This window comes from Monodelphis domestica, chromosome 3 (genome assembly GCF_027887165.1).
Source record: "Monodelphis domestica isolate mMonDom1 chromosome 3, mMonDom1.pri, whole genome shotgun sequence".
Lineage (NCBI taxonomy): Eukaryota > Metazoa > Chordata > Mammalia > Didelphimorphia > Didelphidae > Monodelphis > Monodelphis domestica.
In genome coordinates, this window is record NC_077229.1 from 446,432,952 (window position 1) to 446,721,309 (window position 288,358).

Genomic DNA, 288,358 nt, shown 5'->3' on the forward strand with positions numbered 1-288,358 from the left:
TTGGATCTGTCACCCTATCTTTTTAAAAATCCTTACCTTTCATCTTAGCATCAATACTAAGTATTAGTTCCAAGGGAGAAGAGAGGTAAGGACAAGGCAATTTGGGTCAAGTGACTTGTCCATGTTTACACAACTACCAAGTACCTGAGGTCACATTTGAACCCAGGACTTAGCTCTCAATTCATTGAGCTACCTTGCTGCCCTTGACAGTTACTTTCAGCAATATATTCTCATTTTTAATTTTATCCCATTTTTATTTTTGCAGGAAAAAAGAAACTGGCTTTGCCTATGGATTTAAGTATGTTTGGGTTACTTGGATTCTGACATTGTATCTTAAGAAAACCCAAAATCGAAAAATGATCAGTGTTCAGAGAAAAGAAAAATCAATGTAGACTTAGATAAGAAGGTCCTAAAAGGATTGCTATGTGCACAGATGCTGTCCTCCTGGCTCAGGTCATCTTCCAAGGCCTGGGGCTGGATTATACTGGCTGCCAGTCCTGACTTTTTCTCCCCCTTCCATATGTGGAGATTGGCATGACCAGGAATTCTATTCCTCTTTTTCAGCAATTCCTAGAAAAAACAAAAGGTCATTAGTAGTTTGTGAAGGCAGTGCCAGGTGTGAATACAGTGCCAGATGTGGAAAGCCTTGCTGAATTAATGAGCCCAGAAATGGGAATGATACCAGATGGAGTTTCTGATGGAACTGGTGTGGGTCATGCTAGAGTCTACTCAGCACCTTCAGTTCAACCTTACTTTATTCTAAGGTGCCTGGACATCCCAGTTTGGCTGGGATAGTTCCAATTTTAAAGAATCATACCAACATGGACAGACACACACAGAAAAGTATCAGTCAGCTTTTGGTCTAAGGTTCAAGGGCCCAGCATGATGCTATGGGCAATGATGTTTTAGTAACTATCTGATAACTATCTTTCTGTTGGACATATTTTTTTGCATCATAAACATTTTCTCCATTATGTTCTTAGATCTAGAGTTTAGATAACCAACAAACAGTAAATCACACCCTGATTTGTGGCGTTTGCCAATTTCCAAGATGTGAATGCTCATATTGAAAATTTAATGATCAGCATCCCAAGTTGGTTCAAGCTAGCTCTAGCACACTGCAGTGTGGAAGAAGGCAAAGTGAACATACTGAAGAAGACATTGACAGAAATAGTTTTTAAAATCACATTATCTACTGAATCTAAAAAAAGCTGATGTTTTCCAGGACTACAATGCCTTTCTCTTTGACTCTCATTCTTATTTACAGGATATAGTAAAAATAACTACTCAAAACAAAAGAACAAGGATATAATATATAATAAATATTTGTACTAGTAGATTTAATGGCAATTTACAAAGTGATTTTTCATGTGTTATTTTTAGATCATCACAATATCTCTATAATATAGGCAAAGATTCCTGTTTTAGAGGCAAAGAAATTGGTAGTTGGAGAAATGAAATGATTTATCTCTCAGCAAGTCGATGATCCAGGACAATTCTGAGGAACTTATGATAAAGAATGCCATCCACCTCCAGAGAAAGAGCTGGTGGAGTCAGAATGCAGATCAAAGCATATTATTTTCCCTTCAGTTTATTTGGATTTTGATCTTGAAGTTTTGATTTTTATATGATTATTCCCTCACAAAACAAACAATATGGAAATAGATTTTGCATGATACTTGTAAGACCCAGATCCCGGGAAGGGGGAGCAAAGGGAAGGGTACAATTTGGATCATATAATTTTTTGTAAAACATGTAGAAATTTGTTATTACATGTAATTGGTAAAATAAAATCTCTTTAAAATAAATGAAAAGTTTAAAAATACATTTTGATAAATGTATTTATATATAATTGCTTGCCTTTATATTTTTCTTCTATTCATTTTAAAACAATATTCTGAAAAGGAGTACATCAGCTTCACCAGACTGACAAAAGGGTTTATGACACAAAAAAGGTTGAGGATTTCTGGGACAGTCCAACCCTTTCATTTTATAGGGGAGGAAACTGATCATAGAAAGGCAAAGGGACTAGAACAAGCCTTCCCAGTAAGTTATTACAAGTGTAAGATGCTTTGGTGCTCATGAAAGGTATGAATGTCTGCATGGATTTTCTAAATATTACTCTAGGAAGCATAGATCTATCTGGCATCTTGCCTTTGCTTCTCAAAAGAAGACTATGTTTTCCTGCCTTGAAGAGAATAGAAGGCTACAAGGTTGGAGATTCCAGTCTATGAGAGCTGGACTAAAATGATATCCATTTGTCCCCTTTGATATTGCTAGTCCAGCAGCACAAATCTTAGTTTCAAAACAAAATGCCACTTCCATAGTCACTAGCCCATAGCTTACAGTCACCATCTTAACTTAGTTAAGATTTAAATTCTCTGGAGACAGTATCTTAATTAATAATTATTTATTTAATAGTAAAAGCAGGTTGGAGAGAGAAAAGGCATATAATCACATGACTGGTCACCTAGCAAATCTGAACTTGCACACACCACATGTAGTAGTCCTTCCTGCTTCTTCCTAGCAAAGAGAAGGCAAACTTCTCCAATTATACCTCCAGTGAAGTCAATTTTCCTGGGTTTCCCTGGTGTCCTGGAAGACTCTTGTCTATTGTCTGGGCACTTGGTGGCAAGAGATCTAGGACTAGTTTAGTAGTCATTTCCTTTGGGCTGCTATAGCCAATTTTGGGATGATGGCACTAATAGATTCTATTAGGAATATTTCTGCTAGGGTTGAGAAATTGGCTCAGGATACAGTTCAAGCCATCTCCCTAACTTCTAAAGCCATCTCCTTCCTCCAAAAGAAGACTAGTTCCTTGACAAAGACAGTCATACAAACTCGGCTAGCTCTTCATATGCTTATGGCAACTACTGGGGGTGTCTGTGATCTTATTATTCCATCCTGTGGTTCTTACATAAATAAGTCAGGTGAAATGTTTACAAATGTCCATGAGTTTCCAAGAATTTCAAATGATACTCAGCAAATTGCATTAGAGACCTATGTGACATCTAATGGTACACGATAGAACCTCTCATGGCTATAGAGCACAGGTGTGTTAGCAACTGTGGTCAAACAGACCTTTTTAATTCTAGGAATTATTATCCTTTGCAGACTTTGCCTTGGTTGTTTTATTAAAGTCTATGACAAGCTTTTACCAGGGGAAAAACATATGTATATGCATACTGAGAATCTTGGCAATGTTACAGACAAAAGAGATTTAACTTTTAAGTAATCAATCTGTATTTTTAAAAATACATGTTAAACTGTTACATTGTTTAATGGGGTTTGAGAAATTATCTTCTTTTTGATATTTTTCTTCTCTTTTTCTTTGTTAGTTTTAAGTATAATTTTTTAAACTTGAGTTTTTGAAATTATACTTAACACTTGGTAATGAAGAATCAGTTTACAATGTCTAACAGCCCTGACAACATTGCATACCTCAAAGCTTAGACTATTGAAATCTGCCATTGGTGATTCAATCTTATGGAACTTGTGGTAGAGTCATGCATGCAAAGGACAAAAAGCTGGAGACTGATCATCTGTCAGTCAAATGAAGATTCCATTTGGAATGTGACTGGGAAACGGAGGCAAGAGCCAACTGTTTGACTGAAGCTAAAGGTCTTTTGGCTTTCTGGCTGACCTGAAGGAGGAAGCTGGTTGTTTATCTTTAGGACTTGGGATAATCAAGTTGGAGGTGGTCTGGCTGATTTGAAGGCAGAAGAAGAAGGACAATAGTCCTTATATCTCTCTCTGACTGACTCTGTTTCATAATAGTGACTGAATTGCCATTTCTCTCAATATCCTCCAACCTAGACTCACTGTAGAGAATAGGGAAAACCCTATCCCTCTTACCTTATCCTCCACCTGTTCTGTCTTCCCCAAATAAACCCCTTGTTGACAAAAATATTAAGAACTATTTCATTGAACCCTCACAGATCACACTGAGTGACTTGAGGAAGACTGAAGAAGAGGGGAGGTTGAGGCTGAAAGACTTCTGAAGAGGGAGGTACAAAGGGAGGAGGTTAGGCTAAAGGAAGATAACTTCCTGATCCATTAGTTATCTAGTATACCATCAAATATATACCCTCAAATATCATCTATTACAGATTATAACTGATGTTTGAGTCTGATTCCACGGAAACTACAAAGGGACTACTAACAAGATCAGTGCTGATAAGCCAGTGATCACAGATGTCACCAACCCTTGTAGGGGTGATATATGTCAATGCCAAAATGGGGGAGAGCTGAAAGACCTACTTTTCAGCAGAGTTCTGAGGTAAGCCTCTCCTGGCTTAGTGTGTAAGACATGAGAATATCCTTCTTTGGCTCTGACTCCAGCTTGATAGACCTATGACTCTTATATAGAGTAGAAATCAGACCAGGAGACCACATTGCCCATTTTTATCAGATTTCTGTCCCTCTTTTTATATGGCAACTTTCTTTAGTCATGGCAGATGTTAGATAAGTGCAATATTGTTATGCCTGATCTACATGCTTGTAGGATATAAATTACCTTCACTGGTCCTTGAATATGGATCAGAGTCTTGTTATAATTTTTATTTATATGTTTTTTCTCTTATTTTTGGGAAAGATGATGCATATATTTTGGGGGTGACATTTAATGAATTCTTAAATGAGTCACCTATACATACATCCTTTACCAAATCTATTTTTAAAAAAACTCACCATATAGAACATTATTTTGTGTTTCCCTTAAGTTATGTATATACTTGTTTGTAGGACTAGATCTGGGGCAGTGTCTCATCTTCCTGAGGGGAGATTGTGAAGTTATCTTAAGAGCTGCCTAAAAACCAGAATTGAACATGTGGAAGCTAATGACCTTAGGAAATAATAAGAGCAATGATGAACTGTGAAAGAGTTGGCTACCCTGATCAATGCAATGATATAAGACAATCCCAGAGTACTCATGATGAAAAAATGCTATCTACTTCCAGATAGAGAACTGATGAACTCCAAGTACAAACTGAAGTATAATTTTCTTACTTTATTTTATTTTTTGTAATATGGCTAATATGGAAATTTTGCATGATTTTACATGTATAATTGATATATTGCTTGTCTTCTCAGTAGATGAGGGAGGGTAGGAAGGAGATAGAGAATTTGGAACTCATTTTAAAAAAGGAAAGAATGTTAAATATAAATAAATAATAAATTTAATGAAAAAAGAATGTTAAGATGGGGGAAAAGGGCAAATTGTTCATTCAGTAAGATTACTGCATGAATGATTTTTTCACTTTTTTATTTGGGTATATGTTTGGGGGTTTGGGTTTTATAAGACTAGTCACTTATAGAAATGAACAATATAGAAATATGTTTTGTGTGATAATATATGTATAACCCAGATTGAACTGTTTTTCACCTCTGAGAGAGGGGAGGGAAAGAGGCAAAGAAACAATTTGGATCACAAAACTTCAAAAAACTTATTTTATTTATTTGTTATTACATGTAATTGGTTAAAAATTTTTAAATTAAATTTTAAAAAGACATGCTGCATAAACAGGACACCTCTCTATAACAAATGGAGAGCCCACACCCTATGTTAGTCTATATGTAATACTAAAAATTAATACATTATTTTGCAATAATGATTCATTAATAGTCTTGTGGAATGTAGAAAAGGCCTATAGTAGATTGGACAAAACCTGGATACTGTATTGATGCAAAGACATGGATAAGGAATAAGAAGTCACAGCTAAGGACCCTTGTTTGCTCTGTCAGAAGTGTCCCTGTTAACCTGTTAACCTGATCACAGATGCACTAAAGTGTTGAAGAATAAGGCAATTTCAGAGCAGTGGCTGACTTTAAAAATAAACACAATTCTAAATGATCTCCCTAATGCAAATATTAATAATATGGAAATAGGTCTTGATCAAGGACACATGTAAAACTCAGTGGGATTGCATAGGGGAGGGGGGAACATGAATCTTGTAACCAAGGAAAAATATTCTAAATTAATTAATTAATTAAAATTTTTGAATAAAAAATAAATATTCAGCCCCCTCCCACCAAATTAACAACTACAGTTCTCAAAAAGCCAAAGAGTCAATTGGCGAATCTTTTCGTAAATAATATATATGACCAACTCAACTTTGTCAGTTCTAGGGAGTTGGCAAGTTTGATTATTCAGTTTGGTTCAGTTCTGTTAAAGTCAATACAACTAGACAAAGTCAGGCACTACCAAACTGACTGATGGCAACAACAACAAATCCTCTAGTATCCTGCAGTCTAGCTGGTAGGGACTGGGCGAGATAGGACTGAGGGTTATGAAACAGTTAGCAAACAATATAAGACAATGTTGCATCTCTGGTACTGACTGAATGCTTAGATGGAATATTCAGTAAGGATCCCATTAGAAGCACAGACCGTTAGGATAGGAAGGGATCTTAGAACTCACCTAGGCTAAGTGTTCCCAATCTTTGACTTTGAGCAAACTTTCCTGTATGCAATACACATACGCACACTTTAATTTAAGGAAGATAATGATGTTTTGGAGCCTGCTAAGAGACTGCAATCCTAGAGGGAATAGGTAGGTGGTGCTAAAAGTCCAGACTCAACCCAGATGAGGAAAATTCATCAGAACTGAGAACCAGAGGGTTAACACGCATATTTTTCATATTTCTGGCATCGAACTCAAGACTAAACCAGCTGATTTATATGCCTTTACATTTAAATAGCTTTTGGGGGGCCTCCTCCTCCGTTCCCTCTTTTTTCCCTCCTCCTATATGCAAATTAAATACATAAAAATACACGAAACTTTAGAACTTACCCAGAGGGCCAACATCCTTATTTCATTTTGGAGACAAGGAAGCTCAATGAGAGGGGAGGAAAATAATATGTTAAAGGTAGAGGCATTGTCGTAATTGAGCCTACTCCCCAGATTTCAGACCTATGGACTAGCTCACTTCTCAAAGACCATGGATTTTAGAGCTGGAAGGGACTTTAGGGATCATAGAATCTAACCTCCATCCTCCTCCTTGTTTTATGGATGACAAAACTGGGGCCCAGAGGGTAAATGTTATTTAATCTCTAGAGGCCAAGGTTATTTCACTGGTAAGTGTTTGAGGCTGGTCTTTTTGACTTTCACTTTAGCATCCTATGAATTCTCTCATCCTATTAACCAGACCCTCTCTTTACTCTTGGCTAATCCAATGCCACTTCTTGTTCAGTCCATTTGACAGCCTACTTCCTCCATGATGGCTTACTTTACTATTGGGATAAATAATATGGATCTCTTCCTACTTTGCTCCTAGTAAAGGAGGATGGGGAAAGTACTGTTTAAAATTCAAACCAAGAAAAATGTATTTTCCATCATCCATTTAATTCATTAGCCTGTTCTGTTTTAATAGACATTTATTCCTATACCAAATACTTTGGCATCTCATTGTATTCTGTATTATGTTATTCTATTAGTTGCTTTTACATATAACATTTTTTTTCTTGCAACAGGATCACATATTACTTGTGGATAAAGCATGAATAATATGTTCTCTTTGGGGGTCTTCCAACAAAAGCTGGATGACTATTTATTGGCTATGTTGCAAGGGAGATTCTTTCTGGGTATGTCTTAAACTGGATGGCTTCTGAAGTCTCCTCCAACTCTCAAATTCTGTGATTCTTTAATGGACTTCTTATGTATCCTTGAAAATACTTAGCATATGGAATGTAAGAAAGAGAGATCCAGGGGGTGCGATGAGAAGCCAGGCTGAAGGAGAGATCTGCTGAAGAGCAACAGAGGAGGAGCAGAGAGAGGAGCCTGGAAGCTCTAAAGGAGTTAGAACTCTGAAGCTCCAACTGTCAATGGTCTTCCAGCCTGAGAGGTGGAGGAGGAAGGTGGTTTTCCTGGAAGCTGAGAAAGAGCCCATCCGTTTGGGACCAGTTATTCCTTCTGGGATACCAAATACCTCCACTAAGAGTCTTCAAGAACAGCTGCCTGATTTCTCAAGGGGGTTTTGGATTTGGACTCACTCTGGCCAGAGCCATCCAGATCTTTCACTGAGATTTCTCTCTCCCTGACCTGTTCCTGGACTCCTGAATTAAGAGAAATTTAGCTGAGGAATAGAGATCAACAAGCAGCTGGCTGGAAGAGGGTTCAAGAACTTGGGGGGGCCAGTCTGCCAGAGGGGACAAGTGTTAGGGTTTCCTGCTCCCCACTTTCCTTGCCTGACACCCCTACCTCTCCTTCCCTGTGTGAACCCAAATAAATTGTTTACTACTTTAGAATTAGGTCTGGCTGGTTTCTGATACTAGGAAAGGGGACAGAAGATTTGGGGAGAATCACATCTCTCCCCAAAAAGGAACAGTTATCTCAGGATCCCAGTGATCCAAACTGCCTAACCCAAGGAACAACATCTCTCCTTGATAATGGGGTGACCCCAGATTTTGGAAGGGAAGTTTCAGTTGGTGTCCCTAAGGAGACCAGAGGCAGAAGAATCCATCTTGCCTCTCAACAATAGTTGGGACCAAAGCAGAGGCAGTGGGTCATCTTAGGAAAGCTAATCTCTCCAGGTCTTGTCCTCCATCTCCCAGAACTATTCTCTAAGGAGACATATTCCCTCTGTCAGGGGGACAAGACCTGGCTACCTCTCTCCCAGAAAAGAGAGGGTGAAGAGAAGAATCTCTTCACCCTCTCTTCCCATTTCCCTCTCTCTCCTTCCATTCCCCCTGTTCCCCTCTCAATCCTTCAATTGCACATATAATAAATATTCGAGTAATACTGTTTGAACCTTATGGAATTCCAGCTCATCCATATATTCTATTGGGTTTAAATATATAAATTATCACATGTGTTCATTGTTTAATTTAGGCCAGGGTTGGCCATTTGAAACCAAAGGGAAACTGTTGGGCTTTGTTTGATTCTATGATTTGATTCTTTGATAGTGATGCTTGGAATGGCTCATTTTGAAACTAGGGAAATCTAGGGTTGTTTACATGACAACTGAGAAATGGGAATATGTTTCATACTTCAAATTATGTGCTGAAAGACAGCTGGCTAACAAGAGAGATCTCAGAAGTTCAGACATGTTGAAGGGTATGTTAATATTCTAAGAGGCTATATAGAGTAGGGCAATGATGTCAAACAGATAGAGAAATAAGGAAATATCAATCCTATATAAGTAGGCTCCATATTGACCTACTTTTAAATATATTGTCTATGTTTTATTTTTATTTATTTTTAAAAAATATCTCCTAATTACATTTTCATCTGGTTTGGCCACACTAAGGAGAGTAACACCTTTGGTGTCTTTGATAGAGAGCTTCCCTCAGAGGGAGTAGTTAGGTGATGCCAGGCCTGGAATTAGAAGACATCTTCCTGAATTCAAATCTGGCTTCAAACACTAGCTGTGTGACCCTGGGCAATTTAACTTTGTTTGCTTCAGTTTTCTCATCTGTGAAATGAACTAGCGAAGGAAATAGCAAACTACTCTAGAATCTTTGCTAAGAAAAACCCAAATGGGTCATGAAGAGTCAGGCATGACCAAAATGACTGAAAAACATGATCTCAGAGTTAGGAAGATATGACTTCAAGTCATATTTCTTTTTTTTTTTTAAACCCCTACCTTCTGTCTTATAGTGACTCCAAGGCAGAAGAATGGTAAGGGCTAGGCAATGGGGGTCAAGTGACTTGCCCAGGGGCACCCAGCTAGGAAGTGTCTGAGATCAGATTTGAACCTAGGACCTCCCATCTCTTGGCTTAGCTCTCAATCCACTGAGCTACCCAGCTGCCTCCTTCAAGTCATATTTCTGTGATGTACTGTTTGCATGGATCTGGGTACGTTACTCAACCGCTTGGTGCTCTACCTGAAGTGCAGAACAGCTGCTGATCATTTGGTAGGAGTTTCCCTACACCACTAACATCACAGATCTAGTCAAAGAAAAACCCAAACACTTGAGTTTTAAAAGATTAAAAATAAATGGATTTAACAACTCCTCAACTGGGTGAAATGTGTTAATGTTGAAGGCTACTTGACCAAAGTCCACAAGACAATATAGGTGAGGGCTGAGCATTCTCTCTGGGATTGGGGAGGAGGGAGGAGGCGACTCACAAAGATCATCAATCCAGTGTGTCACTTTGAGCTTCAGGTTGGCAGAGTCACTGGTATATGCAAGGTGAGTTGTCTAATATACAGTTATATACATATTAAGCGTGTAGATCTGTATAATATTTTTCTCCAAATCTGGCTGTAAGTATAGCTGCCTTCAAAGCCAGATCCTACTAACGATGGGCATGGAAGTTCAAACCTGCCCCATTTTTCCAACTTGGGCCACTTCATCCTTTGTTCCTTCATCCACAAAGACAAATCATATTGGGGTGAGACTTGGTGTGGAAATGCTATCACTTTTAGCTCCACTACAAGTCAGAATGCTGATCCAGCAGCTTTAGTCCCCCATCTCTGAGTATGAGCTGCAGCTACAACCATGATCATGTGCAGATTTTAGAAACATATTCAGTGCTGAGCTGCTCTTCATGACCATTTCTAAACCATGCTACCTTTACGCTGGCCATGATCTTCATCTTCCTTCCTCTGGTACTCAGCCTCTGAGCCTTGAACCCTGACCTCTGACAGGTGATCCTCTGCCACAGATACTTGCTAGCTGTGTCCCTAGGCGAGTCATTTAACCCTATTTGCCTCAGTTTCTTCATCTGCAAAATGAGCTGGAGAAAGAAATGCAAGCCACTTCTGGATCTTTGCCTCCCCAAAAAAACAAAATGGGGTTATGAAGAACTGGGTATGACTGAACAACAATTAGAATCTAAGCTCTTTGAGGCCATAGACTTTTGTTTGCCAATATTTGTATCCCCAGGCTTAGCACAATTCCAGACACATATTATTTTAATAATTAATTATTTAGGTTAGTAAGTCACTCTATCCTTGTAAATTCACTGTACTGAAAAATATTCTATTGAAGAATCCCTGCAGCAATGATCAATCAAACTCAGGGGTGTTCTGGTAAATGTTTAACAGTTGCCTGGGAGTTGGGTTTACCTGTTACACTTTTTAATTTTAATCTGCTTTATTAATATTTCGTCAATCATTTTCTTAAGCCTAGATAATCGACAGAACAATACATTAATCCCTGATTTGTATCATCTGTTGATTTCAGAGGTATAAATTCTCCCGCTAGAAATTTAACAAACAAGTCTTGGAATATGGTACAACTGGCTCTAGCACGCCCACCAGTGACAAAATTAGACCATCGTCAGTGGCAAGAGCATCTTTATGTCTCTTATCTCTCATAGTGTGTACATGAACAAAAGCCATAAACACATTTTCAGAACGGCTCATTTCATCTATACTAGCTACATCTATCCTTCTCCCTGTTGAGGACTGACTCGGCTATATCTCCTCTCATTCATATTTTCATTAGAAGAAGAACAGAAGCCAGGATAGGCTAGAAATGCAGCATTCTACCTTACTTCTCCTTTGCTTTCCTCCCCATCAAATGTAAGCTCCTTGAAGGTAGGGACTTTTTATTTTTGCCTCACTATTCCTATAACAGTAGCTGGTAGAGAATAGCCATTTCACTTGTTAAATTTCCAGCCCTGATAAAAGTCAGTGAAAGAAAATGTGGAAATTACTGTTTCAAATGAAATTCCAGGGTAATTTATTGTCTTCCACTATTGATTCAACTATCATCTTAAGATGTTTTCATGGGCAATCTAGAAGTGAGCAAGTAAAATGGCCTAGGAAAGAATGTTTTTCTTTTTTCTTGAAAGAATTTTACTCACCTTTAAACAACTGGCGAGATCTGACAAGCAACTCCCTGAAAACCAGTTTTGCAGGCACATATGCATTCCCCATCTAGCAGCATTGTGGTGCCTTCATTTTGACAGGGCTGGCACTTGTGGGAGTTGAACTGATCAACATAATCATTGATGGCTTGTTCCAAATTTTGTTTCTTTTCATGTGCATTTTCCATTCTCACTGGAACCAGATTGCCAATTGGGAGTAGCTGCAGATCAAATAAACCAACACACAAAACCTTAAATTGTTACATAAATGCTAATTATTATTATTAATGACAATAATGTGATTATTACTATCATGCATGAACCTATGCCACGAGATCTTCGAATTTAGAGTGGGAAGGGACCTTAGAGATGATCAAGTTCCACTCTCTTATTTGCAATCAGAAACTGAGGCCAAGAGAAGTTAGGTGATTTTCTTGAGTTTAGTGTGGTTACAACCAGAATTTGAAGTCTAAACCTTTGACTAAAGAGTAAAGTGCTCCTTCCCCTGCTCTCCTTCAAACCCTCACCTGCAAACAAAATAGACTGCTTCCTTAGGAGCTTGTATTTCCCTCTAGGGAACATTCTTTAAACATATATTAGGGATTTAATGAATATTTAAGTGAATGCTATATGTGTGGATAAGATCAAATATATCTTTTCTCAGCTGGTTAGCTTTTTGTTTGGCTATTCTGAATTTATTCAGTTGTATAGAATTGGAAATAGAAGACTCAAAATTGCTTCTATCACATTTGTTTAGCAGCTGAATTTAGGTTAGTGAAAAATCAATATTTCCAAACCATTAAAGCCATCTAAACACATTATTTTGCCTTTAATCATAGCTTGTATTCTAAATCTCTGCACAATTACTTGGTTCGTCCTGTTTATTGGGGCAACTTCTCATTTAAATGCAATTAAGTGAGGTCTACCTGACATTCTATCAAACTAAAATAAACATTGATCATTTACTCTTACACAATCTCAAAGTGGGAATTGACTTCAGAGGCCAACTACCTGATCAAGATTCCCCTCAATAAAATTTCGGAGTAAGAGTCCAAGGTCAGATTTGAACCTAGGAACTCCAGTTTTCAGGACATGCTCTCAATCCACTGAGCTACTCAGTGACCCTACTTTTAGCCTGATTCTTGATGGCTAAACCATGATGCTTGCAAGGGATCCAGCAAGCAATTGAGGTCTAATTGTATTCCATCCCTCTGGCCGCTGATACAAAGATATTCTTTGTGAATAAGACTCTCTTCTCCTGGGCATCTAGGTAGTACAGTGAATAGAGTACTGGGCAGGAAGTCAGGAAGACTCATCTACACGAATTCAAATCTGAGCTCAGACACCTACTAGCTATGTGCCCTTGGACAAGTCATTTAATCCTGTTGGCCTCAGTTTACTCATTTGTAAAGTGAGTTGGAGAAGGAAATGGTAAACCACTGCCAAGAAAACCTCAAATGGGGTACAGAAGTGTTGAACATTACTGAAATAACTGAACAACATGATAAACCTTATCAAATATTTGGAGAAATATTAATCGTTCATGGGTGGGCAGAGCTAACATAATTAAAATGATAAGACTACCTAATCTACTTATTCAATGCCATTCCAATTAAATTACCAAAAAATTACTTTATTGAACTAGAAAAAATAATAACAAAATTCTTTTGGAAAAACAAAAGATCAAGCGTGTCAAAGGAAATAATTTTTTAAAAAGACCCCCTTCTCTAGCAGTACCAGATTTTAAACTATATTATAAAGCAGTAATTATTGAAACTCTGGTAATAGCTAAGAAACAGAATAGACATACAAAAAATCATTGTAAAGGGTTATAGCGAACTTGTGTTTGAAAAAGATAAAGTTCCAAGGATTTTGAATGAGAATTCACTATTTGGTCAAAATTATTGGGAAAACTGGAAAGTAGTTTGTCAGAAACTACATATAAAACTACAATCTTATACCATTTACCAAGATAAGGTCAAAATGGATATCTGACCTAAAAGAGAGACAGTATAACCAAATTAGAAGAATGGGGAAACATTACCTATCAGATTTATGATAGGAAAAGAATTATGAATAAATAAGAGATAGAAAGTATTGTGAAATATGAAATGGAAAATTTTGAATATATTACATTGAAACAGTTTTATGCAAATATTAGAAAATATACAAATTAGAAAAAAAGCAGTAAGTTGAGAAAAAATTTATAGACAGTTTCTTGGATAGAGGTATTGGATCTAAAATATAGGGAACTTTGACAAATATATAAGAATGTGAGCCATTCCCCAATTGATAAATTGCCAAAAGATAGGAACAGACAGTTTGTGGAAGAAGAAATCAAAGCTCTATATAACTATATGAAAAAATGCTCTATTTAGAGCATTATTGATTAAGAGAAATACAACTTGAAACAACTCTGAGAAATCATTTCATATCTATCAGATTGGCTAAAATGATAAAGGGGCAAAATGACAACTATTGGAGGGGATGTGGAAAAAATAGGGACACATACATTACTGGTAGAACTGTGAACTGATCCAAGTATTTTGGAGAGCAATCTGGAATTATACTCAGACATAAAACTGTGTTTACCTTTTGACTTAGAAATGTCACTATTAGATTTGTTTTCTAAGGTGATCCAGAGAAAAGGAAGAGAAACCATATGTTCTAAAATACTGTCCACCAATTGGGGAATGTCTGAATAAGTTGTGGTATATGATTGTAATGGAATGCTATTGTGTATTAAGAAATTACAAATAAAAAGAACACACACACATACACATACACAAAACTCAACCTTGGAAAGATTTGTATAAAGTGATGCAAAGTGAAGTGAGCAGAACCAGGAGAATGTTGTACGCAGTATCAACAATAATATATGATCATCAGCTGTGAATGACTTAACAACATATTATCAAGAAGGCAAGTATCCAAGATGACTCCAGGATGATAAAAAAAGATATTCACTGCCTTAGAAAGAGCAGAGTCTGAGTATAGATTGAGACATAGAATTCCTCATTGGATTTCCTCATTGGATTTTTCTAGAATGTAAGCAATATGTCTTCTTTCACAACAATAGTGTGTCAAAATGGAATCTAGAAACCCCCAACTTGTAGCCTAGTAAGATCTGATGAACCCCAAGTTTTAGGACTAGCTTGTAAACTGGAGACCCCAACGTTTGTCCTTGTTCCCTGTTCTTGTGAGAATCCACCCTGAGGGGAATCTCAAGCTAGTAGTTTCAGACTGAATAATGGACCTAAGGTAAAAGCAACTCCATTTCATGTGGGGGCTAAGCGAAAGCCCAGTGACTCTTCTTGTTTCCAGAAGACAACCCCAGTATATCACACCCTACTTTTGAGGATTGAACTAGGTGCCTTCAGTCTACCAGACTGACTCCCTGCCTACTGTGCTAAAGAATCACTTGGCTCGGACTTGTCTCCACCTGAAGAGGATTGACTGTCTTTTACCTTTAGGGTCCATTCTTCAGTCTGAAACGGCTAGCCTGAGATTCCCTTCAGGTTGGAGTCTCACAGGAACAGGGAACAAGTAAAAGCTTTGGGGTCTCCAATCGACAAGCTAGTCCTAAAACTTGGGGTTCGTCAGATCTTACTAGGCTACAAGTAGGCAGTTTCTAGATTCCATGTTGACAAGCATGTGTAGTATGATTATACACACACACACATTTATAGAATCTCTATCCTATCACTTATCTTGGGGAGGGGTAAGGGGAAAAGGCAGAGGAAAATAGAATGAGACAGATTTTTGGACATAGTTAATATGATAATTTGCTTCTCTTGGATAAGCATATTTATTATAATTTAATCCATATTTATAATGAATCATATGTATTATTGTGTTACATATGAGATTGTTATATATTTAAAAAATGGTAACCAAAAAAAAATAAAAACGCTCACCTACACACAGTGGTAAGCACTGGGTGGGGGTGGGGGTGGACAAAAATAGTCCCTGCCCTTAAGCAGCTTACATTCCTCAAGTCTTCAATTAGATTCTATCAGAGAAAATCTTTGAATGACTTTGCTCTAAGTTTTCTGATTCATGGTGTTAACTTGGAAATAACACAGAATTACTAAAGTAGTCAGGAAAAAACCCAAGTCTTTAGTCAGGAAAGAGAAAGGTCCAATAATCAGCCACTGTCACAGCCAAGCACCAAAAACTGAACAGAGCCAACACCCTGGGGCTCTAGGGTCATAGGCCTGGGAGAATGCACTCTGCTAGATGATTCTCCAAAGAACAGGAGAACTTATATACAATTTGGACAACTAAGGACAGGGAGGTATGATTGATTGACATTACCAAGGCTACAAGGAAATGAGAAGTCCAAAACAGGATAATCAGGAGAGACTGATACTGTACAATGGATACAAAAGGGAAAGATCCAACCAAGGGCTGGGCTACCTGGGAGAGGGCTTTGATACAATGGGAGACACTACTAGAACAAAAGGGTATTTAACATTTGATTTAGGTCTATTGTCCCACCTGGACTGGGATTCTTAAATTCTTTAAAGTCCATTGTTCTGTCTGAAAGGGCTGAATCTGGTACTTCCCTCAGGGTGAATTCTCTGGAGACTAGGGTAGACTGGGGGTCTTCAGATTTCAAGTTGACAATGGAAAATATTTTTTCTCTTTTGTTTGTCTCTTATTTCCTGAGTTTATTAAATGAAGAAAAACTATTTCTTTTAAATAATCACTTCTTATCTAAAAATCATATATAATAGAGTTCTACCTGAAAATATTTTATTTTATTTTTTTTTCTTAGCAAGGAAAAGACCAGAAACAGGTTTTTTTTTTAAATTTTGTTTTGCTTGTTTGCTTTTTTTCCCTTTTGTGGTAGAAGGGAGTCTGGTTGGAGTAGGTGGTTTCTGACTGGGATTCTGGGAGAGGTAGAATTCTGGAAGTCTTTCTGTAATCAAGTCATTAACAGGGTTGGGGGTGGGGAGGAATCCAACCCTGCCCTTAAATTCCTGCTGAAGATAATCATTGTTTTGTGGAGACTGTGACCTCAGAGAAAATGCAGAGAGATCCACCAACTTAGCCTTCGATGAATTAAACCTTAGAATGGAGACTTTCAACTTTTATATTTATTTGGCAGAGAGAAAGGGATCTTTCCCAAGTTGCCACATTGCCCTAAAAAGTGTAAACAAGGGCTGAAGTTCTACTGATTCCTCCAAATAGTAATTCATTCTGCTTTACTCTTCTTAGGAAAATGAGAGGCAGTGAAACCATGACACAGGAATACAGGGGCCGTGGAGACAATACAATTTAGTTAAATGTGTAAACAGTGTTTGAAGAGATAAAGATGAGGGTGTACAACACAGAACAGATTCTGAGAAACCCAAACCCACAAAGCACAAGGACTCTATTTGGTAGGACAGGCAATTTTCATGGTCCTGAAGTATAGAAAGGACCACAGAGGAGCAGTGTGCTCTTCTGCTTAGTTTGGTCCTTCTGTTGGACAAGAAGACCATTTTTCTCTTCTTCTTCATTAGTTAGCTTGTATTTTTCAACTTGTAGAAAGGTGGAGATTGTATAATCCAATTTGCTAAAACACAGCCGAAGTTTATTAATTAAATACTGAACAAAGCACCAATTATCTGCCAGGCAGGGCTATGTGTAGGGGGAACAAAGACAAAAGTGAAATAGTCCCTGCCCTCGGGGACCTTACACTCCATAAGAAGAAAACCTTTCCGCTTTTAAATATGTAAAAGAAAAAGTAAACAAAAGGTAGTCGTGGCGGAGGTGTTTGCAGCTAAGAGGATCCAGTAAGATCTAGTATTGGTTGTCAATTTTGAGTTGATCTTGGAAAGAAACTAGGTATTTAAGAGGCCGAGGCCAGGGGAGTGATTCCCAAATATGAAAATGGCCAGACTAAAGGCAGATGGAGACAGGAGATGAAATGCGTAAGAGGAATAGTAATATAGCCCGTCCGCCTGGGCTGTGGAGTGTTGGAAGCGGAATAACGCGTCAGAATGTTGTGTGTGTAAGAGGGGAAGTTTCACCACCCCTTACACAAGTTAATCTAATAAAACGTTCCAGTTCCTTTAATTCTATCAAGTGATAACTCCTCTCTGATTAAGTTCCAAGAATCAATTAAAGCCAAAGTGCTGAATAGATGTGAAGAATCCCACCTCTATTGAAAAAACCCAATCAGTCAGAGGTCCAAACTAAGTGTAAAGAGGGAGGAGTCTCTGCTTTCCCACACTTCCCTTTGACCGGAGGAAGACCAAAAGAGTTTCAAGGGTCAGGAGATTTGAACCTCTCATCAGCGACTGATGCTAAGAATTAGTCTTTGGAATAACAAGTTATACATCACTGGCCAGGTTCAAACTATACACTGATAAAAGGGTGCTTTGGGACTCTCATAAGAAGCCAGGACCTCCGAGCTCGCTGAAGTGTGGACGTTGAAGGATTCTCTGAAGATTCCCGGAAATAAGAAAAGGACTAAAAAATGTGAGTTCCTTCTTTGCCGTACGTGGTCTCTAAACTTGAGCCCAGTGTTGCCCTTGACTCTAGTACTGAGGAAAGATTTGTATTAAAACCTTTGGGGCCACGTTTTATACTACCTAGTCTTAGTAAATACTCCGAAGAGGTAATTAATTACCTTTGGCTGGCTGATTGATACCAATTGCGGAATCTACGGAGAGCCTATCAGTCAAAGGTTATGAATGAGGGTGTTAGAAATTGATCTCAGGGTAACCTCTAGAATCGGGAGGGAAGAAATTGTAGCTGCTAGTCGGGGCCCTATTCTGTTTGTCTGAATGTGCCTTGGGACACGCAATGTGTGCTGAGCTTGTAGACCACGCGAACTCGGATATATTTATTTATATATAAATATATTTAAAATTAAATGTCTATATGCAGCATTTAAAAGCTGCATGTAGACAAAAATGACAAAATGCCCATTTTGCTGAAAACACAGGAATTATTCCTTCTTCCTGCCACCAGTGTTATAAGAGGAAAATATTTAGTTGAAAATAAATGGAGGGGGGGGGGCAGCTGGTGATACAGTGGATTGAGAGCCAGGCCTAGAGATGGGGGTGTGGGTGGGGGGTCCTAAATTGAAATCTGGCCTCAGACACTTCCTAGCTGTGTGATCATGGGCAAATAATTTAACCCCCTTTGCCTCACTTTTACCACTCTTCTGCCTTGGAACCAAAGAAATGGGCTTATTATTTCTTTGAGGTCTGGTCTTATTTCTAATAGTCCTAGAAACTTTGGGCTTTTGGTAATTTGTGAAACTGAAGTAATAAATCCAATTTTTAGAAATACTATAACGTATATTAGTTGGAATATTTCATAGTTTTTCCTGTGCCCAGTTCTTCCTGTATACTTCCTACCATCCATTTATTTTCTTTTTCTAAATAAATAAATAGAAATTAAAGAAAGGTCTTGTCAGCTGAAGTTGGCTTGAGCCCTGTTCAGATTAGGAACTGGTTTGGTAACCAAAGATCAAGAAAGGAAAAATGAGGGATGGTTCATAACAAGAAGGAATGTTTAAGCAGATTGTCCTAGAAAAAAAAATCCATCCTCATTCAAGTGAATGGAGTTCTCAAGCTTGTTCTAGTCCTTCATCCTTGGGTCCCTTTCAATCAAATGCTGTGGGAATAAATGTTTATAATAAATATGAATGTTTATACTACTGTTAACAACTTTTTTTTTTAAACCCTTAACTTCTGTCTTGGAATCAATACTATGTTTTGGTTCCAAGGCAGGAAGAGTGGTAAGGGTTAAGTGACTTGCCTAGGGTCACACAGCCAGGAACTGTCTGAGGTCAGATTTGAACCTAGGACCTCCTGTCTCTAGGCCTGGCTCTCAATCCACTGAGCACCCAGCTGCCCCCAGATAACTTTGATCAACCTTTAAATGCTGACTTTTCTTTTCCCAATTTCCCATTATTCCAGTGGGACTGAATTTTTGAGCATGTTCAGTTAAATTCAATATGAGATCTGTGTGTTAAAGAAATGTCATCTAGCTAAATATAACTAAAGGAAATCTATTTTATACATAGACATGTCAATCGTAATTTTAATTTTTTTATTTGTCAATTTTTAAAACATATTTGGGGAATAAAAATAAAACTAAAAAAATTATTTTCTAAAGAAAATAAATGGGTGGTAGGAAGTATACAGGAAGAACTAGACACGGGAAAATGTTGAAATATTCCAACTCAAAGAAATAATAGACCCATTGGTCAATAAGGAATTGAATTAAAATGGAAAATTAGGGATTTTGAGGTCTATAACTGGGAGGGATCTTAAGAGATTATCTAATCAAACCCTCCATTTTACAGAGGGGGAAGCAGATTTAAAGATATTGAATGACTTGCCCTTAGCTACAAAGACAATAAAGAATTGAGTTAAATTTCAAACCCAGGTCCTCTAAAGCCAAATTTAGCACTCATATTACTATTTAATTCTTATTGATATTTCGTATTCTCATTTATATCCAGTGGAGATGTGACATAGGTGTGGGTCTGTGAGAAGAGCACTGGTTTGAGTTTAATTCCTGAATTATTTATTATGTGATGGGGTGGGGTAGAGTCTGGGCTAGTTGCTTAACCTCCCTGAGCCTCATTTTCTTCATCCTTAAAACTGGAGGGAGGTTGGACTTGATGCCTTCTGAGAACCTTTCCAGTTCTAATTGCTATGATCCTGTGATTACTGCAATTTCTAAAGTCAGTAATTCTGGGTAGCAAATTTATTAATTGACTGGTTGAGACAAATTTATATGGTTAAACGATTCTCCCAATAATCAAAAAGGTACATGGATACAAATTTGGGATCATATTATTTAGCTCTTTCCATGGACATCCCAAGACTTCTCCAACTGTCAAATAGCTAATGTGGGAGTTGGAGCTTTCAAAACTCAAACTCTTCCCACTCTTTTTGGTAATGGTGAATAGTCAAGAAATCAAAAGTAAATACTTCATTATATCCCTTATCTATTACTCAGGTTATATTGGGAGAAAATATTTCTTAAAGGAAATGCAAAAGTCAAAGGATTGATTGGAGCCCAACCCAGACTATAATAATAAATCAGTATATATTAAAAATAAATTCTCTCAATCCCATGAACCTATAAAAATACTACCTCCATAAGGTGAATGGATCAAAATTTCCCATTCCTGAGATCCTCTCTAGTGTGTGCTAGGCTACTGGAAGCTCTCTTTTGGCATACTGGAATAAAATTAAGAAACCACATTATCTTATTGAATGACATTCTTGAAATAGCCATTTGGACTGGAAATCCAGGTAAAAGAAATTGAAGGGAGAGAAATGAAAGTAGCCTTTATTTTATTAAGAGCTAAGTAGTACCTTTAGAGTGGACTGGGAAGAGTTTGTGTCTATATCCAACTTGAGAGGTGAGAGATATAAAATGAGAGATATAAAACCTTTAGAAAGAGTTCAGGAGAGAAGCCATAAACCTGAACAGATAGTTGAAAAGTTAAGCCAATAAGAGTTAAGCAAAAGGAACTAGAAGCCTGGAAAAGAGGAGTTGAGGGGCAATATTATAACTGTCCTCAAATTTATGAAGGATTCTTAGCCAAGGAATGACAGTGTTCCCCCACTACTGAAGGACCAAATAGGAGGTAACAGTAGAGTCAAAATATTGAAGGTTTCAATTAGGTACAATGAAATGTTTCCAGCCCACAAGAATTGTTCAATGTTGGTATGATTTTCCTAGAGTGATTCTAGGCTCTACTTCTATAGTGGTCATTAAAACTAATAAATATTCAGCATGGTACAATTGAGAAGAAGATAAGATTTTCTGCTGTAGTTCTAATGTGTATTAGCTGCACAACCATGGGAAAGTCATTTAACTGCTGAGTTTCACAATTCATAAAACAGTATTCACTACCTCCCTCACAGACTTAGGAAGATAGTACTTTGTAAACCTCTGAAGGTTAGATAGGTGTGAATTATCACAATTTATCTAGAAAGATATTGAGATTATCCAGAAAAACAGAATGAAATATCTGTACAAAAATATTTATAGCTGTGCTTTTTAGAGTGGCAAAAAATTGGAAAATGAGGGAGGTGTCCACTAATTGGGGAATGGCTGAACAACTTGTATCTGGTAACAGAATACTATTGTGCTCAAAGGAATAATGAACTGGAGGCATTCCATGTGAACTGGAAAGACCTCCAGGAATTGATGCAGAGTAAAAGGAGCTGAACCAGGAGAACATTGTACACAGAGATGGATACATTATGGCACAATTGAATGTAATAGACTTTTCTACTAGCTCAATGATCCAGGATAATGCTGAGGAACTTATGAGAAAGAATGCTGTACACATCCAGAGAAAGGACTGTGGGAGTAGAAATGCAAAAGAAAAACATATGATAGATCATGTGGTCAATGGGGATATGACTGGAGATTTTGACTTTTAAATGATGATTCTATTGCAAATATCAATAATTTGGAAATAGACTTTGAACAATGATACATGTATAACCCAGTGGAATTGCTTGTCAGTTCTGGAAGTGGGGAAGGGATAGGGGTGGGAAGGATCATGAATCACATAATCATGGAAAAATATTCTTTTTTTTGCCATTTACTTTTTAAAAAATATTTTATTTCTAAAAATTAATTTGGTCAATTTAGAACATAATTCCTTGGTTACAAGAATCATATTCCATCCCTCTTTTTCCTCCCCCCACCCTTCCCAGAGCCGAAGTGCAATTCCACTGGGTATTACATGTGTCCTTGATCAAAACCTATTTCCAAATTTAAAAGAAAGTCATTCATTTTGGTATTTCATACTTAGTAAAGAACAAGATAACTGCTTAACTTCAGAGTCTATTCCACTGGGTATTACAGGTGTCCTTGATCAGAACCTGTTTCCATGTTGTTTGCACTAGGATGTTCATTTAGAGTCTACATCCCCAATCATATCCCCTTGAGCCATGTAATCAAGCAGTTGTTTTTCTTCTGTGTTTCTACCCACACAGTTTCCCCTCTGAATGTGGATAGTGATTTTTCTCATAGATCCCTACAAGTTGTTCAGGATCACTGCATTGCCACTAATGCAGAAACCCATTACGTTCTCTTGTACCACAGTGTATCAGTCTCTGTGTACAATGTTTTCCTGGTTCTGCTCCTCTCACTCTGCATCACTTCCTGGAGGTTGTTCCAGTCTCCATGGAATTCCTCCAGTTTATTATTCCTTTGAGCACAATAGTATTCCATCACCAACATATACCACAATTTGTTCAGCCATTCCCCAATTGAAGGGCATCCCCTCATTTTCCAATTTTTGGCCACCACAAAGAGAGCAGCTAAGAATATTCTTGTACATGTCTTTTTCCTTATTATCTCTTTGGGGTACAGACCCAGCAGTGCTATGGCTGGATCAAAGGACAAACAGTCTTTTAGCACCCTTTGGGCATAGTCATGGAAAAATATTCTAAATTAATTAATTTTAAAAAGCAGAATGAAGGGGGCATCTGGGTAGCTCAGTGGATTGAGAGCCAGGCCTAGAGACGGGAGGTCCTGGGTTCAAATCTAGCTTCAGACACTTCCCAGCTATGTGACCCTGGGCAAGTCACTTGACCCCCATTCCCTACCCTTACCACTGTTCTGCCTTGGAACCAATACACAGTATTGATTCCAAGATGGAAGGTGAGGGTTTAAATTAAAAAACAAAACAACAAAGCAAAACAAAAAAACCAGAATGAAATGAGTGACTTCTCAGGGTTCATTTCAGCTTTTAGATTCTGCAATTCTGTAACGAACTCCTGAAAATACTCCACTCTATGAAATATGTCTACATAAGAATACCTCATCAGTAATAATAAATTCTTTACCTTTTGATTGATAAGTACAGGTGCATTATCTAAGGAAGCACTCCAGTTGAGGAAATCTGTCACATCTACCACCTTGGGTCCTCGGAGCAGCTTTTCCTTGAGGTTGGTGGCATATTCTCTGGTTCCTCCTTCTATGAGTGAAATCACATCATCTATAATGTGTTTGCGTTCATTGTCATCTGCAACAAGAGAGAGGACAAAAGTGGCATATTTATTCATAAATCAAACCAATCATTAAATAGGATTTACGGAATGCTTGCTGGGATCTTGGTCTACATTCCACACTAGGACCAGGAGATATTTTTTTTAAACTTCCTTTTACTTTCCTAAATCTTAACACTTTGAGGTGTTCTTTGAAGATTTCAAAGATGCCAACTTTATGTCAAGTGACATGAATAAACTAAACATAATGACAAAACAAACCCCATATTATACACAAACACAAAATACCAAATTAAGATATCTTATACAGATGTGTATGTGTATATATATATATACATACACTTCTTTATACATTTATACTTGTGTATATACATATATGTATATACACGTTTTCTTTCTTTTCCCCCCAAATCCATATTATGATTGTAGAGACCTTTGGATATAGCAATCACTACCACCAATGAGGATGTAAACTCTTCTGTAATTCAGTCAGTTGCTAGTCTTTCGTTTTTTTTTTTAAACCCTTACCTTTTACCTTAGAATCAATACTATTTTTAGTTCTAAGGCAGAAGGGCTAGGCAATGGGGGTCAAATGACTTGCCCAGGGTCACATAGCTGGGAAGTGTCTGAGGCTAGATTTGAACCCAGGACCTCCCTTCTCTAGGCCTGGCTCTCAATGCACTGAGCTACCCAGCTGCCCCCAGTCCTTCATTTTTTAAAGAGGATCACTGATAGCATGGGTTGATGTCTTGGATTTTAGTGAAGCAGAGTTGCAAAAAGTCGTCAGCCCCACTCTCTCTTCCAGAGCCATCAAAGTCCAGTGGCAAGTGCCCAGAAGTAAGACACTGCCCAGGATCCTCAGCCAACTCAAAGTTGGTGAAGCCAGCAGCTTCCTTCTCCATTGCAGCTGCCCAGCTCACTCTGCAGTTCATGAGCTGTTTTCTGCCCCATTCTTCCTCACTAAAATGACCTCCACTGCCTCGGATTCCTCAACTGCCATGGTTGCAGCTTCAGAGCAGTCGAAGAGTAAGATCAGTGACCTGCGGGTGTCTGATCTCAGATTGGAGTTGAAACGACGGAACCTGCTTTGTAGAGGAGTGAAAACTGCCCTCATTGCCCGGCTCAAGCAGGCAATTGAAGAGGAAGGAGGTGATCCTGATTATGTTGACCTGTCTTCTTCCTGTGATACTTTGAAAAAGAAAGCAGGGGCTGAAAGCAAAAGTGAGATAGAAGAAACAGATGATCTAAGTGAAGATGCCTCAGAGAAAGATAATTTACTTTTCAAGGAAAGTCAGTCAGAAAATTCAGAGACCAGTGATCTGAATGGGCATGACAAACTGAAGGACTCTGAAGAAGTCGGTGAAAATGATGAATATAATAATTCCAAGGATTTTTCTACTGCTGGTCATAAAAAAGGTCATGAGTTAAAACAGGTAGAAGCAATACAAGGCAAAGTAAAAGACCTTAAAAATCAGGAAAATGAAGGTCAAGACAGGGAAGATGATACCATTCTTACAATCCCAGATATTGAAGAAGAAAAGGAAAAAGATACAATAGGTTCTGGTGATGGTACACAAGAAGTACCCAATCATCTTCCTTCAGAAGAGAAACTAGATGAGGCTGATCAATGGGTTCATGAAGAGAGAGAAGGTAATGTGCCTGTGAAAGAATCTGAGGATGACATTTTGCTCACAATCCAGGCTGAAGATATCATCTTTATGGATTTTGATGGTGACGACCTAGAAACAGATAAAAATGTGAAAATTACAGAGTCTGAAGCAAGTAAGCTAGAAGATGGGCAGGATGCCTTTGCAAAGAGCCTGGAGAAGGAAAGCAAAGATTATGAACTGAACAAGAGTCATAAAGATGGTAAGAAGGAAGAACAAGTCAAGGGTGATACTGCTAAAAAGGAAACCAGAAAAAATCCTAAGAAAGCAGAATCTGAAGACAAAGAAAAGGATACTTTCAAAAAAGGACCCTTGTCTACTGAGGCCTCTTGTCAAACAAAAAACTCTTCAAAGAAATCTAAGGAAAGCAAAACATTGTCTTCAAGTATCGCACATCTTCCTCTTACAGAAATTCCTGGACAACAGATTTCTGTTGAGAAAATAAAAGGTGATCCTTCTAAGAAAGAATTAAAGAAAGAAAGTGATGAAAAATCAAGTTCAGGCAGAAATACTAGAGATAGAAGATTCACAACAAATGATAAAACTAACAAGACTCAAGTCTCTACTAAAAAAGAAGATAAAAAATCTGACAAAAAAGAAAGTAAGGATTGTAGGAGAGCAGAAGATAAAGATGAGAAGGATGTTAATAGACCAAAAAGTCCAACTTCAGTGTTAATTAAAAAAAGGGAAGAAATTAAACAAATAAGTGTGAAGAGCCCAAGTCATGTGGTAATTTTTGATCAAACTAAAGGAGATCATTCTAGATTCGCAAGAAGGGAGAAATGTGACAAATTGGCAAGGAACAAGGAGAGGGCTAGGCAAGATGGAAAGGACAAAGATTACAAAAGTCAAAAAGATATATCATCTTTGGAAAAACTGAAGGATCAGAGAATGCCAGAACAGCTAGTAAGCCTAGAAAGAACACAAGCAATGGAACTTAGAAGGCAAAGAGAGATTGTAGAGATGCATCGAGAGTGGGAACGCATTAGAATGTTTCGAGAAGAGGAGGAACTCCAGCTCTTTCAGAGAGAAAGAGAGCGACTTAAAATTGAAAGGCAAAAACTAGAGAGAGAGAGAATGGAGCGCAAACGCTTGGAAGAAGAACGCATTCAAATCAGATATGAACGTTTGAAGGAAGCCGAACGTTTTGCTCGGGAACGAGAAGAATTGAGAAGGCAACAACAGCAACTTCGTTATGAGCAAGAAAAAAGGAATTCTTTGAAACGGCCACGTGATGTAGATCATTGGCGAGATGATTCTTACTGGAATAAGAGTAAAAAACTGTCTCATGATACAGATGCACGATTTAGGCATGGATCTGACTATAATCGCCAACAGAACAGATTTTATTACTTTGATCACAGAGAGAGGACCCAATTCCCTGAGGATACAGCATCTCTTGATGCTTCAACTTTTGAAAGGCAGGAGCACTTTGTCAGTCAAGGGGAAAGGAAAAAAAAATATCCAATTGAACAAAGAGAAGAAGATCCAGGGTTTGAAAAGTATCCCCCAAATTTCAGTGATTCCAGAAGAAATGAGCCACCACCATCAAGAAATGAACTTAGAGACACCGAGAGACAAGAAATGTGGGGAGATAGAATTGAGAGACCAGTTCATGACAGGTCTGGTGCATCTCGTAGATATCCTAGAGAGGGTGGTGCAAATCCTCTAAGACAAACCTCTTGGAATCATGAAGGTGGCATGAACACGGAAAAATGGAACACAAAGATTGAAAGACCAGAGAGATCAGGAAGAGAAGTTTCTGGACACGTTATAGGAGGGAACGGAAACAGTTCTTCTGGTTATGGAAGCAGAGATGGAGATAGAGGAAAGAGGAAGTGGTGGACAGCAGGATTCTGAAGATCAATATATGATTGAATACCATGGAGGCGGAACAAAAGGACCAAGAAAAGAATGGCATGGTCCAAGTTCTCAAGACAGTGACACAAGGAGAATGAGTACAGGAGGAGCAGGCATGATACCTCAGCATAAAAGCAACTCATCATCAATTAATAGAATTGAGCAGTTTACAGGCAATGCTATATAAAGAGAAAGGGGCTTTGAATTTAAGCCATTTAAAGGTGGACTTCCAAGAAGATTCTGAATTCAGCTGCTTGACACCATTTCAAGGTGATTTATTGAAATCTCTTGTAAACTTTTAACAGATAAATCAGAGGACAATATGACTTACCCAGGAGTTTTGTCAAACTCCTTTCTCCCCCTTTTCTTTCTTTTTTTAAAACATGATTGCTTTCCTCAATTGAGAAGGTATTTTCATAGTTGGAACATTTTTTTCCCCTGTAGCATTAGAGTCCCATTTAAGAAGTAAAGAAGTAAAGAAAATTTGAATGGAAACCATTTTAACATATGAAGAGTAGTTTGCAACTGGATAATAGTTATTTTTAGTTACCAGCATCAATTCTGTCACCTCAGACTTTAAAGTTGCACACGGTGTCACAAGAAACATTTATTACCTTCATCTTGGAGTTCATAAATATATTGAAGCTAAAAAAATATTGCCACCTAATTTGTAGAAATAAAACTGTTCCTTGTATGTCCAAGTATTCTATAACCTTTGTTTGCAGAAGATACTGTTACATTAAGTGCATCTGTGTATCCTAGTAAAAATATTCCTTTTTGAATGAGGGAATGTTCCTCAATTGGGGAATATCTGAATAAATTATGGTATGTGATGGAGATGGAAAACTATTGTGCTATAAGGAATGATGAATTGATGGATTTTTATAAGAACTGGGAAGAGCTATAAGAACTGATGTGCAGTGAAATAAGCAGAATCAAGAAAATATACACAGTAACTGAAACACTGTGGAATGATCAAATGTGATTGACTGCTACTAAAGGCAATGATCCAGGACAATTCTAAGGGACTAATGAGAAAGAATGCTATCTGCATCTAAAGAAAGAACTGTGGGAGTAGAAATGCAGAAGAAAACATGTAAATTATCACTTTTTTATATGAGTATGTGATTTAGGGTTTTGGTTTTAAAGGATTGCTCTTTTGTAAAAATGAATAATATGGAAATGGGTTTGAGTGATTTTATATATATAATTGCTTGTCAACTCCAGGAAGGAGGAAGGAGGAAGGGGGAGAGGAGAGAGAAAATCATGTAACCATGGAAATTTTTTAAAAATTAAACAAATTACTCTGGCATACCACCTCAAAAAATAATTTAAAAATAAAAATATTTCTTTCTGAAATAAACCTTCATATCCTATTAAAAAAAAAAAGTCCAGTGGCAAGACAAAAGTCAGGATGACTTTTGATTGCCCAGGATGCAGTGGAGGACCTTGCCATTTTCAATGTCTGATTAAGCTTTTAAGTGTTCCTCCATAGTACCTGCTTCCCCTCTCTGTGGCTTTGGACAGACTGTTCTTATCTCCTGCATTCTACTGGGGGAAGTCTTCACATGCTTAGGGATATCTATCAATTTTGTCACCAAAATGCCACATTGAAGCATTGGAATTGGATCTTGTGGAAGAATTATACAGGAAGGGAAGGTATGGATAGCTTTTGGTCTGCTCTTTTGGAGTATCTGTATTTTTGAACTTACAAATCCACAAAGGTATCAAAAAACTAAAGTGTATCGGTTTTTCACTGAATTTTCCTATTCATGATATTTGCCAAAAGATCTGACACTAAGTAGACCTTAAGGAGGTCACGTAACTATTCTGAGATCATAACTTCCTCATTGGTAAAATGTCAGGGATGGGCTAGATGGTTCACCCCACCTCATAACATTTATGATTCTGTGGTCATGAGAGAAAAGCTAGCAACATGAAGACTACTCAAGAATTAACTATATTTACAAGTAGCTTTCTCCCTTCATTAAAGTAAGCATAATGTGAATATAGCAAATATTTTAGTGTCCTCAAGCACTACTGACATATAAATAAATACCTTGGGGAAATTTTTCTTCAACTAGAATTAATCATAAAACCAAAATGCTAACCAAATTTTCATTAACCATGCAAAATAGCTGTCAGTTTTAATGCTGCATGATAAAAGAACACTTCCATTTTTACTCCTGTCATTTTGAGCAATTTTTTTTTTAATACCCATACCTTTCCACTTTAGAATCAATAGCGGAAGAGTGGTAAGAAGAGATGCATCAAGTTTTCATAATTCAAATGGCTGATGATTGAGTGGAACTCGGCCTCAAGATAGTGCCTCTGCCCAGGGATCTTTTCTGCGAATTGTTCCTTTTCCCATGGCTTAGGAGAAGCATACCCAGGGCCAGTTCAACCTATTAGAGGATGCCCTCCCCTCCAACATACCACAATGAGATTGTTCCTCAAACACGCTGTTTATGAGGATTTAGGTAAATCAGGATGGGGCTCAAGGTTGGACTTTTTAAAGGTCTTGTCTCCTACCTCTAGCATTCAGTGGAATGCCTTGGATGGTCAACATGAGGTGTGTTGTAGTGAAGAAAATCTGAGAAGGAAGGGAATGTCCCTGTTGACTTGAGTAAATGTTTCTGGTCTTCTAGTAAAGGTCAGGTAGATGGGGAGGTGGGAGATATCACCCATTGTGGGTAAAACCTCCATTTCATTTGGATCTATATTTCTTATCAGTAAATATGCTCCAGTAAATCACTATTCTAACCTGGCAAATGGTGGGCATTAGTATAGATACTGGAGCATGCCCTGTAAGCACAGGCTGGAGTTTTTGAGATATATCTCAAAAAAAAAAATGGAGGCAACTGGGTGGCTCAGTGGATTGAGAACCCAGCTTAGAGACAGGAATTCCAGAGTTCAGGTCTGGCCTCAGACACTTCCTAGCTGTGTGACCCTGGGCAAGTCTCTTAACCCCCATTGCCTTGCCCTTATTGCTCTTCTGCCTTGGAACCAATACATAGTATTGATTCTAAGATGCAAGGTAAGGGTTTAAAAAAAAAGAAAAAGAAAGGGGTGGTAGGAAATATACAGGAAGAACTCTTATGTCTTGGAACCAATGCACAGTACTGATTCTAAGGTGGAAGATAATGGTTTAAAAAAAAAAAGAAAAGTGGATACTATGGAAAATCAATATTGAATTGTGAAATGGTTTCCCTTTTTGGCTCCCAGGAACAGTTTGACTTTAAAGCTACTAACCAGGCAAGGCTATGAAACTCAGTTGAATCCTCCCTTCTTTTCTCTAGATCTTTTGTCTTTGTCCAGGATAACAAAGTTACCTTGTTTTCTTTTCCACAACCTTGATGACCAATAACCTCTATCTACTTCCTATCTAGTGCCACAGAGATCTAAGGGCAGGTATTTAGAGTTATTTCCCACACCATAGGGCTTGCCTGGTACCATCTGCATGTAGATTGTTTCCCAATTTGGAAATCTTGGTCTTCTACCTTTTTTTTCCTTTCAAATCCTTCCCTTCCCTACCTACCATACCTTACCTTGATATATACCATATATACACCTTTTTTTAAACCCTTACCTTCCACCTTACATATCTTACCTACCATACAGTACTATGTATTGGTTCCAAGGCAGAAGAGTGGTAAGGACTAGGCAATGGGGGTTAAGTGACTTGCCCAGGGTCACACAGCTGGTAAGTGTCTGAGGCCATATTTGAACCCAGGACCTTCCATCTCTAGGCCTGGCTTTCAATCCACTGAGCTGCCCAGCTGCCTCCTCTTCTAACTTTTTACTGAAAAGGAGCTGATCTCCCTTGCCTCAACAAGACTGGAGAAGATTGGGCTATGTATTAGTCCCAGATGGGTCAGTAACTGGTAGCAGTGGGGTATGGATGGTTCATAACCACCTGAGACATAAAACTATCTACCTCAATGACTCAGTCAGTGTTAGTGTCCTGAGGTACATTGTTCTCTGGATAGCATTCATAGGATAACCTTTATATGCCCACATTGGACAGGATCATGGGAAAGATGACAGGAATCATGGATGTAAACCTGAAGTTCTTGATAGCAAAGATGGTTGGAGTAGGAAGAAGCAGGAGAGTCCAGCTCTCTCCAAAACTAATCTAACAAAGATTTAAGATTGCTCTTGAGTAGAGAGTTTAAAGTCTAAAGGGAAACCACCGGGTGCCATTTTTCCAAGTCAACCTCAGGAATTCAGCCCTTAGGCAAAGTCTGGAGGGAAACTGGAACAGGGATGAGTCATCAGTTATTGCTCTGAAATAGTAGCAGGGTCCTGAATTCATACCCTGGGCTCAGACCAGGGGTAAATCTGCAGCTCTGGCACTCTAACCCAAAGGCAGATTTTGGACTTAACCTCTGGGAAGATGCAGCCAGGAGTGGGTCTGCAACTAAATTATTCTGACCTCCTTTTGAGCTCAGCATCTATCTGGGACTCAGCCCAGGGATGAATGACTAGGGTAGGGGTTTTAGGTTGAGGGCTGATCTATGGCTCAGTGGAACTGAACTTACAGACCCTTATGCCTCCCTGACAAACATGTACAGACTGTTTCTAATACAAAGTTCCATGTGATCAATAAGACTTGAAGAATGAGTAAAATAAACAAAAAACTCCAATGAAAAAGGAACTTTTATGGCACCAAGAAAGTCATCATTTAAGAATCATTCAACTTCCTGAAAACAATGACCAAAATAAGAGCCTGGACTTCTTGTAGTATTTTAAGAAATCAAGTAAGAAAAATTCCCTAGATCTATTAGAATAAGAGAACAAAATAGAAATTGAGAGAATTCTACTGGTCATCTCCTAAAAGAAAATCCATAACAAAAATTTCCGGAAACATCATTGCAGAAATCTACAAGTAGCTTGTGTCAATGTGGAATCTGGAAACCCCCAGCTTGTAGCCTAGAAAGATCTGATGAACCCCAAGTTTTAGGACTAGCTTGTAAGTTGGAGACCCCCAAAGCTTGTCCTTGTTCCCTGTTCCTGTAAAATCCACCCTGAAGGGAATCTCTGGCTAGCAGTTTCAGACTGAAGAATGGATCCTAAAGTAAATGCCAATCCCAGTTAGGTGGGGCTAAATAAATGCTAAGTACCCTTTTTGTCTTAGGTAGTCAGTCTTCCCTATTGTATCAGTAACCCTTTTCCTAGGAGACCCACACCTGGGTTGGTATCACCCTTTTAGTCTTCCCATCCCTTACACCCTAGCCTCTAGCTATGATTCCTTTCCCCAGTTTGATTGTATCCTATCTGAACACTCCCATTTCCTTGTAGCTATGGTAATGTCAATCAATCATATTTCCCTGTCCCTTGGTTTCCCAAAAGGTACATAAGTTCCCCAAATTCTTTTGTTCCTTGGAGTTGTCTAGTGAGGTTGGTTCTCTCAGGGGTCAGTGACCAGAGCAACCAGAGTTCTAATCCTCAGAGCTCTGCGTGGAGGCCAAACTTTGCACTGCACCCTTTTCCTCATTTAAAGAGTGGTTTTTCTGACTATTTAATAGTTCTGTGTTTTTTCTCAGTTGACACCAGAAAGAATTCTCATACAGAGGTGGCTCTGTTAGGATTGTGGAAGATTTAAAAGCTACTACTATTAAGGAGTAGAGTTCAAAAGATAATAAGCTTATAACCAAGAATAATTTATAGCAAAACTGAGTAAACCTATAGTAGAAAAAATGAATCTTTAATGAAATAGAAGTTTTGCATAAATTTCTGATAAAAAGATCAGTAGAAACTTTAAAATGCAACCAGGAATAAAGAAAAACAGAAAAAAAGGTAAATTTGAGGGAATAACCAGAATGGATTATATCAGGATGAAATGATTATTCTAATGAGAAATGGGAAGAATGCTATCAACATTCCTTTAGAAATTAATGTAATCAGAGGTCTGAGAAGTAGTTAAATAAAGCAGAGAGCCTGGAAGTAGTTTTTTTTTTTTGTGCTTAGATGATCTTCAAAGAAGAAAGGAAGAGGGGTGGGGGATGTACCAAAAGATTGATGGGGAACTTAGATCAAATAATCAGGACACACTAGTAGAAGATGATATAAATTTAAAAAGGAAACAGGTTTCATTTGAATTTTTCTTAAATCTGAACTGGTTAAAATAGAATAGAAGACAGGTATGCACACAAATAAAATTTGCTATAGGAATGCATTCAACTCAACAGTGAAATAGAAAAAACTGGGGAAGGATGGATTCAGGGAGACATTAGGCACTGGGAAGATGGTGAGCACTGGGATACAAACACAGGCAAGCAATACAGTCCCTCTCCTTAAGAGGCTTATATTCTAATGGAGGCAGGCCACACCGAGGGGGAGCTGAAAGCATTGGAAAAACATGCAAGTAACAGCATTTATGTCTGGTGGTAGGAAGTGGTATGGAGGTCTGGTTCTGGGCAAGATAAGGGGATATCAGAATCTGTGAGGTTCTTAGTGTAGGGGGTGGAAAGAAGAGGGAAAGAAGGGGTGCAATGAAGTGTCCAAAAGAACTGATTTAACTCTGAGTGAATCAGTGAATTCAGTGCATGAAAATTTTAGCTTAAATGAGGGTACTTGAAAGATTTGCCTGAACTCTCCAGTATTTAAAGAGATACTTCTCTGAGGAAGGAGTGACCCAGAAGACAACTATCAATATCAAGTGGTGTAAGGGGCATGCCTCTGTCTCTTCTCTCTCCCTCTCCCTCCCTCTCTCTCTCTGTCTCCCTCCTTTCTCTCTCTCTGTCTCCCTCCCCCTCTCTCCCTCTCTGTCTGTCTTTCCCTCCCTCCTCTCTCTCCCTCTCTCCATCTCTTGTCTCTGTCTTTCACTCCCTCCCTCCCTTTCTTTGTGTCTCTATCTCCCTTACTCTCCCTCTCCCTCTCTCTGTCTCCATCTCTACCTCCACCCCCTGTCTCCCTCCCCCCTCTTCCTCTCTCTGTCTCCCTCCTCCTTTCTCCCTCTCTCTCCCTCTCTCCCCATCCCCTCTTCTCTCCCTCTCTCTGTCTCTATCTCTGTCTTTCCCTCCCTCCCTCCCTTTCTTTGTCTCTCTGTCTCCCTTACTCTCCCTCTCTCTGTCTTTGGGTCTCTGTGCCTCTCTCTTTCCCTTCCCCCCTCCCTCCCTCCCTCTCTTCCCTCCCTTCCCTCCCTCCCTCCCTTCCCTCCCTCCCTCCCTCCCTTTCTTTGTCTCTCTCTGTCTCCCTTACTCTCCCTCTCTCTGTCTTTGTGTCTCTGTGCCTCTCTCTTTCCCTTCCCCCCTCCCTCCCTCCCTCCCTTCCCTCCCTCCCTCCCTCCCTCCCTTTCTTTGTCTCTCTCTGTCTCCCTTACTCTCCCTCTCTCTGTCTTTGTGTCTCTGTGCCTCTCTCTTTCCCTTCCCCCCTCCCTCTCTCCCTCTCCCCCTTTCTTCCTCCCCGGTCTAGGACTTCTAGTGTGAGGGCCAGTCTTCGGTGCACTATGGTGCCATCTAGCGGCCCAAGGAGGTCTAGCACCTATGGCTTACTGAGCCCTTTTCAGAGCTGCTCATCCACCTTTGGTGTGTCTATCTACCTTTTGCCCAACTCTCGCTCGTGACTCCAAGAAGCTACATGTAGCATATACATTGGCCACACCCCAAAGGAGGGTCACCCAGAGGCCTCAAACCTATTGCTGAGTTGGGGAATGGCTATTGCGGAATACTTAGAGCTTGGCCAGACTTTGAAGATGCCAAGATCATCCACTGAATCCTGGGCCATGGCCAGTCATCTTGACTTTTGTCTTGCACTGGATTTGAATGGCTCTGGAAGAAAGAGTAAGACTGGTGGCTTTCTGCAACTATCTCACTAAGTCCAATTCATTCACATCACCCCATGATGCCATTGGTCCTTTTTGAAACAAAGAACTAGAGGCAGCTAGGTGGTTCAGTGCATAGAGCACCAGGTCTGGGGTCCGGAGGTCCTGGGTTCAAATTTGGCCTCAGATAGCTATATGACTCTGGGCAGGTCATTTAACTCCAACTGCCTAGCCGTTACCACTCTTCTGCCTTAGAACTGATACTTATTGATTCTAAGACAGGAAGTAAAGGTTTTAAAAAGAGAAAGATGAACAACAACTATGAAAGCCAACTTAAGGAACTCCATAGGAGGCACAGAGTCATAGTTTTGGAACAGAGACCCTGGGAAGTCCTACATGCAACTGGCAAAAGTATAGGTTCTCTGTACTATCTGAAACAGTTAAAACAAGGCAGCTCGTTTTGTCTTTTCCAGACTAATCATTTCCTTTCTAACTCAGCCTCAAAAACTCCCTAATGTATAGCCGGTTCATAAGGTCATATTCTTAGACAGAAGGACCTTCAAAGTCACCAAGTCCAATTCTCATTTTGAAGATGAGGTACCTGACACACAGAACGGTAAGCATCAGGTGTGGTTTCATGGCCAGAATTTGAACCTAGCTCCTCTGATTCCGAAGTCCATATGCTTTCTGCGGCTCCATTTTCCTATGGATGTCTAGTTCAATTGTTGAAGAAATGCCATTTTCTGGCTCTTTGAAACTCCAAAAAGAGGGTCCATTGCATGGCAAGAAGCACCATTACAATCTGAACTTGCAGCTTTTAAGGGAGATATAGAGAAGGAGGAGAAATAGATATCTTGATTTTTAGTGGAATGAATAAAGAATTTTAGGGACATGCCCTCTGTGGGAATGGGACCAATAGGTGGTGGTAGTTAGGGGCAACTAATAGGATCAAAGATAGCTTATCTGGGGGCAGAGGGTTTAGTTCATGTCATTCTAGGATCATTCAAGTATTTATACTAGTGACAAGAAAATCTGGACAGCCAGGGAGATGTCTTGGAGTGGACACTGGGACAATGGTCAAATCAGCTGCTCCCCTGCTAGAATCCTACCTGCTAAAATATCTTACCCACCAGGCTAGAAATTCCTCCTTTATTCACTCCCTTGAATTAAAGCATCCAAAAGTACTGTTAAAATGAAACGTATCTGCAAGGTGTGACACAAGAAATCATTAGCAGTCATTAATATCTCAACTCCAATTTGTTGTCAGATGAGCTGAGTAGAGAGTAGGGTGATGAAGGAATTGGGTTTGGGACCGATGAGGTTGGATATGGGGGTAGATCTCAGAAAGGTTAGAAGAAAAAGCCCTGGGAATAGAGGGCTTGGGGATAAGTACATTTTGATTGATGGGAAGGGATCCCCAAACAACAAGCAGTCAAACCACTAGTATTCATATGCCAGGCACCTTGGATAAATTCTGAGGATAAACAGCAAGAATAGTTCCTGCCCTCAGTGAGCTTATGTGAAAGCTCTAGGAGCATGGGGGTAGGGAGAAAGTACAGAGTACATCGTAAAACTAGCCAGAGCGGTAGGAGAGAACTTACAAAAATGAATGGAGTAAGTTAAAACAAACCTAGGATGTCACTATATCACCGTCAACACTTGTCTCTATCAACAACATAGTAGAATGAAATTGAACACTGGGCATGGAGTCAGGAAGATCTGAGTTCAAGTTTTGCCTTAGGTCTTTATTCGCTGGGTAACCTTGGGCAAATCATGACCTCTACTTGAGGTTCCTTGTCTGAAAAATGGAGATGATAATACACCAACCTTCTAGAGTTGTGAGGATCAAATAAGATAATGTCTGTAAAGCATTTGGCATGGTACCTGGCATAGAGAAGGAGGAAGTGCTTAATAGAGGCTTACTTCCTCTCTTCTGCTGTTACTGATTTCCAGCCAGAACCTGTATGAAGTATTTCCCTTTTAAGAGGTTCTGTTTTGTTGCAAATCAAAAGATAGACATCCTGACCCAGTTCCAAATATATGAAAATACTACGAGGGAGGAAAAAGTAGTAGGAAATTCTTTTTTTTTTTTTTTTTTTTTTTTTTTTTTTTTTTAAATATATTTTATTTGGTCATTTCCAAGCATTATTCGTTAAAGACATAGATCATTTTCTTTTCCTCCCCCCCCCAACCCCCCATAGCCGACGCGTAAGTCCACTGGGCATTAGATGTTTTCTTGATTTGAACCCATTGCTTTGTTGATAGTATTTGCATTAGAGTGTTCATTTAGAGTCTATCCTCTGTCATGTCCCCTCAATCTTTGTATTCAGGCAGTTGCTTTTTCTCGGTGTTTCCACTCCCATAGTTTATCCTTTGCTTATGAATGGTGTTTTTTTCTCCTGGGTCCCTGCAAGTTGTTCAGGGACATTACACCGCCACTAATGGAGAAGTCCATTACGTTCGATGATACCACAGTGTGTTTGTCTCTGTGTACAATGTTCTCCTGGTTCTGCTCCTCTCGCTCTGCATCACTTCCTGGAGGTTGTTCCAGTCTCCATGGAACTTCTCCACTTTATTATTCCTTTTAGCGCAATAGTACTCCATCACCAACATATACCACAGTTTGTTCAGCCATTCCCCAATTGATGGGCATCCCCTCATTTTCCAGTTTTGGGCCACCACAAAGAGCGCAGCTATGAATATTTTTGTACAAGTCTTTGTGTCCATTATCTCTTTGGGGTACAGACCCAGCAGTGCTATGGCTGGGTCAAAGGGTAGATATTCTTTTGTCGCCCTTTGGGCATAGTTCCAAATTGCCCTCCAGAATGGTTGGATCAGTTCACAGCTCCACCAGCAATGAATTAATGTCCCTACTTTGCCACATCCCCTCCAGCATTCATTACTTTCCTTTGCTGTAATGTTAGCCAATCTGCTAGGTGTGAGGTGATACCTCAGAGTTGTTTTGATTTGCATCTCTCTGATTATAAGAGATGTAGAACACTTCTTCATGTGCTTGTTAATAGTTTTGATTTCTTTATCTGAGAACTGCCTATCCATGTCCCTTGCCCATTTATCAATTGGAGAATGGCTTGATTTTGTGTACAATTGATTTAGCTCTTTATAAATATGAGTAATTAAACCTTTGTCAGAGGTTTCTATGAAGATTTTTTCCCAATTTGTTGTTTCCCTTCTGATTTTAGTTATATTGGTTTTGTTTGTACAAAAGCTTTTTAGTTTGATGTAGTCAAAATTATTTATTTTACATTTTGTGATTCTTTCTATATCTTGCTTGGTTTTAAAGCCTTTCCCCTCCCAAAGGTCTGACATGTATACTATTCTGTGTTTACCCAATTTACTTATGGTTTCCTTCTTTATGTTTAAGTCACTCACCCATTTTGAATTTATCTTGGTGTAGGGTGTGAGGTGTTGATCTATTCCTAGTCTCTCCCACACTGTCTTCCAATTTTCCCAGCAGTTTTTATGAAATAGTGGATTTTTGTCCCAAAAGCTGGGATCTTTGGGTTTATCGTATACTGTCTTGCTGAGGTCGCTTTCCCCCAGTCTATTCCACTGATCTTCCTTTCTATTTCTTAGCCAGTACCAAATTGTTTTGATGACTGCTGCTTTGTAATATAGTTTTAGGTCAGGGACTGCAAGGCCCCCATCATATGTGTTTTTTTTCATTATTTCCCTGGATATCCTTGATCTTTTGTTCTTCCAAATGAACTTTGTTATGGTTTTTTCTAAATCAGTGAAGAAGTATTTTGGTAGTTCAATGGGTATGGCACTAAATAGATAAATAAGTTTGGGTAGGATGGTCATTTTTATTATGTTGGCTCGTCCTATCCATGAGCAGTTAATGTTTTTCCATTTGTTCAAGTCTAGTTTTAGTTGTGTGGCGAGTGTTTTGTAGTTGTGTTCATATAGTTCCTGTGTTTGTCTTGGGAGGTAGATTCCTAGGTATTTTATTTTGTCTAAGGTGATTTTGAATGGGATTTCTCTTTCTAGTTCTTGCTGCTGAGCTGTGTTGGAGATATATAGAAAAGCTGATGATTTATGTGGGTTTATTTTGTATCCTGCAACTTTGCTAAAGTTGTTGATTATTTCAATTAGCTTTTTGGTTGAATCTCTAGGATTCTTTAAGTAGACCATCATGTCATCCGCAAAGAGTGATAACTTGGTCTCCTCCTTGCCTATTTTGATGCCTTCAATTCCTTTATCTTCTCTAATTGCTACTGCTAGTGTTTCTAGTACAATGTCAAATAGTAGAGGTGATAATGGGCATCCTTGTTTCACTCCTGATCTTATTGGGAATGCATCTAGTTTATCCCCATTGCAGATGATATTAGCTGTTGGTTTTAGATATATACTGTTTATTATTTTTAGGAATGACCCTTCTATTCCTATGCTTTCTAGTGTTTTTAATCGGAATGGGTGTTGTATTTTATCAAAGGCTTTTTCTGCATCTATTGAAATAATCATGTGATTCTTGCTAGTTTGCTTGTTGATGTGGTCAATTATGTGGATGGTTTTCCTAATGTTGAACCAGCCCTGCATCCCTGGTATGAATCCTGTAGTAGGAAATTCTTAAAAGATTCTCAGAGAAAGGAGGCAGAAAAAGATGCCACATGGAGACCTGAAGAGAGACATACTTACCAAAACGCTTCCAGTTTACTGACGAACAGTCAGAACCTTTTATGTTGGCTTCGAAATTCACTGCACTTTGGTAAGACAAATCCAAATCAAGTCCAAGGCATTTCCGCACATCTTGTATTTCAAGACCTAAAAAAGGGAATTCATTTGAAGATTTCTGAAGGATTTATACATTAAATTAAATGCAAATAAATATTCACTTTGTTACTTGAGGGGGTGAAATGGGGTTTATTTGTTTCTGAGGAGTCATTGCTGATGGTAAAGGCACAGTGGCTGTCTTTCTGCACCTTCTCTTATTAGTATTACTCAGTTGCTATCTAATAGAATTTTGTTGCTTGACAACTTAATGGTGAATATCACACCTTGTTTTGCCATTCCTAGGTAGAAAAGGTATTGGATTGGGATTGAAGAGACAATGATAGAAGCAAGATGTCCTGGACCATGGGCATGGGAACATAGGTACACAATATACTTTTGTCTATTTAGAGGGGGAACACTGGAGAGAGTCAGCATAGTATGTTTATAGCACTAGACCTAGGGACCAGAAGATTGTATTCAGATTCTGAATCAGACATTTACTAACTGGGTGATCTTCTGACTGAAAAGTGACAACTTCTTTGGGCTTCAGTTTCTTTATCTGCAAAATGAATCGTGTTGACTTTGATGACTTCTAAGATCCCTTCTAGCTCTAAATCCTCTGATCCTTTTTCATAAAATTTTGTGACAGGCTGGCACTAGGTGAAGAGCGGCATGCTGAAGAGTGTGTGGATCTGATCCACCTCCATGGGGGTGGGGCCCCAGGAGATTGGAATCTTGAGGAGCAGAAGGTTCCTTCTGAAGAGCAGTTGGTCTCTCAGTCTGGAGAAGCTGAAGAGGGAGGTTTGAATAAGACTTTCTCCTGAGGGTTACCCCCTTTTTCCTGCTTGTGACTGGAAATCCTTCCCCCAACACTCCCCAATTGAAGAGACTCAGTGAAGAGAAATCTGAGAAAAGGCATTTTGAATCTCTGTCAGACTTTACCTCAGCTCCTGTTGCCTGGGGTCTGAACTGTGGCCAAGGGACCAAACCCAGGGTCAGTCAATCTGAGTTTCTCAGGGGGCTTAGGCTGCCAAGGCATGAGTTCTCCCCAAACTCGAGGAGGGAGGAAAAGGGTTTTAGCTATAGAAAGTGACTCCTTTTCCCCACTATCCTCTCCCATTCTTTCTCTGCCAGTAGTTATTCCTTTGTATTACCCTGATTGAGTTAATTGACATTAAAGTAGTTATCTTTTCCCTAAGCTTTGAATCAAGTGTGAATGAACAGATCAAAGGGAGAAACATCTTCCTAAGAAGAAACCCTTTGGTCTCTAGTAGCAGAGGGGGGATGAGGGACAAGAGAAATTTGGGAAAACAGCCATAGATAAGGAGGGAAGGCAGAAGGGGGAAAATCTTCAAACCCTCTCTCCTCTCTCTGAACCAACCCTAAACATCATTTGTCTTCTAGATCCTGTTCCCTTTACCATCCCCAAACCTTTTCTCCATTACAATTTCTTAGGAAAAATCACATGAATCATAACTTCATAAGAAATGTTATGACCCGATTATATCTAGGCCATTTAGATCTCATTTTACACATGAGAAATCTGAGCCCTAGAGAGAGGAAATGGCATCTCCATTGGCATATCCAGCCTATGTTTATTTTTAAATTGCATGTTCTTTGGGCATCTCCTACTCAATGTATATATGTATATATATAAAGACAGAATTCATTATCTTTCTTCCCAAGTCCACCCTTCTAAACTTTCTTATTTCTGCTGAGGATACCACTATCTTTCCAGTCATCCAGGTTCAGCCTTTTGGTGTCATCTTGGACTCCTCATTCTCCCTCTCCCTAGATAGCTCTCAGTTGCCACATCTTTCTGGTTCTGCCTCCATAACACTCCTTGCATCTGTCTTCTCTCTGCTCACACAGCTATCACTTTCAGATTCTTATCATTACTCATCTGGATTATTACAATAGTCTCCTAATTGCTTTCTTCCTCAAATTATCTCTTCCTACTACAATCTGTCCTTTCTTTACAAGACTGTTAAAAGTGTTTTTTCAAAAGTGCATTTCTGACTATGCCACCCAACGCCCAGCCCAAACCAAACTAAATAAACTCCAGTGCCATCCTATTCCTTTTTGCATCAAATATAAATTTATCTCTGTCTTTTAAAGCTTGCCACAGTCTGTCTTTCCTGCGCAATTATAGGTTATTCTCCTTTCTGGATTCTGCATTTATTTGCTCATCAATGTGCCCATTGCATCCTCCCTATAGAACATAAGCCACGAGAGGGCAGAAACTTGTTTGGTTTTGAGTTTGTATCTTTGGCATTCCACCTTATATAGAGAAAGCACTTCAAAACATTTGTTGATTTGAACCAAATTGAACAAAATTCATTGTCCTATATGTTATTCATTCAATTAGTAAGCTTTTATATATTAAATCAGGCCTTAGTTGGCTCAGTGGACAAAGTGCAGAGCCTGAAATCAGTCCTCCTGAGTTCAAATCTAGCCTCAGACACTTACTAGCTGTGTCACCCTAGGCAAGTCATTTAACCCTGTTTGCCTCAATTTCCCCATCTGCAAAATCAGCTGAAGAAGGAAGTGGCAAACCACTCCATTATCCATTCCAAGAAAAACCTGAATGGCACCCCAAAGGGTCCAACTGGACTGAAATGACTGAATAACAAAATGGATACTAAGGAAAAGAAGGCAAAGAAAGGCAAAAGACAGACAGTCCTTTCTCTCTCACAAACTCACAAACCAAGGTGGGAGACAACAAGAAAACAAATATATGCAACAAGCTATTTATAGGTTAAATGGAAAATAATTAATAGAAGAAAGGAATTAGAATTAGTTATGATTGTAAGAGGAGGCAGCTGGGTGGCTCAGTAGATTGAGAGACTGGGATGTTCAAATCCGGCCATAGACACTTCCCAGCTGTGTGACCCTGGGCTAAGTCACTTCCCCCCCCCCCCCCCCCCCCCCCCCCCCCCCCCGCCTAACCCTTACCACTCTTCTGCCCCAGAACCAATACATAGTATTGGTTTTAAGACAGAAGGCAAGGTTGTTGTTTTTTTTAAAGAATGATTGTGAGAAAAGGGGCACCTGGGTGGCTCAGTACATAGAGAGCCAGGTGTGGAGATGAGAGGGCTAAGGTTCACATCTGACCTCAGATGCTTTCTGGTTGTGTTACCCTGGGCAAGTCACTTAACTCCAATTGCCCAGCCCTTACCATGGAACTGATACTTACTAGTGATTCTAAGACAGAAGGTATCGATTTGAACAACAACAACAACAAAGTGATTGAGAAAAGCTTCCTGTAGAAGATGGGATTTTAGCTGGGTGGGCTTTGAAAGAAACCAGGAGGATGTAATCAAGCCAGCCTGTGGCTTAATAAAATAGAACTTAAGTAAACTATGGATTTTATAAAATTCCTTTCATCTTCCTAATTGTATTCCTCTGGAAACAGTATAGTTATTGGCTAGATGTTTAAAAAGTCTCAGTTGCATATGCTTTGAAAGATTTTCTCACTGATCTATTGGGAGATCCATGACCAAACTGAAGAGTCTTCAGGAGATAGTTTATCCTTCATTTGATGGATGGACAAAATTGCAGAGCAGACAGATGTATTTCTCTTCTTTCAGAAAAATCAAAGTAGTCAAATTTCTCTCCTAGATACTTTGCTATGTACATTTGGTAGGGTTGGAGATGGGGGGTGGGAGGAAGAGTCAGTGAAAGTAGCTATGGCCACCTGGCCTAAACATTCAGGATATCACCAACATCAGGCCTACCTTTCCTCTGCATTTCTTCTTTGTCCAACACATATATCAATTCATATTTTCCTCCTATATTCCCAGAGCTACTGTAGTGAGTGCCATAGGTTTCCAAGAAGCCAAAATATTCTCCCTTTTCGTAGCTGGTGGGCAGAGCTTTTAAGTCATCCAGGAAAGTACTTTTCAACATAAATTCTCTATTTCGCATATGGAATCTTCCAAGTTGAATTTCTCCTTTCACTTGAAGAAACATTTTTGTCTGCATAATAAAGTGGAGAAAGGCGATATGTAAAGTTAATTCCCATAATTTTCAAGATTAAGTAATTAAAATATATATTTTTTAAAACTCTTACCTTCCATCTTGGAAGAGCAGTAAGGGCTAGGCAATAGGATTAAGTGACAGGGTCACCCAGCTAGAAAGTGTCTTGAGGTCTGATTTCAACCCAATTTAACCCATCTCTAGGGTTAACTCTCAATCTACTGAGCCACCTAGCTGCTTCTAGTAATTAAAGTCTAAGCACATTTCCCTGAACATTCCTTTCATAGAATTTGAGAGTTAGAAGGAACCTTATTGACAATTTGATACAGTTGAGAAAACCAAGGCTCAGAGAGACTAAACATTAACTACTTTTCAATAAGTTCTTAAGTAATTCAGAGGCTGTTAAGCCAATATTTAAGCTGACAAAGTCTTTTCCTCACTCCCTCTCTCCCTCCTTTCCTTCCTTTCTTCCTTCCTTCCTTCCTTCCCCTTCCTCCCTCCCTACCTGTTTTCCTCCCTTCCTCCCTTTCTCCCTCCCTCCTTTCCTTCCTTTCCTTCCTTCCTTCCTTCCTTCCTTTCCTTCCTTCCTTCCTTCCTTCCTTCCTTCCTTCCTTCCTTCCTTCCTTCCTTCCTTCCTTCCTTCCTTCCTTCCTTCCTTCCTCCCTTCCTCCCTTCCTCCCTTCCTTCCTCCCTTCCTCCCTTCCTCCCTTCCTTCCTCCCTTCCTTCCTTCTTCCCTTCCTTCCTCCCTCCCTCCCTCCCTCCCTTCCTTTCTCTCTTAGAACTGATTTTAAGTAGCAGTTTCAAGGCAGAAGAACAATAAGAGATAGGCAGTTGGGGTAAGTGAACAAGTGTTCAGGGTCACACAGATAATCTGAGGTCACATTTGAACCCTGCACCTATCTCTAGACTTGACTCTATACACTGTCACTCAGATGCCCCAACAAAGTCCTTTCCTTAGAGCAGCCCCATGAAGTGGTAAGTGGTGAGAGAATTCTTAAAGCTTTCTTTCAGATGAGCCAAATGAGACTTGGAGAAGCTCTGAAGCTGTCAAAGACCACACAAGGAGAAGGTCTCTCAATAAATACTGAACTAAGATCTGTATCATTGGTGAGTATCAAGTCAGTATTACAGAGAGGACCTTCCAAGGAGACATCACAATGAATAGGGCCCAAGAATCCTTTGGCCCAGAATTGATGTTCTGAATCTGATCAAAGATTAGTGACTTGGGTAGAATCAACAGAGGATCCTGGGGCTTCCATTCTAAGCTTGGTTCTCTTTCCATTGTCATGCTACCTACTTGAGGGACTTATTCAAGCCTGTTAGACAGCTAGTTAACTAACAGTAAAGACAGGACTAGAACTAAGGATTCGGGCATCATTTCAGTGTTTATTTCATTAGACCAAATCAAATTTAACTTTGATGAGGAGGGAGAGGAAGGAGCATGAGAGCTATTGGGTACTTTCCTGGGTTTTTATACATTGTTCTTCATGGATTCCAAATTAGTTTTGTTGCTATTATTTACTCAGGATGTTCCATCTTTTGTCAAGACCATCTCCTATGCTCTGAGGGTCCTCTCCTCTCATTTCTACAATTCAGAGCTTTGACTTTATTCAAAACTCACTTTAAGCACCATCTCCAACCTGAAGCCTTTCCTGATACACTCAGTTATTTGTGCCACTCCTGAAATTACCTTGTATCTATGTGACATATATTTTGTATATACTTAAATATGTACACACTTTCTTTTCTGATTGACTCTGAGGTCAGGTCTTTGAAGACAGGGACCATTTCCCTTCATCTTGGCATCTCTAATACTTGCCACAGGACCTGGCACATAGTAGAATCTTAATAAATGTTTGTTGTTTGATGGATTATTTACTAAAAGCAATGAAAAACCTGCCCAAGTTCAGGCTGTTAGCTATGAACACCGAGTTTTAATTTTAGGGAGAAAGGAAGAAGGAGAAAGGAAGGCAAGATAGAAGGAGGTAATAAGGGAGAGGAGGGGAAGACAGGAAGGAGAGGAGAGGAAAGAGGAAGAAGAAGAGAGGAAGAAGGAAGATGAGGGAGGAGAGAAGAAAGGAAAAGGGATAAGGAGGGAGGGGGAGGAAGAAGTAGCACTATTTATTATATGGGTGGGAAAGCACAACTGACAAACATCTCCACAGTGAAGGATTTCCAGGGACCTTGACTTAATTGCTTTACTGTTGGCATTAAGACAACTATATGGCAGTGGTGGTGAATCTTTTAGAGACCAACTTCCCACACTGCAACCCTCCTGCATATGAATGCCACCTTCCCCTTCTGCCTTGATGTGAGAAATGTCCACAGGTGTGTGAAGAAGGGGAAAGGAGCAGCCCACTCTGGCACATGTGCCATAGTTTTGCTAACATAGCTATATAGTGATTGGGGAAGTCTTAGACTAAGAGAGGCTCTTGGATAAAGAACATAAGATATTTATTTCAAAGTGGTTAGATCCACATTTATGTTAAAAACTCATCACATACATGATAAAATAAGTATATGTACACATACACATAAGATTCTTTTAAGGTACATTTTGGACTAGATGGCTGAGGTCTTTACCTACTCTAAAACTTCTGTGAAATGGGAAATATGATATATGATAATTTAAGATATTTTTCATATGGTATATATGATATGATTTATTTATGGTACTCAAATAATGAGACTGATTTGTTTATGGAATGAACTTCATTTTTGTATGGTCATACTTTATATAAAATGAATATTCTTTCTCTTTTCCAATGGATTATAGTGAAACATCAGTAATTGTACATCTTAAAGTGTTTATATATATATAAATAGTAATTGTGTATTCCAATGTGTGGAAAGGAAAATTATGTCAAGCCCTGGACTTTCTGCCACTGAGTTGGAACCAACAGCAGTTGGAATGTTAGAAGATATTGACAAGACTGACAGTGGGTGGGGGAAGGGGCAACTGGGAGTGGCAGTTGGTCTTGTGACTAGTTTTTCCTTGCTGGCCCTGGAAGTTGAAGGAGCTCTCTCCCGGTCTCTGGATAGAAGTGCCTCTATTTTCCTGATTTTCCCAACTATGTGCTCTCCCTGGATTCCTATTATTGTGTCCTCAACAAAAGGGCTTAAGGGAAGCAGTTTGAACTGTAAGGCCGGTCTTTAGGGGCATCAGCTTGAAGAGACAGGCCCAACCAGCTCTTAAGGTCAGAACTTTTCTTCCTCTCACTGTCTACTGCTAAGACTTTTGAAATTAAGAAAGCTAGCACAGATATAGCATAGACAGGAATAAGAGAAATCCTCTACCAGCCTGTGAGGCCTGGCCTCAGCTCAAAAACAGAGATTCAAACCTCATCTAGGGACATCCCTATTCCCTCTTTCCTGATACCTCCCCACTCCAAACTTGTTATTACATGTTATCTTTATTTGAATATCACAGTCAGATAAGAGGACTAACATTTCAGGGGACATAGATAGAGCTGAACCTCAGGACAGTCATTCAACTATAAACTGTCCTTATTGAACCCCTGCTGGGTGACCTTGTTCTGGGGGGGGGGAGGCTTATCCCTCAGGAGAGTCTTTATTTGCTCTAGGGTATCCGCAACATCATTCTATAGAGACATCCCCTCAGACTATCATAAGTGGCTCATTTCTCGGGAACCCCATTTTTTCAGAATAACCTCTCGGCAGGGGGCATCTCTCCTTTAACCTCACCGACAGCCATATTCCCTCTCTCCTTTCAACTCCTCCATTCCCTATTACAAAACCTTCAGTATCCCCTGTAATCAATCCAACCCATTTTTCTATAAATATTACAGATATCAGTATTAGAATAGTTTGTGAGCAAAGTCTCTTGTCAATATACCTTAACCCTGAAAGTAGATTATTCAAGGCTATCAAACCTATATGAATGGTAAAATCAGGGTTTTATAGCCCTTTTAGTGATCCACAGACATCAATTCTGAGGAAAGGAGGGTGTTTCCTCATTCACACAAAGGGAATAGAATCTCTCTTAGGAGCATTCTAGCTGCAATATTTTCTTTGTTTTCATCAACTTAATGTTTCTTGAGTGTCCTGGATTTTATCAGTTTCAGATGCCGAAAATCACTGGAATAGTTCTAGTTGACTCAATGGATAGAATTTTGGACTTAAAGAGTCAAGAAGTTCTAAGTTCAAATGTAGCCTCAGACACTTATTAGTTATGTGATCCTCAATAGGGGCAGCTAGTGGGTAGAGTGCTAGGTCTGGGGTCAGGAAAACCCAAATTTAAATTCAGTCTCAGACAGTTATTAGCTTTGTTACCCTGAGAAAGTCACTAATATTATAGTTTTTCCATATTGCATATTTCCTTCATCCTACCTTGTCTGAAGCATAGTACTTGATAAGGTGAAGACTTTCGTTTTTTGAATATCTAAATCTGAATGTAAGACCAGCATCTTGTTGGTTTCTCTTTGGGTCAGGTTTTCTTTTAGGTGTTCCACCCTCAGGTGCTTCTCCAGGTGTTCCATCCTTAGGTGCTTCTTTAAGTATTCTATCTTCAGGTGCTTCTCCAGGTGTTCCATCCTTAGGTGCTTCTTTAAGTATTCTATCTTCAGGTGCTTCTTCTTTAGCTATTGTGCTTTCTGGAGCTCTGGCTTCAGCTTCCCCAAATTCTGGAACATTAGAATCAAATGATGCCGCAGCGTTGAGCGAAGACAAAGGGCCTTCAGTAGATGTGAGTTTTAGAGATATGTCAAAGCCAAAATTTTTTTGCCTTTCTCTGAATGTGTCTGTTATTTGAAGTACATGTTCTTCATAGTTCTCTGTCCTCAATCTTTTTTCTGCTTTAGTCTAAAAGAAAGAACAATGATCAGTTATTTAAAAAATCAAAAGAAAAACTAATATTCTTTGTTAATTTAACATCTATTAGGTAGTGTGGGAGAGGCATGAAGAGAGAAAGGTTTTGAAGGACAAGCCAAGATGCAAGAGACTAAGCTGGGGACCATCTTGTCAATCAAGATGAAGATTCTAAAATGGAATGTTCCCAGGAGGAGTGGCAGTTGAGCTGACGAAGGAGGAGGGGACTGGGAGTCTCACTCTCTCTCTCTGGCAGTTGAGGCTGGCTGAAGACCCTGATTGTGATGGCTTGTTTTTTTGGGCTTTCTGATCAAGGGGAGACCCCTGCGCTCTCTGACATTTTGACTGAGCAAGAGTTGGGGTTTTTCTGGCCACAGAGAGAGGAGAAGAAGGAGAAACTTGGCTTTTGAGTTGGTTGTCTCTCTCTGAGAGTTTAAGCTGGCCAGGAGAAACTGAGAGACCTTGATGGTGTTGTAAAAGAAAGAAGATATTAGCTGTTGTCCTCCATTTATCTAATTGTTCCTCTTCATACCTTTGTTACTGGACTATTTCCATAACCCTATCAAATTCCCCTTATAGATTAGGGAAACCCTCATCCGACTTTCCTCAGTTTCCCATCCTGTTATCCCAATAAACCCCTACTTGAAAAAGGAAAAGAAAAGAAGATCTTTATAGTTCGTTTAGGGGGGGAGGGAAGAAGCCAAAGGCTTCAAGAATTGGGAGGTGAAGGAGCAGAGGGTTGGAAAAGGGAGGGAGTGAAAGGGAGGAGGAGGTTAGAAAGATATACTGATCCATCAGCCATCAGTAGGGATCAGTAGGCAAACACCAGAGCATTCCCCAGAGCCGTTCCCCTGTGTAGCAGTTTCCTTGTGTGGTAGCCTCAGGTTCCCCTGTAGCAGCTGCTCTAGTCATTGCAACAAGTAATAGTGTTTCACAGATTTACTCTTCTATTTCAAGTAAAAATAGTTTACCTCTATTTCAATCAGTAGTAGTTTCACTCAGTGTCCTACAGATTTATACCTTCTATTTCAGTAGAAAGTTTGATAAACATTAAAATGGGATTTCTTTCTATAGATCTTTTAAAAAGAAGACAGGTTATTGTTATCTTTCTGACATAGATTCATTTCTTTTTCTCTGAACCAGGTGGATTTATTTAAATTTTTTCATCTTGTTCATTTTGAAAGTAAATAATCTTATAAAACCCAAACTCCAAAACATATATCCAAATAAGCAAGTGATAAATCATATGCTTTCATCTGTATCCCTACTCCCAACAGTTCTTTCTCTGGAGGTGGATGGCCTTCTTGTCATAAGTCCCTCAGAACTGTCCTGGATCATTATATTGTTGAGAATAGCTGAGTGTATCACCTTTGATCATCTATAGCATTGCTGTTATTGTGTGCAATTTTTTCCTGGTTCTACTTATTTTACTCTGCATTAGTTCATGTAGGTAAGACATAGCTTTGTAAGACAGTTAAGGCTGAATGCTGATGGAAAATGGACTACATGACTCTTCTAAGTCCATTGAAGATCTTAGATTTAAAATTTTCTTATCAGGTATTATATAATTAAAACAATTTTTTTTTTTATCCTGTGAATCAGCATGGAACAAGTACAGAAGGTACACTAAGCTATCCAGGTTGTTTTTTCCCCCCTTCTCTCCATGCTTCATCTTTTTTTCCCCCCTCTTTTATCCATTTCCATTCCAAGGTGACATAAGATAAGAAAAATGGTTAAGGATCTTGTCATTAGCTTATGCTAATAGAAATCTTTATGGTACAAGAGGGCACCAGGAGGATTATAACACTTGGATCTGTATGGGATCCATAACTAATTTGACATTCCATTTCCCACTTCCATGCTTTCATTCAAATGGTTTCTCAGGTCTCTCCTGAACTCTTTTCCTTCGACCTCCACTGTTATTAGAATTTTCTAAAATTACATTTATACTTTGTGTAAATTTTGTTTTTACTTGTGGCCTATAAGCTTCTTGAAGGCAAGGATAGTTTATATGTTATCTTTGTATCTCCAACACCAAGCATAGTGCTTTCATTTAGTAGGTGTTCAGTGAATGGGGGAATTGATCAAATTGAATTAATACATGGTCACAGCATATGATTGAGGGTGGATGGATTAGATTAAATTGGTTCTGAATAGTGGAAAGGCAAGTGAAGGTCCATGCCTTAATCATAGCATGTAACACAGTCTTAAAAGTAGGATGGTGCATCCACTGCTAGTAGAAACTGTGTGTGTTTTTTTTTTTAACTTTAGTGAGTCATTTGACAAATACATAGTAATTAGTATAAATTATATTAGACTATTTATCACCATGGTGAAGGTGGAGAAGGGAAGGAAAGAAAATCTGAATTCCAAAATGTCAGAAAAAGCAATTCTCAAAAATGGTTTTCACATGTAGCTGAAAAAAATAAATAAAAAGAAAAAAAAGGTACATAATGATTGATATTTGTATAATACTCTTCTAATGCATCCTGAGAGGGAAAAGGTATAACAGAATGTCCCTTCTTCCAAGGAGATTTAATGCTAGCTGGAGAGGCAAGAACAATTTGAAAAAGTTAAAAAAATAATAACATAGCACATATCTAGAACATGGTCTATAGTGATAAATTTTTAAGAAGTCTCTAAATGGCCAACATAAACATTACAAAATCTATGAACTAAAAAAACCATAAGACCCTTCAGCCTACTTAATTTTGCTAAGCATGTAGTTCTAATAATTTAATCAATGTTCAATTATTTAATTTCAAAGTCCAAAACAAATTGGAATGAAGAGGGCAGCTATAAACAGATGCCGAGGAAAAGGCAAGAGGTGATAGCCAAGAATCATAAAAATAACAAAAATAGATGCAAGAACTAAAACCTGCAGCAATTTCCAGCTATCTAGTAGAGGAAGAAAGAGCTCTTAAGCTACTTTAAGGACAATACCATATTACCACAATGTAATAATTGATGTCTATTATGATGCTAAGGAAAAGATGAAATTGTGTTCAGTTTCTTTTATAAGAAAGCAGGAAATGCATAATTTTAGAATAATTTCCATGCAAATGTTTAAAAATTGAAAAAGGACCCTTTTGTTCTTGAAAATCTGGAAATTCCTCCTACCTGTACTGACTTACCTCTTGAAGGTTCCAGAGAATCTATATTTTTCTATTCTTACATCAGCTTTAGAGAAGTCACAGTTAGTCAAAATTGAAAGAGAACTTAGAGGTCATCTAGTAATGATTACATGCTAAGGTAAGTGTTATGAATCAGAGAATCATAGATACACATCTAGGATGGACCTCAAAGGCCCCCATTTTACAGATGGGAACACTGAGGCCAAGTGTAGTTATGTGACTTGCCTTTGGTCATACAAGTAGTAAGGGTCAGAGGCAGAATATGAACAACCTGGATACTTAGGTTTTTCTTTCCACTATAGCATATTTTCTGACACCATAGAAGTTAAAGCAAAGAAGAAGACATCTCAGGTTGGGATGATTGGTACTGACTGAATCATTGTCAGAAATAGCATTGATATTATATTCTTTAAATGATTTTTATAGAAAAGAAGTTGCATTTATTCATTTGGAGATATGGAGGGAGGTAGAAATTATATGAAAGTCTAAACTGAAGGAAATTAAGCTGCCTGCTTAATATTGCTGCTTTTGCTGCTGTATTTAATAATGTGTCATCATTGGCTTTACTCAACATAGGTAATCAAGTGGAGTCTTAAGAAATAGATTCTTGGAATTTTAAACCCTTGTTGATTTGATTCAATTCAATAAACATATTAAGTGGCATTTTTTTTTTTGGCAGAAGAGGGTGTGAGGTTCAAGGCATTAAATTTAGCCCCAAAGTTATAAAGACAGAGCAAAAGAAGGTGTGTTTGCCTTTAAGGAATTTAATCTAGGTTGTGGGCATAAACCCCAGAAGGAATCCCGGAAAACATTAAGCATTCTTCATTCTTATCTGAATCATTGTTCTAGAGAAGTATAAGCAATGTGTGTCTTATTTCATAACATGAGGAACATAGAGATAGGTAATATATGGCAATATACGTGTGTAACCTTTATCATTGTCCTTGCCTTCTTGGGGAGGGAGGGAGAGATTATAGAATACAAAATTTCAGAAACTGGATATTAAAATTATATCAACATATAATTTTGAAAAACTGAAAAGGTATAGTTTAAAGAAGAGAATTTATGCAGACCTCTAAAAAAGATACGAAGGTCTCAATGACAGTTTAGTTTAGTTTGACAGAATGTGGGGATCGTATATTAGGCATTCCTGTGAAATAAATGAAAAATTGAAGTACATTCACAAGATGAGTTAGAGAAAAAGAGTCAATTGACATAAAAGGGCAAGGTGATGTGGATATAAGCTTTCACAATTGTAACTAGGCAACAAGAACCAGAGTAATTATCATTTAAATCATTACCATCATATCAACGGCTTTTCCTAATTTCTGCTAATTTCTAATTAGTCATTTTTTTCATCATTCAGGATAGTTGTCAGTGAATTTCTTGTATTTGTTGAAGATGGTTAGCTCCTCAGAAAATGATTGTTTTGGATAATGGATGATTTGAAGACTTCTTGAGATTTAAGTGCATGGTACCTATTCTTTGAATGCCCAATAGTTCTTATATTCAACTAATTATTTCTCTTGTCTGCACAACTTCATCTGCTATTTCTCATGAAACTTATCTAACCAATGTCTTTTCTGATGTCTTTCCAACTAGATTCTGAGATGTTACAAAATGACGCAGTAGGATCTTTGGGAAGACTTACGTCATAGTTCAGAGTTGCCACATTCCAAGGCTTGCGGTAATAGGTTCCGGTATTTCCATCTCGAACTCGCTCACAGAGACCATGGAAATACTCATTGTCAAAGGGAGTGTCCAAAGGATCCATCCCCAAAATGTTCATCCTGTGAACAGAAGAGACACAACAAACTTCCTAGAGTAGCCTTTACTTCAATTTCAGTCATATCTGAATCTTTGTGACCCCATTTTAGGTTTTCTTGGCAAAGATACTAGGGTGGTTCGCCATTTTACTTCTCTGATTCATTTTACTGATGAGGAACAAAGGCAAATAGGGTTGTGATTGTCCAGGATCACACAGCTACTAAGTGCCTGAGGCCAGTTTTAACTTGAGAAGATGTCTTTCTGGTTCCAAACCCAGTGCTCTATCCACTGTGCCATCTAGCTATCCTACTCTAACGATAAAGAACCTTTTAGAAGTCCATCATCACTATCACCACCCAATGACTTGTTCTGGAAGCAAACAATTCAGAGGTTTCTTTTCCTCATTCTACTTTCTTTAGTAATAAAGTTGGCTCAAAGAAGCCTTTAAACTCTTTGAGGATAAAAGAATGCCTTTGGTGAGCAACAGCAAAAACATATTAAGGGAAAGCATTGAGAGAATCAGGTTCTGATTCAAACTCCTCTGTTCTAACTCTAATCTACCTCTTCTCAAAAGCAGTTTAAGTTATAATGCTGGAATGCCAGCTCTGTAAATTATTTGCAAACAGTGCATCCCAGGGGCACAATCTAATACGTGTGTGTGTTAGGTTTCATCTATGAATCAACTCTGGTGTTTCTTCCCTCCCTCTCTGCACTTTCTTTCAACATGTGCCTTCTCCAGCTGTCTCACTGTATGTCAAGGACCTCGTTTTTGTTTCCAGGACTGTGTTAGACATAGTGTACTTTGCAGCATTCCAACAGGAACACAGAAATTCCAGCTTGCTGGCAAAAAATTTCCACTGCTTCCCCTTTCTTTGGCCCCAATTTTGAACAAAACACTTTTTTGGGGAGAGTTTTCTTGTAAAGAATAGGAACTTGTTAATGCAGAAAAGTTTATGCTGATTCATAAGATTAAAGACTTTATGCTAGGTATAAACTGGCTATATATTTGGCGTTGGGAACAAAACTATTTCTTTGTAAGAAGGGTAGAGTATTAAGTGAAAAGAATACAGTGATTACCATAGTCTTTGGATCATTCATAGTAGTAACTGGGGCTGGTTGGTTCACTGGGTTAGGATGGACATCTAGGAAGATTCAGTCCCTTCCCCTATGCCTGTCTGCTCCAATGAGTTTAACTCTCATCTCTAGGCAAATGACTCATGGACACATACATATGTGTGTGTGTGTGTGTATAGACTACATACGTACACACACTTAGCTATTCAGCTGTAGCCTTTCCCCTGAGCTTCAGTCCCACATGACCAATAGCTTATTGGATATTTCCAGTTAGATGTCCTGAAGACACCATGAGCTTGGCATGTGCAAAACTGAACTCATCTTTCCTCCTGAACCTTCTTTTCTTTCAAATCTCACTATTTCTGTAAGAGATAACACCATTCTAGACTTGCAGTTTAGAATTTCAGCATTATCCCTGACTCCCCACTTTTCTTCACTCTACACATTTGATTAGCTTCCAAATCTAACTACTTTGGGTCTCTATGACTTCTCTTGAATCCTTTATCTTGTCTCCATTCCTATAGCTGTCACCCTAGTTCGGGCTCTCTTGCAATAGCCTCCACATTGGTCTCACTGCTTCATACTTATCACTTGAGTTCATCCTGCCCAGAGCTACCAAAGAACTTTTTCTTAATCACAGATCTGACCCCAAACCAATCAACTCCAATGGCTTCCTATTGTCTCTAGGGGAACTCCCCCCCCCCCCAGTTTAATTTAATGTTCCTCATAACTTGTTCCTACTCTATCTTTATAACCTTAATGGATATTACTCTTCCTCCTGCACTCTGTGATCTATCCAAACTGACCTTCTTCTGTTCTTCACACTCAGTACTCTCCATCTGCCTTTTTTTTTTTTGCCTTTCAACAGATGGAATGTGTTTTCTCCTCACTTCCACTTCACAGACTTCCTCTTTTTCATTAAGATGCAGCTGAAGCACTATCTTCTACAGGAAGCTGTTCCTGATTCTTCCCCAGTATTAATAATTCTCCTCTGTCCCCAACTACCTTGTACCTACCACTCTTCATATATTTATTTTTTCTTTTAAAAAACAATTGTTGTTATACCAAAATTCTCAGGTATCTGTCTCCTTCCTTCCCTTCTTTCTCTGCACTAGAGAAGGCATCACTTAACCAAAATAAAAATTGTATTTATAAACTGTTTTTTTGGGTTTCTATTGATCAATTCTTTCTCTGGAAATGAACCTACACAAGTCATTCTTCAAAAAACATTTATTATGCTGTATTTAATATTCTCTTGATTTTGTTTCATTCTGCATAATTTCATGTGGGTCTTTCCATGTTTTTTTTTTTTAATTACTCACCATTTCTTAAGGTGCAATAGTATTCCATCACAAATATGTGTGACAACTTACTCAGCCATTCCCGCATTGATGAGGGGCATCCCCTCTATTTCCAGTTCTTTGCCACCACAAAGAAAGATACTATAAATATTTTATAACATAGAGGTTCTTTTCCTTTTTCCCTGATCATCTTGGGAAACAGAGCCAATGGTGGTATTTCTGGGTTTAAAGATATGCACAGTTTTATAACTCTTTGAGCATAATTCTTGATTGTTTTATTTTCTCTTATTTATTTTGTGCAAACTTAAATATGTCCTTATGGTCTCCCCATTAGAATATAAGTTCCACATGAGGAGAGATTGTTTCATTCATTACATGCATATTTCAGCCTTTATATTTATAAATGGTTAGCAAAAGGCCTGGCACACAGAAAACACTTAATAAACTCTTGCTGACTGGTCTATTAGATTGGCATAAAACAAATCTGGAGTTGTCCAGCTGCAGGCTGCCCCCTGATTCAGCTGTATTACAAGTCATGTCCCTAATCATAAGGACAACTTGGCAAAGGAAGGTGGTTAAATTAGGACAAGCCCACCACCAATGCTTGAAAAACCTAAAAAAGCATGTCCTACTGACAGCCAGTTAGTAATATTATATTCATCTGGACAGCACGTTTCAGGAAAGCTCTGAATCGGCAGAAAGAAGTTGAGATTTCCTTTTCTCTCTAACCAACCAGTGGTATCTATTACATTTTAAGGGAGGCTCAGTTATGGAGATAGAATCTGCACAACATACCAAAGACTGACTGAGAAATAGAAATACATTGCCCTAAAGAAGCCCTGTTAGTAAAAATGATAGCTTTTATAGAGCACTTTAAAGATTGCAAAGTATTTTATGGATATTATCCCATTTGATTCTTACAATAACCATGAGAGGTAGGTGCTCTTATTATCCCCATTTTATATGATGAGGAAACTGAGGCTGAAAGAAGTTAATTGATGGTCACAAAGCTTGTATCTGAGTCCAGATCTGAACATAAGGCTTCCTGGTCTACTCTAGCCACAGAACCACACAGCTGTCTTAGAGTACAAGTGAATAAGAGGTTTTAGTGTTAAACGAGGGAAAGAAAAGTGCATACAGCAGGAATTTTGATCTAGGAGGGACCTCAGAGGTCATTAAGTCTAACCCACTTTTTTTTTTTTTAATAGATGAGGAAACTGACTTTTTACCCAGAGATTAAATGACTTGCCCTGTTTCATACCAGTCAAAAGAACTGGGATTCACACTAAAGTCTTCTGACTCCACTTTCAGTGTTTTTTACCACTGTCTCATGGTGCATTGTTATACTTGGTAGGTCTTAGTATCAGTTATCTCATCTGTAAAATAGGGACAAGCATATTTCACAGTTGTAATGAGAAGTGATTTATAAAGGATGAAGTAATATATCTCAAATATAATATATGTAATGTGCTTTGCTAAACCTATATATATCTATATATATCAGTTATTATTATTGAAACTAGAACTCCCTGAAGAATTCTAGGGAACTCCTTGAATGAGCATACTTCCTTGAACAAAACAGATTAGCATTTCCTCTGCAATTTAAGAGAGTCTTGGAAAGTGACCCAGAACACTGATGAAGTGATTTACCCAGCGTCATACAGCCAGAATGTCAAAAGCAGGACTGGAACCTAGATCCTCCTGGTTCTAAAGTTGGCTCTCTTATCAATAATGCCACACTCTCTCATATAATTGCCATTATCTAAATGGGGATTATTCTCTGTGGGCTGCAGAAGTCAGAGAAAGCAGCAGGATGAAATGGTACTTGGGCTCCAAAGGATGGACAGAGATTAAAGAGGTAGAAGGGAAAAAGGAAGGCATTCCAGGCAAAGGGATTGGAATGATGTGAGCAGATATATATTAAAGGAAAGGGATGTTGTGTGTTTGAGGGCACCATGATGAGCTGGCCAATGTGATTGGAGTCCTACAATATCTTGCTGTGAATATGATCAAAACTCATCAAAGGGAGCAGCTAAGGTGGCTCAGTGGATAGAGAGCCAGGCCTGGAGATGGGAGGTTTTAGGTTCAAATCGAGCCCCAGACATTATCCAATGCCACCTCTGATGAGGTTTTTTTAACCCTTATCTTCCATCTTAGAATCAATGTATTGGTTCCAAGGGAGAAGAATATTGAGAGTTAGGCATGCCTAACTTCTTCCTTGGAACCAATACATAGTATTGATTCTAGGATGGAAGATAAGGGTTAAAAAAAAACCTCATCAGAGGTGGCATTGGATCCTTCTGCTACAGAGCCAACCGGTCTAGTCTACAGTGAGATCATTTCATCTGCTAGGTAACATGAGAATTCCTCACGTGTGAAATACCATCTTTGGGGAGAGAACCCTTTGTGTGCTCTGGATAGCATTTGGTGTGAGGCTGTCATCTTATTTGCATCCCAAATCAGCAGTTTACCAGGTGAGCTAGAGAGGAATCTTCCTGGGACCGAGCCACGGGGGAGAATTTAAGTTTGGAGGACAAGGAAAGCATTCTTTGCATATCATACATAATTTCATCTGGTTTGGATTTGTGTGTTTTCAATGAATACAAGATGGTGTGGGGGGATTACTCTAAATACTTTTGAAAATCTTAGAGGGCTGCAAGGCAAGGATCTGTCAGAATTGCAACCCAACCCAATCCTTCTGGAATCCTTATTCAGGTGAGAGAGCAGCTAACTGGGGGGTGGGGTGGGGAATGCAGAATAATTCTAATGTATGTTGGTGACTTTCATCTATGAAAGAATTTGGTTGTGTTTGACAGTCGAAAAGATAAAATTTGGAGAGAGTGTCCAGCCAGCAAAGTGTAGAGAAATGCAGCTTAATATCATGGTTGCAGAAACTCTCACCTAAAGAGTAGACCTTTAGAAGGCACCACATAAAAATAGCAGTCAGCAAATAAAGAAGAGCTTTAATGGTATGGAATAACTTAGTATAAATGCAACATTAACATGACTTTTAAGTAACAGTTTTGGCTACCAGGTTTTCCTACTTTACATAACTAATTTAAGAATCAAGATCCCTACTTTGGGAATCTCATTTTAAAGTAAAATATTATATATCAGTTCTGCTTTGAAGTGGACGAGGCAACTTAAAAAACTTGTTGGAGTGAAGGGTGAAGTGATAATATGATATTATGAAATGGCATACAGAGATATCAGTTGTAGTTCTGGCTCTGCAAATAAATAGATATGGGCTTTAGGCAAGTCACAAAAACCTCTCTGTATTTCAGTTTTCTCCCTCTAAAAAGGAAATGAATGCATGAATGGCTAGATGGTTAGATGGACAGATGGATAGATAATAAGCATTTGTTAAGTACTTAATATGTGTCCAATATTTAGCTAAGTGTTGGATATACAAACACAAAAGTGGGACAATTCCTGACTTCATAGAGCTTACTTAGAGAGACAATTTTTTTTAAGGAGTGTTGGCCAAGGAAGAGAGCCATGGTCAGTGCAAGTAAAAAAGATGGTATGAAGAACAATAGAGCAATTGAGGGAATGGTAGTAGAATTATGAAATGTAAATGACACAGTGTGTAGGAAAGGGATTTAAAAAGAATAAAATCACTATGTAAATGCAAAATACGGTCATTTGAAACAATGCTAAACAGTCAATTCTACTATTTATTCATTCCCCAAAACACTGAGCCTTGCAAAATTTAGCAAAAGACAGGACTTAGGAAAAAATAGGGTTAAAGATAAAACTCTCAAATATTTCCTCAATGAGTTATTAAATAAGAGAAATATAATAAAAATGGTAGCAAGATTTTATACGTGTTAAATGGTTAGGGAAAATACATAAATACTGCAATAAATAGTGGTCACTTGGGCCTTTTTGAGTACTGCTTGGTCTGTGACCCAGTTTCAATGGAATGGGGCTGCAAAGTCTAGCAGAAGTTGGATGGGTGGCAAATCTGGGTTTCAGGACCAAGGGCTAAAATCGAAGTGGGCAGGGATGGTGAGGATCAGACATCCTCCAGTGACAGCACCTTTTGCCCCAGAATAAATACAACATATTTTTCCTTGACAGAGACTTGAAATTTCCTCTTGGAAGTGAATGTGGGAAGGATATCAGCTTGTACATTATTTTGGTACAGTTTTCTGCATTCTTGCTGTTTATTGGGGTGGGGAAAACACACAGAAGCAAACTTGAAATTTCATTTTACATGTTTTCTGAAACACATGTAGCAGGACTGAATATATCTTTTGTATTTTTTTTTTGTCTATTTAAGAAAATAATGAAAGTAATGAAAGAAAGGTGGGATGAACTGGGAATCATGGAATCTGAGTTTGAATCCCAGGTGTTATTTGCAGCATTTATCTGTGTGATTTCAGGCAAGTCACTTAACTCTGTGGCCGAGTTGCTACATCTGTGAATTGAGGTTGGATCCCACCATATCTGATAACTCTTCCCTTTTGAGATCTGTAATCTATAATCTCAAGGGAGGCAGCTATAGTGGTAGGGGAAAGAGCCTGGAATTTAGCTTCAGATGGCCTGGGTTGGAGTCCTGATTCTTGGACAATACATCATAGCACTCTAGGAGGCTTTCATCAACACCCATTCTTGCCATGTCAAGTTTGAGATCTTCGCCTGAGAGATTTCCATAATGAACATATCTTCCTCTTCTTCCAGATCCTCATCAGCACTGCCTCTATCATCATTCATCATCCATCCACCATCCAGTCTCACCACCAGATGTCTACTCACTGACTGTGTGTCTTTAGGCAAAGCTCTTAACCTCTCGGTACCCCAGGCAGTTCTCTAAGACTATAAATCACAGAACAACCGTTGACCTACACTAATAGAAGAACATTTTCTAGACCAACCAAGAAAATGACAGTTCCATACAATACAACAGTAGCAGCAAAAATGGCAGCAACAACTCACATGTATTAAACCCTGTTTTTGGAGACAACTAAGTAGTGCAGTGACTCATGGTTGGACTCAGAGTTAGCAAGTCTTGAATTTGCATCCTCCTGCCTTCGACATTTGCTAGTTATATAACCCTAGGCAAATCACTTACTATCTCTTAGGTTCAGTTTCCCCATCTGTACAATGAATATAACAGAGGGCAACTAGGTAGCACAGTGGATAGAGTGCCAAGCCTACAATTGGGAGGTTCTAGGTTCAAATCAGATACTATTTAGCTGTGTGACCCTGGGAAAGTTACTTAACTCTGATTGCTTAGCCCTGTCTTAGTATTAATACTAAGACAGAAGGTAAGGGTATTTTTCTTTAAAAGAGAATAGTAGTGGTACTTACCTCATGAATTAACGTGTGTAAGGTGCTTTGCAAACTTTAAAGTCCTACATAAATCTTAGCTATTATTATTAAAACAGTTATTAAATATTAAAATGTTATTAAATAAAATTAAGTTTATTTTAAAAACATTAAAATAATTATCATTAAAATTATTTCCTCATGATAACCTTGCAAAATATTATTATTCTCATTTTATAGATGAGGAAACTGAATTTCAGAGAGGGTAAGTGAATTGCTTAGGGCCACACAACTAGTAAAAATGGTAAAGCTGAAATTTGAACTTTGATTTTTAGTGACTCCAGTCAGTGAAAAAAGAACTCATTCTTCTGGGGGCCTTGCCTAAGTGGTCAGTAGACTGGGATTTGAGCCAAGCTGTTTCAGACACAAGGGATTTAACCTCTGCATGGGCCACCAGTGACTGAGGATTCCTGGCACTTTGTTTTGACCCTGTAGAATTCCTTTGTATCTCCAGGGTGATCTGGCACTGGTGAGAACAGTTTGTTTTGTCTTTAGGGTGATTTGCCTTTCCCCTAGAGAAAATATAATGTTCATTTGACCAGGGAATATTCATTTAAGTGGATACTGACCCATATCCAGCTGTCCGGCCAAGCTCAGACAGTTCTACATCAGTATGGCAGGGAGAACGTGGGTCTTTTTCACAATTATCTTCATCCGAAAAATCTCCACAGTCATTGTCGACATTACACAGAAGCCGCTTTTTAATGCATCGACCTAAATCAGAAACAGTAATGACTTGATGTGGTATGTGATGATTTATCTTACCCAAAGTAGAATAAAATACTCCTTGATTCTTCATCATCTCAGGATGCCATCTGTATCTCACTGAGGGGGACCATTAAGACTCTTATCTGCTATGGTGTTATGGCATCATGATCATGCCCAGGCACACACTGTCCTCCCTCTCACTCTTTCTTTCCCTCATCTTTTCCCTCTTCCTCTCCCTCCCTTTCTCTCTCCCTGCATCACACACACACACACACACACACACACACACACACACACACACACACACACACACTGCCCTCAGAACACATACCATGTCTCTTTTTGATAAAGATGAGGGACAGCACTGAGACACTTGAACTCTTTGGACGAGACAAATCAAAGGAGTTCTGGAATTTCTTGTTAAACTAGGAGTTTCATTTCACTTGTGTACAAATGGAATTTATAATGAACAATTTGTGCCCAAGAATGTCAGCTAATTTACCCCCTACTGGTGAATTAAACTGATAGATGCAATACCTGTTTCGCATTTAAAATCATTTTCACAGTCATATTCTTCATCATCACAGGCTCTAGAAGGTTCACAGCTACGCCGGTCTCCCAAAGAATGTAGGCACCGCTTCCCACCAAACTGGCCAAAGGCTTCAATGGTCCGTGAGCGATACTGTTAAAAAAAAAAGTTGGTTTATCTTTGAAAAACTAGGGTGGTCAATACCAAAAAGGCATTCATACAACTGGCTGTTAATGCAAAACAAAATGTTCAAAGACCAATATGAAATAGGAAGAAAGCAGCCAAAAATGAGCTTTGAAAAAATAATTTCATGTTGTATGTACTGAAGAATTTGGGGGAGGGTGGTAATATTTAGGGATGTCATAAGGCTTCTTCTGGTTATCATATTGCTTCCTACCTTTTCAAATGGAGTTCCACAGTGAAGAAATAGTCCAATAAATTCAAATTACCCTCTCCTTTGGGGGTTTGTGACATAGTTGAACTAGTTGGTATCCCTAAATTAGACTGAAAAAGAAAAGAAACCTCCACCGGAGTGAATCTGTGTAGCAGAGTCAATCGTCATTTCAGGAAGATAAATGTCTCTTGGCAAGTGGCAAGAGTGATATCAGCTCCATAGGAGGTGTCTCAGTCAAAATAAACAAGATGTTCCCCGGTCATCTTGGAAATACTTGATTACTTTTTAATTAACTACTAAAATTTCAAAAGGTAATCATTTTTAAAAATAAATTTTTATTTATATCTTTTGTTTATTTAAAAAATCCTCAGAATTTCTTCTAATATTCTTCCCTTTATTTCTTTTCCCCTTTACCATTGTATGATACTTTCATTTATCCCTTTCAATTTTCTTAAAATTGAAATTACAGGTAATCTCAAAAGGACAGAAGAGAATAAATTTACCCCCTTTTGGCATTCTTTCCAGTGTTTTCTTTCCCTTTGACTTTTAGCAGTTAAATAATTAATAAAAGTATTTTTAAAAAAATCTTTCTCTTTTGATATTTTTGACTTTTTTAAATATTTGGATTATTATTATTAAGGATCAGTTCCAAGGCAGAAGAGCCATAAGGGCTAGGCAACTGTGATGAAGTGACTTGCTCAGGGTTACAAATCTAAGAAGTGTCTGAGACCATATTTGAAGCCAAGACCTCCTGTCTCTAGGTCTGCCTTGCTAGCCACTGAACCCCTCTAGCTGTCCCAATAAAAATATTTATCAAGTGCCTACTACATTTCAGGGACTGTGCTAGGGCTCAGGACTAGAAGTACAAAGAATAAAGTCATCTCTATTTATAATGAGTGTGCTTTCTAATAGGAAAGAAAACCAATAAATATATGAGTACACACAGCATAAATATAAAGCGAATAAACACAAACATATACAAAAATATACCTAGTAGTTCAATATAAGATGGTTTGAGAACACGGGTAACAACAGTTCAGGTAATCGGGAAAGGCTGATTGCAGAAGGTGATACCTGAGCTGCAACTTGACCAAAGGAATTCTGGAAGGCAAGAGTAATAAGGGAGGGCATTTCAGGCATGTGGAGTTGGCCAGGGCAATGGCACAGAGAATGGAGATGGGCTGTTGTGGGTGTAAAACACCGAGGTGAGTTGGGCTGGTCTGCAGAGAATCCTACCTGGAAAAATGCCCAGTGAGGCTGGCAAGATAGATTGGGGCCAGGTTGTGTAGGGTTTTAAAGTCAAAGCAGAAGAGTTTCTAGGGCCATTGGGAAGCCACAGGAGCTGTTAGAGAAGGGTGGTTCTGATCTGATCTGCACTTTTAAAGACATTTACTCGACAGCAAGAGACACTAGAGGTAGAGATGCTGAAGCCAGCTGCTACCACTGAGCATTAACTGTTACGTTTGCAATGTGAGAAGGAACATCTCAAAAATCAGCAAATGCTACCAGCTAGGGCTTCATTGTTTTGTAGTGGCCCTGGATGGAAAGGATTCCTTTCCACTTTTTCTTCCCACCCCTAACCTCAACAGTAATCATGGCTTGAGCAAGAACAAGCAATATATGCTTGTCTCATCAGGTCTAATGCTGGAATTGTTATATTTTCTTTAGTTCTCAAGCAAACCTATGGATCTTTTTTGGGGGTTGCAGTTTCCAAGATAAAGGGAATAAACATCCAATTACTGATATATACATATATATACACACACAAATACTATTATCACTTACCTTTGCCAGAAAGGACCTTGCCATTCATATTTTAGGCTAGACAAAAATTACACTTGAGTTGTGATTTTAGAAATTTCTTGAGAGTTTTTTGGAAGTGGGATCAGAAGCAGAAATAGAAACCTCAAGAACTTTTGTGGGGTCCATCCTGAACCCCAAGGCCCAACATTGTCTAGATGAGTCCAGGGTCCTTGGGGGATCAGAAATTATACTAATATATAAAAATAATTCCATTTATATATTTAATACCATTAGTTATTTTACTTATCTGAAGTTTAATCCTGTTTTAGTTAGATTATGCCTATAGGATTACTTGTTTTTCCTCTTTCCTTCCCCTTGAAAAAATTTGCATTGTGTAAAACAGCTTTTTAAAAATAGTAAATACAGATGTTTTTATTGTTCTTTTTTAGCTTCAGTTAGTATATATTTTTTCACTAATTTTATTTTCTATCACAGTTAGAAGACATATGCTTTATCTTTCATTGTATATAAATATTAATTTTAACTAAACTTAATAACAAGTTAAAGAATCTTGTTACCATTGTTAATCACTTGATGTGCAGTGATTTTGGATCCCTTCTGTTGTGGATTTTTGCTGTTAAATTCATTTAGCTCTTTTTAGTCTTTAGAGTGAATTTCTTGGGGAAGCAAATGGTACAGTGAAAAGACCTCTAGCTTTAAAATCAAAGGGCCTGGTTGTTCAAACTCCATTTCTGCTATTTACTACCTGAGTGACTTTGGGTAAGTCCCTTAACTTCCTGTGGCCTCATTTTCCTCATCTACAAAATGAGGATTGGCTTGGATTGCTTTCAAGGCTCCTTCTATCCTTCAATAATGTGGCTACATTTTCAAGGAATGTATTTTCTCTGTCTGATTTTTTTAAAAGATATTTTCATCAATCTTTGACATCTTTCCATTTTTGTTATTAAAAGTGTGATATTCTAATTCATGCTTATATAAGTGTAAGGGTAATTTCTTCTTTACTCCTTGATGCCTGGAGATATTTTTGTGATTCTTCTTTTAAGTCTCATGATTATGTGCTTTTTAGAGATTGTTAGGACTTTTTCTTCCTGGCTTCTTACATATTCTTTCTCCATATAGAATATTGGCTAGAGTAGTCTCTTGTGGAACATTTAAAAAAATTAATCCCTTAAAAACAATGTCTAGCTTTTTTCCTTCAAATTGATTTTGTTCTGTTTATCATTTTAGTTGCCTTTTTGGGTGCTTTCCTATTGCTTTCTGGGTTTGTTCTCCAATTTTTAAATTTATTTTTACTTTTCTATTGATCTTTTGTTTGATTTTTGTTGATTCTATTACTTGTGGCTTCCATAGATGTTTTAGACTTTTGATGTCATTCTTCAGTTTTTCAAGCTGTTGGCCCATCTAGTCTTGTGTTTGATTAACTATTAAAAAAAATTCCTTCAATGTATTTATTGTCCATTTTATTTTTATCTTGTCACTTCTTGCCTCACAGCAATTGATGTTTCAATCAGGATTTCTAAAGGAATTTTAACCTCAGGTATTTTCCTTGAAGAAATTTTTTTAATTGAATTTCAGGTTTTCTTTGAATTACTACTCATTTTTTTCTCTTCTGCGGTAGGAGTAATAAGTGCCCTACATGAGCTGTGGATTTACTATAGAGTACAGCAGTCCTAATAGGGCAGTGATGGTGAATCTTTTAGAGATGGAGTGCTGCCCCACCCTCCCCTTTATCCCACACAAGGGAGAGGGGAAGCACTCCCATTGGGCTGCTGGGCGGAAGGGTAGGTGAAGTGAGGAATGCCCTCAGCAAGTGTAGAGAGGGGGAGGGGAGTAGCCTGAGCATTCCACTCCCATTGGGCTGCTGGGCAGAGGGGCAGGGTATATGAAAAAATGTCATCAGGTGTGGTGGAAAAGGGGAGGGGAGCAGCTTCTGCCCAAGTTCCTCTGCCTTTCTAGTAACAAATGGGGAGGGGTGAGGAGAGCATCTGCCCACACAGATGGCTCTGCATGCCATCTTTGGCACCCATGCCATAGGTTCACCATCACTACACTAGGGCGTGGGAGAAGGTTTACTTCTTCCCTGTGCTCTGGTTGTTGGGTGGAGGAGGGACAAGGAATCCTCTCTACTTTGAGGGGAAGCAGAGAAAGGAAAGAATTATCCAGAGTTTAGGGCAGAGAATAGTGCAGAAAAATTAGACTAGGGTCCTAGGAGAAGCCTGGCCTTAGTCCTCTGGTGTCTCTCTGGGATGAAGGTCTAAGCTTTAGATTTGCCCTTAGCCCTCTATATGCCCTTCCCTAAGGGTATCAATAGAACTGGACCAAAAGGAAACTATTTTCTGCCCCATCTAAGAAAGGGACAGAAGTGAGCCTATCTCATAGGGGTCCCAGTAGCTTTAATCTTGGGTCATTTTGAGACAGTGGGAGTTTAAGTAAGATTTTCTGCCATCCTGGATTGAACTAGGGCAAAGAAGACTGGAAGTTTCCTCAGGCTTGGCCATCAAGAAGCCTGATCGTTGTGGACTTACTTGGTGAATGGGCAAAGGACTACTCATCACTCCACATAGCCCTGGCTACACTGGGAAGGAAGCTGGAAGCAGCTGGGACTTTTTGGGCTTCCTGGATCCCAAGTAAATGCAAGGTAGGGACTGGCTTTGGGCTCATGCTGGGTTGGTTAAGGAAGCCATATTCTTGGGCTCTTTTGGTTGGCCTAGCCAACCAAAAGAGGTATCTTTGTGCCTAAAAACCTGGAGGTCAGGTCAGAGTGAATTAGGGTGGGAAAGGGACTCAACACCTGATCAGCTAGAAAGAGGGAATAGAGCAGGGTGTGTTGGTTGAGCTCCAGATCTAGGCAGGTCCCCCTTTGAAGCCTCCAAGGCTACCATGAGACTACTAAGGCAGCAGTTGCAGTGTTTCCTGTCTATTCTCTCACTTTGTAGGGTGATATTTTCTTGCTGAGATTTGGTGACAGTTTATGCTTGGTGAGGTGAAGGAGTCCCCCCTAGTTCCTCTAGTTTTCTTACTCTTTTGTTTTCTTGATCTTAACTCCGAGCAATTTCTTATTTAAAGGAAGGGAGAATACTTACATTCATGAAGACCTGAATATTCTGGTATTAGAATAAGTGCATTTATTTAAAAAGTGGATCACATTGTATTTCCCCCTGCTTCACAAAGAATTATACCCTAAGGGACTGTCTACTTTGCTCTAGTCCCAGAAATAAACATCAGGTCCTTTTTGCTGAGAAGCCAACCCTCGAAACCCCTTTCATGGATGCTGAAGTAAAACAAAGGTCTTTGTCTTACCATTTCTTTTTGACAAGGTTCACAAGAAGACCACTCACTCCAAGAGCTCAACCTGCAGTCTATAGGAGCAGGGGTCTCAATTTCTCTTCGTGGCCTGTTTAAAGCAGTTTCCGAAAGGCTGGGAAAAGAGAACATGTATATGCAATATCAAAAAATGCAAGTGCAGCATTTTTCTTTTTCTTTTTTCCTAAACCCTTATGTCTAGGAATCAAGACTCTGCATTGGTTCCAAGGCAGAAGAGAGGTAAAGGCTAGGCAATGGGGTTTAAGTGACTTGTATAGGGTTGCATGCCTAGGAAGTGTCTGAGGTCAGATTTGAATCCAGGACCTCCCATCTCTGGGCTGGCTCTCAATCCACAGAACCACCTAACTTCCCCTTTAGTGAGGTGGTTTTAACTTTATAATAGGTTTTCAGGCCTAGATCCAATTTCTCTCTTTTTTTCCTTTTCTGTACGACATGTTGAAGTTGAAAGAATATTAGTATCGTAGGAATGTTCATTGTTTGTTGATTTGAATTGAATTGACTAGAAGTCAGTCTAGTAAGGTTCTCTTCCCTGATAAATGTGGGATTCACTGCAGAAGTAATATGAAATAATAGGCAAATCCCTTAAACTTTTTGGGACTCAGTTTTTTTTAAATTTATTCAATCATACATACCTACTACATGCATGCATACATACACACTAAAAGTATAATTCTTCTTTAGTACTCATAGGGTCCTCTTAAGACAGTGATAATTACTCATTTCTTCTTTCTTTGATTTCTATGATATTGTACTTTCTTTCTTCTTCTTCATTGACTCTCAGAGCCAGAAAATCTTAGAACTCTGATCATCTCATTCTTGGACAATTGTAATAGGTTGATCTCCCTCTGTCTCAAGTCTCTTCCACTTCCCATCCTATTTTTCCTCCCATCAACTGCCAAAAGGATTTTCCTAAAGTGCTTTTCTGAACATGTCACATTCCCCTATTCAATAAACACCAGCAGCTAGCTACCTATTACCTCCAAGATCATATATCTATTTTCAATGTGCCTTTTAAAACTTGGTACTTAATTAATTGGTACTTAAAGTAAGCCAAAGAGGTATTCCTTACATATAACACTCTGTCTTCTGAATCTAGATCTTTTCACTGTCTGTACCCCATGCCTAGAATGTTCTCTCTTCTCGCCTCTGCCTGTTAGCTTCACTGGTTTCCTTTAAGACTCAGCTAAAATCCGATTTTCTTCAAAATATCTTTTTATATTTTTCCACTGCTAATACCTTCTCTATAAGAATACCTTCCATGTATCCTGTACCTATGGTATTTATATGTAGTTATTTATTCATTGTCTATCTTATTGGGATGCGAACGTCTTTAGCATCACAGAGGTTTATGCCTTTCTTTGTATTCCTAGCACTCAGTACCATGTCTGGGACAAAGAAAGCATTATAATAAATGCTTTTTGACTAGCTGAATTAAGTCCAATGTAACTGTACAATATCCCTAAACTACCTTGTTATAAAGGAAAATATTACTTCCCAAAATACCCATTCCATTTTGGGGTACCTCTGATTATTAGGAAGTTGTCTCTTAGACAGTTTATACCCTTTACACCAATTTTTGTCCTCTGAGTCTGTAGAATGTCTGAGTTTTCCTTTATGTATTTGAAAACAGCCATGATATGCCTATTCCCCTTATTGGGGCAAATGTTCCCAATTCTTTCAATATATCTTATTATATCATGAATGTTGGCTCCCTCACTATCTAGTTTATTCTCCTTTGCTTACTGCTTTTCTTGGTCCAAGGACTCTGGAAGCATGTAGGGGAAAGTGACCAGGAATGAAATGTCTTCTGGGGTGTGAAGATAGGATTAACTCTCCCCTTGTCTATTTTTAGCTAAACAAATCAAGAACTTAAAGTATCCCTACTTAACACTGAGTAAGAGAGTTCCCAAGTCACTTACTAGAGTAAGCTCAGTGACCTCCAAAGGTCACTGACCTCCCCTTTGGGCAATGCTAGGCAAATTGAAAGACCATGATTGTTCCCATAATGTGGGGGAACAACAGGAAGTGATGTAGAGAAAAGTGCTTTTAAAAAGGCCAGCTTGAGGAGTCAGTCATTCTCTGTGTTGGTGAACTGGACTGGAGGAGGAGACTCTTTCCTTGGATCCTGTGGTGGTAAGTGGAGTGATTCCTTCCTTGGTTCTTTGGTGAGGAGACCCTCTCTGCTTGTTGGCATTTCAATAGGACACTCCCTTCAGCGTGACTTCTGGTGAGATTCTTGATGGTTTTAGCCTCCTTCTCTGCTATGGATTTCGGCTTCCTAATTAGGACTTTGGATTCTGGTGAGATTCACTTTCGGATTTGCATTTGTGGTCTGGAAACTTTAGGATTAAACTTAGGGTATTTGTAGCTAGGCAGTACTTTCTGTCTCTATCTTTATTTTTCCACTTTCACTCTTTCCATCTCTTTGTAAATAAAGCTGCTAAAAATCATTTTGACTTAAGCTGTAATATTTTTAAACCAATGACCAGAGTATTATTTTAAAATTCTCATATTTAGCATAAAACCTAAATTTAAATTCTTACAGAAGGAAGTCATAAGAAGATTAGTTCTAAAAAGAAGGGAAATATTACCACAAGAAAAAAACAACATAAAAAAAGGGTTCCAAAGGACAGAATGGAAGGAAGAGATCGAACTTGGATTTAGGAAGTAAGGACTTAGTTGGAAGGGGATAAGAGTTGGAAGTGGTCAAAATGATTCCTTTTTAATCCTAGAAGCAATAGGAAGACAGTGAAATTTCCTGAGCAGGAGAGTAGCATGGTCAAACTGTCCATTAGGAATATCATTTGGCAGCTATGTGGATTATGAAATTGAGAGGAGTAAGCCTTAGATGCAGGAAGACCAATTCAGATATTATTGTAATAGTCCAAGGCCAAGGTAATAAGGACCTGAACTAGGATGGGTCAATATTGATATAAGTAGAGAAAAGGGGATGGACAGGGGAGATATTAGGCAGGTGATATTGACAATATTTGGCAACTGATTGACTAACATGCATGAAAGAATGTGAAAAATGGAGAATAACCCTAGGTAATTAGAAGAATGGTAGCTCCTGTATTCAACAAAAATACGGCATTTGATCCAAACTGCTCGATTTCTGTTCCCCAAACTCGGTGTTCCATCCCTTATTTTGTCTAGATTTGTCATGCTTTTCATCCCTTTCTAGACCTAAGGATTTACCTAAGCCTAACCCATCTTTGGCTGATAATCTTATTTTCCTTAAAGATTCATTTTAGGGTCATCTACTTCATAGGAAGCCTTTGCCTACTGTCTCTTGTGATTACTGCTGTTGCCCCCTTTGAATTAGCTAGTAATTTACTTATCCATGCTGTGTTCTCTGATAGAACATAACTTCTTGACTGCAGGGATGGGATTTTCATTTTTTACTTTGTATCTTTAGCACATAGCACAGTAGTATATACTTTCAAACATTTTTTAATTAGATTGAATGAGAGGTTATAAATACAAAGAATGTGAGTTAAAAAAAAAACAACTGAATGTGCTCCACAAATGTTAAAAAGATTAGTACTCATGTATCTTCCGAACTTCTTCCTCTCCTTCCAGGTCCCCTCTCTAGTGAACTCATATCTCATCTGGCAAAAATTCTCTTTGCTTTCTTCAAGTTTTTCCATATGTAAACCATTCACCACCTGCCCATCTCCCTGCTGTGCTGTACGGGTGAATGAAGAAGTGTTTGTAAAATACTTTTGCTATCCCGAAAGGAAATGTGCTAATCAAGTACAAATTATTCTTGAAATATTTAATTCTCAGCTGGAAAATCATTGCTGAGATCAAAGTGATGTGCATCAACACAGGAGGTAAATGCATCACAGAGGGAGAAAATGTTATTGATGGGTGCTCTGCCATTGTAAGCTTCCTTGAAGAAGAAGAGGAGGTGTGGGGGAGAGTTGTTGCTCTCCCAGCCAATAGAAACAAAAGATAAATTCTTCTCTCTTATTCGAACTTGATCAAGAGGTGAACCTAGGGAGAAAATCCGTTGCATTGTGATGGCGCCAGAAGGGACCTCAGAGGTCATCTAGTCCAACTCCCTCCTTTGGAAAATGAGGAAAAGGCTGAGAGAGGTTAAGTGATTTGCCCAAGATTACATAGGTTGCCACAGGTTACAGGCTGTGTTTGGGTCAAGATATGACGCTTAGTTTTCTGACTGGCTGCACACTGCTCTTCTCATACTGTACCACAATGATAGTCAGTAAAAGAATTTAGTTCTGTGTGGACAAAATATGGGTTCAATTCAATCAAATTCAGATTCAACAAGTAGTGGTGAACTGTGGGGAAACTAGGTGGCACCGTAGATAGAATGCTAGTTCTGGAGTCAAGAAGACTCATTTTCCTGAGATCCTTATTAATTGTGTGACTCAGGGCAAGTCACTTAATCTGTGTTCCTCAGGTTCCTCATCTATAAAACAAGCTGGAGAAAGAAATGGCAAACTACTTCAATATCTTTGTCAAGAAAATTCCAGATGGGGTAAAATAATTTAAATTTACTGGCAAAAAAAAAGGAAAATTTCAGATGAAGTCACAAAGAGTCAGATATGACCGAACAACAACATGGACAACAAAATAGGCAGCTCTGCTGATTAATAGATAAAGTGCCTGGCCTGGAGTCAGGAAGACCTGAGTTCAAATTTAGCCTTGGACACATAAAGTAACCTCTGTTTGCCTCAGTGTCCTGAATTGTAAAATGAGGATAGTAATAGCACCTACTTCCCAGAGTTGTTGTGAGCATCAAATGAAATCATATTTGTAAACATTTAGCCAGTGCTTGACACATCGTAGACACTTAATCAAGTCTTATTTCCTTGCTTCCTGTTATGTGCTAGGTACTATGTTAGGTGCTATTCAAAATTCTTTATAAGACATGTACCTGCCCCAAAGGAACTTCCATTCCATTAGGAAGAATGAAACACCAATACATATGATTAAGACTGTATGATAGAAGAGTGAAATGTTATGGGCTTATAGGAGACAGGAGTGATTGCTTCCACCTGAGGGTGAGGGAGTAAGAGTGAATCCAAGAAAGTTTCCTTGAAGGGGTTGGGTTTGAATGAATTCTTGCATTAGATGAATTGGATTATTTTGACAAGTGGATATTAATTCCTCAGTATGAGGAAAAAGCCACCACGGAGGACGGGGGTGGGGCAGCTGGGTGGCTCAATGAATTGAGAGCCAGGGCCAGAGATGGGAGGTCCTGGGTTCAAATCTGGCCTCAGATACTTCCCTGGGCAAATCACTTAACCCCCATTGCCTAGCCCTTACTACTCTTCTGTCTTAGAACCAGTGCACAGTATTGGTTCTAAGACAGAAGGTAAGGGTTTAACAAAAATTTTTTAAAAAGCCACCACAGGGCATACAGTGTAAATTCAATAAATGTTTGTTGAATTGTAATTATTCTGGTGGCAACAATCAAACATTGGTGTTTTGGATGTCTGATTCAGAGCAATGACCATAGCTTTTCTATTTGTATTTGGGATAGTTCAAAGATATATTTTTTAATGGGATAAAGTCAAGTCCACAAGTATTTATCAAGTGTTTGCTTTGTGCCAGGCACTGTGCTAAGCCTGGGGAAACAAAGAAAATCTAAAGGAGTCCCTGCCCTTGAGTTCAGGGGACACAGAATGAAAACAAACAATAAATAGACCCCTTACAAGATAAACTGGAGAAAACCTCAGAGGGAAAGATTAGCATCAAGGGAGACCAGGAAAGGATTCTTGGAGAAGTTGGGGCATTAGTTAAGATTTGAAGGAATTCTATAGGAAATGGAATCAAGTTTATAAAAATGAGAGAGCCATTGCTTACTTGGAGCCATTCCCTAGTTGCTAAAATGCTCAAAGGATATGAACAGGCAGTTTTTAGAAGAGGAAATCAAAACTACCAATACTCACATGAAAAAATGCTCTAAATCACCACAGAGTAGAAAAATACAAATTAAAACAACTCTGGGGTACCGTGTCATACCTATCAGATTGGCTAAGAGGACGAAAAGGAAAATAACAAATGTTGAAGAGTATATAGAAAAACTGGGGCACTAATGTACTGTTGGTGGAGTTGTGAACTAGTCTAACCATTCTGGAGAACAATTTGTAATTATGCCCAAAGGGCTAGAAAACTGCCTACCCTTTGACCTAGAAACTACTGGGTCTGTATCCCAAAGAAATCAAAGAAAGGGGAAAAGGACCTATTCATACAAAAATACTTATAACCTCTTTTTGTGGTAGCAAAGAATTGGATATCGAAGGGATTCCCCTATCAATTGGGGAATGACTAACCAAGCTATATGTGATTGTGATGGAATACTTCTATGTCACAAGAAATAATGAGAAGTATTGTTTCAGAAAAACATGGGAAAACATATGAACTCATGCAGTGGGAAGTGAGTAGAAGCAGGAGAACATTGTATGTAGCAACAGCAATTTATTCTGACCAAGACAATAATCCAAAGGATCCATGATGAAGGCTATCTACTTTCTGAGAGAGAGCTGATGAACTCTGAATGCAAATTGAAGCAGACTTAGAAAAAAAATCTTTCTTTTTTTAATGTTTTCCTTTTTTTTCAATACAAAAACATGTTCTGCATGACTTCACATGTATAACTGATATCAAATTGCTTGCCTTCTCAAGGAAGGGGGGACATGGGGAGGCAGGAGCAAATTTGCAACTTGAAATTTTAAAAAAATATTATTGATTTTTTTGCATATAACTGGTAAATATTTGATGAAGTCCTTATTTCAAAAACTTAGAAAAGAATTTCAAGGAGAAGATAGCAATTGACAGTATCAAAGGCCACAGAGATGTCAAGCGGGATGAGGGCTGAGAAAAGTCCATTAGATTAGAAAATTAAGAAATCATTGATGATTTTGGAGAGAGCAGTTTCAGATGAATGATGAAGTCTGAAGCCCAATTTCAGAGAGTTAAGAAGAGAATGAGAAAGGATCATGTAATATTTGAGAAATGAAAGGAAACTTAGTTAGTCTTCTCCCTCCCCCCCTCCCGCCCCACTTCATTTTATGCACAATGATGCTAAGACCCATTGGGCTCAAGGGCTTTGCCAAGGTCACATTCCTACTAGGTGTCATAGTCCAGATTAGAACTCAGCTTTCCTAATTCTTGGTCCAGTGATTTTCCATTACACATACAGATTTAGAAACTACCATCTTCCTTTCTCCTCTTTAATATGATCTTAGGAGAGGAAGAATGGGGTTACACTATTCTATTATAAAGCCAACTAGATGGTACAGTAGATAGAGTTCTGGGCCTGGGAAAGACTCATCCCTGTGTTCAAGTTTGACCTCAGACATTTCCTAGCCCAGTGACCCTGGGCAGGCCACTTAACTTTGTCTCAGTTTCCTCATCTGTAAAATGAGCTGGAGAAGGAAATGGCAAACCACTCTAGTATCTTTTCCCAAGAACAACCCAAATGAGGTTACAAAGAATCAGACAAAATTGAAAAATAATTGCACAACACCACTACAAAGGAAACTAATTATATTGAAATACAGTAAAAAAAAAAACTTTTAAGTTCATAGTTCCTAAATTAAGAATTCCTGTAGAGAGTTACTGAGGAGACAGAGAGTTTAAGTTACATCACAGATTGTGTGAGAGAGGCAGGGCTTTCTTGGCTTCAAAGAAAACTTTCTCTTCACTTTTCCATGCTGATTCTGACATTATTATTAGGGATATATACTAGGATATATATGCATATATATTATGTATATTAATTCATAATTTATTTTTAAACAGAATACAAGATCAGTAATAATGGACCTTCTTCCCTTTCTAGGTCTCCAAATAGGAGCCTATGGGCAATGAGAGGAAGCCAAGAAAAGGTTGGCGGCACAGCTGTTTGGGTCAGGAGAGCCAGGCTAAAGGGGCCTTCCCTCCCCCCCTGAGCAGCTGAGTATGGCAAGACCAACAGGGAAGGACTTCAAAGGCAGGGCAGTCTTCCCAGGGCATGCATGGGATCTCATGTCTGTTCAGCAGGGCACTGCACAGCCTGGAATCTGGACTGTTCAAATTGATTTTTCTTTTTCAAAAAGGGTCAAGGTAAATACATGAGGTTCAAATGATGGGGACTCCCCTCCCCTAGCCTCTCCTGGTAAGCAAGGCTCCTCAGCAAATGAAAATATTTTCCAAATGAAAAAATGCTTCTTTGACGTGGAGCAGGAAGGGCAGTAATTGAATGAAAGAAAGATGCGTTGTAACAGTTAAGAAAAGGACATGGAAAAAAGGGATACTTTTTTTCCCCACATAGCAGGGAGAAAAGAAGACCACCTCTCATTGGGCATCCCTATATACATTGGAACTTCCCAATAACATCATTCTTTATGGAATGGAACTTGGTAGGAGGGAGACCCATTTTGAATTCTAGGTAAGATGGTTGATTAAAATCTTCAAAGCTTGGAGATGGGATTGATTCAAATCTGACCTCAGACGCTTTCTAGCTGTGTGACCTGACCCTGGCCAAGTCACTTGAACCCCCCCCCCCCCATTGCCTTAGGAATGCCTTGGAACCAATATGTAGTACTGATTCCAAGATGGAAGGGAAGGGTTAAAAAATGGGGTGGTCTAAGATACTTGGTTAGGAGATGTTATCAGAACCATATTTATAAAGGGGTCCAAACATTTCTACTGGATTAGTCATAGTCTCTTATGAGTGCTAAAGCAGAAGTTCAGCAAAGCCTACCCTATTAAATATGTCTTGTTAAAATGGCCTCTTTTTTAACTCTTACCTTCCTTCTTAGAGTCAATACTGTGTATTGGTTCCAAGGCAGAAGAGCGGTAAGGGCTAGGCAATGGGGGTTAAGTGACTTGTCCAGGGTCACACAGCTAGGAATTGTCTGAGGGCAAATTTGAATCCAGGACCTCCTGTCTCTTGGTCTGGCTCTCAATCCATTGAGCTACCTACCTACCCCCTAAAATGGCCTCTTGTCAATTGGATTGACCAAATATTGGTGTTATCTAGAGAATAAAGCTCTATAAATCAAATCAATAAGAACATAAAGTTTGTGATTTAATTGTTCTGAAACAATTCTGAAACAATTGTTCTGAAACTTTGAAAGAGTAACTAACAAAACCAACAAATGTTCCTAGGCTCAACAAACACTGTTAATATGTACCCATTACCAAGGCATAGACTAAGGCAGCAGACACAGCCACAGACACAAATTGATCTGTGGTCAAATGGCAGCCACTTTTACCTTGATGAAAGAGGACTCACTTCCAGGGCCACCTCTTCCTAGAAGCCTTCCTTGATCTCCCTAGACTAAATGATCTTTTCTCTCTCCGATCTCAAATTGCACTTGGTTGGGACTTCTTTGATCCACTTACATAATTTTGTGTGATATTTCCTTATTTGTGTTGTTCATTTCTCCATTAGATTATAAGATCCTCAAGGAGGTAGGGAGGTAGCTCAGTGGATACACTCTGGGCCTGAGGTCAGAAAGACCTGAATTTGAATCTGGCCTCAGACATATACTAGCTGTGTGACCCTGGGCAAACCAATTAATCTCTGTTTGCTTCAGCTTCTTCAGTCTGTAAAATGGGGATAATAATAGCAACTCTCCGCCAGGATTGTTGTGAAGATTAAATGAGATATGTGTAAAGCGTTTAGCATGGTGCCAGGCACATAGTAAATGGCACACTGGAAATATTCGCTGTTATTATTGTTTCTCCTGGGGACCGAGGAATGGCATTCTGCAGAGAACAAATGCTCAGTGAGTGCTTGAATGTTGTTGAGAGCTGTGACAGGTAAAGTGTACAATAGATTCATGTAAGAGCTATTAAGTAGCAGAGCAGAAATACCGCCACTAGCTCTGCACTCCAAAGAGAACAAAGACAAGGCGAAAGGACCTACTTGTACAAAAATCTTTACAGCAGCTCTTTTTGTGGGGGCCAAGAATTGAAACTAAAGGGATGCCCATCAATTGGGGAATGGCTGAACAAACTGTGGTATATGCTGGTGATGGAATACTTTTGTGCTCAAAGGAATAAAAACTGGAGGAATTCAGAAAGAGCTGGAAAGTGAAGTGAGCAGAATCAGAACATTGTACACAGAGACAACGATAATGTATGATGGTCAGCTGTGAATAACTTCAAACTGCTGCCAGCAATACAAGGATCCAGGACAACTCCAAGGGACTCAGGAGGGAAAAGGTTACCCACTGCTGTAGAAGGAACTGACAGTCTGAATGCAGATCGAAGCACACCACTTCTTTACAATGTCTTCCGAGTGTTTCTTTATGAGTCTTCTTTCACAATATGATGATGGGAATATGCATTGTATGCTAACACATGTGTGATCTATATCACATCACTTCCCATCTTGGGGAAGCACCAGGGTGGGATGGAGGGAGAAAACATGGATCACAACATTTCAGAAAAGTTGTCCAAAATTGTACTGAGGAAATATGGAAACAAATTAAAGAACTTTAAAAATGAATTGTTTGGTTTTTTTTAATGGTGGAAGTGGTTTCTCTTAATGATCAATAATCAGACAAGAGTTTCCAATGGCAGCCATCCTTTTCTCTTCATTAAATGTTTTCTAGGCAGGCAGATGTATTACATATGAACTGAAGTAGTCTCGCTTCTGTTAAACTATGATATCACGATGAGATGAAGAGGCACAAGTGCCTCATCCATCTTATTTCATGTCATGCTTAAACATTTTCAGCTTTCTCTGAAGTCCTCTTTTATTTGTTTCAGCAATGCCATAGAAGGTTATGGCACTCTGTGAATGCCAAATAGGAATTTATGATCCATTAAATACCAAGAAAATCAAGACAGCTTGCTATCCCCAAATGCCCTTTGAACTCTCAGTTAAATTGTGAAATGGATGCTGTTCACTGTCTCTTTATGGGTATTAAAATGAATGACATTGCCTGTGAATGAGGAAGGAAGGAAGGAAGGAAGGAAGGACCTTCTAGGTTAGGAGTCCTGGTTTGGTTCAGTTCAATTCAGTTAAAAAAATACTTCTTAAGCATTTATTATATATAACAATGTGTCAAAGAGGTGCCGAAGAGACAAAAATGAAAATCAACATGGTCCTTGCCCTAAATTTATGGCATAGTTAACCAAATACAGATTTCTATTGATTAAGGAGAATCAGAGGCATTAGAATTCATACCTTTGACTTCACTATGACTGTAAACAGGGTATTGGGGTTGCCTATATTCAAGTGGTAGGTGGGACAGCTAGGTAACACAGCTAGAGTGCCAGGTCTGGAATCAGGAGAAAACCTGAGCACAAATCTGGCCTTAGACACGAACTGTGTGACTCTAGCTAGGCAAGTCACTTAATCCTGTTGGTCTTAGTTTCTTCATCTGTAAAATGAGCTGGAGAAGGAAATGGCAAACCACTCCAGGATCTTTTGCAAGAAAGCCCTAAATTGGACCACAAAGAGTCAGGCATAACTAAACAACAATAATAGCAATATCTTCACTTAAGATTCTTGTGGGTGTGTTAAGTTGCCCACCACCCTGGAATGAAGATGAAGAACTGGCACTTAGCCTGGTTCAGCCCTGGGTATCTGATCATCTGTTAATTATTGACCCAGACCCTAGTTCAACCAATCCACTCCTCAATCCTCGGGTTATCACAGGTAACCCTGAGAGTTGAGGTTCCAGTCAATTGGTTTTCTGCCAAGAAACTATCTCCTCATGCTCTCCTAATCCCTGAGATTTACTGTTGTACTATATACTTAGACAAAATATCCCTTTACTTCCTACTTTTTGGAATGATTTCATCCCTATCAGGGTCTGTCCTACCTTTCCACAGTACCTATTGTCTCCTGCTCTTCTGGTCTATGATCCCAAAATTCTAATGATTTCCCCCTCTACCCCCACCCCCAGTCATTCTTCTTTTAGACCTCTTTGTAGTTTTTGACATGATCACCCACCTTCACATTCTTGATTACTTTCTATTCCCTTCTCCACATAATTACTCAGTTTTATAACATGTTTAGGGAGTAATTGAATACCAACTTACTCAAGTTTCCATAACTAGCTTGCTCTCTACCCTGCTGCCACCTGCACCTTTGTTCTGTGTGGGTTATTATTTATCACTCATTATATTGTTCAGAAAACATATTATTATACTGTGTAGATTCAACTTCATGCAATTAGATATTGTTTGCACCCAGAATATTGCTCTAGCCTTAATAACTCTCCAAGAGAAGGCTACAAAGAAGTTGGGGTCTCCTAGGTCCTGGATCTACCCAAATATTTTTGTTTTGTGTCTACTTAAGCTTGAATTTGGGGTTCCCTTGTGTTTTGGCACCCTGACTAGAGTGCCAAAATTAGTAAAACCTGAGTTCAGACACTTACTAGCTGTATGATCCTGGGCAAGTCATCTAACCCAGTTTGCTTCAATTTCTTCATCTATTACATGAGTTGGAGAAGGAAATGGCAAACCATTCCAGCATATTTGCTAAGAATATCCCTAAAAGGGGTCACAAAATGTTGGACAAAACTGAAAATCACTAAGCAATAACAAGAAGTTTTTATCTTTACTAATATCCATCTCAATTTGCTTTCAAGTTGTCCTCAGCAAAATTGATTAACTGAATACACAGAGCTTGAGTGTGAGTTCTTTTGTCAGAATTCTATACAATATAAACCTTTCAGCACCTGGAGAATTGGGAGTCACACCTCATTTCCCACTTGTTCTCTTTTACTGTACCCAATACATTTCTTTTTAAAATAATTTCAAGCAGAGCAAAATACGTAGAACCAGGAGAACGCTGTACACAGTAACAAAAATATATGATGATCAGCAGTGAAAATTTGGCTACTCTCAGCAATGCAACGATCTGGGACAATCCGGAAAGATTTATGATGGGGAATGCTCTCCACCTCCAGAGAAAAAACTGTTGGTGTACAATGGATGAGAATCAAAGCATATTATGTTTCATATCAGGATATTTGTGGTTTCGGTTTGTAAGAGCATGCTCTTACAAAAATGGCAATATGGAAGTGTGTTTCACATAAAAATTAAAAAAATTTCTGATTTCCAGATTTGTTCTAAAGAACAACATCATAATCAAATGAATGATTCTGGAAAGAATATGACAATCCCTGTGAGCATCCAGATCAAAGCTCCCTTCTTTGGCTACCACTTCCCTTTAAATGTTGTCTCCCTCCCATTAGGGTATAAGCTCTTGAGAGCAATGACTCATTTCCTTTTATATTTACTTCCATTACCTTTAGTAGATGCTTAATAATTTCTGCTTTTTCCATTGACTTGTATTGGCAGTAGAATCTTCAGAAGGCAGATGCCACTAGTCATTTACTTTTTATTTAGAATTTTATGATTCCAGATTATTTAAAACTGGAAGAGACACAAATGGTCTTTGAGTTCAGCCCTCTTGTTTTACAGATGGAAAACTAAGGCCCAGAGAGGTGAAATGACTTGTTCAAGGTGACAACAAATAGTAAGTGGCCAAGCAGGAATTTGAACTCATGATTTTTGACTCCAGGATTAGCTTCTTTTCATTATACCATGCTACTTCTTAGACATTGCCCTCTTCCCCTATTGGTTTTAGCCATTCCTTTTCAATCTTCTTTACTGGTTTCTCCTTCATCTCTATCAATTAAGTGTAGATGTTTCCCGAAGCTCTTTCCTAGGTCTTATTTTGTACCACAGTCCTTCCCTTAGTCACCTTGTCACCTCCCTGGATTCAATAATCACTTCCATGTAGGCAACTTCTAAATTATATACCCAGATCTAATCTGTATCCTAATTGCACCTCTCACTGTCTGTTGGACATCTCAACCTGGTTGTCTTGTTAGCAAATTCAAACTCAAAATATTCAAAACAGTATTCATCTTTGTCTTTAAACCCTTCTTTTTTCCCCCCAACCTACCCTATATCTGCGGCAGGCACTATCCCCTTTAATCATTCCAGTTCTCCACCTCAGTCATCCTCAACTCTTTTTTTATCCCTTTCCCTCATCCTAGATAGTCCTTTGCTAAGTATTAACAATTCTACTTCTATAATATCTCTCATCTATCTCCCCTTTATCTCCATTCAAATGACTATCCCCTTAGTTCAGACTTTTTCACTTCTATTAAGACCTCTTTCACTTCATTCTATTATAATTCATATGTTCTATAATAATCGACAATAACAATATGGTATCTTTTGCCTATAAAGGACTCTTTCCTTACCCTTGTCTCTCAGAGTCTTTACCATCCTTCAAGGCTCAGCTCAGATGCCAGCTCTTCTGAGAAGCCTTCCCAAATCCCCCACTTGATAATACTGCCTTCCTTTTTGGATAACCTTGGATCATACTTTTCTCTGTTTATGTTGCTTTTTTTATTTATATTTATTTCCTTACCTTCCATCTCAGAATCAATACTGCATATGAGTTCCAAGGCAGAAGACTGATAAGGGCTAGGCAGTGGGGGTTAAATGACTTGCCCAGGGTCAAATAGCTAGGAAGTATCTGAGGCCAGATTCAAGCCCAGGAACTGGCTCTCAATCCACTGATCCACCTAACTGTCCCTTCTTATAAATTATTTTCCTAGTAAAGCAAGCATTTGTAGGCTAGAGACTGTATTATTTTTATCTTTCATGGTTCTGGAGATCACCTTGCCCTTATTGGGTCAGAGCTGGAAAGGACCTTGGATCCCATCTAATCTAATCCTTATTTTACTGAGTCCCAGAGAGGCTAAGCATTGACCAGAGTCATGCATCAGGGCTGAGATTTGAATCAGGGAAGATGCTTAATAAATGTTGGATTAAATGAAATAAGAGCTACATAGCAAAGGAGGGGAAAGTGATAGACTCACCTTATCTTAGTTCCATTCACCAAAAGAATTATTTCTAAAAGCCATATTAGAAGGGCAAATCTCCGGTCAACAGACATGCTGCTGTCTCTTAGGCAGTTGCCAAAGAAGTGACTGTGATTGGTTTTGTAATCTATTTATCTTCAATGGGAAGGCAGAGGACTCCAAGAATTTCCTGTCATGGGTCAGAGTCATTGCTGATTTCCGTTAAGAGGACTCCAAAGTCCAGGCAAAGAAAAGTAAATGGCCTGTTACTATATAATCTGTAGATTTGGAAAATGAGATTTCTCTGTCAGATTCTAATTCAGCCTCAGAGGCTTACTGGCTGCGTGACACTGGGCGAGACACTTAACTCTGTTTGCCTCTACAATAACAATGAATGGTAAGGATTTAGTTTTTTGGTTTATATGATCACTGAAATTCCATCCAAAGCAGTTACACTGATTTCGACACACCTTAAAGTTCCAAACCATCACTGGATTGAGAGCTGTAAGCAGAACAGGTGAATGGGGCTTTGCCTTAGGGCACGCCACCTTACAAGTGGGCATACTTTCTCCTGTGGACAGGTTACTTGTGCCCCATGGCAACTCCCCATCCATCCCCACTACCGTATCATAAGGTTCTCTGCCATGAACTCTCTTAGAATGGTTACACCCCTTATTGGATCCAGTGTTACTACTGACATTCTCCCTCTCCAATTCTATTGTTTTATTTCTTATCCCTTTTCAGACTTTAATCAAACCCCACATTTTAGACATGGTGAATGTCATAGGATCATAGATTTAGTGCCCCAAGGGACTTTAGAGCTCAGGTTCAATGTCCCCCTCCATTTTATAGTTGAGGAAACTGAGGTCTAGAGAAGATAAAATGACTTGTCCAAGATCACAGAGCTCATTAAATGGCATCTAGAATATGAACCCAGGTCTTTTGATTCTAAAGCTGACAACTCTTTCCACGGTTTCATGTTGGTATTAATGCACCCTTGCTCATAGGCCAAGCATTGAAAAGAATGGCCACACAATTTTTTTTTCAATTTTCTTTTTCATTCTAAAAATTAGTTATGTACAATGTTTTCACACAAGCAACACTGAGGTACAGTAATAGTTTTATTTTTTTAAAAACAAACAAACTCTAACCTTCAGCCTTAATGACTTGCCTAGAGTTGCAGAGCTAGGAAGTGTCTGAGGTCACATTTGAACCCAGGACCTCCTATATCTAGGGCTGACTCTATTCCCTGAGGCACCTAGCTACCCCAAGGCACAATAATTGGTAACAACAAGAACATCAATTGCGAATGGCTGAACAAATTGTGGTATGTGATTGTAATGGAATACTATTGCACCGTAAGAAATGACAAATGAGATGATCACAAAAATACCTGGAAAGACTCATATGAATTGATGCAAAGTAAAATGAGCAGAACCAGGAGAACAAGGCAAGGATCCAGGACAACTTCAATAGAATTACAATGAAAAAGAATATCCACTTCCATAGCCTTCTTAGACGGAGTCCAAATTTAGATGGAAATATACCGTTCTTCCCTTATTTCTTCCATGAATTTTTTTCAATGTGTCTTGTTTCACAACATGACAAACATGGAAATATGTGTTGTATGGTAACATCCCTACAACTTGTTCATATAACCTGCCTCCTTGGAGAGGGGGGAGAGGTGGGAGGGAGATAGAGAAAACATGGATTGCAAAATGCCAGAAAGCAAATATTAAAAATTGTATTTTGTCACTGATTTGAGACAACTGTTCTCATAAACCTTTGCTTTAGAAGTACATTTAATTCTCAATGATTCATGGAAGGATAAGGAATGTTAGCTGAAAAGTTTGAAATCTGTGGCTGCATTTTCATAGGCACTTAGGGAAAAGAAAAGACAGAACCAATGTTGCAGAACCAAGGGAATTCTTTTCAGCTACAGAAATATTGTTCCAATAACAATTGTGTATGTCCACCTCCAGAGAAAGGACTGATAAAAAGAAATATGTGTATATACATCTATCTTTTTGTCAAATGGTGCCTTCTCTAATGGCGGAGAAGAAGGGAGAGAATTAACTGTGTACTTTAATATAACAAGTCAAATTTTTAAAAGAATGTATGGGATGGACATGGAATCATCTCATGAGGAGGGATACAGTGCAAGCAATTCCTGTATACAACACAAGTGGAGTAAGGGCAGCTCGTGGATGGAGGCTAAAGTAACCAGATTCCTTGAGCTGCCACCATTTGTGGCTCCTAAGGACAGGCGGAAGTTCATTTCAGTACTCAGACTGCTGTGAAAACAACATATCTGAGTGGTGTCTCACTAGTGCCGAGCTGCAGTTTATAGAGGCAGAGCAGACTTTTCCATGGCTGATGAAATGGGTGGGAAATAACTACAATTAGATAATTGAATAATTCTATGGCCACAAGCCACTTCCTGTGCAGCCCGGCATGTAACAAGATGTTAGCACTGGCCCAGGGAATATAAAGCCAGGAGACCTAGAGTACAAGTTTATGTGACTCTTTAATGAGTCTCATTCTTGAGGATCATTCTGAGGTGCAAATATAAAGGCTAAGTCCTTGTAATGGGAGAGAGAATTTTATACTAATTAGGCTTAAAGATAAGTAGGTGTGACTAGAGCATATAAGCAGCTTTGCCCTTTGGAGACTGACTCATGCAATATATTTTGAATAGTTTATGGGGTTTTTTTCTTGGCTGAGCTAATTTGAGGAACTATTTTGAAATACATTTAGGTATAGGTGAAAAGTCTTTTAGCAAGGTAATGGTCAGATAAGCATAAGATGATATTAATGACGACGACGATGATGACAATGAAAATGATGGTCTGACCATCTAATTCTTTCTTTTCTTTTTTTGAAACCCTTACCAGCCACCTTCGAATCAATGTTAAATACTGGTTCTAAGGCAGAAGAGTAGTAAGTTCATTCATAAGAAGAGTAGTAAGGCAATTGGGGTTGTGACTTGCTGAGGGTCACAGAGTAAGAAAGTTTCTGAGGACAGATTTGAACCTAGGACCTCAAGTTTTTAGGTCTGGCTTTTCAATAAGTCATCTAGCTGCCCCTACTTTACTTTTTCAAAAATTTCCAGGCAAAATTTTCACACACACACACACACACACAAAGTGATATTAAACAAATCACTTAACCTCCCTGAACTTTGGGTTTCTTCATTTGTAAAAGAAAGGGGTTGGACTTCTTGACCTCTGAGGTCCCTTCTAGTTCTAGAGCTATGATTGCAGGATTCTATGATCTGTTCTGAATCAAGTTCTGGTTAAACTCACCAGGAAGTGGTCCACAAACTACTAGATATTTTGCTCTATTATAATAAAAGTATGGGAATCTTGCAGACCAAGAATAGTAAAAGATCTCCTAGGATAATGGCTAGAATCAGAGAATTTTAAAACAGAAAAATCACCTTAGAGATGATAGAATCATGTATTTAGCGCTAGAGGGGACCCTAATGGACATCTAGTCCAACCTTTTCATTTTATAGGTGAGGAACTGAGGCCCAAAGATGCTAAGTGACTTGTCCAAAGTCCCAGATGTCGTAAGTAGCCAGTGGTGATGAATTGGGGTCCTTTGATTCCTAATCCAGTACTCTTTTCTCTTCTTGTGTTTTCTGCCCTCTCATTTCAAAAATGAAAATCTTGGATTTAAAGGACATTTTGCCTATCAGCTTAGAACTAAATTGTGGCAGAATTAAAAACTGAATCCATCCATATCTTATGATTTCCAGTTCATTGCTTCCTTCTCAATAGACTATGGCTCTCAGTTGAAAGTGTAAGGATTAAATAGGGGTTTTTGACAAAATAATAGAGCAGCTTTTAATAATTTAAGTTTTAATGATAGAGAAAAGAAAACTAGCAGCTTTTAACAATTAACAATTTAGTTTAATTAAATTAGAAATAGTAAAAGAATATAGAAAGATAGTAAAGAGGAAAGAGAGATTACTAATCTTATACCCTATAAATATACCTAAAATTCTATAAAAATTAAAATTAGATCTCAATAATAAAATATTGTGTTTTAAGGGATTTATTAATGATCATTAGAAATCATGGAATAAAGAAGATACAAAATAAATGATTAGCCCATTTAAAAATCCCCACACTTAGCTTACCACCACCACCATGCTGTCTGCAAGCCGAAGAAGACTGCCCACTCACTAATATCTCTGTCTATAGGAAGTACATAATGACAGGAAGTCAGTGGGCTCCCAGGAAATGTGGTTCTTTTTTAGGGTAACAGATTTCCAATTATACAATTCTTAATAACTACCTCCAACTGTCTTCCAAGGACAGCTTCTTCTTGTCTGGCAAACACCAGGCCCATCTAACCTACACTATGTAGAAATGATTCACTAACTCCCTAACTCCCTAAAATAATAGACAGCTACCACTCACTCCTTCAATCACTTTTCAATAGCAGCCCAAATTGTCAGTAGCCAACTAATAGCAGATCCTGGCCTATGAGACAGACCTCCTGCTCTTTAGAGATTCCAGAGGCAAAAAGCCCTCTCAGTAAGCTCAGGCCTGCCTTTATATTCCAGCATCCAACCCCCAACAACCAACTCACACCCAGCAACCAACTTCCTCACAACTACCAGCCCTAACTGTCAGCAACTGACTCTCCTAACTGTCAACAACTAACAGCTTGCAACTGATGCTGGCTCAGCAGGGAGCTCTCCGGTTCCTACTTCCTGTCCCTGTGGACTGATTTATTCCTACACATTTCTATGATAAGAGGACCTTCAGGTCCCCCATTAAATTAAAGAAATTAAAAAATTCCTTTTTTATAGAAGAAAGTAATTATTATCAAGTCTGTCTGTTATAAAGTATGAATGGACCCAACAAACAGCAAGCATTTACAAAGCCCTTGCTTTATTCCAGTCCCTGTGTCAAGTACTGAGGATACAAAGAAGGACAAAAACATGTTATTTCCCTCAGGAAGCTCATATTCTAATGGGGGGGAGATGATATGCAAAATGCTAGGTACAGTCAATCTGAAAAAATGCAGAACTACCAAAGTAGTTATAATAAGGGTCTTTCTTCCAGGTAGACAGATCTGGGAAGAAGCACAAAATAGCAATTCTATGACTTCCAATGAACTGCAGAAAATAAGGTGCTTATATACATTTTGAGAGAGGGAGAAAGGCATCTGCCTGGCCAAGAGTTTGGGAATGAAGCACTAACCACAGTCTAAAGTGATAGGGAAAGGCCTAGATGTAATATCCAGAGGCAAGGGTGATTGAATGAGTAATTAAGGTGGAGATTATCTTTAGCTGAGTTCTGACTCAGGTGACTAAAAGGTACTTAATGGTTTATTGTTCAGTCTGGGATAAGGGTCAGATTTGGGGATTTCTTGAAGACTGGTTGTCAGACATAAAGGTCAGCCTAAGGATTCCTGTACATATTCAAGTTGTCAGCATATACAAGATATATGTATCTCTGTCTCTCTCTCTCTGTAATAAATGGAAGGTAATCTCAAAGGAATTAGCAATAGGGGATGGGTGGGGTAGGCGTAGGGACTATCAAAGACCTCTTGCTTAAAGCAGGATTCAAGCTGAGTCTTGAAGAAAGCTGGGGAAGACAGGCATGTCATGAAATGGAGGTGATAAAAAAGAGCATTCCAGGCATAAGGCACATTGATCGCTATTTGGGAGATGGAATATTGCATGCAAAGAACAGCAAGAAGGCACATGTTACTGGATTGTAGAGTTTATATGTGGAGAAGAGTAAAATAAAGCTGAAAAGGTAAACAAGGACCCTGGTCCCTGGGCATGAAGGGCCTCAGTTCCTCACCTATAAAATGAAAAGGTTGGACTACATGTCCATTAGGGTCCCCTCTAGCTCTACAAGCCATAGTATTTTATATTTGATCCCGAAGGTGATAGGGAGGCATTGGAATTTATTCAACTGGTATCATCAGGTCTGTGTTTAGGAAGATTACTTTGGCAGTTGTTTGGAGGGTAGACTTTAGAGGGTGTTTGGGGAGAGACTTAAGGTGGGGAAACCAATCATCAGGCTGTCGAAATGCTTCAGGCATGAAGTGCTGAGGACTTGTATCAGTCTGGTGGCTGTGAGTGGAGAAAGGGGATGCATTTGAGAGATATTGTGAAGGGAGAAACAACAAGACTTGGAAACAGATTGAATATGTAGGAAAAATACAAGTTGAAGACGACAGCAAGGTTGTGAGAATGGGTGACTAGAAAGATGATGATGCCCTTTGACAGTAATAAGGAAGTTTAGACAAGGGGACAGTTGGGGGAGGAGGGGAGGGAAACATAATGTTTTGGACATGTTGAGTCTATGGGACATCCATCCATTTGAGATGTCCAATTGGTAGATGTTGATGGGAGACTGGATCTCAGGAAAGAGGTTAGGGCTGGACAAGTTGACCTGAGAATCATTTGCATAGAGATGACAATTGAACCTATAGGAGCTGAGGACTTCACCAAATTAGAGTATAGAGGGAGAAGAAAAGAGATACTCAAGAGAGGTTCCTTGGGTTATATCCACAGTTAGTGGGCATTAGCTGGATGGAGAATCAACAAAGGAGATTGAGAAGGAGTAGTGAGACAGGAGGAGAACCAGGAAAAAGAAATGCCACAAAAAAACATACTTGAAAGTATCTAGGAGAGGAGGACAATCGATAGTGTCAACGGTTATCGAGAAATTAAGAAGTACAGGAATGAGAAAAGGCAACATTAGATTTGTCAATTAAGAAATCATTCATAACCTTGGAGAGGGTAGTTTTAACAATTCAATTACATAATTCAATGTAATCTGAAACATGCCACAAAAGTATTCAGAAGAGTAAGAAGAGAAGTGGAGCCACCAAATGCAAATGCATCTCAAAAAAGCCTAGCCATGGAAGAGATGAGACATCTAAGACAACAGCCACCTAAAAAGATCTGATCAAGTGAGGATTTTTTTTTTTTAATCCTGAAGGGGACATAGCCGTGTTTGCAAACAACAGGGAATGAGATAAGGAGGGATGAAATATTAGTGAGAATGGGGATGATAGAGAAGGCATTCTGTTGACAAAGACAAGATGATATGAGATTATTTATGTATGTAAAGAAGTTTTCCCTGGTGAGGAAAAGGGCCACTTCTTCTGGGGCTGGGAGATGGGAAGGGTGCCATGAAGCTGGAGGATTGATGAAATGGTTTGGAATAGCCAGTATGGTGAGTGGGATAGTGAATCAGTGTAAGGGGTAAAATTTATGGTTGAACCGAATATTTGAGCATTGGTCGCTACGGATTTAATAACCAAATCCCAATGAATTACTCAAGTCAGAATGGTTTTTATGGTAGTTTATTTACAAATAGAGGGAAAAAATTAAGTAAATGAGAGAGAGAAAGAGAGAACTGCTCTGGCCTGGTCTGAACCAGGCTGGAATTCAGAGGCCCCAGCAAGGGAGTGTTGGGGGTCAGGCAGAGGCTTAAATTTAACACGACTTCTAACCAAGAGGCTTCCTCCAAGATGAGGGGCCTCTCCAGAGGCTGGTGCCTCCAGAAAAAAGCCAATGAAAGGGAGTCAGCCTTTCCACTCACCATGTGGCAGTCCAAAGGGAAGCAGCCTGAGATCTCACACCCGAGTTCCATGGTCCAGTTCCAAGGCGAAGACCACTTCACAGGAAGTGACTGCGAAATTTAAAGTCAGTTCTTTGCATCACTTCCTGTGTCTTATGTGTACCAATGGTGGCTTAAACTTGGCTTTGGCCTGCCCAGGAGGCACTCAGTTGTTTCTGATTTGTCACTTGCTAGCACACGTGAGTCATAGACCTTCCTCCCCCACAGTTAATCCTTAAGTGAGGGGTGTCTACGTTCCTGGTAGCTGAAATTCTAAAGAATAAATTGGGTGGAGTTAATCTCAATTTCACATCAGTTAGGGAGATGTCAAAGGATTGCCTTGCTTCAGTCAGGACCTAGTATTTTTTAACAATTATCAAATGATTTTGATGGCTGCTGCAGTTGTAAGAACAAAAAATTTGTCATGACATTAACCAATGAACAAAAAGATTAAAATTAACCAAGCTAAATGCCAATTCAAAGAAGAAAATTACCAGTAAATCTTGAGTGATATAGCTAAGTATCAGAGCCATATCTAGCATATGTTCATCTTAGGGTGTTGGCATGTTAGGGTAGAGAGGTGCCCACCCCAACCCCCACCCCCATCCCATCCCTAGTAGAAGCTATTCACATAGACTGTGTCCTTTGATCAATTCCTATATTAGGGAAGCTAGATGGCTCAGTGTATAGAGAGCTAGACCTGGAGATTAGAGGTCCTGGGTTCAAATCTAGCTTCAGATACTTCCTAGATATGTGACCCTGGGCAACATTAACTTCTACCCCACCCCCTTCGCCTAGCCTTTATTGCTCTTCTGCTTTTGAACCAATATTTCATATCAATCCTAAGACAATAGGTAAGGACTTAAAAAACATTCTGGTATCCTCTCTTATAGTCCTATATGGAACATCCCATCAGACTACTCTTCCTTCAGATTTCTATTTCTTGGTTCCTCCTTCAAGGGCTCCCAGTTCCTCAACATGCTTCCTAATGAAATGGTGGTTATTAAAGAATCTCAGAGTTGAAAGGAACCCTAGAGGCCATTTACTTCAACTCATAATTGAAAAAAGCATGTCTGCTACACTATTTCTAACAAATAAGTATTTGGCTTTGGCTTTTGAAGGTCTTCAGAGAAGGGAGAATCGACTGTACCTCTTGGGATCATCCATCCTACTTCAGGAAAACCTTAACCACCAGGAAGTTTTGTCTTGAAGCGTTAATGTGTGTCTCTGCACCTTTCACCCATTGCTCCCATTTCTGCCCTCTGGGGTCAAATGGTACAAGTTTCAAATCTCTTTTAGGCAAAAGTAACTCTCACCCTGAGCCTGCCTTTGATTTGTGTGAGTGATTCTTTTTAAAAGGGAGTCTTGCTTACTCCATTCTGCATATACTGCTCTGTCTGGTTTCACTCCACAGAACCAGGAACCCCTCCCAGGATAAGCTATTCCCTTTTAAACTTACCACCATGCTGTTAAAACAAGCCTTGACTGAGACCAACTGCCTCAGCCTCCTTTCCCTTCTGATTGGAGGATTTGAGGGAGAGGTATCCCTCCTTCTGATGGCTTCTCCTAGAGAGGCATTCTTATTTTTTTTTAAACTCTTACCTTCCATCTTGGAGTCAATACTGTGTATTGGCTCCAAGGCAGAAGAGTGGTAAGGGCTAGGCAATGGGGGCCAAGTGACTTGCCCAGGGTCACACAGCTAGGAAGTGGCTGAGGCCAGATTTGAACCTAGGACCTTCTGTCTTAGAGAGGCATTCTTCATCTGCTGCTCTCCTGATTTCAACTCCATGAAACAAGATGCCCCCCCTTTCTCCCTGCTTTCCTGCTGCCTTTTGGGTGTTGCCTGTCCTTTTAGATTGTAAGCTCTTTGAGAGAAATCTTTGAAATCTTATCCTGCCTGGCACATAGTAGGTGCTTAATGAATGTTGATCGGATTGAATTTCAGTTTCCTCACCTGTAAAAGAAGACTATGTGCTATTGTAGACGTAGAATACTGGGTTTGGAGCTGGAAGAATTGGGGCAAGTTCCGGCTCTGCCACTAACCAGTTGTTTGACCACCCCTGTCCTTCCAGTCAACTAGTTTTTACTCCTCGTACGTAGAGAGAAAAAGCACTGATAATATGCTTCCTATTTACCAGGAACTGTTCTATGCTATACATATTTACTAGTAAACAAGATAGTTCCTGCCTTCAAGGAGCTTCCATTTTTTTTTAATACCTACGTACTTTCTGACTTAAACTTGATATTAAGTATTGATTCTAAGGTGGAAGAGTGATAAGGGCCAGGCAATGGGGGTTAAGTTACTTGCCCAGGGTCACATTACTGAGAAGTGTCAGAGACCAGATTTGAACCTTGGTCCTCTGGACTCCAAGCCTGGTGCTTTATCTGCTGTGCTACCTAATTGCCCCAAGGAGCTTCCATTCCAATGAGAGAAGAAAACACCCAAAAAAGGCCTGGAAGGGGATACAGGGCAGGGAGGTTAGTGATGGAGCTGCTGTGGAGTAGGGTTCAAGTAGCGTAGAAAGCTGGCCCCAGCAGGATAAGACAGGAGTTGGCCCATCAGAGCCAAGGGCTCTCTAGTTAGGGCCCCACAGCTGCCTACTTGGCCTCTGGCAGTAACCAGGGTGCCTTAAACAAAGAACCCTTAAACTCAGGATCCCCCTCCCTGCCCCACTAGATGATTAAAGCCTACAGGACACGTTTTCAGCCTTCTACCTAGCATGCTGCATGTGACCAATAATTAAAACCTGGAACTCTTCAGAAAAACAAGGGCCCCGGAGAAGCTTTAATAACTGATTAAGTAAGATGACAAATTGCTGGAGCTCGTCCATCAGCAGCAGGCTAATGACTGCCATGTTAAAAGGAGCTGCTGGGGCACCTAATCCTGAGGTTCCCAGTCCAACTCAGCACACTTCCAACAGTCGAACAAAGTGGTTTTTTTTAAAGTAAAAGGATAATGTTGCATAAACACTTCCCAGCAAGAAACACAGCTATTTCATTATTTAGCAATCTTTTCAAATAATCATAGCTTAACTATTAACCAGAAGCCTTAGGGTTGGATGGGGGAGGGTGTGGTGGTGAAGGGAATGGGAGAAAGATCTTCTTTCACAAAGTAGGTTTGCATAGTGCTTCCTGCTTTTCATGGCATATTTCTAGAAATCTAACCTATTTGACCACTGAATTATTTCATGGCCAATCCGGGTTGGACGTTAGCCAGGCATGGTACACCTCTTCTCTAGAAAGAAAAAAAAAAGAATTGGAAATCCAGTTAGTTATTCATTTTTCTAAAGGTGGAAAAATTTGCAAGTAGAGGTATCATATGCTTAGTGGAATCACCTGGGTCTGTGAAAACAGGACATAAGGGGAAATAAGTAATCATAATCGTTGCTAGCATTTATGAAGCTATTTAAGGGTTGGGAAGCAAGGGCACTTTATTCTCACAACAATCCTGAAAGTTGTGCTATTCTCTCCATTTTACTAATAAGGAACCTGAAGCAGTCAGAGGCTTAGAACGTGTCCAGAGTAGAAATGCAGAAGGAAAACATCTGATTTTTCACTTGTTTATGTGAGGTTTGGGGTGTTTAAAAGATTATTACAAAAATGAATAATATGGAAATGGGTATTGAGTGATAATGTATAACCCAGTGGAATTGCTTGTCAGCTCTTAGAGGGGGGAAGGATGAAGTGGGAGAAAAAGAACATGAATCATGTAACCATGGGGAAATACTTAAGTAAAAAAATAAAAATAAAGTATCAAGCTTGGGGGGAAAAAAAAAGAAGGACTTGCCCAGAATCACACAGCTACTATGTATTTGAGGCTGGATTTTGAAGTCGGGTCTTACTGACTCTTAAGGATACTGTTCTAATCACCGAACTACTCAGCTACTTCATAGTAGATAGATTTAGAGCTAGTGGGAAATTTAGAGGTTATCTCTAATCCAATTTCTTTATTTGAAAATAAGGAAATCGTTTCAAAGATGTATAGCTATTTACCCAAAGTTCTGTAGAAGGCAAGTGGCAGAGCTGGGATACTATTATAAGGGATGGTTGGCACTGAAGGGTGATGTTATTAAATGATGACTGTCCAAACCATGCTATGGTATTTTAGAACTTTGCAGGGGAAACTTGAGGTTTTTTTTTTTAAACTTGTATTTTTCCTATTAGTGATTTGGAGCAGTATTTCTTTTTTTTCTTTTTTGTTTTTTTTAATTAGAGCAGTATTTCTTATAGCTGTCCATAATTCACAATTATTTTCTTAAGAATTATTTAAAAGGGGGGGGGCAGCTGGGTGGCTCAGTGGATTGGGCGCCAGGCCTAGAGATGGGAGGTCCTAGGTTCAAATTTGGCCTCAGACACTTCCCAGTTGTGTGACCCCGGGTAAGTCACTTGACCCCCATTGCCTAGCCCTTTCCACTCTTCTGCCTTGGAGCCAATACACAGTATTGACTCCAAGACAGAAGGTAAGGGTTTAAAAAAAAAAGGAAAAAAATTATTTAAAAGGGGCTGGTGGGTGAAGGTGGCTCAGTGGATTGAGAACCAAGCCCAAGGTTCTGGGTTCAAATTTGACCCCAGATACTTCCTAGCTGTATGACCCATGGCAAGTCACATTGCCTAGTCCTTACTACTCTTCTGTCTTGGAACTGATACATGATATTGATTCCAAGATGGAAAAAAAGAATTATTTTTTTACCCTTTGTTCACTTATCCAATGGGGGGAATGGCTTTTAGCTTCATATATTTCTATTAGTCTCATATATCATATATCAAATACTTATTAGAGATTTGATACAATCCCCACCCCCCCTATTTACTTCTCTTCTTATCTTGGTTGCACTGATTTGTGTAAAAGCCTTTCCATTTCAGAGAATTAAAATGATCTCATTTTATCTTTGGTGATTACCGCTAGCCCTCATTTGATTAACAATTTCTGTCTAATTATTGCTGTGAAGAATACTTCATGTAGTTTTTTACTTTTATTCTTCAGATTGTTTCCTTTTTGATGCTTATTCTGTAATATACTATAAGATGTTTGCTTAAATCTAATTTCTTTCTTTTTTTTTTTTTAATAAACCCTTACCTTCCATCTTGGAGTCAATACTGTGTATTGGCTCCAAGGCAGAAGAGTGGTAAGGGCTAGGCAATGGGGGTTAAGTGACTTACCCAGGGTCACACAGTTGGGAAGTGTCTGAGGCCAGATTTGAACCTAGGACCTCCCACCCGTGGGCTTGGTTCTCAATCCACTGAGCCACCCAGCTGCCCCCTTAAATCTAATTTCTGTCAACCTGTTGGGTTTTTTTTGTTTTTGTTTTTTCCAGTAACTTTTGTCAAATTGGGAATTCTTCCTCAAGTAATTGATATACTCAGGTTTCTTGAGCTCTGGATTATTGAATTTAATTATTTCTGATTCTTCCTTAGGTTTCTAGTCATTCCACTGATCTTGTTTTTATTTGATAACTAGTACCAAATACTTTTTGTGATTAAAGACATAATTTGAGGCATGAAAATGCCTTTACCCTCTTTATTCTTTCACCCTGTTCTTTCTCTTGAAAATTTAGGTCTTTTGTTCTTCCAAATTAATTTAATTACTTGGTCTAGCTCTAACAAGAGTTTCCTTGGTAGTCTGATAGATTTATCCCTAAATCTGTAAATTAATTAGGATATTGTCCTTTTTTGTTATCTTGTCATATACCAATAATGAGCATTCCAGTTGAGTTCTTTATCTCATTAAGGGTCTTTTCACCATTGTCTCTTGAATGTGTCATGGTAGGTTTACCCCAAGATACTATATGCATTGTTATTTTGAATGGGGTTTCCCTTTTGATTTGCTGCTGGATTTTGGTCGTTATATAGAAATGCTCTGGCTATTTGTGCATTTATTTTGTATCATGCCTCTTTACTGAAGCTAAGGTCTCAATTAGGGTGCTTCCCCCCCCTAATTCCCAAGGCTTTTCTAAGAAACTCAGCAACAAATAATGACAATTTTGTCCCCTTTTGCCTGTATTTATGTCTTAAATTTCCCTCTCTTATTGCTTTGTCTTATGGCTGTTAGTATTACAAAAGGAAAAGGGAACCCTTGCTTTCATTTTGATTTTTTATAAAAGACTCTTGTGTTTCCCTATCGCATATTTTGCTTCTAGGTTTAGATTGAACACATAATGTGTTCTGTAGGCTACGTTTTCTTACTGTCCTCAAGTGAAGCACAAGATGGCTACTTTTATAATCTGCACAGATGAGAATAGCATCAGTAAGTAAATACGTCCCAGTGTGAAGTGTCCAGTCAAGGACAAGGTCATTCTGCCCTTATTTTCCCCTCTTAGCCAATCTGCTAGGGTAAGCATTTCCCTCTTCTCTTGGGTTAGTTAGCAGCAGGCGGTTTCCAAGTCATTAAAAGTCTTGCTCTTCACAGCCAATAAAAGCTGGGGGAAGGTTCAGCTTTCTTGGAGGGAGAGCTGAAAAGGTTAAGCAAGAAGACAGAGAGGCTTCTTTTGGAAGGGGCTGTTTTTTTCTCCCCCACCTAAAGCAAGTATATATTGCAGAGAATTTGCCCAACAGAGAATGACTTCTCAAACTTCTCAAAAAAAGTATGGCTGTTTCTATAGCTCTGGGAAGCAAATCAGGCTCCAAGTGTGAACTATTTCCCTGCATTCTTAGCTACTGACATCAGGGTGGAAGGGTGGGGGTAGAGAAGGGAAAGCTGCAGGAAGTAGTGAGGGAAGGGCTGGCAGTAACCAGAAGTGGGCCATGCCTACCTTCAATAACTTTCCATTTTGATTTGTTTGTTTTGAAATAGTTTCTCCTTCCTCCCCAGCTCGCCTCATTGCATAGTTCCCTTGTAATAAAATTAGTTTAACCCTGACACTTGCCAACAGAGCCAACGCTTGCCTAGACATTTTTTCCTGCTTAGCTCTGGAAATGAACCAGGGACTGTAGCATGGGAGAGATGAAGAGGAATAAGGTAGCTAAGGCAGTGGGTAGAGTGCTGGCACCTACAGTTAGGAAGACCTGAGTTCAAATGAAGTCTGGGCAAGTTGCTTTAACTCAGTTCCCTCTTCTGTAAAATGGAGATAGTGATTGTGTTTGTTCTTCATTTTCCATCCTGGAGTGATGTCTTGATTTGTGCATAAACTGGATTCAAGTGAGGCAGAGTTTCACACAGTTATCAGCTTCTCTCTTCCAGAGCCGTTGCAGCCCAGCGGCAGGATAAAAGTCAGTTCATCTGTCTATGGCCTGGGATGTAATAGATCACCGTGGCATCTTTGATGTCTGACCAAGCCCTAAGCTCTACACAACTCCTGTTTCAGCTGCCTTCATAGCCATTGTGATAAATTGTTCTCATCTGCCCATTCCTCAGGAGGAAGTCTCCCCATGCATGGGGCAGACACCCTTCTTATTTACTCACTAATGGGTCCTCAACCTGGCTTGGCTCCTCTGCTGAGATGATTTGCTGTGGTGTGGCCATTGTGCATGCTACAGCATCTAGGAGTCACAGGCATGTTGGGTGACAGGTGGACCCCAAAGGTAGATGAGCAGTCCTGAAAAGGGCTCCACAAGCCCTCCAACCACACTAGTGCTCCTTGAACACCATAGCACCTGCCTCAAAGGTCTGTTGGGTCTATCTGAGATATTTACAAAATCAGCAATTATTATTGATGAAATTGGCTGAGAGCTCCAAGAAGTTGTGTGTCAGAGGCAAGAACTGACTCCAGGCTTTCCTGACTCTGAAGCTAATGCTCTGTATATGACCCACGCTGTGTCACATTGCAGTCAATTCTAATTGCAAAAATTGGGGCATAATTTGGATTAATTTTATTATCTATTTCTACTTCACATTGAAGGACAGGTCACAGAGAAAAACAGGGTGATATGGGCTAACAGTGAAAAAAAAAAGTACCACTGATTTTTACCTACCTCTCTCTACCTTCTTTCAGTCCCACCTTAAAGTACGAAAGATCCCATAAGTTATCTGAACTGGATTTTGGGAAGATAGAACAAATGGACAAGATGCACATGATTCTGCATTTCCAGTTTATTGAGATGGAGTAAATTCATAGCTTTATTTGCATTACAGAAAAGTGCACAGGAGAAAAATAGATCTGTACAGGACATGTGTGGCTGAAATTCAGTTTCAAGAAATTACTTTCAAAAATCCCAGTTACCTACAAATAATTGTCTCCAGTTTTAGCACAAGTTTAGGTATTTGGACGTTAAAATACTATTTCAAGTTCATATTTTTAAATGGTTGAGCAGAAAGCCAGACAGAAAAGTTAAGTCTATACACTGATAGCTATTACCATTAAACATATCACTCTAACTTTACTTTAGACAATTATTTAGGATTTCGGGTTAAATCAATAGAGGTTCATGAATCTACCAACTGGTTGGCAGTGCAGGTAGGTATCCTTTTCCTCCACCCCAAATTAACATTGAATGTGAATGTTTTAACACCCACAAGAACCTGAGAGTTAAGGGTCAAAGACAAGCAATAACAATAACACACACGCAATACAAAACTCATTTTGGCAAAAATTCTTTTTCATAATTGTGCTAAAAATAGAGATACAAAATGTACTGGGAAAGAGTTCAAGTTCGTTTTTGGTTTTTCAAAAAGAGGAAAAAAAAGGTTGATATGGCCATTGCTATAAACAATATTTTCAGACACTTCAGGTTCTAGACATGTCTTATCAATTTTTTCTCTTTACCAATCTCTGACCTGTTGTTTGAAGAAAGTTACCCAGGTACTTCAAAGGGCCCAATGTAACCACCAAAACCTCCAGAGTCATTTGGGTCAATTACTTCATTTAATAAATGGACTGACCTTCAGCATATGATGAGTAGACTTGTAGCAGGCTCACTGGATTCTAGAACGTTAATTTAAGATGGGGTCTCATAATCAGTTAAGAAAAAGAAATGTGTGCCTACTAGGTGAGTAACTGTGATTAAGTGACTACACCCTCTCTCTTAACCAAAAGGCTTAGAAAGAGTGTCAGATCTGTGATTTCATAAAGAGACGATTTCCCCACAAACCAACAGAATTTTGCCAGCTCTACAAATGGGGGAAAGTGACAGCATTAGGTCAAAATAAATGAAACCTTAGGAATCATATCATAGGATGGATGTTGGAGGGTGGGGAGAAGAAAACTAGCCTCCCCACAACATGCTTACCCATGATTTGCTATAGTTTTGGGGCCAGAGGAAATAAATTAAGCCAATCCTGCAAAGAGGACTGGGAGATTTTCCAAAAAGTAAACTTTAAAAGGGATTTTCATCTTTTGAAAAGTGAGGTCTAGAGATGTAGGATGTAACAATTACAATCCTAGGAAGGGTTGAAGGACTTGTTTTAGTTTACTTTCATCACAATTCTCTGCAACTGGAGAGAGGAGAGGGAAAGCATGGCTTCTTATTTTTCAATAAGTGCTCAGTCCTTTTTCAACCATAAATTTGTTAGCCTTTGGGAAAAAAAAAAGGGAAAAACCCCACTGAAATTCTAAACCTTAAGTGAAGGTAACTCCAAAACTTGTTAGCAGAGCAGAAGTTCTGGAAGGAAGTGTATGAGATGGTATTATTTGATATTTATCCTTTGGGGAGATGCCAAGGGTTTGGGGAAAATTCAGGAAACTACTGGTGGGCACAGTCCCCTCTTCCCCCATCTCCTCTCCCCCACTGGAGAAATTCTTTTGGCTTCATTTGTTTTTTTAAGACTTGGAAGATCAGGTTCTTGCATCTTATGTTTCAAGCCACAGCTTTGAGGCTTAGCTTTATGTCTGGGCAAAAAGTGAGAAGATATCTCTATAAGCAAAAAAAAAAAAAACAAGCCATCAAGGAATAAGGCAAAAGGTAACGTATGTTGAAGCTGGAGCAAGACAAGTTGTCCCACTAGTAGCTTTGTCCTTGGCAAATGTGGCCAATCTTTTTATTTATCTTGATAGGTAATGCACCAAAATCCTAAATGAAAAATGGGAAAAGAAAGTTACAAGTCGATCTAAAACACAGAAAATAGTTAAAATTTGTTTCACTATCAGTAGAACTAAAAATGCAGCTTTTGGGGAACTCAAGACTGAGCAATTTCAGATATCACCAATTAAGAAGTCAACAAATGGGCAGTGGGAATATCATTCTTTGAGAGTAAACTGTGTTACTCACAGGGAGATTACATTCATTCTTCAATCCATTAAGTAGTCCCCTAATTGGCCTGGAATACCAGATAAATCCCATTACACCTTTCAAGTAAAAGGTATCACAACTCAACAAAAAGCCCAGGTTGGTAGAATAGCCTTTGATTCTTTTTTTTTTTAACTCTTACCTTCTGTCTTAGAACCAATACTGTATTGGTTCTAAGGCAGAAGAGTGGTGGGGGTTAAGTGACTTGCCCAGGGTCACACAGCTAGGAAATGTCTAAGGTCAGATTTGAACCCAGGACCTCCCATCTCTGAGCCTGGCTCTCAATTCCACTGAGCCACCCAGCTGCCCCCATATTTCCTATATTCTTATAGAGCTGCGTACTCTCCATTCTCTCCACTTCCCACCAAATCCTTATTCAATATACACTTGGCCTTTTAATAATAAAAGGCAAAATATACCTGAACAGCATCTGATATTTATAAAGTTACTTGATGTGAGCTAGTTGTGCACAAAACCAAAAATGAACCTGTGTGAACAGGAATAGGCTGAAGGAAAATCAAGCATGGCTTTCCCTTAGCCCTTAGACTAAATCTCCTGTTTATGTGTTTGGAGGCTTAACTCAGAATTCTTGTGCCCAGTGCAAATTCCAATTCAGGCTCCATCCATTCTCCCAAATAGAACTTAACCAAGGGAAGAGTAATCCTGCTTTATTCCTATGTAGTTCTACCTAATAGATAGTGAGAAGTAGCCAAACAAACCAGCCAACATAGGAATATTAAATTTAGAACTCCGAAGGTACCACAGAGGTAATTTACTTCAACTCTCCCATTCTACAGTTGAGGAGATGAGGTCCTCAGAGTTTAAGTGACATATCCAAGGTCTCACAGGGAATAAATGGCAGAGGTGCGATTCAAATCTAGGTCGGATGGCTGTTTTTTAGTCATTTTTCAGTTGTGATCCCTTTGGAGATTTTTTTTGGCAAAGATAATTAGGGTGGTTTGTCATTCCCTTCTCCAGCTCATTTACAGGTGAGGAAACTGAGGCAAACGGGTTTAAATGTCTTGCCTAGTGTCACAACCAGTAAGAGTTTGAAGACTGATTTGAACTCAAAAAGAGGAGTCTTCCTGAGTCCAGGCTTGAACATATCTTCAATCTGCCCCTCCACTGTGGCTCAACTCTGTGCCAGATATTGGGAGTACAAAGACGAATACTTGGCCTTTCCTACTTTCAAGGATCTTAAACATTGCTAAGAAAACACATCCATGCAAAAGCAGATCTACCTATTTTTCTCAACATTGTGTTATTGTTGGTGGGGCAGGTGGTGGCTCAGGGGGTTGAGAGTCAGGTCTAGAGACAGAAGGAGGTCTTGGGTTCAAATCTGTATTCAGATACTTCCTAGCTGTGTGATCCTGGGCAAGTCACTTAACGTCCATTGCCTAGCCCTTGCCATTCTTCTGCCTTGGAATCAATACTAAAGGCAAAGGTTTAAAAATCCCCCCAAAACCTTGAGTTTCTGTTTTAAGAATAGAAACACAAGTCTAAATCAGCTCCCAGCTGGGAGCACTTAACTTCTGATGCTATATTTTATTTTCCTTCAGACAATTAACTTGATAGAGCCTTCTACTTACAGAAGTTATGCAAATCGATTTCCAAAAGGATCCCCATATAGATGAGGAGATGTTGGCTGATGAGACACAGTCTATGGAGATAAAACATTCAATTGGAAATTTGTAAATAATCTCAACCATAAAGAAAAAAGTTCAGACTTTCTCAAGAATTCTTTTTAAGAAGTATAGTGGGCGTATAGAGCTGTGTGTGAAAATAGTTGTGAGACTGTAGCTTGAAGGTCAGGGGGTATGTGGGAGTGAGACTGACAACTTTGCACAACTCAACTTCACTTAAATCCAATTTCATGTGCAAGTCAAGACATTACGTGTGATGTTGTTTGTCCTCTTCGAAAAATAAAGGACGAACAACAAGAAGTGTTGATGCTGAATAATTAGATCCAAGTTAAAATACAAGTTTCTAACAAAGGAAGTTTGCTTTTGAAGCACAGTACTTGGTATAACTTCTGTGATTTGTTGTTGTCAGGGTGAGCATATTAAAAGATTGTCTTTTTAGATAGAATAACAGCTTTGAATTTCTCCTAGCAAAGCATTTAAAATCAGATTCTTAAGTCAAATAAGTTCCTCCAAGGTTGGGCTTCCTTTAAGGTGTCCATTCCTTCCCCCCCCCTCCACCCCCCCATAACAGTTGGAGACATGTGGATACCATGAGAAGACACTATTATCTTTTTCTAGGAAAATCAATGTGTCAAAGATGAGTATAACTCGAAGTCAAATCTTCTCTCTTTGTGTGTGTGTGTGTGTGTGTGTGTGTGTGTGACAGAACTGTTATTTAGTGAAGAAAGAATTAAAAGGGAAATTAGCAATTAAAATGGAATAATCTGATCCCATCAATTTTACAAAGCATGAACATGAGTAACTTGGAATAATAATTTGTCAAATTATGCATATTATGTCCAATAATAATACTTACGGGTGCTTGTGATGGAGAACGGAAAGGATCTATTGCAAAAAGGTTCTCAAATGAACTTTCCACTGGCTTGGAAGCTACTGGGGTGCTTTGCCTGGGAGATGGCTTTGGTGCTTCTTAAAAAAAAAAAAATCCAAAACATACTACTTAGTGGACTAGCTTCATGTCTAAATAGCCCCCTGGCAACATTTGCCACAATGTGCTAAAGGAGAACAAATATTTATTTATTAAACGTCCACTTTGTTCCAGACATTGTGCTAATCATTTTATAACTATTAATCTCATTTGATTAGATAAAAGACTTAGTATACTTTTTTCTTAGTATGCCTTGCCTTTAAGAAAATCCACACTGGCAGTTCTCTCTACCCATGAATTAATAGGTCTCCTTCCCTGCTTAGGACAATGCCTGGGATATAGTAGGCACTCGGTAAATGCTTATTCCTTCCCCTTCCCCTTTCACGCCCTCTCCCCCAATCTATGAAATAAAAATGAAGGGAGTCCTCATCATTATGAAAGAGGTTTTTAAAGATCTCTTTCAAAGATTTGAATTGAAATTGGATTTGGAAATTTGAAATTGGAATTGAAAGAGGACTATTGGTGTTGCCAGGACATTATAGGAGTCAGCCCTGAGAAAAATGGCAGTGTTTCTAGGACTTCCAAAGGTTAGTGTGACCAGTGTTAAGCCACCTGACACTAGAGGGCAACATCAGTCATGCCAGTTTTTTCAAAGATAACAATTGCATTCCTTAATGTACTCCAAGCCACAAATAGCTACAACTTTCTTTTGTAGCTATTGGATGGTCAATGATTAAATGAGAAAGGAGCTAGCCCTGAGTTGTTCTGGAGCCGATTACCTCAGACAAGGTTGTCAGGGGGAAACACCTTACCATTTATCTTGGCCAACAACTGATTGGCATCTAAGTCATCGTGCTCTGCACTCTCTTGTGGAATGCCAACTTTGCTAGTGAAGTAACTGGAGAAGGCTCCTGAGGCCCCAGAGGATGCTTGCTCCCCCTTCCTCGCTGGCACTGCGGGTCGATGTCTCAGCTGTAAGTCCTTAAACATTTCTTTCACCTCCTTGATTTCTTTATCCCCGAGTGGGTCTAAGGCAGTAAAGGCATCACAAGAGATATCTTTCTGTGGGGTAGTTCTGGGAGGGGGCTGAGGTGGTGAGCCTGAGATAAGCACAGAAGACTGCTGACCTGATGTGGCAGCAGCAGGGAATATGTTGCTCTGAAAAGGGTTTCCCATAGAGGCTTGTGATGGCCACGTATTAGTGGGCACATTGGTGGTAGAGCCCCAGAGAGGAGGAGGTGAGGATGACTGGGGGGATCCAAAAGATGTCGGCTGATCCCAGCCTGAGCTGGGTGGGTTTGTACTAAAGGCAAGAGGCTGACTGAATCCTGAAGGCTGAGTATTCATCATGGGTCCAGGGAGCACTGAGGTGGACTGGTTGAAAACTAATGATGGCGGGTTCCATGGTCCTGTCTGAGGTGTAGTTGCTGGTAAGCCACCTAAGAAATAAAGAAGGAAAATTCTAAATTTCATCAATCAAAAAATATCAAAGGTAGGAGAATGAGATCATCAACTGGTGTCCTATGTAGTTTCTTTAAGGCATCTGAACAAAAGAGGAAATATTACACCCATATACAAAGTCATGCTGGTCAGCACACTAAATGGTGAATTTTAAGATAACGATCACATGATTTCACATGTTAATATCCTGTTGTGTTTGGGACTTCATTCACATAGATAGTGATAGTTTATTTCCATAAAAACAAATTATTCCTACATCCCATAGGGACTACTTCATAGTTTCTGCCAGTTATAATGCATTGAGTTTAGGGTTATGGTTTTATGTTGATAAAGAGGAGATCTAGAAAATTGATTTGTGACTGGGATGAAAGCCTTGTTGAGGGTAGTGGGAGGTTCCCAGAGATTGTAGTTATCCTGCAAGGACTACTTTAAATCATTTTCTACATTGTGTCACTCAGCCTACATTTGGTCAGAAGTCAGAGGATAATGGTGAGATAAAATATGATATGATAAACATTTGCTAAATATCTATTATATGCCAAGCACTGTGCAGATAGTAAGAAAAAAGTCTGCTCTCAAGGAGTTTACAACTTAATGGGGGGACAACAACAGACAAAAGGAAGCTGAAAAGCTAATGAAAATGATGGGAAATGAAGAGATGACTGGGCTTCTGAGTCCTCTTCAAAGGGATGCTCTGGGGAGGAGCCTTTTCTCCACTTTACTCTAGCCCCCCAATCAAAGAAGCAGAAGCAACTGGGAGTACTGAGGAGGTCTGAGTGCCAAAGCTGATCTATGAGAATGGATAAGTTTATCTATGGGGTGTGGACAGGATGAGTTTTTTCCTCTACCCTTCAGTCCTCTAATCAGTCTAATCAGAAGGCAGAAGCAACTATTAAAGGTACTTATGAAGTAACCTCCTCAAACTGCAATGCAATCTCTTTTCATTAGAATCAGAGATTTTCTCCAATTGTGTCAAACTTATCCTCCATGCCCCCATTAGCTTAATTTAGTGTTTCAGGCATTTCTTCTTTTACCTCCTCCCTGGGGCACTAAAAACCTAGGGCACTTGCTTAGCCACTACTAAGCAAAAATTCATCTCCATGAGTTAAAAAGAAAACAAGTAGCAGATGTCCTAATTTTTCTTTTTTAAACCCTTACCTTCTGTCTTGGAATCAATACTGTGTATTGGTTCCAAGGCAGAAGAGCGGTAAGGGCTAGGCAATGGGGGTCAAGTGACTTGATTAAAAACAAACAAAGAATAACAACAACAAACTCTTTAGGACCTCACCATACTTTGTGAACTTTGAAAGTACTTGAAAATTTATTATTAGCAGCAGTATAATATTAGGCTCTAAGCCATTTGAAACTTCTTCTTGCACACACATATGCACGTATGCAGGCGTACATTAACAATAGTCCTAATTAGCTCTGATGTTTTATATAATTACCATGATCTAGAACAGGGGTTTGAAAACTATAGTCCAGAGCCAAATCCACCCTTCTACCTGTTTTTGATTAGCCCATGAGCTAAGAATAGGCTTTACATTATAAAATAAAACAGAACTTTATTCTGTACAAACTATTGGCTACTTTTTCCCTCATTGCACCTGCTTCCTAAGAGCCACAAAATGAGAATGTTTGAGCTGGCAGGATCACTAAAGATTTAATCTAAACTCCTTTTTCAGAGGAGGAAACTGGGGTGCAGATAGCCAAGTTCACATAGCTAATGAGATTGGAACCTACATTTGTCTCCATATTATTTTTCTCTATTTCTATCACTATATTGCCTTCTAAGGCACCAACTTAATACCCATCTTCAATTTTTCCAACTATATTTCCTGACTACTGTACTTAGTAAAATAGGGGTCATGGGAAAATCTGAGGATGGGCAAGGAGGAAAATGAAGATTCTTTCACTTCACAGGGATCTAACCTAGATGACTGAAGTCTGCTACTCCAGAATGCTGACTAATTCTAGTTGAGATTGATGGGCTCTATTGGTCTCCTACTTAGCCAGTGGTTCTCCTATTCCTTAACTTAAGGGAAGAGTTGATCCTTTGACATGAAAAGCAGCAGGGGATGTTGCAAAGAGTGTTCTATTTGGAATCAAGAAGACCTAGGTTCCAGCCCCACCTCAGTAATGGGGAAGTCATCTTCCTCATCCGTAAAATAAAGGAGTTGGAATTGATCTCAGAGTTCTCCCAGTTTCAAATCTAGGATTGTCTGAAACGTTAATTTTACATACCTTCTTCTCCCCAAATCAAAAAACTAGATTGACTCAAAGATGGTGGAATGACCCACTTTGCTGAGCTGACTTATCTCACTCTCTGTTTACCACTTTGATTTTCTTTTAACCAGTTATAGAATAACAAAAGGACAGATGAGCATCTCACAAACTTTCCAGTCTTATACTATCTACTCTTATTCTGTAGGAGTAAAATTTGTGGCTTTGGTGAGAGGGTTAAGGAGCAAGGAGGAAGCAAGAATGGAAATAAATCGCATCAGCCTTCCTTTTCCTCACCACAGAGGTTTGGCCATTATATATACTCATATCCGTATATATAAATTAACAAATAAAATATGAAGATAAATAAACATGAATAAAACCACAAATTATTTGATTGATGCTGTAGCCCTCACTTTCACTGTTCTTGATGCTCATGCCCTTATCCCCACTTTCACCTTTCCATCAGTTTTAAGATTTTCTTCTTCAAGGACAAGTGCTTGTGTAGCTTCAATCTCTACCAATTCAGTGGCTCTCCTCCCTGTTTGCACTCTGCCTCCCCCAAATCATCATACAATTCTTTCCAATGCAACAGCAATTGGATTCCTGCAGGTCCTCTCCAGCCCTTGCTGACAAGGAGTGGATGTGGATGTGTGTGCCTGGCTATGGGAGGCGGAGGAGGTGTCTATGAGGTCAGTGTCCTGGTCTCCTGAGAGCTGGAGATTCTGCCCCCACCAGCTCACCACAGGATGCGATGGCCCAGCTGGGGGCGGAAGCCAGACCTACCACCTTCTGGGGCTTGGCGGAGGCTCATGGCTAGTGGACAGGGCCTATACTGTAGAGCTGGTTTTACAGCAGTGGCCAAACTCTGCAGAATCATCAGTATTCTGCTGCTGTGCTCCCCACGGCCGAACAGGGGCACGTCGCCAAAAAGCTTCACTTTATTTGAATAAATGAACGCTTATAGGGTCCAGCTGTATTTTTGGGCTAACTAGTAAAATATTGGCCAAAAGAATTCCTCAAGACATTGATATTAGAGGACGAGCTCCCTGATATTATTTAATTACAATCCCTGCACGCAGGCAGCTCCCCTCCTTGCTGTAAAGGGGCTGGCAGTGTCTTTTAGAGCCATTCAGGGGAGGGAAGGAGAACAGTAAAGCTGTAGAAAGATCACAGAATGTTTAGGAAGAGTTACTTGCACAGCAGAACAAGTTCGGGAATATGCACAAAGAAGAATCTTTGGCCATTCAGCGGCTGGTCAACAACCTCCGGCCCCACCACAGACATGACTCAACAGATTTCGCATGACAGAGAGTCACTGTCAGAACCACAGAAATCCGATTTTTTTGGTTTAAGTTCTAGGAGGGAGGCGAGAGCTACCTGGAACCTTCCTACTCCCAAGCGGTGGGAGTGTGAGGAGTTGCCAAGCAGGAAAAACCAATCCCTTCCGCTCCCCCAATGGTGGACATGTGTTGAAAGGATTAAAGTTGGTAACAAGTCTGAAAATAATGGGAAGCTGTTCAGAGTCTCCTTGCCAGGTCAGCCAGGCCAAGGTCAAATGGTGAAGGAGGAGTGATGCTCTTCTGTGCCCACCCTTCCTTCTGAAGGATCTTGCTTTTCCCCTTTCAGATCATGACTATTCTTCAACCCTTTCCCGCCCTCAAGGACCAGATGCTCTCTGGAACTTCTGTAGAAAACACAAATTTTAAAAGGGGGCTAGAGACTAGAGGTCCTGGGTTCAAATGTGGCCTCAGACACGTCCCAGCTGTGTGACCCTGGGCAAGTCACTTAGTCCCCATTTCCTAGCCTTTACCACTCTTCTGCCTTGGAGCCAATACACAGTATTGATTCCAAGATGAAAGGTGAGGGTTTAAAACAAATAAATTTTAAAAAGCCACCTATTAGCTCCTTTAGGAAAATATCTCATAATTTAGTTATATCTTATTGAATTGGCCCAAGGCTTAAGGTTTCAGGATCCATGGCTCATCGTATACATACAGAAATAGAGGCAAGAAAATCTGAATTCAAATCCCACCTGATTATAAGATTGCTAAGGCAAGTGATTCTAATTCAGTGCCCTGGAAAATTCTCTTAGGTTATAAATTCCAAAGCAGATGCCAATATGCATTGGTAAAGGGTGTTTCCACAATGGGAGGCTCCATATGGTGATGAAATCACAGCTCTAATCTAATAATGGTGATGATGGATAACAATCCTAACGGAATCATCCTAATAATAGCATTTCACTTTTCTGCAACAGATCAGTGAGAATATATTCTGGATTTTTGTTGTTTAGTCATTTTCACTCATGTTAGACTCTTTGTGACCTTCATTTGTGGTTTTCTTGGCAAAGGTATGAAAGTGGTTTATTATTTCCTTTTCCAGATCCTTTTCCAGATGAAGAACTGAGGCAAACAGGGTTTGAGACTGGATTTGATCTCAAGATCTCTTGTTGACTCCAGACCTAGCACTCTGTACATTGCACCACCTCACTATCCTATCCATATTCCAGATAAGAGAGTATTTATCTTAATCCACATGTAGACACTTACAAGTCACCTTTTCCCTCACCCTGCCTTTCCTTGATACTTTAAAAATTCACATTGAGAATATTAGAACCACTTCTAGCTTTTTAGAGATCTCGTTAACTAGAAGACTTGAATTAAAAGGGGGCAGAAAATTGCTGAACTTACCTAGACCAGCCAGGGAACCCCCTGGGGAAGGAACATTAGTGTTGAAGAGGCCCATGGGATTGTTCTGCAAGACTGTAGGTTGGCCTGTTGGTGAAGTCTGATTTGGGGATTCTGTGGTAGGAGCAGCAAAAATATCTGACCCAAATATGTCATTCATTGAACACTGGTGGCAGTAGGAGGAGGAGAAAGAAGAGGAAAAAGGACAGGGAAGGGGGAAAAAATGGAAAAAATTAGTTTGATAGAACTGTTCTCATCCTTCATGTTTCAGAAAAGAGAGAATGAATTTTTTAAAACCCAAAAGTCTTTTTTAGCAGTATGAGGACAGTTGGAACCTTCGTCAGTTTTCTCCAGAGTAACTTTTAGAGAGATCAGGTGAGAAAACCAAGTCTTGCAACATCAGAGTGGGAAGGTACCTTGAGAAGCTTATCCAGTTCTCTCATTGTATAGATGAGCAAATAGACAGTTTAATGACAGAATCAGAACTATAACTAAGGTCTAACTCACAGTCAGTTGGGTTTTGCTTTTTATTTTTTTACTTTGCTGATACCTGCTTGAGACAGCCTCATCTCCCTCCCACCCAAACCCCAGGTTTGTCGATAATCTGCCTAAAAGTATGTGTAGATGGAATCAATTGGCCAAGAAGAGTTCTCTTCCAATACACTTATGTTAGACTTGAAGATCAATATACTTTTGAGACATACACATCTGTAAAGAATGAATTTACACCCTAAGAAAGTAATGGATTGATTTCTAACAGCAATCTTACAACGAACATCTATTTTTTTAAACAAAGCCCCAATTTCACAAGTAAGGGACTGTGGCAATACTTGTCCAAGGATAACTTTCCCTTGCCCCATAATATGTAAAGATCGACTTACCAGAGATACAGAAGCCCCGCAGCATTAAAATGGAAAACTTGTTTAGTTAAATATATTAAGTGACAAAGCATGCAGGTGGAAAGCAGGTGACCAACACTGCCTCAAGGGGAAGGGGGAAATTTAAGAATGACAGATGATTAGAAGGAAATATTCCTGGAGAACTGATGTGACAGGTCCCACCTTCTATCTTACAGCCACATTTGGGGAGTTACAAAGAGCAGTGGGGGTAAAAAAAAAAAGCTTGCATTAAACCACCCTTTGGTACCGAACATGCATTCTGCCAATGGATATGTGAAGAAGGTAATTCACCTTAGCAGTCCTTCTGCCTCTTCCAGGTTTGGTACTTTGTGGAGGTGGGCTAATTGTTATGGAGTCATGTGGTGAGGACTGGACAGAGTTTTCTGTGTCCTGCTTTATTCCGTTGGGTAGTGACAGTCCTTTGGGAGGGCTCCCCACAAAAAAATTGGGGGGAGATTTGATAAGAAGGCCATTTTGTTCTCTTTCAAGAACCCCATTCTGAGTTCTTATTGCGGGCATGGATTGCAAACTTGCAAAGGGCCACTGGCCTGCCTGAGCCTCCTGTTTCCCAGTTCGATTAGAAATCTGGTCAAACTGTTGCCCAAAGTAATCAAAATCGCCATTCAGAGACCCATTACTCAGTGGAAGCGGTAAGAAGCTATTCAGACTCTCTTTCTTCTGATCTGGAGGTCTGAGAGAATCAAATGAAGAAGGTGTCGATTGGTCTGCTTGTGTGAAAGGATCATCGCGGAAAGGGTCAGGATTAGGGGTGGGAAAGAAGTTGAGATTGGCAGAAAAAGCATTTTCAGGCAAGAAAGGTGTCTGCGGCTTTGGTCGAGGAAGTGAGCAAGAAGTGATGCCATTGGTTAAGAAGGGATTTTCTCTTAGAGAATTCTGATTGGTGCCGATTTCAGAGTTTAGATCCACTAACAGGATATCTTTGCTCTCCTATCAAATTTAGAAAGAAAAGAGACAGTGTTAGTCAATGTTGTGGTTGCCAATGTGCATCGTATCATGGGGATCATTGATGACATACCTCAAAGGAGTAGCTTTTCTCCTCTCAGGTCAGCAGCCCACCCTTAATACACATACTCTTTCTTCACCCAATTCTCACTTTTGCTAATGCACATTAGATGCTGTTTTATTGTAATTCTCTTGGCTCAAGGCTACTGCTTTTATTCAACTACTAAACATAACTTTAAGTACAAAACCACTTACACATCATATCTCATTTGATCCTCACAATAACCTGGGAGCTTGGTGCTATTCTTTCTATTTTGTAAATAGAGAAATTTAGGTTGAGAGGTTAAGTGACTCTCCCAGGCTCATCAGCTACTAAATGTCTCCAGTAGGATTCAAACTCATGGCCCTCTGACTCTCTGGTGAACTGCATTAAGACTTTAGAAACAGATCCAACGTTTAAAGTGACTAGAAATCTCTTTCAAGGGATCCTGAAATTTATATCCAAAATCCTTTCCAATTCGAAATCAGGCTCAGAGTAGTCAAATACCTTCCCTGTTCAGTCTTACGTGTGAATTAGCTATGTGAGTGTAGACTAGGATTTGAGTCTCTCTCATGCCTAGCATAATATTCTCTTCCTGATATCATAAGGCATCCTTGAATAGTTTTTGTCCTAAAACAATCCTAACATAAAACTAGAGGGAACCAGAACTACTATCCCATGGGAACAGTTTGAGAGTTTGTTGCAAGAATTCAATATTTCTTGGTAATCTATGAAGGAACTGAGGTCTATAGATTGTCTGACCCACATAGGACAACTCAGGCAGTACATAAGAAATTCTTAATATTGCCTAGGTTTTTTTGGTTTACTTTTTTGCTCTCCCTATCAGCAAGCAACCCTATAGCGCCCTTATCTTTTACTTAGTCTTTTCCTACTTTTCTCTGCATTCAGAAGCTGTTATTAAAGAAAGAGCTCTGGACAGAGAGAGGGTGAGAAGCCTGACAGAAAGGTGGCTAGGTCACAATCAGGAATACACAATCAGTTTGGGGCAGCTAGGTGGCTCTGTGATTAGAGAACCAAGCCTGGAGACAAAAGTCCTGGTTTCAAATCAGGTCTCAAATAGTTCCTAGCTATGTGACTTAATACCTACCAGCTAGCCTTTAGTGCTCTTCTGCCTTAAAATTAATACAGAGTATTGGTGCTAAGATGGAAGGTAAAGGTTTAAAAAAAAAAGAATACTCAGTCCCAACATGTCTAAGGAGATGTCAAAGGGTAGGACTCTTCTATATGAGATGCCCAGAAGCACCGTAGAAGCTTCGTTGCTGTTTCAAGTGGCAGCCCCTCTAATGTAAAACGGCTCATGTTTAGCTTAGCTAGACATTCAGTGTTGGTGGGATTGCCCTTTTCAAATACTTTAGAAGCATATGATGGGCCATAGATATTTAAGGGGGTGTATAGGGAAGAAAAACTACAGTTAAACACACACATACATACATATGGACACAGAGGGGGAAAAACATCCTTACTCCCCATCTCTTAGCAATCTTGCATGGTTCTCTCTTAATACTCGTAGTCTTGCTTGTTGAACTCTTACATTTTGGTATTGTGGGAAGACTGCTGTTTCTGAAGTATGAAGAACTAGATTCAAATCCCATCTTTGATGCTTATTACCTGCATACCCCTTTTCATAGATACTTTTACACGAGAGCCCCAAGTACTGAATAAGACCATAGTTTTCATCTGAATTTAGGTAGACTAGTATCTTCTACCACATTTGAAATCAGCTCTTTGAGGCCAAATTGCTCAATGACATTGTTCTTGGAATAATACTGCACATGACTTGATAGGCTGAGGTGAGAAGAAAGAAAATGCCCAATCCACTTTCCATGAAAAAAAAGTTCTGATTGAAATCAAGTATTGACGTGCCAAGTCAACTGTACTGGAAGTTATCTCAGATTATATATGGCAGAACAAGGAAAAAGTCATTGTAGCATATCTGAAAAAAGACCTGCTCAGGTCTTAATAATAGGTTTTATGATCTGTCTTCCCCTGAAAAGAATTGGGAATAAATATGCCTAGTATTAATGAATATGAGCAAGGAAAGCTAGAACTATTGATAAAGTTTCTAAGATTTTGACCTGGAAAGGAGGTCAAAGGCCATCTAGTCAAACCACCACCTCATTTTATAGAAAACAGAACCAGATCAGTAAAATGATTTTGCTAAGGTCACAAAAGTGGGATTCGAATTTAGATCTTTATAGTCCAAAGGCAGCAGCAGTCTTTCCACAATATCCAAATTTAGATTGACTGATTTTCACGATCATATAGTTCTACCAGATTTTTAACTTGAACCATTGGGAGCCTGGTATTTGTAGATACAGTAGAGAAGAGATTTTAGAGTTTGAAGAGACCTTTGAGATCTTATTTTGATGAGGAACTGAAAGCAAACCCCAAACAGCTCATGTGGGCAGTGTCAGAATTCAAACCTACTTCTTTCTCTGATACCTTACTAATTTAATAAAAAGATAGAAATAGATTAAATGTAAAGATAGTCACACAGCAATGAATAAAATGTATTTAGAAGAGTCTGTTTATGCCTCGGGATCCCAGGATTTAGAGCTGGAACAGACATTGGACATACTTGGCTGCTTCATTTTACAGAGGAGGAAACTGATTTGGAGGTGAAAAGACTTGCTGGAAATGAATAGTTAAGAGTAGCTGAAAGGTCGAAGGGATGTGCTGAACACTGAAGTAAATTTCTACATTACATACTACTTTCACGTGGGCAAATATCTACAGAAAAATTTTAATATAATCTCAATATTGTGCCTATAGGCAAACAAGTTCTCATGCTTATTCTATTTTTACACTGTTCTCTCCAAAAGCCAAAGACCTACCAATCTTCAAATCCAATTATCTTAATCCTCATAATCTTCAAACCCTTTGCTTTATTCTGTATTTTAATTACCCCTCTCTGGAAACTCTTCTCCTCTGTTTTCTAGGACACTTTACTCTGGATAATCTTCCAATATTTCATAACACCTTTCATCTTTCTCATTTTCTCTCTTTGCCAACAATTACACACACACACACACACACACACACACACACACACACACACACACACACACACACACATTTTCAACTTCATTGTTAGTTTTCTGGTCAACCCAAGCTAGGAACACCATCTTCAATTCTCTTTCATGATCAACAAACTGAGGCAACTAGGTAGGTACTAGGTGTGGAGTCAAGAAGCCTGAGACACTAGCTGTGAGACCCTGGGCAAGTTGCATAACCTCTATTTGCCTTAGTTTCCTCCACTGTAAAATGAGGATAATAATATCAATTATGTCACAGAGTTATTGTGAAGATCAAATGAGATAATGTATGGAAAGCTCTTAGCACAGTGCCTGGTTCAAAGTAGGTACTACATAAATGCTTATTTTCTTCCCTTCTCCTCCCTCACCAATAGTCTCTTGATTCTTCTTCCCTAGCTACCAATCCTCCCTCTCCCCAAATATGTCACCAAATTCTGTCATTTATTCTGGTAATTGAAGCTGTGTTTAAACATGGAGAAAATATGCCTTTTCTTTATTTTTATTTATATCATTTTATTTTTTTATCATTTATTATTTATCAAAAGAAGCAAACTCTGGATTAGTGTGAATAATACACTCTTTCCAAAGTGGTCCTATATATTCCAATTTGCATTATTTGAAGTTATAATTATGTAAAAAAACTGGTTTTAGCCCCATGAAAATATGTGGGGACACCTAGAGGTTTCCGGGGTACTTCATTCAAGACCTTTTTCCATGTTGGGATTAAGCCATTATTATTTTTTTGTTTCATGTTTTGAATCTTCCCAGCTTCTTGCTCTCTCCTGGTCCACATAACCAGCATGATAAAACTCAGTTCTTTACAAAAATGGAAGTAAAGCATATCTGGAGTGTTACCCTGCTCTTCTAGTCTAATATCCTGCTATCATTGGCCAGGTGTTTTCAGTGGTTTTGTTTTTGAAGGCAGACACCCAACTTCCTTATTAAGCAGTCGGTTTAAATTTAGTTCAGTCTATAACCTTTCCATTCAGTTCTTGCCTCCTGGATTCTTTCTTTTGACTCTTGCCCAAGTTGTCAGCCAATTAGCCCTTCCCCAATTTTCATTTGGGGTCCCCTTATGGGAGCCTATAGTCCAGCTATGCCAATATAATGGGTATTTCAAACAACTGAACACCTATGATGTCCAAAGCTTTATACTAAACACATAGTAATATTTCAGGATATACTCATAATTCAGGAGATATGGAACTAAAATAAACACTAAAAAAACTGTGAGTGAGCGAGCTTTTTAGTATAATGCTTGGTACCCCACAGGTGATCAGCTGTTGAAAATACCCAGTAGGTGAGAGATCAGAGAAATAGAAATGGAAGGTAGTTATCTAGAAGCAAAAGTTATGGCATCTATGAATATCTTCTAGGCACGGAGCAAATGTTTTAATTAGCATAGGAGAACTCCTGGATAAGAAAATGTCTTCTACAAAAGTAATTCTTTATAATTTGTAATCTTCAACCCTTGTGTAGGGTCACATAACCTTTATGTGTCAGAGGTAGGATTCAAACCCAGGTCTTCCTGGCTCTGAAGCCAGTTCTCTCTCCAACATGCCACATTGCTTCTCTTTTCTTCCACTGTTAAGTCTTACAGTGCTATTCAATGGGATGCCAGTTCAAAAGAGAGGCATTAAGTTCTATTCAACATGGCAGCAATACTCATGGGCTGTATGAATTTGGGCAAGTTAATCTGAGATCCAGTTTCCTGATCTATTGGTCGTAGGTACTTTGACTGCCTCTGTCACAGGAAATAAGTATATCTGTATCATCAACTGCACAAAACAGTCTGTACCATTGTTCTCTTTCATTAGTGTAGAAAAAGACCTCCCCCGACTCCCCACTTTTTTTGTTTCATAGGAACTGCTCCGTAAATCCTGAAGTGAGATATAAGTTAGAAATTTATTTTTTCAGAGAAGGAAGCGCTGTTCTGATGAGACTCATAAGGGAAGGCTTTGTTAAAGAGCCAGGCTTGGCCTTGAGGAACTGATAGAGACTGGGCAAGAGTTCTAGACAAGAAGGTTTGCTCCAGATGCCTTTTGTCACTTGCCACTGTATTTCTGACCTCATTTTCACAGGCAGCTCAAGACCCATTTTCTCTAAGCAGTCCTCCCTCCACACACATCCCCTTGATTTTACACACACACACACTCATATTTCTGCCTGCCCCACTCATATTTCTCTCTTTACTTACATGGATAGCATTTGTCTGTGGCATTAGGAGTAGCCTGGGTAAGAGGCAGGAGCCACATGTTAATATCTGACTTATGGACACTCACTGGATGCTTGACTGATAGTGATGGAAAGGGTAGGGCAAGGATAGGCTGTAAGAATTCCAGGGCAACTGTGGGTGGCAGAGGGAAGTCTCAAATATTCAGGAGATATGGAACTGTTAACATATACAAGTTCTACTTGGGAATTGCTAACCCAGGCTTATTGGTGTGAGAAGGAGTTTGAGGCAGGGAGAAAGTACCAGAAGAAAGATCAAATTGTGAGTTGCTCTGAACTTTCCATCTATTCTGTATACATCTTGGTTTGTATATTCCTAAGTTGTTTACATGTTGTTTCCCCGCTCTCATGTGAGTTGCTTGAGGGTAGGGACAATAGTTTGGTTTTTCTTTGCTTTCCTAGTGCTCATCAGAGAATCGTATATAGTAGGTGTTTAATAAATGCTTGCCAACTGGCTGAGAATGGTTTAATTTCTGAAGCTGAATCACAAATACAAAGCAACAATGGACCTGGAATAATAAAAAAGCAAATTAAGTTCAACTTAATTTCCTGTCCCAGGCTCTCCTCAGTGCTTTTGTTTTCAAAACTTTTAAAGCATGAATCTGCCACTGAATTAAAATTGATTAGGTAGGAAAAGGTAACAGAAACAAAGGGGAGGCCAGAGTGAAGTTTTCATCTTGAACTCTGGGGCCTCAATATTCAAATCAAAGTGGGTTCGATCCACAAGTTCTAATCAGCTGCTGCTTCTGGTTTTCGGAAATACTTAAAAGGGAAGACATTTCTGACTAGTTTTTCCTTTAGATGATAAACACAGGACATTAGGATGATCCTTTTTTAAAAAGGACAACTTGTCTGATTTAGGAATGTTATTACAGTGTCTTTATGTTTCATACAGAAAATCCAAATGACAAGTTTGGATGTATTCCTGGTAGAAGAGACGAATTTTGGGCTTTCTGGCATTTTGAAATAAAATTATAGGTGTAAATGCTATTATGATGCAGAATTTTTCCCCCTGCCTGCTCCCCCACATACTTACTGTTGGGCTATTTAGGTCGGGAGGTGTGGACATGTCCCCAAACAAATCCATCTGGTCAACACCCTTAAAAAAGCAATTTTAATTAGATTCAGACATATACCATTACTATGTTACTACATTGATTTTAAAATAGCATTCATATTAAAAGAATAAATATCCATCCAGAAGTGTTAATGATTATGGGATTTAGTAATTCTATGGCTAAATCAGTGTCATCCTCAGAGCATGGTGGGTACAATTAGGGTAGAATCATAAGACTTCATTAATAGACTTACCAATTTCATTTTGCTAGCTCGGTTATCAAGTGTCAGCAGGTCTCCATTCCCATTCTGAAAAGGTCACAGGATCATAGAATGTTAGAGCTGGAAGGAATTCTGAGAAACTTAGTTCAACCTCTTCTTTTAAAAGAAAGCCCCTTGGGGGCAACTGGGTAGCTCAGTGGATTGAGAGCCAGGCCTAGAGATGGGAGGTCCTAGGTTCAAATCTGAACTCAGACACTTCCCAGCTGTATGACTCTGGGCAAGTCACTTGATCCCCATTGCCTAGCCCTTACTGCTGCTCTTCTGCCTTGGAACCAATATACAGTATTAATTCCAAGATGGAAGGTAAGGGTTAAAAAAAAAAAGGAAAAAAGAAAGCCCAAAGAAGTCATTATCTTGTTTAAGATCCCATAGGTTGTAAGTAGCAGAGTCTCGTTTTGAACCTGGGTCTTCTGACTCCAAATCTATTGTTTAAGTATTTATTTCCAATTTTAATGGCTTGCCAAACAAAGGTTCAGATTTTGTATTGGAGAATATTCTGCTTCATTTAGAAGAGAGGGTTATTGCAAATTTTTATTAGGTCAGATTCTTTAGGTAAGCACAGAAACAAATTTACCTCAATGGCCTTGTTGGCTTCTTCAGTCTACGAATAAGAAAAATGGAAAATTATGTTAGCTGTATTTACTAGGATACTTAGATTTTCCAGAAATCTGCCCCCCCACCACTTTGGTCTCACCTAGTAGTAGCTCCATAAAGCAGACAGACAAAAAACAAAACTCACTTGTTCCCATCCTAAAACTACAGGAAAATGAAGTAGCTTTTAAATTTCCATGCAGCTTGTCATAATTACCCACATGGCACAAACAAGCTAGCAAAGTTTCCTTGACTCCTCTGACTCCTCAGAAGGACAGGCAAAACCCCTTATGGCTCTCTAAAACCATTATGGACCTTGGATACTCATAGCTCATAGGAGCCTTGAATATATAAGCTGATCCTGAATACCACTTAGGATTCAGAAGAGTTGATCTAGGTAAAAGCAGAGAAGAAATTTGGGAAAGAGACCTGCCTTTGAGTTCTCTAGCCTAGAAGGGGGAAAAAGTGTTCTTTCACCTCTCCATGCAACTAAAGTTTAGAACAGATACTTTTGGACTTCATTTAGTTAGGGCTTGGAGTCAACCTCACAGTTAGGGAGGAGAAGCAGTCTGTGCTAACCCCATGGTCCCTGAATGCCTTCTACCCCAAGCAAGTCATTAAAATGGTAGTGTATGGTCTGTGGCTATCCTGATAAGGGATACAAGTCAAATATTTTAGTGAAAAACAATTCATTCAGATACAATAAACCCAAATGCCCTAATATTGGAGTAATTAAAAAAAATCAAACTAACTGTTCCTGCCAAGCTGTTACATTCTATCTAATACTTGCCTTTTTCTTATCTTCTTCTTCCTTTTTCTTGACATTATAGATGGCTTGAAAAAGGTCCTTAAGATCAACTACTAATGGTTCTGCCTGAAAACAAACAAAACATATTTACTGATTCTCTCATTAATGGAAAAGATTGAAATTGAACAAATAGGTCAGAATCAATCTCTTAACTCTCTCTTCTGAAATTCTGCTATCCTATTGTGGTATTTTCAAAAGCTATGGCTAGTGGCATACAAATCTTGGCAGAGCCTGAGAAGCTGGAAGAGCTTTGAGTATTGGCCTAGTGACAAATGGCATGTCTGCTATGTAAGAATCAGCCTTGTTGGGTATAAAGACTTCAGCACTAGAAGACTGGCCAGCAGGTTATTAAATGCTTTGGCCACAGCACCTCATAAAGACAATGAGAAGAACCAAGGAAGAGAAGAGTTGCAATTGACATCAGTGGAGGGATGAATCATACCTATCAAACAATGGATCTTTTTAAAAGTAGGGTGGAGATAGAGATTGAGCCTTTGATTCCACTGGCATAGAGGAATTCCAGGCTAGGAGACTCCCTTTACTGATTCACGTCCTTTGCTGCAACTTAGAGAGATGCTTAGAACTTGGAACAGATAAATGACTTCTTCAGTCTCACATAGCAAGTATATTTCAGGGGCAGAATTTGGCCCAGATTTTCTTGGATTCGTAGTCAGTGTGCTATCCATCAGCCAAATATTCTATGACAGTTCTATACAGCTCACACTTACACATTGCTTTAAGGTTTTCAAAGCATTTTATATACATTTTTATTTGCTCCTCACAACAGAACTCAATGAAGAAAGTGCTACAAGTGTTACCCTTTCCCTCTCTTTACAGATGAGGAAACTGAGCCTGAGGGAGGTTAATTTGCCTAGAGTCATAAAGATAAGTATAAAAGAGAGAGAGAGAGAGACATAGACAGCTAATGTGAGAATTTGTTTCTCTTGGATAAGCATATTTATTCTAAATTATAACAACCCCCCAAAATTGCTTTCCTAAGGATTGTATTAATAGAGTAATAGAAGAAAGTTTCCAGAGAGAAAAAAAGATAAAATCTGAACCCAGATCTTTGACTTCATTACTCATATTTAAGGATTAATAAGATAATATTTTTCTGTCTTTACCCAATGCATTCTAATTGCTTCTAGGTCTTCCCTGCACATTGTCATCCTTGGGTACATATACATATATTACACATGTATGCATATATTATGGATAGACATATCTATGTAGATATATATCTATATCTACAGAGCTATACAGATATCTATGTAGTTATCATTCTCTGTAAGGCTATTATTCTAGAATGGACAAGGTTGATTGCTCCATGTTAAATAGTGTATCTAATAATCACCAATAGTAGGTTTTAAAATGTCAGTACTTAAAATTAGCATACAAAAGCTAAAGACATTCTGGATCCCCTTTTAGTCTTACTGTACTCAATTGCTTCCAACAAGAAAGTTGGTTAACAAGAACATTTATGCTGTTGTAGTCTGCCAAGGAGACTCTTTTCAGTCACAAGTGAATTCTTGAACTGCCAAGAAAGCTCATTCAAACTGAGCCATACTCCACTGTTCTTTTGTTCTCATCTTTCTAGATCCTTAATTTTTAAAAAATAAATGCTGACTTATTTAAGTATCCCCTCACAAGATTGGAATGAGGCATATGCTGTCAAGTATTGCTAATGTGTATGCTTGTTTCCCTTAGCTCTGCTTCTGGTATGGACGGGAGAGGATAGAGAGAATGGAAGAGAAATCACTGGAAGCTAATAGTAATTTTAAAAAAAAGCAAAAACTAGTTCTAAAAGAAAGTGGTCTAAATGAAGAATAAATCCAGATGTTTAGGTTCTCCTGAATTGAAACCTGAGAAAAATGATAACTACCAGGGGGTAAGCATCGCATAAAAAGGTAGGAAACAGGATGCTCTTGAACAACAACAAATCAACATCTCTCTGACCAAAATTCATTTGTATGAAATATTTTTATTTGGTTGCTAATGTTTGGTTAAAGATACATTTAGGCATCCCCCTTCCATCTGCCATGTTCTATATATATATATATATATATATATATATATATATATTTATATATTTGCCTTGGGAGAGGGCAGAGGAGAGAAGAAATGGAGTCAAATTCATTTGACCTCACCTGTCCATGGCTAAGTGTGGAAGTCCATGGAGTCATTGTTAAGAGTGTGTGTGAGTGAGCAGTACAAAATCCCTCTTATTTTAATTTCATTCCCCTCCCCTTCCCCACATCCTTCCTCTAGCTACCCTTGGGCCCTAGAGTTCTTACCTGCTGTGCAGTTTTTATGGCAAAAAACTGATGCTGTCCTTCTCCTCCACACACATAACCAAAAGCCCTATTGTCTGTCACGTCTCGGGCAATGAAAGAGATCTTGTTTACAGGATGTTCGTGCTCGATCACCTGCGACAAAGTTAGAACTTGTTTCTGGAAAACCACAAAGTCCATTTCCCAGCCAGCACTACTAGCACCTCTTGCTTTTTTACTGACATTAGACAAGCCTCTTCAAGGAGCTAGAATTTGAGGGAAGAAAAATGTTTGGCCTCTCCTTGACTGCAAAAGCCACATTTTCCCTTGTAGGGCAAGTAGTAAAAAACCTCAATGGGAACAATGCATCTTCTGTTAAAACTATTTTCACTCTGCAAAGTTGTTTTTTTTTTTTTGAAGCTGTAGGATCAGCACTAAATGAAAGGAAGATTAGAAGAATAGTTTTTGAAGGGAATATTTAAGAAATGAGTAGAACTACCTAGTTCCCTGGTTCAAATAAAACCTAAAAGAGGGCATAAGGAAGATAGATAGGCCTAAAAGACAGTAAACATTTTCTTGAGAGGGAATATTATTTCCCTTTCTCTGCAACTTAATTTAGTGTTCATTTGAAGAGACATTCTTATTTAGACATTGTTCTTAAGTTATATTTAACAAGGGAGAACCATTCTACTTTGGCCAGTTGAGTTTCACAAGAAACATTTCATGAAGTTGGAAAATGTACACACAAAAGGCATTAATTGATTCCTTATCTTCTTCACTCTCACCTCCTTTTAATTAAAAACAAAAAGCCCAGCATCTCTAAGGGCAAGATCACATTTCGCCAGCAGAGCTTCAGGTGGAGTAAAGGAAACTTCTCACTCAAGTTTCCCAAGTCCTTAAAACCAGAGTAATTACGTCAAGGACAGTCATAAACTAAGCTCCATGTTCCTGGATTCTTACCCCAGTTTTCTCATCAATTATTTTAATTCCAGAGAGAGAAATATTCAGCCAAATCTTCTGTTTGTGCTGTCCCTGAGACCGAGCAGCTCCTGCCATTCCCTGGAAGTTAAAGGTTGAGAAAGAAGAGGAAAAAACATTTTTTTAATCCTTTAAATTCTTTCTTGCTTTCTTTGTTTTTTCAGTTACATGTAAAAACTATTTTTGACAATTGTTTTCTGACATTTTAGGGTTCAGATTTTCTCCCTCCCTCCCTTTTCCCCCTCAGAGGTGGTATTAAATAGTCTTCTATAAGTTACATTATTGTTCCATGCAATACATATTTCCATGTTGCTCATTTCATGGTAGAAGACACAGATCAGTCATTCTCTCTGTGGGTCTCTCTTGTATTGGTGAGTCTCCCCAATGAATCACTTAATATAACTAGCTTATTCCTCTAAAGATCTTGTAACTAAAGCTGTATACATTATTGCACTTTCTGAGAGGAAGCTACAATAGTTAGAGATAAGAGGGAAATAAAAGAGAGAGAGCAAAACCAGTGTTTGCTTGGTGCATTGACAAAAAGCCAACTAGGGGGAAGTCCCCTTTGGCATAAGAGTTTATGTTCAAAATAAATGTGTTCAACCCCCTTCAATTCAATCAATTACACCCCAAAGTTCATTCTGGATTTTCTGATGCAGTGCCACTTTCTCCAAACAATTCACTTTCTTGATTTGAGGAGTTAGTGAGCTTCTTTTCCTGAAATTTCTCTCTCCAAAAAAATAAAAAAATTAATATTGGGTTTTAGAAAAATTACACAATTGCAATGGTCAAGTCTTTACCTTCAATTTCATCATAGAGTCTTGACACATTTTATCCCCTCTTGCATCTGGCACATCATCAATGCCAATGAGTTTGGCCTTGTATTTTACGCCATCACCTTTGAACCTGGCCAAGAGATACTCATCTGTCTTTTCTGTTCCTAGAAAAGGGGGGGGGGGGAAGGGAAGGAAAGCTTATAAATCAAAATACAACCTTAAGGTAAAAGCTGTATGAAGTATTTGACATCAAACCAAGGAATGAGTATGCTTCAGAACCTCTACAAGATTTTGGAATGTTTATGGCTATTCTTGTGACTTGATTAATCCAAGCAAACCAGCTGTTTAATTTTCTTCCATCTCTGACTGTCTTTTGGCAATGTCCTGTCCAATAACATTTTATTCAGAAAATGGAAGAGAAGGCTATGGTGTGGAGAAAAGAGAAAAAGTAATAAAATAGATCAGGTGAGAGCAGTTCTACTTCTAGTTTTGATGGCAAGAGCCTAAAACTAAGTGGCTAATATGGTTTTGATTCTTCTAGATTACCTTTCCTCTTACCATAAATTATCAAGAGGCAGCAGTCATATACACTGACAAGTGATATGGGGGAAAGGGGAGAGCTGAAATTAGCACCCTTGAGTTGCCATTATTCAGGTGCTTTATATAAGTTCCATATCCCCAAGAAGATATGAAGGAGACATTAACTTGCATCTTAGAACTGAAGATTTCATTCAGATCTAAATTCTTTATATCCTAAGACAACTGTGTTACACCCTCTTCCTCTTTCTTGTGCTTTGACAAAAGTAGTCTAAAGGATCTTGAGGATCTCATAACCTAATTAACCTCAATTGATATTTTGGTATTCCCCGCCCCCCCCCAATTTTTTTTTAATACCCTTACCTTCGGTCTTGGAATCAATACTGAGTATCAGCTCCAAGGCAGAAGAATGGTAAGGGATAGGCAATTGGAGTTAAATGACTTGTCCAGGGTCACACAGCTAGGAAGTGTCTAAGGCCAGATTTGAATGTAGGACCTCCCATCTCCAGGCCTGGCTCTCTTAGCTTAGAGTCACTTAGCTGCCCCTGAAAGTGTTTTTGTGAAACTTAAAATGCTCTTCTAGATCTGTGGCATATAAATGTCATGCAATATTTTTTGCCATTAAAATGGTAAATGAGAAATTCAGAGAAATCTGGGAGGAATTGTACATACGAATACAGAGCAAAACATGCAGAACTATTATTGCAAATGCTTTAATAATGCTAATAAAACCATCACAAAAAGGCAACTGCCTAGAACTTGGAGCCTTTGTATAGAAGGGGAGGATTCCCCATTCAATCTTTGGGTGCCATGATTAATTTTTAGATTTAATCTAACTTATTGCTTTTGTTACATTTAAAATTCTGAGCTCTCTTCCTCACACTAGAGAAGGCCACCATTTCACACACATGTAAAACTATATTCTGTTTATGAGTTCTTTCTCTGGAGGTGCTAAGAATATTTTTTCATAGATCCTTTGTTGTTGATTTGACTATCCATAATGCTTAGAAGAGCTGAGTTCATTCACAGTTATTCTTCAAATGCCACTGCTGTCACCGTAGACAACATGCTCTTGGTTTTGCTCATTTCACTCTTTGTTATTTCATGTTATACTGATTAATTTGGAAAAATCATTTTGTTTTCAGTACTTAATTTTTTCCCTTCTACCTCCCTTCCCCACTCTTTTTTTTAAACCCTTACCTTCCATTTTGGAATCAATCCTGGGTATTGGCTCCAAGGCAGAAGAGCGGTTAAGGGCTAGGCAATGGGGGTAGATAAACATTTGATTTCACCTTTATCACCTTCCTTCCTCTTTTTCCCTTCCATCAATTAAAAAAAAAAATTCTAAACCCTTCCATGAGGCAAGATAACAATTCTCCATCAGGTGGGGTAAAAGAAACTCTAGGTCAGTGATGGGCAACCTTTTGAATATGGTGTGTCAAAATTTGCCAAAAAATCAAACATAACTTAGGTGGTGTGTCACTTCGAGAAAAAAAAAAACCCATAATGTTGCAATATTTATAGTCTAAATAACAAAAATGTATAATTTTAACATATAACTGTATTTAATAAACTAAAAATTAATTATTTAACTTACCTTCTTAGTGACTCCTTTGTTCATCTGTCAGTTTCTTTTGTTGGTCTTGATATTATTTAACTTGTGTGGGGTGCTGTGAACTAAGATAAATGAGGGGGAGGGGGAATTCTTTAACCTGCCCCTTAGTTACTTTTTTGTTGCCGAATTTCATTGACTAAATCTTCAATTGAAGGTTGATATTTTGTACACTTAAAGACCAAGCAAGTGCTACTAACTTCATCTGTCAGTCTGTTTTTTTTTGTTGTTGTTGGTGGTGGTGGTTTTGATATTATTTAATGCTGAGAATAAGATCTCACAAAAGTACGTAGAGGGAAAAATTGTGAGTAAAGTCATTGCTATATTTTTCAGGGTGCTAAAAGTGTCTGGTAATCAGTTCCAGGCACTCCTCTGTTGCATGTGGGACGGAGCCTTGCCCAGTCTTCTGCAGGCCCTGCCCAACTCCTCCCCAGCCAGTGGCCCAGGGGCATGGAGAGCAGTGGCTGCCACCTGCCAGCCTGTCTGCTGCTCGCTGCTCAAGGCGCATTGTGCCCGCATTCAACCTCATGCCATTGAAAATGGCTACGCTTGTTAGTGTGTACCATAGGTTCACCATCATGGCTCTAAATAGCTCTAAAATACTAAATAGCAGTCAATTAATTAATTAATCCAAGTCAGATTACTATGGATTCCAAACCTGGCAAATATTAAGTATAATGGCCTCTTTTCAGTTTCAAAGTGGTATTATAGACACTGGGGTAGAATAAGGAGAAAAGATATAGAAGGAAATGATGGATGTCACAAACACACAGACATTGATTTTTAAAATTCCATTCTACTAGTTTTAAAAAACTGAGATGGGACTATATGGTGGCTCCCAAGGGACAAAGCAATCATATCCTTCTTGTGATAATCAAGAATAAGAGTTTTCCTCTCTCATCTCTAGCCATTGTTTCTTTGGCCACCTTTTGTCACTATGATTTCCTCCCCTATTTTTCATTTAAGTTGGGCAATCTTCCTCTCAGTTTTCCTATTTTCTTAAGCTCTAGTATTTTTAATTTAATTGTATACTTATTGAGGATTCTGCCAAACTCTCTTTACCTTCTCTCATTGGCTTATTTTTTCCTTAGTGTCAGAATTTCCCTAACCCTAATGTAACAAACTCACAGAAATCTACATTTTTTCTTTTTGAAAACATTAGGTCAGGAAGATCCTTTGTACCTTTCTTTTTTTCTTTCTTTGATGGTGGCTTGGGGGTTGCTGCCTGTTGATCAGGCTGACCATTGGCCATGTTGGTCTCTACTTCAGTAGACATTTTGAAGAAGCTGGACGCGAACCCTGGCTCCAGGAGATTCTTTGAGATCCCAGAAGGATTCACAATTGGGGAGTCTCAGATGGACATAATCCAAGGTGATCTGTAATTAGAGATCAGAGGAATATGCCTATATAAAGTTATGTGTATTAAGACATAAGAACAACAGAATTTAGCATACATTAAGTCAGAAAGGTGCTCTGTTGGCAATTACCCCCATCTTTCTTTTGACAGAGTTCTGATGTTTGAAAGATATTATTTCCTTGGTAGCTTTTTAACCATTTAAATGTCAGTTATTTAAATGCAAAGTGATTCAGTTGATGTTTCTATAGGGCAGTTATTAGGCGGATATTTTTTGTTTGAAGTTGAGCAATTGGACTGAAACACCCACTATGAAAAAGGACCATCCATTCCACTCATTGTTTCTCACGATTTTTTAGATTGAATACTGGTCAGAGGTTGACTTTACAAGACCCTATAAATGCCAAAAAGGATTAACATTTCAATTCAATCTAAATAGTAAGTTCCTGCCTACCCAAAACACTGTGTCAGGTTACAATAATACAAAAATAAAGCAGTCCCCACTCTGAACTTTATAATCTATTGTGCTAGGAAGGAAGGGGGGTGGGGATGAACAGGATTTGTCTGCAAATGATAGAGGTCAGAATCAAGTTAGAAGCATATGAAAAATCCAAAGTAATCTAAAAGCACTTTATGGAGAGAACAAGAAGTTCACAAAAGAAAGATTCACTCAAGCTGGACTCTGAAGGAAGAAGGATTTAGCAGGTAAAAGGATTATACGAATTAATTCTATATATGGACCTGTATGAATTCAGGTATGAATTAGTTAGCCCTTGTTTCTTTCTAACATAATACAGAAGGTAAGAGTTTAAGGGGGAAGGGGGGGGGAGAACTCTCAACAACAGTAACACTAAGTTACTTCAGGAGGAAGTCCATGATCTTTTGGGTTAGTTCTAATTGTCTTTCAGTTTTTCCAACAGCCAGCAAATGGAGGTAAAATGATTCTCAATAGAATTAAGTAAATTAATAATTATGTCCTGTTATTTTTTCATGAGAAAACATAGTTTTTAAAGGGTCAGTTTTAGACTGATCTAGTAAATTTGATTTGATTGGATAAAAAGGGAAATGGCTAAAAAGTCAAGGTCAACATGCAAATCTCGGGTACAAAGTTTTCCTATTCCAAAATATCTGAATCAATCCAAAAAGACAAAACCAAAAGACAAATCTTAACTAGTCAAGAGATACTATTAAGATCCAAGAAGACTACACCTGCATTTAGAAAACTCCCCAAGAGGGAAAGAACATGAATCATGTAATCATGAAAAAATATTCTAAATTAATTAGTTAAATAAAAATTTAATTAAACATTAAAAAAAAAAAACCTCCCCCAAACAAACCTGCTGTTTGTTAGTTGCCTTTCTCAGAGCCCCCTTCTCCTAAACAACATTTATTTGCTTCCTCGCTTCTCTTTAAGCTATTTCTAGTACTGCTTGAATTTATTCTTAAAAAAAGAGAAAAGAAAAATCAGAGGACTTATCCAGATTTTTAAGAGTATCTGAAACCTAAGGAGCTAAGGGTCATTGGACTTTCCAAAGGAGGTCAGTATTCTTGATTTTGGTTCCTACCAAGCTTATAAATGGCTGGTCATTTAAGGATGTACAAAGGTTAGAGGTACCTGAAAAAAAAAAGTTTGTCATTCATGGCTTTTGCCTTTATGTCAGTTCTAATCAAAGAGATAACGGTTGTGCCACCAAATGGCCAACTATATATTCATTCAAAATGCATTTATTAAAGGGAGGGGAGGAAATTAATGAATGCAAATAAACAAATACAAAGGAACATGTGCCCATGAGATTAAAAAAGAGAAGACAGCAAAATTATCTTGTAAGGATATTTGAGGGTCTTTTTTCCCCCCTTTTAACCTTATTTTTTGTCTTATGAACAACTCAAGACAGAAAGGAAAGGGTTAAATGGCTTCCCCAGGGTCATTAAGCTGGGAAGTATCTAAGGTCACATTTGAACTCAGGTCCTCTTGACTCCAGGCCTAGCATTCTATCCACTTTGTTGCCTGACTGCCCCATTAGCTGAGTACTAAAGGGAGCTAGAAGTTCTAAAAGTTCAAAGACTAAACTGGTAAGACTAAAGAAAACAAAATATCATGGGTTTGGTTTTACCAGGAATATCCTTTCATCCATAAAAGATTTAGTTATATGTATTAAATTTTAGTTCTTTGAGGTCAGGAACTAGTTTTTTCTAACATTATTTTCTGCATGTGATAGGCACTTTAACGTTGTAAAATTGAGATTTGAAAGGTTAGTTAGTAGATAAAAGTTTTCTAGCTAAGACAGAATAGGATACTGGTATAATGGGTGAGTATATACTGTGAGGCCACTGGCACTCTGAATGCTTTGGTTGACAAAGAAGTGTACTTCGAAAAAATATTAATACTTGTATTGAAGAAGACCATGGAGCAGTAGTGGGGAGAGCTACTTCATTTTTGAGCCAGGAGCTACATTTTAACAAAAATGAGTTTGAGGTTCTCCAACCACCATGTATCCCCCGCTCTCAAAAGATATTCCTCAAAATGGAAACTGAGGCATTAAGGCTATGCCCAGGGGAGCAATGAAAAGGTAAACTTCTTCCCCGTGGCAATTTCCTGCAAAAGGGAGGGACAAAAAAAATTCCAGGTCCCTATGAGGTTGGTCTCAGGAAAAGGAACAAGTTAGGATAAGATGCGCTGGCGTGATGCTATTCAGGACCAGGTGTGATTCTCAAGTGGGAGCTGCACACCTCTCATGCCTATTTGTGGTTCCTCCAGGCTCTTTTTTGCTCATAGGGATGAGAGGCTCTTCAAGGAAATAGGATATTATTTCTTGGGACTTATTCCTTATAGTTAGAGGATTTGTGTAGCCATGGGGCAGGCTGGAGACAAGAATTCTGCCTGGTAAGTACTGTCTCAGCATTGTGGTGCTAGGCTCTACTAGTCTGTACCTTGTTCATAATGGGGAGAGGAATAGTATGACTATAAGGGTAGCGGGGGAAAGTACACAGTTCCAACTAAGATTCTGCCTGCCCCCACCCACCAGTAAGTTTGCCCTAGATTTACCTTAGTTACATTAGTTATGACTCTGCTATACATGCTGTCATTAAAAACTAGTTTGTAAAATATTCATAGCTGCGCTCTTTGTGGTGGCCCAAAACTGGAAAACGAGGGGATGCCCATCAATTGGGGAATGGCTGAACAAACTGTGGTATATGTTGGTGATGGAATACTATTGTGCTAAAAGGAATAATAAAGTGGAGAAGTTCCATGGAGACTGGAACAACCTCCAGGAAGTGATGCAGAGCGAGAGGAGCAGAACCAGGAGAACATTGTACACAGAGACTAATACACTGTGGTATAATCGAACGTAATGGACTTCTCCATTAGGGGCGGTGTAATGTCCCTGAACAACTTTCAGGGATCCAGGAGAAAAAAAAACACCATTCATAAGCAAAGGATAAACTATGGGAGTGGAAACACCGAGAAAAAGCAACTGCCTGAATACAGAGGTTGAGGGGACATGACAGAGGACAGACTCTAAATGAACACTCTAGTGCAAATACTATCAACAAAGCAATGGGTTCAAATCAAGAAAACATCTAATGCCCAGTGGACTTACGCGTCGGCTATGGGGGGTGGAGGGGAGGAAAAGAAAATGATCTTTAACGAATAATGCTGGGAAATGATCAAATAAAATATATTTAAAAAAAAAACTAGTTTGTAGTCATGGCATGAGGGGTCAAACAGAAAAAACATTTATGTATGAATTGACTTGTATGGCGATCATAGATTTTCCAAGTTTGGCATATGGAGTAGAGCTACAAAGAATTCCTTTGGACCTGAAGGAAACTAGAGGTGGCAGTAAGGAGAGAACGTTCCAGACATGGGGGTCAACTAGTACAAAGGGAAGAGGTGTAGTTGCCAGAAAGGGCAAGAGTGACCTAATTTTCCAAGTATCCAAGACAACTGACATATGGTGGACAGACAAGGAAAACCAGATAAATGCCAGTTTGCTGAAAGCTTCTGCAATATATTACCGTTTCCTTAAATTTCTCAAGTGTTACAGCTTCATTCTCCATCAATGAGCTTTGGGTGTGTATTGTGGAGGGAATGAAACATGAATACTAATAAGAAATCAAGCCAAGAGTAGTGATTTTTTTAAAAAGTAGAAAAGGGATGGTTTGAGTTAGAATAGCATTTGCTATACCCTGAGGAAGTGAGAGAAGGGAATAAGACCTTACAGAAACACTCTAGCAGTTTCTCCCACCTCCAAGGCTTTAAGTTGGAAGTTTGAAGAGAAAATATATTGATATATATAGCTCGGTACATTGTAACTGGAATTTAGGTACAGCACTCATTTGTCAGGTGCTTCCTGGGGTCCAATTTTGTCCCATAGTCAAGGCATTCCTAATCTCTTTGCAAAAAAAAAAAAAATTGAGTTTCAAGAGGTCCTGGATGACAAATCTGTATGCAGAAGCCAAACTCAAGTGCTGCTGTTAACTTTTAATTTTTTTTTAAGTTCAGAGCCCATTAAAATGAAGAGTATAAACTTCTGAGATAAAGCAGGCCACTTCCCAAACTAAAGGTCTGAGAGTTTTGAAATTGCTATTTTTGTTCGCAATCATAAAACTGTCACTTCACTGCCCATTTGTTTAGACAATCAGTTTCTCCAAGATGAAATAGTGGCATATGTTAGTTGGGTAATGGGTAATGGGTGGGGGGAGTTAAAAGGTAGTCTGATTAGGTTCTAGAGCTTGTCCAACTAGTGCATTATCCTAGAATAGTAAGTAACTTGGAACTTCCCCTTTCCATATGTCTAAAGCACATGATTGATGGGTAGGAGGATCAGAAGTCCTTTGCTTTTTCTCTTTTTTCAACAGAGCACAGGAAAAGACTACATTAGCATTTATGCTGGTTGGAATTTGCGTCCTATCACAGGTTCATGCCTGGTCATGCTGTGAAGGGCCACCATGATTTTTGGTGAAGAGACCTAGCACTAGTTGGTAACCTAGCACTGGCCTATCCATGTGATGGGATATTCTCTCTCCCCCTTGTTCTTCCCAAGACCATGAAATCCCACAGATTTTGCCTGGTGATTTCTTCCCAGAATGCCTCTTCTAGAATTTGAGAAACTCATTCTACCAGTAATTTTCTATGAACAAATTGTCCAAAAGTAGTGATACCTTCTTTAGTTTTGTGTTTGAATCCTGGAGAAACAGACCCTAAATTTCATGGAAATTTTCTTATGGGCACTTCTGGGTATTCAGGTATGGTACTAAAGAGATCATTTCAATATTAGTAAATAGTAAAGCAAACCTATTCCTCCCCACCCCCTTCTCCTCTCCCTCAAAACCACTGAGTAAAAAGTGACACATCTCATCTAATGTCATTGTCCAGTGAAGAAAAATGTCTTAGGTTTTCCCATTTAGTAACTCAGTTCATGTACTGAAATTTAGATCTATTGAGGGTGGAAGAGAGTATAAGAAGTTAGGGTTGGCCCTCTCTGCCTGGAAAAGTTATAATATTAGTCCAGTTCACAGAATTCTACTTCAGGAAGATACTTCAGCATTAGGGACATGGTCTCATGCTAGAGAGCCAACTCCTCAAGGAATTCATCATACCACTTGAAATCAACCTATACAATTTTATCCCATTTGAACATTGTCCATAAGTAGAGAAGTAGCTGGATTTGTTCACCGAATTTCTTAATGATGCTGTCAAAATGAACTAGATTCAAGATATCTATCTTGAGAATTCGGATGGAAATGGACATTTTGGTTTTTAGTCTGATTCATTTGAATAAGAAAGGGAGGAAGGAAATCTAAAGTATAGTGGAATCTAATTTTAAAAATTGCTAAGGACATTAAAATCCAAGCAGCAAGAGTTATTTATTTTTTATAAAGTGCCTACTATGTAAATGATATTCTCAGTTTCATCAGTATTCATAAAAAGGAATTAGCTAATTTTTTTATGTGACTTTATATCATGATTAAAAAAACAACCCAAAACCAAAACCTGGCAGTTAAGGCAGAACAAAACACTCAATAAAGAAACTAAGCTTGAGAGAGAGAGAAGAGAGAGAGAGAGAGAGAGAGAGAGAGAGAGAGAGAGAGAGAGAGAGAGAGAGCGAGAGAGCGCACAGAATTACTTATGTGATGTTACTCTATGATTATCCATTTCCAGATGGGCATTTTCCAAAAGCTGGAGAAGGAAATAGCAAACCACTCCAATATTTTTGCCAAAGTACCCCCAATGGGGTCAGAAAAAGACAGGCATGACTAAAAATGACTAAATAGCAACAATCACTGATATAGACCGGGCTACTTTAGGCACAGGTATTTTTCTTGGACAGCAGTGATTAAGGTCATAGGCCTAGGTCTGAAAGGGAATTTAGAAGTAATCTGATCTAACCCAACCTCATCATTTCACAGTTGAGGAAACTGAGGTCCATAGAGGGTAATTTGTCCAAGTTCACATAGTGGCAGAGGAAGGATTCCAAATCCAGAACTTTCTATCCACTATTCCCTTATCATCATTTTGAGAATCAGTGGCAAAGTGGTCTGAGGTGGTATTCTGTATGGATTGGGTAGAATTTGCCTTGGGTACTTGAAAAGGCACCAGGTACAAGATTTAAACCAGCAGGTTTCTCCCCATTCTCTAAGCTATATTTTCCACATTGCCCCAGGGCCCAAGTATTAACCAGTTGAGCAAACAAAAGGCACTCAGAGAATTGATTTCAAGATTTTAACTGAATCTTTCTAGGACAGTTAAGGTCAGTTATTTAATCAACTAGCAACTCTAATCTTAATTATAGACTAGGTAGAGTCCAAACCAAAGTATTACTTGAGGGATGGGTGTTAACCATTATTCCCACCATCTTTATCATAGAACAAGTACAGTTTTCCCTTCCATACTTGGATAGTTAGGGGTATGATGTACCACCATGCTACTTCATGCCACCCCACCCCACCCCATCTAGAAAATCCTTGTAAAATTTTTTGGCCTTCTCTTTGTACCGGAAAAGTTCTGAATTTTTTTGCTTTTCTTTTATTGGGTGTTTAATGTACCTTATTGTAAAGTTTGGATTAATATGCATTTCCAAATCTCCAAACTTTTTCTGTGTTGTCTACTTGCTTTCACATGTTGTTTGTAGCTTCCTCAAAACTTCCAAAGGATTCCCATTTAATTTCTTATGCTAACCAATGATCTATAGAAATCATTCAAAATGGGAAATGTCACAGTGTGAAAGGGATAAATAGTATAATCAAGTACTGAACTAGGGGGGGAGAAGGAGAAGTCTATTCTCTAAGTAAGAGCTATCTGTGTTCTAGTTCTCTGCTCTTTCTAGAGTCACTTTTCCTCTCTGTTTACATTTATGCCATTTTTTTATAATGTTCTTGACTCTTGTTTTCCTTGGCCTGGCTCTGTTTTGTTTGGTCCTTCCTTGAAACTTTTCCTCTATTTTGTTATGAGTAAAAAAATCAAGGGATAAAGGGCACCTCTGGTTTTAGAACTGTATGAGATTCTCTGATTAATTAGGGTTCTTAAATGCAACAGATGGGAAGTAGAGGGAGAAGGGCAGACAAGTCACAGGAAAAAGTTTTCACAATGCTAAAAAGAAGTATAATTTAAAACTGTAATAAGAATACAATTAATGGTAGCAATGCTCTAGAGACATCTGTAGATCTTTTGATTTCCCCCTTAATAATAACAATAGTATTTATATACCACTTATGCATCAGCTAGGTGACACAGTAGATAAAGTACCTGACCTGGAGTTGGGAGAATCTGAGTCCAAATTTGAACCCAGATACTTCCTAGCTGTGTGACCTTGGGCAAGTCACTTAACATGATTTATTTCCATTTTCTCCTCTATAAAGTGAGCTGGAGAAGGAAATGGCAAACCACTGCAATATCTTTAGTAAAAACAAACAAACAAACAAAACTTCAAATAGAATCATGAAGAGTCAAGACACCACCAATCTACTAAACAACATGTCAATTACTATGCTAAGTGCTTTACAATTATTATATCACTTGACTTTCACAGCAAGCATGAATTAAGTGCTATTATGATCTCCAATTTACAGATGAAGAAACTAAGGCAATAGAGTTTAAGTGACTTGAGCAGCTTCACACTGGATTTGAACATAGGTTTTCCTGACTCTAGGCTCAGTCTTCTATCCAATGCATCACTTTGAGTTACCTTTCAAGCTATGTCATCACTCCATTGATTGCTAAGGTTTCCTGGTGGCTCAGTGAATAGATGGGAGGTTGTGGGTTCAAATGTGACTCAGACTAGCTGTGCAGCCCTGGGCAAATCAATTAATCCCCATTGCCTAGCTCTTACCCCTCTTCTGCCTTAGAACTGATGCTTAGCATTGATTCTAAGACAATAGGTGGATTTTTTTTAGGAGAATTTTACTTTTTTGAAATCTTAGGACAGCATTCTAATGAATGTTGTTAAATGAGGTAATGATACGTCATAGTCCTTATTTACCTAAATTTGCTGATCTGTTTCTCTTAGCTACAGTAACCCCATTGACTTTAAAATGCCAGTATTTGGCTGGCTTTTCAAGGAAGGACCAAACAAAACAGAGCCAGGCCAAGGAAAACAAGAGTCAAGAACATTATAAAAAATGGCATAAACATCTTTGCTAGAATATCCAGTAATTTGTCCTTTTTATAGTATGTGCTTCCTTGTCCCCTGGTACTTTGTGCCTGTTTTAGCTGAAGTGATGGATTAATGTAAAATATTAACTTCCAAGCCAAACCATGGTGGCCAAGAACCAACCTTTATCACCATCTTCAGAGTCTCCAGTTGGGAATAAGAAGTTGCCGGAGATCCTGAGAAATCAGTTATTTTGTTCCCGACACCAGAGCCAAAACTTTCCTCCTGCAACTGCTTGAATTCCTATCCTATTAGAAAGGGCTGTTCTAATATTTTTCCTGCAAATGCCACGTCTAGGGAGCAGAGAGATTAATGCAGCCAATCATTTATTTTGGGAACTTGTGCATATTTACAAACATACAGGGGAATAGGCTATGTTCAATTTTCTCGCAGTTAAACTACTTTGCCGGGATGTGGGGCCCTAGTAATCAGATGTCACTTATATATAACCCTCCAGGGAACATTTCATTCATTTTACTGAATATTTGTAGGAGGAAGAGCTAGTCACCTTTCTTCTCAAGGTCCAAGTCAAATGAGATCTTCAAATTATAAACAAAAAAGTGGGCCTAATTTGTGAAGAAAATTACTTTTAATGATCAATTGCCAAGTATTGGCATAGAGGAGAAAGAGAATCCTTTCCTTAATTACAGATGATTGCGGTGAGTTTGTTCACAGTTAGGGGCTCCATAACCCATGGGAAAAGCAACAGGGCAGAGCTGTTTGGGCAAAACTTATTCCATTTCAATCAAACCCAACTGGAGGTTGAATGACTCTGTTGGTCTACAAACCATCAAACAAACTACAAACAAAACAAAAGAGCATCCAAGTGGTAATAAGAAATTGTCAGTTTGGTTTGACCCAAATGAGGAAGATGGATTTCCCTATAAGTCTATTTTTTTTTAAAGATTGAGAAGGAAAATGACACCTTCCCAATCTTCAAAATGACTTAATTGTCCAAAGAATCTCAGAAGTGGGTGGGAACTTATAAATTGAATTTCTTATAAATAAAATAAAAAATATATATTTATATAAAAAAATAAAAAAACATTATAAATAAACTGAGTTTCAATGATTTTACCTCAGGTCACAGCTAGAACTAAAGGAGTCAGGAGATAATGGAACCAACTTAGTTCTCCAGAGACCACCCATCAGAAACTTTTGATTGGTCAGCTTCCTGGAGAATCAAGTAAGGACCATGAAATCTTAAATGGAGAAACTGGTTTCCTATGTAAAACGATCCATCAGCCAGTAAAAAGTACTGGGAAAAAAGAGAATTATTTCCCCCCACTTCACCTCCCTCTTATAATTCTAACTAGCCCAAATATAAACTTTGGAAAGTCACTTAGTGGCAAATGGTAAACTTGGTGCAAGTTGAATGGTACTAATCAGCCTGTGAAAAAGATGTTGCTGCCCAGAACACGACATTTGGCTGCCTCAGAGATACTCCTTGGAGATCAAAGAATTTAACTTTGTTTCAGTACATTCCCTCCTAATCAGTGCTTGGACTTTGGGAGTCTTTCTTCTTCTCCGGCACATGTTGGAAGTTTGAGTTCTCAGTTTGGCAATTTAAGTCCTCCTGGCTCACTGGGAGTAGGTGACCCCACCCTTGATTTTTAAGTAAAAGCTTCCAGGAAGGCTGTCTCCTCTTAAAAGGGCCCTAGGGAAGAATATGTACTGCCAGAGACCTAGGCCTTGCTGCTCATTTTTCCATGCACAAAAAGCCTCTCAAGAATAACTGCAGGGGGTAGGAGGTTAAAGAATAGGCATCAGAAACACTTGAGGGGTGCGTGGATCTTGGGCCCTTCAAGGCCTCACTTTGTGGGATAGAGCCAGAGGGCATCTGAACTTCCCAAGGAAAGGCTTCCTGAGCTGAACATGTACAAGCCGGGACCCTTGAGAATTTCCCTTTATTCACTGTGGTCAGGGGCTTGCAGACACCAGTTAGGATGAAGACTTCCTTGTTTTAAGCATTGATACAGGAAGCAAGGGGTAATGGGAAAAGATATGGCTTTTCTTTAAAATCTATCTATAATCTATTTATTAGGATGGAAAACAAGACAAAACTAAGAACAGTGCACCTCTGAGGAAATGCATAGATGAGGGAGCATAAATCTAATGATGGAAGGAACCTCTAATCTTACTGCTATATTTTACAGATGAGAAAAAAGAGACCCAGTGGGGTTAAATGAATTGGCCAAGAACATATTGGTAGGTGAAAATCAGAGGTGGAATTTGAACCCAGGTTCTAGGATTCTAGATAGAGCACTGGATTTGGAATCAGGAAGACCCATCCTTCTGAGTTCAAACCCCATCTCAGATACCTCTTGACTATGTGACTCTGGGCAAGTCACTTAACCCTGTTGCCTTAGTTTCTTTATCTATAAAATGAGCTGGAGAAGGAAATGCCAAATAATTCCAGTATATTTGCCAAGAAACTCCAAATGGAGTCGCAAAGAGTCAGACATGACTGAAAAGACTGAACAACAACATGGACACTTTATATAGGTTCTTCTTTTAAATGTTTCTTACTCCCATTCCCCTTTCATGTATTCTTGTGCTATGGTTTAAGCTTTTAATTCATTCATTCATTCGTTCATTCATTCATTCATTCATTTATTCATTCATTTACTTGCTTATTTGTTTATTTATTTATTAAGCCCATACCTGTGTATTGGCTACAAGGCAGAAGAGTGGTAAGGGTTAGGCAATGGAGGGTCAAGTGACTTGCCCAGGGTCACACAGCTGGGAAGTATCTGAGGCCAGATTTGAACCCAGGACCTCCTGTCTCTAGGTCTGGCTCTCAAACCACTGAACCACCCAGCTGCCCCCTAAGCTTTTTAAAGGAATAGAGATTTTATTATAAAGCTAAGAAGTCATTTGGTGGGAAGGGAAGTTTCTATGCTTATCCATGACATTGGTGAAATTTGTACCCTAGTCAATCAGTCAAGAAGCATTTCTTAACTACTTTAAATGCTGAGGATAAAAGAAAGTAAAAAACAAAGCAGCCCCTGTCCTCAAAGCATGGACACTCTAATGGAGAAAACAAGTACCTAGAAAATGGATAGAGTATATATGAAGGTAATCTGAAAGGTTCTCTGCTTTTTCTTTTTCTTTTGAACCCATACCATATTAGAATCAATATTAAGTATTGATTCCAAGGCAGAAGGTTCCCTCCACTAAAAGGGCCAGGCAATGGGGGCTAAATGACTTGACCAGGGTCACAAAGCTAGGAAGGATCTGAGGCCATATTTGAATCCAAGACTGCTTGTGTCCAGACCTGGCTTTCTATCTCTATCCAACCTAGGTGTTGCTGGTACTATGCATTTTCAACCCCCCCCCCCTTTTATTTTGTTTAAATTTAGAATATTTTTCCATGGTTACCTGATTTACGTTCTTTGCCTCCCCGCTCCCAGAGCTGACAAGCAATTCCACTGGGTTTTACATGTATCGTTGTTCAAAACCTATTTCCATGTTTTTCATATTTGCAATAGAGCAATCCTTTAACACCAAAACCCTAATCACATCCCCATTGAACCACATGACTGATCATATGTTTTTCTTCTGCATTTCTGTTCCTACAGTTCTTTCTCTGACTATGGATATTGTTCTTTCTCCTAAGTCCCTTATAATTGTCCTGGGTCACTGCATTCCAGCTAGTAGAGAAGTCTATTACATGCAATTGTACCACAGTGTATCAGTCTCTGTGTACAATGTTTTTCTGGTTCTGCTCCTTTCACTCTGCATCACTTCCTGGAGGTTGTTCCAGTCTCCATGGAATTCCTCCACTTTATTATTCCTTTGAGCACAATAGAATTCCATCACCAACATATACCACAATTTGTTCAGCCATTCCCTAATTGATGGATACCTCCTCATTTTCTTTCTTTTTTTTTTGTCACCACAAAGAATGCGGCTATAAATATCTTTCCCTTAGTATCTCTTTGAAGGTACTATGCATTTTCAACAACTACTCTTCCCTATCGTGACCTGGCTAGTACTAAAGCTCTGGCATTCACTAAATCCTATAACTCAAAGCCAGTGGTATTAAAGTAAATACTTAACAAATGCCTTTCTGAGAAAAAAAAAAGGTAAACACTCAAGTTTTATCTGAATTATTAACATCTCCCTCTATATAATCAACAAATAATAAATTCAGTCTGGATTCATGATATTTTCCTTTCTTGGCCTGAAAACTTAATTATTGGCTCTTGGAGCTGATTCCAACACATCTCTTCTTCCAACTGACATGCTGGAATGGCTAAACCCAAACACCAATGAGTACCAACTCATTGGTGCCATCCACATTTGCCAAGTCAAGAGGACATCCCAACATAGCCTCAAACTGTAGCTCCTCCAGGAAAAGTTAATAATGGGATTGAATAGCCTGTAAAGATAAGAGATACCTATCTATCTAGCATACTGATCAAGTCTGGTTGGGAAAGAGCTTTAAAAACCACCCAACAACACCCAGAATTGTCTTGTCTACATTACTATCAGAGATCATAAGATAAATGAACTGGAGTAGCTGTGTATTAGAATTTCTAAAGTACCCAAAGTTAAGAAATTTCTCCCTCCCCAGCATGAAAGGATCCTGAAGAGTTAGGTAATGACCCTCCATTAAATGTGCAGCACGTACTCTTTTAGCATGTGGGTCTAAGGATACAATGGGACATTCAAATCAGACCATGTGGCTTGACCTGTGGTGACAATTGTGCACATAAATCTCAAAAATAATGACTGAATGTTGCTCACATTCTCTATCCTAGTGCCATTGCAATGGTGTAATCTTGAAAGGAATTATGTGCATCTGGAGAGAACAAGGAAGTATCTTGTTTAGAAACATCTGTATCTGAAATGATTATTGGTTATAAAATGGGAACTAAATACACTATTAAAATTCTATAATGTGGAGTCAGCTTGTAGGTGAAAAACCTGAACCAAAAAAAAAAGGTTTTTTTTGAGGCAGGTGAAATTAGTTTCCTTGAACTACAAATAGCATCCTCAATACTGCTTTTGTCCTAATTAGCTTAAAGTGGACCAAGACTCAGTGTAGTTAACATTTCAACAAGAGCAATGCAAGGACCCAGGACAATTCTGAGGGGCTTATGACAAAGAACGCTATCCACTTCCAGAGGAAGAAATGTGGGAGTAGAAACACAGGAGAAAATGACTGCTTGATCACATGGTTTGATGGGGATATGACTGGGGATGGAGACTCTAAACGATCACCCCAGTGCAAATATCAATAGTATGGAAATAGGTCTTGATCAATAACATGTAAAACCCAGTGGAATTGCTCATTGGCTATGGGAGGGGGTTGGGAGGAGGGCAGGGAAAGAACATGAATCATGTAACCATGAAAAAATATTCTAAGTTAATTAATTAAACTTTTTAAAAAAAACCATCTCAGCAGGGGTCCAAGGCATGTATCTTCCTTCTCCAAGATCAGTCTGTCTTCCTGTTTCTGAACAGAAGTCTTGGGGATAAAATGCTGAATTTGCTGGTAGGCTGACAGTCAGAAAGACCTACTTTTGAATCCCCTTTCCAGCATTTTCTAAGTATGTGCCCACTGATTATCCTTAAAGCTCAGGTTCCTCAAGTATGAAATCAAGATACCTGTAGTAATCTACCTCATTGAGTTGTGAGACTCAAACAAGAGGCCATGTGTGAAATTCCATAGAGATACCAATTACTCTCTTAAAGCAGGCACAAATTGGGGTATGTGCCATAGTTGGCCTTTTGACAATGGGTCATATGCATTTATTAAGCCCTTATGGTGTACCAGACACTGAACAAAAGGGCTGTAGAGTCAAGCAGAAAGGTGGGACAGTCTCTACTTTTAAGGAGTTCACATTCCAACAGGGGAGGAGGCACAACACAAGAGATTTCACCTGTAAGCCAGATGGAATGCCAAGGGGTCAAGGAGAGAAGGTAAGGCAAATTAGCCTCATTTTAAGTTAGATCAGTGGTAATCTTGGGGAAATAGCAAGATCAGACACCAGACTGTAAGTGATAGAGAAATAAGCATAGCTTCTTTGCTTTATATGATCCAGGAAGCTTTATGCTAGAGGCAACAGGGAGACCATGAAGATTTTTGAGTAGGGAAGTTGGACCTGCCATTTAGGATTTGGCAGCTGTGTAGATGATGTACTGTAAGAAGGGTTGCCTTTATGTTAAATTAGCCACAGACTAATGTTTTTAATAGTTATTTCTTCCTTGGTTATCAACCTAACCCTAGCAATCCTTGTGCCCCCTATTTCTCCTTCAAGTTTGTTATGGGCTGGAAGACCAGAAAGAATTATCTGAATTGTAAGTATAAATAAGTTCAAGTGGCTTTGTTGTGATTTCTGTATGTAAAAATACACAATTTTTGATAAATGCTTAGAAGAAGCAAAACAGTCTTGAGTTCTAAAGAGGTCTTACACTTGTCAGAAAAGTGATGCCTGGGTAAATGAAGTAGTAGCTAATGGGGAGAAGTTAACTGGTTCTGGATCTTCCATTTGCTTATATAACATCTCAGGAAGTCCCTCCTCAGCCCTATTTGCAGGACTTGAGGTACAGGATCAGCAGAAATTCTGGACCACAACTAGCCTGTCAGCTTTGAAGCTATGGTCATGTCAGCAGAGTCACTGAACTGGAGATCATGTGACAAGAAATGCAGTTATGTTTGATTCACAGCAATAGAAAGACGAGTTAGGCATAATGCAGTAAAGGAGTGCCAAGCTCCATTATTTAGGGCTTTTATTGTTACAGGTTCTCTTAGGCATTTCATAGACTATTAAAATGAGATCCCTCTTTCCCTGGGTAAAGAAAGAGTCAAGCTGACTGAGACTCTAAAACAAGAAGTATTGCATGCTTGAATCACAGCAACTGAGCTCCAGTTTTCCCCCCTAGGTTATAGATCTCTTAACTCTGAGGTTTATGCTTACGTATATCTACAAAGTTTAATATCTGCTGGGGAGGAAGGGTAAGGAATCAAAGCTAATGAGAGATATCACCAAATAAAAATTCAGAAGTCAGGATCTCTGAGGTTCTGTATGTGAGAAAAAATGTGTGTGCTCAGGTATAGCTATTAGAACAGCCTCTGCCAGCTCCAGTGTCTATGTGAGAGGGTGCTTATACGCCCATGTAAACATGTATACACATACAGCAAGTAGTATCTCATGGATTGAATCCCTGACTATAGGCAGGTAACACTCCCCATCCTCAATCAAAAACCAATGGTGTGGTAGGCTCCCTGCTGAGGGAAAGGATTTAGTAGTCTTTCCTGCTTCTAGGTAGGAATACACATACATGTACACCCACCCCCGCATATATGTATACCCACATGTACTGAGCTATATCTGTACATCTCCGAGTGAGGTTGATCAGAGGCTTTTTAGAGCTGAAGCAGACTTGGAGATTATCTCCACACAGTTTAGCTTTGTAACTTTGGGCAAGATCCTTTGCCTCTCTGGGCTTCGATTTTTTCATCCTTATGCAGAGACCTCAGGAAGGCACAGAGGATTAAATAAACAATTTCCACTAATGCAAATCGAGTAAGTCCTGGGTTACAATTAAAATGAAGGGCAGGGGATGGATGCCAACTGAAAGATCTCTTGGGTCCTTTCTACACAATACTCAATGAGGAGGCAATGTGTCCTCTGTAGGAAGTGCTAGATTTTGAGTAAGAGGATCTGATTTCAGTCTTGGCTGAGGCTCCTTGGCCTACTAATTATAGCCTGGGGCAAGTCATTCTATCTTGTGCTTCAGGTTCTTCTTCTACTGGAGGAGAGAGTTGAATTAGATGGCCTCCAGCTTCCCTTCTAGCTCTCACTTCTAAGATCTTTGTCTAATGCCTCCATTTTACTGATTAGGAGAGAACCTAGAGAGGGAAGGTGATTTGCCTAAGGTCACTTGGGTATGAAGCAAGGGTCTGAATGTTTTTTCTGAAGGTCTACTCTTAGAACCCTGTGAGATGGAGTTAAGATGATAGGACACGAGTCCAACTATTTAAACAGCCACCTAATTGATCTCCATGCCTCAAATATCTCCCCACTCCAATCCATTCTCTACATAGCTGTTGATGTGATTTTTCCTTAAATGTAGCCCTGACCATGTCTTCTTCAATAAGGTCCAGCCATTCCTCATCATCAACCTGCTAGGCATTCAGAATTCCTTACAACATGACCCCTTCTCTCTCTTTCTTCCAGTCTTCTGACATGTAACAGACCCTTCATGGTAGAAACCACCACTACCCATCCCATGCTTAGAAGGCTCGTCCTCCTCACTTTTGCCTTTTAGAATCCCTGTTCAATCAGTTCAAGTAACACCGTTTTCTCCAAGAGGCCTTCCCCTCTAGGGTTATCTTCTATCTATTCTAGATATATATCCATGTGCTTATATATTGCCCCCACTATCTGCTTTGGCTAGAAACTCCTTGAAGATATGTTATTGATTGCTTTTGTCTTTGTATGTTCATAAATTAGCAGAGTGCCTGGGCATATAGTAAGTATATAATAAATGCTTGATTCATTCACCCGAAATACCAATGGTTGTCAAGTGTTCTGAAGGGAGGTCAGATTTTTTAAGTCTCCTATTCAGTGTCATCAGAGAAGACAAATCAACTCTATTAGGAGGAGAGAGTTTAGATAGCAACAATGAGATAATCTATTATGCTGCATATAAAATTTCTTGCAGATTTTGCATGTATGCAACTTTTATGTGTTGCATATAAAAGTTAAAAAGCAATTTCTTTAAGCTAACTAACAGATCTGGTACAAATGCTTCTTTTCCTGAAGGCAAAAGGATAAACTGACTTTTAAAATTTCCCTCCCAATCTTTGATTTTGCAATTTTCCTTTCAGCAAATAGTACCAGATGTGTGAAAGAAGAACTCTTAAGATCTTTTCCCACATTATGTCGCAAGGCCTTTAGGATTACATCCTTTGGAAGGTTGAATCAGTCTTATCTTTTATTTATAATTCCCTTACTGGGCAACTCGGTGTAGTCTGATGTGCCAGTGTCCCAAAAGGAATAATGTTCTTCCTTCCTAATTCTTCATAGTTAGAAAAGGGCCTCATTTGTCACAACAAGGCTTGAGACATCTATTTTAAGAACACCATTCCTAGGAAAAGAATATATTTAGCTGTTTCAATATTATTCATATGTGATACTTTACTCAGTATCACATTTTTAAGAAAACTTTCATTTATGACTTTGGGGCATTTATGACCTTTCCATGTGATGAGGACTTTTATTTATTACAAAAGTACTTACTGTCAATTATATAGAAGATAAGAGGCAGTATGATAGAGTGGGGGCGGGGTGGGGGAGAGCCTTGAGAGTTAAGAAGATCTGAGTTTGAGTCCTGCCTCTGACCTATGGTAGCTATGTGTCCATTGATCATATCAAAGGATTGTAGAATTAGAGGTTGAAGGCCCCTAGAAGCCAGATGGTCCAGCCCCATCACTTGGCTAGATGAGAAAACTGAGGTGAAGAGATAACTAAGTGTGCCAAGTAACTCTTTGCACTAAGTCACAAAGAAGTTACTTAGTTGCATCAATGGAGGGAAGAATAATAGAGATTGGAGGAGTTTACAATTTATCTTGCACCTATGGAAATCAGGGATTATTTAGTATCAATAATTGATGTAAGTATGACAAGGTGGAATAAGATGGGAACAAAGAATACATTAGAGAAGATGTCACAGAGGAGAGGGCAGATGAAGTTTATAGTACAATCTATACAGCTTGATTTTACTATAAAGTTTTTTCTAGGTCTCTGTCTGTCTGTCTCTGTCTGTCTGTCTCTCTCTCTCTGTCTCTGTCTCTCTCTGTCTCTCTGTCTCTCTGTCTCTGTCTCTCTCTCTCTCTCTTTATCTCCTATCTTTGTATAAATTCTAAGACAGCAGAGTGACAGGGCTAGACAGACACTTGGGATCAATTAAATCATCCAGGAACATCTAGCTAACAAAGTCTGACTTGAACCCAGGACCTCTTATCTCCAGGCCTGGCTCTTTATTCACTGAGCCAACCAGATGCCCCTCCAGTTTCAATTTAGTCTCCTTCCAGCCCACTTGGGAGTTTGTCTGCTTTTTCTGGCTCTGATATGAATGCTCCTGGCCTAGAATGCCTAAAATGAATTTGGAGATAGAGGAGGTGAGTCCAAATTCTGGCCCTGTCATTTATTATAGTCTCTTTTTATTTTTATTTCCTTACTCTGTTTTAGCATCAGTTCTAAGAGAGAAAAATGGCTAAGGCTAGTCAATTGAGGTTAAGCGACTTGCCCAAGGTCACCCAACCAGGAAATGTCCAAGGCCATATTTAAACCCAAGTCCTCCCAACTCCAGGTAGCATGGTGCTTGATCCATTGTGCTACTTAGCTGCCCCAGGTATGGTAAATCTTTAATAAAAACATGAATGTAGAGCTCCAACATTAATTTTCCTCAGAATTTTATCTTTCTTTAAGTTAAAAACAGAGAGTGATTTGATCAATACAATGGTCATACTTTATACTTATTAGTACATAAATTCTCTTCTATAGATTATAGCTCAGGGATTCTTAACTTCTTTTGGACCCCTTTGGCTATCTGGTGAAACTTAGGAACCCCTTCTTAGAATCTTGTTTTAAAATTACTTATTATATAGTTATTGTAATATTAACAAAAGGCAATTTTATAGAACCTGAATTAAAAGCCCTTGATCTAAAAATAGGTCATCTAGTTCATCCTTTCATTTTAAAGATGAGGAATATGAGCTCTATACCAGGTTAGTTAAGTGACTTCTCTAGGTTATGCAGACAAACACACACAAAACACTGCATTTGAATCCAGGGCTTCTGACACCAGTGCTCTTTCTATTGTTATGCTGCCTCCATTCTGTTAAAGGGTTTGTCCTATTCACTAAATACTTAATTTGTAAGCATACCTGATGTTGATAAAGTCTTATATCTTATGTAAGCTGACATAACTCATGTTTAAGAGGAAAAAATATAAAATGAATAATTTTAATTATATTAAATTAAAAAGGTTTTGTACAAACAAAAGCAATGCAACCAAAATTAGAAGGGAAGAAACAAACTGGAGAAAAAAAATTATAACAATATTCTCTGACAAAGATCTAATTTTCCAAATTAGCAAAAGATTGGAAAATGAGGGGGTGTCCCTCTATTGGGGAATGGCTGAACAAACTGTAGTATGTGATGGTGATAGAACACTATTGTGCTGTAAGGAATGATGAACTAGAAGATTTCTATGTGAACTGGGAGAACCTCAATGAACTGATGCAGAATGAAATGAGCAGAACCAAGACAACTTTATACACAGAAAATTAAACACTGTGGAAAGACTGAATGTAATGGACATTGCTAGTAGTAGCAGTGCAGTGATCCAGGACAATCCTGAGGGCCTCCTGAGAAAGCATGCTATCCACATCAGGAGAAAGAACTGTGGGAGTAGAAATACAAAAGAAAATATATGACTCATCATGTTTATATGGGTACATCATTTGGAGTTTTGGTTTTAAAAGATTGCTCTGTTGCAAAACTGAATATCATGGAAATGAGTATCAAAGTGATAACATTTGTACAATCCAGTGGAATTGCTTGTTGACTCTGGGAGGAGGGAGGAAAGAGAAGGGAAAGAAAGAAAATGTGTCATGTAAACATGGAAAAATATTTCAAAATAATAAATAAATAAAGACTAAAAAAAGAATTGACTAAGATTCCCCATGCCCAGATGAAGCAAGAGGAACCAAGGGTTCCAACCTCTAACAAACAACCTTACATCATGAGAACTATTTCAAGTCTTCCAGCATAGATGTATATAAATATATGAAATTTTTATATAATACATTCTATATAATTTTTATATAATTTATAATTTAATTATATATTTTTAAACATTTACCTTCTATCTTAGAATAAATATTGTGTATTGGTTTTAGGGTAGAAGAGTGGTTAAGAGCTAGGCAATGGAGGTCAAGTGACTTGCCCAGGTTCACACAGTGAGGAAGTGTCTGAAGTCAATTTTGAAGGAACCCATCTCTAGACCTGGTTCTCAATCCACTGAGTCACCTAGCTGTCCCCCCAATGGTAGACAGTATTTTTGTTGAGCCAGTCCTAATATTCACTATACTGATATGTACTAAAGGCAAGCTCTTTCTTGTGTATGAACCACACATTCTTTGTCAAGAAGTTCCTTTGCCCCTTACAAGGTATTCAGGTTATTTCCACTGAACTGTGACCCAGACCTCCTTCAGTAGGGTATCCTTAGCCACCATGGGGATGTGTCAATAAGAGAAGCAATTAATTAGTCATCCTCAAGTTTTCCTGGTTCATAAACAGCTTAGTGTTTAAGGGAGATGTTCCGCTAGGTAGGTCCTTTCAGAATCAGCCATAACGTAACCCATTAAAGTGCTTGTTGAGGATTACTGACTCCCCAAGCAGTGGACATTTCAAGAAAACAGAAGACTCCATCTAATCAAAGCTAGAGTTCTTCTATTTTTATGCTGTAGTTTATGGCCCACTCAGTCACTGAATGAAAAGGATAGTACATTGGGTCTCAGACTAGAGGTTAAGCAATGCATCTGAGCTGCAGGGTTAAGTGTCTGTTTTTCCCAGTCACTATTTTGTAAGACGTGTAGCAGTGGAGGACTCAATCCGATCATTTATTTCCTCAGCTGAACCCTCTGGTTCAGGGAAGATAAGCCCTCCTTCCAAAAACTACTTACTTCAATTAAAAAGATGAGTCTGCAAAATTGAATATGTATCCTTTTTATCTGTTTTGTTTTAAGACAGAAGAACAGTAAGGGCTAGGCAAAGGTGGTTAAGTGTCTTGTCCAGGCTCACACAGCTAGGAAGTGTCTGAGACTAGATTTGAACCCAGGTTGTCCTGATTCTAGACTTGGTGCTCTATCTACTGTGCTGCCTAGTTACCCCCTGAGAAACTATCCTTACATTTTAGTGAGCAGAACAAGTCATCTGGGACTTCTTGCTTCCTGGTACTTCAATATAGCCATGATAATGTTGGAAGCCATCTACATCTCCCTCACTAAATATGAGGAATCTGAGCCTAGACAGGTTGGTTAAGTGACTTCCCCAAGGTCACACAAATTAACACAAGAAATTGGATCTGAATCCAGGGCTTCAGAGACAGGGCTACTTTGTTTAACTGTCTTCATTCATTTAAAGACTAGAATGCATCCAATGTGTATCCTATTCACTAAATACTCAATTTGTAAGCACACCTGAATGATCATGACCCATCCATACTGTCTCATCTTGAGTATTTTGTTTTGTGGCTTGTGAGTGTGTCATCCCATAAGCACTTCTTAGGGAAGCTAACCAACATAGTGGAGCTCACTTGTTCTTGTTAGGAACATGTAACTTGAACTTTAGATGCTCAAACTCACATGCATTTTCACTTCTCAAAACAACAACACATATAGGACAGTAAGACTTTTCAAAGGGATAGTATACTTTGTTAACCTTAAACTAACAAGTAGGCAGCTTTTTGCTGATCTAACCTCACCAAAGCTTCTTTGAGAAGGAATTCTGGACATTTAGCAAACACAATCTGGTGGCTACTTTAACGTTTGTGCTTAGAATTTCACAGAAAGGTCAAAGTTATTAGATGGTCATTAATTTCAGCTATTGTGGAGTGTGGCAGTACTTTTTAATGGCATTTTCAGGTGTTCGAATTGCCCCAAGTAGTCTGAGTATTCTGCCTAAAAGTTAGACCACTTTCTTCTTTCCACATGATCATTGTGACCCTAATAGAATATGCGTTCAGCTGCCTATGATGAATGAACAGAGGGCCTGAAATGAGAAACCTTAAACTTGAGCCAAAATATACTTTATGAAAAATGAGCAAAATCTCATTAAATATCTTTAACAAGGTGACTCCATGAAAGCTAAATTCCCCCCAAAGGAAGCCACATCTTCCATAATTTAGGCTGATAAGGATTGTACCAAGTTGCTTATCTTTCTGTTATGGGTACATCCTACTAGTCATCTAAACATTCATTAGAGGGGACAGCTAGGTTGACTCTGTGGATTGAAAGCCAGACCTGAAGATGAAAGGTCCCAGGTTCAAATATGGTCTTGGGTACTGCCTAGCTGTGTGACCCTGGGCAAGTCACTGACCCCTCACTTCAAAGCTCTTACAGCTCTTCTGTCTTAGAACCAATACATAGCTTAGATTCTAAAAAGGAAGGATTAAAAAAATTAAGCATCTACCACATTAAAGGCACTGGAAATAAAAGGGTATGTGCAAATATACATATATACAGCTACAGTTACACACACACACACACACACACACACACACACACACATACATACACCCCCCACACCCCCCAGCCTCTGCCCTCAAAAAGCTAACTTTATTCTCTTTGGAGGAGTTGAGTTAGAGAAAATATGTCCTCAAAGGGAGAAGTCAACAACTTTCCTAGTTATGGGTTCAATTTTCAGTCTATGAATATGTCAGGAAAATAAAAACAGACTTTTCATTTAGGAAATATCAACAGCCAGCGAACCTGACAGGCTCTTCTCTCCACCTTCCAAAAAGATTAATCCCTACCCTATGGGCCTTAGTTTAATCAGTTAAATTATGCAAGATAGCTTCAATCAAGCACTTTCTCAATTATCAGGCCTCAGACATTTCAAAGCTATGTGACCCTGGGCAAGTCACTTAACTCCCACTGCCTAGCCCTTACTGCTCTTCTGCCTTAGAACCAATACTTAGTGTCAATTTTAAGAGAGAAAGTAAGGATTTAATTTTTAAAAAAGGATTAAGGAAGTCTAGGTTCAGTTGTGATCTAATGGACAAGGCATTTAAACTTTTTTTGTGGCTTTATCTTTAAATTGGGATAATCCTTGTGCACTTACTTCACAAGGTATTTGGAGGAAAGTGTAAGCCTTAAAGTGTGCTGTAAATGAGTCTCATCATGGTCTGCTTTGAAGATTGGGGCATTTCCACCTAGGTAGGAGGGGAAAATACATTTCAGGTAAAGGTCTGGGTGTAGCTATGCAGGAGGCATGTCTGGGAAGTAGGAGATAGGTAAGGATGATCAGACTGGTCTGGAGCAAAGTTCATTTGAAAGAACAATAGGATTTAAGATAGGCAAGAACTGTGGGGAACTGTCCTGTGCCCTATTTCCTCCCTCCCCCTCCTCCCCCCCCCCCATCTTGGTAAACTCAGCTCCCATGAGTTCAACTATCATCTCTTTTCAGACACCTTTCAGATCCGTATCTCCAACCCTGGTCTCTCCTGAACTATTCTGTAGCATGAACTGCTTATTCACCGTCTCCAACTGGCTATCTCATGGGGATTTCAAACCTAATATGCCCAAAGGAAAAACATCATTTTTTCCTTCCCCTTTTAACTTGCTTGCTTTATCATCCTTCCAAGGGGTCTTCACCCCTTTCTCCCCCTGCCTCTTACCCACCAACATCCAACAAGTTGCCAAGTCTTTTCAAATTTCCCTCTAAAACTCTTGCACTTTGCATCTGTCCTCTTCTCTCAACTCATACCACAACCATCCTGGCTCAGGTTCTCATCACCTAAACAATTTCAGCCTCATCATCGATCACTCCCCTCCTAACCATTTTTCACAGAACCACCAAAGTGAAGTTTGCAAAGTATAAGTCTGACTGGGCCACTGCCCTCTGCTCAAGGAGCTCTGGCAGTTCCTTCTTGTTTCTAGGATAAAATAGCATCTCTTCTGCTTAAAGCTTTAAAACCTTTCACCATGTGTCTCCAAACCTCCCCCTTCCAGGATAGCAGGTGTCCCTCTCCTTCACACATTCTACATGCCAACCAAAAGGACACACTTGCTGATCCCTGTGCCTCTGTCCAGACAACTTCCCCATGTATGAGATGTACTCCCTTCCAGAATCCTTTGCTTTCCTCAAAGCTCAGTTCAAATACCACTGCCCACAAAAAGTCAATCCTAATTGCCCTCATTTTGCTTTGAACTTCGTAGTGTTATTTCCACTATTGAATACAAGCTTCACGAGGGCAAAGCTTTCAGTTTTGTCTTTGTAGGCACAATGCCTAGCACCTAATGGGTGTCTAATAAATCCTTTATTGAACTGCAGACATATTATACAAAAAAAGACTAGTAGACAAGACTTGGGACTCTGGGTTCTAATTTGATCTTTGCCACCAAAGCTGGTGGCAAAGTTTGGGAAAGCCAAATGACTTCTCTTGTCACTATCTAATATGAGCGAATTGAATTAGATTACCTGGAGTCCCTCCTGTTCAACGGTGAGGTTGTCAAGCAGGGAAGAGAGACGTGTTATGTGTGTAGGAAGCACAAAGCCAGAAAGGACACAAATACTTTTGCTTTCGGTCAGTATAGATTCCTATTTGGAGGCTCTATTTTGGATCTGTTATTGAAGCAAGACCATCTTCATTAGACTTTGAGGTCTTTAGAGTCAAGGTGCTAAGTAACTTCCATATTAGAAGCGAACAGAATTGCATTAGTTGTGGAAGTCATTGAAGTGTTTACATACACCAAAGGGAACAATCTTTGTGAAGGCAGTCCATTTTATAACAAAATATCAATGAGACTCAGAGCATCCAAAGGAACATTGCTTCTTCTACAATATAAGGAAGATTATCATAGCCAAAGTCTTCATTTTTTAAATGAATGAATGAATGAATGACTTTAAAAAAAGAACCTTTGCTTTTTGTCTTGAAACCGATAAACAAAGTATTGGTTCCAAGACAGAAGAGCAGCAAGGGCTAGGCAAGCGGGATTGAGTAACTTGCCCAGGGCCACAGAGCTGGGAAATGATTAAGACCAAATTTGAACCCAGGGCTTATGTGTGTTGCTCATTATAAGTAACCTTACTGAAGGCAAGTAGATAAAGCTTTCTATGTACTTAAACTCCCCAAACTAAAAGTGTAGATCAAGCTGAAGCTTCCCATTTTGAAGTGTTCTGTTCCCTACCATGAAGACTTGCATGTGATATTGTAAATTTGGAAAGGTCGCCACTTGTTCCTTAATGAAGTTTTCATTTGTTATATGCAGATCCCTAATTTGGTGGGGAACAAAGCAATACACATTTCCACTGATTTGTGGATTATTCTCATGAACAGAAGGAAGTAAAGAAGTCAGTCCAAGAGGCACTCATTAAGGGAAGTCTCAAGATCCGGCAATGGGCATTCAGTTATCTCCTTGACTGTCAAGATTATCGCTCCAGACTCTTCTGTTCCCCAATGACTTTAAGTGCAGTATTTCGTGAGTGTAACTTTGGAAGTCTATTGTAATCTAGAAGAGTGTTGGAAGGAGTTAATACTGTAGTTTGTGTGGATCACTGGCTTTTGTGATAAGAATGAAGAGCGATTTGTTGGCAAGTGTTGCCAATGATTTTGTCTTGGTACAAAGGTACTACTGTGTTTAAGGCTACCCACACAGTTGTATGGTACAGAGAACAGAGGACAATACTTTCCAATTTGGTTTTACCAAGGTAGAGTAACAACAACAACAACTTACATAGTGCTTTAAAGTCTATGAAATATTTTTACATTTGATCCTCCCAATAGCCTGGGAGATGTCCCCATTTTACACATAAGTATTATGTGTACATAATACACATAAAGCTGGGTTGAGGTTAAATATGATAATAGCTAGCATGTGTTACTTTAAGGTTTACAGAGTACTTTATATAAGTTACCTGATAGATGTGCCCAAAGTGACATAGCTATTAAGTCTGAGGCAAGACCTGAACTCAGATCTTTTTCTATATTCACTTTTCTATTCACTATAGGAACTAGAGTAGAGAAGTACTAATACCTTTTAATTCCTGGAAGCTGTGCCTTTCTAAATGTAGCCATACATTGATTGCATTAGTCTTTTTGATTGCTACTTACATTATTGATTTTTATGGTATTTGTAATCCACTAAAGCCCTCAAAACATTTTATTTTCAAATGAACTACTGTCTAATCAAAGCTCCATCATCTTGTACTTGTGTAATAGATTTTATTTTATATCCAAGACTGTAGAGTTATCTTTGGTGACATTCTTCTTAGTAGATTCAACCTAAAGCCTCTAGCCTATTGAAATCTTTTCTGATTATGTCATCTAGATGGTTAACAAAGATTCCTCTTAGTTTTATTATCTGCTAATTTGATAAGCATGCTATCTATCCCTTTAATCAAGTGCTTGATAAAAATATTCAGTGAGATGTGTTCAGTGGACAGATCCCATAGAGACCTCACTGGAGACTTGTTAAAGTGGATTCCAAATCAATGACCACCTTTTGAGTTCTGCTGTTTAACTACACTTAAATTTAACTATAGCATTATCTAAGCAGGGGTCTCCAAACTACGGCCAGATGCAGCCCCCTGAGGCCATTTATCCGGACCCCACTGTACTTCCCAAAGGGGCACCTCTTTCATTGGTGCATGACAGTTGCTCATGTACAGCACTACTTCCAGTGACATAATCCTTTGTGTGGTGCCTTGTTCTGAGAGTAACTGAATGAGAACGAGGCACTGCGCAAAGGATTATGGGGCTGCACAATGGAAGACATCATGGTCTGGGGGGGAGGGGATTCCACACTGTGTATACTGCTGCCCAGTATAGTGGTGGCAGTGATGGGCCTGTGCAAGGTGTGACAGGCCCATCCCAGCCAGAGCTGCAGCCTCCGCTATCCCAGAGAACAGTATACAGATTTGTTTATAGTTTTTTTTATAGTCCAACCTTCCAACAGTCTGAGGAACAGTGAACTGGCCCCTTGGGTAAAAAGTTTGGGGACCCCTGATCTAAGGCAAAACTCTATCCTTTGGAGAGCATAACACTTTACCATAGTAATTCCCACCTTCCTCAAGTTCTATCTGATCTCCCTTCTTTAGAATGCTTCCCAGGGACAGCTGGGTAGCTCAGTGCATTGAGAACCAGTCCTAGAGACGGGAGGTCCTAGGTTCAAATCTGGCTCAACCACTTCCTAGCTGTGTGACCCTGGGCAAGTCACTTGACCCCCATTGCCTAGCCCTTACCACTCTTCTGCCTTGGAGCCAATACACAGTATTGACTCCAAAACGGAAGGTAAGGGTTTTTTAAAAAATTTTAAAAAATTAAAAAAAAAAGAATGCTTCCCTCTGTTTATTTCTTCCTAGTTATCTAGTATAGAGTCTGTTTGTAGATAACTGCTTGATATCTCTCTCCTTTGACTATGAGATCCTTGATGGCAGGGGGCTATCTTTTGCCTTTCTCTCTATCTCTAGCCCTTAGCACAGTGCCCGTCACATAGTAGGCGTTAATAAATTACTAACTTTAGGAATCACTTTGTTAAACATCTAGGTTAAATTAAACCTGTATGATTTACCTACTTGGGCATATTGAGGGAATTAAATGGAAAAGAACATCTTTAGTTAGTCTACATAATAGCTGTAAGAATTAAGGATTATCACTGTAGGCTTATGATAACTTGTCACCTGAAGCAGCTAGACGATGTAGTGGAAGGCATACTGAGCCTCAAGTCATCTGACTTCAGTCATTTACTAATTGTGTGACCTTGGGCAAGTCACTTTGTCCGTTTGCCTCAGTTTCTTTAACTGTAAAATCCACATAAAAAATTTTGGCCCTCCCTTCATACCAAAGAAGTCTGAATGCTTTCTTTTTCATTTATGGAATGTTTACAATGCCTTATTGTAAAATTTGGGTTAAGTATGTATCTCTGAGTTCCTAAACTTTTTGGGTTTCTAAATTCTGTGTCATCTGCAGCTTCTGCAAAACTCCCCCAAATTCCCATTTAATTTCTTATGCAGACTCAAGATATATGAAATCCCATGATGGGGAAAGTCACACTGTAAAAGGGATAACTGGATTCAAGCAAACTGGACTACTTGTTAGGGATATTAAGGAGGATCTTTGTACTGAACAGGAGGATAGTCTATAATCTTCCTTACAACAATGAGAGTTCCTGGGAACATTGAATATATACCATCACACCAAAGTCCCAACTTTTTGATCTATATTCAGCTAATGGGTCTTTCCCTAGCCAGGGGGTGCAGGAAAAGAATTTCTGGGTTTGGTCTATTCCTAGTGTCTGTGGTGCTCAAGTATAATACTGAGTTTAGAGGACACTCAGGGGATGGAACTTTGCCTGCCTCGGTTCCATTTTTTATCAATCTATTTGCCCAGTTAGGACAGTTACCCGACTTCTCTTACTGTCCACAAAACCCAACTATTTCAGGTCAGTCACAGAGTGACCTTTTCTTCCCCATGGTAGGAAAATACTTTGTTCTCCCTTCTCTCATGATACCGAACTTCAATATCTGTCCATGTCTTCTCCAAAATGAAGCCTCCATGGAGGGCAGAAAGAGAGAGATTGCCTTGGACAACGTTGTACTGCTCATGCCATCAAACAGGCAGGCAAATACTTGTTGGTGAGATTTTCCTTATGATGGTAGACAGTCATGGAAATTTTTCCGGTGGGGCAGGGAAAGTAAAAAAAAACAACAACAAAAAACCCTCAGGACATTAGAGTTGGTGTATCTTGAGCACTTTATGCCTTGATTGCCATAACAGATTGGGTGAGGGAGATAGACAATATGTTACTATACTATGCCCTGCTGTTGGCTTTCTCCTAATATCAGGAGTCACACCAATTTGTGACATTTATTAGAAAGGTACTGATAGTATAAAGAAAATGAAATGGTCCTTGCTCCCAGGAAGCTTACATCCTATTAGGGAAGAGGGGGAAGGTGGCTACCACATGTAAGGTAATTTGAGGGGAAAAGAATTCCTTGGATTTTATGATGTCATTGCCCAACTCAAGAACCTAGAGTTCCCCCATAAGATCTCCACTCAATGCCAAATTCTCCAGATTATGGAACCACACCTTCCAATTCATATGTGAACAACCACTTCCCCTGAACATATTTCTTCAGAGCTCCATGCCTTTCTTCATGCTGTCTCTTATTACAAGTCTAACTCAAAAATATTCAATGTTCTGCTTAGGTTGTACCTTCTTCAGTGAGTCTTTCTGCCTCCACCAACATTTGTCTATACAAAATCTTGGAATTATTTTTGTATCTTTCCCTAGTAGTTTTTTTAAAAAAAGAGTTATGTTATATCCAAAAAGACTTAGCTATTTGTGGGTAGATACCATGCTTGTAAAATTTAAGGCTCCAATGTGCATTAAAATAGTCCTTACTTTTCATTTCAATATAAATCTAGAAGAAATGATGAAACATTTAAATAAAAACTATATTTCAAGAGCCCCAATCAAGATCCTATGAGAATCACCTACAATTTATGTGTCTTTTTCAGTAACTAACTCAATGCTTGACTTAAAAGAGTGGGATAAATTTTGGGTTGAACTCTTACTATTGATAGCTTTGATACTAAGATAGTTTTTCTATCATGAAACCTAATACAACTGTCAGTTTCTATTCTAATTCATGGTGTATTTTTAAAGAAAAACCCATATCTTCCATCTTAGAATCAATACTGTATATTGGCTCCAAGGCAGAAGAGTGGTAAGGGCTAGGCAATGGGGGTTAAGTGGCTTGCCCAGGGTCACACAGCTAGGAAGTGTCTGTGGCCAGATTTGAACACAGGACTTCCCATCTCTAGGTCCTACTCTCAACCCCTTGAGTCACCCAGCTGCCCTCGAATTCATGGTGAATTAACACTAGCATATCACATTAAGCCAGAATGGGTTCTCTGATTAAAAAGTGATTTTAAAATGATTGTAACAAAAATTAAGTATGAGTTTCATAATGGTATTCAAAGCTTTCTCCAATTCATCCCAGCCTCCCTTCTCCTACTCTAACTGAATTAAATTATTAGACATTCCTTAAACACTTTATAGCTTCTTCCTACTTGTTCCTGTGTTGATACCATTTTCAAATTATAATCTTCTCTTCCTAATAAAGAAACTGACATTTCTTGGTACTTTGCATATGATCTTCCAACCATAAAGTACATAGAGAGCTAACCTCAGCCATACAGATGGGCAAATCACCTAATCTTAGCAAGTTATTTAAGGCATTGAGAAAGAAGTTGCTAAATTCCACTGGTAAAGGAATTTCTTCATCTGGAATTTCCTTAGACTAAACACTGGTTTGGTCCCTTAGAGGTACCTCATATTATAAATGAGGAAAGTAGGGCTCAGAAAGTTTAAGTAACATGCCCATAATTATCCAGCTAATGATTATTGGTGATAAGACTGGAACTCAGGACATCCTGATGCCAAGTTCCTCTACTGAAATATTATTTCAATCACTGATATCAAGATTTCAACTTATTCTTAAGGCTCAATTTAAATGCCACCACCACTATCCTGGCTAGAAGTAAGTTCACATGTCTGAAGACATATAATGCTTTGGGCATATATATAACTCATGTAGCACTTGAGCAAAACAATATGTGATTTGGGTTATGTCATATTTCCTGCCAGATCACAGCCTATAAAAATTCTTTGTACCTACTCCCACTGATGGCACAGAGTTTCTGAACAGTAGATATTCCACCCAATGGTTGAATGGGTATAGATCACCAGTAGGCTATAGAAGAAAATTTTGTAGATATTAAGTTGCCAGTTCATTATGTAAGCATTATTACAGTCCAAGAAAATTTTCCTATTCCAGATGTTACTCTGGACATTATGTTCAGCAGCACTTTTTATACTTTTAACAGGAACATGACCATTTGGACAATTATGGCTTTTTAGCAGAACCAATAGCATGGGTGCAATACCTCTGTCTGTGGTGACGCTCAGGAAACCAAGATGAGGTTACTGTACATAAGCTGAGTTACCCATCTTCTAACAATACACCTGGATTTAAAGAGCAATCTTTAAATAAAAGTGTCATTGTCAGTTTGCTGGTTGCTTTTAAAGGAGTTTGCTGGAATTACTTTCTGGATTTGTCTCAACATTTAAACCACTTGATGTGGGACTTCTCCTTGGGTCAAGCCCAAAATACTTGTGTAGAGCCTTCTAACATTGTCATGAGGGCAAATTATAAATAAGACCAAGATATCTTATATATAAAAACAAATGGAAACTCAGCATTTTGTATATATGTGTTGTGACTATTTTCTCGTAAGATTTGTCTTAAAAGGTGGAGCAAAGAAAAATATAGTTTTAAAAAGTAGAATCAATAGACATTTAAATTACTGACCACTTTAGTGAGTTTAGTAGAATAGCACAAAAGCTTCTAATTTGAATGACCTGCTATCCAAAATGAGATTACTTAAGAGCTTTGATAAAGGAGACAAAGGCATTTCAAAGGTCTTTATATCAGGAGCCTTCATCTTGGGGTCTGGAAATATTTTAACATTTTTTTTTAATTTAGTAATTGTACTTCAATATGACAACAGAAAAAAATAATTGGTTTCTTTTGGAATACTCTATATTTTATTCATTTTAATGCATTATCTGGGGACCTATAGGTTTCATCAGGATGCCAAAAGGGTTTGTGACATATAAAAATGCTACTAACAATATACAATGAGACCAAGGAGAGAAGTGAATGGAGCTCTGGGTCACCGGAATGAGATTAGTGGATAAGTATAGTACTCTGGCCTAAATCATCTGAGAAATGGAAGTTACTCATTTTATTTTACTAGGAAGTAAAAAACATTCTTGTTAAATCATTGCAATTACAGTCATTAGTACTCAGTCATGAAAATTATTGATTCAACTATTACTTATTAAGCATTTACTTCCACAAAATCTGGTACAGAATCCTGGGAGAAAGGAAAAGATAAAGACATTATCCTTGCCTTCAGGGGGGTTTACAGTCTAGTCTTAAGTCTGAATGCTTTATCTCCCTTTGAAAGTGTGGTGAAAAGAGGTTCAAGAATTTATGAGGTGGGGTTGGATTTTTAATTTGGTAATTTAATTACTATATAATATAATATAATATAATATAATATAATATAATATACAATATAACTACATACTACTAAGAAACTCACTTTAATATACCACTAAGAAATGGTTGCACCACACACAAGAAAAATTAATTTCGTAACAGGAATACCCTACAAAGATAGCTGACTTAGTGATTAAATTCTAGATTGTAAGTGCCAAGCAGGCAGGGATCATGAGATTTCTACACTTTGTATTTCTGTATTTCTACACTTTGTATCTCAAGTAACCTAGAATAATGCTCTGAAAAATATAAGTACTTAAGAAGAATTGGCTGAACTGAATATGAAATATTCCAGGAAAGATGTCCAGTCTGGATTCCTTTGAGTTGTCTTGTCTGCCATTCCAATATTGACAAAAGCTGATGGAACATGAAATTGACTTGAGCATTCACTGCTACTATGAGGAGGGAATAATGCAGAGTCTATTGGGAATGCCAGGCATGCTGCTGTTTTTGTTTTTGTTTTTAAATCTCTAGTAGAACCCTGTTTTGTTTAGATTTGGACGCCCTAGAAATATTCCTCCACTCCCCATAGAATAGTTAGACCAACTTGCATTCCCAGTTCTTAGTACAATGCCTGGCACATGATAAAAAATGTAGATTAATTAATTGTTCCTTAAAAAAGTCAACTTGTCCAGATTTCCCATTTCTTAATATGCCATTCTTTAACACCAAATATCATAACTAGGTAATTATCTCTATTGGTATGAAAAATCATAAGTCACAAAACCAAACAAAACTTACCTTTATGATTCGTATTATAACTTCATATACTTTCTTTCACGCCTCCCAGTGAGGTACAAGGAGTATTATATCAATTTTGTTGATGACACAGGATGAACAAAATGGCTTACCCCAGGACACAAACTAGCCAGTGGCAGGAGAAAGCAATGAGTTAGCCTCACAACTCAATTCTTTGACTATTATAATACTACAATGTGTGTGTGTGTGTGTTTTAAGCAAAAAAGAAAAGAAAAAACTCCACCCTCTCCTTTCCCCTTAAAGCATATTTGAAAGTAGATTGGAGACCATGATTTAGTTATCTATTCTACTGGAGGTCATAGATCTTAGATTTAAAGCTGGAAGGCAATTTAGAGGTCATCTTGTCCAACCTCTCACTTAATTTTATAGGTGAGAAGAACTTAAGCCCTAGGGGGTTAAACTACTTGCTGAAGGTCACACAGGTAATATGTGGCAGAGCTGGGATTTGAATCCCATTTCTCTGAATCCAAAACCTGTGCTTTTCCCAGGGTTTAATATGTCTAAATGACTTCCCTGACCCAAGTCCTGATCATTAGCACTTGGCCAGGAAGCATGAACATCTTGGTCCCTGGTCCCTATCCTTCTTGAAACTTACTAGTTATATGCAACTAAGACTTGTTTCCCCTTCTATAAAATGAGAAGAATCTTTAGAGAGTTACGTCATTGCATAGGAAAATCAATAACTTGAGAGAGAGAAAGAGAGAGAGAGAGAGAGAATGAGTGCACCAAGTGCCAGATCAGAAAGACTTAAATTCCTGTATCACTTCTTGACACAAACTAGCTGTGGGACCCTGGGCAAATTATGGGATTTAACAGTGCCCCAGGCAACTCTTTAAGACTATAAATTGCAGAACAGATGCTAATCTTTACCATTAGAGGAATTTAAAAAATATGAACTTCCCTGTGCCAATTGATATCATAGATCTAGTTTATACCTTCTTTTCTTGCTCCTTTTAAAAGGCTAAAACCTCACCCACTTAAAACATATTGTGTAAAAAAAAAAAAACCTTCAAACTTCCTAAGGGGGAAATAGTGCACAGGCACCTCTAATACCAAGGAATGAAGTCATACACATTTTCCCTAGAGCTAGGGATATGCCATCATGGAGAAGTTGAGGGAGAGGGGAAGGGGAAAGGAGATAAAAGTCAGTGCCTGAATCTGTGGTTTGTACAATTTAGGTCTTATTTTAGGGTTTAGTTAAAATAGCTAGCACTTAAATGCCCTTTTAATTGCCTTATCATTTTATAGTGAGCTTCTCATCCCATATAGGGCTCACGCCTTTTGGCACATTTCCTACCAAGATTTGTCTCCCGTTCTTTCTTAGGCTGTTCTCTCCCTATAGGGAGTTAAGTTCTACAGCTGATGCACAAAGGAAAAGAAGCAAGGTGAGAAATATTTCAGTGTTGGAAACATGACAAAGCAGCGACGTTGTGTTTAGTTGTATGCCTTGGAATAGTTCAGCAATCACATGTAGCAACACAGAGGCAACACGTCCACTTCAGAGTGACACATCCAGTTTCACCAGCTTGAGTGTGATGCAATATATTTAACCAATGAGAGGGGGCCTGTTAAGGACACATCACTAAGATTCCCTGAACTTGAAAACCTCTCCTACAGAACTTTCTGGGAAGTTACTCTCCCACCTTCTCCCAGGGGTTACTCTTGGCTCAGCCCTCATTCCTGCCAATTTTTGCTTCCTTGTCTTCTATATACTTTAACTTGTTGCCTAACTCCAAAATGCAAGCACATACCGCAGCTGCTCATCCTAAGCACTAGTATCTTTAAAGCGAATCATACAGGTACATTTAAGTCATTAAGTACTTTGTACAAATTATGGGAGTGGAGCTTAGCCCTAAGGCCCTTTCTCTGTCATACCAGCTTTAATTTTGATCCCAGAAGTCTCTTGGTGATCTTTTCCATCTCGTTTGTTAAAAGGTTTTCTATTAGAAAGGAATAACATCATGAAAAGTAATAAAACAAAGGAGATGTGTCTGGGGGAGGGGAGAGTTGGATAAGGGAAGGGAGATTCTAGTTCTTGCCAAAAATGTCACTCTCATTTTAGGTCAGGAAGTGATTTGTTCGGACTCCCTCTGACTCTGGAGTCACAGGCTTCCTTCAAGGCTCAGAAAGGGATGCATGAAAAGGAGCTATCTTTGGCTATGTGCCCTGCTGTGTAGGCAACCCGTAACTTCACAGATGGCTAGCCTAGTCATTCCAATTAATATGGGTGGTCCCCTCCTTTCCTTATCCTTTCCATCCAATGCAGGTTTTTGGAGAAAGGCTTTCCCCCTCCCCCTGTCCTGTACACAGTTATGAAGGTGGGGTGTAGGGGAGAAGAGTAGCTTACCAAAATGCAAGTAGAAGAGGTCACTTAGACCATGGAGAGTCCTTTGAACCACAAGCAGAGAAATTTGTCTGGGGGAAAGACAAATTTGCTTGCCTAGTTTATTTTGGAATGTTTGAATGCTTGTCATTATTCATTAATATGTGACGCCTAATCATGAAGCCTCAATAAAATGAGTATTCTGCCAAGAATGCCTTTTATTTGCTTGCATAATATTGTGTGTATGTGTGTGTGTGTGTGTGTGTGTGTGTGCTGGTTTCCTACTGCATTCATATTCTAGTGAGTTTGTCTCTATTATACTCCCTTTCCTATTTCCCAGAACTAACTTGTGATTATTACTTCATTAAGATGTGTCCATTAAGATGCAGGAGACTGCACGATGTATTTGAAAGAGCAATGAATTCAGTTAGATGACATTGGTTCAGTTCTCAGCTCTGCCATGATCTAGGTGCCTACTTTTGGACAAGTCATCTTCTCTGGATCCTAGCTTCTTCATATTTAAAAAAGGGGGTTCATAGAATCATAGATATAGAGCTGGAAGGGACTCTTAGGCTGTAGGGGTCATCTAATCCAATCCCCTTGCTTTATAGAGAAGAAAACCAAAACCCATTGAGATTGTAACTTCCATAAAATCACAAAGATAGTATGTGGCTGAGCTTTGATTTGAATATACATCCTTTCACTCTCAATCTAGCATTCTAAAATTTCTTCCAGTTCTAAAAAATCTAGGATTCTATAAACCCAATGGCCATTCTGCCACCTTGGAATCAAAAAAGGCATCTCCCCCCCCTCCCCAAGCCACACTTAATAGATCCACTAGTTAAAAACAAACAGCAGACTTATCCAAAGTATACTCATCCTCCTATCATTGCTAATTTAGGTTTCTCATTGACTCTTGCCATCTCTGGAATTGCAATGGCATCAATTAAATATTTGTATTATACTGCAGAGTTAAAGAGCACTTTAAAATACCACATTCTGTAACTCAGGTGTTTCATATGGCCATTCTGCTTATGCTTACTCAGAAGGACAAACAACTACATGTTTCTGCAGTAACCAGCTCAGTTTTCCAAGTCAGTCAGGCCCCAAGTCTCTCCAGATGGTTATCTTTGTTCTAAAGACCAGAAGGGCAATGTCCAACCACTGGCGAGTTTTCAGTGTCCCAGGAATGAGCGTTTTCCTCCAAATGGTTGAATTTTTAAACTTTTTAGTTTTGCCACAAAACAGGAACACAGTAAGAAAAGTCTGAAAGACTGAGATTTAGAGTAGAGGAGGTTATAGCCACAAGCCAAACCCATGAAGGATAGGCAGTTTAGTAGTGTTAAATTTGTTTACCAACATCAAGTGACAGGAATAAAAAAAAGTCACTGCCTTGTGAAGAGGCCCACATCTCACCAAAACACATTGCTAGCCAGATTCCAAACTACCAAGCACGTGTTTTCCTGCCTTCTCTTGATCTCTAGGTAATAAACAGGGAGGAATGACTTAGCAGCCCAATAAATAACATTGCCAGCTAGCCAGTCAGCAGAACCCAGAAATCACCAGCATCCCTTTTAGACCAATGAATTGTCCCCAAAGCCACCTAGCATGTAAAGGAATGGGATGATACAAGTCACTGAATCATAAATTTGGAAGTCATCTAGTCCAATTCCCTCATTATACATTCCAGGAAAATGGAGGACCAAGGACATTTAGTGAGTCAGCCAAGGTCATACAGGTAAAGGACAGAGCCAAAGATTAATAAAGGAGATGGAAGAAATCAACCACAGAAGTTTAGATTTTTTTTTTCATCTTAAGCTAGGTTTTGAGTCCAGCAATCATTTTAGAACATCAAAGTCTATTCTTCACTAGTATTTTAAGTAAGTCATTTAACTTGCATTGTAACACTTCCACCCCACCCCATATCTGTAAGATATGAGGTGTTAACTGTGCCTAACTGCTCTAGAAAATTAGATTAGATGGGTGGGGAGGGGGGGTACTTACTTACATCTGCACATGCATACACACCCCTCACACATACTTGAAATTAAGGCAATTAATGAGAGGTTTGGAAAAATTATCTGCAACTTCAGAGAAAAGATGTCAAATATAACTTGGAATAAAGATGGGGGAATTAATAGGGGATGTCAACAAAGAATATCTATCATAAAAGGGATGGGATTAAATTGCATAGTAATCTTTTCATCCTGCCTGCTCAGAAGAGGATTGACTAGCCTGTTTTGTTTTATTAATCTTGACTGTTGATGTTGTTTTCTCCCCAAATTCCCTCTCCCCTGTCCTTTTCCAAAAAGGATTAAGGAAGAAGCTGCAAAGATCTCCTGTATTTTCAAGCTCCATAAAATCTCATCACATTGTTATTGAAACTCATCGCAGAAATAGTGACAGGGCCCAGAACAAATAAATGTGGAGTCAGGACAAGGCTTCTGTTGTAAGATGCTTGTCTTAGATCCCAAGTGTCAGCAATCTGTCTGGTGGTTTCTATATGTTCCCCTCCCTGTCTCTCCATTTTAAAAGAGGAAGAAGAAAAAAAAAAACAACCTGGCACATGTTCTTTCCAATGTGGGCAAAAAAGCGTAAGTTGGAGAAACTATAAAAAAAGCATTCTATGTGTCATTTAGTCTAAGAAAAGCTTCTTAAAACAGTTAATCCAATACTCTGGGGGGATGTTTTTCTCCAGCATTTTTCAGGTTCTGTCCTGGCTATTCTTGGTTGTTCCCTTCCCCCACAGCAGCAGGGGCCAAGAAACCCCATTAGGAGATTTCTCTGGCAATATTGATATTTTAAAATTTATAACTAAGCCCCTTTTCCCACCCAGTCACTCTTTGCCTTGCCCTTCTGCCAAATTCAAGTTATTCATTGGGGTAGAGAGGCTAGTTTCTGGACCTCACTTTAATTTGGAAGGGTTGCCAGAATTTCCTCCCTCCAGCTGGGGGTTCAGTCATTAAAAAATAAATCTCAACAAAGTTCTGGACCCTAAATCGAAGGCAGAAAGCATGAGAAAGCCTGTGGGGATGTTAAAAAGAGACATCTACCGCCAAGGAACAGTGAAAACCGCTACGTTTATAGCTGGCCGCCGAGTTTTCTACCCCGTTCCATTTCCCGTCCTCCCTCCACTTGCCCTTTGCAGCCCAGAAAGCCCACCAGCCTCAGCGCCATCCCTCTTGGAGGCGGCGGCGGCAGTGAGGCTGCTTCAATCCTTCCAACAAGTCAGTCCAGTACCTTCGGCAGCTATTGTCTTAGGAACAGCCACAGCCAGAGAAAGCGAGACAAAGTTCAAGAATGTTCAGACCTCGCGCTTGTCACTCCAAGCGAGGCAGCCCCAGAGCAACACAAACCAGGTCCTCCCTCTTTGTTAGGGGGCTAGCAAAAACAAACACTTCAGGGAGCTAATTAGGCAGTCATCTATCCGAAGGGAGGAAAAACCACCACCAACAAACCGAGGCTTTCTAAAAGCAGCCGACCTCCGCCTTCCCCTACCCTGGAAAAAGCAGGCAGGGATTCGGTGTCAGTTTCCTTCCTTCCCTCCCTCTCGGCACAGCCTAGTTTAAGCCCGAGCTCCGAAGGTAAGTTCATTCACCACCAGCCCTGTCTCAATGCCAGGCTTCAGGACCGCCTGCTCCCACCGCACGTCGTCAGTCTTCTTGCTCAGCTCGCTGCCCACAGCCTGCGCTTCCAAGTGGGCCAGAAAAACGGAGCCCAAGCCCAGCTCTGGACCTCCAAGAAGTGAAAGCGGAGAGAAAGGGTAAGAGGGAAAACCAGGGAAAAGAGGAAAAACTACTCACAAACTAGCTCCTTTCGGCTCCGAGCATGATTTCTTTTCCCCCTGATCCCCAAACCCTCCGCCGGGCAGACTAGCCGACCCCGCGGGCCGGTTAAATACTCAGTTGTACGCTAGACTCCCGAGCGGAGCTAGCCACTCACAGGGAGAGATGTGGTTCTAATCAGATGCTGGCAGCTGAGGACTCCCCAGGAATGCGCTGTGATGTTTTTGCTCCTCCAGCTTGGTTACTCCCCCTCAACGTGTCTGCTGAGTCTTCCAAACTTAACTGTTTATTAACTCCTGCCTAAGCCACCAGAGGATCTCCTTCCCTGCGGCGCTGGGACTCAGCTGGGGGCAGGGGAAATCCCATCAGAATAACTTTTGGTAGAGTGAGATTTTTATTTGGAGCTTAATGTAAAAAGGCCCCAGAGCAATATTTCATATGGGTGTAGGGAGTAGAGGAACGCTGACAATTTCAGTCACAAATTGTAGCCCTTCCTGCAGCTCGGGGCTCTGTGGCACAAACAGCTCCACCTTGGTGATCCAACAAAAGACTCTTGAATCCTGAGGTTCCAAGCTAGTGGAAGTGGGATCTCGCACCTATTGGAAACAATCAGAGCCTTTGAAAAAGCTCTACCCCATTCTATCTCATTTCTGAAGTGGATGAGCTTAAGGAGGGTGAGGATTTGGGTGAATTTGTAATATTATTTATGCAGTCGTGTTTATACAGAATCCATTCCATATGTGTGTTTGCACAAGCACAAAATAATATATATTCAGGCATAACAAAAACCTCCCTCCTCCCCTTATATGCTTACAAACAAATTTCCCTCCTATTGATAGCCTAAATATAACATGTGCACTGTATCAACAGTGATTTGGTGATTTATCGAGCTTTACTGTGTTTAATTTATGTGTATGTATGTATAATGTAAAATTACATGTATTAAAGGAAATCAAGGGGAACTCCTGATGAGTCCTCCTGTCCACTGGATGAAACATTGGCAAATGGATGGGGGGCCCATCAATTCTTTAAAGAGTTCTTCTGATCCTTCCTATTGCAGTACACACAGAAGTTGTTTGTTTAAGATTTTTGAAGCCTAGTAATCCTCTATGGAAAATAATCCTAGAGGAAGGATTACAGCAATATAGCTAAAAAAGATATTACTTGTGACTAAGATGGATTTATACTAGGAATGAAAAAAATGTTTCAACTTTAGGGAAATTGATATAGAAGTTGCTGTTTTGTTGTTATTTTGTCTTTTTTTTTCCATGGTGTCCAACTCTTTATGACCTTCTCCAGCTCATTTTGTAGATGAGAAACTGAGGCAAATAGGGTTAATTGATTTGTCCAGGATGGCACAGCTGGTAAATGTCTGAGGCCAGATTTGAACTTGGGAAGATGATTCCAAGCCTGGTATTCTATCCATATATAATATTTGAAAGCAACACACCAACCACATCATTAGAATTGTAGGGAAGAATGCCTTATGCAACAATAATAAATCACATTGCCTAGTATTTTCAAATGTTTGGTGGAATCTTTCCAATTATTTTATTCAATGATACATCTTGTTCAGAATGCCTTATACTCTTCCCTCTCCCCTCCCATCCCCCAGTGTTTAAAGTTTATGCTCTGGAATGTGACTACTATATAAGCAATATAAAATTATGTCAGTATGACACTACTTACTTAAAATGATCATCATTATCCAAAGAGCCATGCCATATGAGAAACATATCTTTAGATTCCCCTTTCTCCTTTTGTTCTCTCTGTTTTTTATTAAAGCCCAGTCTCAGACAGTGTTTGGTAAATCAGATAATTTGAAATCATGCCAAGAGGAGAGAATTGGTTTGTTTTATTGACCAAATAACCCAGTGGATGGTAGATGTGCATTTCACCTCTGCAGGAAGACTGGGGAGGAGGGGGAGGGTCAGTTTTGGCTCAAGTCACATGCAATATGTGTTTTGTGGTCTCAGCTTAGTCCTGACTATAAAACCACTTTGTAATTTGGGGTAGCTCAGTGTGACTGGCAATCTCCTCTCTGAAGTAGGTCAGGCTTGGAATAGCAAGGGTGCAGCCATGGAAGGGAGGGTCAGGAATGAGGTGGACGACCACAGCTGGGTGGGTAATTTACCTTACACCTGCTGGTGCTGGCCCCAACTTTCACTTGGGTGGAGGGGGAGAAAAGGCAAAATAAGGCAAGAAATGTAGAAGTGTTCCCACTTGTAATATGAAACTTGCCATTAATGGCTTCATATTGGGCAGCCCTACTAAGTGTTAAAATATAAATGCAGACGTTTTTTAGTTATGTTATTCTTCAAGATGCATTGTTAAATATTCTTTATGTTTTAAGTGGTAGAATTAATAGTGATGCTAGGTGTGGCATACACATACACTCATATATAGTCATAGGTTTACCAAAAATGTCTTAAGGTTTACTTAGGCTTACATAAACTGTTTTAGGCATGTATTTTCTTATTTCCTACTTACAATGACCCTGTGAAATACATTCTTCAAATATTATTATAATATTGATAATATCTGATAAGAATATTATCTAATGAAGATTGATGAGGAAACCAAGTCTCTGGGAAGAGTCCTCTGTCCATGGTGGAAGTGGTATCCAAATTTAAGTTTCTTCTCACCCAAAGTTCAGCACTTTATACTACTTCATTACTCATTGCTAAGACTTTTTCTAAATAACAAGGGAAAGATAATTTTATTTCAGAAAAGATAGAATGGTATAACTGGAAGGAATCTCTTTGAATTTGAAATGTTTTCTTGTAATTCAGAAATAACCCAACATCTTTACTTTTTTATTAACATACTATTCTTTCAAAAAGCTAGCAAAGAGATTGTAAAGGACCTGGCAAGAAGCCCCAAAAGAATTTAATAATTTAGGACCATAAGATTCAAGGCCAAAAGGAAGGGACTTCAGAAATCATTTACTTTTTTTAACCCCTATATTCTATCTTAGAATTGATAGTAAGTATCTGTTCTATGGCAGAAGAGAGGTATGGGTCAGGCTTAAGTGATTTGCCCAGGGTCATACAGCTAGGAAGTGCTCATCTATTCTTAACTTTCATTTTACAAAGGAGGAAATTGAGGCTGAAAGAATGAAAAATGACTTGCTCAAGGACATAATGTAATAAGGGGTCGAATTAAGGTTTTTTGGCACTAAACCTATGACTCTTTTCATTACAGCATGCTTAATCTCTAACAAGCTAGGCTCTCAAGAGATTTTTTATTAAAAATTCCTTCATTTGTGCAGTTGGCCCACCTGAACAATGTAAAATTAATATCTTAGCATTTTTTAAACTGAAATATAAGGAGTTGACCATGGAGGGGTCTAGCTCAAAATATCTTTTTATATCTATAGTGCTCTGATATTACTTTTGGCAGAGATGCAGTGTCCTACCCATGTTTGGGGAAAAAAATTTAAAAAAATTTAACTCTTTTTTGGTTTGGTGCAATATTGCCTTATGCCACAATAGGCAAATCACTTTTCAGCAGGTCTAAAATTATCTTCCTCACATCTGGAAAATCTCACCACTGCTTGTTCTGGGGTTGCCTTTCCAGATGTTAACTCTATCTAAACCACAGTCTTTTCTTACCACATTGAAATTCAGGTTTGGAAAAAGGAGGTGGTCAAGATTAGGTGCAAACTTTGAAAAGTATAGTCCTTGCATGACTCTACCCCCTCTACAATCCTGGCCTGAAAACATTGCTTCCAGCAGAGGGAAGGGGGTGGTTAATCCTAGGATGGCTTGCTGAAGAATGCATAGTTTATTATTAAAGTAATCTTTTAAGATTTTACTGGAATGTGCTTCCACAGCAGTGCTACATTTGTGGGTTATACTATGTGTGTGTCTTCTCTTTTATAATTAAGTTTTTTCCCCCTTTGCTAAAAAAACCAAACCAAAACAAAACCTAGTGCTTTTCTCCTTTCCCCTCACCAATCATTTTGGATTCTGTAGCTTCTTGTGAATTTTAAATGATACTTTGAATTTGCTAAAAGGTGAGCTGTCTGTGCTCCTAGAGGAGAGGCCTTGTTGTTAGCTACCAATTTTCCAGTAAAACAAGGAATGAATGATTGGAGTCTGAGAATACATCAGATAATATAACATTTTCTCTTTCCCAGTGAAGCAGCAAGAACTCTTTGAGAAGAGGCAAGAGGTGACATGGCCGGATTTTTTAGAATATAGACTCCTTCAGGTCAATGGCCAGCTTCTGTCCCATCCCCTTAGGTCAGTCTTGCACCTAGAGGTTCTTAATGAAAGAGAAGAGTGTCTTTGCATCTGTGGGTATGGGCAGGAGCCAAACCTTTTCCTCCCAACAACTCCATTATTCTTGTCTCTGCCATAAGCATTGACTTGGGCTTCTGTCACAACTATTAGAGTTATCTTTACTCTTGTTTCTCTTTCATGTCTCAGGTCCAGTTGAATACCAGATCTTCTAGATAAAACCTCAACAAAATCCCCCACCCCTTTTTTTACTACCACTACAAATATTAAGTTCTAACAAATTGGTTAGTCTCTATACTGTTTTCCCTCCTTTATGCTTTTCCTCCTCCAATCACTTTTCTTTTCCAGACTGAAATTACTCATGCACATACCTAGTCAAGTATCATTCCTCTGTTAAAAAATCTTCATTGGTTCCCTATTCCTTCCCAAGTAAAACTGAAATTTCTTTGCCAGAAAGTCAAAGTTTTCTTCAGTCTGTTGCCAAAACTACCTTATCTTATCTCATTTTCTTCTCCTGCATTCTACCTGTTTCCTACCCAGACTGGATTGCTCTTAGTTCTCTGAACATCCCCTGCTGTTAAATAATATTTATATTGTTTCTTAGGCTTGGAATAATCCCCCTTTCCCTTCAATTGAATTCTTTTAAAGCCACATTCCAATGCCTCTTCCTCCATAAAGTCTTCCCTCCACTCTCCCAGATGCCATATGGATTCCTGTACCTATTACACTCACCAATAGTAACAGTAGTAACTGAAATTTGCATAGAACTTTAGGGTTTACAAAATACCTTACATAAATTATCTCATTTGATCTCATAGCACCCCAATGAGGTAGGTATGCCTTGCCGTGGAGAGAGAATTGGTTTGTTTTATTATAGATACGGCTATCCATAATAATATAGGTATTATTATTATTCCTGTTTTATAAATGAGTAGGCATAAACTCTGAGAGATTAAATATCTTGGTCACATAACTAATACGTTGCAGAGGTCAGATTTGAACCCATATCTCCAGGTCTGGTATTCTTTCCACTACACTGTGTCCCTTCTCTATTGCATAGTATAAATTAGATAGAGCTAAAGTCAGGAAGGATTACAATTTCTAGGTGGGTTTAACCTATTGTAACCCAGGTTGATTGTTTCAAGATATTAGGAGACCAAAGTCATGAGATTTTGGATTCATGGATAACTCTGTAGGGTGGGAACATACAGGTGAAGAGTAGTTGGGAATTGGATGGAGACCAGGAGCAGCATTTGAGCAAGCAGTAATTTTAGAGGAAAGCCAAAACAAAAAATCATGGAAGCTTCAAGTGACCTGGCAAGCAGGACCACAGGATCATGGTGACTAGTGTGCTGAGCACAGTGCCTGGCACATAGTAGGAGCTTAAGAAATATTTATTGATTGATAGCACAGGCACACTAACAGAAGCAGACACTAATGAGCAATTTTCCTACAAAGAAACCAAGGCTGTTACATTGAAACCTTCAATTCCTTCATCAAAGAGAGTGACTTTGTAGAGATGGCGTCTTTAAATGAATATTGGGGGAGGAGAGTGCAATTAGGTAGCTCAGTGAACTGAGAACCAGGAAGAATAAGATTTATACAAAGATAACCATTGGAGAAAATTCTGTATCCCTTTCGGGCTTAAATAGAAGAGTTTCTAATGATTTCTTGTCTCCTTGGCTTGGTTTTGCACTTACTAGATTTGAAAAACTTGGAACTTCTGTGATAACCAGAGGCTAATGAACCCAGATGTGGAAGACCATTGAAACAGTGACACTTAACTGAGAAAGATATGAATATTAAAGCAACAGGAAGCAATCTCTGGAAGTAAATTCTTATCCTTCTTCTTCCAGAGCATTTTAGGAAAAAAGCTTCTCTCTATCTAATATTTAAAGATAAAAACAGAACCTTCCATATTAGAATCAGTACTGTGTATTGGTTCCAAGACAGAAGAGGAGCAAGGGTTAGGGTCACATAGCTAGGAAATGTCTGAGGTCAAACTTGAACTCAGGACTTTCCATTTCCAAGCCAGGCTCTCCTTTCACTGAGCCACCTAGCTGCCCTGAACTCAAAATCTTTTTGACTCAATATTCTAGCCACTATGCCACCTGGCTACATATTACATATTACATACATAATATTACATATTATTACATATACATATTACTTAATAAACTCTTGTTGATTGAATGAACTTTGTCCAGTGTTGCTTGCTGACAAAACCAATCCCAATTTGGTTGAGGGGATAGGGTTTTTTTTTGGGGGGGGGAAGAAAGATGTCACATCTTCTTCTGTGGTCAGGCAGGAATGAGAAGCTCTGAAAGCTCAGAGTAGATATTGTTAGCCTAGGGGAAATCTTAACTAATTCAGATTGATTAAGATGAATTAGAATCCCCAAGAGCAGTGATGGTGAACCTCTTAGAGACTGAGTGCCCAAACTGCAACCCTCATGCTACATGTGTGCCACCCACCTCACCCCAGACAGGAGGGAGGAAGCATTCTCATTAGGTTGCTGGGCAGAGGGGTGGGTGATAAGAGAAATGTTCTTAGGCATGCATGGAGAGGGGGAATGAAGCAGCCTCCTCCAGCATGCTCTGGCACATATGCCATAGGTTTGTCAATACAGTCCTAGAGTGATTAGTAGGCAGAATTTTTACAAACTCTTTTGAGTACCTGAACCTTAGCATTGTTGCTTCTATAAATATTCATTTCCATTGCAAACAAACACCTTAGGGGAAATGGACTTTTGGTCAACAGTGTGTGCTAAGTAGCAAAGTACAGAAAGAAGTGTCAGGGTACTTACATATAGATATGATGGCAAATGAGTATTATTTGGAGTTTGGGGATCATGATGAAAGTAAGGTAAATTTTGACCTGTAGTTGTCTTGACTGACTAGAGCCAGAATGAGCAGGATTTAGAGGAGAGCCTAATCATGGGGAAAGGGTTGAGGACTATAGCTTAGAATGGAATTGGAGATTTATTTCTCATTATTTGAGGAGATGAACTATTGAGCAGAACAGAGCCTCCCAGAATCATACAATCTAGAGCTGGAAGGACCTTAGAAGTCATCTGTTCTAACTCACTCATTTTACAGCTGAAGAAACTGAGGTTGAGAGAGCTTAAATGATTTGTCCAATGTCATACAGATCACTATGTGAGAGATGGGATTCAAACTCAGATACCTTAACTCCAAGTTAGTGATCTTTCCCCTGACCCAATTGCAAATGAAGGGAGAGGGGAGAATAGTGGGAAGTAGAAATAATTTGTTTCTCCAGAATGAAGATATATTGTCAATATGAATTTCTTCTTTTCAGTCCATTTTATTATATTTATATTGTTATAATATATTGCCTACAGACATATATATGTGTGTGGATAAGGGGTTTGTATACATATATCCTTATGTACATGTACACCTATATGTGTGTATATCAAATGTGGTAATAAATATTTTTGAAGTTTAAAAAAGTTTTTTTTAAACAATAGTTAAATTTTATGTAAAGATTTAAAAATAATCTATATAACCGTGCACTGTTTCCTATGATATAAGAAAGTGTGAGGTGGGATGGATCAATAACATTACCTTTTCATTAATGAGACAAGGAAGGAGGTGGGAATGAGACAGAGACAGAGAGACAGAGGATCAGAGATATCGATGGCTAGAAATAGAAAGAAAAAAAAAGTGAGGGAAGTAAAGCTTATTTTTATAGAATCACATAAATTAGTGTTGGAAAGGATCTTAGAAGCCATCTGGTTCAACCTGTACCTGGATAAGAATTCTCCATTATGACATGCCTGACAAGGCATCATTTAGCTATTGCTTAAAGACCTCCCTCTAATGAGGGGGAACCCATGATCTCCCAAAGCATCACATTCTACTTCTAGTTATATTAAGCTTCAATTTGTCCCTGTTTTTTCTTTTGGAGTTAAATGGTACAAGCTTCATTCCTCTTCTATATGATACCCTTTTAAGTACTTGAAATTGTTATCATATGCAACCATAATTGTCCCCCCACCCTTTCTTCCACAGCTTTGGGCTTACACAGACTTTAAGGGTAGATCCCTTAAAAGTTTATTTTCTCCTCTCTCGATCTCTCCCCCCACCTTTTCTTCCCCCCACCCAAAGTTTACTCTGGGAAATCTCCAAATATACTTGTGTTTAGTTTTCCACAAATGTGGGTAAACAGTCTTTAAATATCTTATGCCGTTCTTGTGGAAATGATGGAAAGATGTAGGGCTAGATGAAAGTACAAATTAGATGAACTTGGACCTTGTAGTCTCACCAGACTCAGTCTCATGTGAAGTAGAGGAATAACTGGACTTACAATTTATTGGGGCCTTCTAGATCAGCTTCAGATAAAAAGACACGGAGACCAGGACAGGTCTAGGGACATGTCCAAATCCATTTCAGTGTAAGTGACCTGAGCCAAGACCCTTTGTTCATCCAGGCCCCCTCTGACTCCAAATCAGGTGAGTGTTCTTTTCACTCTAACTCACTGAGTTCAAAGCCAGTCTGGGGGCAGCTGGGTGGCTCAGTGGATAGAGAGTCAGACCTAGAGATGGGAGGTCCTGGGTTCACACCTGGCCTCAGGCACTTCCTAGCTGTGTGACCCTGAGCAAGTCACTTCAACCCCATTGCCTACCCTTTATTACTCTTCTGTCTTGATTCCAAGATGGAAGGTAAGAGCTTAAAAAAAAGCTAGTACATTGGCTTTTGGTACTCAAAGTCAACATGCACAAAATTCAGGTATATGTCATTGGCAATAGAAAAAAGGCAGAAAAGTATGGAAAATAAACATTTTTGATCATGCCTTTTTTCTCAAGGGGCATACAAGTCTCATAACAGTTTGCCTAATCACACTCATGCTTGCTCTGATAATTCTTAGTGTGAGTCATTGCATTGTTTTGCACCAAACATGAGCTCCTATATCAATCTTTGTCCAGAATTCTCCCTTGTAATAAGTCATATCTGAATAAAAGTAATGTTCCTCTGTTTCACTAATCTGGTTTAGTTATTAATAATGGTCCTGAAATACAAGAGCAGTGATTCTGGTAGTTCTGATCAACCTAAGAAAAGTTGTAAAGTGCCTGGGTATCTTCACGTAAGAAATACTTACTAAATAACGGGGTCCTCTTCTATGCATGATCTTTAACTTCTGTGAAGGATCTTGGAACATACTGGGCATGTAAAATGAGGTTCTACTGTATTTCCCTGAGCTGAATAAATCCTTCATAAATTGCCTAGGCTCTGACCCAGAACCAGCACTTCGTGGGGGTGGCGGAGTGGAGGGGAAGTGGCTATACTCATTAGGTTATTCTGGGAGCCTTGAAACCACTGTGCCTCCCTTAGATCTGTGTTGCCCTAACCTCTCTCTCCACTCCACGGATCACTTGCCTTGTCATGGCAATGTAAGACTGTGGAAATGCCCTTTCAGGAAAGCTGAGCACCACACAAGAGGCATTTTTGAAGTATGGTGCTGGAGAAGCCTTTTGAGAGTCCCTTGGATAGCAAGGAGCTCAAATCAATCAATATTTAAGAAATGAATTCAGACTATTCCCTGGAGAGCCAAATGCTAAAGACAGGACTTATAAGAAAAAATCCAGATGTTTTGGGAAAGTCTGAAGGCAAAAGAAGAGGGAAAAGATAGAGGATGGGATAGATAGACAGTGTCATTGAAGCAACAAACATGAATTTAGATGGACTTCAAGATATAATGGATAGAAAGATCCAATGTCTTTGGAGTTGTTGCTTTGGGGCAGCTGGGTGGCCCAGTGGATTGAGAGTCAGACCCAGAGACTGGGAGGCTCTGGGTTAAAATCCAGCCTCAGGTAATTCCTACCTCTGTGACCCTGGGCAAGTCACTTAAGCCCCATTGCCTAGCCCTTACCATTCTTCTGCCTTGGAACCAATACAAAGAAAAATAGAGTCAGTGCTTTTCTCTTCACAATATTTTTGTGGAAAACCTGAATGCAGCTCTCATCCTTAATTATTCAGAATAATAGATTGAAGTATGGTCACTTCCCAATGCCATGTAATTAGAAGCAGATTGAGGATTGAAAGCCAGATCATCTGGGACTTATGCAGTAGAGACTGTTAATGTAGTCAATTATCAGAGACAACTTCTAAGTTCCATTGGCTGGTGTCCTAAATCACACATGTAGGACTATCCATAGTTTTGGGCTCAGGGGAATGTTGGCAACTGGAGCATTTCCGTGAGAATATGAAAGAGAAAGACAATTCTGAAAGCCCTTTCATATAAGTGTAAGAGGATTTTCGAGTTGACCCTCTCTTACTTGTATTCTAGGTAGGGGGATCATGCCTCCACCTCTTACCTAATTAATGACCATATTTATTCTCATTATCTTAATAAATTTCATCTTTCTAATTAAACAATTAACCATGAATCTTCTTAAAAGTATTAAATATTTATTATTTAATAAACAAATCTCATAAACAACTGCTTATCCTTCTTCCTCTAATAGAAAAACTCCTAATTTTAGATTTAAATACACATCAAAGTATATAATTTTCTAGCAATGTATCTACTAATAACTCAATGACATAAATGATTCCTTGCAATGTTTTGAAGTTGTAAAAAATATCACAGCTAGAGTCATCTCTAACCCTTATTGTTATTCTTGATTTCTCTCAGCTAGAACACAATCCTACTTTTGAGATCTCAAGATTGTACTCAAAGTCTCTCAAAAATATTATTATTTTTTAAAAACTATCAGTTCAATGGACTTATCTCATAAATAATGACTTATTTTTCTCTGTCCTTTTATAGATTCTCTTCAGCTGGATAACTCTCCAGAATGACAACTGAAATTCTGACATCTCTTCAAGGAATTCTTCAGAATTCAAGATTCCTCAAAGAATTCTCTTACTACTCTTTCTTCCTGCTATGAGAGCTGAAAGATTTCTCTCTGGAAAGAGTATTTATTCATCCTCTTTTTCTCCGTCTACTCTGTTTCTCTCAATCCATCACTATTACTAATCTCTCCAGAATGAGAGTTAAATGCATTCTCTTTAAAGAGAATTGTTGTCTTCTCACAGACTCCTCAGAGATCAAAGTTAAAACTCATATACTACTTACTGACTCCAAGGAAAGTCAATTATACTGTCACTGTTCATGATTCCAAAGCCTCTAAAAGATATAGTAACAATATTTTTATGCTCTGTGGGAAAGGCTATTAAAGCTGATGTTACATAAAGCAAAGATGAGGAGAAGGGGGAAAAGAGTGAATGGTCTTGGTAAATGGTCTCAGTTCTGGTGGGGAAGTATGAAGTGAGGTCTTGACTGAAGGGATGGGAAGGGTGGATATCATGGGAAGTTTGAGGAGATATAAAAAGGTTTGGAACAGTGCTGTGGAAAATGGGAGAATAAATTAATTAGGGAGAGATAGAATATTTGCTTTGCTACAATAAGAACCCAGTTGAGATTAAATAGTACAAATATGTTGTGGCCCCAGACATCATGGTTTTGTAATTTCTTCTAGTTCTATTATGCAAGATGTGAATAGAAGTGACAGAGACCGGATGGTGGGTGTAATTCAGGGTTAGGACTTGACAAAGTAAGATCAGTGATAGGCAAGGAGGCAAGGAAGTCAAGGGTGGAAGATAGTTTCCAGTTGAGTTGGTTCACCAAAAGGCCCAGATGGGGAAGAGAGTAGCAGAGCATAGAGTACAGCTAGCAAAGTACAACCAGTGCAGAGGTGATGGCCTGAGAATAAATTGAGGGGTGGAGGGAATATAAGTGACAATGAAGATGAAAAACAGGCTTAGAGGTTATAAGGCAAAGATGGAATGTAAGTGTCAGTAATTAATTGTAAGGAAAGTTGGACTAATAAAAGATTATTATCAGAAAAGGGAACTTCAGAGTTCATGGACAGGGAAATCTAACACTTGTGGGTGGTGTTGTCGTCAAGGGTGTGGTCATCTTCATGTATAAGAGAAGTGGAGGAGTAAATCCTGGAGCTGAATATATTGAAGAATTAGGAAGTGAGAATATTTCAGGGGAATCTATGTGTATGTTGATATTCTCTAACATGAAGACAGGAGTTGGGGAGGAGAAAAAGGTTCAAGACTGAAATAAGAGAAAGTAGTATGGGGGGCAGCTAGATGGTTCAATGGACTGAAGGCTAGACTTAAAGACAGGAAGTCCTGGATTCAAATCTGGGTCTCAGACATTTCCTAGGTATGTGACCCTAGACAAGTCACTTAACTCCCATTGCCTAGCCCAGTATGCCTTGGAACCAACACACATTATTGAGTCTAAGACAGAACATAAGGGTGTGGTGTTTTTTTTTTTTTAAGAGAGAGAAAAACCTAGAGAGAAGAGAGTATATTAAGGAGGAGAGAGTGATTAGTAGTGTCAAAGGCTACAGAGAGGATAAAGAGAATAAATGAGGCCACTAAGATGATTAGGAACTTTGGAGAGAGCAGTTTTGGAGGAATTATAAGTTTGGAAGCTAGATTTAAGGGGGTAAGAAGAGACTGGGAAGAGAAAAAGTAGAGGCAACCATTGTAGACAACTTTTTTGAAAGGGAACAGAAAGAACAAAAGAGAGAAGGGTAGTGAGGATGAAAGGGTTAAGTGAGACTTTTTTTCAGTTTTGGGGAGACATGGGTCTGTTTATAGGTTCTTGTGAATGAACCAGTAGGTAGGGAGAGATTAAAAATAGGTGAAAGAGTGGGTATGACACAGGGAGAAATCTATTTGAGGAGAAAGAATGGAAGGGATCAATTGAACAAGTAGAGGAGTTAATGTAGTTAAGAAGTAAGGCTACTTCATATAAAGAATGAAGTCCAAATTGTAAAAATATGTCATTCTCCAATTGACAAGTGATCAAAGGCAGGTAGTTTTTAGGTGAAGAAATTAAAGCCATCTAGAGTCACTTGAAAAGAATGCTGAAAATCACTTTTAATTAGAGAAATGTACATTAAAACAATTCTCACACCTATCAGATTGGCCAATGTGACAGAAAAGGAAAATGATAAATGTTGGAGGAAATGTGGGAAAACTGGGACATTGATGCACACTTGGTGGAGTTGTGATTTGATCCAGCGTTTCTGGAGAACAATTTGGAACTATGCCCAAAGGGTACCAAAACTGTGCATAAACATTGATCCAGAGATACCACTATTAGGTCTGTATCTTAGAGAGATAAAAAAAAAAATAAAGGGAAAAGGACCTATATGTACAAAAATATTTATTGCAGCTCTTTTTGTGGTGGCAAAGAATTGTAAGTTGAGGAGTTGTCTGTTGACTGGAAAATGACTGAAAAAGTTGTGATATAGGATAATAATGGAATATTACTGTGTCACAAAAAATGAACAGGATGATTTTGGAAAAACCTGAAAAGACTTACATGAACTGATACAAAGTAAAGTGAGCAGGACCAGACTGTAATATGATACAGAGATGAAGGAGGAGATAGTGGTATAATACATCTAAGAGATAGGAGGGAGAAGAGAGAACTCACAGTAAATGGCCTATTTTTTCCCCTGCAAAATATGAGGTAAGGTTCTCAACTGGGAGTGGGGGGGGGGATTGATGAGGGAGGTACTATAGGATTACCTAGTAGCAGGACCCAATTAAGGTTGTATAACATAAATTTGTAGTGAACCTATTCAGAACCTATTCAGGGTTTAGTCATTTCAGTCACGACCAACTCTTCATGACTGTTTTAGGTTTTCTTGGCAAATACTGTAATGGTTTGGCATTTTCTTCTCTAGTTTATTTTATAGGTGAGGAAACTGAGGCAAATAGGGTTAAGTGATTTGCCTAGGATTATAGAGTTACTAAATGTGACCAGAAATGAAATCAAGTCTTCCTAACTCCAGGTCTGACACTCTATCCACTATGCCACCTAGCTATATGATTTTCACCATCTTCATTCAGTAGCACATGTGTAGGATAGAAGGATAGAAGGCAAATGGTGAGAGTGACCAAGGCTGAGGTTTGGCTGGGCATAATCAGTGATGTAATAAATAGAAAAGTAGAGTTATATTAGTCTATCAAAGGGTCAAGATGGGGAAAAGAGGAGAGAGTGGTTAATGCAATCTAGATAGCCTGAGAGAGAAGTAAGGGATCAGGGAATTAATTAGGGATCACCATGTGGATGAAGAGTAAGATTTTGTAAGGTAAGGAAAAAGGAGAGGTGAAAAATCAATATCATAGTTGGATGTGGGAATTTCAGAATTCTTGATCTTAGAAGTGGTACATTTATAAGAGACGGCAACATCAAGAGTATAACCACATTTGTTTGTGACTGAGGTGAGATGAAGGAGTAGATAATGAGAAGTGAGTTAGTTGAAGACCTGAGTGGTTAGGTGTTTGAAGGAAAGTCAGTGTGCATGTTGAAGATCCTAGTATGAGGGCAAGAGTTGGGGAGGTGAGAAAAATTGTGAGCCAGGTATTGAACTCATTGAGGAAGGAAAGGGAATGATCTGGGTATTTGTAGATAATAGCTACCAGGATTTTGCCTGGGTGGTAGATATGAATAGCATGAAGCTCAAAAGAAAAATTAGTGCCAAAGGAAGGAGAAGCACCTGGGAATAGCATCAAGGAATAAGGAGTACTCCTGTATTTCAACTCCCTTACCTTACCAATGAGTTGAGGAGACTAAGTGAAAGTGCAGCTGGTACTGGAGAGGGTGGCCAGAGAGACTCTATCATCAGAAGGGAGCCCGGTTTCAATAATATCTCTAGTAGATGGAAGGAATGGGAGAAGAAAAGGTTTAAGACTAAGGGAAATTTATTGCCTATGGAACAGGCATTCAAGAGGACACTGTAGAAGGGCTCAGTGGTATTAGGGAGAAACTTTGGAGTAAGAAGATTGAGGCAGATGGGAATGAGGAATCAGGTGCTCAGGTATAAGGAATTTGGTTTGTATGGTAATCTATAAGAGTTTAGATCACTGGGATATGAAAGGCATGACCAGGTTTGAGAATGTTTATCATTAACTGGAGGGTGCCGCTTTTCTTCCCAATACAGGGAGAACAAACTGAAGGCAAATATGAAATGAACAAATTGTTAAATGTGACACTGCTTCATAAATCTTCCCTCCAAAAACTTGAGAGTAGTCAGGAAATAGATATTACTAGAGATGGAAGTAGAGTCCATGTAGCAGGAGAAGGAAGTCTGTTTCCCACAAGTTTTTCTCTTTTATTTCCTTCATAGCAGATGGAAAGTCTGAAGACAAAGGTAATTGTTTCACTTTCAGTGGATGTTCTACATATCCCAGTTAGGAACCTGGGCTGGAAGTAAGAGTTAGAGGTTGCCTTGTGCTGGTACAGATGGAAGTCATTACTTTGGGGCAAACAGAAGATGCCAGACCTGACTCCTTGACACTTTCTCTTGGGGGAGGCACTATACTCAGAAGGAGATGGAAAAGCATAAAGTACTCACTTGGTCTGAGATCTCACCTGAGAATGCTGGTTAGGAGGTGGCATCAGGAAATGGTAGGATTCTTGCACAAGAGGAAGTCCTTCCTGGCAGATGGAAGACACTTGACCTGGCCCCTTACAGTTTTACTTCAGCAGATGTGCTTTGACCATCAGGAGATGAAAAGCACAAGACAAAGGTGATTGAGGGAGGATCTGGAAATTGCAAAGGAAAGCAAGGAGTATTCTGATTCCCTCACCATTACCAGTGAGTTGGGGGATATGGGAAACTGTGTAGCCTGTACAAGAATGATGAAGGAATTGGCATCTTTGGGAAAGAGCCTTGTTTCAATGAGGACCAAAAGATGGAAGAATTAAGGAAGAGGCTTAAGAAGAAAGGAAGTTTCTTTTAGAGAGCACATTCTAGAGAGCACAGTAAAAGGGGTAGGAAGATCTGGGATGAAACATTGTTTGGGGGCAAGGTGGTAGGGCTCGATAGGCTGAGATAGGCATGAGGGAGCAATGAGGTTAACTTGGAAAATAGGGTTTTTATGTTAGTTGTGTGTGTGTGTGTGTGTGTGTGTGTATGTGCAAACATGTAGGCATGCATAAGAATCACTGGGATATGATGAATATAAGGATAGGAACATGCTAACCATTGAGTTGTGATTCCAGAACAAGATAAATTGACTTTAACCTAATATATGGAAGTACTTCCTAACTGTCCAATAATGAAATGGCTTCCTCAATAAAGCAGTAGTGACCCCTGCATTCCTGGAAATATTATAATAGATTCAGGATTACATTCTGGAAGGGTCTGGGTAGAAGGGATTCTTGAACTATGTGGAAAGATGGAGCTTTATGTTTTATTCCAATTCTAAGGCATGATGATTGCATAATTGTTGAAGTGCTCTTTAGTATCCGTTGGACACTTGGGAGACTGGCACAGGACCACCCAGTATGGCACGCCCATATCAGAGAAGGTACTGTACTCCATGAGCAAAGCAGAAGTTCCGCAGCACAAGGGAGATGGGAGACGAGATGTACAAATTTAGAGACATGTCCATCCCAAATGTTCAAACTATGTGTGCCTAACCTGTGATAAAGCCTTCCAAGCTTGCATTGAACTGATCGTCCAGAGTCGAACACACTGTACCCTGATCCTGACATCACAATTGATGTCATTAATGCTCTTCGAATATGAAGCAGGAACAACAACTACCTTTCAAAAACTGAAGATGATGCCAGTGGAGGTGAAAGCAATATGTCATTGTTTAATCAACTGGAATTCTGCCCCTTCTCTCTGTTCTAACCAGTCTAGTCTTTAAAGTCATTTCCTACTTAAAACAAATTCCTCCTTTTTACCTACTCATGCTTTAATATCTAATTCAAATCTCACCTCTTTGATGAAGCCTTTTTCAAGTCTTCTGGCTCACAGTATAATTCACATTGTCTCTATATTCTGGAATTTCATCATATTTTATCTCACATCCTTATGTTTATTTTATGTATATTATTCTTTCATTTTATGTTATTTGTACTTTATGCATGTTATGGATATAGTATATAATATGTTATTTGTCTTTTATGTTATTATGTTAATTTTATAGTCTTATATTTTTAATTAGATTGAGGATGGAGGCCATATAGGCTCTATGCAACGAAACAGTGGCTAGAGCACTGAACTTGGAGTTGGGAAAGCCCAGGTTTGAATTCCTCTCTCAGCCTCTATAACCCTGGGCAAGTCATATAGCATCTCTGAGTCTCAAGATTCTTTGTTTATAAAATGGCTAAAGCAATGACTCCATGGATTGTTGTGAGCATTAAAAAGGATCATGCAGTAAAGGGCTTTGCAAATCTGAAGGCACTATGGAAGTTTTATCTTGTTCTTTTCATCTTGTTTTATGGAGTCCTGATACATGGTTATGGGACAAGTCAAGAAGCACATGTTGAGATCCCAGTAATTACTATCATGAAAATATGTAACACTAGCTTGGACCCCTTTTTTTTTGGCACCCCGAGACAACCTTTAGATTTAAAAGGGAAAAAAAGTTTAATCTTAAGATTGAAGCTACAATGTGCTTTTTCCTCCCACTCCATTGGAGAGAAAGCTTTTTTGTTTATGTATAGACATATCTTAAGATAGGAAAAAAGATAGAGAAAAGTGAACATACCTGCTTTGAGCCATTCTAAATGTCTCCTGACTGCCAAGAAAAGTCTCTTGTCACAAAGTGCTCTAATCAGAGACTTGGGCTAGGGACATCACCAAGAGTATACATTGGAGTCCAGGGAGGAAGTGGTGGCTTTTCACCTTGGAATTGGAGTGAATAGATATGGAATCAGGGCCTTGCTCTTGGAAGGGAAGGTGGCCAGCCACATGTGGCTGGTGCTTTCTTTTTTTCTGGGCTGCTTTTTATTATCTAATAAGTAATTATAAATGAAGATATGGTCTCCAGAGAATTTTAATCAAAACCCTATCTTTCTATTCTTTCATGCGCAATGTTCTATAGACTATTGCATCAATGGCTAAAATAACTGCTTTTTGTAGTTAAATACAAATATCAGAACAGAGATCACCTTTCATAGGGTCACTGACAGTACCCTGCTGCAATGGAGTAGCAGACAAGATGCCAGCAATTACATTCTGTTCTCCTGTGTTGCTTTTATTCTACAACATTTTATTTTACATAACTCCTAGCAAAATTCTAAGCACAAAATAGGTACTCAATTATTTCATTGTTGACTTGAAGATAGTCTTTCCTTCCTCTTCAGACAGTGCATATGATTTTAAAGCAATGGTGTGTGGTTAGGGAAATTTGGAAAAGGCACTGTAGAAGGAGAAATCTAACTTGAATTTTCTGAGAATTTAACTTTGTGAGATCAAAATGTAACTCTTGGAGAACTTTCCTAATAGCAAAGTTGATGATTCAGTTAAAGCTGGGCAGACAGTATTTTACATTTGGCCTTTTAGTAAGGTACATGGTCCTGGTAATGGATCACATATAAATGCTGAAGGAAACTTGAGAATAAAGGAGATTGACAGCATCTCAATCGGAACTGGACTGGCCCTTCTAGGCCATTTTAGTACAACCTCTACCTGAGAAAGAAATTATTTTTTGCAGTATGTTCAATAAGTGAGTGTTTGGATGAAAATCTCTCAAAGAGAAGCTCCTTTTTTGGATAGGTTCATTGATAGGTTTCAATGAACTTGTATGGGTAAAAAAAATACAATTTAATTTTTGCTGTAATTGGTTTTCTTTGTAATCTTATGCATTTTATTTTATTAAATACATTAATCTAGGAAGTGATCTATATATTCTCTGACCTATAGGCTTCACCAACTTGCCAAAGGACCACATCATAGGGGAAGAAGCACTTACTAGGCACCTACTAAGTGCCTGGTACTGTGTGTTAAAAATATTATCTCATTTAATACATTAAAACCATCTCATGATAAAATAAAGAGGGTACAAGAGATAAGAACTCTGGTTCTAGAGGAAGTCTTGTTCATTTTTTGATAGACATTTAATAGCCTGTTTGATCCTGGCTGAGTCACTGAACCTCTCTTAGCCTCACTTTCTTCACCTGTAAAATAGGAATAAGAAGAGAACACCTTTCTCAAGGTTGTTTTGAGTATCAAGTGAGATGATATTTGTAAAGTACTTTGTAAACCTTAAAGCTCTTTATAAATGTTTGCTCCTCTTCTTTTTCTTCTTCCTCTTCTTCCTTCTCTTTCTTCCTTCTTCTTCCACATGACAACCCATCAAATATTTGAAGATAACTATCATGTCTTTATCAGTCTTCTTTTGTTTAGGCTAAAAAATCCATTGAAATTTCTTCAACTGACCCTTATGTGATAGACTTTGAGGTTCTTTATCATTATGGTCACCTACTCCTAGATGCTTTCCCATTGATCAGCATCCTTCCTAAAATGTGACATCAAGAATTGAAGGAGTTCTCCAGGTGTAGTCTAACCTGAGCAAGTACCAAGTACCAAGAAACAGCCACCTTTCTTTGAGAAATACTAGTCCATTCTGACTGTAGTCAATAATGCCATTTGCTTTTTGGCTTCCATATGACACAGAGCTGGTGTTCTGCAAGAATCTTCAAGCCCTAACATAACAGCAAAGGAAAGTAATGAATGCTGGAGGGGATGTGGCAAAGTAGGGACATTAATTCATTGCTGGTGGAGCTGTGAACTGATCCAACCATTCTGGAGGGCAATTTGGAACTATGCCCAAAGGGCGACAAAAGAATATCTACCCTTTGACCCAGCCATAGCACTGCTGGGTCTGTACCCCAAAGAGATAATGGACACAAAGACTTGTACAAAAATATTCATAGCTGCGCTCTTTGTGGTGGCCCAAAACTGGAAAACGAGGGGATGCCCATCAATTGGGGAATGGCTGAACAAACTGTGGTATATGTTGGTGATGGAATACTATTGTGCTAAAAGGAATAATAAAGTGGAGAAGTTCCATGGAGACTGGAACAACCTCCAGGAAGTGATGCAGAGCGAGAGGAGCAGAACCAGGAGAACATTGTACACAGAGACTAATACACTGTGGTATAATCGAACATAATGGACTTCTTCATTAGTGGCAGTGTAATGTCCCTGAACAACTTGCAGGGATCCAGGAGAAAAAAACACCATTCATAAGCAAAGGATAAACTATGGGAGTGGAAACACCGAGGAAAAGCAACTGCCTGAATACAGAGGTTGAGGGGACATGACAGAGGATAGACTCTAAATGAACACTCTAATGCAAATACTATCAACAAAGCAATGGGTTCAAATCAAGAAAACATCTAATGCCCAGTGGACTTACGCGTCGGCTATGGGGGGTGGGGGGGAGGAAAAGAAAATGATCTATGTCTTTAACGAATAATGCTTGGAAATGATCAAATAAAATATATTTAAAAAAAAAAGAATCTTCAAGCCTTGTTCAAATAGATTTCTATCATCTATCTATCTATCTATCTATCTATCTATCTATCTATCTATCTATCTGTCTGTCTGTCTGTCTATCTCACCCCACTCCCATTTTATACACATGAAATGGATTAAAAAAAAAAAAACCTCCACTAAATTTCATTTTGTAACATTGCATCCAATGTTCTGCCCTATGGAGATCTTTTTGGTTCTAGATTCTGTCACCCACCTTCTTCGCCATCCCTCTCAGCTTTGTGTCCTCTGCACATTTCATTGTCAAACCATCTCTGCTTTTATTCTGTCATTGATAAGAATGTTAAACAGCATAGACCCAAGCACAGATCCTTCCATCTTTTAAGTCAATAGTGAAAAATTGCTCACTATTCTTTGAATCCTTGACTGTGCTTTTCTGCTGGCTGGATATCCCCCTTTTTCTCCTTGTCTCTGTCTCTTGGCTTCCCTGGCTTCCTGCAAGACTCAACTCAAATCATACTTCCTACAAAGGGTCTCACCTATTACTAATTCTTTCCTTCTGGGTTTAACTCCAATTACCCTGTTTATACATAGTTGCTTGCATGTTCTCCTCAAAAGAATATGAGTTAATTAAAGAGGACACTTAGTGGATAGAGATCCAGGCCTGGATAGGGAAGGTCCTGGGTTCAAATCAGACCTAAGACACTTTCTAGCTATGTGACCAGAGCAAGTCACTTAACCCCAGTTATCTAACCATTACCACTCTTTTGCCTTGGAACTGATAATTTAAATTCTGAGACAAAAGGTAAGCATTTAAAAACAAACCAAAAGCAACAACATCAGAACTTTCTTATATCCCCAGAACTTAGCACAGTGATAATAAGTGCTTAATAAATGTTTATTGATCCTTCAACCAGGTTGGAATTTGTGTAACCATATTTCTGTCTGCTTTTTATTTCTCCATTTTGTCCAGTAGCTTGAAAGGTAAACTATTGCTTGAGTATTCCCATGATATTCCAGTTCAGTAACCTCATTACAAAATGAAGGATAATTCTCCTAACATGGCAAATTTTTGATGAAGCCATGCTGATTCCTTTCCACTAACCATCTCTTTTTTCCCCCATTAAAAATAATTTTTATTTTTGTTGTTCTGGATTTGACAAACCCTACAAACATGAATGTTTTAATATGTAAAGGGCGGAAAATGAGAGTTTTCTACACTAACCTGTTTCTATGATGGAAAGCTTATGTTTGAAATATATATATATACACATATATATCTGTGTGTGTGAGTGTGTGTGTGTATTCAATGTGACTAACATTTCTTTTGCAATATGTCCCAGAATATTACCAAGAACTAGTATGATACAGTTGTGGAAGAGAGGAATGCTGAAATTGCAAGGACTGGATGGCAGAGATATCTCATGGAAACAGGAGATAGAACTCTAGCTGCCAACAGGGGATGAGAATAGAACCTCCAGCTAAGAAAAGCAGGACCTGAGCAGCTGGAGGGCAGTTCCTCCATTTTGAAATGAAGAGGGAAGGAGCAAAATCCTTACTGAGATTACTTAGCTTCAAATCCCTTGTTGAGCAGAAAAAGATCTAGACTGATCATCTGCCCTACAGTGGTTGGATAGAGACTGTTTCCCTTCAGGGAAGGAAATAGCCTATCCCTCAAAGACTCCTTCAAATCTATATCTCTGTGCCAAGAAATACCATCATCTTGAACCTACAAAGATACTAAGGTCATCTGGGACTTAGTCCCTAGACTTGAGCCTCAAACCCTTGAAGAAAACTATAGGAGGAAGATAGTTCAGGGATGTCCTATCTCCTCTTTCTTAATTTATCATACCCAACCCCTTATCTAATAAATAGATATTTTCAACTTACTGAGAACTCAGGCAATTTAAATGTACTAACAGGGGAAATCATAGATACAATCAACTACAGGAAAAGAGATTGAAGGGGATTCGTCTTACACTTCAGCTCTGGTCAGATCTGACTCCATTTTCCAGACAGCTCTCCCTGGGGGGGAAGGAGAAGTGGTGTTCCTCTCTATCTGTTCCCTCTCCCTCAATTACCTGTCAAGACTTTGGTTCCTGATTCCCCGCTAGTACAGTTTGGCACCCCAGTTTTAAAGACAGAATCCATCTTGACCAACTGAAAGGGGGTTGACAGTTGCAACCCCTGAACAAGGGTAGCCATCTCTGGGGGTTCAAGTAAAGAGATAAATTGGAAAAAGAGACAAGATGTGGCAATTGGTAATTTGGGCTTCTATCATCATGATGCTTGGCATATACTGGACCTACTGCATAATTTATAACACAGTGACATCAGTGGTGATGGACACCATTGAATTAATTTCAAATATGACCTCCTTTGTAACAATGATTCCTTCAATCTCTTTTCCTGTAGTTGATTGTATCTATGATTCCCCTGTTAGTACACAGTGAACAGAAAGTCAACCTCAGGGTAAAGAATACAAAGATCTAGCTACTACTCAGACATACACTGGCTGTCCTGGGCAAGTAATTTTCTTTCTTGGGTTCCAGTCATTTCTTTAAAATTCTAAGATACAAATGGTTTGCTCTGATGAAGATAATTTTGCATTGATGAAGAGAATTTTACCAGGAATTTCATGCACAGATGAAATTACAGTTCTAGACAATATGTGTGTGTGTGTGTAACTATATATGTATATATACATATATATTGCCAATAATGGAAAGTAAATTCAACACACAATTAATGGTTGCACTTGCCAAAGTTAAATGCATATATTAATTTGATTCCACTTAAGGATCTGGATATACATAGATCTAAATACTCAATGGCATAACATGATCCTTCCTCCTAATCTTTCTTTCTTTCTTTCTTTCTTTCTTTCTTTCTTTCTTTCTTTCTTTCTTTCTTTCTTTCTTTCTTTCTTTCTTTCTTTCTTTCTTTCTTTCTTTCTTTCTTTCTTTCTTTCTTTCTTTCTTTCTTTCTTTCTTTCTTTCTTTCTTTCCTTCTTTCCTTCTTTCCTTCTTTCCTTCTTTCCTTCTTTCCATCTTTCCTTCTTTCCTTCTTTCCTTCTTTCCTTCTTTCCTTCCTTTCTTCCTTTCTTCCTTTCTTCCTTTCTTCCTTCCTTCCTTCCTTCCTTCCTTCCTTCCTTCCTTCCTTCCTTCCTTCCTTCCTTCCTTCCTTCCTTCCTTCCTTCCTTTCTTCCTTTCTTCCTTTCTTCCTTTCTTCCTTTCTTTCTTTCTTTCTTTCTTTCTTTCTTTCTTTCTTTCTTTCTTTCTTTCTTTCTTTCTTTCTTTCTTTCTTTCTTTCTTTCTTTCTTTCTTTCTTTCTTTCTTTCTTTCTTTCTTTCTTTCTCTTTCTTTCTTTCTTTCTTTCTTCTTCCTTTCTTCCTTTCTTCCTTTCTTCCTTTCTTCCTTTCTTCCTTTCTTCCTTTCTTCCTTTCTTCCTTTCTTCCTTCCTTTCTTCCTTTCTTCCTTCCTTCCTTCCTTCCTTCCTTCCTTCCTTCCTTCCTTCCTTCCTTCCTTCCTTCCTTCCTTCCTTCCTTCCTTCCTTCCTTCCTTCCTTCCTTCCTTCCTTCCTTCCTTCCTTTCTTTCTCCTTGATTCTCTCCCAACATATAACATTCATTCCTGCGGACATCTCTTCCCCAGATTGTATTATCATATTTGAATATGAGTTATATCTTTCTCATAGATTCTTTATTCAGTAAAATAACATGCTGAAATTCTGAAAATTAAAATAAGAGAAAGGCATAAAACACCAGATAAAGACTGATTGATGATAGAATAGCTTAGCAAAATATATTTCATAGCTAAATTCTGATGATACTTTCATGGCACAGTATTATAGATTGGCACAGTAATGTCCATCTGCTCGAAGATAAGTGAATCAGGCACTAGAATATTAAATAATTATTGGTCAGAAAATATCATTGTTGGTCCATTTTAGTATTTGAAAAAATTGTGGTAGAGAATAGTCTTTGTTATAGAGGAAAATTTTAATAAAATACCTTTTTTTTTTTTTACAAAACACCTCCCCTCCCCCAGTATGGTTTAGTTAGCAATTAAGAAGACCAATTAATCTCAAACTGTGTTAACATTACCTAGTTTTATATGTCAACTATTAGACTTGTGAAGAGGAATAGTGGTCTGAGGAATCCCAAATAGCAAGAATTCCCCAACTAATTGCTACCAAACTTTGGAATGGAAGTGACGATTTTTTTTTTTGTTACAGCAAATTGCCTTTCCTAATTATGTTTTGTTTAAGGTTATAATCATCAGGCTGACTCTGTTATTCCATAGGAGATGAGTGGCCAATATGTTGGATTTTTTTTTTTTTTGACTGAGGAGGGAGTGGGGAGGAAAATAGATATTTTTCATTTTTCCAGAAATCTAAGAGGATACCTTAGACGTGAGTTCCTGGGGCCTACAATATCCAAGAGTAGGGAGTGAGAGAGATTCCCCATGTGTACTCTTTGGTTTATATATACATATATAACCTTTGTTATATGAAATTATAAAGTAATCTACATCTATAACATTCATATCTTAATGAAAGTGAATATATTAGGTGAATGACTTCTGATAAAATGATGATGTTGAAAGTGTCATTTATCCCTCAAGTGGATGTTTTTCTTTTTTTTCTTTTTTTGTTTATTCCACATTGGACAGTCTCTTGCATTAATGTTGGATATTTGGCCATTACTCAACACTGGCTATAATTAAAACCCATCAATCTACATTCAAAAAGCACGTTGTAGGGGAGCTTCTTCTGGCTTTCAACCTCTACCAAATGGCCAGATACATTTCTTTTTAAAACTAAAAACTAAAAATATATATTGTATCTGATAAGAATTTTATGAATATGTAAATGACACCTTTAAAAAAAGGTTTATGACTGACAACTGGTCTACCTAGTTTGATATTATCTTAAAATCATGGCATCTTGTAGTCTCAATACCATTTTAAACAATTGTGTACCTTTGTTAGTATGGTATGCTGTAGAAATTCCTCTGTTCTAAAGCCTCCCTGTCCAGGTTTCTCATGTTTTCTGTCTTTTTTTGTGTGTGCTTAAATCATCTATGAAGATTTCATAGAGATGAAGAGGTAGGCTTATGGGTTGTCATTGCTGATATCTTCTTGGTCATATTTTCGGAGAAAATGTTGTTTGCAATCATTTCCATTGTTTTGCAATCTTCTCTTTGAGACATTTTTTAAGGCTCAGTCCCTGAGTGTAGGACAATATCAGTGATGATGTGAATGGAAGAAACTGCACATAAGAAATTATTGAGGATATTTTAATGGTGGCAAAAATGAGAGACAACAGATAGACAGCCCAGGCATTTTATTATTTAAAAAAAAAAGATTCTAAAAGGACAAAAGGAAGGCCTCCATTAGGTGGATACATGCTTTATACAATATTTATGGGAAAATGTAGGCAAGAATCTCACAATGTGAGTATTTTGGAGGAGTTTGATCTTTTTTTAACCCTTATTTTCTGTCTAAGTATCAATTTTTCCCCTTGTAAATATTTTATTTTCCCAATTACACATAATTACAATTTTCAACACAGGTTTTCTGAAATTATAAGATCCAAATTGTCTCCCTTGCTTCTTTCCCTCCTTCCTTCTGGAGATCATAAGCAATTTGACTCCATTTGAGGTTTTCTTGGCAAAGATACTAGAGTGGTTTACCCTGTCTTTCTCCAGCTCATTTTACCGATGAAGAATTGAGGCAAACAGGTTGAAGTAACTTGCCCAGTGTCTAAGACTGGATTTGAAATCAGAAGGATCAGTATTCCTGACTCCAGGGCCAATGATCCTTCTACTGTACCACCTAGCTGTCCTTGGGAAACCTTAAATTACTCTACAAATGTCAGTTATTATTAGGATTTAAAGTGATATTATGGCTACTCAATGTGTGTGTGCGCACATGTGTATGTATATATGCATATATACACATATATGTTATTTAATTTTTTTGTTACATATAGAAACAATTTTTGATGATTATTTTCTGACATTTTAGGGTTCATATTTTCTCCTTCCCCCTCCCCAAAGCAGTAACTAGTATGACATAGGCTATACTAGTGCTTTCCTGCAATACATATTTCCATAGAAGACATATCACACATACAAAAAAACCAAACTCATTAAGGAAATAAAGTGGAAGATGGCATGCTTCCAGGCTTTGATCTACAATCAGACTCCAACAGTTACTTCTTTGGCTGTGGATAGCATTTTTAATCATGAATCCCTTGTGGTTATCTTGGAAACTTGCTTTGCTGATAATGATTTAGTCCTTCACAGTTGATTATTGTATAATATTTGTTACTTTATACATTGTTCTCCTGATTCTACTCACTTTGCACCAGTACATATAAGTCTTTCCAGGGTTTTTCTGAACTCATCCTGTTCATTATTTCTTATGGCAGAATAGTGCTCCATTACAACCATATACCACAACTTGTTCGACAGTTTCCCAAATGATGGACAGCTCCTCAGTTTCCAATTCTTTGCCACTACAAAAAGAGTTGCCAAAAATATTTTGGTACAGGTAGGTCCTTCTCCCTTATCTCTGATCTCTTTGTGATAACAAACCTAGTAATGGTATTTCTACCAAGGGTATATACATAGTGATAATAATGTGTATAACCCAGATTGTATTGCTTGTCACCTCTAGAAGTAGGAATGGAAGAAGGGAGGGAGACAACATGAGTCATATGACTTTGGAAAATAAAATTTTTATTAAAATAAAATAAAGATAAAGCTTTTTAAAAGGGTTTCCATAGTTTTACGTCTCTTTAAGGATGGTTCCATATTTTTTTCCAGAATACTTGTATCAATTCACAGTTCCACCAACAGTGTATTTATTAGTGTCCCAATTTTTCCACATCCCCTCCAACATTTATTGTTTTTCTTTTTGTTCACACTAGCCAATTTAATAGGTATAAGGTGGTATCCCAGAGTCATTTTAATTTGCATTTTTCTAATCAATAGTGATTTGGAGCATTTTTTCATATGACTATAGATAGTCTTAATTTCTTCCTATAAGAACTGCCTTTTCATATCCTCTGACCATTATTCAGTTGGGGAATGGTTTGCATTCTTATAAATTTGAGTTAGTTGTCTTTATTTTTGAGAAATAAGGACTCTGTCAGTGATAGTTGTTATAAATTTCCCCCCAAAATTTGTTGTTTCCCTCCTGTTTTTGGTTGTATTAGTTTTGTTTGTACTACTCAATAAATATTAATAGATTGCTTCAAAGGACTGAGTTGATTAGTTAATGAAGTCACAAAATAATCTGATTCCTCCTCTCTCCTTCAAAACCAGGATTACCATCATCTGTTACCAAATGTGATATCCTTTTTCTTTCTACTGTATTCCTCACGTAGGTCACCATTTCCTCTTACTCAATGCATTTGCTCTGGCTGCCCCCTATATCTGGAATACTTTTCCTCTTCACTATTAACTTCTTACTTCCCTGGCTTCCTTCAAGACTCAGATCAAATCAGCTTTGTGTAGGAAGCCTTATCAGCTCTCTACCCCATCCCTTTCTCTGAGGTTATCTTCCAAATGGTAATCTAGTCATTTACATGTTGTCCATTAGAATGGGAGTTCCTTGAGAGCAGTGATCATTTTTTGACTTTTTTTTTGTATCCCCATTGCTTAATATGATGCCTGGCAAAGCAAAGGCTCAATATATTTTTGTTAATTGACTGACTGTCTTGGTATTCTCTTTCTATTTCTTCCCTCGCTAGACTGAGTGAATACTTATACTTATATATATATATATATATATATATATATACATATATATATATTATATATTATATACTTATATTCTCTACCCTAAATGCACATGAAATTCCAGAGGGGTACCTTAACATGGAGAAAATAAAATCAACATGAAAAACAAACCAAAAATGATACCACATTTCATTTAATTCCACTCTCTGTTTTCTTATAGACCTAGGAGTCACAGATAAGCCAAACCTACCCCTTTCAGGGTACCTCCATCATTAGTGGTTTTATATGAATATTGGTTCTTTTAGTGGTATAAACCCAGAAGCTTCCCACACAACTGTATGTGGAAAAGCAAATATCGATTCCAAATCCCAACGATGCCCATGCATGCCTCAATTCAAACTCTGGATGTGTTGATTCTTTCTGACCAATAGGCTATGTGGTTAGGTTTCAAATTGCTTCCATCGTAAATAATTCCAGAATAGTGGGTCTCAATTGCCTTGGCTGAGTGTGCTCCCAAAGGACAGAGGCAATTTATTATAACCCTTAAGAGAATATGCAGTTATGGGTCTCTTTACCATCCTCCAGGTTTAGTGAGTGATGATCGCCTCACTGATCTGTGAATGCCCTTTCTCTTTGGTTTACTGAGTCCAGACTGAAGTCAGATGATCTGCTTAATTAGCTTGTCTTTTCTCTCTGTTTCACATCACCAGGACTAGTAGGACAAACAGGTACAAAGTCTGAGCAAAAGAAAAAGACTTCCTTGTCACATGTTCAGTTGTGGTTCATACCTGTCCCAGAGTCCATTTTTTCCCCTTCTCCCTGGCTCTTTCGAGGCTAGAGATTAGTCTACTAGGGACCAAGGAGAGGGAGGTGAGCACAGGGATATCATTTCTTTTTAACCCTCACTATTCATGTCTGTGGTGGGTTGCTATTTAGGCTACTTATTCTTTAACTTAACAAGCATTTATTTATTACCTACTATATGCAAGGCACTATGTTAGTTACTGAGGCTACAAAGACTGAAATAGATCCTCCCTGATAGAGCTCAAGTTTTACTGGGATATAAAATGAATGATATATACACAAATAAGTCATTATAAGACAGAAACCAAATAATTATACAGAAGTCGAGGGCACTAACTACTGAGAGTCCAGGAAAAGCCTCATGTAGGAAGTGGTTTGACCTGAGTCTTGATGGAACTCTTGAGGATTCTGATCCTAAGTAGGGAAGTAATAATAAATAACTTGAACTTCCATTATTAAGACAGTCCTTTGAGGCAGAGGATATCTTGCCTATTTGTATTTTTAACCCTATTGTTTAGCATTGTACCTGGCACATTCTAAGCACTTAATAAATGCTCTTTTATTCATTCATTTCAATTATTTCAAATATTTTTCTCATGACAACCTAATAAGATAGGCAGGTAAAGTATTCTTATTCCCATTTTACATATGAGGAAACTGGGGCTCAGAATTTAATGAGTTACCCAAGATAATATTGCTGTTTACTGCCAAAGTGGGGACAAGTTCAGCCAGCAGTTGATCCTGAAAGAAGGTAGAATTGCTTTTTCTATATTCACATTTTTGGTCAGCGATGCTTTTAGTTTTTCTCTTAGTAACATGCACATACTATGTCCAAAAAGAAATCTGAATCTAAGGAATCACTTGGTATAATTAGACAACTATTTGTTATCTGTGATACCTCAGATAACATGGCATCTGCCATGGAGGAATTAGACTAAGTTGTTTCTAAAATCTGCTTTAATTCTACTGCAAAATAATATAGGGCTACATGAAGACAAGAATTCTAATGTGTTCCTGGTGGTGGTGTGAATTTGTTCAACCATTCTGGAAAGTAATTTGGAATGGCGCAAATACAATCTCTATGTCCTTTGTCACAGAGATTCTGCCACTGGATGAAATGACCTGGAGGAGGCTACTGACAAAAAGAAAGGCTCCATAGGCATCAAAAAATTTGTAGCAGCACTTTTGCTGGTTGTAAGGAAAGTGGGTGTCCTTTAACTAGGGAATGGTTAAATAAACTATGATACACAAATGTAATCAAATACTACTGTGTTGTAATTAATGCTGTGCATGATGAATTCAGAGAAACATGGAAAGGCTTACGTGAATATAGCAAATCAACCAGAATTACGAAAACAGTATACGCAATGGGTCCAGTGTAAGTGAAAGGAACAACCAATGTAAAACAACTGAAAAAACTAAAATTACAAAGATGTTTAGACCTGAAAGAAAGATCTGTTGAGTTATTCCCCTCACCCCTGGATCCCCTTCCCTCCCCAACTTCTTTGCAGAGGTTGTGGTCCACAGGTGTGTAATGATATATAAGACTAGAGCTTTTTGATGTTGGTTGGTTTTACTTTTATTTTAAACTTCTATGTGTCTCAGTTTTCTAATTGTGATGTGGAGATAATAATAGCACCAATTTTCCAAGGCATTGTTAGGATTAAATGAGCGAGTTGTTGTTTGTCCTTCATTTTTCTTTTTTTTTAGCAAAACAAAATTATATGTTTTTGCCATTCGTAAAGACAATGGGGAAAAACTCAGAAAAGTATAGATGAAATTCAGAAGATGCTAAAAACAATAAATCATATTTCATCAAGTAGAAAGCATGTTTCCCTGAAAAGCTTTATTCACTTTTGAATAGCTTTCAGAATACAATAAACCAAATGATTAATATTTGTCATTTTCAGGTCCCACACAGATATAAAGTTAAAGTTAATTTTGAGGCTTTGACACATATGCCATCATTTTTAATATAAAAAATAAATTATAATTTAAAAACCAAAAACTGATGAAAAGTGTTTTTGAAACATTGAACTTACATGACTGCATCATGGATTCCAGTTATGTGTCCTTCATTTTTTAAAAGGACCAATGACATCAAAGGGTGATGTCTTAACTTGCAGATGAATTGGATTTAAGTGAAACAACTGGTAATGGACTGGTGATGGCTCAGGATGCAGTGGATGAACTTGGCATCTTCCAGGTCTGACCAAGCCCTAAGCTATCCACACTGCCTGCTTCAGCTGCCTTCATGACCCTTGGATCAAATTGTTCTCATCCTCTCTTTTCTCAAGGGAAGTTTTCACATGCTTGGGGTAGACAAAGTAGGAATATTTTTTAAGTGCTTACTACAGGGCCTGCCACATAAAAAGTGCTTAATAAATTGCTTATTCCCTCCCTTGTTCCCTTCATTATTTGAAAAAACAAACAAACAAAAAACAGCAACATATTTTTGAGGATGGCTTATGGGGAGGAGAGAGGATGGTTACAAAGAAAAAATATGATAGAAAAAACAAGATATCAATAAAAATCTATTTTAAAAAATCCTATGACTCTCCTCAGCTTTTTCTTCAAAGACACGGGTTCCCTCTTATAAAAAGGCCAACTCTTTCTTCTCTTTCCTATAGAATCATTGATCTCTTTTCTAAGTGTCTTTGGCATTCTGGTGAAGCCAGTATCTCTTCTCAGAATAATATCTTTAAATGCATAAAATGTAGGATTACAAAGAAAACCAATTAAATTCAGTTTTCTATAAAAAAGTTTCCCTTTTACAGACCCCCAAGTAAGAACCCCTGCTTACTATATCATTCTTGGTGATCTTCTTGTTTGTCTTTACTGAGGAATGCTTGTCAGATAAAGTAATAGGAAATCTTTTTGAATCAGGGAGATGCTTCAGTATAAAATGAGGTAAAAAAGATACATATGAAGAAAGGGAAGAAAGACAGAAGATGTTTCATGAGAGGAAAAAGATGCTCCTCAGGTGGATGACTACTCATTTCATTAGCAATGTTTTCAGTTTTTCAGCCCATTCACTGCTGAGCAACCTCCAGGCTAGATGATAATGGTAGTTTGGCCATCATAAAAAACCAGGGTATATTTCTAGTTAATAAGAAAAATAAATTGTCGGCTAAATGTAAGGGGTAAGTGAAGACACTTGTGGTTCACCTTAATGAATCTTCTCTCAGTATAGTAAATGACATTTCTTCTAAGTCATTGTTCCCCAAATTAATTTGGCCACCGAACCCTGGAACTTAGATTATATTGACAGAACCCATAAATTCTGATCTATGGGCATGAAATATTCTGAAAAAAGGGAGGTTTGCTTAAATTTTGGAGCAAATAAAAGGAAATTGTCTAGGTTCATATCCCAGAGTTTCCCATGTAATAAATACTTGCAATACACATTATTTGTTTTTAAATCTTTTAGATAAAATTATCATTAGCATCATTTTTTTCAACAAAGCCACTTATTTGTGAAATATCAGTATTCCAAAGAGTAATGTTTGGGGAACACATTGTACACAATAACAACAATATTGTATGATGATCATCTGTGAAAACTTGGCTACTTTCAGCAATGCAACTATTTGAGACAATCCTGAAAGGTTTATGACAGGGAATGTTATCCACTTCTAGAGAAAGAACTGTTGGAGTCATTATCCCTGATATCTTATTATTCTTCTGCCCCTTCTAGCTAAACTTCTCAAAAAGATCATCTTTAATACATATATCCACTCTCTTTTCACCCTCTTCATAGCCTTTTACAATATATTTAGCTTATGATTGTTTCAATCCCTGAAACTGCTCTCTCCAAAGTTACCAGTGATCTTAGTTACCAAATCCAATGACCTTTTGTCAAAAAATGACTTCTCTTCAGCTTTTGACATTATTAATCAGTTTCTCCTCCTTGATACTATCTTCTCTCTAGATTTTTCTTTCTTATCTGACCCCTCCTCTCTCCTTTACTGGATATTTCTTCAAATCATTCCCTCTAATCATAGGTATCCCACAAAGTTCTATCCTGGAACTTCTCTTTTCCCACTATACTTCTTTGGTTGGTGTTCTCATCCTTTCCCTTTGATTTAAATGCCATTTTTAACACTAATCCTAATCCAGTGCAAATGATTTTCCGATTTTCCTTTCCTACTCCAGTTTCTCTACTGACCTCTAATCTTTCATCTCCAACTGCCTTTTAGACATCTCAAACTAGTTATTCACTAGGTATCTTAAACTCAACATTTCTAAAACAGAACTCATTTCCTATCCCCCTAAATCCTTTTCTCCTTCTACCTTCCTTATAACCGTAGAAGGCAACACCATCCTCCTAGTCCCTCAGGTTCACAATGTAGGAGTCATCTTGGATTTCTCATTTATCTCTCATTCCTCATATTCAAGCTATTGTCAGGGTCTTTTGATTTCACCTTTATAATTCTTTCCTATACATCCTCTTCTCTCCTCTCCTCTCCTGCCACTACTCTAGTGCAGGTTCTCCTCACCTCAGACCTTAGTTACTACAATAACCTTCTGGTGGGTCTGTCTCCCTCAAGTCTCTGCCCACTCCAATCCATTCTCCATTCAGTCACTAAAGAGATTTTCATAAAGTCCAACTATGTCATTCCATTACTCAGTAAACTCCAGTGGTTTTCTCTTGCCTCCAGGATCAAATTCAAAATGCTCTGCTTGGCTTTCAAATATTTAAAAACCTAGCCCCCTACTACCTTTCCAATTTTCTTACATTTTATTACTGAATATGTACTCTTAGATTCAGTGATGCTAGACTCCTGGCTGTTCTAAAATCAAGATACTCCATTCCTCTTCTTGGGGCTTTTTCTCTAGTTGTCTCCTAATTCTGGAATGTTCTCTCTCCTCCACAAAAACTATTGGCCTCCCTGACTTCTTTTAAGTCCTAACTAAAATTCCACCTCTTATATGAAGCCTTCTTCAAACCCTTTTAATTCAAGAATCTTATCTTTGCTTATTATTTTCTACTTATTTGATATATAGCTTACTTTGTGTGTGTGTGTGTGTGTGTGTGTGTGTGCATGTCACCCATTCCATAGAATGTAAACACTGTGACAGAGACTGACACTAAAGAAAAGTGCCAGGCTGAAGAGTGTGTGGATCTGATCACCTCGGCTGGGGAGGGGCCCCAGGAGGATGGAATTCTGAGGAGAGGAAGGAAGTTCCTTCTGAAGAGCAGTTGGTCTCTCAGTCTAGAGAAGCTGGAGAGAGAAGGTGGAATAAAACTTTCTCCTGAGGGTTGCCCACCTTTTCCTGCTTGTGACTGGAAATCCTTCCCCCCAATGTCTCCAAATTGAAGAAACTCACTGAAGAGAAACCTGAGAAAAGGCATTTTGAATCTCTGTCAGACTTCACCTCAGCTCCTGTTGCCCTGGGTCCGAACTATGGCCAAGGGGCCAAACCCAGGGTCAGGCAACCTGACTTTCTCTCAGGGGGCTTAGGCTGCCACGACCTGAGTTCCCCCCAAACTTGAGGAGTGAGGGAAAAGGGTTTTAGAGAGAGACAGGGACCCCCTTTTCTCCACTTTCCTTTCCCATTATTTCTCTGCCAGTTATTCCTTTGTATTACCCTGATAGTTAAGTGACATTAAAGTAATTATCTTTCCCCCAAGCTGTCAATTAAGTGTGAGTGAACAGATCAAGGGGAGAGACATCTTCCTAAGAAGAAGCCCTTTGGTCTTGAGTAGTGAAGGGGGGACAAGGGGGCCAAGAGCAAATCTGGGAGAGCAGCCATAGTTAAGGAGGGAAGGCAGAAGGGGGAAAATCTTCAAACCCCCCTCTCCTCTCTCTGAACCAACCCTAAACATCAGCTGTCCTCTCCTAGATCCTATTCCCTTTACTGATCCCCAAAACCTTCTCTCCATTATATCAGCTGTCTCCCCTGAACCCTGTTTTGAGAAGGGAGTTCTCCACTCTTTTTCTCTCTATACTGGAAGACCAAACCTTTCCTCAATTACAACTGATTTTACCAACTGACCAGAGTGGCAGTTGGTGACTGGCTTGTACTCCCCCCCACCAGGAATCAAGATGTCTTTGATCCTATGTGGAAACTCTTAGGCAGACTCAGTGACAATGGCTGCTAGCCTCAGGAGTTACAACTGACAGTTGGTGACAGTTGGTCACTAAAGCTTTTTTTTTTTTTTAATGGGACTTCTGTTAAATCCTAGGGTGCCAGTTGTAATTGAGGAAAGGTTTGGTCTTCCAGTTCAGACCTCAGGCAACAGGAGCTGAGGTGAAGTCTGACAGAGATTCAAAATGCCTTTTCTCAGGTTTCTCTTCAGTGAGTTTTTCAATTTGGAAATGTTGGGGGGAAGGATTTCCAGTCACAAGCAGGAAAAGGTGGGTAACCCTCAGGAGAAAGTCTTATTCCACCTTCTCTCTCCAGCTTCTCTAGACTGAGAGACAAATTGCTCTTCAGAAGGAACTTCCTTCCTCTCCTCAGAATTTCATCCTCCTGGGGCCCTCCCCAGTCCCCAGTTGAGGTGATCAGATCCACACACTCTTCAGTCTGGCATTTTCTTTAGTGCCAGCCTCTGTCACAGCACCTTGAGGGCAGGAACTGTCTTTTGCCCATAGTAGTCTGGCCCATAGAAGGCTCTTAACAAATGTTTATGAAGTTGAATTGACAGCATTACCCTTGAGAAATGAGAACCATAGCTTCTCTTAGTTGGGAAAACTAAAGTTTGCTGTTAATTGGTGGAAAGAATATTCTTATCATAGAGTGCAATTGTATCAGGTAGAAAGACTCTTTCCTAGACCTAACTAATGTGTGACCACAAGCAAATTAGCTCTTTGGGTCTCACTTTCCACTTCTCTAAATGTGTATCCTACTTTTTGTTGAAGATATAAAGAGCTACTACCTAAGAAGGGCTTGGGGAGGGAACCTTTACACAAAGTTGGTGCATCATATTATTCAGATATCAATTTGGAGGGGAAGGGAACCTTAATCCAAGGCCCTGCATAATACAATTTACCATTTTGAAATTCTTGAGCCATTCATTTGTTTAGATAAAAGTTTTTGTTTACAAATAAATAAAGCATTAAGAATGACTTAAGAATGTACCTAGAAGGGCAATTTGGAACTATGCCCAAAGGGCACTAAAAGACTGTCCTTTGATCCAGCCATAGCACTGCAGGGTTTGTACCCCAAAGAGATAATAAGGAAAAAGACATGTATAAAAATATTCATAGCTGCTCTCTTTGTGGTGGCAAAAAAAACCAAACAAAACACTGGAAAATGAGGGGATGCCCTTCAATTGGAAAATGGCTGAACAAATTGTGGTATATGTTGGTGATGGAATACTATTGTGCTAAAAGGAATAATAAATTGGAGGAATTCCATGGAGACTGGAACGAACCCCAGGAATTGATGCAGAGCAAGAGGAGCAGAACCAGGAAAACATTGTGCACAGAGACTGATCCGCTGGTACAATCGAATGTAAAGGACTTCTCCATTAGTGGCAATGCAGTGATCCTGAACAACTCAGAGGGATTTAAGAGAAAGAACACTATCCACATCCAGAGGAAACACAGTGGGAGTAGAAACACAGAAGAAAAACAACTGCTTGAATACATGGGTGGAGGGGATATGACTGGAGATGTAGACTCTAAATGAATATCCTAGAGTAAACAACAACATGGAAATAGGTTCTTATCAAGGACACAAGTAATACCCAATGAAATTGTGCATTTGCTGTGGGGGAAGGGTGGGTGGAGGGCAGGGAGGGAAATAATGTGATTATCATAACCAAGGAATAATGTTCTAAATTGACTAAATAGACTTATTCAAATGGGGAAAATATGTACCTAGATAGATGATTTTTTTTCCTCTGAGTTCCAAAGGGTTGTGGAACTTTTGCCATTATTCATAGCAGCAACTCCCTAAGGCCCTAAGGCAAGTACCTTCCCATCACCCCACCCATTTTTAAGTTGGAAAAAGGGAGGGTGAGTTTATTTGCTTTGAGCACACTAGGGTCCAAGATGGATTGATGATATAAGCATAGCCCAGGGCCAACTACAGATTGAAATTGAAGTAGAATTCTTGGCATATTGAAGGTTTGGGATGAGCCTAAGAAGTCTTCTGGCAATAAGAATCATCCTTAGGTAAGAAAAGGAGGTGGCTCCAAAAATCTTGTAATAAATCAGCTTTTCAGTCATGATTTGCTATGGAATACCCCATTTTACACTTTATTTTGTAGTTTCCTCCCATATACCACATTATCTTGGGGTTACATGATGCAAATATTTTGTGTATATGTGGACTCATTATACTGATAAATAGTCTGGTGTATAATGAAATAGAATAGTTTTCTTTACCCTTACCATCTAAGTGGTAAATTTGAAATTCTAAATAGACTTATTTACTTTCTTATTAGCTGCTGAATTCTTCATATATATATTTAAAAAAAGGGTTTTGGCCAGAAACTCTGCTTTCCTCTTTCATATGCTTTCCCTCAGCAGCAACAGAAGTTACATTTCTAAAAAAGTTTTTTTAAAAGAAAAAATGGGGCTTTTGTCCAAATTCTGCTACCTTTCATCATCCAACACTTTGTAAAACTGATTTAATGGGATTAGAGACCCTTGGGTTTCTGAGCCCACTTTTTGGAACTATCTAAATGTCAATCAATATGTCAGGAATTTTGAGTCTAAATACCATGACTTGTTTTCTTTCCTGTCCTCTTTTTGGGGAGGGGATGGGAGAATGCCCCTTTAAGAGTTACTATAGCAATCCACGTTGCTATTGAAATTGTAAACATTAATGATGACTGGGAAGTCGACACCCTACAAAAACATTGCAGTCATTCTGATTGAGGCTTGCAACAACATTTCTATAATATTCAACTTGGAGCTAGAGCGGGAGGCTGGGGCATCTAAACAAAGCAGGCTCTATTAAAATGCAGGCCCAAAGTGAAATGAAAATCATATTTACTCTCATTGTGGGAGGAGGGGGGCAAGAGGGAGAAAGGAAAGGAGAGAAAGAGACATTCAGACTGAATAAGGAGGGAGCAAGCAAAGGAAGTGGAGGGGTGGGAGGGAAGGAGGGGGAGAGAGGTTAGAGAGAGAGAGAATGAAATTCTAGTTTTTAACTTTTATAAAGAAGGGTTTTTATGTTTTATAAAGTTGGTTAGGTTTCAGCAAATAAATCTTTTCTAGATATTTTCCAGTTATCTCTACATCACTTCATAAGTAACTTTTATTTCTTCCATTAAAAGAAAAAAGAAAAATGTGCATTAAAAAAAGAAATGAGAAGGCATACTATAGAGTTTATCTCTGGCCACAGGTTTCATTCACAGCATGGAAAACAGGCTACCTAACCAAGTATATTCTAAATGCTTTTTCCCAGGGACAAACTCACTTCCAAACTGTCAGCTTCAAAATAGAAAGAGAAAATGACAGGTTAGTGGCTTCAGCCAGACACACTTTTTCCTGATTTATTTCTACAAAAAAGTCTGCATCTTGAATTTAAGACTCAAGGGTCCCAGAGACTATGAAGAAGCATCATAAATGGAAGGACTAATTTACTGAAATTAGCCCTTTGGCAAAGCCACTGGAAACCTAAAGGACAGGTTGATGTAGCAAGCAGTTCCAAGAGGTCACTGGGCACTTAGCCCCTGTGTTAACCTGTAAACTCTGCTGGGATATGATAATAGTTCCTACTTCCCTGAATTTGGAAGTGTCTCCACCTCTGCCTTGCCGTACCTTTGCTCTACTGTTTTACTGAAAGGGAGGCAGAGTATAGGCAGACAGGTAGGAAGGAAGCCCTAAAATGGCAGTGAAAGACTTGGCTCTCTCCTGGAACAGGCAGGAGGGTAAGGACTACTGATAGGTGGTATTGATATCTGATGGCAGAGGAAGATTTAAAGATGAAAGGAACCATAGAGTCTCTCCCCCTTATTTTATAGATGAGGAAACTGAAGACCAAAGCAGAGAATTAGGTCATGAAGGCAATTAGTGGCAAAGGATTCAAGTCTCTGATTCCAAATCCACTATTTTGTTTTGTTTTCCTATATCACTGCTACTTTTGATGAATGGAAACTGTAGGGTAATGCACCTCTTACCATTTGAAAAGGTAAAATTGGTATCCCTTCTGTGGTGTGACTGGGTAATTCTGAAAAATATAAATATAGGAAAAATGTTCATGCTTTAGAAAATCTTTGTAAGGTCTATTAATGGGGTCTGTAGACTTGTTATTTTTAAAAATTTATTCCAATATGAACCAACCAACATTTAAAAAATAATACACTGGGCGTTGTGTTAAACAATGTTTTATTTTATGCATTTAAAAACATTATTGGGAAAAAAAGAGTTCACCAAAGTGCCAGAAAGGTCCATGGCACATTAGAGATGAAGAAACCTCTTGCTTTAGGGGCATATAGCTTGTAGTTGGCTTTAGTGAGAGTTCTTAGCAAGGCAGAGCAGGATAATCTGAATCTTTTCTTGCAAATTACTGTGTTTTTACACTGTGGTTATAGCTGTTTTACTCAGAATTTGTAAATATTATAAAAACAGAAGAAACAGAGAGTGGGCCTTAAATAAGCCCAAGCAGTGGTTTGGATCAAAACATATTGTATATGAGAAAAATAAAACAAAAAATAAATCACTAGAGCCGTCTTAGTTATTTATCTTTTGAAAAACAAAGGGAGGACTTAATGCCATTTCCCTATTTGTCCTTAGTCTTGAAAAGGTAAGTTTTAGGAGGTGTGAGCTTGTGAAGAAAAGAATGAAAGTATATTATAGGAGGTGTGTGTGTGTGTGTGTGTGTGTGCGCGTGCGCACGCGCACATGCATGCAATGTGTGTGCATTCACAAGTCAGGGAGAAGAGGGGCAGATTAGAAGGCAGAGAGAGATGACCAGGCTTAAAAGGAGGAAGTCATATTTTCCTTTTATGTAGTGAAGAATATTTGGTCATGGTTATCTCACCTCAAATCCTTAACTCCTTTCTGTGTATAAGAGAACAGAGGATATTGGGATTTTTTTCTACTCTTGTCAATAATTTTGTAGTGAAAATATTGCATACTTTCACTGGGTTGTATGTTTTTTTTTATATACCTGGAAAATACACACATTCACAAATGGCTGTCTTTCCATCAGGGAAAGAATTATTGAAAAGGAAAAAAGGGATTCTTGTTTCAGGATGCGTCACCAGTTAGCTAAGAAAACTTGGAAAGAGAAAATACTCCATGTTCTTATAGTCCACGGCGCCAAAACCAAAACCCAAATTATCCATTGTTGGGTAAAAACCCTGATTTTGCAAAACCCAACCCCAAACCAACTCTGGCAGGATTCACATATCCCACTGGAGAGGGGGAGAGCAGAGTAGTTGGGGAGTATCTTTTAGTTGAATAAGCAGAAAACATTTTCCAATGGAGAGATCACGGCCGACTGAGTCAAAGATGGATGAAGAAAGTTTCAGTTCATCACATAAAGGATTGAGGACAGAACTAGAAACTTATAAATGCATTCCTGTGACATTATTAGCTATTGATTTCTCCTTACTTTCCTGTGTTTTGAAATCTACCAGACCAAGATTAGTAAATTCCCTCCCCATTTCATTCAGGTCTAAAATTCCCCATTATTAGCCATATTGCCCTCATCACACTATCATAAAAAGGAAGACAGAGGTAATGAGCAAACCACTCTACAAATATGAGGTTCAGGACATGCTCATTAATGATGCCTCGTTCTGTGGGGAATAAACAGGTTTCTGGCAGAGCACAGCTTAGCCACTCACGTTGAAGGAACTCTTTCAGGGCAAGAAGGTCCCATTTAGTATTCTTGAAAGAACTATTAACTAAAGGGTAGCTTAGGTGGAGCCAGGGGGCCTTAACACTAATTTGCTTGGAAGTTGCCTCAATGCTATTTCTCATCACAAGAGGTAGGTGTGAGTTTTATTGGAAAGCTCTCCTGCCAAGTAAGTTTTTGAAAAACTTTTGAGGGATATTTTGTTTCATATGAAATATTTGAGAGGCTACATAGTGTAGCTGGTGGAACACCAGCAATGGAGTCTGGAAGGAATGTTATCATGCTCTGCCTCAGACACTTAGCTGTGTGACCCAGGACAAGTCACTCGAATCTCTCTAGTTTCAGTCTTCTCAACTGTAATAAGAATGAATTGGTCTTGTATATCTCTGAGATACCTTCCAGCTTTCCATTTCTGATCCTGTCATTTATTGTTAGGGTACCAGTGGATAAATTGCTGGATTAGGAATGAGGAAGACATGAATTCAAATAGTGCCTTTGCTACATATTGGTTCTGTGACCATCTTGATACTTCAGGTAACTTCCCAAGACTCAATTTTGTAGGAAGGATGCCCATCTACCTTGAAGGAGAAGGTTTCCTTCTTTCCTCATTTGGAGAACCCTATGTTAGTAAAATCAGAGTTCCAGCATGAACCCCCCCCCCCCCCCCCCAAACAACTAGATCCTCATTGTCCTTCTGAGAACTTACTTCAGGTACCAAAATCACTCCACTGTTAACAGTGCTATATGATGCTTGCATTAGCATTCTCTGAAAGTAAGAAATGAAATGAACCGGCAGTCTCCTATTGTTGAGCCATGCTGTCACATCTTTGGAAGGTAAAATTACTTGATAGTCATTCCACTTTCTCTCATTGGAGCTTCATCTTTGCAATTTATTAGGTTTGATTTTCTGTCACTCTTTCTGAAAGCCTCATTGATGGAGGATTGCACTTTCTTGCGGACATTCTGGGAGGCTGAAGAGATGATTTGTGGTTCCAGTAAAGAATGGCTGTAGGATTTTCCAGGTATAAAGAGTTTTGTGTTATTCTGTGCTTAAAGCAAACAACAAGTTGAATGTGTGTCTCTCACATAAAGATCACCATTGTGGCAGCAAAATGCCCATTTGTTTGGGCTAAGAGAGTGTTTTGTGAGGGGATGACAGGATGACATATATTTATTAATGTCTCCCACACTGTGTGACGGAATCTGGCAGCGTGACTGTGAATGGGACAATTTGTCACAATTTCATGGAACCCTGTCACATTTGGAATCCTTGTCTTGGTCCAGGATGTCTGAAACATTTATGTTTGATAAAAGATCATTTGGCCAAAGTCCTACAAAATTTTCCCTCTCATTCCCCAAGGCTGAAAGAATTTCAACCCTTCATAAGAATGAATTAATTTACTAGTGAAAAATGATTCCCAATTGAGAACCTACCTTACTAGACACATTCCAAAAATGAATTTATAACATTCTTTAGAAAAAAGTCATAAAAACGTTACAATTTTGCTTTGCATTTAATTATCACGTTTCATTAACAATACTCCATGGCACCGGGGTTTTCTGGACCCAGCTTGTACCAGCTCTTAGGATAGCTGATTATTAAATTTTCAGTGTGAGCGCTTATCTATTGGAAATTGGCAAACACTACAAATTAATATTTGATTTATTGTTTTGTCAATTGTCTAAACTTAATAAAGTGATAAAAGAAGATGCTAATAAAGCAAATTAAATTTAAAATAATGCTTCTTTTTTTTTCAAGAGTCAGTTGTTAAATATTTGCCAGCACACTACTGCCTTTGAGTATGATCTGGTTCAAGTATAGGTAGAAAACTTAGTTTTCTTCACTAAGGAGGCAAGGGGTATCTATCTAGATAGCATAGTAGGAGCACCAGACCTGGAGTTGGGAGGACCTGGGTGCAAATCTGGTCTCAGATATTTCCTAGCTATGTGACCCAGGGCCCTGTTGCCTACCCTTACCTCTCTTCAGCTTTGGAACCAATACTTAGTTAGTTTTTAAGATGGAAGTTAAGGGTTTGGAAAAAAAAAAAGAATGGGGAGAAGAGACCTGCAAGTGAATAAGATGAGTCTCTGAAGCCAATTATTCATTGTACATTCAAAGTTCATTTCTTTATTGCATTTATAAGGTTTATAAAGTGGTTTCTGAACAATAACATTTTGAGGGAGCTATTATCAGCAGTATCTGGCCCAGGCCTTCTGGTTACTGTTCTACAGTTCTTTCCATTACACCATACTTGCAGTGACAGCTTGACCCCTGATCCAATCCTCTTTTGCTTTTAATGAATGCCCTTCACTACCCAGTCCAGGGAAAGGGGAAGACCCACTAGATTTAACAACAAAATAGAGTTGACATTTATTTTTTCTAAGTATATAAATATTTTGTTAACCATATCCTATTTGATTCCTATAACTACCCTTTCAAGTAGGTTCTACAGGTGTAATTATCTCCATTTTACAGATGCAACAGCTAGGACTTCCTCTCACATGTGGGCATCCAGAAGAGCTCATTCAATGTACTTTGTAAGTCACCATCCCCTCAAGCCCTTAGTTCATGAGCTCCCACTTAATTTCTGCCAAGTAGGAGTCATTAGTTCAAAACTGTTACTATTTTTAGGGGGTAGGTCTTTATCTCGTTAAACCCTAATATAGTACCTGGCTCACAGTAGCTGTTTGATAGATGTTTTGAGAATTGGATTGACCTTTCTCCTTTTTTCCAGTGATATATTTCCTGGGTGCTAGCTTTCATTTTTTAAAATTGTTGTTTAGTTGTGCGTGACTCTTCATGACCCCATTTGGAGTTTTCTTGGCAAACATACTAGAGTGGTTTGGCCATTTTTTTCTCCTCTAGCTCATTTTTCAGATAAGAAACTGAAGCAAACAGAGTTAAGTGACTTGTCCAAGATCATGCAGTCAGTAAGTGTTTGAAGCCAGTTTTTAACTCATGAAGATAAGTCTTTATCAAACAACATAGGAATAAAGTGATAAGAAAAGAATCCCTGCTCTCACCTCCACTACCCCGTCTCCACTCTATGCACTTACAGAATTTGTGATCCCACAAGTGATCATAACACCAGTTGGGAAAGGTATCAACATAGAGAACATATGCTTTCATGAAGCTTCCATGGCCAAGGAAAATATGCAATGAGACAAATGTTAGGAATCACTATGGCCATGCAAACTCATAGAAGATAGACACAATGATTTCTAGTGTAGGGTCCAAAAAGAAAAGATATGCCCTATGGGTTGTGAGGTCCTCCAGATGCTTCTATTGGAGGCTGACATTGTTCTTTTTTTTTAAAACCCTTACCTTCCATCTTGGAATCAATACTGTGTATTGGTTCTAAGGCAGAAGAGCAGTAAGGGCTAGGCAATAGGGGTTAAGTGACTTGCCCAGGGTCACACAGCTGGGAAGTATCTGAGGCCAGATTTGAACCCAGGACTTCCCATCTCTAGGCCTGGCTCTCAATCCACTGAGCCACCCAATGACCCACTCAGATTCTTTTAAATGGGACTCAAAATCACCCAAATTAGTTCAGCCTAATAATACATATAGTAAAAACAGAGTAGTTGAAGATTGTTAATATCTTTGTTTTTGTATCATCTACATTTCCCAGTGTATCCAATATATTCCCCTTTTCAAAAAGCTATTCCTTAAAATAATAAATAAAAAAAAGCAAGATTCCTTCCTACCATTTTATCTAAAGGAAATCAACACATTTAAAGTTGGACACTATATGAACTGTTTAATACCCATAGTCTCCTACCTTTGTATACAAGGGGTGAAAGTGCTTTCCTGTATCTTTTTTTGGGGGCCAACTTCAATCATTATAATTTCACAGCATTAAATTTCAATTATCTGTTTTTCTTTCCATTTCCATTTTAATTGTTATTGCATGTATATTATTTTCCTTGTTCTATTTCACTTTGAATCTTTTATATTTTTTTCTCTGTTTCTATGTATTCATTATATCCAAAGCATCTCAGAATTTGAGAGTTGGGGAGGTGGAGTCAAGATTGTGGTGTAGAAGCAACGAAAGTTCAGACCTCTGAAAACTCTTCCTTACCGATTAAAAAACAAATGATCCTAGGGGACTGAAAATCAAAGCTAAAAACAGGACAGAATCAAGGAACCCTCCTGCTGGACTCAACTTAAAAGGTATGCCCCCCAAAAGGCCTAAATTCGAGAACACTTGGGTTTAAGGGGAAGGAAGAAGGAAGGTCCCAGGACCCCTCCTCCACTAGAGCACTGAGCGGGCCAGCAGTGGCTAGAATCTCTTGGTGGGCAAAGGAGCTAGTCTGGAGGGAGTACCTTGCTGGGCAAAGCTGTGCCAGGTTCAGAGCTATGCACACAGGTGGTGGGGAAGGAGTTGGAGAAGAAGTGCAGAGCAGTCTAAACACTCCATATCCCCAGGACCAGATAGATTCACAAATGAATTCTATCAAAAATTCAAAGAACAACAAAGCTCAATATTATACAAAGTATTTGACAGAATAAGCAAAGAAGGAGTTCTAACAAATTTATTTTATGACACAAATATGGTACTGTTTCCAAAGTCAGGCAGGTCACAAACAGAGAAAGAAAACTACAGACCAATCTCCTTAATGAACATAGATGCAAAAATCTTAAATAGGATACTAGCAAAAAGACTCCAGCAAGTCATCACAAGGTTGATTCATTATGACCAGGTAGGATTCATACGAGGAATGCAAGGATGGTTCAATATTAGGAAAATCATCCACATAATTGACCATATTAACAAGCAAACTGACAAATATCACATGCTTATCTCAACAGATGCAGAAAAAGTCTTTGACAAAATACAACACCCATTCCTATTGAAAACACTAGAACGCATAGAAATAGAAGGACCTTTCCTAAAGATAATAAACGGTATATATCTAAAACCATCAGCAAACATCATCTGCAGTGGGGATAAACTAGAAGCCTTCTCTATAAGATCAAGAGTAAAACAAGGATGCCCATTATCACTTCTATTATTGAACATTGTACTAGAAACACTAGCAGTAGCAATTAGAGAAGAAAAAGAAATTGGAGGTATTAAAATATGGCAATGAGGAGACCAAGCTATCACTCTTTGCAGATGATATGATGGTCAACTTAAAGAATCCTAGAGAATCAACTAAAAAGCTAGTCGAAATAATCAACAACTTTAGCAAAGTTGCAGGATACAAAATAAACCCACATAAGTCATCAGCATTTCTATATATCTCCAACACATCTCAGCAGCAAGAATTAGAAAGAGAAATTCCATTTAAAATCACCTTAGACAACATAAAACACTTAGGAATCTATGTGCCAAGACAAACACAGGAACTATATGAACACAACTACAAAACACTCTCCACACAATTAAAACTAGATCTAAACAATTGGAAAAACATCAACTGCTCATGGGTAGGATGAGCTAACATAATAAAAATGACAATCCTACCCAAATTAACTTACTTATTTAGTGCCATACCCATTGAATTACCAAAAAACATTTTTACTGAATTTGAAAAAAAAAAACATAACAAAGTTCATTTGGAAGAATAAAAGATCAAGGATATCTAGGGAAATCATGAAAAAAAATGTGAATGAAGGAGGCCTTTCAGTCCCAGATTTCAAACTGCACTATAAAGCAGTAGTCATCAAAACAATTTGGTATTGGCTAAGAGACAGAAAGGAGAATCAGTGGAACAGACTTAGCAAGACAGTCTATGATAAACCCAAAGATCCCAGTTTTGGGGATCAAAACCCACTATTTGATAAAAACTGCTGTGAAAATTGGAAGGCAGTATGGGAAAGATTGGATTTCGATCAACATCTCACACCCTACACCAACATAAACTCAGAATGGGTGAATGACTTGAATATAAAGAAGAAAACTATAAGCAAATTAGGTGAACACAGAAGAATATACATGTCAGATCTTTGGGAAAGGAAAGATTTTAAAACCAAACAAGAGTTAGAAAAAAATCACAAAATGTAAAATAAATAATTTTGATTACATCAAATTAAAAAGTTTTTGTACAAACAAAACCAAATCAACCAAAATTAGAAGGGAAACAACAAATTGGGAAACAATTTTCACAACAAAAACCTCTGACAAAGGTCTAATTACTCAAATTTACAAAGAGCTAAATCAACTGTACAAAAAATCAAGCCATTCTCCAATTGAAAAATGGGCAAGGGACATGAATAGGCAATTTTCAGTTAAAAGAAATAAAAACTATTAATAAGCACATGAAAAATTGTTCTAAATATCTTATAATCAGAGAGATGCAAATCAAAACATCTCTGAGGTATCACTTCACACCTAGCAGATTGACTAACATGACAGCAATGGAAAGTAATGAATGTTGGAGGGGATGTGGAAAAATTGGGACACTAATGCATTGCTGGTGGAGTTGTGAATTGATGCAACCATTCTGGAAGGCAATTTGGAACTATGCCCAAAGGGAGCTAAAAGACTGTCTACCCTTTCATCCAGCCATAGCACTGCTGGGTTTGTACCCCAAAGAGATAATAAGGAAAAAGACATGTATAAGAATATTCATAGCTGCGCTCTTTGTAGTGGCCAAAAATTGGAAAATGAGGGGATGCCCTTTGATTGGGGAATGACTGAACAAATTGTGGTATATGTTGGTGATGGAATACTATTGTGCTCAAAAGAATAATAAAGTGGAGGAATTCCATGGGAACTGGAACAACCTCCAGGAAGTGATGCAGAGTGAAAGGAGCAGAACCAGGAGAACATTGTACACTGAGACTGATACACTGTGGAACAATCAAATGTAATGGACTTCTCCATTAGTGGCAAGGCAGTGATCCTGAATAACTCAGAGGGATCTATAAGAAAGAATACTATCCACATTCAGAGAAAACACTGTGGGAGTAGAAACACAGAAGAAAAACAACTGCTTGAATACATGGGTCAAGGGTTGGGGATGTAGACTCTAAATGAACATCCTAGTGCAAACATCAATAACATGGAAATAGGCTCTGATCAAGGACACATGTAAGACCCAATGAAATTGTGTTTCAGCTATGGGAAGGGTGGGTGGAGGGGAGGGAGGGAAAGAATATGATTCTTATAACCAAGGAATAATGTTCTCATTTGACTAAATAAAAAAAAAAATTGGTATGAAAATTAAAAAAAAAGAATTTGAGAGTTCGAAGAGGCCTTACTGTTCATTTCATTTAATCCATATCTGGAAGAAATATCTGGAAGAAACCCATATCTGGAAGAAATAACAGACCTGAAAAATGATTGTCTAACCTCTTCTTGAAGACCAGCAAAGAGGAAGAAAGATAGCCCTTGAGGTCTTGAGATGCTTCTAATTGTTGGGAAGTTTATTCCTGATCTCAAGATAGAATTTTCCACATTGTAACTTCTACCTGTTGCTTCTGGTTCTGACCCTGGAAATCAACCAAAAGAACCTGCTACTTCTTCTTCACAACAATTCTCCAAATATGTGAATATATCTGTCATATCTCTTTTGAGTCTTCTCTAAGCTAAACATCCCTATTTCCTTGGACATTCTTCTGTAAAATGAATTCATGGTCCATCAACATCTTCCTTGTTATTATCTGGACACTCCCTAGCTTATTTATATCCTTTCAAAATTGTGGAATTGTAGGTGGAGTCTGATAAGGGCAATGTACAGTGGAAATATCACCTTGCTATCCCTTGGATGATAAGTATGCTTCTTTCTTTAAAAAAAAAAATACAAAAAATACCCTTAACTTGGGTCTTAGAATCAGTACAGTGTATTGGTTCCAAAGCAGAAGAGTGGTAAGGGTTAGGCAATGGGAGTTCAGTGACTTGTTCATGGCCACACAGCTAGCAAATATCTGAAATCAAATTTGAACCCAGGACCTCCTTTCTCCAGCCCTGGCTCTCAATCCACTGAGTCATCTAGCTGCCCCTGCATTAGCTTTTTTTTTGGCCATTATACCATACTGTTGACTCATTGAGCTTACAGTCTAAAAAATCTTCTGATCTTTTTTTAGCGAAACTTGGCTGTCTAATCATGTCTCCCTCATCTTAGGCTTCTGAAAGGTTTCCTTTTTTTATGTATAAGATTTTATATTTATTCATACTGAATTTCTTTTTATTGGATTGAATCTAGTGATCTAGCCCAAGAGTAAGCAAACAAAGACCTTTGGGACAAATCTGAACAACTCTATTTTTTTGAGTAGGCAATGAACTAATGTAAATACTCAGTTTATATGTCATACAGAAATAGTCAGCAGATCAGATTTGGCCAGTGGGCCATAGTTTGCCAACTCCTAGCCTAAGTTGTCAAGGTTTCTTTGGATCTTGATTAGCTATTCTTTCAGCTTTGGGTCATTTGCAAATTCATTAAGCATATCATCTATTCCATTATCCAAATTACTTATAAAAATGTTAAACATGTATACTATTTCACAATATGATGAACAGGTAAATATTTTTATATGATAATATGTGTATATCCTATAACATAGTACTTGTCTTCTTGGGGAAGGGGGAAGAGTGAGAAGGGTGAAAAAAAAGAATGAGACATGGATTTTGCGATATAGCTAACGTGAGAATTTTTTCCTCTTGGATAAGCATATCATAATTTATTACATATTTATAGTTATATTATTTTATGTTACATATATAAATTTTTAAAAATGGTAAAAAATAAAAATGTTAAAAAGCATAGATGAAATATAGAATACTTACATACTTTTTTGTCATGTTAACATGGAATCATTTACTATTCTCTGAGTAATCATAATCCCAATTGACAAATGGTCAAGGGATAAGAATGGGCAGTTTTCAGATAAAGAAATCAAAACTATCAATAAGCATATGAAAAAGTGTCCTAAATCCCTCCTGATTAGAGAAATGCAAGTAAAAACAACTCAGAGGTACCACCTCACTCCTAGCAGATTGGCTATCATGACAGCAAAGGAAAGTAATGAATGCTGGAAGGGATGTGGCAAAATTGGGACAGTAATTCATTGCTGGTAGAGTTGGAATTGATCCAACCATTCTGGAAGGCAAATTGAAATAATGCCCAAAGGGATTTAAAAGATTGCATGCCCTTTGATCCCACTATATGACTATTGGGTTTGTACCCCAAAGAGATTTAAAAAAGTTTGTACAAAAATATTTATAGCTTTGCTTTTTGTGGTGGCAAAAAATTGGAAAACGAGGAGGTGATCCTCGATTGGGAAATGGCTGAACAAATTGTAGTATATGATGTAAGAAATGACAAACTGCTTGATTTCTATGTGAACTGGAAAGACCTCCATGAACTGATGCAGAGTGAAATGAACAGAATCAAGAGAACATTGTATACAGAAAGTGAAATGTTGTGGAGCAATCAAATGTAATAGACTTTACGACTAATAGCAATGAAATGATCAAGAACAGTCCCACGGGTCACATGAAAAAGAATGCTGTCCACATCTAGAGAAAGAACTATGGAAGTAGAAATGCAAAAGCAAAAACATATGATTTATCACTCAGTTATATGGATATATGATTTGGGTTGTAGTTTTTAAAATATTCCTCTATTACAAATATGAATAATATGGAAATAGGTTCTGAGTAATACGACATATATAACCCAGTGGAATTGCTTGTCAGCTTTGGGAGGGGAGGTGGGAGAGGAGAGGGAGAGAACATGAATCATGTAACCATGGAAAAATATTCTAAAAAAATTTTTTTTAATTAAAAAATAATGTTGTAAATAATGTTGGCCCATTGTAAGAGGTCTTTTTAACTCAATATTTCACCAATTCTTTTTTTTAGTTATTAATTTTTTATTATAATGTAAAATATACTTCTACATTGGTCATTGTTGTAAGAGCACACTTATACAAAACCAAAACTTCAGAGTAAACTGTAAATATACTAATATGAAAGATAGTATGCTTCCATCCACAAATGACTGTTATTTTTTAAATTATCAGAACTTCTCTCAGTATCACCCTTTTTCCTCCTCACTTTTCAAGAGAGTCATATAACACAAATATTTTATTTAAAAAAAGAGTAAGGGGGAAAATAATAAAAACCAATCAGTATGTTGAAACTAGTCTGAAAATGTCTGCAAGACCTCCCACCTTTGAACAAAAATAAGTTGAAGGTATCTTTTAATTTCTCTCCTTTGAGAGTTGGCTAGTTCTTTGTAATTTTGCAACATTCACTTTCTAAAAATGTTCTAAATTCTTCTTTATTATTGAATATCCATTTTTTTTTATGTATGGTTAAACTGCATTTTGCAGGCTAGGTCACCTTGGGCTGCATCCTGAGCTTCCTTGTTTTTCAGAACACAATATTAATTTCTTTCCTAGTGGGTGCAGAATATTCTTGCATTTTTAGAATTTCCTTTCCTTTTTATTTGAAGGACTTTCTCTTGATCTTTTAGAGAACTTGTTTCTAATTGAGTTTTTTTAATTTAAGCAGTAGGTACCTTAAAGTTCACAGCCATGGGTTTTTTCCCCAGAGGTGTTCTGTGATTTCTTTCAATTGGTGTTTAATTTTCCAGGTTCAGAATTTATGGGGAGTTCTTTTATTGCCTACATTAAGGTGTTAAGGTGCTCTGTCCTGTCATGTTCTTCTGGGAGACCTATAACTTATTGTCTCTATCCATCCTATTTTTGAGATCAGTATATTTTGCTTGCATAAGAAGTATATTTTCTTTTAGTTATGCATTTTGCTTCTGTGTTTCTAGGCTTTCATTTTGGCATATTTGTATTGTCAATCTATTATTATCTTTTGGCTTTTCAATCAAATGGGGACATTACACAACTAATTTTCAGTGTAAAGAATAAACTGTTAGCAGCTAGGTGGCTCAGTGGATTGAGAGCAAAGCCTAGAGACAGGAGGTCCTGGATTCAAATTTGGCCTCAGACACTTCTTAGCTGTGTAACCCTGGGCAAATCACTTAACCCTCATTGCCTGGCTCTTATACTTTTTTGTCTTGGAACCAATACACAGTAGTTAAGGGTTTCAGAGTTTTAAAAAATAAAGAATATATCTACTATTCACAGCTATGAAATGCTTATGATAGGCCTATCTTCTAATTTTTAATGGTATGATCTTTAATATAAAGATTAAATATAATAATATAATAATATATTATAATACCATATATAATAATATAATAAAGGTTAAATATAAATTTTGAATTAATTGTGCAATATTATAGCCTAAGATATTGGTCTAAGCCTAATTAGAAAAGAAACGTTTTCTAAATGCATTTCAATTTTCCCAGAAGTTTAAAAAAAATCAGATGGGAAGTTCTTAACTAATCTTCTCCCATTTCATCTAACACTGGGTAATTGAGTTCTGTTGTTTCTGATTCTCCTTTGTCTAGTCTGGTTCATTGACCAACTTATCTATTTTAAAATCAATATAAATGATTTTTTGATTGCTACTTTACTATAGGATTTGAGGTATTAAAAGTGTGATTCCTCTATCATCTCTACCTTTCTGTCCATTATTTTCCATGACATTCTGTACCTTTTTTTTGTTGTTGTTAATTTTGCTTTTACTTTATTGATTTTGAATAACTCTTTGGCATTTTTTTTTTGGTGTAGCATTAAAAAATATAAATTAGCTTAAAAGGTATTGTTGTTTTTATCATATTAGTATGGCATGGCCTTGGGCACTTAATATTCCTCTATGCAATTTGTTTTTCAAATCTTTGAAGAGCACTTTGTAATTGAATGTATACAAATATTTTGTTTTATGTTATAGCAGATTAAACCCAAACTATTCCATGCATTTTATATTTATTTTGAAAGATATTTCCCTTTTTTGTTATTGCATCTTAGAATTTGTAATTATTATGTAGAAATGCTTTTATTTTTGTGGGTTTATTCTATAATCTGCAACTTTGTAGAAGTTATTGGTTATTAATTGAGCTATTGACTCTAAAACTTTACTGATTCCCTATTTTTAAGTGTACCATCATATCATCTGAAAATAATAATAATCTTATCTCCTCTTTAACTATCTTCATGGCTTTAATTTATTTATCCATTTTTATTTCTAGCATTTCCAGAACTGTACCAAATAATAATGGGGATAATAGACATCCTTCCTTTACTCCTCTGATTATTAGGAAAGCTTTTAATGATTCCCCGTAAAAAATCATACTTGACTTTGGTTCTAGAGAGAAGTCTTTCATTTTTTTTTTCAAAAAAATTACTCTATATTTATACTTTGTAGTTTTAAAAGCCCAAATAACTGTTGTATTTTGTCTAAAGTTTTCTATAAAGATTTTATGGCAATTGTGTTTTTTGTTTTTTTTTCCCGTTAATCTGATTACTTGTATTGATATTTTCTTAATTTTGAACTATCCTTATATCCTTCATATAAATCTAATATAACAATTGTAAAGAAAGGTTTAACATATGAATTGTCATAATCTGTTTTATAAGATTTTATTTAAGAATTTTGGATCAGTATTCATTATTAATATTAATATTAATCTTTAGTTCACCATAGTTAATAAGTAGTTATAAGATAAGTTAAGAAATAAGTAGTTATCATTACTTTGTTTAGATATTAATATTATATTTTTCTCATAAAAAGAATCTGGTACAATTCTTTCTTTTTTCCTTTTTTTCATCTGGAATATATTTTATGCCATATTGTACTAATTGTTCTTGGAAAGTTTGATAGAAGTCTACAGTGATTTTATTAGAAATGGAAGGATATCCTCTTTACCCCCTTTTGGGTAGTTCTGTTATAAGTAGCACTACTTCCTTTTTCTTATATTGGATTATTTATGATCTCATTTGATTTCTTATGAGTTTGGGTAATTTTTATTTTTGAAGCTATTCCTTTATTTCCTTTGTACAATTAATTTTGTTAGCCTACCTAGAAGTACTTCTACTACATAGAAGTTTCTAATAATTAAAAGCCATTTCCTCTGGTTTTCTTTTATTGATTTTTGCCTTCTTTTTAGTCAGATCAGCTCAAGGTTTATTGATTTTGTTAACATTTTCTAAAAATAGCTTTTATTTTTGCTTCTGCATTTCTATATTCCTTTTGGTGGCTAGTTTCTTTCCCCTTTAATTTTCATTATCTTTAATTTTATTTTAGAGTTGTTATTTGTTGACTTTCTAATTTTTGAGAATGTCTTTAATTTATTAATCCTTTCCTTTCATATTTTGTTAATATGTAATTTTGTGGATGGGTTTTTTTTCCCCTGAGGACTGCCTAAGCTGCATGCCAGAAAATGTGGTATGTTGCTTCATCATCATTTTCTTTCATGTGATTATTGCTTCTATGTTTTATTCTTTGACTCAAGCATTTAGGATTTCATTATGAAGACTCTATTTCAGACTTTTTTTTCCTAAATTTTGTTTCTTAATTTGACATTTCATTGTTACTTTTCCTCTGTGAAGATTGTACTACCATTTCTTATAAGCATTCTTCATATTCTAAAGCCCCTTTCTCCTATTTGTCACTCCATTCTCTAATTTTGGAGCTTAATTCAGTTAATTAATTAATTAGTTTCCCCTCTTATTTAGTTTTCTAATTCTATGTTATCTCTCATCAATTAAGTAAGTCAAGTAAAGCCTCTTTCTCCCTTCCCCTTGTAAGGGGAAATTTTAGGATTGTGACTTAATCTAAATTTAATTGGTCGCCAGGGAAAATCCCAACTAAAAAACCCAAGTCAGTTTTTGGAAATTTTATGATGGTTTAATTAATATAGAGGGAAGGAATTAAGAAGAAGAGAGAGGGAGAATATAGGATTTCTCCCGCCTAGCCTGTGTCAGGGGGAGTTCAAAGACCTCCACCACGAGATCTTTTCAGGAGATTAGACACTTCCTAAGAGGATAGTGTTTTGGAAGGTAAAGGAGAAAGCAATCAGCCTAAACTCCAAGAGAGCTCAGAAAAGACGCCTCACCTGAACTAGGTTACTAGGCTTCCCCCAGTAGTGTATCAAGGACAGTCACTGCCAAACCCAGACAATAGCTGCCACCATGCCAAGATGCCAAGATACTCAGCACACTGCTGCCAGTCACTTTTCCACCAAAGAGGCCAGAGAGAGGAAGTGACGTGAAATATATAGACTGTTTATTACATCACTTTCCTGCGTCTCACATGTACCAATGGTAGCTTAAGCTTGACTTAGGGCAGCCCAGGGGTCTGTCAGTTGTTTCTGATTTGTCATTTGCTAGCACATGTCTGTCAGAGGCCATTCTTCTCAATACTTAATCCTTAAGTAGGGGTGTAGACATTTCTGTTTTGTTAGATTAAGCAGGGTGGAATAAATCTAAAATTCACACCCTTCAATTATTTTTGTAAGTTTTCAAAATTGTCTTCTTGTTAAAAAAAATTCTTTCCTTTGGTCTCTTCACTAATTCTCTTAATGGCATGTCTTTTCTAGACTTTAATTCTTTGATTCATGGTCTTTATGGTTATTTATTCATTCTTTAATCTCTGTATTCCTCATAGAATACACAAAACTCAAAATTTGGAATTTTTTCTTCTAAACAATTTTTATGTCATTGGTTTGTAGATCTTGACCTTAAGCTTACTTTTTTTTTTCCTGTTGTGCTTTTTTTCTTAGAAGTATGAATTCCTACAGTAGATAGAGAGAATAGAACTATTGCCCTCACAATGGAACGAATTTGTCCATGTCCTAGATCACAGAGTTCATTCTTATTTCCTAATTTTTTCCCCCATTTGTCATGAAATTTCTGAATCTATTCTATCCTACCCTTCTGGAGACCAGTTATTCCCAACTGTTCTGATTTACCTTCTTCTATAGTAAGATGTTATCCATAGAGTTATGACATTCTTTCCAAAGACCAAAAGCCTGCAGATTATGCCAATTGTAATGTCCCTATTTCCCATTGATGAATATCTTTCCCCCTCTATGGAAATGTTCTTCAAAAGGGCCCCCTATCAGCACTAAATTGTGATGCCCTCTTTACTTTGTCCATCTCCATTCCTCCATTTACCACTTCATCCATTCTCTTAGAGGCCTCCTTCCTGAGATTCTATAGGATTATTTAACTTCAATTTTTACCATTGACTTGATTGTGGTTCAAATGTTTAGTTATATTCATTTCTTTGTGACCCCATGAACCATCTTTTACCAGCATTTTCTTGTATAAGTTCAGAAGTTCGAGGTAGTTTTTTTGGTAACATTTCTTACATTATGGTATTCAGGTTTTTTTTTCACTGAAGTTCTTGGAATTCTATGCTCCTTAAATTTTCTCTATGCATCCTGTCTTCAAGAGCAATGTTTTGCTAGCATAGATATGTTTTCTTTTGATGTTACTATCTTTTCTTTTTTCAAGATACGCATTCATTTTAATGTGTAAGGATTCTTGATGAGTTCTTTTTTGTTTCTTTAGTTGAATCATGTTTTTCTATTTTGCCAATTATTTTTACTATACAGGTCATAAATTTTGCTTTCACAATTCTTATTTCTATTTTTAACCATTTCGGAATTTACTGCTCTGATTCCAAGTTCTCTTAGAAATCCACATAGTACTTTGCCTTATCATGTGTTGATTCATTTTCCTTTGATTTGTGTTACCTATTTGGAAACATTTGAACTTTTAGATTTCTAGGAGACCATCTTCTCTTTTGTTCTTAATATCTTCCAATTTGTTTTATTTTATGTTTAAGACTTTTAACTGAGTTTTCTTCCTCTCTGGATTAAAAACACACACACACACATACACATCTTACCTTTTATTTTAGAATCAGTGCTAAGTATCACCTTCAAGACAGAATAGTGGTAAGGATAGACTGTGAGAGTTGGGGACTTGCTGAGGGTCACACAGGTAGGAAGTGTCCAAGGCCAGATTTGAACCCAGGATTTCCCATCTCTAGACCTGGTACTCTTTTCATCTGGCCATCTAGCTGTCTCTCCTCCCTGGAATTTTGATAATTTCTCTCTTTCCACCCCCTTTTATTCTCCTATCACTTGCTTTCTCATTCCATGGAGAATCTACCAAAGGCTGTACTTCAAAACTGTCTTGTTCTCTTCCCATATTGAGGAATCAACTTTTCACTAGCCTTAGGGTCTTCACCAACTGACTTCTGGTGTGTGTGTGTGTGTGTGTGTGTGTGTGTGTGTGTGTGCAGATCTGGCCTCAGCTGAATGACAGTACCCTTTCATTCAGGCCCAGGGGAGCCTCCGGTTTTCTTTTAGTTCTCAGGCTAAGCAGTGTTGCACTACAGCAAGGACACATTCTCTTTTTTTTCTGAAATTTCTACTTCCTCTGCACAGGGTGCTAATTATGGTAGGGCAGAGGTGAAGTCTATTGCTTATTGTCACAGAATGGTGGAGTAAAGGTAGGAGCAGGAGATGGGCTTTGGTAGTGATTTCAGCAGCAATAAAAGAAAGGCTGATTGGATTTCAGACTTCATAGTGCAGACAAGGTGGTCTGTGGGGGCTGGTGAAGAAGAGAATGCTGAGTGAATTAGAGATTAGGGTTCACATTTTCTGCTGTCAATTCATCAAATGACATCTTGTTCCGGGGCTTAATGCCTTAGCCTTTTGAGATATCTGCAATTATTTTATCTCATGCATAATTCATATCTTTAAGGTGTAAAGGTTGGAGAAAATGTCTACTTTTCCATCTTGTTCAGGTCTTGCCAATTCTTAATCTGGTTTAGGATGAGAGAATCCTTGAGAAGGGAAGAGTGATGTACCCTGGCTAAAGTATTTTTGAGTCTTTATCAGGAGGTGGAAGCATTAAGAAGCTCCTGGCAAAGTTCAACTATAGCCAGTCCTATCTATGGAGGAAGGTAAAAAAACACCTACCCCTGGCTGATAAGTACATCTTATGTAAAGGAAGAATCTAATTCAATAACAATTTAGCATCATGTGATGATATGGCATGAACTTCTCGGTTAAAGGAGTAGATAGTCTATATGTAGTCCTGTGGCAGCTTAGTTAACCTGATTATATTTATGAGTTAAGACAAGCATGGTAGATCACTCATTCAGGAGTCAGGTAATATGGATTCAAATTCTGTCTCTGACACTTTTTTTTGGTGACCTGTGGCAAGTCACAACCTCCTTGAGCCTATTTCTTTAGTGTGTAAAATGAGGAGATTGAACTAGATGGTTTCTGGGACCCTTTTGCCTATAGATCAATTATAATAAGTGAAAATCATGGACTTTGTCATTAATTAAATCATCCCTGACACAGTAATATCATTACTAGGTATACGTGCCAAAAAGAATAAAGGAGAAAAGGATCCATATGTACAATGGTATTTATAGAAATTCTTTGTATGGTGGTAAAGAATTGGAAACTAAAGAGGTGCCCATCAATTAGGGATCATTTTTGGCTGAACAAATTATGACATGTAAATGAAATAGAATTCTATTATATCATGAGAAATAATAAAAAATACTATTTTAGGGAAATTTTTTATGAATGAATACAGAGGAAAGTGAGCAGAAACAGGAGAAAAAATTTTACATGAACAAAGATCTTGTAAAAATAAATAACTTTTAAAGACTTAAGAATTCTGATCAATGAGGAAGAAGGTCATTTATGTCCTGAGAGGTGATTTTGTACTCATTCTATGGATTGAGACAAATCTTTTTTTGGACATGGAAAATGTAGGAATTTGTTTTACTTAAGAACATGTAATTTGTTATAAAGGACTTGATTTTTCTTTTCCTTTTTTCCAATAAAGGAAGGAGACAGAGAGAAAGTAAAATCCTATTAGTTGAAAAAAATGATTATAATAAAAAAATGGAAACTACCTACTTTCTGAGGTAGCCCATTCTACTTTTGGAAAACCTGTGTTTGAATATTTTTGCATATATAGAACCTAATTCTGTCTTCTTCCAATTTTCATGCATTGCTTTCCATTCTGTTCTCTAGATTCAAGCACAAGAAATCCTTTTACGATACACTTGCCCTTTGTCTCCTTGAAATAGTATTGCCATGCCCCACTCTTCCAAGCTTTCTCTTCTACAGGCTAAATGTTCCTACTTCCTTTAACCAGTTTGCATATGGCGAGGCTCCTTTTCTCATTCTCCTGGCTACATTCCTCTGGATATGCTCTAGAATGCTGCCTGATGTGGGGCGCCCAAATTGAACACAATGCTTCAGATGTAGTATGATTCAAGTAGAAGACAGAGCTTCCCAATTGTATATCTGAGGCTCTCAAGTCATTCCTGTGGTTGATGGGGTATAGATTCAGGTAGGTACCATATCAGAGATGTAGCATTAAGCAGTCTCAGGAAGTATCCATATCATGGACTCACTTAATACGGGATCACCAGCTCATGAAAAGGTACCAAGTGTAGTCACAGCACATGAGAGGTTAGGGAAGGGGAAGAGAAAACATATATAGCTTTCCTGCCTGTTTTCCCAGGGTCTAGCATCCCATAGGAGGTATGCCCCATCTATGTGACATATCAAGAAAGAGGAAGTTTTATGAGAGGTGATGATAATAACATATTTAAAGTATGCTTTGAAGTTAATAAAATGTTTTTGTCAAAATATTTCCTTGTGAGGTCTTTATATAGACATTATTATTCCATTTTAATAGTATATTAAAGAATTTTATAAGGAATTCAATTAAAGTTTACTGTTTTGTTTTGTTTCTTAAGCTCTTACCTTCCATCTTAGAATCAATACTTAGTATTGGTTCCAAGGCAGAAGGGTGGTAAGGACTAGGCAGTGGGATCTAAATGACTTGCCCAGGGTCACATAGCTAGGAAATGTCTGAGACCATATTTGAACCCAGGACCTTCCATCTCTAGGCCTGAGTCTCTGTCTGCTGAGCTACTTACCTACCGTAAGCACACTAATTTTTAATTTGAAAAAAAATGGTCATAATTCCCACACTGCTCCCCTCCCTAAATGAGCCAATAGTTTCCAATATTCTGGTGCCTCTTTCTTTCTCCACAATATTTAAAAGATCACTGAAAAGCTCAGAAATCAGCTCATCTAGCACTTTTGATACCCTAGAATGTAGGTTTCTTGTCCCCATTGACTAGTACTCATTAAATAAGGCATAGATAAATATAAATAAATAAATAAAATAGATGCTCTCTTAGATGCTCTTTACTTACCTTGGGTTTGGATTTCCTATTAACCATTTTAGTTCTAGCCACTCTAGTCTGAATACTATCTACATTGGTAGAGAAAACAGCAACAAAGAGTTGAATAGAACTACCTTCTCTTTGTAGTCAATCATCTCAATGGTCCTATCCTTTCATTTGATCCCCTCCTGTCTCCTGACATAGCTAAAAATGCCATTTTTTATTCTTTGCTTATTTCAGCTTGATCTGAACTTCTATTCTCTTGTCTCTATTGTTATAGGACCATGTCACTTTTCTGTATTCACTGTAGTTACCTGCCCTTGTTTCTCTTTCCTGCAAATAACAACTTTTTAATATGCTGCTTAGCAAATTCCTTGGGCATTCACCTTGTTCTTCTAAAATGGCTCCTCCTTTTCTTCCTTTTCCATTGGAATAGCCTAGTCAGTTCCTTCCAAGGTTTCTATCATTTCTTTTTCAGCAGTCAGGTTTTTTTGATTGTTTTGAATCAGGGCCAGAGTAGCAGTTCCTCTCCAAATTGTCATTAAGGGAAGCCAAGAGTTTGCCAGCTGTTCTGCTTTGAGAAAGAGAATTGCAACAGATGTCTGGATCATTGGAGGTTCCCCATCACTACTTCCAAATACTGGCACTGATCCTGCCCTCTGGGGCCAAACAAATAATTCTGAAACCTTTTCTGCATAATAGCCCTTCATTACTTAAAGGAATAAGTCATGTCACAGAAACACTACCCCACCCCTACCTACCCATTGACTCTGCCCCCATCACCTCAAATCACTTCTTTTTCTAAGCTAAAGTTTTGTGTCATGGCATGGTTTCCAGTCCCCTCACCATCCTGGCCACCTTTCTTACTATCTATTTTTCAGCTTGCCAGTGTCTTTCTAAAATGTAGGATCCCAAAATTTCATACTACAAATGTGGGACAAATGAGGGACAAAATATGGGAGATCTCTCACAATTCAGGTTCTCTTGATACAGACATTTGTCTACATGCTTCTCTACCTTTTCATACTTGTGCAACTGGGCAGGTTTAATTGTTTGAAACTAAGTAGTAATTGACATTTATCTGAATCATTCTACTGTTTGGCTCAATGCATGGCCTCAACCTGCAGAAGTTCTTTTGAACCCCCAGTTCTGTGTGCTAGAATATTAGCTATCCCTCCCAGCTTCAAGTTATGTAAATACTTGGTAAATGTATTTTCTATGCCTTCATTCAAGTTATTTATAAAATGTAGAATAGAGCTCTTCCCCCTCCTTTTGAAAATAGAGATATTTGCCCATTTCCATTTCTGTGATGTCTCTCCTTTTCCACAATTTTTTAAGATAGCCTATAGGGCTTCAGCAATCATAGCAGTGAGTTCTTTGATGTCCAGCCTGAGGGAATAGTGAGGAAATCTGGTTGTCTTACTGTCTTATCTTCAGCAAACATTCAATTTTAAAAAATATTTATTACTGTGTTTATGTTCCCTTGGGTTTCAATTCCTCTAACCATTTTTGTTCTCTTTCCTAAAGTGAAAAATAGGAGTGAAGTTGTAGTTTATTTGCATCCCCTATTATTTTCCCTCTACATCCCAAGTGATGTAGGATTAGGATTGGAAAATCTAGAATTGAAGGGACTTTAGCTGTCATTTAGCCCAACCCTAATTTTTTTCCAAATGGGGAAATTAAGGCCAGCTAGGAAAGAGTATGAATGTTGCCTATAGTAATGTGAGTGGTGTCAGAGTTGAGTTATAAACTCAGGTCCAATAACTTCAATGAACGCCAGTGTTCTTTAACCATTTTGTTCCTCTTATGATGTTCCTCTCACCATCATTATAGTTTAAGGAACAAAACAAATGAGGCAGCTAGGTAGCACCAGTGCTAGAGTAACATGCCTGGAGCTGGGAGGACATAGGTTAAAATCTGGCTTCAGCTACTTTCTAACTGTGAGCCTGGAGAAGTGGCTTAATCCTTGTCTGTTTTGTCTTAAAACTGGGTTTCTTTAGGGTTATGGTTCAAGCCTTATATTGTTCAAATTCTCTCTTCCAGTTTCCACATGTTTGAAGTTGGGACCATTTAATTGGAAGTCCTGGTGATCTGAAGTGAGTGGTTTAGTCAATTTGTTGTTAAGCCCCTAGTGAGAAGTAGAACTGTGATGCCTTACGAGTTCTTTCCATGAATGCTTCAGCATTGTGAAGTCAGTGAATGTGCCACTGCTAGCATCACTTCTATGAGTAGCCTAAGGTGCCCCATATTCATTGGTTTATTTTACCCTCACAACAATACTCTGACAAGAGTGATTCAAATATAATTTGTTGGGGGAGGAAACTGGTCTTCTACTAGAGAAGTAATTGCTTTGCTCAGTCACAAAGCTCATAAAATGGAGAACCGTGATTTAAATTCAGATCTATTTGCTTCTAAGACCAGTGCTGTTTTTTAAAAAGCCTTATCTTTTACGAGCTATTAATTCCAAGACAAAAGAGGAGCTGGGGCTTGGCAGTTGGAGTTAAGTGATTTGCCCAGTCACACAGCTACCAGGGTGTCTAAGGCTGGATTTGAACCCAGCTCTCAATCCACTGAGCCAAGTAGCTATCCCAGATCTATTTGCTTTTAAGACCACTGCTCTTTCACTTTAGCTTATCAACTTATCAACCAACCAATTGATAAGCATTTATTAAGCATCTATCATGTGGCCAGCACTGGGTTAGGTGTTGGGAATATAAAGACAAAGCAAGAATACTTAGTCACAGATTGCTTACCTTGTAACTTGCAGCCTCTTGTAACATCCTCTCTCTATGCACCATTGTTTGTCTTTTCATTTCCAGTTAGGTTTAGCCTCTTCCAGCTTGCCTCCAATTAAGTGAGTTTTGAGAATTCTAAAGAGGGGATGGATCTTAGATCTATTTCCATTAGAATCATCCTCTTTATTTGAAAAATGAGGAAAGTGTGGTCTAAAGGGATTAAATGATTTGGCCAAGGCTGGTTTGGGCCAGAGTCCAAATTAGAACTCACATTTCTGAATTCTAGCTCTCTTCCCTTTTTCACTACAAAAACCTACTCTTGTTGAGAATCCTTTTAAAGCTCCATGCTTTGACCCCAGTGGCACTCACAAAGTACTAATGTTGATCATGAATCATGACGTTTTCCCTTTCCTAAAGCTGGGGTTTTATTAGAATGTAATGACAGCATATTTCATCTGGGATTTTCTTTGCTTTTTAAAAATTTCATCTGAAAAATGCTTTCCCTCCCATTTTATCTGAGACTTTCTAAACACCTTGTAGCTGTACATGGCTCATCAGGGAGGGTTTTGCCATTTACTTTATTAAACATGTGTCGAACCTGTATGTAAAGACAGAGACATATATTTTATTTTTATTTAAAACAACAACACAATAAACCCCTTACCTTCCATCTTGGAACCAATTGGTTCCAAGGCTGAAGAGCAGTAAGGGATAGGCAATGGAAGTTAAGTGACTTGCCCAGAGTCACACAAGCTAGGAAGTGTCTGAGATCAGATTTGAACCCAGATCCTCCCAACTTCAGGCTTGACTCTGCACTTTATCCACTGTATCACTCAGCTGCCCCTGGACAGTGCTCTAGGCCATTGGTGTGAAATTTGCTGTTCAAGTCCAATAAGGGCTATAAAAACTCCCTACTAGAACCAATTAGATTAAAATATAGAAGACAAATGTTTAACAAAATAAATACAAATTCAATACAATGCTGGTAATGTTAATTTGGTGTTTTCTTTGTGTTTTTTAAAGATTTATTAATTTTTTGTTACATTTTGAGTTCCAAGCTGTTTCGATCCCTCCCTCCCAACCTCATACTTGAGAAGATCAAGATTTGCCACAGATATGTAGATGTGAAACTATAGAATACCTAGTTCCATATATCAGTTCTTTCTCTGGAAATTTGGTGTTTTCTATGTCCATGCACAGATCACACAAACTGCTCTAGGCAATTTCTACGAATAAGTTTCAGAGAAAGCACTGACCTGCATTGGTAGAGGGAGTTGCCACAACTGGGAGTTCCTTATGGCAATGAAATCACAAATCCAGTGTCTGTCCCTATACATGTAACCTGGCCCCACAGAGTGTATCCTTTGAAGTTTTGAAATTAGGGGTCAGTAATGATTACATATATATGGTGTTAACTGAGTGGAGATGATGTTGGAAGGGCATACAGAACCCAAAGAGTCCTGTGAATCATTACCTCCACCTACTTAGCCAACTTAGGAATGTGATCTTTTGCCCAGGGCCTTCAGATCTGTGGGTCCTCCAGCATTTGTGTACTGACATGGTGGTCAGCAAACTCGGAGGCTGCTTCTTTCTTTCTCTTTCTTTCCTTCTTTCTTTCCTTCTTTCTTTCCTTCTTTCTTTCTTTCTTTCTTTCTTTCTTTCTTTCTTTCTTTCTTTCTTTCTTTCTTTCTTTCTTTCTTTCTTTCTTTCTTTCTTTCTTTCTTTCTTTCTTTCTTTCTTTCTTTCTTTCTTTCTTTCTTTCTTTCTTTCTTTCTTTCTTTCTTTCTTTCTTTCTTTCTTCTCCTGTTCCTCCTCCTCCTCCTCCTCCTCTTCCTCCTCCTCCTCCTCCTCCTTCTCCTTCTTCTTCTTCTTCTTCTTCTTCTTCTTCTTCTTCTTCTTCTTCTCCTTCTCCTTCTCCTTCTCCTTCTCCTTCTCCTTCTCCTTCTCCTTCTCCTTCTCCTTCTCCTTCTCCTTCTCCTTCTCCTTCTCCTTCTCCTTCTCCTTCTCCTTCTCCTTCTCCTTCTTCTTCTTCTTCTTCTTCTTCTTCTTCTTCTTCTTCTTCTTCTTCTTCTTCTTCTTCTTCTTCTTCTTCTTCTTCTTCTTCTTCTTCTTCTTCTTCTTCTTCTTCTTCTTCTTCTTCTTCTTCTTCTTCTTCTTCTTCTTCTTCTTTCTTCTTCTTCTTCCTACATTTAAAAGAAATTAATTCTATGGTAAATCTGAGCCATTTTCCCAAGCAGCATGAAGTCTCACAGCAGTTCATTGCTTTGCTCCAAACATTAGCTCCTGCCTCAGCCTGGTCCAGATTGAGTCAGAGTAGTGCTTCTCTTTGTTCCATTAATGCTATTTAGTTGTTATTAATGACCCCAAAGTACAAGGTAGTGAGGCTGGTAACACTGATAAGCCTAAGAAAAGCTGTAAAATGCCGAGGTGTGTTTGTACATGAAATACTCATTAAATCATGAGGTTTGCTGCTATGCTCCATTTTCAGTTTATGCAAAGGAATGTATTGGTTGTATGAAATGAGGTCCTACTATAGTGTGGCCTTACTGTGTCATGTGTGGCATCCTCCTATTCATCTCTAAGCCCCACGAAGGGAAATACTCCATCTGATTCATCATTGCACCTCTCTCAATTCCTAGCACAAAGCTAGACACCTAAAATAGGGTTAATCTTTGACCTGAATTGAATATCTATTATGTTGAGAGATGAGAGACATTCCCTTAGCTCACCTTTATGAGTTGGCACTCATTCATACTGGGTGTATTGGGATAGTGACTATTGCCAGCATTAGAAAATGTCAGAGGACAAGTCCTAAGCCTTGCCTTCTACCTGCCTCACACTTCTACATAAGCCCACACCTAAGCCATAATACTTAAATTCTTTTAAGGAGTACAATACAATGTTGGAAGAGTTATCCAAGGGTAGCCCAAGGAATGTAAGTGCCCCATGTCTAGGTGTGGGCTGGGGAATCATTTTCTTTGACACTGCAAAGCCATATGAGGCTGTTGGCTCATTCTTTGAAAGTTTTCATGTCAGCCTGAAGGCAGAGATGAATTAACTTATTCACAGTCATGCTTAGTGGAAATGGGGGGCAGAGGTGGCAGGGCAGTTCCAGGACTTTTCCAGCTCTATCATTATGCACATCTCAGGACAAATAGCTTCTCCTTCCACAAATGGGGAATCCCTCTGCTAGAGACTTTACTTTGTGCTTTTCTCTTAGAGCATTTTCTGCTTTGATTAGTCGCCTCTAGAAATTTTAGCAAGTTTGCCTTTGTCATGGCCTTCTGGGAGCCAAGCACACTTGCTGAGTGTCTCAGTTACATCTTACATCAGCTGCCAGTTGTTCTTATTCTCATTTTTCAACTTAGAAACTGAGGCCCAAAGAGGGTAGGCAGCTTAGCATCACTCAGCTAATGAAGAACAGAGACAGCAATAGAATCCAAAATCTCTTCTGCATTTTGGCCGTCTTTGGTTCTTTTACTAACAGCAAGATTTGTGGCATTTTAAGTTATACATAAAAAGGAAAGCCTGTGTAGTAAGCATTGGTGTCAAAATCTAGGGTGAAAATGCTATAAAAATAAACCTTTTACTTCTTTTTTTCCCATCAATCTGGGATTGTTTCATGGAGGAGAGGGCATTTCAAGACTCATTGAAATGACAAAAGGAAAATGAGCCAGCTGGTGGGATGGCAGAAGGGTATTCCAGAGTCTGATGCTTTCCATTGCTTAATAGACTTGGTTTTGCATGACGTATTCCATAAAAATTGGCTCATGCCTGCTGGGAACACCATTGCCTACCATTCAAGTAGCTGCTATATGCTAGTAAACACTGGTGCTTGTTTACCTTTTTAGTTCATGAGCTTATCAGAAAATGACTCCTCATGAACTCTGAGCATGTGAACTAGTTAATTCTGATTTCTACATTAAACAAAAATCAGTACTAAAGTATTAGCCTGATTAGTTATTAAAATAAATTTTAAAAAAGCATGTAACTACTTATTGTATTTGCATGTTTCAACATATATAAAGTATATAAAGAGCTAAGTTCAATAGTTAATAATCAATCTACATTTCTGGAGCACCTAATAAATACTAGGCTCTATATTAAAAAGGGGATACAAATACAAAAAAAGAAAGAAAATTCTTCTTCTCAAGGAGCTTATAATCTAATGAGGGGAAGACAATGTACAAAAGAAAGCTGAAAAGCCAGCAGTGGGGTTGTATCTGTCTTGGAAGCATGGTGGGAGAGTCCAAGATGGCCTAAGGGGGTTTAGGTCTTACAGGAGGATGAAATTACCCCAATAATTTAGCAACTTGGGGCATGGTAGAGAAATCAGAGAATTCCAAGTCAAAACCTAAGATTTATAACTAGAAGGAATCATGGAAGTCCTCTAGTTCAGTGACCTTGATTTTGTAGATGAGGAAACTGAGTCCCAGTGATGTTCCCTAATTTGCCCAAGGTCACACAGGTACAAAGTAGCTGAGCCACTATTTATTCTCTAGGCCTTCCAACTCTTTCCTCTAAACTCCAATGCTTCCTTTAATGATTCCAACTGAACTCCAGAGTTACCATTAATCAATAGTCGATTTTACCTTTTTCATAAAGGTTTATTACCTTCTACCTTCTAGCAGAAGTTTTCAGTATATCAACATGTCCCCTTCTCCTAGATCTATTACTTCATCTCTCTAGATAGGAACCATAGTACTATACTCTCTTTTTGTCTTTCCTCCTTCCTTAATTTTTTCCCCTTTCTTCTTTCCTCTATTTCTCTTTTACTCTGATAGTATCTTTCTTTAAACTTATAATAGTTTCTTTCCAATCCAAGATAAAGATTACTTTAACTCTGGAAATTGACTGTTGTCAGCTAGAGATAAATCAAATTTCTTCTTCTTCTTCTTCTTCTTCTTCTTCTTCTTCTTCTTCTTCTTCTTCTTCTTCTTCTTCTTCTTCTTCTTCTTCTTCACCCTTACCTTCTGTCAAGACAGAAGAGTGGTAAGGGTTAGACAATGAGGGTTAAGTGACTTGCCCAGGGTCACACAGCTGGGAAGTGTCTGAGGCCAAATTTGAACCTAGGACCTCTTGTCTCTAGGTCTGGCTCTCCATCTACTCAGCCACCCAGATGCCCCCTCCTACCTCTTGCTTTTAAAATATGTTTTAAGCAAAATGGAACATACATGGCTATTTAAAGTCTCACCCAAAGCTCTATTTCTGCACTTTGTCTTTCCTAGTTCTCCCTAAATATAGTGTCTTCTCTCTATGGTTCTCTTCAATTTATCCCATCAATAGCACATGTATACATATTTGTTTGCTTGTCATCTCCCATATTACACTGTGGGTTCTTTGAGAGAAGGATCTCTCCTTTGCCTCTTTTATATCCCTAGCACTTAGCACAGTGCTTGGCACATAGTATTGGTGCTATTCCTACCAGATAGATCCCTGTGAGGAAGATAATATAAGAACTGTTACCTCTGTTTGACAGATGAGAAAAATGAAGCAAAGAAAGTTTGTCTTCTTTGTGTTCACACACATGGCCTTTAAGTGTTTATTATTCACACTAATGACTTCTGGCTCCAGATCCAGGCTTTTTCCCATTACACCATGCCGCTTCTGAAGCAATGTGGACTGTGAAGGGACAAGTAACAATAACTAGAATTCACAGAAGGCTTTAAATCTTGCAAAGCACTTTACATATACAACCTCTTTTGAATATCTGAACAATCCTGGGAGTTTATCGTCATCCCAGTTTTACAGATAAATAAACTGAGGTTCAGGAAAGTCAAGTGATGTACCCAGAGCCCGTCAGAGTCTGAGACAAGAATTTCAACCTTGCTTTTCTCAACTCTAATTGCAGGACTCAACCCACCCTGCAACACTGTTTATGGGACGATATGGGATGATATATTTAAAAGAACTGGTGTTAAAGTAAAGGACTGCAAATGCTACCTATCTTCCATGATTCTTCTCATTCATCCTTCAACCATTTGCAACTGTTTTCTTTCTTTTTTAAAACTTTCACCTTTGGCTTTAGTAGCAGAGCTAAGGCAGATGAGTGAGAAGGAGTAGGCAATGGGGGTTAAGTGACTTGTCCAGGGACACACAGCTAGGACATGTCTGAAGCCAATTTGAATCCAGGTCTCTTGGACTCCAGGTCTGGTGCTCTATCCATTGTTTTATCCAGCTTCCTGTTGCAACTGTTTTCAAATCTCATAATTTGATGCTGCTCTCTACAAAGTTATCAATAATCTTTTAATTTCCAAATCTTATGGTCATTTCTCAGTCTTTATCTTCATGGATGTTGTATAAATGGAGATTTTGAGCCTTTGGACTTCATCCCCTAGAAGTCCCTTAGTATTTCCCCAAATTCCATTTTCCTGCATCTCCACATTTTATGTAATTGGATTTAAGAGGTGGTATCTCCTCCCTCTTCCTCTCTTGGACCTGCAACTGGGCTGAAGTCAGGCAGTTCTTTTGTTCTAGTTATTATTAATAAAATTTTATAAAATATACTACTTAGTTATTGATTATTAATTAAAAAACCTACAATGTAATCTGCTTCATTTGACATTGTTGACCTAGATGTTCCTTCTTCCCTGGATTTTCATGACCAGATTTTCTTGTGATCAGTAACCTTTACTGGTTCATTATCCATATAATGATCACTGACTATGAATATTCCCTCAAGTTCTTTTCTGGAATCTATTCTTTTCTCATTCTGTCTTCTTTCTCTTGGTGGCCTCATTAGCTCCTATCAGTTTAATTAGTGCCTTTTTACGAATGAATCCATTAGATATAGACAGCTCAATTTTCTCTCCTGAGTTTCAGTCCTATATCATCAAATGCCTATTTGACATTTTAAACCAGATAACCCAAGAGATACCTAAAACTTGTAATATTCCAAACTTCCCTCCTCCTGAACCAAATCTGCCTTTCTTCCAAAGTTCCTTATACCTGTTGAAGGCACCACCATTCTTCCAGTCTCCAAGGTTCATAACCTTATTGTTATCCTCCACTTCTCATTCTTCTTCACTCCACATAGTCAATAAATCTTGCTGTTTCTACCACTGCTTTTCTTGACTATGACCCATATACTCTACTTTCTTTTCCTGTGTTTTTTAAACCCTACTTTCCATCTTAGAATCAATACTGGATATTGGTTCTAAGGCAGAAGAGAGGAAAGGGATAGGATAGTGGTTAAATGACTTGCTCAGGGTCACACAGCTAGGAAGTATATGAGGCCACATTTGAACCCAGGACATCCTATCTTCAAGCCTGGCTCTCAATCACCTGAGCCACCTAACTTCCCCCACCCTCATACTCTCAAAACTCCCACCTGAATTTAAAACCTCATCACCCCTAATTTAGATTATTGCAATGGCCTCCTAATTGGTCTCTCTGGCTCAAGCTTCTCCCCATGTCAATTTATCCTACATATTTCTGCCGAAGTACTTTTGTCTTTAGGATAAAATATATATTCTTTATAAAGACCTATACAACCTGGCCCAAACCTGTCTTTCCAGCCTCTTTGGGCATTCCTCCCTGTGCCACACTCTGCAAACCAGCCAAACTGGTCTTATCTCTGTTCCTCACAGGTGGCACTACATCTTCTGTTTTCATGGCTTTGCACTAGATGCTCTTCTCCTATTCCCTCATGTCTAGAAGGCTCTTTGTCTGAGTCCCTTTCTTCCTTCAAGATTAAGCTCAGCTATAGCTATTGTTCTTTCATTTTCTTTCTTTAAAAAGCCCTCACCTGAAGCCACATTTGAACCTCCCATCTCTAGACCTGGCTCTCAATCCATTAAGCCACCTAGCTGCCCCCTCTTCTTTCATCTTTGAAGTGGGCCAGTGACATGACAGGCTGATTCACTTAAACGCGAATTAGATTTAAGTGAGGCAGAGTTGCATAAAGTCATCAGCCTTGTCCTCTCTTCCAGTCACTGAAATCCAGTAGCAAGACAAAAGTCAAGATGACTGTTGATGGCCCAGGATATTGTGGATGGCTTTTGCATCTCTGAAGTCTGACTGAGCTCTAGTCACTCCATAGCACCTGTTTCAGCTGCCTTCATGGATATTGGAATAATATGGCTATTGCTCTTACTCATCCATCCCACCAGAGGAAGTCTTCACATGCTTGAGGTTGCCATCCCCTATCTCACTGACTGGTTTGATGCCTGTTGGTTACCCTTAATCTGTTTTATCACAAAACCCAGGAGCTTTTACCAGGGTGTCTGCTGGGCATGCCACAGTTTCTTGGAGCCACAGGTGAGAGTTGGATGATAGGTAGACACTAATGATGGATAAATAGCACCTTAAATATGAAGAGTGGGACTGTCTCTGTGCATCGACTTTTCCACTTAAATCTCCTTCGCGCACAAGTGTTTTTGTGCGCACTCATCAACATCACAGATGAAAGTGCACAAAGACAATTGTCATCCTCAGTTACCGAGAGACTACACTAAATATGAAGAAACTGAGGCAAACAGGGTTAAATGACTTGTCCAGGGTCACACAACTTGTAAGTATCTGAGACTGGATTTGAACTCAGGAAGATACATTTTCCTGACTTCGGGCTCTGCATTTTGTTCACCGAGTCTCCTAGTTGCTCCTTCCTCCCTTCTACCTTGTGTTTAACTAATTTGCATTTATTCTCTTTATATTTATTTGGTATATGTTTATTTTTGCTCCTGTCTTTCCCATAAAAATTAATTACTTATAATCTTCTTGGAAGTAGAACATTTTTTTATTCTTTTTATTTTCATCCCCAAAGACTGTAACCTCTATCTGATGCCACAGTTGGTGCTCAATCAATCTTTTTTTTTTTATTTTTATATAAACCCTTACCTTCTGTCTTGGAGTCAATACTGTGTATTGGCTCCAAGGCAGAAGAGTGGTAAGGGCTAGGCAATGGGGGTCAAGTGACTTGCCCAGGGTCACACAGCTGGGAAGTGTCTGAGGCCAGATTTGAACCTAGGACCTCCCATCTCTAGGCCTGGCTCTCAATCCACTGAGCTACCCAGCTGCCCCCTCAATCAATCTTGTTAATAAACTTTTTAGAGAGAAGGTTACAGGCATCAAGACCAGACCAGACCTGGGGGCTGCCACCTTAATGGCCGAAAAGAAGAGAAGATAAGACAAAGGTATGGGAGATGTTATATAAAGAAAAGTTCCTAATTTGACCATAGATTGGATCTGACAGTGATGAATTCAAGATTACTAGGAGCTTCCTTACTTTGCATATTGAAGAGATGATATCATTATTTGTTGTGATGAGAAGGTTGAATTTGGGAAAGGAAAGATGAGATGATTCAGATTTGTCCTCCTCTGAGTGCATTGAGTGCAGTACATCCCTACGAGACAGAACATTATATATGACTAAACTTAGAGGGCAAGCTCAGAGCTAAATTTGGATCAAATAATGAAATATGAGGGAGAGAAGTGCCAATTATTTGTTTCAATGAGGCCATATAAGTGGCAGCTGGTTCATTTTGCAGCCTAAGTTAGCTTGATGCTGGTCTTGATCAAGTGGCTTTAAACCTTGTGATACATCTTTATCACCCCTTAAAAAATACATTATTTTGGAAAAAAACAACAACTTGCAACCAGAGCATTTTAAAAATGCAGGTATGTCTGATGATTTCTTCCCCTCTGAGCCCTGTGATTAGTGTTTTCATGACACCTTATCTGTGTATTTGGCAGAAACCTGTATTTTTAAGCTCATTTTTTTTTTATCCAGTGAAATTTAAAGAGGGAAAAATCCTCTCTCTCCAGGATCTCAGAAGAACTGACACAGAAGGGACACTGCATAATTTGCAAAGCCAGTGCTCATGACAAACTGTCAAGGGAAGAAGACAGCAGACTTAGCAGAAGGTGTTTTTTTAAAAACTAATTTCCATACTAAGATATCTGAATTCCTTCTAGCTTCTCTGCCTGAGAAGTTAGGCAGCATTATTCAAGGAGTTATTGCTGTTATCTTTCTTTCCAAAGTGATGAATAGGACCTTAGATGATATACATTTTAAAATAAACATATTGGTTCAGCCTTTATAACTTTGGCCTGTCTGATACCTCAATCTTTATATATTTTATTAACATTTAATTTTAATAAATACATTTTATTAAATCTTGTTTTACCTAGTAAAACTGCTGTAAGGATTTTTTAAAAATCATATGAATTGGTAATTAAATATATGTAAATTGTCCCAGTAATTGAGAAATACTATAAGAGAACATCCAGAGGAGTATTGGTTATAGGACCCCCACATTCTTTTTATTTTATATCCTTGATTTAAAGGTTTTCCCAATTAGTAATAAACAAATGGAATTTATATAATACACAGCACTTGCCAAAACCTTGCTATGAAAAAAGAGCAGGTCCTGGTGTCAGAAAGGTTTGAGTCCTGTCTCTGATATAAGCTCTCATCATACCAGACGACTCTCTAAGATTATATGGTGCAGGCCACATACTGGTCTATTGGTAGGAGATTCTTTGTCTGGAATTCTCTATGCCTAGAACTATATCCAATGAAATCAGAAATCTGATCTAAAAATGACTTTCATGCAAGGATCTAACTGCACTCAGCAAGCTATTTGTTATTACCTATTTTCAGATGAACAGATGAACAATGTGCTATATCCAATGCTATCCACGTTGAAAGAAAGAACTATGGGAGTAGAAATGCAAAAGAAAAACATATGACATCACTTATCAGATGTGCATATGGGCATGTGATTTGGGATTTAGGCCTTAAAAAGAAATCTCTTTATAGCAAAAAATGAACAATATGGAAATGGGTATCAATTGACAACATTTGTACAACCCAGTAGAATTACTTGTTGACTCTGGGAGGTGGAAAGGAAGAGAGGAGAGGAAGAAAATGAATCATGTAAATATCGAAAAATATTTTAAAGTAAAGTGGGGGGAAAAAGCTTCATGTACATATGTGTGTGTGTGTGTGTGTGTGTGTGTGTGTGTGTGTGTATGTGTATTTCTATGGAGAGAGAGAGAGAGAGAGAAAGGGAGAAAGAGACCTGAATTTAAATCTGCCCACAGATAATTCCCAGCTGTGTGACCCTGGGCAAGTCACAAATAAGAAAGAGAGAGATAGAAAGACAGAGAGAGACAGAGAGTGAAAGAGAGTAAGAGACAGAGATAGAGACAGAGACAGAGACAGAGAGAGAAGGAGAAATTGATTATTATATGTTAGGAAGCAAGTAAGTGGCACATGGTCAGGAAGGTCCATCTTCCAAATCAGACCTCAGACACCAGCTGTGGGACCCTGGGCAAGTTACTTAATCCTATTTGCCTTAATCTCCTAATCTATAAAATGAGCTGGAGAAGGAAATGGCAAACCAGTCTGATAACTGTGTCAAAACCCAAATGGGGTCACAGAGTCTGACACAACTGAAATCAACTGAACAAATATGTCAGGCACTATGGAAAGTGTTGGGTCTACATATATAAACAAATAAAAAAGGCAGTCCCTACCCTCAGGGCAATTACATTGTAATGGAGGAAGATAATACACAAAGGGGAACTATGAAAGTTGTAGGAGTCTGGACTATCTGGAGTTGAGTAGGGAGAGAAGTGATCATGGATGGTCTTAATACTTCTTTCAATGGTGGTTCTGGGCAGGAATTCAACTCTAGGAGATGGCCACATGGATGGAGGTGATGGAGGCATCTCTAGGATAAGAAGGCTGCTAGGAAGAGATGGAAATGTCTGGAGAGTCTGGAACAGGGGCTGATTATTATAGAATCACAGGGCCTGAAAGGACATTCATGAAACAATGAAGTCCATCATAATCTCCCCCAGAGGAAGCACACTTTTATTGAATCTAGGCAAGACTAATTCTAAATGATCTGCAGTATAAAAACTAGTAGAGAAGGAAAGATTTCATAGAGCCTATTCCAATATTTAATAGCTCTTTCTATTATTAAAAGTTTCCTGATATTTTAACTGTATTCCTCACAGGCATGACTAGATAGCCCCTGTGGTTCCTTCTACCTCCAAATTTATTATCTTTTGACCTGTGCAGGCATCAAGGCCATTCCTGATAGAAACAAAACAAAACATGACAAAGGAACAAGGTGGCTTTCAAAGGCAACTTTCTTTAGTAAGCCATATTTTTATAGTTCCAGAACTAACTGGATGAAAGATGTAGAAAACTTTAGATTTCATGATGCCCTTGATTTGTTGACTTTTGAAAAGCCATTGATTTGGTAGAACAAAATGCAGGCTCAAAAGCTCTTCACTAAAATGTCTGCCTGGGCCTATGCCTGCACAGCCTTAGCTGGACAAGGAGGGGTTATGGTAACACTTGGTCACCATTCATCATGTGAGATGAGATGTCAGTCACATATAATCTGAGTTTCTTCCCTCCATGGTGTTTTCCCAACATTGCTTTATTAAGTCTTTCCTTTTTTCTCAGACTTGATTATTGATCCTCTAGTTTCCCCTTTTAAACACTGGTTGTCTTTGTGAAATTTAATAGTGGCTCTCACTAGCCTTGTATTTGTTTCTTTACATCTGATTTGGACCAGGTCCTGTGCCTTCCCCTCCCTTCCAAAGAAAGTATGTTCTTCTGATCTGGCTTATTTTGCCAATTAGTCAATATGCATTTATTAAGTGCCTATCATGCATCATGTTAAGTATGGAGTTACAAAGAAAGGCAAAAGACAGTCCATTTCCTCTGAGGAATTCACAATCCAACAGGGGAACCAACATATAAAAAATTATTTACCAACTTGATACATACAGGCTAACGGTAAAAAACTCAAGAAAGGAAAGGCATTAGAATTAAAAGGGATCAGGAAAAACTTCCTGCAGAAGGTAATATTTTTGCTCAGATTTAAAGGAAGACTGGAAAGCCAGAAGGTGGAGATAAGGAGACTATATTCCAAGAGTGGGGAGCAGCCAATGAAAATGACCAGAGTTCAGATCAAGATGCTAATGGTTGCTCTTGGCTAGATCTATACAAAAAGATGCAACTATAGAGGTAACTTTATTTTATCAATCCACCGAGTTCTCATGTCAGGCAAGCATAAAACAGAGACAAAGGGTCAAGTAAGGTATTCAATCGAATCACTCGTGATGTGTTGCCTAGAGATTAAACAAAAAGAGGATTCCCAATTATCTGGCAGTTCTCCACATGTTCTTGTTCATAGATGACATTCAACTAGTTGCAGCAAACACTGGAATACTCACTAGAAAGCCTGAATGAATCCTGAAGCAAAAAGAGAGATGGACTTAAATATCCATATTAAAAAAAAAGAGGGAGAGAGAGAGAAAAATGATGCATTTTTTTCCTCACAAACCTTGACACATAGTTGGATTGGTGACCCACTGAGTTCATTCACTTATGTAACTATTTAAATTAGGATCTGCACATGGAAAAGTGAGCAAGTCATAGCACTGAGTTGAAGAATTGAATGGCAATTGTTTTTCCTGCTTGCCTGCTATAAAGGTCTAATTAGCCCTTTAATGCCAACATTCTCCTAGAAATATTCTGTGGCTAAGAACCAAGGAATATCATGATCTCAGAAGATGACAGTTGGATGAAGGATGAACTGCTATGAAGAACTTAAATCACAATATAAATGTTGTTTTTATTTGTGCCATTATTGTTGTTCATCCTTCATTTTCAAAGACTAATGACATTGTAAGGTGATGTCTTGACCTACATGTGAACTGGATTTAAGTGAGGCAGAGTTGCACAAGGTCCTCAGCCTCATTCTCTATTCCCTAGACATCAAAGTTCAGTGGCAGAACAATAGTCAGAATGACTGGTGATGGCTCAGGTGCAGTGTATGACTTTGGTGTCTTTTTGATGTCTGATCAAGCTTCAGCCACATTTGTAGCTGTGGGAACAAATTGGTTCTCCTCTACCCATTAAACTGGGAGAAGTCTTCACATGCTTGGGGTAGACATTCCCCTAACTACTGATATGTTTGAGGTCTATTGGTTACCATCAACCTGGTATAGTCTGCTTGCCAGAATGATTTTACTGGGATGTGGTTGCTGAACATGTTACAACTTCTCAGAACCACAGATGAGAGTTGGGTGATAGGTGGACACCAAAGGTGGATGAGCAGTCATGAAAAAAGCTTGGTAAGCCCTGTCACAAGACGAGCTAGTCCTTCCTGAACAACCCATATACCCCTACTTGAAGTATTAAAGTACTATTTTTAGTAGATTAACATGTGACATGATGGTGTGATGATTTAAATTAGTTGGAGGCTGTTCAATTAGTTAAAAAATATCAATTTATTAATCTACCACTCAGGAAAATCTATCTAACCAATGGCCTCCATCACAGTATGAACAGATGCCACAGAACTCAGTTGGGTGAGAAATCCCTGGCCAGCAAAGAGCCAGGCCAAATTTGGCCAGGAGAGGCAAAAGAATAAGTGTCTAGGCAAAAAGCCTCACTCCCTGTCCTGAAAGACAATAAATACTCCTTCTGACATCATCATCATCATCATCATCATCATCATCATCATCATCATCATCATCATCTAGATATCATAAGAGGATTTCTCCCCAGGACATCCTAAGACATTTCTCATTGGAACTCAGAAGACTTCCTCCCAAAAGTAGTGGTTCTTCACCAAGAGTCTCTCTTCTTCCCTGCCATGTGACTGTACAGTGACCCTCAACATAGCAGCTGCCTAGTTGATTTCATCACCTAATCTCTTTCAGTGGACCAAATGGTCATTTGGACTTGCTAATAATCTCATTATCTCTAACAAAGACAAAATATCTGGACCAAAGAAAGGAGGACTCAAAATAAGCATCTAGGAGAGACAACTTGGTACTTAAGCCCTAAAATCAAAATGTTTGAGCTTTAAAATCGAAAGGCTTTTTGAGAGACCAAAGGGATACAATTTAATATTAACTTTTTATATTGGGAAGTGTAAGAGATTTAGAATATCTGAGTTCAACCACCTAAGTTTTGTACTTTCTACATTTGTGACCTTGAGCAAATCACTAAACCTCTTTAGGTCTCTAGTTCATCATCTGAAAAATCAGGAGATTGGATTAGATGACATGTAAAATCCCTTTCCAATCCTAAATCCATGATCCTTTGTAATAGTTACATTTCCAAGTGGCCAAAAGGACATAGGGGAGACTCATGATAGAGACAATTAGGCTGTAGAATGCCCTGGTGTGACATGTGTGCAAGAAGAGGTGTGAAAGTTCATTGAGGATGTATTTCACAGAAAAAGAAGGTCAATTGGTTACAAAGTAAGAATAAGATCCAATAGATAGAAAGCTGTTAGTACCCTGGAGAGATGAAAAGAACTAGAATGCCTGCAGTGCTTTGGATGTTCCTCTGTTAGGTTCTGTGGATATAAAGATTAAAAAAACAAAGGATAACAAACTTTCTGCCTTTAAAGCAGAATTCTTAACCTTTTGGTGTCATTTGGCATTCTGTGATGCTTGTGGATCCCTCCTTAGACAATATCCTTAAATTCATAAAACAAAGTATATAAACTAGAAACTAATTACATTAAAATACAAATATTAAAATATGTAAAAACATCAATGGACCCCAGGTTCAGAACTCTTACTTTTAAGGCATACATGGATAAAAGTGTACCACTCTGCAGAAAATAGACTGTTTCAAGTGCTTGATATTCTGAAGGTCTGTATTTTTCTTTATAGGAAATTCATATTAAGATGACTCTATTTCATATCATATTCTCAGCAATGGTAAAAAAAAAAAACCAACACTGTACAAATTTCATCTATTGCAAAACCAAACTAATTAAGAAGCAGAGGATACCAACAACAACAACAAAAAAGCTAATCATACTGTTATAGTGTTAATGTGTTATCACAGGCTTCCAGAAGAATCACACAGAAAAGAATAGCAGATATCCAGAAACTGAGTGCTCCTAAGACCAAAAAGCAATTCAGAGCTGTTCTTGGAACAACTGGTTTCTGTAGACAATGGATATCTGGGTATAGTGAATTAACAAAATGTCTAACAGACTTAACCAGGAATACAGAACCAGAACCTCTGAAACTAAAGCCTGAACCTCTGCAAGCTTTAAGTAAGCTTAAAGAAGCCATTTTATCTGCTCTAGCTTTGGGTATCCCAGACTATACAAAACCATTTCAACTATTTGTAAATGAAACTAAAGATATTGCTTCTGGTGTACTGACAGACTTTGGGACAAAGTTATTGTCCAATTAGATATTATAGTTGTTAGTTTGATCCAATAGCTTCTGGTACAATTCCTTGTCTAAAGGGTGTAGCAGCTGCAGCTGTGTTAGTCCAGAAGTCAGCAGATTTAGTTTTGGGATTTCCATTGACTGTGTATTGTATTCACTTTCATATAATATCAATCCATTTTCCCTTCATTCAAATACAGAAGAACTCTGGGTAAACCTTCATAAGGAAAAAGCCACTTTGTTTTGGTTACCCTTAACAACTTGACTGTATTTGGGTCTTTCTCCAGATTTAACCCAGTCCTGCATGGTGTTTAGATCTGGTGCTTGAGCTCCCTGACAACAAGCATTCTTGCATGAATTAACATTATTCCTCCTTTGGTAGTTATTCCAGTTATTATTATTGTTCCAATTATTGTTATATTTATTTTGTCTATTGAACCTTCCATTTCTATTCAATTGCCTTGAAAATTGACCTTTATATCTACATTCCCTGACAAAATGCCCAATACAACTGCACAAGAAACACCATTGGGGACCAGATCTTCTTTCCCTAGGCTTGTAGTGGTTATTAGGTTGCATGGAACTTAGTGTTGCCACTTCCTTCACTTCTTTAATTTCACTGTCCTTAGCTTTGTTTTCTGCTTCCCTTAGTTTTCTTTTTAGATTTTCTATAACAGTATCCCTTTCCTTATACTTCTCCTCATTATCAGTTTATAGGTATGTTACCTTCCTTCTTAGATCCTCTAATTCCATTTCCTCCCAATCTGGGTAATTATTCTTAAAAAAATAATTTGATTTTAGGGATAGCATTCCTGACAAAAATTCTTTTTATATGTGCAATTTTTCCCTCTTCCAGAATATCCATGTTTAGATATATTTCAGCAGCCTCTGTAATATGATCAAGGAAGGTAGTAGGTATTTCATTTTCCTTTTGTTTAATTCCCTTAAATTTAAACCATGTATTTGGCCTTTTTGTGTATTTTTTCATAGTATCCATTATTGATTGTTTAGCTTCTTTCATTAATTCATATTGTGCTTTGTTGTTCATATCTGTTTCTTGGTAATCTTCTGGCCATGGTGTTAATAAGGGGTCACTCCTTGTCTCTTCTATAAACTTATTTCTTTTCCTCTTAGTTAAAAGTTCTTTCATTAACAAAGAGAAATCATAGTCTGGATCAAAAACATCAATGGATCTCTGTATTTCCCTGATTACCTTGTTTGGTTCTTCCACAAAGGAAGGAGTTCTCCTTTTTATTGACTCTAAATTCTCTGGGATAACTCTCTTATGAGTTTTCACTTTAAATATCTCATCCTGAGAAACTACTGGGAATTCTTTTAGAGGGAATAAGGTAACCTTGCCTTTAGCCTCATCTTTTTGCAGCCTATTTACATTCTTAGATGTACCATCTTTCTACTTTAAATTAAAATCATAATAATTATTAATAAACCTTTTTTCCCTTATGCATTTTTCATTTGATCTAATTGTTGTTTCAATTACTATCATCTGTTTCAGTTCAGAGTCTTTGGTTATCCATATTATTACAGTCTTACATCTATGTCCAATATTAAACACCACAACTCTACACTTATATACAATAAACAAACAGATACACAGTAAGGGAACATTGGATAAAGCAGTTTGTATAGATAAAGACATAATGATGGGGAAGGAAAGGAGTTAATGGACCATCTGACTATTAAACCCCCAGATACTTAACCCAAAATAGTTTCTATGCTAACCTTAACCTATCGAAACTAAACTAAACTAAAAGTTAACTAATAAATAAAGTCTAAACAGGAAGCCCAGATTCTTGCTCTCCAGAGTCCTTGGTGGGTCAGGCAGCAGTAATCCAGTTGTAAAGTTATGAGATCTCTTCCAAAATCACTCGGTCTACCAGAATGAATGGAGATTTCCTCTCAACCTCTTCTTGATGATAATCTAAGGTAGGAGGCTTGAAAGATGGGTTTTTCTAGGGAGAGTCCCAGATTCACAGCTTCAGTGTTGAAATCCAGCTTCAGACAGACAGTTGAAAGCTGTTCCTCCAACAGCTCAGAATCTTGACCCAGCCGGCTTTCTAACAGAATCCAGGCTTGATGGCTGTCAATCAATCCTTGTACTCTACTTTGCACCTTCCCTTGGTGCAATACCGAAGAGGCAATTGTGTGAAATCTGACAAGGGGAAAATGAGTTAATGCATGGGAGAGTCTTTAGTGTGTTCAATAACTGAGACTAATCAAAATTTGATTTACTAAAATATTCACGTTACACAGTTGTCACAATAGTGTCATTCACACAATGAATTCTTGCATTAAAATAAATAGAGCCTGTAGTCAATCATACTAAGGAGTGGAATTTTATCAAATTATAAAATTTTACACCTAGAAAGGATATTAGAGATCATTCAGCCCAACCACTTAATTTTTACAGATTAAGAAACTGAAGCGTAGCGAGGCTAAAAAATGGGTACAAAATCCCACAGCAGTTAAAGCAGATATTTAAAATAGAACATAGTAGTTATCAAGTCTGAAAGTATTCCAGTCTCCAAAGAATTTCAGTTGTAACACCAAGATATTTCCCTTAACTTATTGGTAGAACTCTTTTTTGTGTTATTAATTTATAATTATTAATATATTAATTTATAAACAGTTAAAATGTTAGAAAGTATAAAATCGATATTGCTCCATTTTTGCCTGTATTTTCATGTCTCTTGGGAATATAGAATTTTAGCCTTGCCATTACTTTTGCAACCCACATGAGATGAACAATACTGGATCTGGAATCAGTGGACCTGGTTTCAATCTTTGGCTCTGTTGCTTATGAGTTGTGTGATGTTGGATGAATCACAACCTTTCTGGGCTTCTGTTTCTTCATTTTCAAAGAAAAATTTAGACTTGATCTCTAAGTTTCCTTTCAGTTCTAAATCCTATAATTTAGTCATTATTATACTTGATCAAGAGGCAACATGATAGAGTGAATAGAGAGTGGCCTTAGAGTTTATTTCTCATCTCCTTTCAGAACTGATTGTGGGACCTTGGACAGAAATCTCACTCAACTCTAGGCATCTCTCTAAAACTCTTAACTTGTCAAGAAGATGTGCCTGCATGGATAAAGGAAATTTTTGTCCTGGTAGTTCCCTAAATGGTTGAAATTCCAGCTCTAATTCTCCCCCAAACAAAAAATATCTTATATTTTATTTGTTGAAAATATTTCCCCATAGCCCTCAAAACAGAATAAAGTCTCTTATATTTTATCATTTGAGGAAAATGTTTCCTCTCAGCTACGAGACAAAACAAAGTATCTTATATTTTATTGAGGAAAATGTTTTCTCTCAGCCACCAAACAAAACAAAGTATCTTATATTTTACTGAGGAAAATGTTTTCCCTCAGTGCCTTAAAAAAACAAAATATCTTATGTTTTGTTATTTAGTGAAAATCTTTTCCCCAAGCCATACGAATGATGTGGATGGCTTGTCATGAATTAGTGATAGAGTCAGTCTTTTCTTCATCTCTGCATCTTCATGTGCAGAAATCAAGTTTTTTCGATTGCCCTTCTGGATGGCAGTGGGTACTCTTCAGAAGCTCCCTACCCCTCTCCTAATCTGGGCACGCTGTCACCTGACACCGAAATTACTTCAGTTGCTTCCTAATTGGTACCTCTACCTCCAGGTCATCCTACTCACCACCACCACCAGATGTATTTTTCTCAAAAACCACCTCCATTATGTCACTCACCTCAAGTGACTCCCTTTGTTTTTAGCTTCAAGTTTAAACTCCTCATCCTGATATTCAATTTCCGATGGAATCCAGCCTTACCCACGCTTGACCGCTGTACGTCCTTAGCTCCTTAACACAAACCTTTCCTGATCCAGGCAAGCTGGTCTCATCCTCATGTCTGTGCTTCAGGCTGACTTCTATCTCTCTTGCCCTGGTTCAGGTGACCCTCTATGGCTAGAATGCCCTTCCTAGCCCCCCACTCAGTAGAAAGCCTAGTCCTCCTTCAAGACCAACTTGAGTCTTACCTCCTCAAGGGCAGCATTCTCTTATGGGTACTGAATTCCACCTTAATCTTTGTCTGGTCTTCCTCTTCCTTCCTCTCTCTGGCATGGCTACTGGTCTACCTTGTTAGCTGTTTCATATGCACACATTTTCTCTCCAAGGACCTCCTTGAAGTCAGAAACGTCTATTTCTTCCACCCTCTTCTTAATGCAGCACTGGACCCATTTGGCACTCAAGAAATACTTGCTGAATTTAATTGAATGGGAATGCATCAAATGAATGCTTGTACATTATACACCTAATTGTTCAGCTATAGCCTTACTGACGTCAAGAACCACATTAATTTTGATGAGCTTTTGTTACTATGGAATTTAGAAGGGCTCGTGGGAGACACTGTAGGGAAGGCCTCTGAAATGAGAGTCTTAAATCAAACAGCCAAGGTCATCCCTTTTAAATAGGAAAGTTTTCTGACCTTTTAAAAAGCACCCTAAACAATTCTGAAGTAGAGGGAACAGGAGGAGGTAATACAACCCTTCCCCTTGCTATCTCCCCTGTTTTTCCTGGAGCCCTCAGTTATGCCCTTAAAAAATCTCCTCTCTGGTACAATTAAAAAATATATATCTCTTCTTAAACCCTTACCAGAAGTCTTAGAATCAATACTAACTATGGGGTATCTGGGTTTAAGTGACTAGGCCAGGGCCCCATAGCTAGAAATGTCAGAGACCAAGTCTGAACCCAGGACCGGGTCCCATCTCCAAGCCTGGCTTTCTATCCACTAAGCCACCTCGCTGGCCACTCTCCAAACCTTTACCTTACAATTTGTGGAGTACCCACAGCTCTCCTTCAGAAGAAGATAAAGTGACTGTATTTTTTCCAAAGGAAGAAGCCTGGGGCTCTTTCACCTTCTATCCCCCTTTGCCCAAGGGCTTTACCAGTGCCTCCAGGAAAGCCTGAAATAAGTTGAATTTCCAGTTGACCATCTAGAAGCTATGCAAAAGGCCAAAGGCAAATGCTAATCTTGAGTAACTTTGATTTACCAAAGAGGACTAGACTCAGTCTTCATCTAACCTTGGTTTTTGTAGCCCCAAGAAACTGTGAAAGGGCTGGATTGTTCTTCATGGAATCAATTCAAAAGGCTAGCCATGTGTTTACAACATTCTGATTTTCCCAAGTAAACCATAAGTCTCTGTCATTTCTGAATGAAAAAGACTTAAACCTTATTTAAATTCAAAATATAATTCAACCTGTACAAGAAACCAGGGACAGAGAGATTTTTTAAAAAAAGACAGTCATTTTGTCACAATATTTCAACTCAATACAAGCATTTATTAAATGCCTGCTATGTTCCAAGCACTGTGCCACAGACCAGGGATACAATAAAAATAGCTAACCCGTCCCTGACTTTAAGGAGTTTACTTGGGTGAGGGTGGACAAGGAGGGATAAAGTGTACACAGATAAATAAATACAAAAATGATTTGTTGGGGAGAAAAAAAACACTATTAGCTGAGAAAGGCCATCTTTAGGAAGTGGCAAATGAACTGAGCTTTGAAGGTAGTCAGGGATTACAAGAGTTGAAAGGGAAGCAGAGGAGCATCTCAGTCATTTGGAATAGTTTCTGCAAAATCAGGAATGGAAGAGTAAATATGCTTGTGGAAAACCAAATAAGTAAGTCAGGCTGGAATGGAGTATTCCAGAGAAAGACTGATATGAAAGCAGTCATGCAAGATATGTTAAAGCCAGACTGTGAACAACTTTCAGTGTCAAATAAAGGAATTTAAATTTTTTTTTTAGAGACAACAAGGAGCCACTGAGGATTTTTGAGCAAAGTGATATGTTCAGGCTGATACTTTAGGAATATCAATTTGTTAATTTATATGAATACATCTGTATCCAGGAAGATACCCTCTGGGAAGTGTGTGAGGAGGTTGGGGAGGGGCTGGAACACTTGTGGATAGCTTCTATTAATAAAAAAATTAATTAATTAAAAAAAAAAGAATTAGGGGGCAGCTGTGTGGCTCAGTGGATTGAGAGTCAGGACCAGAGACAGGAGGTCCTGGGTTAAAATTTAACCTCAGACACTTCCTAGCTGTGTGACCCTGGGCAAGTCACTTAATCCCTGTTGCCTAGCCCTTAATGCTCTTCTGCCTTGGAAACAATACACAGTATTGATTCCAAGACAGAAGGTAACAGTTTAAAAGAAAGAATTAAACATATCTACACAGTCATGGGAATTAGGATATAAGAAGAAGGCACATTATAAACTGGAAAACTCTAAAAACCACATGAATATCATTAACTGAATACAAGAACTAACAAATATTAATTCTAGTCTAAGCTGGTCATCCATAATATCTATTCCTTATCTGAGTGATCTAGGGTACTTGAGAGCTGATAATGCAACATAAGTAATAGGGGAAAGGAGTAGGAGATAAAGCTCCTTTGTCTGTAGATGCTGCCCCCTTTCCACCTCTTATTCTGTTGAACTAAATAATTAAATTGAACTACGTCTAAAAAAAGGAATATCAATTTGATGTCTGGGTGATGGCCTGATTAGAGAAGAGAGAGACAGGAGACAGAACAATTCAGAGGCTACTAGAATAGTCCAAGGAAAAGGTGGTGGGGATTTCAATTAGAATGCTAGCTAAACAAGTAGAGAGAAGGGAATGGATGTGAGAGGTACAGTTGGCAACTGATTAGATGGGGAAGGGGAGTGTGATTAGTATTAAGAATCAAAGATGATTCTGAGGTTAAGATCTTGGATATCTGGAAGAATGGTGACATCATTTCCTATAGAAAAATTAAGAAGAAAAGCAAAAGAGAAAGGATAATCAATTCCATCCTGGACATTTTGAGTTTCCATGCCTATGGGGCATTCATTCAGAGAGGTCCAGCTGGCACTTGGTGATGTGCAATTGTACTTCAGGAAAAATATGGCATTTGGATATATAGAGCCCAGAATCACCTTCATGAAGATAATAATTGAACTTTTGAGAGTTAGTGAGACTACAACGAAAGAAGGATACCAAGAAAGACAGGGTAGGAAGAGAACCATAAGAGAGTACTGTCAAGAAAATCCAGAGAGGGAGAATCTTCATCAGTAAGAATGTCAACAGTGTCAAATGCTTAAGAGATATCAAGAAAAAAAGAGAGGACTTAAGAAAAGGTCACTAGATTTAGCAAGTAAGAGATCATTGATGATTTGGAGGGGGAGGGGAGCAATTTTGGCAAAATTGAGGACCTGGAAACCAAATTGCAAGAGGTTGAGAAATCAGTGAGATATATTTTTTTTCCCATTTGAATTAGTTTATTTAATCAATTTAGAACATTATTCCTTGGTTACAATTATCACATTATTTCCCTCCCTCCCCTCCACCCACCCTTTCCACAGCCAATGTGCAATTTCATTGGGTATTACTTGTGTCCCTGGTCAGAACCTATTTCCATGTTGTTGATGTTTGCACTAGGATGTTCATTTAGAGTCTACATCTCCAACCATATCCCCTCGACCCATGTAATCAAGCAGTTGTTTTTCTTCTGTGTTTCTACTCCCACAGTGTTTCCTCTGAATGTGGATAGTGGTTTTTTTTTTTTTCTGTAGATTCCTCCAAGTTGTTCAGGATCACTGCATTGCCACTAATGGAGAAGTCCATTACATTCTTTTGTAGCATAGTGTATCAGTCTCTGTGTACAATGTTTTCCTGGTTCTGCTCCTCTCACTCTGCATCAATTCCTGGAGGTGTTCCAATCCCCATGGAATCCCTCCAGTTCATTATTCCTTTGAGCACAGTAGTATTCCATCACCAACATATACCACAATTTGTTCAGTCATTCCCCAATCAAAGGGCATTCCCTCATTTTCCAATTTTTTGCCACCACAAAGAGAGCAACTATTAATATTTTTGTACATGTCTTTTTCCTTATTATCTCTGGGTACAAAACCAGCAGTGCTATGGCTGGATCAAAGGGCAGACAGTCTTTTATCACTCTTTGGGCATAGTTCCAAATTGCCCTCCAGAATGGTTGGATCAGTTCACAACTCTACCAGCAATGCATTAATGTCCCAACTTTGCCACATCCTCTCCAGCATTCATTACTTTCCTTTGCTATCATGTTAGCCAATCTGCTAGGTGTGAGGTGATACCTGAGAGTTGTTTTGATTTGCATTTCTTTGATTATAAGAGATTTGGAACACTTTTTCATGTGCTTATTAATAGTTTTGATTTCTTTAACTGAAAATTGCCTATTCATGTCCCTTGCCCATTTTTCAATTGGAGAATGGCTTGATTTTTTGTACAATTGGTTTAGCTCTTTATAAATTTGAGTAATTAGACCTTTGTCAGACATTTTTGTAATGAAGATTGTTTCCCAATTTGTTGTTTCTCTTCTAATTTTGGATGCATTAGTCTTGTTTGTATGAAAACTTTTTAATTTGATGTAATCAAAATTATTGATTTTACATTTTGTGATTTTTTTCTAGCTCTTGCTTGGTTTTAAAGTCTTTCCTTTCCCAAAGACTTGACATGTATTCTATTCTATGTTCACCTAATTTACTTATAGTTTCCTTCTTTATATTCAAGTCATTCACCCATTCTGAGTTTATCTTGGTGTAGGGTGTGAGATGTTGATCCATACCTAATCCCTCCCATACTGTCTTCCAATTTTCCCAGCAGTTTTTTTTTTATCAAATAGTGGGTTTTGGTCCCCAAAACTGGGATCTTTGGGCTTATCATAGACTGTCTTGCTGAGGTCACCTACCCCAAGTCTATTCCACTGATCCTCCTTTCTGTCTCTTAGCCAGTACCATATTGTTTTGATGACCACTGCTTTATAGTATCAGTGAGATATAAGAAAGAGAAAGCAATGATTATAGATAAAGTGAGAAGAGATGTAGGAAGATAGTTTGAAGGAATGAAAGGGGCAAGTGAGAGCTCACATTCAATTGGGGCTTTCATCTCACTCCACCTTTTGGAATGATAGGTGCCATCATTTTATTAACTACTCTGTAGGATAATACTGCTTTTCTTTGTTATAAATTTATCTTTTTCAGGCTTCCAAAGGGGACTTTCCCTTTCCATAAGTTTCATTATTTTGTAGACTTTGATCCTTTTAGCTCTCAACCTTCATTTTTCTAGGCTGAAGTACCCTGAATGTTTTGATCTGCCTCACAAGGTCACCCTTCCATCCTTTATACCATTGTAGTCAAACTTCACTGGACCTTTTCCAAATCCATTTGTCCTTCTTTAGTGAGTGACCAGGAGGACACACAGTGTTCTAGGTACAGGTGCAGCATGACTTGGTATCTTTTTTTTTTTTGCATCTCCACAAGGTGAAGATAATATTTTCTCTTTCATTTCAAATGCCATCTTTGATGATACCTAGTATTTCATTACTATTTTTAGCTACAGCAGTAAATTCCTCCAATATCTTCAGGGAAACATGTATAATGATTAATGAAAATGAATGACTGTTTTCCTGGGTCATAAGTGGTTACTCAGTCCCCCCCCCATGTATATATGTATGTACACACTTATACTACATACATAATATACATTTTTATTTCTACATGCACATATGATTTAGATTATTTCCCCCTAATACATTGTTCTTTTGTCCACATCTGCCCCACTGCCTCAATGGATCCTATGGCACTTAGGAGTTTATCCCCATTCTCCTTGACACTTCATTAAGAATAGCTTAGTATCATCTACATACTTGGAGAGTTCATTCACTCAGCAAATATTTATGCCGAGCCTACTATTTCACTATGCATTTCCCCTTCCAGATCATTTATAAAAATGCTAAGTCAGACCTGTTCTAGCACTGATCTCCGCAGGACCTCACTATTTATACATACTTCTCCATCTAGCAAAGGGCCAATTTATCTCTATCCTTTGTTTCCCATTTCTGAATCACTCCCCAACACACACACACACACACACACACACACACACACACATTCAATCTCCTGGTGACTAAATTAAACACTCACATACAGCTGTTAGTGTGAGCTCTCAGTGCAAACTTTGTAGAAGATGTAAGAAATTCCAAACAAGTTCTATATCCTGATCCCTATTGTTTATGTGTTTATGTACCCCTTGAGAAAACCCCAGTTCGGGGAAGTGGGAGCTGCTGCTGGTGGTAATAAATAAAATACTGACCAACAGGCCATTCCAGGTGTTTTCATATTGAAAGGTGAACTTTTTCTGCTGAAATTTTTTTTCTCACTGCAAGTAAAATAACTGACTCAAAGAATTCACTTTAATATATTATGTCTTTTGCTTTAGAAATATCTTTACTTTAGAATAATGATCAATACATGTCAAATCATTATTCAGGATAATGGATATAGTGTGCTACACCCTTCTTGACAGAGAAGTAATGGGCCAAATATGCAGAATAAGACATACATTTTTGGTCTTGGCCAATGTGGAAATTTGTGTCGCTTGACTGCATATTTGATACTAGGGCTTTAGAGTTCTTTTTTGTTTTTATTGTCCAGTTGTGGAAGGGAGTGATAATAAATGCTTGTTAATTGGAAAAGATAATAACATTAATTTTAAAATGTCTTTTGGATTTAGTTTCTTATTAGGAAGTTAAGGCCCTCTCTACATTTCTACATTTACCAAGTGTCCAAGTGTCCATCCTATCTCTATGTCCTCTTTTGAGTTGTGGGCTTCAGGGAACTTAAGAAATTGAATAAGGCTTGAATAAAGTCTCTGCCCATGTTCCACTTTCACCTCAGTTACTGACTTCCTTTTGGGGAAGGGGCCAGGCTAGTCACTGTTTATTTCCCTCTAATTTTCCCTGATTTTGCGATTATTCCCTAAAGAGAGTATCTTCCCTTTTCCCCTTTTCCAATTCCCTTTTACCTATTATCTTCCTTACACTAGAATGTAAACCCCCTAAAAAACAAGGGACTGACTTTCTTTTTGTTTTTACTTATTTGCCAGTCTTTAACAAAGTTCTCAGCCCAAACCAAATGCTTTAATAAATGTTTGTCACATGCTTACCTGATGGGGAATTTTTTTTTTTTAGATTAAAAAAAGAAAAAGAAATGTCTTTTGGAGTAAGTTTGTCAAGAAAAAAAGGCACTTTCTCCTTGGCAAAATTTTGTTTCTACATATGCCCGCACAGAGAGGGTGTCTCAAGTAATATGGGAATAGTACAGTCTCCATACTACCTTGATCCTCTCTTTGGGTGGTGGGCTTCAGTGAATTGTAGGAATAGAATAAGGCTTGAATTAAAGTTGTTGCTCATCTTCTTAGATGTTTTAGAAGTTATGTTCTTTCTCTTCTGGACATACAAATTCATATAGTGTGGACTTATTTATTCCTGTCACCTCTTTCTTCCTTAGCAGGTAGAAAGAGGAGATTTATACCCATAATTAAAATAAAAATGTAAGAGATACAAGAATATGCATCTACATTTTGTATTATACTTAGAGTGACTGGATATTGGCTATCCTGTTAGCTATCCTTTTCGCCAAGGATAGCCAACAGTCCCCTTTACAAGTACTAAGGTTCATAAGACTCAAAATATAATAATTTTATTTACAAATTGATGTACCTAGAAAGGAAACACATCTAAAATTCCAGAAAATCAAAAGACTTTTCCCAGAGAGATCTATACAATCTTCATGAGTGTTACTATTACCGCTGGTGGGGTTCTAGCTTGGAGGGAGACAAGGCTTTGATTCTTCCTTTAGTCAGTCAGGCACTAAGCACTTATTATTTATTAAGCACCTACTAATATGCCAGGCACTGGGAGTGCAAAGAAAGACAAAATGAAATTTTTGTCCTTGGAGAACTCAAAGACTCTCAACTCACAGAGAGGGAACCAGAAAGCAATTGTATGGGACAAATAAGAAATAATCAATGGAGGGAAAAGATCAGGAAAGGCTCCTTGTAGAAGCTCATTTTAGCTAGGACTTGAAGGAAGCTAAAGAAACCAGGAGGGGGAGATAAGGAGGGAGAGATTTCTAGTCATGGAGGAGAGCCAGAGAAAATGTCCAGAACCAAGGGTATCATTTTTTTTCGAGTCCATGGAGGAAGGAGTGGTTGTACAAAGTATAAGAAAACTAGAAAGCTAGGAGAAGGATTAGGTTATGAAAGGCTTTGAACACCAAGTAGAGGATTTTTAATTTGATCTTGAAAGTAATAGGGAACTACATGAGTTTATTGAGTCAGGAGGTAGGTGGTAGTGGTAGAGGGAGGACATGATTGGACCTGTGCATTAGGAAAATCCCTTAACAGCTTGGATATGGATAGTGAGAGATAATGAGGAAATCAGGATGACTGGGTTTGAGAGCCTGGTGGGCTGCAAATATGGCATTGACTTGGACAGTAATAAAAAGAGGAAGGATTTTTTTTCAGGGTTGGGGAGAGGTGGCAAGAAAATTACTTGAGCAGTCAGCAGCATAGAACATTCTTTTCAGGTTCTGCTTGGTTTCCTCTATGACCATTTCCTGTGGCTTAGATTTTAGCATTGTACTCCTTAGCTGTGGTTAATCCTTTATTTTTTGAAGGGGACCAAGGACATAATGGGGCAATGTCTTGACTTGCATGTGAATTGAATTTCAGTGAGATGGAATTGTCCCAAATCTTCAGCCTCATTCTCTCTTCCAGAGTCTTCAAAGTCTAGTGGCATGACAAAAGTCAAGACAATGGGCAATGTCCCAAAATGTGCTGAATGACCTTGGGATTCTTTGATGTCTTACCAGGCTTTAAGTGCCTGTTTGTCTGCTACAGCCACCTTCATGGCTGTTGGTACAGATTATTCTCATCTACCCATTCTACCAGGGGAGACTTCACATGCTTGGGATAGATACTTCCATAACTCACTGACAAATTTTAGACCTGCCAGCTATTCTCAACCTAGTTTAGTGTGCCTGCCCAGACAGTTTTACCAGAGTGTGGCTGTTGCACAAGCTATAGCTTCTTGGAGCCACTGGTGAGAATTAGTCCTCTTTACCTATGCTTTCTGTAAAGCTCCTGGTATTCTGTGACTTGATTTTCTATGGATCCAGTTAGATATGATCTTCCCTTTCCATAGAGGTCAAGTTTCTAACAGTTGACTTTTATAAAGGATCCACTCTGACAACTGAGCCAGATCAAAAATACACTTCTCAATCTGCATATCTGTCCTTTTGAAATTTTCTATTTGCATATCCAGACCCCACAGTCTCTACTCTCCTATTGTAGAATATTTCAGAATACTATGGGAATTTTTTCTTTTGGGATCACTTAGAAAATTCCATTTTCCTTTCCCAGCAAGGTTATGATTTTTTTGGGGTTATATTTTTCTTTAACATTTCTTTAAAAAATTTGAATTTCCAATTCTCTTCCCCTCCATTCTTTGAGAAGGCAAATGAAATGATATCCATTATATAAGTGAAGTCATGCAAAACATTTCTATATTAGCCACAAAGCAAACACAGAAAAGCAAGAAAGAGAAAGTGAAAAAGTACTCTTCAATTTGTATTCAGAGTCCATCAATTCTCTTTCTGGAGAGGGGCAGAATTTTTCACCATGAGTCCTTTGGAATGGTCATAAATCATTATATTGATCAGAGTAGCTAAGTCCTTCACAGTTGATTATCATTACAATATTACTGTTACTGTAATGTTCTTCTGGTTCTCATCTCTTCACTTTGCTTCAATTCATATGTCTTGGTTTTTTTCTGAAACTCGTCCCTCTCATCATTTCTCATACCACCCCACTATTCCATCCCAATCATACATCACAGTTTGTTTAGCTATTTCTCAACTGATGCTCAATTTCTCATTCTTTGCCACCACAAAAATAACTGTTATAAATATTTTTATGCTTATAGGTCCTTTCTCTTTTCCTTTGATCTCTTTGGGATACAAACCTAGAAGAGGTATTTCTGGGTCAAAGAATATGCCCAGCTTTATAGCACTTTGAGCATAGTTCCAAAATATTCTCCAGAACAATTGGATTGGTTCACAACTTCACCAACAGTATGTGTTCCAATTTTTTCCACATCTACAACATTTATCATTTTCCTTTTCTGTCATGTTGTCCAATCTGATGGAGGTAAAATGGTGCGTCAGAGTTATTTTAATTTGATCTCTCTAAAATCAATAGTGATTTAGAGCATTTTTCCATGGCTATTGACAACTTTGATTTCATCTGAAAATTCCTGTCATATACTTTGACCATTTATCAATTAGGTTATGGCTCACATTTTCAAAAATTTGACTCAGTTCCCTATATATTTGAGAAATGAGGTCTCATTTCAGAGAAATTTCAGAGAAACTGGCCATGTTCCTCCCCACCCCCACCAGTTTCCTTCTAATTTCGGCTATTTTTGGTTTTGTTTGTTCAAAACCTTTTTAATTTCACATAATTAAAATAATTCATTTAACCTTCTGTGATCCTTTCTATCTCTTTTGGCCATAAACACTTTGTTTATCAATAGATCAAACAGATCTTTTCCCCAATCTTCCATAATTTGCTTTTGATATCACCATTTATGTCTAAATCATATCTATATCTTGGTATATGATGTGAGATATTGATTGGTCTATACCTAATTTCTGCCAGTCTACTTTAAGGTTTTTCCAGCTTTTTTTGTTGGAATTTATTGGTAATATATAGAAATGCTGATGAATATCTACAAATCTGCTAAAGTTGTTAGTTGTTTTAATTCATTTTTAGTTGATTCTTTAGGGTTAGATTTCTCTTGCCCTCTCTGTGTTTATCATTCCATCTCTAGTCATGTTCTGGGAGCAACGGGAAGAGGTTATTCAAATCAACTCAGACTTCTTCCCAAAAGATCTCAAAATTAGAAGGGGGAATTAGAGGTAGCTGCTCCAATACAGGTTCTCGTGCTGAAGGAGAGAAAGATTTTTGTATGCCTCATTACAACTACAAATGACAACAATACTGAGTTCATTCTTGGGCTATACATACAGCGTTTCCTGCTTGTTAGGCCACACTGGCATAGATTCTAAGACTATAAGGAGGCCACCTCCATGGAATGATGAGACATCAGAAGATTTCAGTGGAGGGGGAAAATAAGTATTCACTGTGACAAAGTCAATAGACAGTAAACATTTACTAGGTTCTCACTATGTGTTGTACCAAGGTCTGGAAATACAAATAAGAAAAAGAAAGATAGTTCTTGCCTTCAAGAACTTGTAATCTAGTTGTTGCTGATGTTTGGTTGTGTCTAAGTCTTTATGATTCATTTGAGGTTTTTTTTGGGCAAAGATAATGGATTGGTGGCCCTTTTCTTCTTAAGCTGATTTTGCAAATGAAGAAACTGATACAAATAGAGGTAAGTGACTTGTCCAGGATCACACAGGTAGTAAGTGTCTGAGGCTGGATTTGAATTCAGCTCTTCCTCATTCCAGTCTGGCTGCTCTATCCACTGTGCCATCTAGCTGTCCCTACATTCTAATGGGCAATAGACAAAAAGAAGCTGAAAGGAGGAGGGGGTAGAGTAGCCATTTGGTGCAGGGGTATCATGTTCGCTGAGTAGAGTAGTTGATGGATAATGAAGACTTTAATTGGAAATTTATGAAGCCATCTATAAAGGGAGGCTTTTTTAAAAATTAAATTAAAATTTTTAACTTTTCCTCATGGTTATAGGATTCTTGTTGTCTCCCATCCCTCCCAGAGTTGACAAGCAATTCCATTGGGTTATACATGTGTTATCACTTGATACCTATTTCTATACTATTCATTTTTGTAATAGAACAATCTTTTAAAACTAAAACCCCAGATCATATACCCATAAAAGCAAATCATAAATCTTATGTTTTTCTTCCAGACTTCTACTCCCACAGTTCTTTCTCTAGTGTGGAGAGCATTTTCTCATCAGTCTAATGGGAAGCTTCTGGAGAAATTTATTGCTCTAACCTCTAGCCCTCTGTTCAGAGCTGAAAGACGATTGAGGGGGCTGATAAGGGACTGAAGATCAATCTCTATGATTATGAGATTTTGATTGAGGAGTTTATCCTGGAGGAGTCATGATGTTCATAGAGTCAAACCCAAGCAGATATATGTGTTATCCTTGACTCCTTACTTTCATTCACCATGTCTAATCTAGGCTGAACCTTGTTAATTCTACCTTCCTAACATCTGTCATATATGCCCTATTTTGTATTTCCACACTGCTATTATCTAGTTATAGTCTTCATCATTTCACTCCTAGACTACTGCCATATAGTTTTGGTTTGTCCTTTGTTTCATCTTTTCTTTTCTTCTTCTTTTTTAATCCTTAACTTTCTGTCTTAGAATCAATACTAAATATTGGTTCCTAGGCAGAAGAGTGGTAAGAGCTGGACAGTGGAAATTAAATTATTTCCCCAGGGTCATACAGCTAGAAAGTATCTGAAACCAGATTTGAATCTAGAAGCTTCCATCTCTGGGACTGACTCTCAAACCACTGAGCCACCTAGCTGTCCTTGTTTCATTTTTTTCAAGCAAATTCTATCTGGTCTTTAATAGTAATCTGACCAATTGCCTATGTAGAGAACCCTCACTCATATAAGTCATTAGAAACGAGAGTGAGATTGCATCGAATAGGATAGTTTCCATATTGGCTATTCCTACTTCTTTGGGGTTATACGTATCTGATTTGCTAAATAGAAAGGGACAAATTGGGGCCAGATGCTACCTGTCTTTAGAGAAAGTTGAAGGCTTTAGTTATGAGAAATGAGCTTTCCAAATATTCAGCAGTAAGTACACATTTGGAAAGGCTCTACCTCTCATTCTTGTTGACTAAACTTAGGGCTCAACAGAGGGTGGTTTTGTGTGGGTTGAATACAAGCCATTTGTTTTCTATGATATGATGTCATTTGAGAGCTGAGGGTGAGATTCAGGCTCCTTGGTCTGTCCTCCAAACACAGTCAGAATGTCTGAGAGGCAGAATTCTAAATGGAATGCAGCCGTCAATAGACGTCTTAAATGTTTCTAGGGTAACCCGGCCTGGATGTGATGAATGACAGCAAAAAACTTCAAAACATTTACAGTGAATTAGTTACTTTTATATTATTTTTCAGTTCATAGCAATATTCCTGAAGTCTTCCTCTTCTGAAGGCTTATTATGCCTTTGAGGTTATACTGGGTTACTCCAGGCTCTGTTAGTGACATGTAGATTTTGGCAGGCTTTCTATACAGGCCTGGTGGAGGAATGAATGCTTGTTGTCTTCAGGCTAGCCTGGCCAAGTCCAGAAAAGTTCCCTGTTCGGGTGGATGGTATTTTTTTGGCCACAATTCATGAAGACCACCTACTAAAGTAAATATGGTTTGCAATCAGCGTTGGTGGAGGGAGTACTTGCACTCACAAAATTATAACTCCTTGTGGTACCGATCTATTGAAGTAATAATAGCTTACATGTGGGTATCCATGGGGTATGTGAGATAAGGATGACAGTGATAACTACTTAGGGGTTTTTAATGGGAAGATTGTGCCTTTAATTTTTTGCATTGAAATTCTATCTTCCAGGCTTGGATGAAGCCATATCGCTTTCAAAGTGTTCTCATTGCTCCCAACCGCTTTTAAATTCCTCAAGTACTTACCATCCTTCTGCCTGTTGGGTAACAAACATTTGGTCCTTAATTATAGTTATTATTGAACTCTTCCAGCTATATATCTTGTCTCTCCAGTTCTTCTATAATATCCTTGAAGGAAGAGACCCTATTGTTCTCCTACGTCCCTCACAGCACTTGGCATCTAGTACTAAGTAGTTCAGTGCACACACAGTAGGTGCTCAAAAGATGCTTATTTAAAAATTAATTAGTATTTGCTGGATGAAACTCAATGAATAATCTCTACATTTTCCTTCCAACTGCTTCTTTATTTTCCTATGTTTATCCTATATGAATAATGTATTTGAAACTAAAGAAAACTACCAAGGTGTAGTATTAGCATGTGTCCAACTAAGTTTACTTGGTTTTTCATAGAAAGGCATGGAAGGTTGGAGAGAGGATAAATTTTACTTCATAGAATTCTAGATCATAAGATCATAGCTCTAGAGTTGGAAGGAAACTCAGAGATCCTCTAATCCAACTCCTTTTATTTTATTAAATTTTAAGGAAGTTTAGTGACTTGTCCAAAGTCATAAGGCTGCAAGAATCAGGAACCAGATATAACCTAGGTTCTCTGTCTCTAAAGCAAGTTCTCTTTCCATTGTACCTTGAATGAGAATTCTTTACCTTGGCATTACATTAACTCCGGGGTTTGTGTATGGAGAGGGTACATTCACTAAAATCGTAAACATGTAAGGAAATGGCAGTGGAATGTAGAATAATCACTTTAAAACAACAGATGGGTGGTTTCCTTGTTTTAAGTACTCTTACCCTCCATCAATGCCCATAACAACTTCTCTCTGCTTTATCAACTGGTTTTCATTAGTTGTAGTGGTCAATAAAAATCACAGACTGGTGCCTAGAATATGGTAGGTACTCAATAAATGCTTATTGATTGATTGATTGTGAGTTTCTTTAAATTCAAACTGCTTTTCTCTAGATAAGAGACATGTAGACATTGCCAGATCTGTCTTTAAAACATTTCTCTCTTGGCAGGACTTGTCCAAGGTCCACCAGTGTAGACTTTAAGATTATGGGATAATATAGTTCAAGTTGGAAGGGCTTTGAAAGCCATTGAGTTCAATCTTATTTTATAGATAAGGAAAGTGAGGCACAGAGGATTAAGTGATGCCCATAGTCATAGAATCAGTAAGTGCTCAAGGTGGAATTTGAACCCTGGTCTTCCTGATTCTAAACCTGGCATCAGATCCATTGTACCACCCAGAAACAGAGCTTGAGTTGAAGAAAAATTGGAGGATTGAGGCCTGAATCATTAGTATTGGCTGTCCATATTATTCAAAAGTGCCAGGTAATTTCTTTTTTTTTTTTTAAATTCATTATGTACTTTTAATAAATATATATAGAGATTCATGGTTTTATGAGAAAGGAGTGAGAGGATTATAGCTGAATTTCTCAACTATACTATGAAGTGAGTCAGAGAGACTCTCATATGGTTGCTGTATCAGAAACTGTAGTCTAGATTTTCTTAGAAAGTCGTTGTCAGGGGCAGCTGAGTGGTTTAGCGGATTGAGAGCCAGGCCCAGAGATGGGAGGTTCTAGGTTCAAATCTGGAAATCTGAGTGCCAGGTAATTTCAACAATTAAAACAATAACAAAACAATATTCCATTAACATTCCTTAATAGTGCTTCAGGGTATATAGATAACTTTGGGCTTTTCAAAGTTATGTTAGTAACTCACAAGCACTATTGGTTCTGATTAAATGGTAACCATTAAAAAAAACAATCAACTAATTTTCTGCCTTAGTAACAACTCTAAGACAGAAGGCAAATAGTGTCAAGTGACTTACCCAGGATCACACAGATAGGAAGAGATTGAGGCAAGATTTGAACCCAGGTTATCTTGACTCTAGGCTTGGTGTTCTGTTTTTAATTTTTTTAAGGTTTATTTCTTTTTGCCAGTTTACATGTAATAATAAATTTCCACATCAATTTTCCAAAATGATATGATTCAAATTGTCTCCTTCCCTTCTTCCCTCTTCCTCCCCTCCCCCTGGAACTGGCAAGCAATTTGAACTGGGTTATACATATATAATCACACAAAATATATTTCCAAACTATTAATTTTTAAGTGAATAATTTTATAAAACCAAAACCTCAGAACTTATATCCAAATAAACAAATGAAAAGTTTTATACTTTCATCTGCATTCCTTCTCCAGCAGTTCTTTCTCTGGTGGTGGATAGCATTCTTTGAATTCTTCTGGATCATTATATTGCTGAAAGTAGCTAAGTCTATCGCAGTTGATCATCCTACAATATTGCTGTTACTGTGTACAGTGTTGTCCTGGTTCTGCTTATTCCACTCTGCATCGGTTCATATAGGTCTTTCCAGCTCTTTCTGAAATCATCCTGTTTGTCATTCCTCATATGACAATAGTATTCCATCATCATCATCATATATCATAATTTGTTCAGCCATTCCCTGGTTAAGGGACATCCCTTTAGTTTCCAATTCTTTGCCACCACAAAAAGAGCAGCCATAAATATTTTTGTACAAGCACGTCCTTTTCCATTTTTTTTAAAACCTGGGCTTGGTACTTTGTTAAGAGAGAGCCAAGTTAAGAGCCATATGATCAGAAGGCTGTACACCAAATCATCTTCCTTTTTCTTGCAACAGTTCAACAAAGTATCATTGCATTTGAAGGGAGCCATAGACTCCTCGCTTCCTTAATCCAATGCTCATTGTCTCATTTCCCATTTCCTAAAGGCAGAGGACAAAATGTTTGTCCCATCACCAAGTTGAGAACTAAACCACAATCCATTGATCATTCTCACTAAAAATAAAATCACAAGATATAAAGAATAGGTTACTAAAAGGACTCCTAGGTTCTTCTTCAAAAGGTAAATGAGGGACTAGGTGACAATCATTCTATGATCCAAGAAATGACTACAAGAAACCTCTCTTCAGTGACAGTGGGTCATTTTGTCTTCCATTACTTTTGTTGATTATTCACACACAGACCACCATGGAGATAATTATAGCTTAGATGCCAGCATCAGCTGTACAAGCTGAAGGAGCAGAAAAATACTTTGAAGAACCTGACAAGATCCTCCAACTAATTTGATTCCTGGTGATTTCAATATCAAGTTGGGCACACAAAGAGAAGAGCAAATCATATCAGAAACTGTTTGGGGTTTGATAAACCAAGAAGACAAAAGATTTGTAGACTATTCAGAAGCATCCTATCTGTTTATCATGAATACTTCTTCAAAAATACTCAAAATTTGTAGGATGTGGTAAGTACTGAAAAACATCAGAGAAAATGAAATTACCTGTCCTGTGGATATCCAATCTTTTCCTGTTAAGAGTCACTTTTGAATCAGCCTATGACATGGGATTAAATCATTGACTGATTAGAATGAAATTCAAAATTAACACCAAACTTCGACTGAAACTGAAAGGAAGGCTAATGATGAGAAGAAAACAAATCCTCTTTTTCCAAATAGGTAGACTTTTCAAGCATCAAATTCCTTTGGCCTCATCTTAGTTTAAAGCTCTCATCTCTTTCACTGACCATGTGTCTTCACACATAGGCACATTCATTAATAGAACTCTCATACCTCCAAACTAAGTCCTCTTTTCTTTAACCTTCTTTTCATTTTTTTCTCCCTCCTCCTCACCCATTCCCCTGTAGGTTCTTTTCTTTCTTTTTTTTTTCTCTCTTATTTTTTATTAATAGAATTTATCCACAAGTGTCCGAGTCCCTGTCCCTTCCTTTCTCCCCTGTATCACAGAAGGCATCATATAAAAATTATGTCTTTCATGTTTCTACCCCTCAGATCAACCCCTCACAATCTATTCTTCAATAGGAGCAGTATGGGATATTTTCTTGATTCTGCTCATTTTGCTGTTCATTATCTCAAGTAGTTCTTTCCAAATTTTATTAAAATTAGCCTGATTATTGTTTCTTAGGTTCTTCTCTATCTGAAACCAAAGAGACCAACCTTTCCCTCATTGTTAGATTTTGATTAGACCCTGGCATATCACACATTCTCTTCTATCCCCCTGCTCCCCTCACTGTATGTACATATTCATATTGTAATATAATCTCACAAAAGAAGCTTTCGACTATAGTTGCCAAGTTCTGTTCATAATGTTCCTTTTTTATTTCTTCACTGTTACCCATACCAGAATTCCGTCTTCATCCCTGTCTCCTGGTGTGCATTTAGAAAAAAAGTTTCTTACTGGCTTTTCTGTTGACCCTCTGCTGCTGTTCCTGTCCTTGCCTGATGCATTTATTTTCTTTGTTAGCATTTTTGCTGTTTGGGTTGTTAGAGAAGTAAATAATCTCTACAGTTCTGATTTTCTTTCTAAAAATGTTTCAAGTTCTTTTTTATTATTGAACATACATTTTTTTTTTTGTTTTGGTTCTATATAAGTTCATATTTGTAGCATATGTCACTTTGGGCATTCTACGTCTCATTGCTCTTCAGAACACATCATCCCATTCTTTCTTTTTCTTGTCGGTACAAAATGGATTTTCATTTTTAGGATTTCCTTTCCTTTGTATTTGAAGGTCTTTCCCCTGATGGGTTACAGGACCTTTTTCTGAAGTAAATTGTTAAATTTAATCATGACATGCTTTGGAGTTTTAAGCATGGACTTTTTTTTTTCTAGAAGAGATCTGTAAATTGTTTTAATTTGAATTTTATTTTTTATGTTCAGAAGCTCTTATTAATTTTTCCCCTGTTATTTCTTTCATTATGATGTAAAGTCTTTTTGTCCTCTCATTCATCTGGGAAACCCATGATCCTTAGGTTGTCTCTATGCATCTTGTCTTTGAGATCAATATGTTTTGCTTGCACCGTAAGCATATTTCCCTTTAATGTTATTGTTTTTGATTCTCTTCTTCTACACTGTCTTTCATTTGTGTGCATTTGTATCCCCAATATATTGTTCTCTCCTTTATTTCTTTGGTGAGGCTTTCCATTGAAAAATTCAAGTTTTTCTACACTGCTCATTATTTCTGATGTGTAGGGCATAAATTCTGCTTCTATAATTCTCATTTCTCTTTTAAACTAATCTTTTAAAATAGCATATTGGGGCTTTATGTTGCCCTAAAATCCAGTAAGTCCTCTGTCTCATACAATTATGGATCATTAACTTTTATTGTGGATTATTTATTTGTAGATGCCTAAACTAGTTTACTAGATCTGGAGGCTGTATTTCCTTCAATTGTTACTGCTTTTCCTGTTGATTTATCTCTTTATGTTCAAGGTCTTTGTGTTTTCTTCTTCCTGAAATCTTTGGTGCTTCAAGTCTTCTTTGCCACTTATTTACTTCATCACTCTCTTCCTGACTCCCTCTCCTCTGATTGTATTTTCTTTAGGGTTTGGATCTCAAAGTTTCTCAGCCCCTCCCACAATGGGCAGTTCACAGTTCATCAGTCTAGGTGACATTTGGGTGGTCAGAACTGGCCCCAGCTAGGTACTGTGCTTTTTCCTTCAGGGTTGTTGGAATCCTACACCCTCCTCCTCTAAAATTCACAGGATCCTGCTGTGGTGACCTGTCCCACTCTCTATTCCTCACTTCTCTAGCCTGGCATCAGCAGCTCAGAGCCTTGCAGCACTGGTACTTCTGGGTTGCATCACCCCACCCCAACTCCACAGGCTTGTGCTCTCCTTAAGGACTGTGGTTATATTGAATAAAGAAGACATCAGCCAAAATATTCATAGCAACAATTTTGGGGATTACAAAATACTGAAAAGCAAGTGAATGCTCATCAATTTGGCAGTAAACAAACTATGGTACATGAACCTAACAAGATATTACTATATTGTAAGAAATTATGAATGAGAATAGTTCAGGGAAGTCATATCATGCAAAATGAAGCAAGCAGAACCAGGAAAACAATATACACAGTGATTCAGACAATGTAAATAGAATGTTTTCCCCCTCAACCCCCCCCCCCCCATGAAATTAAAAACTGTTGCTATAATGACCAAGCTTAGCCCAGGAGAAGAGATGAGAAAATGAACTTCTTATCTTCTTTGCAGAAGGGGGTGACAATGGATGTAAATTATTGTTTATGTTATCAGACTTACATGATATTTTGCTTTGCTTTTTTGACCTGTTTCTTTTTAGCTTTCTTTTTCATTATTTGTTCTAATGGAAAACTTTTGGAGAAGGGGAGAGAGTAGAAAAGTATTCAGAAATGAAGGTAATATAAAAACAAAGACTAAGGAGGAGAATATGGAAGATGGTGAGGTGGTGAAGAGAACCGAAGAGAGTTTATTACATGTGGAGAATGAATTAGGGAAGAATAAAGGACTCTTTTGTAGCAGCAATACTCAGTTAATGTTGGGTAATATAAATTTATAATATACTCAGAACAGGTATGTGAAATCCTCCAGTTCCATTCAGTAGCATGTGATTAGAGGAAGTCATTGGTGAAAGTAATCTAAGCTTGATGTGTGGCAAGGGATGAGCAATATTAGGACAAGATGAGGAGAGATCTGAGAGTAGGTGACAATGTGTGGTTGAATAGTCTGACTAGGCTTGAGACTATAGAGAGAAAAAAGTGAAGTCAGAAGAGAGAGAAAGTACTGAGAAGGAAGAGGTTAGAGGGCACAAGGAAGGTGAAGAATAAGTTTAGAAGGGGTGATGTATATATCACATATAATATCAGAATGATAAGAGGTTATGGTCAGATAGAGAAATGTCAGAATTTTTTATGAAAGAAGTCGAACACTGGTGGATAATAGTTGTGACCCATCCAGGATATGACCATTCTTATGTATGGATGAGATAGAGTTAAGGAATATGCAATAAAAGTTATGGAAACAGAGAAATTAAGAAGTTGGGAAATTTGAGAGAGCATCCATATGGATGTTGAGGTACACTAATGTGTGGACAAGAATTGGAGAAGAAGGAAAGATAGTCATCCAGATGCAGAACTCCTTGAGAAAGGAATACAAATGACCTTGGCACCAGTATGCAAAAGTCACCATGATCTGGATTGAGTTGAAAACTTCAAAGGAGGAAAGGTTGATGGGTGATGGGGAAAAGAGGAAGTCTAGAAGTAGCAAGAAATAATAACAAGTATTCTAACTCTTTATCTAATGCAACTTTGTCTGTCTGTCTGTCTGTCTGAATGGGAATGTGAGTGTTAATGGAGGTATACCCAGTGGTTTTAGAGGATGTCTAATTTAGAGCCATCCGAGGGAAGCCAGATCTCAGAGAAAGTAGATAAAGAGTATGAGAGGAAGAGGTCCAAAACAAAACAAAAACCCAATTTTTTTCATTATGGAATGGAAATTACTCTTCAATGATCCATGATTGAGCAATACAGGGATAGGGAAAAAAAGCAGGTGCTGGAAGATGGCTAGCCAAATCCCAATAAAGGTAGTAATAAAAAAGGTTTTTTTTTTGGTGACATGAATATGATGAAGAATTATCTTCTAAAAAGTAAACAAACACTATGTATTCTTTGGTAACCAAAACTTAGAAAATTACAAGACTGGGCAGCATGACCCAGTTGTCTGATTAATTGAATGAAGAGAAAGAAGGCAGTCTGGAAGTCAAGTTAACCATATTATAATCCTATGAGTCTGGAAGTCAAGTTAACCAATGTTCAGAATTTAAACCTAAAAAGATTTCTTGGGACACCTGAATTTTCCATGTGGACTATCTGGACCAGTGATTCCAAACTTTTTGAAGTTGTGACAGCTGCAATTTGTTTAACTTCATTATGTTTTCTTTCTATGCCCTCCTCTTATTCCCCAAAACTAATGGGTTATATGACATATGTTCATATTTTTAAAATTAGAAATAATTTATTTAATGAGGTAATTGAATCAAGGTGCCTGCATCGAAGACACCTGTCTTCTCCTCCTCCCTCCTTCCCACCAAGGACAATAATCTTTTTAAAATTTTTTTTAATTTGGTCGATTTCAAACATTATTCCTTGGTTACAAAAATCATTTTCTATTCCACCCTCCCCTCTCCCCACCCCCTTCCATAGCCGACACACAATTCCACTGGGTATTACATGTGTCCTTGATCAGAACCCATTTCCATGTTGTTGGTATTTGCACTAGGATGTTCATTTAAAGTCTATATCCCCAATCATATCCCCCTTGACCCATGTCATTGAGCAGTTGCCTTTCTTTGGTGTTTTCACTTGCACAGTTTTTCCTCTGAATGTGGATAGTGTTTTTTTCTCCTGTATCCCTCTGGGTTGTTCAAGATCAATGCATTACCACTAATGGAGAAGTCCATTACATTCAATTGTACCACAGTGTATCAGTCTCTGTGTACAATGTTCTCCTGGTTCTGCTCCTCTCATTCTGCATCACTTCCTGGAGGTCATTCCAGTCCCCATGGAATTCCTCCACTTTATTATTCTTTTGAGCGCAATAGTATTCCATCACCAACATATACCACAATTTGTTCATTCATTCCCCAATTGAAGGGCATCCCCTTATTTTCCATTTTTTTGCCACCACAAAGAGTGCAGCTATGAATATTTTTGTACATGCAAGGACAATAATCTTAAAGAAGAATCTATGGATCCAGGTCTCTGGTCTCTAGGTTATTTAGTTCCTTCTTAGGATATCCCATAAATTGAAGATGGAACCCCTAATCAGAAATGACAATGAAGAAGCTTCTTCATTCTTTCCTTCAAAATCCTTTTTTTATTCAAACTTTTACTATGAGGTGACACAAGATCCTGAGTTTCTATGGGGAAAATTATACTTTAAATTGATGTGTTTATAGTATTTTGACATATTATGCTAGTCAGGCTGCCTACATTGCCCCCTGAAGATTACAGGGGTACCCATGAGATATTATGTTTCTCTGCTAATGTCATTGACTTGAGCTCTTGTTCTAGTATAATCCTTTGCCTCTGTTAACCACCAGTAATTAGCACCTCAGAAGCATTTAGTCTGTTAACATTAGTTAGCTTTTAAAAAAGGATATTACTTCTGTGAGAAAGCAAATACTGCAATATAGACAATTCTCCTACATATGGACACTCCAAGGCACATTTTGCCCTACACCACCTATTCTCTAGGGACAGAGACTCAGGCTTAATATAGTTTCTGAATAGCACTGCCCACACCAACTTCATTTTCAAAGAAAACATCACTGCTATATGAGTCTTTCCCAGCTAATCCTGTTTTAGATCCTGAAGGTCACTACTCCTCAGGCCCTAAAATCTGAGCTTGCTGGAAAAACCAGATGGCTCCTGATTCTCCTGGCCCTCAGTGGTGGTTTTTAATTCTGAAATTTAAAAACTTACAAAATTATAATTATTTCTAATCTCTTTTCTTTAAATAAAAGGAACAAATGTTAAGGCAATGAACCAAATCCTTTATATATAGGCCACATGTCAGAATAGATTGGGAGGTCCAAGCCTCTCCTCTATGGTATTATCTTTCACTGAGATTCAGGTGGCATGTAGATAACAGTTTTACCTGTGTTTCCAAGAAGCTGTAAGCATGCCTGACAGCCACACCCTTGTAAAACTATATTATATGGGTTAAATCAGGGTGAGGGTAACCAACAGACCACAAACCCATCAGTGAGTTAGGGGAATGTCTTATCCCAAACACGTGAAGACTTCCCCAGGAAGAATGGGTGGAAGAGAACAATTGGTTCCAGTGCCAAGAAAGTCACTGAAGCAAGTGCTGTTCAGTGCTTCCAGCTTGGTCAGACATGGAAGAAGTCAAGGTCATTCACTGTATCTCAGGTCAGTCTGACTTTTGTCTTACCACTGGCCTTTGATAACCAAAGAGAAAGTGATGCTGATGACTCTGGGCACCTCTGACTCATTTGTATCCAATTCCTGGTCAAGTCTAGATATCACCCAGTATCACTCTTTGAAAACAAAAGACCACCACCCAACACCAAGCCAGAAAGAAGACACATAAAGAAAGGACCAAGATCCTTGTTGGCTAGCGTCTTTTGAATATGCCTCAGGGTCAGCTGGGATCAATCAAAGAAGTACTGATTCACCATGTGATTAATAGACTAGAAGCAATTGCAGAACATTTGTGTATATTCCCAATACTTAAGGATTTGCATCAATGCCACTTTATATATGTTTATAAGGACTGGATCCAATGGCCAGTCTCCTAATATATGTTCATATTAATAAATATGAATTGGGGCACTCCGCAATAAGTATGTGGTACTTTTGATCCATGGGGATGATCAGCATTAGAAATTGAAACTTTATTCCTAAATTATTACCTTATAGAACTGTTTAGTGTACTTGTGTGTCCTTGGGGAGATAATTCTCCTTCTCAGAACTTCAGTTTCTTAACCTGTAAAATGAGGGTGTTGAATTAGATATCTAGGCTGCTTCTATTGATTACTGATGGATTTCTTTCCCCACAACCTCCCTCAAAGTTTAAGATTCTGGGACCATTTATTTCTCTCCCTTACTCCCTTAACTATCACTAGAAGCTCTCTTTTTCCTGGATTGAGGCTACTTGGGCCTTAGAACTGTGCTCTTCAGACATATTGCATCTGACCCGGCTGTTATCATTGGCTCTAGAATCAATTTATGGGTTACGACTTGAGAACACAGCACAAATTCTATTTTCCTGGATGGCTGCATCTTTACCATATATTATCTTAATCTTACTTTCTCTATCCTTTCTAGAGACTTATTCCAGAGGGATTGGATTAATTATGATGATATTCAGAGGGACTCTGAATCCTCTAGAAATTTATATTCAAATATGTATAAAAATATGCAGAGATCTTCATCCAAAATCCATCATCAAATTTCCCAAGCAATCTATACCTAAACAAGTCCCACAAACACAAATCCTGACTCATAGTATTCTCATCTTCCATATAATTATGGAACTCTATAATCTCTGTTTCTGTCTCTTATTCTCAAACTTGTCTTCTACTCCTGTTCTTTCCATACACTCAATAATCCTCTGTCATAGATGCTTAGGGACCTAAAATACTTACTTCACCTGTTAGCAGTATCAAGAGAATTTAATTTAGCCTTTATACTGTGAGGTGTTTGTGTTTGTAGGGGTAATCCCCAACTGTGAATAAGATCTTAGAAACATTGAAATAGAAGTGACATGGACTGTAGAGGACAAGGAGTGCAGCCCCCCTCACTTTACAGATGGGGAAATTGAGGAACAGAGAAATTAAATAACTTATAGAGTCACACAGTAAGTATATGAAGTGGGATTCGAATCTGTGTCTTTTGACTCCAAGTCTTGGATCTGTTCAGTTGAGCCATGCAGCCTTCCAGTTAAGCTCATAGCAGCTATCTTCAGACCTTCAAGTTGGAAACCTCTGATCTTCTGAAATTCAGTCTCTGCTAGTTAGGATGGGACTGAGCCTTGAGGTTTAATCTCCTTCAGTTTAGAAACCCATCAGGAACTCTGACAGCTCTCAAAGCAAGCCGTATCATGGATCTCTCTTGGCTGCTTTGCTCTGGCTTCTAGACATTACCTCAGACTCAGACTACAGAATGTGCCTTTTTGCCCTTGCCCTATTTCCTGCATTCATGGTGACCAGTGCAGACTGCCCGACCATGCTATTATTGACTTGACCAAAGCACCTAGCCTCTTGTGACTTGAGATGATAATCCTCATCTGAAACTTGTGGCTGTGTCTCTCAGGATCCGTGAACTCAAGATGGTGCAAAATCAGATTGTGAAGCCACTTCTTTCAACTCTTCCAACTGCACTAGATACTCCTGATTTCTTCCATAATGCTTTGTTTGAGGATCTGAATTACAGAGGCCTTAAGTTAGAATGAACAGAATTTTGTAAAATGTTATTAGCAATTTAACCAAATGCTGTTTTAAAGAGTAGAGGAGCTACCATTGCCAGATGCTCTGAATATACAGTTTGATGTCTTCTAGGGGAAAAAAGAATATTTATTGTATGCTAGATTTTTAAAATTTAATTTCTTTCAATTAACCAACATTTTTCCCTTCTTTTTTGCACTCCCTTCATGTCCTCCTCCCCATCTGAAAAACAAACAAACAACCTTTTAACATACATGGATAGTCAATCAAAACAAATCCCCCCATTGGTCAGTCTAAAAACATTTGTCTCATTCTGTGTATTTAATCCAACATTTCTCTGTTGAAAGGTGAGTAATATTCTTGATGATGAATTTTTCTGGAACTACGGTTAGTTTTTGTGTAATCAGAGTTCTTAAGTCTGTCAAAATTGTTCATTTTTATAGTTGTTATAGAATAAATTACTCTCTTGCTTCTGCTCATTCTACTTTGCATAAAAATAATCTTGTTGATCACATTAGGGAAAGGGAGGGGTTGGGAAGGGAAGAAGGTGCTCTACTTACCCCAAAATAGCTAGTTCAGTATTTCAGGAAGAAGATAACATGAGATGAATTAGTCACATTTCCGTATTTCCTATTGTACCAAAATTACTATCGAAATGTAATGACATTTTGCACTGACCTCAGTTCTTCCAGTTAAAAAGAGTGTATGGCTCTATGCAACCTTTTGCCACTAATGGAAAAACAACCTAAGACATTTTTAAAGCAATATAGAATGAAAGACTGGAAGGGACTTGGGGTTATTCAGTCTGGATTTTTCATGTCCTACTGATAATGGATGTCCATTTCAATTTAATTTGGTTAGGATAGTCAGTTTAAACTGCAGTTATTCAAACTGTATGTTTGTAAGAGTAGGAGATGGGTAGTGTAAATATTTTAGTTTTAGTTTTGAAAAGTAACAAAAATAGTGCCAGTTGTTATGGTAAAACTTTTAAAATCAATATTAGCTTAGTCAAAATAATGACTAATTCAAAATAGTGTAATTCAAATAACTGCTGTTTCCCCGAATGGAGGCAATGTTATTTTTGCGAGGGAAAAGATAACTGATAGTTTCAACTTGGCTAATAAGAACCTTTTTTTCCCCTAGTTTCACCTTTATAACAAATAAAGCTTTATATATTCTTTAAGATACATCTATGATATTATTGAGAATCACTTAAAAATTGAAAAATAAACACTTTTATTTTTAGGAAAATGCATTTTGGGTTATTTATATATGCCTTTTCTGTATTCCTGTCATACCACAGGTTGGTTACATTATCTAGATGAAGGAATAGCAACCTACATACAACATGTGTACCAATAATAGCAGCCCACTGTCCAATTTTTCATGGTGTTTAGGTTAATAACTTGTCTTGTGACTAAACCCCATTTCCAAGAATTCATATATTCACCTTCTGGATCAACCTTCTTCCTTGCTGGACAGAAAAACAGGGGTCTGAACCCTGGTATTTGCTGTTTAAAAGGTTGTTGACATCTAGTCTAAAGGTTTGTTTTCACATGAGTCTGGCCCAGGGACTTAGTTGTAGGAAATGATGAAAAGATACTGTTATTATACAATGATGCTTTCAGTATGGACCCCAATGACCATTTTATGGCAAGCTTCTACTGTGATAAAAAAGGAGCAAAAACAGTGAACTTAGAATTCAAGTTTTGATTAGAAAAAGGTGGTAGTGGGAGGCGGAGTCAAGATGGCGGAGTAGAAGCAGCATAAGTTCAGACCTCTGAAAACCCTTCCTTACTGATCACAAACTGACTGCTCCTAGGAGACTGAAAATCAAACCTAACAACAAGACGGAGCCAAGCAACCCTTCTGCTGGACTCAATTCAAAAGGTACGCCCCCCAAAAGCCAGAATCCAAGAACACTTGGGTTTAAAGGGAAGGCAGAAGGAAGGTCCCAGGACCCCTCCCCCCCTACCTAGAGCGCTAAGCCTCTAGCGGCAGCGGGAACCTCTGGGCGGGTAAAGGCACTAGTCAGGAGGGTGTACCTTGTGGGCAGGGCTGTGCCAGAGCATTGAAAACAGGTGGCGGGGAAGGAGCTGGAGAGGGAGCACAGAGCTGGCAGCCTGGACAGAGCTACAAAGACCCTCTATATTGCTCCAGCCTTCCAGGAGGTTTTGGCCTCAGAGCACATCCAACCCAACTCAGCTGAACTTAATCCCATCAAAAGTCTTCAGAACTTAGGGAAGCCCAAGCTCCAATATCCCTCCCTCACAGACTGCTGGACTTTAATCCAATCAAAAGCCTCCAGAGGACAGGGAAGCTCAAACACTAATACCCCTCCCCCATAGACTGCAGGGAGAGATCTTCTGTCAAAGCTCCAAGACAGGAGATTGACAGGAACCCCCAAAACCAAAATAATTAGAGGAGTAAGAACACAGACAAATACAGTGAGCAAAGAAGGAGTAAATATGAGAAAACAACAGAAAAATAAGAAAGAAATTATAATAGACAGCTCCTGTACAGGCAACGAGCAAAGATCAAATGGAACAGAGGGGGAGGGATCAGCAAACGATAAATCAGAAATCCCAGCAAATTGGATACAGGCTTTGAAAGAACTCAAAATACAATTCAAAACACAATTGAGAGAATCTGAAGACAATTGGGAAAAGAACTTAAATACTAAGATAAGTCTTCTGGAAACAGAAAATGGTGTCTTGAAAGCCAAAATCAACCAGCTGGAAAATGAGGTAAGGAGATGAAAGATGAGGCAAAGAAGATGAAAGATGAGGCAAAGGAGATGAGAGATGAGGCAAAGAGGATGAAAGATGACCTCCAAAGAAAATCAGACCAGAAGGAGAAGGATGACCAAAAAGTCAGGAATGGAATTCAGTCTTTAAAAACCAGAATACAACAACTAGAATTAAGTGACTTCACAAGGCAGCAGGACACTATAAAACAAAACCAAAAGAATGAAAAAATTGAGGAAAATATGAAGCATCTCATTCACAAAACAGAAGATTTAGAAAATCGTTAGAGGAGAGACAATTTAAGAATCATTAGTCTACCAGAAGACCATGACAAAAGAAAAAGCCTGGACATAATACTACAGTAAATTATTCAAGATAACTGCCCTGATATTCTAGAACAAGAGGGAAAAGTGGAGATTGAACGAATCCACAGATCATCTCCTGTACTTAATTCCCAAATGACAACACCCAGGAATGTTATAGCCAAATTCAAAAACTATCAGACCAAAGAAAAGATATTTCAAGCTGCCAAGAAGAAGCCATCCAGATACCATGGAACTACAGTGAGGATAACGCAGAATCTGGCGGCATCCACACTGAAGGACCTAAAGGCATGGAATATCATATTCTGGAAAGCAAGGGAACTAGGTCTACAACCAAGAATCCCAGCAAAAAACCCCAGCAAAACTGACTATATTCTTACAGGAGAAAGTATGGTCATTCAACAAAATAGAAGAATTCCAAGAATTTGTAAAAAAAAAGACCAGAACTGAACAGAAAAGTTGATGCCCAAGCACAGAACTCAAGAGAATTATCAAAAGGTAATTAAAAAAAGAGGGAAAAAAAGGAAACAAAACAAAACAAAAAACCCTTTTTTAAAGAGACTCAATAAGTTAAAATGATATGTATCCCTATCAGGAAAGAGGTCAGTGGTATCTCTTAAACATTGTTATTATCATCTGGGCAGCTAGAAGAATTACACTTAGAGGGAACAGTGACAAACTGTATAGGATGAAATGACAAGACATAAATAGGTATATAGATATTTGTATGCATAAATGCATATACATGTATATATACATGTATATATATACATATTTATATATATATATACAAATAGAGATAAAAATAGGTTTATACTAAAAGAAACAGGAAAAGAAATAAAAGGGGGGTAAATTTATGTCACAAGAAGCTCATGGCAGGAGGGGGGTAGAATATCAATACACTAGAAGAGTAAAGAGGTTGGAGATAGGAAATACTCAACTCTTACATGCACTGAAATTGACCCAAAGAGGGAAGAACAATCCAATCGATTGGGGCAGAGAATAGATTTGCGCCCTATAGGGGAGTAGAAGGGTAACAAACGGACTGATGGGGAGGGAAGCAATATAAGGGAAGGAGAGGGTGGGGGTAGTTTTAGAAAGATTGAAGGAAAAAAAGGGGGGAATAAGAAGGGAGAGGGGGTAGAAAGGGAGGTAAAATAAGGGTAGAAACTAGGGGGACTTAGAAGGAAATAGTGAAAGAAGAAAAGGCAGGACCAGGAGTAGAAATCAAAATGCTGGGAAATGGAATGAACTCACCCATAAAACACAAGCGAATAGCAGAGTGGATTAGAAGCCAAAACCCTACCACATGCTGTCTACAAGAAATACACATGAGGAAGGTACATATGCATAGGTTGAAAGTAAGAGAATGGAGCTAAATCTGTTGGGCATCAACTGATAAAAAGAAGGCAGGAGTTGCAATAATGCTATCTGACAAAGCCAAAGTAAAAATAAATCTAGGTAAAAGAGATAGGGAAGGTAATTATATCCTGATAAAAGGCAGTGTAGACAATGAGGAAATATCCGTACTCAATATGTATGCACCAAATAGCATAGCATCCAAATTTCTAAAGGAGAAACTAGTGGAGATCAAAGATGAAATAGATAGAAAAACTATACTAGTGGGAGACCTGAACCTTCCTCTATCTGAACTAGATAAATCAAGCCAAAAAATAAATAAGAAAGAGGTAAGAGAAGTGAATGAAATCTTAGAAAAATTAGAGTTAGTAGATATGTGGAGAAAAATAAATAGGGACAAAAAGGAATATACCTTCTTTTCTGCAGCACATGGTACATTTACAAAATTTGACCATGTATTAGGGCATAAAACATTGCAAACAAGTGCAAAAGAGCAGAAATAATAAACTCAACCTCCTCAGATCACAATGCAATGAAAATAATCATTCATAACGGTACATGGAGAGGTAAATAAAAAATTAATTGAAAATTAAACAATATGATTCTCCAAAACACACTTAAAGAACAAATTGTAGAAACAATTAGTTTAGGCAATTTAGGCAAATTTAGGCAATTTAGGCAAGTTTAGGCAATTAATAACTTCATTGAAGAAAATGACAATGATGAGACATCCTTTCAAAACCTATGGGATGCAGCCAAAGCAGTACTCAGGGGGAAATTTATATCCTTGAGTTCATATATTAGCAAAATTAAGAAGGGCAGAGGTCAATGAACTGGGCATGCAAATTAAAAAACTGGAAAGTGAATAAATTAAAAATCCTCAGATGAAGACTAAATTAGAGATCCTAAAAATCAAAGAAGTTAATAAAATTGAAAGTCAAAGAACTATTGATTTAATAAATAAGACTAGAAGCTGATACTTTGAAAAAACAAATAAAATAGACAAAGTACTAGTCAGTCTAATTAAAAAAAGGAAAGAAGAAAACCAAATTGACAGTATCCAAGATGAAAAGGGATACCTCACCTCTAATGAAGAGGAAATTAAGTCAATCATTAAAAACTATTATGCCCAATTATATAGCAACAAATATGGCAATCTAGGTGATATGGATGAATACTTACAGAAATATAAATTGCCTAAACTAACAGAGGAAGAAATAGATTACCTAAACAGCCCCATATCAGAAAAAGAAATTGACCAAGCCATCAAAGAACTCCCTAGAAAAAATCCCCAGGTCCAGATGGATTTACAAATGAATTCTATCAAACATTCAAAGAACAACAAATCCCAATATTATACAAACTATTTGACAGAATAACCAAAGAAGGAGTTCTACCAAATTCCTTTTATGACACAAACACGGTACTGATCCCAAAGCCACACAGGTCAAAAACAGAGAAAGAAAACTATAGACCAATCGCCTTAATGAATGCAAAAATCTTAAATAGGATACTAGCAAAAAGACTCCAACAAGTCATCACAAAGGTTATTCACTATGACCAAGTAGGATTCATACCAGGAATGTAAGGATGGTTCAATATTAGGAAAACCATCCACATAATTGACCATATTAACAAGCAAACTGACAAAAATTACATGATTACCTCAATAGATGCAGAAAAAGTCTTTGATAAAAAAATAACACCCATTCCTATTGAGAACACTAGAAAGTATAGAAATAGAAGGGCCTTTCCTAAAAATATTAAACTACTACTACTAGTAGTACTCTCTCGGTAACCGAGGATGATGATTTTCTTTGTGCACTTTCATCTGTGATGTAGATGAGTGTGCACAAAAAACACTTGTGTGTGAAGGAGATTTAAGTGGAAAAGTCGATGCACAGAGACGGTCCCACTCTCTCGGCATTGGAAGCCTGGGTCCAGTGGCATGAAAAATCATTACAACTGGAGACTTCCTCAGCTGCATTGGATGGCCATGTTGTCTTTTGTGTTCCAACACACCCTAAGCACTCCACAGTGCTTTGCTGCATCGCCCTCTCAGCCGTTGAACCTTCTTATTGGTTTCTTCCATCTGGTTGGCCGAAGCAGTCTTCACATGCTGGGTGAGCAAAGCCCTAGTTCACCAGGGGTCCACGACGACCCGATGGCTACCCTCACAAGGTTTAGCAGGCCTGTCGAAGCCATTGCCTGGGGTGTGGCCACTGCTGCATGCTAGCAGCTACTAGGAGTAAAACCTCCCGGCCCGCGAGAAGTTTTAAGAAAGGAAAATAGAAACAGGATAGAAGTTTTGGATCCCGCGAAGGGCGTGAATGAGCTGGCTTTAGAGATATAAATAAACGAGTCAGTAATCAATTATTGATATTCGGGAGCCACAGCCTGCTCTGACCACTGGATATTACTATTTAGGCTATTCCATCCAATGATCTCAATTTAACACTGCACTGGTCAGAGGATAATGTTAGCTCAGTAGGAAAGGAAATTAGAAACTAAAGGAGATAGATAATGCTAGGTATTAACATTGGAAAAGAGAGAGAGACAGGAAGGCCTGACCGAAGGGCCAGGCCTCAGGGAGAAAGATAGAGAGGAGAGAGAAAGGGGAGAAGTTGCTCCTTTGCAAACCTGTCGACGTCCTCCAAGTGGCCGAGCTGGCTGTGTCCCATTCCTTTTATTCTCTTTGATATACAAATGAGCTCAATACATATTGATCAGTTACCTGATGCCTCAATACATATGGATGAGTTACCTAGTGTATTGCCATTGGATAATTGCAAATTATGACAAGGTGAAGGTGGGGTTATTATCCTCAGGTGAGTGAGACAGGAGGAAGCAAGGTTTCACGCCTAACCACAGCCATGCTGGGAATAGAGCCCATTGCCATGCGCAGGATGGCCATGTGCTAACTCACAATCCTTGGCTCTCCATAATACCTATGGGCTGGACTGCTACAAGGAGCCACAAGTGAGAGCTGGGTGTCAGGTGAGGGTCAGAGGTTGGAGAGCTGCCCTAGGAGGGCACGACAAGCCCTCCATACCAGAGATACTACTCCTCCCTGAGCACCCCATACACCCCAAAAATTTTAAACAGTATATATCTAAAACCATCAGCAAACATCATCTGCAATGGGGATAAACTAGAAGCCTTCCCAATAAGATCAGGAGTGAAACAAGGATGCCCATTATCACCTCTATTATTGAGCATTGTACTAGAAACATTAGCAGTAGCAATTAGAGAAGAGAAAAAAATTGAAGGTATTAAAATTGGCAATGAGGAGACCAAGCTATCACTCTTTGTGGATGATATGATGGTCTACTTAAAGAATCCTAGAGAATCAACCAAAAAGCTAGTTAAAATAATCAACAACTTTAGCAAAGTTGCAGGATACAAAATAAACCCTCATAAGTCATCAGCATTTCTATACGTCTCCAAACCATTTCAGCAGCAAGAATTAAAAAAGAAATTCCATTTAAAATCACCCTAGACAATATAAAATACTTGGGAATCTATCTGTTGAGACAAACACAGGAACTATATGAACACAACTACAAAACACTCCACACAATTAAAACTAGATCTAAACAATTGGAAAAACATCGATTGCTAGGATTGGTGGGATGAGCTAACATAATAAAAATTACAATCCTACCCAAATTAATTAATTGACTTAGTGCCATACCCATTGAACTACCAAAAAACTTTTTTACTGAATTAGAAAAAAAATAACAAAGTTCATTTGGAAGAACAAAAGATCAAGGATATCCAGGAAAATCATGAAATAAATTCCAAAGGAAGGAGAACTTACAGTCCCAGATCTCAAACGATACTATAAAACAGTGGTCATCAAAACAATTTGGTACTGGCTAAGAGACAGAAAGGAGGATCAGTGGAATAGACTTGGGGTAAATGACTTCAACAAGGCAGTCTATGATAAGCCCAAAGATCCCAGTTTTTGGGAACAAACCCCACTATTTGATAAAAACTGCTGGGAAAATTGGAAGACAGTATGGGAGGGATTAGGTATGGATCAACATCTCACACCCTACACCAAGATAAACTCAGAATGGGTGAATGACTTGAATATAAAGAAGGAAATTACAAGTAAATTAGGTGAACATAGAATAGAATACATGTCAGGTCTTTGGGAAAGGAAAGACTTTAAAACCAAGCAAGAGCTAGAAAAAAATCACAAAATGTAAAATCAATAATTTTGATTACATCAAATTAAAAAGTTTTCATACAAACAAAACTAATGCATCCAAAATTAGAAGGGAAGCAACAAATTGGGAAACAATCTTCATTACAAAATCCTCTGACAAAGGTCTACTTACTCAAATTTATAAAGAGCTAAACCAATTGTACAAAAAATCAAGCCATTCTCCAATTGAAAAATGGGCAAGGGACATGAATAGGCAATTTTCAGTTAAAGAAATCAAAACTATTAATAAACATATGAAAAAGTGTTCTAAATCAGAGAAATGCAAACCAAAACAACTCTGAGGTATCACCTCACACCTAGCAGATTGGCTAACATGCCAGCAATGGAAAGTAATGAATGCTGGAGGGGATGTGGCAAAGTTGGGACATTAATGCATTGCTGGTAGAGTTGTGAATTGATTCAACCATTCTGGAGGGCAATTTGGAACTATGCCCAAAGGGCAATAAAAGACTATCTGCCCTTTGATCCAGCTATAGCACTGCTGGTTTTGTACCCCAAAGAGATTATTAAGACATGTACAAAAATATTCATAGTTGCTCTCTTTGTGGTAGCAAAAAATTGGAAAATGAGGGAATGCCCTTTGATTGTGGAATGACTGAACAAATTGTGATATATGTTAGTGGTGGAATACTATTGTGCTCAAAGGAATAATAAAGTGGAGGAATTCCATGGGGACTGGAACAACCTCCAGGAATTGATGCAGAGTGAGAGGAGCAGAACCAGGAAAACATTATACACAGAAACTGATACACTGTGGTACAATTGAATGAAATGGACTTCTCCATTAGTGGCAGTGCAGTGACCCTGAATAACTTGGAGGAATCTACAAGAAAAACGACTATCCACATTCATAGGAAACACTGTTGGAGTAAAAACACCAAAGAAAAACAACTGCTTGAATACATGGGTCGAGGGGATATGGTTGGGGATTTAGACTCTTAATGAACATCCTAGTGCAAAAATCAACATGGAAATAGATTCTGATCAAGGACACATGTAATACCCAATAAAATTGCACATCGGCTGCGGGGACGGTGGGTGGAGGGGAGGGAGGGAAATAATGTGATTATTGTAACCAAGGAATAATGTTCTAAATTGACTAAATAAACTAATTCAAATGGAAAAAAAAAAGAAAAAGGCGGTAGAAAATAACTAAAAATAGCAAATGCCATATTCCTTGTTATCAGATTGCTAATATTGAAGAGTTTAATGAATCACTGAAAACATGTGCTTAAATAATATATTCAAGGAGCTGAGTTTTAGATTGAAAAATGAAGAACAGAAACAATGACTATCTTTTTATTGTTTAATCAGCTCTATTTCTTAAATGTTTTCAATCAATCAATCAATCAAGAGCAGACCATATATATTTAGATTTGTCCTAGATAGATCTTAAATATCTATGGATAGACATAGATATATAAAATATCTCTATATATTTGCTAGAGATCTATCTTATCTGTCTTATGTAGTTATGTATGATACAGATCTTAGGTGTTACTTAAAGGTAGTATATACACATAAGAAACAACATATAAGAATGCCCATATGTATATACCTATAGATACATACACATGCATATGTGTATATTCGGATTATTGCTATGAAATGTCTATTCTTGTGCTCAACACAGAAATGTTACAGATGGAAACAAAAGATTGTAAGTTGTTTGAGAGCAATAACTGTTTAGTTTTTTGTCTTTGTATCTTGAACACAAGTAAAACTTTTAATATATGCTTGTTGGTTGACAGATATTACAGAGAGATTGTGAACTGGGCCTAAAAGTGAATAAAAAAGAGGAAATTGTGTACTGTTTTCTAATGACCCCAAGCTTTTCTGAGAAATAGAAATATATTTTTTCAACATCAAGATTCTTCCAGTGATCTACAATACCATAATCTCAGAATAATAAAAGCACTGAGCCATCCAAAAATGATAGAGAGATGTTCAATGAGTTTAAATAGTCTGCAACTTCATACTTATGAAGAATTCTGCCTAAGAAACAGCTTAGAAGATATCAATGATGGGGAAATATGTGGGTCCATCTTACACTGGAAGGATAAATGGCCATATCTGTACACAGGACATTCGATATACTTTCTTTGTATCTGTGTAATGTCAAGAGACCTAGAGGGAAGCCTTTTCTATGTTGGATTGATTGGGAAGAAATGGACAAGAGATGCATAGCAGGAGAAAGTATGGATTGGCTGTTACTTGCACCATCAGAGGGCATACCTAATTGGTGTGTGTATAGAGCCATTAAAGTAGCAAATTTATGAATTAACAAGACCCCGTGGAAGACAGAGTAAAAGCATACCCTCTTGTCTTATCTCATCATCCATGACTCCTGCCATCCATATACCCTATTTGAACATGTAAACATATATATCACAGTGCCTGGCCCATAGTAGATGCTTAATAAATGTTTTATTAATAGATTGATTGATACATACACACCCAAAGTCCAGATATCCTTTTCTCCATGATATTGGAATGATGATTACCTGCCTTTCTCATCAAACATTGGCAATCCTGGTTGCCATAATACCTAGAAGACATTGTTGTAATGTACCAGAACCACAATGCATTTTCTCAGCATCCAGTCTTGGGTGAGAGCTGCCTATGGTTTAACTCGTTCACCAAAGAAAAAGTTAATAATTCAGAATAAAAAAAATATTTTGAGATCTGAGTAACATAGTTTTCCTCTCTCCATTGCTCAAATTAACTGGAAAGAGTTCCAAATACCCACTTATTTTTGTTCTGTGAAAAGGTCCTTTGTTCTTAATGAAAATGCTTTGAGGTTTCCAGAGGAGAGGCACTCTGTAAAACCTTAGTATATCATTTCTACTTCCCCTCCATTGTAAACCTTTTATTTAAAAATAAAAAACACAACCAAACTCTAGTTTGCAAATCCTAGCCCAGTTTGATTTTAGGTAATAGTGGAATCCCCCTCCCTGCCACAAACCAATTAAACTAGTAGTAAAATGGGCTTGTTCAGAATTGCCCTTTCACCTTCTCATAGAGGTGAGAAGTTGCAAGGTTTATAAAGTATTTTCCAAACACTATCTTACCAAGCTTCACACCAGCCTAAGGTAGGTGCTTTCATAGATGAGGAACCAAAAGCTCTGAGAAGGTAAATTACTTAGAAGTTAAGCTAGTAAATATCTGAACTCAGAGGCAGGGCTTCCAGAGTCCCCTCTGACTATTTTTCACAGGGTTCAATAAATGGGTTTCAAGGTATAAATCCGTCGTTTGTCTTAGAATGAGATATGGGACTCATTAAAAATTACCTTCTTCAACCATTAAGCTATTCTCAACTCTGTTCTCCTTTGACATATCTGGCACAAAGCACCTATAGAATGAAATGGGGGGAGCAATTTCCTAGTATGAGAGACCATCACATCCAACTTCCTCTTTTAACAGAAAAATCAGCTCTAGAGCAGGAATGAGATTTGTCAATCAACAAGCATTTCCTAAACATCTATTATGTGCCAGGCATTGTGCTAAGCACTGAAGATACAAAGGAGAGTAAAAGACAGTCCCTGCTCTCAAGGATCTCATAGTCTAATGGAGGAAAACATACAAACAATTGTGTACCAACAAAATCTATACAGGATAAGTTAGAGATAACCAACAAAGGGAAGGCAGTAGCATTAAAGGGAATGGATTGAGAAAGACATTCTGTACAAGCTGAGATTTTAGCTGGGACTTGAAGGAAGCCAGGGGAGCCTGAAGACAGAGATGAGGAGGGAGAACATTCTAAGCACAGGAACGGTCGGTGAAAACACCCAGAGCCTGGAGAGGGACTATCTTACTTATGAAACAGCAAGGAGGTCAGTGTCACTGGATCAGAGAGAGAGAGAGAGAGAGAGAGAGAGAGAGTGTGTGTGGTGTGTGTGTAAGCAGGGCATAAGAAGACTAGAAAGAGTGGAGGGGGCTATATTGTGAAGGACTTTGAATACCAAGCAGAGGATTTTTTATTTAATACTGGAGGTAATAGGGAGCCATGGGGTTTTATTGAACAGAGGAAGTGACATAGTCAAATCTACTCTTTGGGAGTATTAATTTAATAACAGTGGAGGATGACTTGGAAAGGGAAGAGACTTGAGTCAGAGATCAACCATCAGGCAATTGCAATAGTCTAGGCATGAAGTGATAAGAATCTGCATCACAGAAGTATCAAAGTAGAGAAGGGGCTGGTTATGAGAGCTATTATAGTGGTAAAACCAACAGGCACTGACAACAGCCTGGATATGAGTTGAGGAAAGCACCAAGACTGTGAGTTTGGGTGGCCGGGGGGGATGGTGGTACCCTTGGCAAAAGTAGGGAACTTTGAAGGGGAGAACATGATATATACATATGAGTTCATCAGTGTCAGCAACGGGACCAGAAGCCAGGTCTCCTGATTTCCAAGCCAGTGTCCTTTGCCAGTATGTCGAGTCCTCAAATAACTTTGTAAATAGTCTTATCAGCAAAACCACATTAATTGGTACTCTGATCATCTGGAATCTGGATGAATATTGACAAAGGTTGGATTAAAGTTTATCATTGACATATCTAGAAAGAACAAATTCTTAATGAAATTAATAGTGTTAACAAGGTAGGACAAGGATTTAGAACAGAGAGAAACCTTAGAGATCACAGTTTTAACTCAACTCGGGAAAGTTAAGTGATTTTCCAGAAGTCACTTGGGCGATAAGTAGTAGAGTCAGGATTTGAACCTAGGTCTTCTCATTCCAAGTACCATGTTCTTTCTTTTGTATCAGACATTTTCCCTACCCAGACAATCAATATCATACTCACCCTAATTTTTATTATCTTAAGTGCTTCAGAAGAATTCATTACATAAAATAACTTATTTGCCATTTATAAATCATACCAGTAATCATAGGTCCTTTAGACACTGCTGCTTGCTAGGTCAATTCTGTATGATTTATATAAATGTTCAATTTCCTTTGGAAATACTCTGTTGTTCATACTTGTCACTAATTTAGGCAACCTTTCTCCAAATTTGTCTGAATTAGTGATGTTAAACTTTTAATTTAATTTATCCTATTTAATTTCTTAATCTTTTCTTTTTTATCTATTTTCTAAGAAACATAAAGTAATTACATCATTTGACATGAACTAGAAGCAGAATTAAAAAAAAAAAAGGTTTATAGACTATAGTGGAGTGGTTTACGGCCAATCCCGCAATCCATAAAAACTGGCATAAAGAATTTTTCTCTCTGTCTTCAGTGCCATGGAATGTAAAGGAAATGGTTCAACAGCAGCTGCAAACAATTACCAAGCATTTTTAATG

The 288,358-nt window shown here is 38.3% G+C and overlaps 3 protein-coding genes across 8 annotated transcripts; 1 reads left to right on the plus strand and 2 right to left on the minus strand.

Annotated features, from left to right (window-relative positions):
• Positions 1–227: 227 nt before the first annotated feature.
• Positions 228–82,878, minus strand: C9 (complement C9). 2 transcript variants are annotated; one of them, XM_007487420.3, is made up of 11 exons: positions 82,729–82,878; positions 67,883–68,000; positions 62,433–62,577; positions 61,757–61,901; positions 53,363–53,501; positions 48,101–48,571; positions 43,509–43,749; positions 39,697–39,822; positions 23,587–23,765; positions 11,753–11,976; positions 228–570 (listed from the first exon to the last, which is right to left on the minus strand). In XM_007487420.3, the coding sequence occupies exons 1-10, from the start codon at positions 82,803–82,805 to the stop codon at positions 11,755–11,757; spliced, it is 1,863 nt and encodes a 620-aa protein (XP_007487482.2). In that variant the 5' UTR covers positions 82,806–82,878; the 3' UTR covers positions 228–570; positions 11,753–11,754. The 2 variants fall into 2 exon arrangements, with proteins under 2 accessions (XP_007487482.2, XP_056680545.1); XM_056824567.1 differs by lacking the exons at positions 228–570; positions 11,753–11,976; positions 23,587–23,765 and adding an exon at positions 37,340–37,621.
• Positions 17,844–61,763, plus strand: LOC103101159 (SAFB-like transcription modulator). 2 transcript variants are annotated; one of them, XR_008917865.1, is made up of 2 exons: positions 17,844–18,226; positions 60,540–61,763. XR_008917865.1 is itself a non-coding variant. In XM_056824566.1 (2 exons), the coding sequence occupies exon 2, from the start codon at positions 24,714–24,716 to the stop codon at positions 27,273–27,275; it is 2,562 nt and encodes an 853-aa protein (XP_056680544.1). In that variant the 5' UTR covers positions 17,931–18,226; positions 24,554–24,713; the 3' UTR covers positions 27,276–28,587. The 2 variants fall into 2 exon arrangements, 1 of the variants encoding a protein (XP_056680544.1); XM_056824566.1 differs by lacking the exon at positions 60,540–61,763 and adding an exon at positions 24,554–28,587 and having other exon boundaries at positions 17,931–18,226.
• Positions 82,879–98,319: 15,441 nt separating the features above from the next.
• Positions 98,320–166,778, minus strand: DAB2 (DAB adaptor protein 2). Of its 4 annotated transcripts, none has more exons than XM_007487417.3 (15): positions 166,284–166,778; positions 126,694–126,887; positions 123,387–123,526; positions 122,569–122,667; positions 121,633–121,764; positions 119,321–119,404; positions 118,514–118,540; positions 117,913–117,966; positions 117,638–117,700; positions 110,602–111,258; positions 109,415–109,577; positions 103,850–104,476; positions 102,966–103,078; positions 102,056–102,126; positions 98,320–100,250 (listed from the first exon to the last, which is right to left on the minus strand). In XM_007487417.3, the coding sequence occupies exons 2-14, from the start codon at positions 126,785–126,787 to the stop codon at positions 102,061–102,063; spliced, it is 2,319 nt and encodes a 772-aa protein (XP_007487479.2). In that variant the 5' UTR covers positions 126,788–126,887; positions 166,284–166,778; the 3' UTR covers positions 98,320–100,250; positions 102,056–102,060. The 4 variants fall into 4 exon arrangements, with proteins under 4 accessions (XP_007487479.2, XP_056680546.1, XP_007487480.2 ...); XM_056824568.1 differs by having other exon boundaries at positions 166,423–166,526; XM_007487418.3 differs by lacking the exon at positions 166,284–166,778 and adding an exon at positions 165,721–165,810.
• Between the last annotated feature and the right edge of the window lie 121,580 nt (positions 166,779–288,358).

Bases quoted from the DNA above. Each gene is read 5' to 3' on its own strand.
- LOC103101159 (XM_056824566.1), top strand. From the start codon at position 24,714: ATGACCTCCACTGCCTCGGATTCCTCAACTGCCATGGTTGCAGCTTCA.
- C9 (XM_007487420.3), bottom strand. From the start codon at position 82,805: ATGTCTGTTGACCGGAGATTTGCCCTTCTAATATGGCTTTTAGAAATA. The intron at 48,572-53,362 runs GTAAGTCTTCCC...TCTTTCTTTTAG, and splicing joins TGGCAACTCTGAACTATGAC to ACTAAAGCAGAAAAAAGATT. The intron at 43,750-48,100 runs GTAGGATGAAGG...TTTATTATGCAG, and splicing joins AGTACTATGCTTCAGACAAG to ACAAAAATGTTTCTTCAAGT.
- DAB2 (XM_007487417.3), bottom strand. From the start codon at position 126,787: ATGTCTACTGAAGTAGAGACCAACATGGCCAATGGTCAGCCTGATCAA. The intron at 104,477-109,414 runs GTAAGTTCAGCA...TTTATTTCTTAG, and splicing joins GGGTTCCCTGGCTGGTCTAG to GTGGCTTACCAGCAACTACA. The intron at 103,079-103,849 runs GTAAGGTGTTTC...TTTTTTTTTAAG, and splicing joins GTTGTTGGCCAAGATAAATG to AAGCACCAAAGCCATCTCCC.